The following is a 249582-nucleotide window of genomic DNA, read 5'->3' as shown; positions in this document are numbered from 1 at the left end:
AGAGTAAGGAAGAGTTGCTATCTTGCGCAAGCTGTTCAGAATTCTACTCTAATTTTTTTCTTAGCACAAAGGTATACCCCAGACATGTTGTAAACACATCCACCGATGTTCTGATCATATGTAGTATCGTGTACAGTGTTCGATTCTAGTTTTGATCACTTATTTAGTGATCTGAACACATCAATTAATGTTCTGATCACATGTTAAAGTCAACAACATCGAGTGCAGTGTTCGGTTCTAGTCTTGTTATGTTTCAATCTGATTTTCTTAGAACAAAGGTATCCCCTAACATGTTCTAAATACATGTTGTATTGAGTACAGTGTTCGAATCTAGTCTTGATAGCTTATCTAGTGTTTTGAACACATCAATTAATGTTCTGATCACATGTTAAGGTTAACAACATCGAGTGCAGTGTTCGATTCTAGTCTTGCTATGTTTTAATCTGATTTTCTTAGAACAAAGGTATCCTCTAACATGTTCTAAATACACGTTGCATCGAGTACATTGTTCGAATCTAGTCTTGATAGCTTATCTAGTGTTTTGAACACATCAATTAATGTTCTGATTACATGTTAAGGTTAACAACATCGAGTGCAGTGTTCGATTCTAGTTTAGGTATTACCTTCTCCTCCTCCTACTCCTTCCTCTCGAAGAAGAATAAGAGCAAGAAAGAAGGTGTTGATTAAATTCGAAAGTATGTTATCATCTAGTTCGGTAAGTATGTTGAGAACAGAGTTGTTTCTCAAAAGTGTTTGATTCTAGTCTTGCAATGCAGTGTTCTACAACATCGCACTATAAACGGTAGTATGCGTTCAAATCTAAACCTACACACTCTCGCTTTTGCAATGCATGTTCGATAAAGATGTACCTTGGCAGAGTAAGTATGTTGAGAAGAGAATTTTTTGTTTTTCTAAACAGTGCTTGATTCTAGTCTTGCAATGCTGTGTTCTACAACATCGAACTATAGTACGCGATTTTAGTTGTAATAGGTTTTAAACAGCAGTATGTGTTCAAGTCTAAAGATGCATCACTGCAGTTACGCGATATGTATAAAGGTATTCTCAAACATGTATCGTGTTCTATTCTAGTCTTGATCACTTATCTAGTGTTTTGAACACATCAATTAATGTTCAGATCACATCTTAAGGTTAACAACATCGAGTGCAGTGTTCGATTCTAGTATTGCTATGTTTTAATGTTCTAATCACATGTTGAAGTTAACAGCATCGAGTGCAGCGTTCGTTTCTAGTCTTGTTATGTTTCACAATCTTGCTTTTGCAATGCATGTTCGATAGAGATGTACCTTGACAGAGCAGGAAGAGTTCGATTCTAGTCTTGCTATGTTTTAATCTGATGTAATGTTCTAATCACATGTTGAAGTTAACAACATCGAGTGCAAGTATTCGATTCTAGTCTTCTTATGTTTTACCTTTTGCAATGCATGTTCGATAGAGATGTACCTTGACAGAGCAGGAAGAGTTCGATTCTAGTCTTGCTATGTTTTAATCTGATTTAATGTTCTAATCACATGTTGAAGTTAACAACATCGAGTGCAGTGTTCGATTCTAGTCTTGTTATGTTTTACAATCACAGAGCAGGACGAGCAGCTCAGTAAGTATGTTGAGAAGAGATTTTTTTCTTTCTAAACAGTGCTTGATTCTAGTCTTGCAATGCTGTGTTCTACAACACCGAACTACAGTGTGCGATTCTAGTTGTAATAGGTTTTCTAAGAGCAGTATGTGTGATCATCACTGCAGGTACGCGACACGTGCGCTGTCTTATGCGTAAGATCGCGTTGTATGTTCGATAAAGCTATGCCTTAACAGAGCAGGAAAAGGAGGTTATAACAATCGCTATCATACGCATGCCGTTCAAAACTGTACTCTTGTTTTCTCTTAGAACAAATCGATGTTCTGATCATATGCTGTATCGAGAACAGTGTTCGATTATATATATTCTTAATCGCTTCTTTGCTACTACGATCAAGAGCGTAGCATGGTGCTCTCAGATGGCGGATGTGGAATTTGTCAAAGAATAAAGATGCCAACACGATGCTCTCTTGACAGCTTTTTTCAAATTGTCCGACACCACAGAGTGCAGCGCGGCGCTCTCTTGATTAAAGATAGCGGATGACAGCTGCACGTGAGTTTGTAAAGCACGTGGAATTTATCACCACCACAAAGATGGCAGCACGGTGCTCTGTTCATTAAAAATGACGGATGACAGCTAACGAAATTGCCCGCATGATAGCAGCACGGTGCTCTCTTGATTAAAGATGGCGGATGACAGCTGTCAGAAAAAAGCACGTGAGTTTGTTTCCAAACAAGAGCACGTGGAATTTGCTACCGCTACAAAGAGGGCAGCACGGTCCTCTCTTGATTAAAGATGACAGCTGTCCAAAAAGCACGTGGCTTTGTAAAGCATGTGGAATTTGCCGCCACCACATAGAGTGCAGCACGGCGCTCTCTTGATTAAAGATGGCGGATGACAGAAAGCACGTGGCTTTGTAAAGCATGTGGAATTTACCGCCACCACATAGAGTGCAGCACGGCGCTCTCTTGATTAAAGATGGCGGATGACAGCTGTCCAAAATTCAAGTGGCTTTGTTTACCGATTCAAATCTCACGCTAGTGAGGTTAAGTTGGTAGCACTAAGGTTTAGGCCCGTTAAGATAGCAGTACTGCCGATGACAGGTGACGAATTTGCAGCTGCTGCGATAAAGAGGGCAGCACGGTGCTCTATAGTTTAAAGATGGCGGATGACAGCTGTCAAAAAGCACGTGAATTTGTTTACAAATTCAAATCTCGCGCTAGTGAGGTTAAGTTGGTACTACTGAGGTTTAGGCCCGTCAAGATGGCAGCAGTGAGGTTAGCGATGCGTTGTTGTCTGTCAAAAAGTACGTGACTGTCAAAAAGCACGTGGCTTTGTTTACCAATTCAAATCTCGCGCTAGTTAGGTTAAGTTGGTACCACTGAGGTTTAGGTCCGTCAAGATGGCAGCAGTGAGGTTAGCGATGCGTTGTTGTCGATGACAGCTGTCAAAAAGCACGTGGCTTTGTTTACTACAAATTCAGATCTCGCGCCAAAATTCAAATCTCCCGCCAAAATTCAAATTTCCCGCGGGAGGCGGAGGCCTCTCCCGACAGCCGGAGGCGGCGGCCGAACTGTCCTATTATACTACTCACTTATACATATTAATATACATACATGACTCTTATATTTAAAAACACGTATATTAAAAACCTAATACATGACTAATACAAATAATTTGTTCGTAGTGTAACTCAATTGTAACTACGCAAAAATGTGTTATGTATTGTACCTCAAAACTGAATTCTTCGAGCCTTCTTAGCTGCAAATGTACTGATGATGTCGTCAAAGTTGATAAGGGGTGCTCGTTTGTGTTCATTTAATATTATACTTACGTTAGAGAGTCTTTCCTGTTCCATTCTCACGTTGTTCTTGATGATATTGAGTTTTCTGAAACTTCGTTCTCCAGATGACACTGTAACTGGCAACGTAATGAACATTCTCAGTGCAGTGGTAATGTTAGAGTAGCCTTCTTCTAGTTTATTTTTATAAATAAGTCTTAACATTTCTCTTGATGTGGCTTCCATTAAATTTTCGTCAACTGATAAAGCGTGGTGCTTGAAACTTTCTATTTCAAATTTAAATTCTTCAGTGTTGAGAACAGTAGTGTAGATATTTGTCAATTCTTCTGCGCTCATTTTTAGATCTTTAGTTTTCATTTCTGTAATTCGAACTCCATTCAAAAATCGAAACTTGTTGTTTTTGTTGTCCAAAGCGTTAAAACTGCCACTGATTTCCGTAATCATCTGGTCAATAACCTCTAACATAGCTACTTGGTACACATTATCAGCACTTGTCGGAGCCTCATCGCCACACAGCTCATGAGATGTTTTTCTTTTTTTCTTTGCCTTTTTTTCTGAGAACTCGGATGGTAGATCATTCATGCTTGCTAAGAATTTACCCTCAGTAATGGCCTCAGATGGAGCAAACTCTCTGCAAGGCTTCAAGAGCGTTAAAAAACCTTGAAGGTTCCGGACAGCTAAATCTTCTGTTACATCTTTTCTTTGCAAGAACTCATTGGCATGATTGATCTTTTTGTACAAAGCATGCCAAAAACATGTGAAAACAACGAATTCAAGTTTCCCAATATTTTTCAAAAGGGAGCTGGCCTAACTCTTAGTTTGAGGTGTTGAGAGATCAAGGTTTTTAAGATACCCTAGAGCTTGCACAACTTTACCGTAATGTTTATACACAGCTTCGACCACATCTTATCTTGCAGACCATCTTGTATTGCCTTCAGGTTTCAATGTCCGTGGCACAAATTTTCGGAGAAATTCCCAGCGTGAAGGACAAAATATGCTAGTTCGGTCTCCTGAAGTAGTCCGGACTGAGCTCCTTTATACTTCCCGACCATGTTTGCCCCATTGCCGTAGGATTGGCCTCTACATTTCTCTAAGTTTAGTCCATCTTTGTCTAAATTTTTAGAATTTCTTGGCAGAGAACTTCACCTGTTTTGTCGCTAACTGGGAAATAATTAAAACTTTCTTCTACCTCCGATGTATTTGTTTTGACGTAACGAATTACTTGAATCATTTGCTCAATGTGGCTGATATCCGGAGTGCAGTCAGATATTAAGGAATAATATTTCGCATCCAAAATGTCTTGTATATTCTTTTGCCTTATGTTATTGGCGATAATTTCAAGGAACTCATCTTGTATTTTATGTGAGAAATACGAGATTTGCCCTTTCTTATGACGCTCAATATGTTGTAGAAAAGGGACATTGTAATGCGATATAAGTTCTACTGGCCAAGAACTTTCCACTGGATGGGTCGCTGAAATCACAGTCATCTTTAGTTCCTCGGAATGGACTCCCTTGCTTTGCTAGGAATAGAAGAGCGTCGATAATGCAGCGCAATACCGCCTTCCAGTGAGACTCTTCTTGATGGATCTGGTTTTGGAGTTCTGCATCAATACCTCCCTTTCCTAAACTAGATTCTAAAACTTTACACGAACAAAAGTAAAGTTTGTGGTTGGATGAATTGTCATGTTCAGGCAATTTTTGACTGAGGTTTTTCCAATTAGTAAGTCCTTTTCCTTTAGCTAAGCAAGGCACTTGATTTGATGATAAGTACCAAAACAGCCTGCAGGGAACACAATATAGAGTTTTCTTACTTTCACTATAGCCTAACCATGATCTCTTTAATTTTTATCCATTTTTGAGAACTTTATAAAACCTATCTTTGATTAAGTTACGTCCTTCTCCGCTACTATTACTTAAATTAGGCTCAATCAGATTTTAAAAGCCAATTTTTTTATGTGACACCTTTCAGAATCTGAAAACTCTGTGGCCATGAACCAGGATCCCTAAAATCAAAGGAAACTCGGACGTTTCTTGAAGACCAGTTGTAGGGTCTGGACGATATAATAATTCATCTTCATTCGCTTCGGCAGTAGGACTGAGTTTCTTGCAAAGTTCGACATGTTGCGTGCCTTCCCCCCAGCTTCAACCTCACCTAAAATATTATTAAAAGCCGGGATTAAAATTCAATCAGTAATATGATATTTTACAAAATGAAGTATTGAAAAAATGCCGTAAAGTCCGATAAGGCACAATTAATTCCTCTCTTCTCTAATGTGCTATAATTTAATTATTCAAATAAAAATTAATATTTACTTACCTGATTTTCCTTTTGAGCCTTAACAGACGGCCGGAGTCAGTTCTAGAACCACCTTTTATTTCAAAATATCGCCGCTAGTCTCGTTGCTGTCGACAGCTAACTCTACTGATAGTTACATGGCGGGTGCATAGATGTCAGCAAGAAAGGCCAAGGCCGAGCGAGCGATTCCCCTCTCACCCTCCAGCGTCACATAGTCTGTCACCAGGAAGTTGTGATACAGTACTTGCACGGAGCTGATGGTGTTGACATTAGATTTGTACGGAATGCGAAATATTCCAGGAAATTATTGAGCATGGGTTAGTGCTGAACAAAACAGTCAAAATAAGGTACTGTTTCCGATAAAAATAAATGAAATGGCGTATGGCTTTTAGTGCTGAGAGTGTCCGAAGACAAGTTCGGCTCGCCAGATGCAGATCTTTTGATTTGACTTCCATAGCGACCTGCACGTCGTGATGTGGATGAAATGATGATGGAGACGACATATACACCCAGCCCCCATGCCAGAGAAATTAACCAATTATGGTTAAAATTCCCGACCCCGCCGGGAATCGAACCCGGGATCCCTGTGACCAAAGGCCAGCACGCCGGACACTGTTTCCGATGTTGAAATGAAGTAGTGCATCATCCACGTCCCCGCCTCACGTCTTTCCCTGTACCGCCCAGTAAGTGATACATAATATAATTCTATCCAATTAAAATACAAACTGATATAACAGAAGTTAATTCATTTACGCATTTTTTAGTCATACAATGATACTTTGGACATACGATAAAGATTGTAATGCGACCATGAACGGAATTTGCCAACAACCTTGAGTAAAAAAAATCCTTACAAATTTATAAGTTTTTTCCCCTTGGAAACAAACAGTTCTGAAATATATAAACAATGTATAAGACATCCCATTGCATATTGTGTTAAAATTTGAATTCGATCAAATAACTTGTTTTCGGAGACGCAGAGGTGCCGGAATGTTGTCCCGCAAGAGTTCTTTAACGCGTCGACCTTCCAATACCACCGCACTGAGCCAGGATCGAACCTGCCAAGGGGCAGAAGGCCTGCGTTCCAACCTTCGAGCCGTTGTGAGAGTCTCTTTGTCTTTACAGAGACGGATTTGAAGTCGTATGTTTTCGTATAAGTTTTAAATAATAAATGTTACAGCATCTAAATATCCATTAGTTCTGTATTTCATGACTTGAGTGCAGTGTAATTAGAGTAACTACTAAGCTAAAAAAAATACCACTTCATTCTCGCACTCGGTGACGTCAGGCGCTTTAGCCAATAGCAACGCTGCTCACCGGAATGACCTTTCTGACCTGTGAGTTATTCTAGTTACGTTGGAAAACCCCATTTCCAAGGAATACAAGGATTGCAAACGACGGTTTTGTATATCTACCCGTTATCAAACTCTGAAACGGTGCTGGTAAAGAACGCAACAGCTGAGAGGCACTGCAACTTCCCTCTGTAGGTGGGGGTAGTAGAAAAACACCCACAGTATCCCCTGCCTGTCGTAAGAGGCGACTAAAGCGGGCCTCATGGGCTGTGAACTTGGGAGTCTGGGTTGGTGACCAGGGAGCCCTTAGCTGAGTCCTGGCTTTATTTCCACTTGTGCCGGGCTCCTCACTTTCATATACCCTCCTTCTTCACTTGTGGGGACATATTTCGATGGCATTCTTTAAGTACCAATACTGAGTACAGCTGGAATAAAATACGACAGCCTCATGTCGGTACTCACAACATCAAGCTGTGATCATCCTGAGCAAGACATAGATTGTTCAACTAAAGGAGTATAAATAATCCATTACCTTCCCATAAATCTCTTAAATTTGTTTTTCAGTGGCCTCCACAACTGTTGGATGTTCTGCTTCTCTTTCATGAATATAATTCACAAAAACTCAACAGAATGGTTCATGGTAAAGATAATGTAGCTGTATCCATAAAAAAGGAAAATATAAATTATGTGGAAGGAGAGGGAACACAGCACAATAAATTGTACAAACACAACTAAAGACATGAAAAAAACACCAAAAAAATTCCCTCCACACCCATATAGGCCAATTATATAATTAACTGAAAAATCCAGTTATCAAGGTTGACCATTAATGTCATAAAATCTATCCCACCAGGAAAGGATGAGTAAAATTCAATAATTAGCAAACTCCTCATACACACGTCAATACAAATATGTTGTTACCAAAGAAGATAATATAGAATGATCAATACTGCAACAATGGAATTGATCCTCCCAAGATGTTTAGATGAAATGGACCCGAGCAGTCACAACCAGTAATTTTGTCACGAACAGAAAATGTCACTATAGTAGTTTTACCAAATGAAGAGAAAGTCCATAGCACTAATAGCATTCTGAATCAGCACAAAGTTTCAGGTACTTATATATCAAACTCACTGGGAATCTTATCAGGGCCCTGTAGGTAAGATGAAGGTCCTCGTTTCTAAAGAACACAGCCTGTCCAGTAAATTTATACTGAAAATGATTAGCATTATGTAACCAAACACTAAACTACCCATGGGGAAAAATGATGTCAACAAATATCAAATACTTCATATAACAATTAATGACATCCAGCATGCCATCGCCACTCATCTGATGGCCAATGACAGCGACAAACATACAGCATATCTACAAGACCACCAGCTAGATATGTCATGTTCTGAAAGGAGAATACAATAAAACATCCGACAAAGTACCTTTTAAAAGTTAGAGAGTTTATGCCTCTTATTATGCACTGAACATAATTCCACATGAAATACTTTGTAACATATAGCTCTGAAAATGTCTTGAATATCAATTCAGTTCCAATCACTATAAAGTAATCAGGCATGATACTTACGAAGGATGTACTTGCAGTGCCTTCAAGACGGAGAGGTTCCTCCTTAATCTCGATTTTCTGGTCCATTTCACACTGCAACAGAAATTGTTATTAAAAAAATGAGCCTAAAATTACTTCCACTGCTGTTTACAGAAAAAAAGGTACCGGAAATATATATAATTATTTACATAATAATTAGGGTCATAGTTTATTAGCCAATGAAGTAAGCAGGCAGACCTGTAGCTCTCCATTGCTTTCAATGTCTTTATCACAGCCAAACAGCCTATAGTCTTCCATGGAGATCAAACCACAGGGACAAGGCTTTTATTTCAAACATCCCACAGGCACTGGCTGGGACTGACTGTTAGCAGTACATATTTTTGAAAACGGAGAATTCACTTCTCCCTTAGCAGACTAGCAATCCCTATTTTCCTAACATGCGGGATCATGCAGTTGGTCTGCCACTGCCAAGCAAAGGCTAACAGAGGCATGCCAATGCAACTGTTGAGCTCAAACGGCATGTCTGGGTGAAACTGTGCTAACACGCACAGCCTTACAACCTAAAGGATGGTTCTACTCCTGAGATATTAATATCCCTCCTATTTGATTTTGACTGGCATTATACTTTTGCTAGTTATTTTATGTCGCACCAACACAGATAGGTCTTATGGCGACGATGGGACAGGAAAGAGCTAGGAGTGGGAAGGAAGCAGCCGTGGCCTTAATTAAGGTGCAGACCCAGCATTTGCTTGGTGTGAAAATGGGAAACCACGGAAAACCATTTTCAGGGCTGCCGAAAGTGGGGTCGAACCTACTATCTCTCAAATACTATATACTGGCCGCACTTAACAGATTGAAGCTATCGAGCTCGGCTTCTGGCATTATAAAAACGGGGCTGTGTTTATACTGAAAACTCCTTGTCTCTATTGTCAATCGCAATTGGGAAATGAGTTTGCCACTATGGTAGAAACTGATGAACTCTGTTTTGAATGGTGGAAGGAAATGTTGCCTGACATTATAATCAAAACTCACCGAAGAGCACCTTACATTGGAAAGAGTGTATGGGGTCCTCCCCATTTTGTTTCTCGGATAGCGCTAAAGGACTTTTAATTTAATATGATCCTACTCACCGTGAGTATTTCCTTCCTTACTCTTTTAATTCTTTGTTTAATGGGTAACTTGAATTATTATCAAGGCAATCTTTTATTAACCTGGCACCAGTGGGTGGTGAGGGAAACCCTCAGTTTTTAATTTTGTCGCACTGAACAATTATTTTGCACCTGTGACTCTCCTTCTAAGTATTCCAACTTTATAATCTTCTGCATCATTCTGCGACTGTTGTATATTGGTGAAGGTTCGCTACTTTCATTTGTGGTGTGTTGTTGTCATCCTTACAGTTCTGTTGCCTTACCGACTATCAGCAGCAGAAGTTAAACATAGGCAAGAAAATTAAAGGCAACAGCAAAAAAACATTCATTAACATCAAACACTTACCGCTACATTAGTAAAATCCAACAGTTACCCAGAGACCATGAACCCAAAATAAGCCATGGTATGGCAATAAGTTGTTCCAACATGACCAAAGAAAACAAGAGGTTCACAGAGAACAAGGTACATATTATTTCATTCAATAAATAAAAGTGAAAAGGGAGACATAATTAGTATTAAATTACAGGAATGAACGTCCTTGAAATGAAACCACAAACAATTTAAAATCCAAAATAGTGAAGTATAAATTTAAAGTGTTCGGCCGAATGAAAAGGAAAAAAAAAGGAAATAATAGATTTTCTATTTTTTTAAACACCTCCAAGAAATTGAGCACTTAGTAACCTGTTTTACAATCCACCAGAAACCATTTCTTTGCTTAAGTTATTCTCTTCCATAGTTTCAAGCGATTTAATTTTCTTTCATTATTATTATTATACCAATAACCTTCACAGAGATTCCACTAGAATTCAGTTCATATCTTACTGCCGGAAAACGTAGCTAAACATACAACCCAACAGGAGGGCAGAATAAAACCAACCCCAGCAAAATAAAGAAGGGAAATAAGAAGGAAAAGGCAAGGAAAACAAGTTAATACACCACCGAGATGTAGGGACCACCAAACCCATGAAAAAAAATCAAACGCAAGACCTAGAGCCACCCCCATAATAATAATAATAATAATAATAATAATAATAATAATAATAATAATAATAATAATAGTAGTAGTGATCAACCAAACCGGTTGCTATGGTAACGTAAACACGCCATGAGTCCATAGCAACCAACAATATCAAAACAAGTACAACAATGGTACATATACAGGAGGAAAGAAACCCCCCAAAAATAATGAAAAATGAACACTACAAGATAAAATTAATTAACCAGAATCAGAATGTGGCAGAAAAACATTTCACTGAAATTCAGGTGAAACCTCTTGTGCTCAATAATTTATAAACAGGGTAGTTACCTTTCCAATTACGCATACCGAAAATGTTAGGGAAGTATAAACCAATTGCCTTTTCAAAACAAGAAGAAATGCGAAATCATAATACTTATTTGGAAGTAACCTTCATAAAATTCACTACCCTCACTTTTCAGAAACAGTTAAGTGATATTATCAAGATACAATAATGGAACCCGATTTAATGAATACCCTAACTAAAATTAAAAGAATACGAAGATGGATGCTTTTAGAAGTTCACACACCCGAAACCATGAGACACGAAGTTTTGTACACCATCTTCCATACAATTCAGAGGCCAAAAGGAATAGAATTGTGAAGAGACTTACATGTTGGTTCAAGCTGCAGAAACACGTTACCATAGTCTACTCATGTAGGGGCACTAGTACTTTACCATATCCAGAAGAAAAGTAAATAAATAAGAGGACGTTCTGATTTTAAAAAGGTTAAGAAGTTTTCCGTGGGCAAGCCCTCACACAAATAACAATTATCCAGGCTTCATATCATAGTTAGGAACCATATTCCGGAGCGGAGCATACACATGTACTTCCTCCATCTTACACAAGGCACAACTCATGGTGACACACACCAATAATCAGCATGGCCCCACCGAGCGAAGAGTAATAGACTCGCCCCGCAAGGAGACAAGAAAAACTTAGGGCACGTAATTGTACCGATAAAGTTTAAGGATTCCAAGAGAAAACATTAAAGCAATATAATCTCATGGTTAAAATACCGAAGATGGTATCAAATAATGTGGGCAAAGCCATGTAAAAAGTACTAGTTGAACAAAAGACGGAAATAATTTCCGAATGACACCAATTTCAATATCACGATTGCAAATTCGAAATATGACTGGGGAGAGCTAAAACTCATCATCAACGTGACACAGTTCAGTGAGATTTTCCCACACCTTGCAGTTTTTTACATTAGTATTTGTGGCATTGTTGAATACTGTAAATATATTGGCTATATTTACAAATATTGAAGTATGCTTGTCGAGAATGCACAGACATTGTTATAATCGCTAATTCAAGTTGAAAATGAGATAAACAGGAATGAAGAAGCAGATGAAGATTTAGATTATATAACTTTACTACAGTCCTTTCATAATACTAACCTCATGGCCTGCCTTACCATTCTAAACCTCCAGACTTGCTCCCAAATTAAATGGCTGAAATCCTGCAATACATTGTTTCTAAAATGGTAGTAATATGGCTGTTATAACATTTGTTCAGTTGTTACAGATTTCATAGAATATTAATACAGCTGTTGCAGTACCTACAGCCATACAATCAGGTCAGGGGATACAAGTGTTATAATATCATGGTGGAAAAGGTCAGAAATTTTCCCATTAACTGGTTTTTAAATGAAGTATAAAGTGACTTTTCATATCAGTGGAACACTTAACCATCGCACCATTCTCATGAGCCCTGTAAATTCCTCACCCTAACAGGGAATAAGAATTGTACTCCCCTAGTTTTATCTATCTGTGCAATCTTAAAAGCAATGGTGTAGGAAGCCTTCAGAGCATTGTGACAGTTATGCCGTACCTTGAAGCATTGCAGTTGTAGTTATAATTCTGATCACTTCAAAGATGCAACAAGTTGGGTTTGAATTTTACTGATGAACAGAAGTTGAATTGTTACCTGGATGAGTTACTCTCAGGCCGCTGGATTGGACTAAGTACTGAGAACGACCTGGTGGTATTTACATATCCTTCTAGGTTGCATCACTTTTCTTGTTGTGGGGACATATTTTGATGGCATTCTTTAAGTACCAATACGGAGTATATACAATTGCAAGGACACTAATTTCAGAAACAGCCCCTATTATTCCATCCACGAGTACCGTCAGCATTACCAACAAGCTGTGACCAACCTGAGCAAACCATAGATTGTTCAACTAGAGGAGTATAAATAATCCATTACCTTCCCATAAATCTCTTAAATTTGTTTTTCAGTGGCCACCACAACTGTTGGATGTTCTGCTTCTATTTCATGAATATAATTCACAAAAACTCAACGGAATGGTTCATGGTAAAGATAATGTAGCTCTATCCATAAAAAAGGAAAATATAAATTATGTGGAAGGAGAGGGAACACAGCACAAGAAATTGTACAAAAACAACTAAAGAATTGAAAAAAACCACCAAAAAAATTCCCTCCACAAACACAGAGACCAATTATATCATTAACTGAAAAATTCAATTATCAAGGTTGACCATTAATGTCATAAAATCTATCCAACCAGGATAAAAGATGAGTAAAAATCAATAATTAGCAAACTCCTCATATACAAGTCAATATAAATATGTTGTTGCCAAAGACGATATTATGGAATGATCAATACTGCAACAACGAACTCGATCCTCCCAAGATTTCAGGTGAAAAGGACCCGATCAGTTACAACCAGTAATTTTGTCATGAACAGTAACCTAAATGTCACTATAGTAATTTTACCAAATGAAAAAAAAGTCCATAGCATTAATAGGATCTTGAATCAGCACTAAGCTTCAGATACTGATATCACAAACTCACTGCGAATCTTACCAGGGCACTGTAGGTAAGATGAAGGTCCCCATTACCTAAAGAATAGGGCCTGGTCACTTAATTTATACTGAAAATTGTTAGCGTCATTTAACAAAACATTAAACTATTCATGGGGAAAAATAATCTCAACAACAATTCACTATTTCATATAACAATGAATGACATCCAGCATGCAATCACCACTCATCTGATGGCCATTGACAGCGACAACATAAGAGTACACCTACTAGACTACCACCTATGAAAGGTGAATACAATAAAACATCTGACAACGTACCTTTTAAAAGTTGGAGATTTTATGCCTCTTGCTATGCACTGAACATAATTCCACATGAAATACTTTGTAACATATAGTTCTGAAAATGTCTTGAATATCAATTAAGTTCCAATCACTATAAAGTATTCAGGCATGATACTTACGAAGAATGTACTTGCTGTGCCTTCCAGACAGACAGGTTCCCCCTTAATCACTATTTTCTGGGCCATTTCACACTGCAACAGAAATTGTTATAAGAAAATGAGCCTAAAATTACTTCCACTGTTGTTTACAGAAAATAGGTACCGGAAATATATATCATTATTTACATAATAATTAGGGTCATAGTTTATTAGCCAATGAAGTAAGCAGGCAGACCTGTAGCTTTCCATTGCTTTCAATGTCTTTATCACAGCAAAACAGCCTATAATCATCCATTGAAATCAAATCACAGGGACCAGGCTTTTATTTCTAACATCCCGCATGCACTGGCTGGGACTGCCTGTTTAGCAGTACATATTTTTGAAAACGGAGAATTCACTTCTCCTTTAGCAGGTTAGCAATCCCTATTTTCCTAACAATGCGGGATAATGCAGTTGGTCTGCCACTGCCAAACAAAGGCTTACAGAGGCATGCCAATGCAACTGATGAGCCCAAATGGCATGTCTGGGTGAAACTCATCAAGGGTTATGAAATGCATGTTGTTGGTCCGTATTGAACTGAGAATAACATATGAATTTCAACACAGTAGATACTGTGTACATACTAAGATATATTTACAATATTCTAAATTACATGGGACTAGTTTCGACCCACCTAGCATAAACATTTTTTGGCGAAATCCTAAAACATGTTATTTTAATGGTAAGAATCTTATAGATTTATAATTTACAATGTGAAGTGTGGTGGATGAAATGAGAGATGTTAGTGTGGTACAGGTGAGTAATAGTTAATAATTAATACAAGTAAATAATACATACCGAGAAGTTTGAAACAAAGTACAAATGGGGTGCTCTGTGTTGTAAAAATTATATACTCATGGAAATAAGTAGGTCCTCGTAAAAAAGAATACAATGTAAAATGACACATATAAAAATATATACAAGTACGTACAAAGTTTGGAGAGTTAAAAAGTGATACTCTTTAGATGCCGAGTCGGCTTGACACTGATCAGCTTAAGCAGAGAATCACAGCCCCCAAAGGAAAGAAGGGCAGACATGATAAGGAGAAGCATTAGCTGAGTGAAAGAAAAGCATAAGAACATAGGAGTTTCAGAATTACATGGAATGTAATAGCTTAATATATAATTTCATTACTTATCCCGGCACAGGAGATGAGGTTACTTTTTTTTTTTTTGTTAGTTGCTATACGTCGCACCGACACGGATAGGTCTTATGGCGACGATGGGACAGGGAAGGGCTAGGATTGGGAAGGAAGCAGCCGTGGCCTTAATTAATGTACAGTCCCAGCATTTGCCTGGTGTGAAAATGGGAAACCACGGAAAACCATTTTCAGGGCTGCCAACAGTGGGGTTCGAACCTACTATCTCCCGAATACTGGATACTGGCCGCAATTAAGCGACTGCAGCTATCGAGCTCGGTGATGAGGTTACTAGGGACAGAAATGGGCACATGGCAAAATCTCTCATGCATGAAATGAATGAAAAATGTAAACTTTATAGTACAATTATAGATTTCGTTGGTTAATTAAATAGTTAATTAAAGATTTCTATAGTTATTTTCATAAGAATTATTGTAGTTTTACACTATTTTATTTAAAAATATACAGCATTCTACATCGTTTAATGAGTATCACGAACATCTCTTTCACAGGTGACTCCTTTACGCATCTCTGCCAATATGAGATTGGTATAATGCACATTTAACTTTGTAGTGTCTGCAGGGAAAAATAAATGCCTTGCTTCCATTGCAGATCTTTCATTTCATGCTTTCTCTCTGGTACTTGGTAGATGTCTCACATGATTCCTATGTTTAGTATTATGCGTTGTACTTGTGTTTCTGCAGAGTACATACCATGTTGTTCCTCCATCCTTCCCTGTGTATAGGGTCTGTTTTGTACCACTTGGTCAGAAGTTGTAACAACAGGTTCTGTTTCAAATCCAGAAAAAGGTGCCCTTCGGGGAGTTTTGATTATAATGGCAGGCAATATTTCCTACCATCATTCAAAACAGAGTTCAGCAGTTTCTACCATAGTGACAAACTCATTTCCCAATTACCATTAAAGATAGAGATGATGAGTTTTCAGTATAAACACAGCCCCCTTTTGATAATGGCAGAACCGAGCTCGATAGCTGGAGTCTCTTAAGTGAGGCCAGTATTCCGTATTCGGGAGGTAGCAGGTTTGAACTCCACTGCCGGCAGCCCTGGAAATGGTTTTCCATGGTTTTCCTTTTTCACACCAGGCAAATGCTGGGTCTGTACCTTAATTAAGGCCACGGCCGCTTCCTTCCCACTCCTAGCTCTTGGGACTAGTTTCGACCGACCTAGGGGTCATCATCAGCCATATTAAAGCATAAACAATTTTTGGCGAAATCGTAAAACATGTTATTTTAACGGTAAGAATCTTATGGATTTATAATTTACAATGTGAAGTGTGGTGGATGAAATGAGAGATGTTAGTGTGGTACAGGTGAGTAATAGTTAATAATTAATACAAGTAAATAATACATACTGAGAAGTTTGAAACAAAGTACAAATGGGGTGCTCTGTGTTGTAAAAATTATACACTCATGAAAATCAGTAGGTCCTCGTGAAAATCAGTAGGTCCTCGTAAAAAAGGTTACAATGTAAAATGACACATATTAAAATATATACAGGTATGTACAAATTCTGGAGAGTAAAAAGTGATACTCTTTAGATGCCGAGTCGGCTTGACACTGATCAGCTTAAGCGGAGAAATTTGGCAGTTGGTGTATTAAATTCATGTTGATGGGCAGTATTGTTGATTGTTGGATGTGAAGTTATTTCGAATTTCTTGTTAAGAAGAAAGTGGGCACTGCGCGTGGAGATGTTAATTCTCAGTTCTTAGCAGAAACCAAATTGGACCTATTAAAGCCGGTAAAAAGCAAAGTACACAGAGAGAGGAAAAGATTACCATAAAGTGAAAGGACGCTTACCTAGCGCTGCGTAGCATGTAGTTTAGCTGATGCTACTGGTGATGGGAAGAGAAATATGGGTGGAGAGGAGGGCAGGCGCATGCGGGTTAGGAGGAGTGGAAAGGGCTTAGGAAGAGTGGTGATGGCTTGGGTGTGGATGGTGGGGTGGGTTTGGGAGGGGGGAAGCTTAAGGCGGCGCTGAAGGGTGTGGGAGAAAGGGTAATTGTCTCGGAAAAGTACCTTTGATTAGACTTAGGATTGAGTTTTGGTTGGCTGCATTATTGTGTCTGAGAAAAGTGATGAATAGATCGAATAGTATGTTGGGTTTCTCTGAGATTTCATTGAGATTGTGATTGGCGTTAAAGTATTGGTCTAGGTGTATGCAGTAATTTACCATTATGTTGAGTAAAGGGCCCTTGTTTGCTAATTCGAGGATGTCCATGTCCTGTTTGATATTGTTAAAATTATGGTTATAATCTTGCATGTGCTGGCCGATGACAGAAAACCTATTGTATTTTATTGCGTTAGTGTGCTCATGGTATCTAATATTGGAGTTTCTTCCGGTTTGCCCAATGTAGGATATTTCACAGGTGTTGCATTTGATCCTATAAACTCCTGATTTTAAAAATCTGCTGGTCTTGTTGATGTGTGAAGGATTGTGTAAAACATTCATGTTTTTGTTTTTGGTTTTGAAGGCTATTTTAACACCCTGTTTCCTGAAGATATTGTTTAACTTGTAGATATCATTGTTGAACGTGAAGGTGGAAAATGTTAGCGGTTTAGTTATTTCTTTTTTGAGGGTAGTTTTAGGGCGGTGTTTGTGTTTATTGATTATCCTTTCTATAAAATGATTGATGAAGCCGTTGAATTTTGCCATTCCGTGGATTGTGTTAAGTTTATTTTTTAGATCTTTCTTGGACATAGGTATGCTGAGGCTCGGTGAACTAGGTTATTGTATGTGGCTCGTTTGTGGGACTGGGGATGCACTGAATATTGACAAATGGTGGAGGATGTTTGAGTAGGTTTTCTAAATATTTTATAACTGAAGGAATCGGAGTTTCTAGTGATAGTTAAATCTGGAAATTTGATTTTTTGATTTGATGCAGATTCTAGTGTGAATTTGATATGAGGATCAATATTGTTGAGTCTTAAGAGGGTGGTGGAAGCATTAATTGATTTCTCATCCATGATTACGAAGACATCGTCAACATATCTGGCCCAAAATTGAATGTTTCCAAATTCATTGTCTATTTTGGTGTATTCGAGGAAGTCCAGGTATATTTCTGGTAAAATGCCTGAGACCGGTGATCCCATTGCCAAACCATCTTGTTGATATATGACATTGTCGAAAGTGAAGAAGTTATTGTTGACGATTAGTTTTAATACTGTGATAAAGTCTTGTATCTCTAGTTTGCTTAGGTGGCTGTTTTTGTTTAAATTGTTTTTAATTATTGGAATTAATTTTGATTCTTGTATGCTTGGGTACATATTTACAATATCGAAAGAGTGGATAGAATAATCGTGTTGCATATTGAACTTGTTTGGTATTTCTACTAGCTCTGATGTGTTTTTAATAGACTTTTTGGATAAAAATTGATAATTTTTTCTTAGGAAACATTGGATGAATTGTGATATTTTGTATAAGGGGCTTGGTCTATAGTTAATAATTGGGCGAATGGGAACTCCGTCTTTGTGTATTTTGGGGAGAGCTCTAGCGGTGGGGAGTCCTGGGTTCATATGTATGAGTTTGGATTTATCCTGTTTAGTAAATAAAAATGAAGTGTTTTTAAGAGTTCGTTTAAGTAGTCTTTGAATTTTTTGGGTGGGGTCTTTTTTGATTATGGAAAATGAGCTGTCTGTGAAAAAGTTTTCTGTTTTTTCAATATATACTTTTTTATCCATGATAACTGTTGCATTTCCTTTGTCAGCTTTGGTTACGATGAGTTCGTTGTCTTTAATTTTCTTTTTGAGGGCGTATATGCGCTTTTTTCAGCTTTTTTTCTCTATTATTGAGGTCATTCGCGGGGTTGGATAAATTGGGGAGGATATTGTTCAGTTTCCTTTTAACATCAATTCTAAGCTCATTTTGCTAATGGCTACCTTTGATTCTGAAATCATAGTAGCGGTTATGTTGAGGCTGTTGAAATTGGGCCAGTTGTGTTTCGGTCCTTTGGATGAAGTTTAGTGTTCAATTTCACTTAAGGGCGTGTTTGATAGATTTATGACAGCTGGATGAAACTGCGTACAATCGAACATGTTTCTATTGGAGTTTCTAGTTTGAATGTTATGTAGTTGGGAGTTTTTTAGCCTGTTGAGTTTATTCTTGAAATTTGACTGTTTTCTGGCTAGTTCGTGGAATAATTTGTTCTCTACTTGGTGATAGAAAAGTGTCCATTGTGCGTTAGAATGTAGTTTAGTCGCTGCGAGGTTAGCGTCACTATAGTACATATTTCTTACATTTACGAATGAGTATAAATACTACTTGATTTCTATGCATAAATATATCAACAAAATTAACGCATGTTTACAAAATGAAGACGTTTTGCGATAATATTTGCTCATTTATAGTGCGAATTTTGAGGTTAGGGAAATATGTCCATTCACATTGAGGTTAGTGTTCCACATAACGAACACTTGAAAAAACTGTCATTGAAATAATTTATACAATACTTGATTATCAAACTCTGGTTCAATTTACTTCAGAAACATTATAAACACAGTGATATTGAATATACTCACTTCATCCATGATGAACGCCGAATAATAACCAGTTTGCGCCAAAACGCACTTGTGTAGCCTCCATACTCTGGTGAATCAGCTGTTTCCATAATGAACGCCGAATAATAACCAGTTTGCGCCAAAACACACTTGTTTTTCACTACAGCTACCACTACGATCTACAGCGAGTGTTCATGTTTTCCAGATAGATCCCAAAGAGTCCATGAAAGAAATACGGAAGTGTTCCACATATGTCCCACCAAGCTATAAAGGGATATAACGTATTGTTGCTTTTATCATTTTATCTTCTAAATTTGTTTATTGTAATTTTTCTAAATCTGTTCTTAATTTTTCGTGATATTTTCCGTTTTGCAATATATATCATTGTACTATATTTTCTAACGTCTATTGTAATTGGAGTGTAACCCTGTTACAGACATGTGTCATAAGTAAATAAATTAATAATATTAATAATAATAATAATAATAATAATACACTGGCGGAAAAAGGTATTCGAAACGTAATTAAGTGAGGAATGCAGCATACGGAAATGTTGGCAATATATTTTTCGAGGTTTCATTTAACTGATTAAAGGTACAAAACGACATGTTAATATTCAGGCGAGAAAAGCCATCGCAAATGTGACATGCTTGTCCATTAATAACAGGTGTAATCACCTGACAGTTGAACTCCGGCATGCGAATATTCATGCAATGTGTCGTACAGATGCCGGATGTCAGTTTGGGGATGGAGTACCATACCTTTTGCACTTGGTCCATCAATACAGGGACGATTCATGCCGGTTGTGGATGGCGCTGAAGTTGACGTACAGGTGCCGGATGTCAGGTTTGGGATGGAGTACCATACCTTTTGCACTTGGTCCATCAATACAGGGACGATTCATGCCGGTTGTGGATGGCGCTGAAGTTGACGTCCAGTGATGTCCCATACGTGCTCGAGCGGACCAAGGCAAAGTCGCGACACACTGTGAGCACGTTGGGTTACACCAGCAGCATGGCGGCGTGCATTATCCTGTTGGAAAACACCCCCGGGTATGCAGTTTTTGAGAGGCAGCACAATGGGTCGAAACACCAGACGGGTGGATATTTGCATCTGCAGTCAGGGTGCGTGAGATAACCACGAGAGCGCTCCTGCTGTCATAGGAAATTACTCCCGAGACCAGAACTCCCGGTGTAAGTTAAGTGTGTCGAAGCCACAGACAAGTGGAGTGCAGGCGCTTACCTCTCCTCCTTTTAACCAAAAAATGGCCATCACTGGCACAAGGCAGAACCGACTTCAATCGGAAAACACAGCGGACCGCCACTCAGAACTCTAATGAGTTCTCGCTTGACAGTCTGCAAACAGCAAGAGATTTCGTTCTATAAACGCAATCAGTTATTCAGCTTGTTCATCAAGATGTAGAGAGCTTGTCTCTCTTGATCTCGTCCCTATGCCTGTAGGCACCACGTTCTACTAGTTTTCTATTATATCTATTTCTATTATTGTGCACTTGTGGAAATGTAGTGAGATGTCGGAGGAAAAATCATGATCGGTTTCGTGAGAATGGATAAAATGAACACTCGTTCTTTTCATCTTGGATGTTAGGATAAAAACTTGACATTGAATGTTTCATACGGCCACTTGCAGCGAGCAGATGGGCTTTGTCTTGAAGACTACTAGTTTGGGGTAAGTGGAATGAACACCGCAGAGCGGCGACGTTAATATGGTGGCATCTGCCGCTGGAATTGCTGCTGCACCACAGCCATACACCAGATACGGCGGAACTCACTCTCGGTGTTTCCACAGGGACGACCGGAGTCCGGTCTTCTTGCGAGCGTACCTTCTCGTGACCAATGCTGCCAGCACGCATGCACAGTGAAGACATTCCTGCCAAGTCGTTCTGCAATAGCTCGGAAGGAAAATCCACCTTCACGTAACCCTATTATACGGCCTCCTTCAACCGCACTGGCCTCTTCGTCTTCGTAAAGGCTTCCTCGACCCACTCGCGGCCCCTCTGTCCAGTCTAAGAGGTAAGTAACGCTTTCGCAAGTACAGCCTCTATTTAAAGCAAACCTGATGTGCAACGTCATATGGCAGCTACTAGAGGCACGTTAATGCGATTTGCGGGGAATTTGAATCAACTTCATTTATCAGATGTATGAACACGTCTACCAACATTCGTTAATCTAGCACAACCACTTACTGGTGTTTGGATATTCTAATTCCCCCAATGCAATAATAACAGTTTTACACACTTTTATCCCCTATTAGTGTTTTTGGAAATCCATCAAGTGCAAATTTCTTGCCTCAGTTCTTTACCTTGAATACAAGTCTAATAAACGAGACTGGTCGATTTGCCCTCCAGCAGACTAAAGAAGGAATGAACCCTTCAACACTAGCTCAGAAGACCTACACTCTACTGTCTGGAGCACTTGGCCTGGCTCATCTTAAATCCGTTGATTTTAGAACAAAACTGCAAATGAACCTTCCTCATTCTCTCGGCTGTTACTGCCATTGGAGACTGAAAGTCGTTGCACACATGTGCGCGTGATGAAGTGAACTAGGATAGTAAGTAAGAAGTAGTACACCGGAGTGCTGACTGAGGGTGAGACAGTAAATATATCCCTGTACTCGTTCTCGGCGTACATAGGGTTGGTTAATTGGGCACAGGTTACTGGGTGCTTTTTACGACTGATTTAGGCTACATACGAGATATATTTTCTCCAGGTTTACAAGGTAAAAATGTATAAACAACAATTTTGTATATTTTTAGTATGCTATTTGTCGTTCATATGGTATATTTCTGTTCAATATAAAAATGAGTATTATAACCTCAAATTATATATTGGAATGTATGCCCTATATTGCCTTAGATACCGTTAACATTGATTATACTTCCTCTATAAATGTTTCTGAAAGTCTCAACTATTGCTGTATACGGGACTGATAACAATACAAGGTAGTGGAACCGGGGCTATACTTGGAATTTGTTATTAGTGTTCTTAAAGTATATATCCAATAGTGGTGGGCGTTTTTGCTTGAATTTATATTAGAAGATCAGGTGGTTTCGGTGATGAATTTTGTTTTAAGAAGAAGTACAACTAGGTAATCATCCTCTCTGAAAAATTTAAGCGAGAAGAATTTGGTGATAAAAGGACCGAATATAAGCCTATCAAACCCAGTACCCCTAGATTATCATGGAAAAGGTTAATTACATAATGTTCATTCAATTCCAGGGACAGAACCAACAGTGAGTGAATTTATAAGATTGTAGGCCTACTGGCCAACGGACTCAAATTTTCCTGTATCCTGAATTTCCAACAATATGACTCGTGATGCGGTTCCAAAATATTGTCATATTCTTTTAAGATTTTTTTAATAGTAATCGGGAGAGAGTGGGTTCGAGCCCCACTGTCGGCAGCCCTGAAGATGGTTTCCGTGGTTTCCCATTTTGACACCAGGGAAATGCCGGGGCTGTACCTTAGTTAAGACCACGGCCGCTTCCTTCCAATTCCTAGGCCTTTTCTATCCCATCGTCGCCATGAAACATATATGTGTCGGTGCGACGTAAAGCAAAAATAATAGATTTTGAATAATGTAAAAATTACTGTTATTTTTAAGCTAGGAATGCCAATTCTAAAAGAGTTTTATGTTAATTCCAGGAGACTGTATGCGTATTACAGTTGGTTTTCGTGAGAAGAACTTGGGTAGACGAAAGTGGTACTGTAGTGTATCACATACACCTCATTATAGATAATCTCTCATCGTAAACAGCCAGTGGTACAGTACACCTCTGTTCCTGTCGTAAAAATGTCAAGTGACATGAATTTTTGTAAGAAATGTATATTTGTTTGAATGTTGATTAAACCAGTAATCTAATATATTCCGAATATCATAAAATGCAAAGTCATGCACTAAAGAACAAAAATTTAATCTAGCTTTTAACCAGGTGGTAATGTCGCAAGATTGATGTGACATTACCACGCATTAGAGGAGCTATCCTGATGCGCTGAATAAGATAAGCAGTTGATCGCGTATCTCCGGAAATCCTAGCAGTCCGTTGGCCAATCTCTTTGATAAAATTGAAGCCTTCGTACTCCAGGCAGCACTCGTTTCTATGGCTACTGGAACGAAGAAGAATTTGTCAGAAAAATCGCTGTGTTTTTTCTGTTAGCATTTTCCTATTCGCGGGTGTACCTCCAGCAGTCAGTGATAAAAAGGGAAGATTGGACTGGGCAAATCTGTCGACACAGGTAAAATCCCGCAAGGGAGATTAACCCTCTTCCATGGCACAAGTGTTATTTCGTCTAGCATTTTACCGTCTGAACGGAAGCATCTAATGGGGTTCCGAATAGAAGGAACTTCTGCTGAAATCAGAACCCGCAAGATGACTTCATTTATAGTGGAGTGGCGTATGTGTCTGTCTTTGATTTTCAAACAGGAAAGGCCATGGAGGCAAAATCAATCAACATAGACACCACTAGCTGAGCAGCGGTGAGGCTGGCAGACGGCTGCTCGCAAACGTAAAGCAACAGAGATACGGAAACTGTCATTGGAAAGATGAAGACCCAGAGAAGGCGACTGGAATGCTTGGAGTAAGTCAGCAGAATCAGGAAAAGAAGCAGCGAGGAGACGGGCTTTGTCTTGAAGACTACTAGTTGGCTGCCGGAGAAACGAGTGGGGATGACTGACAAGAGCAGCGTCCTAAGCAGCTTGAATACTTATTTTGCCAATATCAGGGAGAATTAGGCCAACCAAGCTTGACCACCGAGATGTGCTCTTTTTTAGGGTAGCACCAGGGTCCTTGCGTCCACCAAGTGGAAGATGAGCCAAAGACGAAGAAAAACGTGTAAAGACTCTAAAAATAGCGCAATCGCCAAATCCACAACACGACAAATACTGAGGCCTTCAAAACGAAGAGGAAAAAAGCCGGGAACCAGGTAATTCCGCTCAGGGAGGAATTTCGAGACCAGTTTTTAACACAAAATCGAATTTCTCCAATAGTGAGGTCTCACGCCAAGACGGAGAACATCGCAGGAAGTACATCGATCAAGGGGTGGAAAGAGAAGCGCGTAGTAAGAAGGAGGCTTAAAGTGCCGAAACCATGGAAAGACGTGAAATAAACTACTAACGTTTCGTCGTCCTTTCAGCCAATATCCTGCGCAGAGCTCCAGGGGATAGCGCTGCACCAAATGGACAAGTATTGGATTTTGTTGAAGGACGAATTGTAGGGGCAGAGGCATTAAGCATCTCGTACAGTTTCTCAGCTTGTTCCCGATGAACGCCAAGAAAACCCACTTCGAACGTAGAAAAATATTAAGATGTAGACCATGTTTGAAGCTTGTGTGTGCGTGTTATCTAGAGATGAAAAGACGAAGTCAGGTTCATCAGCAATGGTACATTCAAAAAATACCAAATGTTTAACTCGGTATTATTGGAGTTGACAATCGACTGAAGGGTAACTGCGAAAAGAGCATGACCGAGTGGATCATCTTGTTCAACTCCACATCAAAGAAAATGTGACTTATCTCTTAGCTGCACTGACATAGATACGGATAGATGGATGGAAACTCATTCTTCACTGCCAACAACATAGCATCACAATGGAACTCGTTGAAAGCATTACGAAAGTCTAATTTAACGTAAGCTTTCGGGCACTGATGAGGGGACGAGTAATATATATGTGCGGCTTGGATAGCAGGTTCACCTCCATTGGGAACGCACACTCCAAGTTGGTGGGGAGGTAATAAGTCCATAGCAGGTAACATCCACAACACATTCTGTAACATAAAATTTTCGCAGATAGACGACGCCAAATTGTAATGGCAGCAATAGGGAGAATGCCACCACATTTCTTCTTCAAAGCAGTGAGTGAAAATAGTGGGCGAACCTCGAAAGGGACTCTGCCAGAAAGTATGAGGTCAAGCAGACCTCGAGAAGTTCTTATAAGTAGCTGCTTAGAATCATGCTCTTGACATTATAGAGGGTATTTCAGGACCAACGGACGAAGGCGATCCAATATACCAGCAGATCCTGAAGGAAAAGAAGAGATGGCATAAAAATATGCTGTGGTTGTCATTCCAGGAAATAAAGTAGTGATACTGGTAAAAGTGCTAACTGCAATTGTCAATCAGTGCAAAATTCACCATCCTAGATCTGACACACCAGGTTACGTTATATAGATGTAAGAGCTCCATGCATGTGTCCATTCCGTGCATGTGTTTCTATTCGAGATCTGACACATCAGGTACTGTTATATAGAGAAGAGGGCTCCCTGTATGCGTTACTCCGTGCAAATGTCATCATTCTATAACTGACACAACACGTACTGTTTTTTAGGGGAAATGGCTCCATTCAAGTTTCATCCCGTGCCAATGCAAACATCCGTGATCTCACCCACAAGATACTGTTATACAGATAAAGGGCTCCCTGAAATTGTCCATCTCAACAAAAATGTCTCACCGTTCAATGTCACCAACCTGGATCTGACACACCACGTACAGCTATACAGGTCGAAGGGCTCGATGTAAGTATTCATCCGTGTTAATGTCACTATCCGTGATCTGACACACCATGTAAAGCTGGATAGGGAAAAGTGCTCCCTGCAAAGTGTCATCCCGTGCAAATGTAACCACCTTACTTCCGACTAACGAGGTTCGGTTATATAGATAAGAGGGCTCCCTGCAAATTTCAATCCATACAAATGTCACGATCTTGGATCTGGCACAGCAGGTACGGTTATATGGAGGAAAATGCTCCATGCAAGTGTCACTCCTTGCAATTGTCACATTCATAGATCTGAGACACCTGGAGTGTTTATTTAGTAGAAATGGCTCCATGCAAGTGTCACTCCGTGCAAAAGACACCATTTCCTTTTGACTCACCTTATACGGTTATCCAGATGTCACTAGGTACGGTTAATTAGAAGAAAAGGCTCCATTCAAGTGTCAATCCATGCAAAAGTCACCTTCCAAGTTCTCAGTCTCCAGGTACAGGCAGAGAGAGAAACTTGGTTCCCTACAATTTTCAGTCCATACAAATGTCACCGTCCGATATCCGACACACAGGGTACTGTTACATAGAGAAAACTGCACCTTGCTATATGCAGGAAGCTGCTCCATGCAAGTGTCTATCCATGCCTACGTCACCGTCTGAGAACCCGGGACTGTTACTTAGAGGTGAGGTCTCCGTGCAAGTGTTACTGCGTGCAAATGGCACCACTCTAGATCTGACACACCATGTACTGTTGATGAGGGGAAAGCGTTCCATATAAGCTTAATTCAGTGCAAATGTCTCCATCCTAGGTAAGACACACCAGGTGCTGTTATACTGGTAAAAGTGATAACTGCAATTGTCAATCAGTGCAAAATTCACCATCCTAGATCTGACACACCACGTTAGGTTATATAGATGTGTGGGCTCCATGCATGTGTCCATTCCGTGCATGTGTTTCTCTTTCGAGATCTGTCACATCAAGTACTGATACGTAGAGAAGGGGGCTCCCTGTATATGTTAATCCGTGCAAATGTCAACATTCTATATCTGACACAATACGTACTGTTATTTAGAGGAAATGACTCCATTCAAGTTCCATCCCGTGCCAATGCAAACATCTGTGATCTCACCCACCAACCCGGATCTGACACTCCACGTACAGCTATGCAGGTCGAAGGGCTCGATGTAAGTATTGATCCGTGTTAATGTCACTATCCGTGTTCTGACACACCATGTATTCTTAGATAGGGAAAAGTGCTCCCTGCAAAGTGTCAATCCGTGCAAATGTGACCATCCTAATTCCGACTCACGAAGTACGGTTATCTAGAGAAGAGGGCTCCCTGTATGTCCAATCTATGCAAATATCTCCAACCGAAATGTGACACACACTAGGGAAAGATTGATAGGGCAGAGGGCTCCAGGCAAGCGTCAATCCGTGCAATAATCACCATCGAAGTATTGTCTCTCCAGGTACAGGCAGAGAGAGCATATGGGTTCCCTGTAATGATCAGTACGTGCAAATGTCACCGTACTAGATCTGACACACCGGGTTCGTTCGTATAGAGGAAAATGCTCCATGCAAGTGTCACTCCTTGCAATTGTCACCATCATAGATCTGAGAGACCTGGTGTGTTTATTTAGAAGAAATGGCTCCATGCAAGTGTCACTCCGTGCAAATGTGACCACCAGGGTCTGACACAAAACGTATGGTTATACAGTTGAAAGACTTCCTGCATGTGTCATTCCGTGCAAATGTTTCAATCCTAGATCTGACAAACCAGCTACGGATATATAGAGAAATGGCTCCATGCAAGTGTCACTGCGAGCAAACGTCACCATCTCACTTCTGACTCACCAGGTACGGTTATATAGAGAAGAAGGCTCCCTGAATGTTCAATCCATGCAAATGTCACCATCTTAGATCTGACGCACCAGGTACGGTTATATGGATGAAATAGCTGCATGCAAATGTCACCATCCAGGATGTGGCACATCAGGTGTGGTTATTTTGAAGAAACGGCTCCATGCATGTCTCACTCTGTGCAATTGTGCCCACACTAGGTCTGACACACCACGTACGGTTATATAGGTGATACGGCTCCATGCAATTATCACTCCATGAATATGACATCATCCGTGATCTGACACACCCTGGACAGCTAGATAGGGACAAGGGCTCCGTGCAAGTGTCAATGCATGCAAATGTCACCATCCTGGATCTGACACACCAGGTACGGCTGTATGGAGGAAGGGGCTGCGTGCAAGAGACCATCCATCCAAATGTCACCATCCGACAACCGTCATGCGTGCAAATGTCACCATTCCAGTTAATGAGGGAAAAGTGTTCCATATAAGAATAATTCAGCGCAAATGTCTCCATCCTAGGTATGACCAAATAGCTTAATATGATAATAGTGGAAACTCTCCTCACTTAGCACGCAGAGCAGCGGCGACAGCACGTAGTGCTGCTATCTAGCGGCTCGAGGGAACGCGCTATTCAAACACTACATATTTCGACTTCCAACCCAACGAAATACAGATTTTAAGACGCTTACGTCGTTCTTGTAACAGGTGGATGTTGATCTGAATGAACCAGTGATAAGCATAAAACAAATGTAATATCAATTTAAAACATTAGATCGTCATGTTATGACTAGGGCCTACAGTCTTCAAGAGCAAATCACACATGCAATATCTTTTTAAACTTGGTATTTTCTCACTGTTGAGTCATTGGTATTATTCACATATGCCTTTATAAGGACTTCGAAATACTTGTTTGTCAGTCATTAATTTTACACAGCTGTTACATAATCCTACACTACATTCATTCAATGACAAAAACCTGTCATTTTATTTTCTTCTAATTCCATCTTTGCTTTCTAACAAAAACTTTTAACAAACGTATCTTCAAATGTTCTTGATATTTTAGCATCTAACTTTCCCCCACAAATATTCGGAAACAATTTTAGAATTGTCATACTTTTTCATTTCTATGTGCAATTTGCTACATGCCCAGCCCATGACATAATTGTCTGCATTTTATTGTATTATATCATGGTCATAATCAGTTACCTGATCACTTAACTCATACTGTCGAGAAACATTAGCATCAAAATTGCACTTCATCACATAATTATGAGTCAGTAGAAAGTCTGCAACATTATATACACGATTGCTGTCATCAGAAGCACACAGCAATTGATCTATCATAACACTCCTTATGGCACTGCGAAATTTTGTTGCATCTGGAATTACATTGTTACCTCCTCTTGCTCTGATGATGGAAAAAATGTTTTCAATGCAGTGCTGTTGTGAGCCTCCTTTTTAGCAAATAATCACTATATAATTCAGACCATAATAGTTTCAGTGCAGAAATATTGTCTATCCAACCCTGAATACAGAGAGGGTTGCCTTTGTGGTTATTCAAAACTTTGAGTTGTTTTAGACAATCATAAATTTCATCCAGCTTTTCATATGCCTTCAGTCATTTCTTAAGGGTCTCCTGTACTCTTTGGGGCTACTGAGACTTGAAGAATTAAAAATATCTGACAAAGTATCACACATTTCTATAAACTCTGCAGTGTTTGCAGAATTTGATTGCGAAGAATTGAATGACACATGAACTAGCATTCCAGAAGCTACAGAATGGCTGAGGAGTCTGGTAGCTAAACATACCCTCATACCTTTCATCTAAATTTGCCCTTCTGCTCCTCACCCACTGGGTACAACTAAAAATCGATTAAATGCATAGGTTTAATCAAAACGATATTTTAAAGAAAGTATGCTCTCATAGATAGAAAAAAATACCGGCACGTAAACATTAACAGGTAAGCCTATACTCACAGAACTTTGTTGTTAGGAAATCTGTAAAATGCCTTGCGATTACATTGTCTTCTGTAATGAAAACACCCATATATAGCACAACTAACTCCTCTTCCTGCCATTTCCAAAATAACAAGCTCAAAACTACCTGAAGTACAAATAAGACAATTCTGGCATACACAGCTGACAGCCGTAGCAAGAGTAGTTAGCCTCTCGAACCGCTAGATGGCACGCAGAAGCGGTGTCTCCAGTTTCTCGCAGGAGTTTCCACTATTATCATATTACGCTATTTTGGTATGACACACCAGGTACTGTTACACTGGTAAGAGTGCTAACTGCAATTGTCAATCAGTGCAAAATTCACCACCATCCTAGATCTGACTCACCAGGTAAGGTTATACAGATGTAAGGGCCACATGCATGTGTCCATTCCGTGCAAGTGTTTTTATTCGAGATCTGACACATCAGGTACTGTTATATAGAGAAGAGGGCTCCCTGTATGTGTTACTCCATGCAAATGTCATCATTCTATATCTGACACAACACGTACTGTTATTTAGGGGAAAGGCTCCATTCAAGTTTCACTCCGTGCCAATGTAACCGTTCGTGATCTCACCCACAAGATACTGTTATACAGATAAAAGGGCTCCCTGAAATTCTCCATCTCAACAAAAATGTCACACCGTTCAATGTCACCAGCCCGGATCTGACACACCACGTAGAGCTATATAGGTTGGAGTGCTCAATGCATCCGTGTTAATGTCACTATCCGTGTTCTGACACACCATGTACTTTTAGATAGGGAAACGTGCTCCCAGCAAAGTGTAAATCCGCGCAAATGTCACCATTTTACTTCCGACTCACGAGGTATGGTTATATAGAGAAAAGGGCTCCATAAAAAATTTCAATCCATGCAAATGTAACCATCTTTGATCTGACGCACCAGGTACGGTTATATGGATGAAATGGCTGCATGCAAATGTCACCATCCAGGATCTGACACATCAGGTGTGATTATTTTGAAAAAATAGCTCCATGCATGTATCACTCCGCGCAAATGTGACCACACTAGGTCTACACACAACGTTATATAGGTGAAATGTGAACATCTTACTTCCAAATTACCAGGTACGGTTATATAGAGAAGAGGGCTCCCTGCAAATTTCAATCCATTCAAATGTCTCCATCTTTGATCTGATGCACCAGGTACGGTTATTTAGGAGAAAAGGCTCCATGCATATGTCTTTCCGTGCATGTGTTTCCGTTCGAAATCTGACACATCAGGTACCGTTACACAGAGAAGTGTTACTCCGTGCATGTGTCACCATCCTAGATCTGACACACTACTTACTTTATTTAGGGGAAAGGGCTCCATGCAAGTTTCACTCCTTGCCAATGTAACCATCCGTGATCTCACTCAAAAGGTACTGTTATACAGATAAAAGATCTCCCTGCAATTGGCCACCTGTGCAAATATGTCACCGTGCAAATGTCACTATCCTGGATCTGAAAACCACGTACTGTTATGCAGGTGGAATGGCTCGATGCAAGTATCACTCCGTACTAATGTCACTATACGTTATCTGACACACAAGGTACATGAACATGCAGCGAGCCCTCTATCTATGTAACCGTACCTCGTGAGTCGCAAGTAGGATGGTCACATTTGCACGGATTGACACTTTGCAGGGAGCGCCTTTTCCTATCTAAAAGTACATGGTGTGTCAGATCACGGATAGTGACATTAACACGGATGAATACTTGCATCGAGCCCTTCCACCTGTACAGCTCTACGTGGTGTGTCAGATCCGGGCTGGTGACATTTGCACGGTGTGACATTTTTGTTGAGATGGACAATTTCAGGGAGCCCTTTTATATGTATAACAGTATCTTGTGGGTATGATCACGGATGTTTGCATTGGCAATGAGTGAAACTTGAATGGAGCCATTTCACTTAAGTAAGAGTACGTATTGTGTCAGATCTAGGTTGGTGACATGTGCACGGAGTAACACTTGCAGGGAGCCCTTTTCTCTATGTAACCGTACCTGGTTAGTTCGAAGTAAGATGGTCATATATACACGGATTGACACTTGTAGGGAGCACTTTACCCTATCTAACAGTACGTGGTGTGTAAGATCACGGACGGTGTCATTTGTACGAAGGGATACTTGAATGGAGCCCTTCCTTCTATATAACCATACGTGGTTTGTCAAACCGGAGAGGGTGACATTTGCACGATGTGATACTTGCATGGAGCCCTGTCTTCTATACAAACGAACCTGGTGTGTCAGATATAGTACGGTGACATTTGCACGTATTGATCATTACAGGGAACCCATATCGTCTCTCTGCCTGTACCTGGAGAGACAGTACTTGGATGGTGACTATTGCACGGATTGACGCTTGCCTGGAGCCCTCTGCCCTATCAATCTTCGCCTAGTGTGTCACATTTCGGTTGGTGACATTTGCATAGATTGGACATACAGGGAGCTCTCTTCTCTATATAACCGTACCTCGTGAGTCGGAAGTAAGATGGTCACATTTGCACGGATTGACACTTTGCAGGGGCACCTTTCCCTATCTAAAAGTACATGGTGTGTCAGAACACGGATAGTGGCATTAACACGGATGAATACTTGCATTGAGCTGTATAGCTGTCCGTGGTGTGTCAGATCCGGGTTGGTGACATTGAACGGTGTGACATTTTTGTTGAGATGGAGAATTTCAGGGAGCCCTTTTATCTGTATAACAGTATCTTGTGGGTGAGATCACGAACGGTTACATTGGCAGGGAGTGAAACTTGAATGGAGCCTTTCCCCTAAATAACAGTACGTGTTGTGTCAGATATAGAATGATGACATTTGCAGGGAGTAACACATACAGGGAGCCCTCTTCTCTATATTACAGTACCTGATGTGTCAGATCTCGAATAGAAACACTTGCACGGAATGGATGCATGCATGCAGCCCTTACATCTATATAACTTAACCTGGTGAGTCAGATCTGTGATGGTGAATTTTGCACTGATTGACAATTGCAGTTAGCACTTTTGCCACCTTAGGTACGTTGTAGTGCTGAATTTAAAATCCAAGTGCTTTTTGACCGCAGCCATCGTTAACCACGTGGACGTGGAATTTTAAACAGCAGCACATCGCAAACTTCAGTGCTGTTATCTTAACGGGCTAATCCTCACTGTTGACAACGTATTCATGTGGTAGCGGGCATTTGAAATCCACGTAATCTTAGATTGGCACAATGTTCCTCTGTGAGCTACGACATGCAGTCGACGCCTTGGAAAACTGGATGCATCTTGTTTAGTTTTACGATGCAGAGTAATAGTAAGCAGTGTTTATTGTGTTACCGGTTATTCACCTGTTACTGCATGTTGCTATCAGCTTAGGAGCGGGCAGGTTCGAACCGCACTCTGTAGATGCGTTTCCGTAGTTCCTCATTTACCCACCACGTAAGTAATCTTAGGTGTAATTAACTATAAACTGCAGTACTAGCGACATGTTAGCTTCCGGATCGTAAGATAGTCGGTTCAAACTGTAATCTTAATCGTTGTAGTAGTAGTAATTGTTACAAGTGAACTATGTAGTGTGAGTGGAATGAATTTTTTAAGACTTTACTGGCGAAGTACTATATAATGTTTTATTTATTATGACCTAACCTGTACGGTTATTTGTAGAGCATAAGATAACGTAATGACCTAACCTGTACTGTGTAAGATTGGTGACGTGCATTTGTAAATAGTACAATTCTGTTCTATTGTTCCCGAAAAGATCCAGAACGTGACATAACTTTTGTACAGGGTGTGTTACTTTGTTCGTAATGTATTCTAGAAAATATTTTTGACTGTTCTGGAAATACGACATTCGCGAACTGGCGTATTCTAGAATGTTAGTCAAAGTTCGCGATCGAAAGTAAGGTTGTGATTGGTGAGTCTAGGTGGCGATAGGGAACTCGTGCACGCTGATTGGCTGCCTCCAAGGCCGGAATTTCCTATATATAGTGAGCGAGGCAGTGTTCGAATGAATTCTGTATCCTGAATTATGTCGGTCTTGGTCTATCTGTCTGCGAGCAGATGGGATGGCACTCTCCTCGGGTAAACACTCTTGAATTCCGTCCTGCTAAAATTTCCGTAATGTTCCGATTTGCTTTTCATACAGGAGTCTGCCCTAACCTCGCCTAGATTCACCAAATTAGTTACTTATGACGCCTTAGTTTTTCAGCTGGGCTTACCTGTTCGTTTCCGAGGCATTCCCATTTCTTGTTTCACTAAAATATGTAGAATGTAGTTTAATATTATTTCCCTCAAAGGTATCGCCTGCTCACCAGTAAACATGTTCTCAACACATGTTGTAAGTAACGACATCGAGTATCGTGTTCCATTCTAGTCTTGTTATATTTTAATCACTTATGTTGTGATCTGAACACATCAGTCAGTGTTCTGAACACATGTTGTAGTTAACCACATCGTGTACAGTGTTTGATTCTAGTCTTGTTAACTTATTTAGTCATCTGAACACATCAAGGAGGAGCTTTCTTTGCTAGGAGGAGGAGCCCTTTTGCCCTTTTGCTATACGGATGAGGAGGAGGAGGGCAGCAGTGTCGCATGCGCTTTTGCCCTTTTGCTATACGGATAAGGAGGAGGAGGAGAAGGAGGAGGAAGAGAAGCCCTTAACAGCCTATGTATAGCCACCATCTTGTGCAGTAGCCTCTAGGCTAGCTTTCTTTATAAGAGCTTGTGTATAGCTGCCATCTTCCGCAGTAAAATGCATGTTAAAGTTGTTCGATAGAGACATAAAAATATGCCTTGACAGAGGAGAAGGATGTCATAACAGCCATACATAGGCTGCCATCTTTTACAGTAGCCTCTAAGCTTGTTTTCTTCATAAGCAGATGACTTTGAAGAGCACGTGGAATTTCAAATTTCCCGCCACCACGTGCCTAAGGTGGCACCCATGAGGATTTAGCCCACGGCAGCGCGATGCTCTCTTGTTTAAGCTTGCGGCGTGGCTAAGCCCTTTAAGATCAATTTAAATTCCGCGGTAAAAAGTTTACTTCCGTCTAGATAACAGTAAGCCATGTGCATGTAGTGAAAGATAGTGGGTGACAGCTGTCAAAAAGCACGTGGAATGTTTTAAGTTGCCCGCCACTACATGCCTAAGGTTGCAGGCATGTAGATTTAGCCCCTGTCAGCACTGAAGTTAGCGATCGTCTGTTGTCTAAAGATGGTCGCTCTCAAATAAGCACGTAGGATTTCAAATTGCCCGCCACCACGTGCCTAAGGTAGTAGCCGTGTGATTTAGTGGCGTAAAGATGGCAGCACGGTGCTCTGTTGATTAAAGATGGCTCTGTCAAAAAAGCACGTAGCTTTGTTTACAAACAAGATCACGTGGAATTTTTCTAATTGCCCGCCACCATATGTCTAAGGTAGTAGCCGTGAGGTTTAGTGAGTCGTAAAGATGGAAACAGGGAGCTCTGTTGAATAAATATGGTAGCTTGTCAGCTGTCAAAAACAACGTGGCTTTGTTTACAAACAAAAGCACGTGGAATTTCAAATTGCGTGCCACCACATGTCAAAGGTGGTAGCCGTGAGGATTAGTGCAGTAAAGATGGTAGCACAATGCTCTGAGCCTATGTATACGAGCCATCTTGCGCAAGCGCCCATAGCCGTCAACATTCTCCATAAGAAGCCGTGTATAGCCACCATCTAGCTCGAGCGTCCCCAGGGCGTCTCATAAGAGCCTACGTATAGCAGCCATCTTGCGCAATTAGACAGCCGCCATCTTGCGCAAGCGTCACTAGGGAGTCTCATAAGAGCCTATGTATAGCAGCCATCTTATGCAAGTGCCCTTAAGCCGTCTCATAAGAAGCCACGTATAGCAGCCATCTTGTGCAATCGCCCATAGCCGTCTCATAACAGCCCATTTATAGCCGCCATCTTATACAATTAGATAGCCGCCATCTTGCGCAAGTGCCCCTAGGGAGTCTCATAAGAGCCAATGTGTAGCAGCCATCTTGCGCAAGCGCCTATAGGACGTGTCATAAGAGCCCATGTATAGCCGCCATCTTGTGCAATTCGCGTCGGGAAGGGCAACTAGCCGTAAATCTCCCGTCAAGATGGCGGATGTGAGGTTAGGCTTGCTCTCTTAGGCGTCAGGAAGGGCTACTAGCCGTTAAAGTGAGGTTACGCCCCTCAATATGGCAACTGTGAGGTTAGGCTCACTCTCTTTTGTAAACATCCACAAGTCGTCTTAGCCCTACTACTATACTATGGTCAATGACCTCGGGTAAATGACATCGGTGTCAGAACACGCCTAAGGACACTACTAGGTGTCAATGACTTTGGCAGGGGTCAATGACCTTGCTGACGTCAGCAGAAGAAATGATGACGTCGTTTCCTGTAGTGGGACTAACACAGCTCTCATACTTACCATGATGGCTTTCACGTTAAATTTCGTATCGCAGTGTCCACATAGTACCGCTTGGTTTCGATCCGCGGTCTCATAGGTAGGATCAAGTTAATACTCGGGCATCAGCGAGTTCAAACACCTCCACCTGTTATGAACTTACATTGAACAAGTTGCCCCATTGACCGCCAGATTGTGTGCCAAGCGCGTTTGGGAGATCTACGCTCCGAGCCTCGAGAAGGGTCCCTCAAAATGTGAAGATCAATAATGAGAGAGTGGCAGAACACATGCAGTTAGAAGTAAACGGGACCTCTTACGAGGTGTCCCGCACCTTGGCTGGCAACTGGGAGTCGCGGTGTGGATTCCTGACCGGATCGAATGACAGTTGCATCAGGGCGCCTCTGTAGGGAATTTTGTGAGCTTGTGCATAATTCCCACGAGCTCGTTTATGTTTGTAGAATATCTTTGGCTGTGGTTGACTCAACTATGTGTTCCCCCCGTTAGTGGAGGCCGTAGAATAACATCTACGGTACGTCCTGCTTTTCGTAACAGGCAACTAAAAGGGGCCCCATGGGCTCGGAACGTTGGAGCATGGTTTGGCAACCACGGGGCCCTTAGCTGATTCGTGGCATTGTTTCCACTTCCTTGCGCCAGGCTCCTCACTTTCAACAATGCTATGCAGCCTTCCTTGGTCAACTATTGTTCTTTTCCGACCCTGACGTTATTAGGAAGTCTTTCATTTTTGCCCCCTTCGTGGGCGTTTTCTTCCTTTGGCCGATACCTTCAATGTTCGAAGTGTCGGATCCCTTCCACTTTTCTGTCTGGTTAGTGTTATTATAGAGTTTGGTTGCCTAGTTGTACTTCCTCTTAAAAGAATAATCACCAGCGCGACCTGCAGCGTTCCTCGAATCAAGATTTCCTCATGAGGGTACCCTGCTCTATTAGAGAATTATACTCCTAAATATCGTCATCTGTAACCTTCATTTCCAACGTCGTTAATGTGATAGCCCCAGGTCCTTACAGTGTTCTCCGGAAGGTGCTCTCACCCTGTTATTTAACCTGACTTTCCATATCTCCCCACGTTGTTGAGATCTTCATGCAGTCTCTCTGTACAGTGAACTCAACAAGGACACCAGCAGCCTGGAGTGAGAAGTAGAGAATATGATCTAGTATGCGGGAACGTTTCCTTGCTCCTTAAAACACCGACAAAGAATTTCTCACATCATTTTCCCCTTGTTACAAATCTAGCTCGGAATTCAGGAAATGTAAAATTTTCAAAAAAGGCGTTAAATTGTCTCGGGCAGTGCCAGTACGTTTGTGAGTGCTTCTCCCCTCCACTTCTGATGTACGAGAACATTTTGCCATCAGCGACAAAATATTAAAAACAATTCATCTACCAACGGATATAGATTGGAGTCTTAAAAGGAAACGGCTACATACGTTCTCACTGCAAGATGAAAAATAAATGTAATGTGAACTCAGACTGAGGCTTTCTAAACTGACGCCATTTAGATAACGTGTTCATAATAATCTCAGTACAAGTTGACGGGGTTTGACCGCTGGGGGACATCGATTAGCGACAACGCTCGCAGGAGACCTGTTGCTGTTGAAAGAGTTCAGGGCTGTCAACGGTGGGTTACAAACCCACAACTCGCTCAGTCCAGTTCTACGTTAGAGAACTTGCGGCGCAAATGAAGACAATTGTTCTTAATGTAGGATGTGGCGTCAAGTCTACAGTTTGTCGAAAACATTTTCACCATGAGAATGTTGGCTGTCGGTGTAGGAAAGTTGATGTGGAGTGATGGCATATAACGCTGTTGTACAACCTCTTTGTGCTATTCGGTAGGAGTCCGGCACTTCTATCATGTATCACGTCATGCATTTCATCTCATTATCTCCTCTGATGCGGTAGGAAGTGCTTCCTGTCGTAAAAGCACTCTACAAAGATTCATCTCTCTGCATATCCGACCCAGTAGAGATTCGGGACAAGGGTTTGAAATACAACCTAGGATATGTTTTAGCTTGACCTTTCGTGTAACTAAGAGTACAATATGAAGAGACTCACGCAACAAGATACTTGGATTTCGAGCAATAAGAAGCACTGGACTACAAAATAAAAGTCGTTTCTTCTTTCCTAAATTAGCATCAGCCATGAATTTCGCAATGAAATTTGTGACGAAAAGGTCTGACAATATTAAAGGGTTCGCAGTAGTTGCCAGGCGACTACGCTGACCTGGCAGTAGAGTTGGCAGGTAGTTGAAGATATAAACTACACAGTGGTATTTGAATGTTGTTCTCCTGCAGAAGTTGAAACTGATTGTCTGTTCTGACTCCATAAAGTGATATTGTAGAGATCGTATTTCTATGAACTAAACCGGCTGGAAATAGGCAGGCATTCATGCCCTAAAATACCAAACTATGACACAAGATTTTGAGATATAACAACATACCTGTAGATTATAAAATTGTCCGAAAATGCTTAGAAGGGAACTTCGCATCCATAATTCAACCATTCTTTCACCTGTAATGTCCACAGTATACACTTATCTCTTTAAAATATAGAGTAATCTGAATTAGTTTTCCTAGCGAATTCAAATTGTATCGAATAGAATTCATACTTCGGTAAAGATTTCTGAGAAAAAAAGAAAATAATAAAAAACTGTGCTCTGCTCAACTAAGTCGCTGACTGTCGCTGGGTGTGGGTCCACTTAATGCTCGCAAAACTTCATTTACTCACAAAATACATAAACACCACTCAGAGTTTATATAATTTATTCGGTTCAAATGTGCCTTAATGATGAAATCAAGGGAAATAATAAATAACAACCGTTTAATGGAGTTAATGAAGACAAGAAATGTGATTAATTTAACTTAAAGTTGTAAAAAGACACCAGGATGACCCGACTAATGGCTAACATATTTATTTGATGATACGCAATTTGTTAAAGCCAACACCGTAAGTCTGACCGGAGAGAGGCAGGTAATGTGGTGTGTGCGCATTGATCGCCCGCGCCAAATATAGGCCAGCATGGCGGCTCGAGTGTTGGTGAGCGTGTTGCTGGCTGCAGTGTTCACAGGCGATGTGGACAGCAAGAAAGCTGTATTTACGTTCCCAGAGTTCCCGTACAAGGAGACCATCAAGAACGTGAGTGTTTCTTATCATTTCTTCTCTCTTTTATGGGAAAGTACATATTTAGTCAGATTGCCAACAGAAAATTCTCCACAGAAAATAATTGATCATATTTATAATGTACCTGCAAGGATCACGTAGTGAACAAAAGTAACAAACTCGACATCAGTCAATAATTGATACCTGCAAGTATCGGAGTCCTTTCTCCTCAATATGCAGCTTCCATAGCAAAGTGTGCTTCGCATTAAACTGAAGCAACTGATCCTTTCTGTACCGATCTCGCTCCCTTGATCACCTGGTGGCACTGTTGGAGTCCCGTTGATGGTACAAAATTTCACTATCAGAATGTTGACCGGCAGCGTCGGAATAATAATAATAATAATAATAATAATAATAATAATAATAATAATAATAATAATAATAATAATAATAATAATAATAATCGTACGGCCTCAGCTCCGTATGCAGCCATCTGACTGTCTGCTCGTCAGTTTCGACGTTCTGTATTACTCTAGGCCTACTAGATGGCAGACATAGTAAACCCAATCTCTCTTGGGCGTGCGTCTGTGGCTGAGATTTAATGAATATTGCCAGGTAAATATCAAAAGTGTCACCAGAGATCTTTACACTTGCCGACATCATACGACATGGAGTGTCGAATGGACTACCTCTGCCGGGTTTAGGATACGGAAGCTGACACTCTACCACCGGTCCACAGAGCCGCTAGTGTAAAATTTCTTATTGCTAGACTGAGTACTAAAAGCTTGAATTCAGGTCCAAATCTCTCTGCAATGGAGGAAATATGACGCTATTGATGGTGATTCGTCTATCGGTTTGGCACATCAAGCCTCAAGCAGATTCTTGATGTTATTTGACAGGAGTAGGCTACATGCCGGCACCGGGTTTCACAATCTCCCTACCTCATTATCACCTTCACCTCACATGAAGGCGCGCGGGTCGCTCAAGGGAGTCAATCAGGCGAACCGAACATTAAATCGGACGCTGACAGCACTAAACGCCATACTCTAAATAGTATAATGTTGCCTGTTCTTACAGCACTCGCCTGATGAACATTATTACTGATTTGGTTCATTCCCCTGCTTATTTATTACTAATTTGCCAACACATTTTTCATTTCATTACGTATTGAAATATTTGCCTTGCTTATTTCTTATTTTGATCTATATTCACTTGTAAGATAATTAACTTGTCTATAGTACTCTCTCAATACTTAGAAATGTTGCTCTCGAGGCTTGTTAAAGACAAACCAGCAAATGTCTCAGCCGATAAACTGTTGATAAGAAAAGTTCAGCGAAACATATGATGCATGTTAACCGTGATCTGCAACGTGAAGGCCGAACAGAACTACGGCATTGAGAACATTCTACTCTTGTTCGTAGGTATCTGGGCGAGACTGTTGTCGTTGAAGCTCTCTTGGATGAATGTCGCGCAGATATCACAGTTCGTAGAACCGTCCAAAATTATGTCATTAAAAATAATTTTACATTTAACCCTAGAACTGGAAACGATCGAATATTCGACACTCAGTTATCTGCAGCAGTGGCACTGTCGAATATTCGAGATATTCATAATTTATCACGCAATTTCCTCAACTGCTCAACAGATGTCATGACAGTCTACTTCGTGTCGTTCTCGATGTGCACAGCAGCCGCGAGTTCAGTCTCATTCCTAGTTACCAACACTTCGGGTGCAATTTCACAGAAAGAAATAAGTCGAGTATTCAGACCAACGGTTTGAGCGCCGAACCTTCATGGTCTCTGCTTTGCTATTCTGATTCATTTTATCTCGAAGCTTCCGTTCCGTGTGAGTCCGGTATTTATTATTATGTAATTGATGATATATTTTGAATGCAGTGTGTCCAAATGGCATCTCCAGGCGACCCTCCGGAGATAAAAATCGATATGTTGATCATTTTGGTGATTTTTGAATGACTGATATCGAAAGGATTGAGTTTCTTTTTCCTTGTCACAAAGTTATTAGTAGTAGGGCTGAGCGGGTTCTAAAATAATGGGAGCTTAATCAGCATTTTCCAACGAGGTTATTGACCGTGACGTCAAATTGTTTAGAAACATGGCAACGTGCTTTTGACAGCTGTCATCTTGACAGACCCTTACCTCACTTTTTTGAGCACGTGGGCGCGGCTAACCTAACTGCTGCCATATTGACACGTCCTAACCTTACTTTTTGTGAACAAGTGAACGTGACTAACCTCACTCCTGCCATCTTGACACGTCCTAACCTTAGTTTTTGAACAAGTGAACGTGGATAACCTCACTGCTGCCATCTTAACAATGTGGGCGCGGAATTTGAATAACTGACAACTATCACGCTGCCGTCTTGACGGGTCCTACCTCACTCTTTGAGCACGTGGAATTGAAACCAGTGAACGAGGCTAACCTCACTGCTGTCATCTTCATAGGTCCTTTTTTGACCACGTGGGCTCGGAATTTTAACAAGTGGCCGTGGCTAAACTGACAGCTGCCATCTTGATAGGTCCTAATCTCATGCATTTGTTGTGGCGCGGATTTTGAATGAGTGTGCATGCCTAACCTCACTGCTGTTATCCTGACGGGACTTAGCCATGAGCGACACCACCTTAGAGGGGCCTAACCTCACAGGATACTAATTCTAAGGCCAGTTGCCCTTCTCGACACCATCATGGAGGGGCGTAAGTACCTAGTTTAAGACATGCTGCCCTTCTCGACATGTTACTATCTTGGAGGGGGCCTAATTTCAGAGGACTCTAGTTTTAAGTCTAGCTGTCCATCTCGACCTGCCTCTTCCCCGTCACCACCTTGGAGGTACCTAAGGACCCTATTTCTAAGGCTAGCTGCCCTTCTCGACATACCCCTTCCCGATAGCATCTTAGAGGGGCCCTAAGGACTCTCCTTTTAAGGCTAGCCGCCCTTCTCGGCATTACACCTTCTTATGGGTCTAAGGTCCCTAGTTTTATGGCTACCCTTCTCATCATGCCCCTTCCCAACATCATCTTTGAGGGGCATAACCTCATAGGATTATAGTTTTAAGCCTAGCTGTCCATCTCGACATGTCCCTTCCCGACAACATCTTAAGGCTTTAAGGCTAGCTGCCCTTCTTCACATGCCCTGAACGATCGCTAACCTCTCTGCTGTTATCTTGACGGGACTTAACCACGTTGCTCCACCTCATCCTCCTCCTCCTCACCGTTTTACAGTTAGATGGCTATCCCTCTCTTCTCATTACAACCCTCTTCCCGACTAGTTTTAAAGCAAGCTGCCCTTCTCGACATGCTTAACACTAGGCAAAGGCTGGAGATGTACCTTAATTAAGAACACGGCCGTAGTGCGCACCGGCGCAGATAAGTCTTTAGTAGAATCAAACCCGTAGCCCCGAGTAAGTAGTAGGAACACTCCCCTAAAACCGCAGTTTAATATTTTAAATTTTAATGTTTTTACTGTACAGTATTAACATGAACAGCGGACATAACCGTTCGTCAATACTTACATGTAGAAAGTTTATGCACATCCACGAGATAATGGGTTGGAATCTCGCTGTCGTCAGCCGCTGAAGATAGTTTTCCGCGGTTTTACAGCAGGCAAATGCTGGGGTTGTACCTTAATTAAGGACGCGGCCGTAATGCGCACCGACCCAGATATATCTTATAGTAGCATCGAACCCGTAGCCCCAAATACGTAGTAGGAACGCAACGCCTAAAACCGCAGTCGAATATTTTAAATTGTTAATGTTCTTACTGTACAGTAATAACATGAGCAGCGGGGATAATTGTTCACCAATACTTGTGTGTAGAAAGTTTGTGCACATCCGCGAGATAGTGGGTTCGAAATCTCGCTGTCGTCAGCCGCTGAAGATAGTTTTCCGTGGTTTTCACTAGGCAAATGCTGAGGTTGTAACCGAATTAAGGACAAGGCCGTAGTGCGCGCCGACACAGATAAGTCTTATAGTATCGTTCTTGGTTTTTCTAGACCGAGATCGCTATCTTATAGTCATATAGTTCCTTAACTGTAAACACGTAGACTGAGTAGATCTCCGACACCCCTTAGGTACACCTCATCGGGAATCGAACCCAGGGTCTCAGTGTAAGAGGCCAGTCCCTGAAGATATCGCAACCGATAAGAGCAATTTCTAAATAAATAAATAAATAAATAATAATAATAATAATAATAATAATAATAATAATAATAATAATAATAATAATAATAATAATAATTGAATAGAGGGTCTGCGTTACTAGTGTCTCGACAAGGTCAGATACTACCCGCGTATGCTGAGCTGTTACATCCGGTCATGCTAGCGAGCGATGTGCTAGCTAGCATTGTGCCTCGTTCATTTTTCTATGGCTTCACGTAGAGAGTACACACACCCACATACAAAAATTTTGGTATATGATTTAATGTTTCCCTCTTTTTTCACATTAAGTGTCTCAGGTAATCAAAATTAAATACTAAAAAAATATATTTGCTATATCTGTGAATGAAGTGTGCAGAGAATTAAATCTCGTGTGTGTTTACGCGTTGTGATAAAATAATTATACGTGTGTACGGGCTACCTCACAGCATTTGCATGTAATGCAATCAATTCCGTATTTTGCGTGTCTTAGGTTTTTACGATAGCGAGTGTTGTGTACGTATAACATCAAAGAACTGTACAGTCGAAAATAAGTAGTGCGTGTGTTAACATGTATAGTCTGTTGTTGTCTTACACATAAGAGAGTTTCAGTGTTCGATTCCATGCTGTAATTTTTTACGATAACTGTGTTAGGAATCACGTGTAGACAGCATACGAAATAAGGAGTGAGGTATTCTTATTCTAGCATTAATTCAGTGAGAACAGGGTTCGATTCTATGTGTTGCATATATTTGAGGTTTTTTATTCTGACACTGAATAGAGTGAACAGGCTTTGAATCCATGATTTTTTTATTCTGTCACGATGACTAAATCAGAGAGATCAGAGATCGAATTTGTAACAGTAACACATTTTTTCCTATTGCATGTGTTTACAGACATTCTTTTTTATCTGAAAATCAACAGAGAGATCAGTGTTCAAATTCTTTACAGCGATAGAGAGAGAGAGAGATTTTTTATAGTTGTTATGTGTTTGGTATTTTTATTCTACCATTAATCAGAGAGATCAGGGTTCGATTCCATGTGTTGCATGTATTAGAGATTTTTTTATTCTGACGATAGACAGAGAGAGAACAGGGTTCGAATACACAATTTTCAGGATTCGAAATCCATGTGATTCACGTATTACAGAATTTTTTATACTAATGCTGAACAGGGAGAGATCAGAGTTTAAATCCATGATTTTTTATTGTTACGGTAACTAAATCAGAGAGAGATCAATTTAAATATATATCTGTAATACAGATTTTTTCTGTTGCATGAGTTAGAGATTTTTTAATCTGACATTCAGCACAGAGATCAGTGTTCGAATCCAACACAGTAATAGAGAATTTTTTATAGTGGTTATGTGTTTAGTATTTTTATTCTTCCATTAATCAGAGAGATCAGGTTTCGATTCCATGTGTTGCATGAATTAGTGATTTTTTATTCTTACGATGAACAGAGAGAAAAGGGTTCGAATCCATGATTTTTGTTCTGTTACGGTGACTAAATCAGAGAGTTCAGAGTTCGAATCTATATCTGTAATACAGATGTTTCTGTTGAATGTATTAGATATTTTCTTTTTTTTAAATTTGAAATTCAGCAGAGATCAGTGTTCAAATCCAACACAGTAATAGACAGAGGGTTTTTCTTATACTGGATATGTGTTCGTGTCATAAAGCTAACGTTATATTGAATTATGTGTAGACAGTACACGAAATAAGGAGTGAGGTAGATTTTTCATTCTTGCAATAATGAGAGAGATCAGGGTTAGAAATTCATGTGATGCATGTATTACAGATTTTTTATTCTAATGCTGAACAGAGAGAGATCAGAGTTCGAATCCAGGATGTTTTCTATTACGGTAACTATTGTGTTTGTGTCATAAAACTGATGTTATATTCGCGAAATACGGAGAGAGAGAGGGAGAGAGAGATAGTTTTATTCCATGCAATCATCATCCACCTGCGTGTCAATTTTCCCGTGTTTTTATCAACAAAATACCGCGCCCTCCTTCTAAAATATATTTATAATCAAGGTGCGTGTTTTTCTGTTCAGGACACGATGGGAATGTATGCTGACTATTCAAATATTTACTCTTTTTTTTGCTAGGGGCTTTACGTCGCACCGACACAGATAGGTCTTATGGCGACGATGGGATAGGAAAGGCCTAAGAGTTGGAAGGAAGCGGCCGTGGCCTTAATTAAGGTACAGCCCCAGCATTTGCCTGGTGTGAAAATTGGAAACCACGGAAAACCATCTTCAGGGCTGGCGATAGTGGGATTCGAACCTACTATCTCCAGGATGCAAGCTCACAGCCGCGCGCCTGTACGCGCACGGCCAACTCGCCCGGTAATATTCACTCTAAGATAACAACAGACTATATATGTTCTAAACAAAAAGATGTTGCTCTTGGTAGAGAGCACACCATTTCCGGTCCCCCGAAACAGGTTTGATTAACAACTTCTTTTGTTTTGTTCAGGAGAGGAGTTCACGCGTCGGATGGAGACGTAAAGCCTTAGCGACGGTGTAGTTAGGCTTCCTCAAAAAATAGTAAAGGGAGGGAGAACTAGCGCAGGAGGGCATCTGTCCGTAAAACTGTGAGGAGGAGGAGGAGCAGGAGGGAATGAGCTGACCTCCGTGAGGTCACGCTGCCGGATTCAGAGCGCTCCATTTTCACATCAGTCAAATAAGATGACGTTCGGAAAAGGCATCTCGCAAGATGGCGTCGGGAAGGGGCATCTCGTTATAAAACTATTCACTGCCCTCCAAGATAAGGGCAGCTAGCCTTAAAAGTAGAATCCTTAGGCCCCTCTAAGATGGTGGCATGTCAAGAAGAGCAGCTTGCCTTAAAACTATAGTCCTTAGGCCCCTCTAAGATAGCAGAATGTCGAGAAGGGCAGTTTGCCTTAAAACTAGTCGGGAAAGGGGATTTCACGAGAAAAGAGGGATAGCCATCTAACTGTAAAACTGAAGAGGAGGAGAAGGAGGTGGGGGAACGAGGCTAAGTCCCGTCAGGATAACAGCTGTGAGATTAGCGATCGTTTGTGGCATGTGAAGAAGGGCAGCTAGCCTTAAAACTAGGGTCCTTAGGCCCCTCAAAGATGGTGTCGGGAAGGGACATGTCGAGAAGGAAGCTAGCCTTAAAACAAGGGTCCATACGCCTCCCGTGTCGGGAAAGGGTAATGTCGAGAAGGGAAGCTAGCCTTAAAGTATAATCATCTGAGGTTAGGCCCCTCAAAGAAGGTATTTGGAAGGGGCATGCTGAGAAGGGAAGTTAGCCTTAAAACCAGGTCCTTAGGCCCCTCCATGTTGGTGTCATTTCGAGAAGGGCAGCTAGCCTTAAAACTAGAGTCCTTAGGGCCCTTTAATATTCTGTCGGGAAGAGGCATCTGCTGAACTGCTTTGTTAGCACTCCGGTGGTCGCGCGGTGAAAAGTCACGTCATTGGGCGCACGGATCACAATTGTGATCCGTAGTTTCTTTGTGATATAAGACCCTTCGATGCTATTTATTCAATGAATATTATTATTCATTGTGAAAAGAACGTTAGTTTCTGTACAATATAATTATGCCTGCATTTATAAATAATACTTGAATAATTACCAGATACTTTGATTTGTCTAACTTACACCCACCATAATATTGTCTAGTTCATTCAGCCATCGATTTATATTCTCATAGTCATCCATTTTGTACTTATATACCAAAAATTAATATAAACTCATAAAACGGAGCAGATATATGCAAATAAACTGTGATTAGACACCGTAGTAAGACAACAAAGTCAAAAGATGTCATCACAGTTGTGATCCACAAGAATAGATTGCTTCATAACGCAACAACTATCAGTCAAGGTAGACTACTGTGTATCAGATGGCGGATGGGGCGCTAGCAAGGTACACAGATGATCATGGTCAACAGTCATTCCAAGAAACAAGAGCGAAAATCTAAACGGCTGGATCAGTATTGTCATCCGCATGACCACTGGAGTGTTAAGTAGTGATATTATTGCCATGCTGCCCTTCAATCAAATATGCCTGTTCTTTTCAATTCCGCATCCATGGGATAGGCCAAAAGTCTCTCCCGATATATTTAAACAAACTCCAGCTGTAAGATCAACCATATTTCTGAATGAATTTATAAAGCCCGTTGCGGACTAATATTTCAGTACTCGACGGTCATTGAGCAACATTGTATACTTGTATTGGTATTCCTGATGGTACCGCAATAGTGTCGACAACTATAATTTTTTTATTCTTGTAGGTTTAACTTTTCTTGTGAGTTCTTTGGTGATAGCCAGTCTGTTTACTTTTGTGAAGTAAGCGGGCAAGTAAGTAAGTAAGTAAGTAAGTAAGTAAGTAATCGTCTTTATTCGTGGCGAAGTTAGGGCTCGAGGCCCTCTCTTACAATTAACCACAAATTTTAAAATAATCAACAGACATATAATCTTTAAATACAACAAATCTTTTTAAAAATAATATAGTACTGATAGCAAATATGGAGATAGTAATAAATTAAATAATGATAGAATGTACAACATAACACTATATATGAACATGGTAATAATTATAAAACCAAAATTGCTCCACCAGCTAGGTAACCCAGATCAACCCGGCTGATCGGCAGTAAAACTGCACCACCCAAGGACAATGTCCAGTGCATGAGAAACAAAACAGGAAGCGTCACTTTTCACTACACACCCAGAACAAAATTAAAAAAATAGATGATATTACAATGCGAAGCATATCCTGTGATAAGTGCACTATTGCCCTACTACCAGCATGAGTGAGCAATCATACAGTAGAAATGAAACCAACAGCCATAGACAGGAGAACATGAATGAAAACAGAGATAAACATAATGCACAACATCTTGGAAGGGTTCCGTAACATAACAGTGCATTCTCAAATTATGATTAACTTCGATAACTTCAAATTATGCAGATTTAAATTTTTTAGGAAGAACAGCCCTGGGTTGCAGACAAACCAAACCAATCTTTGGATGGTAACAAGAAATAGACCCACGCAGTGCGCGGAAAAGTAGCACGGGAAGAATAAATTTAACCAACAAAATTTAAATAAATGGGAGTAGATTGACTAGTAATTCACAATACATCAGAGCTACAAGTCCTTTATATGGTAATTAAACTTCACATGCCAAATCTGCTTCAGCCTGAAATATCAACAAGAGACCGTCTACAGGATAAGTTTTCACAATTATCACAGGAAAAGCTCGCGCAGAAACAATCATAAGCCAGTGAGCCAATACAGACATTTCAAATCAGAAAATATTGCATGATTTTCTCAACCTTAGGACAACCATCACACCATGATTTCCTAAGCGAAATATATTCTCAACAAGAATAATTACATTACACACTACACATGAATTAACCATTAATTAGCTCAGCAAAAGGCAGTCGCAGGCACATTCCCAAGCAGTATACTAGATCCTACCCAAGGTTGCACCAACACCTAATATTTTTTTTAAATAGGGAAACTACATCTTATCCAGTTTTGATCTGAGACAGATGGACTCGCCTAATTCTCTTAGCGATGGGATCACTAACTAACACAGATACAGGGGACAAAAACTGCAAAGTGGTACAAGGGCCTTGATACCTAGGAGCCAGTTTAGCGGAAAATTTATTGATAGCTTTACTAATTGGGTAACATTTGATGAAGACTTGGTCTCCAATCTTCAACCTTGCTGATTTTCTACCTTTGTTGTATCGTTTCTTAGCCTTCTCGTACGATACCGACAAATTTCTCCTCGCTTCATCCCAAATTTTCTGAAGATCATTGGGTTTAGACAGGTCAGGAAGAAGGTCATCAATACCAAGTAAGTTGGACATGGGTGAATAGGGGGGTAACCAAACATGAGAGACATGGGCGTCTTACCATGAGATTCATGTAAAGCTGAGTTGAACGCGTAGGCCAACCAATGCAGGCAAGAGTCCCATTTGGACTGATTGTCCTGATGATACGCAATCAAGGCTGACTTTAGATTCCTGTTCATTCTCTCTGCGTAAGATGGGTTTGGATAGTATGGAGTGCTAGTAACATGTGAGATGCTCAACTCGAACAAATATTTACTGAACGAATGGCTAATGAAAGCACTGGCGTTGTCGGAGTCTAAAACCTTGGGACGACCAAAGGATGCAAAAATTGAGTTCAAACAATTGATAGATGTTCGAGTGTTAGTAGAACTCATAGGGATAATCCAGCTGAACCAAGAAAACGCATCAATGCACACATAAATATGGGTGTTTACCAAGGTAGATCGCGGGAGCGGACCCAGGAAATCGGTGAAAAGCCTTTCCATTGGGCGAGAGGCTTGCGAAGAGGATAAAAATCCCACACGGTTGTTCAAGCTTAGTTTACTAATAGCACAGGATTAACAAGCATTCACCATGGTTCTAATATCATTGTCCATCTTTTTCCAAATGAAGAACTGTCTAATTTTTTCCCTTGTTGAAGGTACCCAAATGCCCACCGATGGGAGAGCAGTGATAATATTTAAAAATGACCGGGGCAAGTACCCTAGGAACAACAATTTTGAAATCACGGCCCTTTCGACCTTTACAACAAAGAACACCTTTAACTAGAGAGTAATTCTTTACTACAGATCCATCGTTAATTTTATCAATGATCTCCTTCAAATGTGGATCAGTTTTCTGATGATGTCCAATTTCATGATATAGTAGAGGAAGATCCGAAAGGATGGCACTGACTCTAAGAACATTAGTTTCAAATTTTTCATCACCAGATTTTACATCGGTACCATAATTACCCTCAAACATTCTACTTAGACCGTCGGCAATGACGTTTTTAGAAATTGAAAGAGGTAGCGCAACATAACATTAGAAGAGGGAACTACATCATTTGAGGAACACTGAGGAATAGGGTTAGATGGATTTCCTTTTTGACAAATTTTTAAGTTATCCATTTCTCTGCTGGCTAGCATCAGAGATAAACACAGGTTCAGGTTTAAGCAACAACAGATCACGGATCCTTCCCAAGTAATGGTATACTCTAGCCTTTAGAAGGTCGATTTGTGCTTTAGTAGGTGACAACTCCAAGAACTCTTCCCGAACCACCTCAATTTCTGACAATGCATCAGTGATAAAATGAGACTCACCAACATTGCTGGGGCGAACACGAGAAGGATTAATAGGCACCTGAATTAGCTCAGAAAGAAGGTTACCACACTCAGCAACGGAACCAGCAGGATTAGTTCCCCGTATCGCTAACTCGTATGTTAACTCGGCCTTGCGGAGCTTGTTGGGAAACAGGACCGCACGAGTCATGTGGAAGTATATGAAACAAAATTCCAAATAATTAGTCAAGATAAATGCGCTTCTTTTCACAAGAATAATAGTGACCTTTAAGACCTTTTGCCTTTCTTCCACCACTCTACCCTTTTGACACACCGAACAGTATTCAAGGAAAGGGGAATACAACTGGCCTACAGGTTACTAACCACAGCACAAGCGTAGTCAACATATGAACCACATTCTAGTAGCTGCCACTAACTGCCCCAACAGCTAGGTAACCCGTACCAACCCAGCTGATTGGCAGTAAAAGTGCACCACCCAAGGAAAATGTACAGTGCAAGAGAAATAAAACAGGAAGCGTCACTTTTCACTACACACCCAGAACAAAATATAAAAAATAGAAATAGAGTAAACTTACCACCAGGTGGTAGAAAACAACAACAAACCGGTGGATCAAGCTACCAACTGTTACTGTGTCGAATAGTTATTGAGGAGAAACAAGACAAATCTTTCTCCTTTTTAAGAAAAATATAATTCATAAACTCAAAAGGGAATTAACAGATAACGTTACAGGTCATCCTCGAGGATTTAACAAGATAAAATGTAGGTTACCTGAACTAAAACAAAATCAGTTTGAAATGGAATATCAATCAAATTATCTTTAAAACAACAACAGATTAAATTAAATTAAATCAACTGTTTTAAATCCACAGAAAAATTCCAATGGAATTCAAGTTGAACTAAACACTTTAATGAAAGGAAATTAAATTAAAAACCATCGGTCGGTAAGAAAGGAATTAAATAAATGAAAAGGTACAAACAAAACTTTAGGTTCGCAACAACCACAATCACTTCTAAACGGACAAAATATACCTTCAAAATTAGCCAATGTCTTAGGTAGGGATTTGAAATTACAACCTGTCCAATTACACCATGAGAGATATTTTCTTACTTTCTTGAAACTCTCCTTTTTTCTTTCTAACAGAGAGACCAGGTACTCTGGGAGGTCCAGCTCAGGATATGAAAACATTTAGTAAAATACCCAAAGGGAAAGGAAAAGTCCCAAGAACACAGGCAGGGGAAACGAAAATAAATGAGCGTAAATGAGCTCCAAAGATAAAATCAGTCTCACCCAACACTGGTTACATCAAACCACAGAGCAATATCACAAGGGGCAGTCCACCATATTAAATCCTAATCATCTCCTTTTAAAAAAAACTATCATCATCGCCAAGGATACCATAGATAATTGTTATACAAGGCGATCACCAACCCCGGGGGAGGACAACAATGGTAGAAAAAATGGATGCCGGTAAGCCATAAACCATCCGCAAATACACGTAAAAACCCAAAAGGAAAAAAGGTAATAAAGTAAAAGGAACAAGAAACAAATTTAATGGGAAAGATATCCCACTCTGATAATCCTTACTGGAACTCCCATGCATTAACCCAGTTTTAAAACCAAGTAATTTGAAACAGAAGTAACATCAAAAGCTGATAATAATAATAATAATAATAATAATAATAATAATAATAATAATAATAATAATAATAATAATAATAATAATAATAATAATAATTCCTCGTTTCTTACCTTTCTTTACAATTTTTCCCAAGAAACCATTTAAATTCCTTATCGTGAAGGTTAAACACACTAGGGACATAAATAAGCAAAACTAATACATTTTAAACCCGATGTATGAAGACACAGTATGTTCATAAAATTTTCACAAGAATATTTTATCATAATTTTCCGCCGCACACCACTAATTTTATGATAACAGGCTCTCTTCGAAGAAATGACTGAAGTAATTAACTCTGGGTGAGAAATTCCAAGGTTATTTTAAAGATGTGGACTTACATTTTAGTTGCTTCAGCAGTAGAAAAGTTTCAGACATGGCCTAGCCATGACTCGCTTACAAGACCAAGATCACCAAACATAGAAGAAAAAACACAAATATTCTTCAAGAGGATGAAAATAGTAGAACTGCTGAGGGTGTAGAGCACAACCCTCCACCTTATTTCAATTAACAGTAATCCATGCCGCTACACCAGTACATAACGCGCCGACAATTACAAAAGCTTTTTCTCTCCATGATGGAAACACAGCGAGTGGAAGACTTCGCTTCCCTCTCCCTCTGGAGTCAAGAGTTCCCAAAATGTCCGACTCAAGCGTTTTGATTGGCCAGAGCAAGACGAAGAAGAATGGCGACAAATAGTTCCCACTATAGCCGTAAGATAGCAGTAACAATCAGAGCTTACAAGCGCTCGCAGAATTAAACATCGCAAATAATTCTGAGAACACAGTTTAAGTAGTAGAATAACTGACAAGAATTTCTATGCCGTAACAGGCTATTCCAAAACGTAGATGGAGAGGAGACTAATACGAAACCTCGGTAACTTCCTATTAAAAATGAAAGAAGGAAACGCAGTAAAAAATACAGCTATGCTCATTCGCGCACTCATTCACACTTCACACATCGAAAAAAGTCAACTAGAAGTATTCAGCAAGTGATTTCGGCAATCTTTCTTAAATCTCCTACGAGAACGCATATCCCTAATGGTAGCAGGAAGGGTTTTCCACAGCCTAGCGGCAGGGACTTGAAAGAAGCTGTTGTGAGTCATGGAGTTACTGAGAAATATTCTTAAACAGGAGCCAGATAGTTCATCTTCTTTATGATGGGAGGAGAGGTAATTAAAATTTTGATGAGAAATAATCCGGTACACCTGAGTTTAGAACTCCATGCAGAAGGAGACTGCTGGCGCTCATGTACACGAAGCCATCACAAATCCCTGAAATGTGAGAATCATATCGCAGCTTAAATATATATCGATTTCAGGTGTTTAAATTGCGTTCGAGCATCTTGTTACTGTCTTGAGGTATGTCCGTAAGAACAGTGTCACAGTAGTCTAGAATTGGTAAGATTAGGGATTTTACCAGTTGTATTTTAATGTTTCGGAAATATAGTAGAGTAGCGTTTGAGAGGAACCTCCTGTAGTTGCATATCAAGATATTATTATTGGAAGATAGTCTGTTGTAATAATTGATAGCCTGTATTCAAGGAAATGAACAATATGTGTAAACTTAAATCAGCAATTAATTGCTGAACTTTTGATAGGAAAGAAATGGGATCAGCTATTACCGAACTGGAGTCTCCATTGAAGATATCAGGGACAAAGTCATGAAATGTTATTGGAATCAGATTGGTCTCATCAGGAAAGTGTCGCATTAACTTCAAGCCATCTATGTCCTGCACATTTTGCCAACAATCATAACATGGCAGAAACTACAATCTCCTTAACTTTGACACAGGAAAAGTTGCATTGTGAAAAAATGCACGTGAACCATTTTCCGTTCTTTGGAGAAAGAGAAGGAGAGGCAAGCTTCCAGAGTTATCCGTATTCGTACAGAAAGAAAAGGAAAGAAAACCATACGGTTCTGGAGACTTTTAGGTAATGAATCGGGAAGAAAACATCACTTGAACTTTGCTTTAATTTTCCCGCCAATTGTAAATTTATATTTAAATCCAATTTTTCTTCCATAATATTCTGCCAAATGTAACAAAATTTGTATGTTTATCACAGCGATATTAGCAAAGTAGTAGACCAAAATATGTTCTAAAACAATGGGTGCTGCGTCAGCATTTTCCGACGCTTTTTGAGTAGTGGAGCTATGAGGGTTCCAGGACATTGACCTAGTAATGTACCTATGAGGGATCTTACCTGGGTTCAATGACCTCTCGGTGAGTTTAAGCCGCGGAATAACCTTGCGTACGAGAGCAAGCCTAACCTCACAGTCTGTTTTGGAGGGGTCTAATTGGTCACGGAATGATCTGGAGGTGCTTATGTCCCCTTCGTGAGGTTATGACGTCATACCTATACGTACGAGGGCAATGCTAACCTCACTGGCTAACATGGAGTGTTTTGACCTCTAGGTGAGGTTATAATGTCATACCCTTACGTACGAGGGCAATACTAAACTCACGGGCCACTTTGGAGGAAGAGCCAAGTCACAGACTCCTTTGCAGGAGCCAAATCGATCGGGCGTCCTTGGATAAGCCAAACTGGTTAGGTGTCCAGCAGGTGAGATGTTTTAACCCAACCTTGTGCACGAAAGCTAACCTAACCTCACACAGGCTCTTTATCGGCTCCCCTTGCAGGAGTCCAATCGGTTAGGTAACTGGTAGTTGATATTGTGACGCCCTGATGACGTGTTAACCTAACCTCGCAACAAGAAACGCTAACCTAATCTGAGACAGGCTCTTTACGGGCTCCCCTGGGCGGAGCCGAACTGGTGAGGTGATCAACACGCGTGTTAACATACCCTTGGCCTCGAACCGTATCCCTGCCTCACAAAGGCTCTTTACCGGCTCCCCTTTGAGGAGTCCAATCGGTCAGGTGATTGGTAGTTGAGGCTATGACGCCATGATGACGTGTTAACCTAACCTCGCTGCAAGGAACGCTAACCTAACCTCAGACAGGAACTTTACGGGCTCCCCTTGGAGGAACCGAACTGGTGAGGTGACTTGTAGGTGTGGTTAACACGCGTGTTAGCCTAACCTTGGCCACGAACCGTAACCTAACCTCACACACTCTCTTTGCCACCTCCCCTTGGAGGAGTGAAGGAACTGTGATATAATAAGCACGGGTGATTTAAAATGCATGCTTATCTTCTTCTGACCGAGTTGTGACGTGACAGCGTCGGTGATTTGAAATGCGGACTGCTGACTAAGGGTGCATAATGTTATAACCTGACGTGTGTCCATTAGAAATTGTATAACACCACCTCAATTACCCTGCCAGGCTGAGTGGCTCAGACGGTTGAGCAGCCGGACTTCCGTCGGAAACTTTGCAGGTCACCATCAACAGCGTGATATGCCCTCGCTCCATATGAGCACTTCGGGGAGGATTGGAATTTAATCGAGGCTTTCTGGTACACAATCTAGTAATTAGAAATTGTGTACCACAATTTCCCCTACCCTACCAGGCTGAGTGGCTCAGACGGTTTAGATTGCAGGTTCAATCATGGCTCAGCTGTGTGTGGGGGAGGGAAGACATATCAGGGCACCCTCACGGCGTCCTCGCGAGTTAATGTAAAGAAATGTCACGCTACATACGTAACAGAGAGCTGTTACGACGACTTTCGAGATTTACTGTAAACAAATGACTATCAGATCCCGCTAGAGATATATATGTGCGCTCTCGCAGTGACATTGTGAGTTACTGTATTCAAATGAATATCGGATCCCGCCAGAGACATAACAGGGCGCTCTCGCAGCGATTTCGTGAGTTACTGTAAAAATGACTATTAGATCCCGCTAGAGACATAACACAGTAGAATAGCTAGTGCGCATGTACATCAGCATGAGGTACACTCTAACGGCGAGTTTGCAAGTTACTGTAAAACGGATTATTCTCACACACTGTTAGCCGTGGGAGAAAATATCTAAAGAAATGACAAGCATTTCTCCATCCTCGGTGAGGTGATGCATGTATGCATGATGGATGACATAGGCGCTAATTTAAACTTGTTTATGTATGTGTTTAGAAGAAAGGGGTACTGTACGGACGACATCGAAAGGAACAAGAAATTAGTAAGGGAGTTTGGATAGGAGCATGGTAAAAGACGAACAACGGTTGTGTCAAGCATTATTCTACTGAGGTAGTGTGTTAACGCATTTCCTTTTAAAATACCTTTCTCATGCAGGACATGGCATGTTATATGCAACCCTTGTACTTTACGCTCTTTATACAGCGTATTTCCTTTTTCCTTATCTCATCTCTCTGAATATCCTCCTCCTAACAGAGAGAGTTCTACCCTCCTTATAGAAACAGTGCCTAATCCTCCTCCTCATCCTCATAGACTTTGACTTCTTCCTTATCCTCCTCCTTCTCTTAAAACCTGTGTGGCGAAATTATTTCTAAGATATTTCCTTCACATCAACTGACTGCACATGGTCTTAATATTTTCTACAAGCCTTTGTTTCCGTATATAAATGTAAGATACTGGAATGACCCTAACTTACTCCTAGAACGATTACAACATCTAAGAGCTTCGCAAGATGCTGGTCACACAGGTCACAAATCAGAAATTCTAGAAATACATAGAGAGAATTACGTCATGCGGGTATTATTCAGCAATGGCTCTTCAAGGTAAGACCTCGCCCGTAAATATAAACATCGCACATGTGTTACATAAACCAGCTCGTCGCACCTACTGCCGCAGACGCGTTATTACATGCGGATATGAAGGTCTCTGGCAAACAGACTTAGTAGAAATGATTCCATATGCCTCTAGCAATAAGGGGTATAAGTATCTACTTACTTTTATCGATGTGCACTCTACGTTTGCACAACCTGTGCCTTCTAAGACAGCAAATCAGGTCAAAGACGCACTTAAACATATTGTTGAACAATCAAAACGCTGCCCAAGGCTTCTTCAAACCGATCAATGTAAGGAGTTTTATAACAATGATTTTTCGTCTTACCTCAAGTCACTTGGCATTCATCACTATACTACGCACAGCAATCTCAAGGCAAGTGTTGCAGAACGCTTTATTCGTACACTCAAAACAATGGTGTGGCGGTAATTTACGGGAAGAGGTTCTTATCATTGGATTCAACTGCTACCTAGAATCGTGTCTAGCTACAACGATACACCTCATCGCACTATCGCCACAAAGCCACGTCTTGTTACTAAGACACACCACGATTAGATGCCATTAATCTTGTAATCAAAACGGCGGATACGCGCCACCATCTCTCTAAATAAATGTCATTTCTTCCGCATCAGCAAACAGAAGTCTATCTTTGCAAAAGGATACACAACTAACTGAAGCACAGAAATTATTCAGATCAGGAGTGTTAAGATTACTAATACAGTTAGAAGTCTCTCTGCTAGGAGGAGGATATTCAGATAGATGAGATAAGGAAGTAAAAGGAAATACGTAGTATAAAGAGCTTTAAGTACAAAGGTTACTTGCAACATGCTACATCTAGCATAAGAAAGATGTTAAAAAAAATTCGTTAACACACGTATTCACGTGACAATCAGTTCTACTTATAACAGAGGGTCAGTTGTTTTTATTCTGCTACCTCAGTAGAATAATGCTTGACACAACCATTGTCGTCTCCTACAACCTATCCAAACTCCCTTACTAATTTCTTGTTCTTTTTGATGTCGACCGTACAGTACCCCTTTCTTCTAAACACACACATACAAAAGTTTAAAATTAACTCCTATATCATCCGTCATACACATATGTATGCGACACCTATCCGAAGGATGGAGATATGCTCGTCATTTCTTTAGATAGATTGCGCCCCCCCGCAATCCTACTTTCTCCCACAGCTAACAGAGTGACTGAGTAATCCGTTTTACAGTAACTTGTAAACTCGCCGTCAGAGTGTACCTCAAGCTCCTGTACTTGCGCACATGCGCACTAGCTATTCCCACCTATTATGTCCATAGCGGCATCTAATAGTCATTTGATTACAGTAACTCACGAAGTCGCCGTGAGACCGCCCTGTTATGTCTCTAGCGGGATCACAAAATCATTTTATTACAGTAAGTCACGAAAGTCGTCGTAAGAGTGCACTGTTATGTCTCTAGCTAGATACACGTTCGCAGAAAATCACGAAGAAAACGAGTGAGTGCGCAGATATGTCTCCCCCCCACACAGATGAGCCAGGATCGAACCTGCAAAGTTTGCGACGGAAGGACCGAGTCTCAACCGTCTGAGTCACTCAGCCTAGTATTGTAAGCGAGGTGGTGGTATAAAATTCCTGATTACTAGATTTTGTGCCAATCCTCTCCGCAGTGCGCATATAGAGTGAGGGCATATAACGCTCTTGAAGGTGATTTATCCGTCGGATGGTGACGCAAAGCCTTGAGCAGACCTCTCGATGCTATTCGACAGGACAAGGCCTCTTCTTCCTACTAACATATACACTGACTGACAGAGCATATGCAAAACCAAGAAGAAGTGGTCAGAACTTTATGCCAATTGCAGGGTAGACTGACGTCACTGAGGTATGCTCATGATGTGAAATGCGCCGCTGTGCTGCGCACGTAGCGAACGATAAATGGGACACGGCGTTGGCGAATGGCCCACTTCGTACCGTGATTTCTCAGCCGACAGTCATTGTAGAACGTGTTGTCGTGTGCCACAGGACACGTGTATAGCTAAGAATGCCAGGCCGCCGTCAACGGAGGCATTTCCAGCAGACAGACGACTTTACGAGGGGTATGGTGATCGGGCTGAGAAGGGCAGGTTGGTCGCTTCGTCAAATCGTAGCCGATACCCATAGGGATGTGTCCACGGTGCAGCGCCTGTGGCGAAGATGGTTGGCGCAGGGACATGTGGCACGTGCGAGGGGTCCAGGCGCAGCCCGAGTGACGTCAGCACGCGAGGATCGGCACATCCGCCGCCAAGCGGTGGCAGCCCCGCACGCCACGTCAACCGCCATTCTTCACCATGTGCAAGACACCCTGGCTTTCCAATATCGACCAGAACAATTTCCCGTCGATTGGTTGAAGGAGGCCTGCACTCCCGGCGTCCGCTCAGAAGACTACCATTGACTCCACAGCATAGACGTGCACGCCTGGCATGGTGCCGGGCTAGAGCGACTTGGATGAGGGAATGGCGGAACGTCGTGTTCTCCGATGAGTCACGCTTCTGTTCTGTCAGTGATAGTCACCGCAGACGAGTGTGGCGTCGGCGTGGAGAAAGGTCAAATCCGGCAGTAACTGTGGAGCGCCCTACCGCTAGACAACGCGGCATCATGGTTTGGGGCGCTATTGCGTATGATTCCACGTCACCTCTAGTGCGTATTCAAGGCACGTTAAATGCCCACCGCTACGTGCAGCATGTGCTGCGGCCTGTGGCACTCCCGTACCTTCAGGGGCTGCCCAATGCTCTGTTTCAGCAGGATAATGCCCGCCCACACACTGCTCGCAACTCCCTACAGGCTCTACGAGGTGTACAGATGCTTCCGTGGCCAGCGTACTCTCCGGATCTCTCACCAATCGAACACGTGTGGGATCTCATTGGACGCCGTTTGCAAACTCTGCCCCAGCCTCGTACGGACGACCAACTGCGGCAAATGGTTGACAGAGAATGGAGAACCATCCCTCAGGACACCATCCGCACTCTTATTGACTCTGTACCTCGACGTGTTTCTGCGTGCATCGCCGCTCACGGTGGTCCTACATCCTACTGAGTCGATGCCGTGCGCATTGTGTAACCTGCATTGTTGTTGTTTGAGTCATCAGTCCATAGACTGGTTTGATGCAGCCCTCCATACCACCCTATCCTGTGCTAACCTTTTCATTTCTACGTAACTATTGCATCCTACATCTGCTCTAATCTGTTTGTCATATTCATACCTTGGTCTACCCCTACCGTTCTTGCCACCTACACTTCCTTCAAAAACCAACTGAACAAGTCCTGGGTGTCTTAAGATGTGTCCTATCATTCTATCTCTTCTTCTCGTCAAATTTAGCCAAATCGATCTCCTCTCACCAATTCGATTCAGTATCTCTTCATTCGTGATTCGATCTATCCATCTCACCTTCAGCATTCTTCTGTAACACCACATTTCAAAAGCTTCTATTCTCTTTCTTTCTGAGCTAGTTATCGTCCATATTTCACTTCCATACAATGCCACGCTCCACACAAAAAGTCTTCAAAAACATCTTTCTAATTCTGATATCAATGTTTGAAGTGAGCAAATTTCTTTTCTTAAGAAAGCTCTTCCTTGCTTGTGCTAGTCTGCATTTTATGTCCTCCTTACTTCTGCCATCGTTGGTTATTTTACTACCCAAGTAACAATATTCATCTACTTCCTTTAAGACTTCGTTTCCTAATCTAATATTTCCTACATCACCTGCCTTCGTTCGACTGCACTCCATTACTTTTGTTTTGGACTTATTTATTTTCATCTTGTACTCCTTACCTAAGACTTCATCCATACCATTCAGCAACTTCTGGAGATCTTCTGTAGTCTCAGATAAAATAACAATATCATCGGCAAATCTCAAGGTTTTGATTTCCTCTACTTGGACTGTGATTCCCTTTCCAAATTTCTCTTTGATTTCCTTTACTGCCTGTTCTATGTAAACATTGAAAAGGAGAGGGGACAAACTGCAGTCTTGCCTCACTCCTTTCTGGATTGCTGCTTCTTTTCCAAAGCCCTCGATTCTTATCACTGCAGACTGATTTTTATACAGGTTGTAGATAATTCTTCGTTCTCGGTATCTGATCCCTATCATCTTCAGAATCATAAATAGCTTGGTCCAATCAATATTATCGAATGCCTTTTCTAGATCTACGAATGCCATGTACGTGGGCTTGTCCTTCTTGATTCGATCCTCTAAGATCCGACGTAAAGTCAGGATTGCTTCACGTGTTCCTACATTTCTTCTGAAGCCAAATTGATCTTCCCCCAACTCAGCTTCAACTTGTTTTTCCATTCTTCTGTAAATAATACGTGTTAAAATTTTGCAGGCATGAGATACTAAACTAATAGTGCGGTAGTTTTCACACCTGTCAGCACCGGCTTTCTTGGGAATAGGTATAACAACATTCTGCCGAAAATCGGATGGGACTTCTCCTGTCTCATACATCTTGCACACTAAATGAAATAACCTTCCCATGCTGGTTTCTCCTAAGGCAGTCAGTAATTCAGAGGGAATATCATCAATTCCAGGTGCCTTGTTCCTATTTAGGTCACTCACAGCTCTGTCAAACTCTGACCTCATAACAGGGTCTCCCATTTCATCAGCATCAACAGCCTCTTCATGTTCCAGAACGAAATTATCTACATCATTACCTTGATACAACTGTTGGATATGCTCCTGCCATCTTTCTGCTTTGTCTTCTTTCCCTAGAAGTGGCTTTCCATCTGAGCTCTTAATATTCATGCACCTAGATTTCCTTTCTCCAAAGGAACCTTCGATGTTAGGCCCCTTAAAACAACAAGCATCATCAAGCATCCTTTCTCCAAAGGTTTCCTTGATTTTCCTGTATGCAGCATCTACCTTTCCCAGGACCATACAGCCTTCGACATCCTTGCACTTCTCCTTCAGCCATTCTTCCTTAGCTACCTTGCACTTTCTATCCACTTCATTCTTTAATCGCCTGTATTCTTTTCTGCCCTCTTCATTTCTAGCATTCTTGTATTTTCGTCGTTCATCAATCAGGTCTAGTATCTCCTGAGTTATCCACTGATTCTTAGTTGATGTTTTCTTCCTTCCTAACATTTCTTCAGCAGCCCTACTGACTTCACTTTTCATGACTCTCCACTCTTCCTCTACTGTGTTTCCTTCGGCCTTTTCATTTAGTCCTTGTGCAACATGTTCCTTGAAACAATCCATCGCACTCTTTTCTTTCAACTTGTCTAGATCCCATCTTTTTGCATTCTTTCCTTTCTTCAATTTCTTCAACTTCAGATGGCATTTCATGACCAACAAGTTGTGGTCAGAACCACGTCTGCTCCTGGGAAAGTTTTGCAATCCAACACCTGGTTTCTGAACCTCTGCCTAATCATAATGAAGTCTATTTGATACCTTCCAGTGTCTCCAGGTCTCGTCCACGTATACAGCCGTCGTTTGTGGTGTTTGAACCAAGTATTGGCGAGGACTAAATTATGGTCAGTGCAGAATTCAACCAGCCGACTTCCTCTTTCGTTCCTTTGTCCCAATCCAAATTCTCCTACTGAGCTACCTTCTCTTCCTTGGCCTACCACTGCGTTCCAGTCTCCCATCACAATTAGATTCTCGTCACCTTTGACATATTGTATTAAATCTTCTATCTCCTCATATATTCTTTCAATTTCTTCATCATCCGCTGAACTAGTAGGCGTATAGACCTGCACTATTGTGGTGGGTATTGGTTTGGTGTCTATCTTGGCGACAATAATTCTTTCACTATGCTGGTCGTAGTAGCTTATCCGCTGCCCTATTTTCTTATTCATTATTAAACCAACTCCTGCATTACCCCTGTTTGATTTCGTGTTGATAATTCGGTAGTCGCCTGACCAAAAATCCTGTTCTTCCTGCCAACGTACTTCACTTATACCAACTACATCTAACTTTAGCCTATCCATCTCCCTTTTCAGATTCTCTAACCTACCACAACGATTCAAACTTCTAACATTCCACGCTCCGACTCGCAGAATGTCAGTATCCATCTTCCTGATGATCGCCCCCTCTCGTATAGTCCCCACCCGGAGATCCGAATGGGGGACTAGTTTACCTCCGGAATATTTTACCCGGGAGGAAGCCATCATCAGTACATCATTCATACAGAGAGAGTTGCATGTCCTCGGGAGGTGGTTACGGCTGTAGTTTCCCGTTGCTTTCAGCCGTGTAGCAGTATCAACACAGCTAAGCCATATTGAGTATTATTACAAGGCCGTATCAGTCAATCATCTAAACTGCCGCCCTTGCAACTACCGAAAGGCTGCTACCCCCCTTTCGATGAACCATTCGTTAGTCTGGTTTCTCAACAGATACCCATCCGATATGGTTGCACCTGCGGCTCGGCTATCTGCATCATTGGGACACGCAAGCCTCCCCACCGCGGCAAGGTCACATGGTTCGCAGAGGAGGATAACCTGCATATTGGTTTGAAATAAACATCAATTATTCATCCGTGCCGTCTCTGTTTTTTCCCCAACTTTCATCCCTTTCGAACCACTCCTCCTTGGTGTTGCATTGTCACTGTCAGTCAGTGTATCATTTATTTCATCTTATTATCTTCACTGCTGATGTTTACGTCAGGAAGGGCAGCCAGTCATAAAAATCCATCATGACAGATTAATCTCACCACAAACCTAATACCGTAGAGACAAGGGACAAGGAATGGGCACACGTAAGGCTATAACTTTATGCACCCTTAGGCAGCAGTCGCATTTCAAATCACCCACGCTGTGTCGTCACAGCTCTGTCAGGAGAAGGCCTGCGCGTTCGGTTATGTGAAGATAAGCATGCATTTTAAATCACCCGCGTTTATTACGTCACACTTCCGTCATTCTTCCAACGGGAGACGGCAAAGGTCCTGTTCGTGGACAAGGTTAGGTTAACACGCGTGTAAACCACACGTACAGTACATGTCACCTCGCCCGTTTGGCTCCTCCAAGGGGAGCCCGTAAAGAGCCTGTCTCAGGTTAGGTTAGCGTTCGTGCGCAAGGTTAGGTTAACACGTCATAATGACGTCTTAACCTAGTTGACAGGTCACCTAAGCGATTTGGCTCCTCCAAGATAGCCCGATCGATTTGGCTCCTCCAACGAGATCCGTGACCTTATCGACTCGGCTCCTTCGAAGTGGCCCATGAAGTTAGTATTGCCCTCGTACGTAAGGGTATGACGTCATAAACTTACCTAGTTAAAAAAATACTCCAAATCATTCGCTGATGAATTAGGCCTCTCCAAAGGAGTCTGTGAGGTTAGGCTTGCTCTCGTGCGCAAGGTTATGACGTTATTCCGCGTCTTATGCTCACCGAGAAGTCATTGAAGCCGGGTAAGAACCCTCATAGGTACACTACTAGATCAACGACCTAGAACACTCATAGCTACACCACTCAATAAAGCGTGCGAAAATGCTGACGCAGCAACCATTGTTTTAGAAAGAACTTTGGTCTACTACTTAGGAAACCTGTGCATGAAATTTTTGTTTGCAACATTTTTTCAAGTAGTAGGGATTTTTAACTCCAAAATTTTGGAACATAAAAATTACATAAACATTAGTACGATATTACTCCTTATATAAATTATACACAGAAATATCGATACGTAGTGCTTTTAAAAGAAGTATTATGTACCTAGTTAAAATTTTCCATTAATATTTTAATTAAATTTCACGAAGAAAATGAGATTAAAAATTTCAAAAAATGCCAAACTATTATTGTGGAAAAACTATTAACTGTATGTGAAATAAATGTTTCTGATATCTCTAATTTTAGGTAAGTCACATTCCTACATACTTTCGTGAAAAACCATGCATTAGGTAAAAGTATCTGTTTACCTCCGGAGTGTCGCCTTCATCACGAAATATTAGTGATGAAGTATGGTGAGATTTTTTCGAAGATCGAAGTGACTGATGTGACTTTGAGGATATTGAGAATGAACCAAGGGACTCAGATTCGAAATGTGCCTCAGCTATTTCTTCGCACCAAATATCGGAATGTGAAAGCACTGACGAGCCTGTCATACGTAACAACGAGCAAGGAATACGGTATATTTTACGTAATATTTTCAAGGAAACACCTACCTCACCTACCAGAGATACGAAATACTACATTACTGACAATCTGAATATCATTGCTTGTGACACGTTTCATTTGTGTAGATACGATCAAAAGTTTTATTATTCCTGTTTAGAATTTGGAAATTGCACTTATTTGAACAGACTGTACATTTTTGTAGTCAAAACATGTATGCAACTTATTTGTTACCTCGAGGATATTTTGTTTTATAGAAGTAAATATGGCTGCCACGACAAGGCTTAACATTGCCAGTTGCAGGGTTAAATTACTTCATCTGTTTCAGTTTACTCTATTATTTTCGTACTGATTTAATTCATTTCCCGATTAAACATATTTATAGCAATGAATGGATATTAAATTCATTAATGAAGTTTTAAATGTGAGCATATGCCAGGCAGATTGTTGCATCTACATCAAAACAGTGAAGTAGAAAATTTTGAATTTTCGCATACAGTCTTCCCACTCATTTGACCAGTATTTGTATAAGCATTTGGTTTTCAACCTACATTACGGCTGAAATACCTCACATTTATTACAGAAATATCAGCCAGCATCACTGGGACCTACTTGTCTGATTGGTCATTCTCTCAGTATGGCACTATTAACCACGATAGAACTTGGAACTATTGGGAGAAAATTAAATAAGAAAATAGACACTTATCTTTCTGATGACTCTCTCACAGGGACCCCAATAACAGGTAATACAACACCACCCTCGGTCTGAACACTGAAATCATATTCTGTTACAGGAAATGGCATTCCACGAATTCGAGTCTGCGTGCGAGCAAAGTTCTTCATGCAGACACATGACCGGCATAACGCGAGTTCGATGTCTGAGAGAATGTATCTCACCTTCATGTTATCACGACATCTACCAAACAGATCAGGTGAGTACTCGTGCCATATAGAACAAACAATTTCAAATTTCAAATTTCAGAATACCCTAGTTTCATCTTCGGAGCAAAGTCTGGGATTCCATTTTCAGTTGGATGTGGATATATTTGTCATTTCTGTGGATGTCACAGAAATGGGGTACCTTGACGTGACTTCTTGGCACATTGGTGACACTCCACTTGCTCCCTAGAAGATTGCGCTTGATTTCTTCATGTGTTATCCATCAACCCATGTTCGCTGGTTAGCATTAATTTAGTTTTCTTGTGTCCAATAACTGAACTGTGTGAATCTAAGTACAAACTATACATTTATATATTTCACATTTTCTCTGAAAATCAACAACAAAAAATATAGTAGTATCCTTACTTTTCGCTCACAATGATTGTTTGCGCACACTGTCAGGGTTTCCGATTACTATCCTTGCTGCCCATTTCAGGAAGCACGATGCCGCCCAAACCTCCTGTCGGTTCCTCATGTACAAAATTGTCTTGGAAACTGGGTTCTGATCGTAGACTACAGATGTACATTTGACTTATTTCGAGTTGTGGCGATCTACATCAGGATCTTAACATAATTCCTTATTTTCAGACAACAAACCTTTTCTCATACGTTCTGAATTTTCTATATGTTCATCAGCATTATATTATTGCAATAAAGTCACTAGTTAATTAGACCAAACGTTGGTTTTTCTCACCATACACACACTATGTAGTACGGAAACATAAAATACTAAAGAATCGGTTCATGCTATATTTTCTCAATCGCATCGGTCTTCTAAATTATAAATCGACTTGCTATAATAGTCATTAGATTCTTTGCCAGATCAATTTGATACGCAGTCCTGCAAGTTACACGGGGGTTTCAAAGTCGGACGTAAATAATCGTGTTTGAAGTTCCTGCAAAGTTGGCATCTGCCCCTTCGGAACAAGTTATCTCTATATGTTCGAGCAAAGATTACGAATTATTAGGCTTCAACCTCTCAACGAGTCAAACTTACTTCCACGAACGTCTTTTCTTATGATCCATTCACCGAGGGTCTAATGTGAATAGGCATTTGATCATGAGGTGTTGTGTTAGTAGATCTTCATAAAATTGGAGTTATACCTTTCAAAGTTCTCTGAATAACAGCGTGATTTATGGAGCTGATACGGATAAGGAAGATGAACAGATTTCGGACAAAATATCGGACACAGTAGTATCTTTCCCGGGACGATAGACAAGAACAAAATTCAAACATGATAATCCCAACCTCCTGCGTCCGGCCTTCTTGTTCTTTATTCTTCCATGGGTGCAATTAAAGTTGAATAATAACAATGTTTGATCAGCTAACGGTAAAAATAGATGTTTCATAGCTATAGCCTATCATTCTTTTTCTACAGCAAAATGCAGACGTTAACTTTCAGAGAGAATTCTGGACAAGAACGGTATTGGCCTTTCAGACTGAGGTAAGTTTGCAAAATCTGAAGCGACCGTAACAACCAGGAATGGGACTTCTTCTTCAGCAACAGTTACAAATGATTTCGCAACAACACATATTTGTTGTCTCCTCGAAAGCAGTATACACATCGGCAGGAACAGGGCCGTATTGCACCCATTTGGTATAATGATGGACTTTTCCCTTTAGCGACTGCTGATCCCTAGGAATATGCAGATCCTTTAAACAGCGAATACGGTCAGAATCAGTTTTGTTAGTTAAAATAGGGAAATAATGTAATAGCAATAAAAATATCCAGACTTGAAGTTAAAATTTTAAATTAATTTTTTATTCAGAATTTGGCCGTCCTGTCTCGCTACGGTCAGTGATCAACATCACTAATATTTAAAAACGGTGCTTTGCATTTTCCCTATAATATCTAATAAATGACATTCATTAGGAACTAAAATCGCATATGGGTAATTTAAATTTACTTTGATTAATGATAAGCAGTATTTCTTACGTGATTCAAGGAAGTTCTGCAAGTTTCTACGGTAATCCAATTAAGTGGTACCGCAGACTGTAATGTCATTCAAATACGCAAATATACAATTTACTTTAGTTCTTTAGTATTGAATTAATAACTACATGAGTGAAAGCCACGCCGTTCGTGATGCCAAACGAAATTCCTAGAAATTGATGCTTAAAATGTTGATGATATGCAATTTTTAAATCAATAAGTTTGAAATATTGGTACTTGGGTACTTCTGAAACTAGGGAGAGGCACGCATCGAGCTGTGTAGACGGTGAACACAAGACACCTGAGTGGTGTGCGATAAAGAAGCGTACATAATATGCACGAAAGGAGAAGGATCTCAGGGAAATAATAAGAATGTCCAGACTTGAAATTAAAATTTTAAATTAACTTTTCGTTCAGAATTTGGCCTTCCTCTCTCGCCACGGTTAGGGATCACCAATTTTCAAACAAATGCGGTGCTATAAATTTTCCCTATAATATCTAATAAATTATATTCAGTAGGAACTAAAATCTCATATGAAAGAACTAACTTTATATCAAATATCAAAACTGCTCCACCTGAACTTACCACTGATACGAATAAAAGTGCAAGAGTAAAGGAATCTAAGTACTTAGGTGAATGGATCACTGAAAATAAATCGGTACCTTCAAGAATTCAGAAATGCACAAAGAATAACAAAGATGCTTGTCCAGGAAGAGTCATTGCTTAACAGTGAAGCTTTTCATGCTTCAGAAACGCTCAATTTAAAACATAAAAACGTAAAGAAATAGTCAGGAAAATCATCAGTAAAATCTTAGGGCTAAGGAATAAAATCGGAATACATTACTCGAAACCCAACTCAGATGTATATTTCAAACTTACCGATACAATGAGACTGCGTCGAATTTAATTTTTAAGCCATTTGGCAGGAATCAGTAACAACAAAAGTAGTATGACTGGAGATTTCTGCGGCCTCCCCCTCAGACCCTCCGCAGAAGCCTCCTCTTTCCGCGAGAAATTTGAATTTTTGCGGGAAATTTGAATTTTGTCGCGAGATTTGAATTTGTAAACAAAGCCACGTGCTTCTTGACAGCTGTCACCGGCCATCTTTAAACAACACCGCATCGCTAACCTCAGGGCTGCCGTCTTGACGGGGCTAAACCTCAGTGCTGCTATCTTTACGGCACTAAACCTTACGGGCTGGAAATTTGAATCTTAGCGTGAGATTTGAATTTGTAAACAAAGCCACGTGCTTTATTGACAGCTCCCATCCGCCATCTTGCATCCTTAACCTCAGTGCTGCCATCTTAACGACACTAAACCTTATAGGCACGTGGTGGCGGGCAATTTCTACGTGATTTTTTGACAGCTGTCATCCGCCATCTTGCATCGCTAACCTTAATGCTGCCCTCTTTACGGCACTACTTTTGAAATCCGGTGGCCGTAATTTCCACGTGACAGCTAATAGCGGCCATCTTTAATCAACAGAGCATCGTGCTGCCATCTTTAGGTACATACCTTTGAAATGTGGTGACGGGAACTTTCCACGTGACAGCTGTCATCCACCATCTTTAATCAACAGAATACCGTCTGCTATCTTTACGGCAACTAACTTAAGCACGTAGTTGCGGACTGCCATCCGCCATCTTTAATCAACAGAGCACCGTGCTGCTATCTTTAGCTACTACCTTTGAAATGTGGTGGCGGCAATTTGAAATTCTACGTGCTTCTTTGACAAGCTGCCATCTTTAATCAACTGAGCACCGTGCTGCTATCTTTATCGTAGAGAATAGAATACGATACACGATGCAACATTTGTTTAGAACATGCCACGGGACACCTTTGTTCTAAGAAGATCAGATTACAAAACAGGTGATTAAAACATCACAAGACTAGAATCGAACACTGTACTCGACGTCGTTAACTTCAACATGTGATCAGAACATTGATTGATGTGTTCAGAACACTGAATAAGTGATCAAGGCTAGAATCGAACACTGTACGTGATACAACACGTGTTTAGAACATGTCAGGGGATACATTTGTTCTAACAAGATTAGATTACAAAAGAAGTGATTGAAACGTAGCAAGACTAGAATCGAACACTGCACTCGATGTCGTTAACTTCAACATGTGATTAGAACATTGATTGATGTGTTCAGAACACTAAATAAGTGATCAAGACCAGAATAGAACATGATACACGATACAACATATCTGGGGATACCTTCGTTCTAAGAGAACAAAATAAGACTAAAATTCTGAACAGCTTAACACAAGATAGCGGTGGCTGTTATAGGCTCATCCTCCTCCTCTTCCTCCTCCGCCCTCTATACCTCCTCCTCCGCTGTCAAGGCATAGCTTTATTGAGCGTGCATCGCCAAGGCATAAGTGTGCAGCGATAAAATCATTGCGCATGTTTAGACTTGCGGATTACAAATGAAACATAACAAGACTAAAATCGAACACTGTACTCGTTGCTGTTAACTTCAACATGTGATTAGAACATTGATTGTTGTGTTGAGAACATTAAATAAGTGATTACGACTAGAATCGAACACTGTACTCGACACAACATGTGTTTAGAACATATTAAGGTATCCCCTTGTTCTATGAAGATCAGATTCCGAAAGAAGTGATTAAAACATAACAAGACTAGAATCGAACACTGTACTCGATGTCATACATGTGTTCAGAACATTGATTGGTGTGTTCAGATCACTAAATAAGTGATCAAGACTAGAATCGAACACGATACAAAACGTGTTTAGAACATGTTAGGGGTACCTTTGTTCTAAGAAGATCAGATAACAAAAGAAGTGATTGAAACATAACAAGACTAGACTCGAATACTGTACTCGATGTCGTTAACTACAGCATGTGATCACAACATTGATTGATGTGTTAAGAACACTAAATAAGTAATTGAGACTAGAATAGAACACTGTACTCGATACAACATGTGTTTAGAACATGTCAGGGGATACTTTGTTCTAAGAAAATCAGATTGCAAAAGAAGTGATTAAAACATAACAAGACTAGAATCGAACACTACACTCGATGTAGTTAACTTCAGCATGTAATTAGAACATTTATTGATGTTTACGAAACACTAAATAAGTGATTAACATTAGATTAGAACACGATACACGATACAACATGTCTGAGGATACATTTATGCATATCGCTTAGCTGCAGCGATGCATGTTTAGACTTGAACACATACTGCTGTTTAAAACATATTACAACTAGAATAGCACACTATAGTTTGATGTTGTAGAACACTGCATTGCAGAACTAGAATCGAACACTCTTTAGGGAAAAAAAATCCTTCTCAGCATACTTACTAAGCTGCCAGTAGTATAATGGGAGAGTTCTGGCGCCTCCTCCGCCGCACGCCTCCGCCCGCCTCCTCCTCCGCCGCCGCCTCCGCCTCCGCCGCCGGCGGGAAATTTGAAATTTGCCGGGAAATTTGAATTTTGGCGGGAGATTTGAATTTGTAAACAAAGCCACGTGCTTTTTGACAGCTGTCATCGACAACAACGCATCGCTAACCTCACTGCTGCCATCTTGACGGGCTTAAACCTCACTAGTGCCTACTTAACCTAACTAGCATGAGGTAAACAAACCCACGTGTTTTTGACAACCACGTGCTTTTTGACAGACAACAACGCATCGCTAACCTTAGTACTGCCATCTTGACGGGCCTAAACCTCAGTAGTGCCAACTTAACCTAACTAGCGCGAGGTAAACAAAGCCACGTGCTTTTTGAAAACCACGTGCTTTTTGACAGATTTGTAAACAAAGCCACGTGCTTTTTGACAGCTGTCATCGACAACAACGCATCGCAAACCTCAGTACTACCATCTTGACGGGCCTAAACCTCAGTAGTGCCAACTTAACCTAACTAGCATGAGGTAAACAAAGCCACGTGTTTTTTGACAGCCACGTGCTTTTTGACAGATTTGTAAACAAAGCCACGTGCTTTTTGACAGACAACAACGCATCGCTAACCTCAGTACTGCCATCTTGACGGGAATAAACCTCGGTGGTACCAACTTAACCTAACTAGCTCGAGATAAACAAAGCCACGTGCTTTTTGACAGCCACGTGCTTTTTGACAGCTGTCATCCGCCATCTTTAAACTACAGAGCGCTGTGCTGCCCTCTTTCGTCACCTGTCATCGGCAGTGCTGCCATCTTGGCGGGCCTAAACCTTAGTGCTACCAACTTAACCTCACTAGCTCGAGATAAACAAATCCACGTGCTTTTTGACAGCCACGTGCTTTTTTGACAGCTGTCATCCGCCATCTTTAATCCATAGAGCACAGTGCTGCCCTCTTTAGCTACTTACCTTTGAAATGTGGTGGCGGATAATTTGAAAAAATGCTTTTTTGACAGCAGCCATCTTTGAGCGCCGTGCTACACTCTTTAGCTAGTTACCTTTGAAATGTGGTGGCAGGCAATTCCACATGACAGCAGTCATCTTTAATCAAGAGAGCACCGTGCTGCCCTCTATGTGGTGGCGGCAAATTGAAAAATTCTACATGCTCTTGTTTGGAAACAAACTCACGCGCTTTTTTGACAGCCGTCATCCACCATCTTTAATCAACAGAGCACAGTGCTGTACTCTTTAGCTAGATACCTTTGAAATGTGGTGGCGGCAATTTGAAAAATTCTATGTGCTCTTGTTGGGAAACAAAGCCACGTGCTTTTTTGACAGCTGTCATCCGCCATCTTTAATCAATAGAGCACTGTGCTGCTATCATGCGGGCAATTTCGTCAGCTGTCATCCGCCATCTTTAATCCAGAGAGAACAGTGCTGCACTCTATGTGGTGGCGGTAAATTCCACGTGCTTTACAAACCCATGTGCTTTTCTGACAGCTGTCATCCGCCATCTTTAATCTAGAGAGAACAGTGCTGCACTCTATGTGGTGGCGGCAAATTCCACGTGCTTTACAAACCTATGCGCTTTTCTGTCATCCACCATCTTTAATCTAGAGAGAACAGTGCTGCACTCTATGCGGTGGCGGCAAATTCCACGTGCTTTACAAACCTATGCGCTTTTCTGTCATCCACCATCTTTAATCTAGAGAGAACAGTGCTGCACTCTATGTGGTGGCGGCAAATTCTACGTGCTCTTATTTGGAAACAAATTCTACTCGCTCTTCAGCTGTCATCCACCATCTTTAATCCAGAGAGAACAGTGCTGCCCTCTTTAGCTACTTACCTTTGAGGCGGTTAATTTGAAAAATTCTAGCTGCCATCTTTAATGAAAAGGGCATCGTGGTGCTATCTTGCGGGTAATATTTTACGTCACAGCTGTCATCCACCATCTTGCATTGCTAACCTTAGTGCTGCCCTCTTTAGCTACTTACCTTTGACAAGCTGTCACCCGCCATATTGCATCGCAAACCTCAGTGCTGCACTCTATGTGGTGGCGGATAATTTGAAAAAATCTTTTTGACAGGCAGCCATCTTTAATCCAGAGAGAACAGTGCTGCCATCTTTAGCTACTGCCATCTTACATCGCTTACCTCGCTGCTGTACTCTATGTGGTGGCGGTTAATTCGAACAAGTTTAATCACGCATCGGGCAAGCTAGAGTAAGCACGTGCTGCAGTGATGATGTCATCATGCATGTTTAAACCCGTTCGTTGACTAAAAGCTTTAGTCTTCAGGAAACAGTGATAGAGTGTGGAGTGCAAACATGACGAAAACATTAATAGTTGATGTGCAAGGCTTTAAAGTAAACGGAAACAAGTTTGTGTTTAAAGAGGTGGCTGTGTTAGATTGCTGTGTGTTGTGGGCACCAAAACTTGTTAGTTTAGTATTTAGTCCACCGTTCCCTTACTGTTTGCAAACAGATGAAGATAAAAAGCAGACTCAGTGGATTGAAAACAATTTAGGTTTGAAGTGGGAAGAAAAAGGAATACCTTATCGTTTTCTACCTTTAATGATGAATGCACATTTGTCAAGAGCAGATCTTGTTCTTTTAAAGGGTTGTGAAAAGAAAGAATGGTTGCGTGATTTTCTACCATCATCATGTGAAGTTATCGACATGCATGAATTGGGGTGCCCATCATTTAAAACTCTTCCGAAAGAGCATAGTAGAGAAACAACTAAACAGTCTTTACAACATGTATGCATGCTCTTTGATTGGTTGTGTCGCAGTGCATGCCGGGAAGTGAACAACATATGTAAACTGCAGTGTCGAAATAACCTTAGTGTAAAAGAAACATTTGTAGAGTAAAGACATCATGTCATTTCTAACAGATACTAAGTGTAACGCAGTTGAAAAGGCGATCGTAAAGTTTTATGCATGCAAAAAGAAACTAAACACTTTTACTGAAGAAGAGTTAAATGCATTACCAAAGGCATTTTTAGTCAATGTAGCTGCGAATGCTGTAAAGAAAATTTGGGATAAGGTGCCTCGTGAGTGGACTCAAGATCCTGTTTTGTCTGAGCTTCAAACGTGTAGTTTACATCATGAACACGTGAGTTTAGCTAGAAGACCTTCTGTGAGACAGTGCCGTACATGTCAACTAATTAAACTGTATCACGGACCTAAAATTAACGAGTTGTCTTCGCTTATAAACACTTATCATGGCTGTGGAGAGAGTAAACAAGGAAAAGGTGAAGAAACGTGCTGGGAGAAAGATGAGGAAGCATGTTGGGCGTGGACTCATCAATAGAGTGATTGATCTTCTTTTCTTCGTGCTTCATCTCCCCTGCGGCCCTAGAACACGTTCGCCTGACATGTAGTTACATGCTGCCTGCATAGAGTGTAGCTGTTAAAATCTGCTTCGTAAAGTTATGCTGTGTGTGTATGTATTATTACCTAGTGCTTTAGCTGCTCAGAAGAATATAGCAGCACTTGTCGTTGTTGGTGTAATAAAACGAAAACTGAGTGTCAAAGACCGTAACATGAACAAAGGATAAAAATGTATGTATATAGTCTAAAATAAATATGAATTGTCAAAACATATTACAGGTGTTGTTTAATCCTACAGCATGTCCTAGTGAATTAGAAGAAAGGAAACGTAGAGGATTAAAAGAAAACACACATAAGATTTAAAGTACATCCTCTTTATTAATCCATGAATTAAAGCTGTTATTAAAACCAAGCCATTTAACATACAGTTTATTGCCACGACGTCGAATAACACGTTCAACTAAATAGTGATCAGGATATTTTGTTTTCTGCAGTTCTTCGATGTAGAATCCTCCTTCAATAGGCTGTCCTCTGAGATCGCGAAGTAAATACGTAACTGGATTAGAAAGCTTAACACTTCTGATTTGAAAAATTTCAGTGCTCCAGTTAGGTGTGTATCCTTTTGCAAAGATAGACTTGTGTTTGCTGATGCGAACGAAATCACCTTCTTTAAAGCGATAGCGACGTGGATCAGCTGTTTTAATTACAAGATGAATAGCATCTAGACGAGGTGTATTCTTTATAACAAGACGTGGCTTTGTTCCGATAGTGCGATGAGGTGTATCGTTGTAGGTAGATAAAAGTCTCGGTAGCAGATCAATCCAACGATATGAACCTTGCGCTGTAAATTCTCGCCACATCATTGTTTTGAGTGTACGATTAAAGCGTTCTACAACACTTGCCTTGAGATTGCTGAACGTAGAGTAGTGTTGAATGCCAAGTAACTTGAGGTAAGAAGAAAAATCCTTGTTGTAAAACTCTTTACCTTGATCAGTTTGAAGAAGCCTTGGGAAGCGTTTCGATTCTTCAACAATATGTTTAAATGCTTCTTTAACTTGAGCTGCTGTTTTAGAACGCACGGGTTGTGCAAAAGCAAACTTTGAGTACACATCGATAACAGTAAGTAGATACTTATACCCCTTATTACTAGAGGCATATGGAATCATTTCTACTAAGTCTGCTTGCCAGAGATCATCTTTTCCTCGTGTAATAACGCGTCTGCGACAGTAGGTGCGACGTGCTGGTTTATGTAACTCATGTGCGATGTTTACCTTTACAGGTGAGATCTTCTCTTGACGAGCCATTACAAAATAATACCGGCATAACGTAGTTCTCTTTCTATTTCTAGAATTTCTGATCCGTGACCAGTGTGACCAGCCTCTTGTGATGCTCTTAAAAGTTGTAATCGTTCAACGAGTAAGTTTGGGTCATTCCAGTATCTTACATCCACATACGGCAACAAAGGCTTGTAGATAACGTCTAGACTACGTGCAGTCGGAAACAGCTTAGAAATAAACTCACGATACTTGTAACTCTTATTCGCATTTACAGCTTCTGTTCTCCTGTAATTACGTCGTGTTGCATCAGTAGCAAAAAGTATTGCTTTATACTTTTTAAGATCATCTTGTAAAATTATATCCTTGTCAGGTATTCGTGAGAAAAGAAGTTCTAAGAGTCCTTTCGTAGGTTTATAGGTAACACCTTTTACAATGAGTTTGTTGCTATTAATCTTAACATTTGAATTTCCTATCCGGAAACAGTCATCTTCGTAGCGAATACCGTAGGTAGTGTCAGTTTGTCCTGTAAAAAGTTTTTCTATATAAGGTGCAAAGAGAGATCCATAGGTATCTTGAATAAAAGTTCTAAACTGATTGCGATACTCTGGTGTAATCATAACCTCAGACAAAGATGGTAGATTTTGCGTCGATGTAGTAGGTGTTTCTGCAATAACATCTGTAGTTAAAAACTCAACACGCTTAGATGGTGATGTATCATTAAGTTCTTCTTCTTCTTCTTCCTTATCTTCCTCTTGATCTACATCCTGCTTCTTCGCTTCAGTATCTTCTTCATGCTTTTCTTCTTCATGCTTCTCTTTATGATATGATGTTTGCATAGAAGCAAAACTTGAAGTAGACTGCGGTAATGAAGTAGAATTAAAAATTTCTTTGAGTGGTGTACTTAGTTGTGTTTTTAAAAATAAATCCGTGTCTGCTTGAATACGTTTAAGCTCTTTAAATTTCCGTCGAATATTGTTTCGAGCTTGGATGATATGTTTTGTGATCTCCTTGCTAGATGTTAACATGATGGTGGTTTTTAATCAAGTAGTTACTGCAATTCTGTGTTAATGCATATAAAATGATCGAAACCCATGCGATATCGTCCATGCTGTACATCACTTTCTTTATCAATAACTAAAAAGCTGTAACGGTGTAATGACCAACATTTAGCACACATACGTTTAAAGTCATCGAATGTCATATCAGTGTTAACATGATCGTTATACACATGTCGCATGTTGCGCTCATCTTGCCGAAAAAGCACAATAACATTTGCGTTGTCGCGTATCAACTGCTTGGGCACACGAGAATAGGTTTGGCACAAATAGATGCAATCAACATATTTATGTCGACCCATACTAAAGAATGCACGAATAACGTTTTGCTGTTCTGTTGCGACATCATCAAAGATCATTAGAGAATTAGGAAGCACATCGTCTGGTGATGGTACTTGTTCATGTGAATTAAATTTAAAATATATTATTCCATCTTTAACTAGATCGTGCATTACAGTTTGTAGAATAGTATATAGCGGCTGATAGAGTGACTTTGCGAAAACGTAAATATTCTCGAAGCGTACACCATTTACAGAAGTAATAAGTGTGAGTAAAAGATTTGTTTTACCACATCCCGACGGACCTGATATAATACATCGAACAGTAAAAGGAAACAACATTCCATGACGTTTTCTTGTAGTTGTACTAGAACTAGGTAAGAGATGTCGTACAATGTCGGTAACAGGTAGCGTGTCTTGCTGCTTTATAATCTTCATGATAACTGAATCATAAAGTACGTAATAGTAATATATATATATTAAACGAAACAAGAGGCAACGGTTAGTTTATGATTTGCTCTTGACTAGTAAAGTCGTGCCCAGCATGGTGAAACAACGATATCCAAACGACATGAAGAAGAAGAAGAAAGTAAAAACTGTTGGATGGAAAGATGTTATAAAGGCTGCGCAAAAAGCTATTCGAGGGGAATACAATCCTCGTGTAGCTATTACTAAGGCGTTACGCGCAGCAAGAGCGAGAATTTCTCCAAAGTGCAGAGCAATATTTAGTAAACGTGCGCGAATTATTCCTGTACCAAAACGAGGAGGATTTCTTCCTGCGCTGTTTGCTGGCTTAGCAGCTTTAGGGTCATTGCTAGGTGGTGCTAGTGCTGTAGCGAGAACTGTCAAAGCTGTAGAAGAAGCGAAACAACAGTTGAAAGAGAGTGAACGTCATAACAAGACGATGGAGGCAATTGCGTTACGATGCAAAGGTGTGAACATGAAGCTAGCGCCATACAAGAAAGGGCTTGGTATCTACATTTCCCCAAAAAACGTCTACTGAATGCACTGCCATATCGAGCTCTAACGCATGATGAAGTTTTTACGTTTGCTAAACAACTAGGAATTCATTATTTTCGAGGAGTGTATATGCGCGATCAACTACCAGCACGTCCACGTGAACGTGAAAGTGCCGTAATTAACTTGGACGACAGTCGTGGACCTGGAACTCATTACGTTGCTTATGTAAAACGTAAATCTAAAGTATGGTATTTTGATAGCTATGGAGATTTACCTCCTCCTTTTGAGCTCATACGTTATTTCGGAAGCAGTGCAGACATTGTTTACAATAAAAACCGTGTGCAAAACTTTAATACACGCATGTGCGGACGATTATGTCTTATGTTCTTATATCAAACCCAGACAGTAGAGAAAGTGTATTAGTATCTACGTGATGACGAACAGTGAAAGAACGTTTGCTGTACGTGGAGAAGGACCTGAAACAACCATCTATTTTAATCCGCCAATCGAACTTGGTTATCAGCCGCATAGTCTTGGACTAGTATCGTTTGAAAGCTACAATAAAATCTATAATGTGCGTGATGGTTTAAACAAGTTCTATTACGATGAGTATGTGCTAACACTACCCTCAGGTAGTTATACAGTAGATGATATTCACGACTATATTGAAAGTACGTTAATTGATCAGTTTGGGGAAGATAGTTTTAGTAATCATAATTACAAGTTCTCAATCACTATAAGCAACATTACGCACAAATGTGTTATTGAATCATCATTTAAGATTGACTTCAAATCACAACCTGATTCGATTGGTCCACTGCTTGGATTTTCATCGAGGGAGCTCCTACCGAACGTACGTTACGAGTCTGATCAACCTATAAAACTCTTCGATGATTATAATGTGAACATTACTTGTAATATTATTACAGACTTGAATAGTAATCTACAACCTTCGCACGTCCTGCACGACTTTATTGTTACAGAGGAACGTGGATATACTATTTGTGAGAAACCAGCAGTAGTTCTTTATCATCCTGTGTCTGTAAAACACATTAGCAACATTACTCTTAGACTTGTAAATAAACATAATCAGCTTATTCATTTAGATCAGCACGCGTACGTAGCTTACAAACTACATCTTAAACCAGTATGAAAACCATCTATAAAACACGGTGTACATTCCGAAGGCATACTACATGTGTGCAGAGACTCATCGAGTTAACAGATACCCATAAGCAGATACTCCAAGATTTAGGATATACACTACTACAACAGAATGGAAGAAATGCTAGACATTACGAATACAGTAGAAAGTCGTGAAGGTGTAGTACGAAGTGAGCTTCATTCCTATCAATCTTTTACGTTTGGATTAAATAACAATGATGAAATTCATTTTATTATTAATCAACAAGATGTTTACACCTTACCACACGAAAGCTACCTCTATATTGAAGGACGATTAGAAAAGTCTGATGGAAGTGGACCAAGCACTTCACAACTAAACAACCATGCTCTAGCTTTTCTCTTTTCTGAAGCGCGATATGAAGTAAATAATGTTGAAATAGATCGAACGAAGAATGTTGGTATTACAAGCGCAATGAAACTCTACCCTTCTTTCTGTGATGAAGAAAGTAATCTTTTGCGGATGGCTGGACGGTGTCCAAAAGCTACTAACAACTGGATGATTAATGAGGATGGAACTTTTACGGGTATGTTATCACTGAAACATATTTTTGGATTCGCAGGAGACTTTACACGTATTATAATCAACGTAAAACAAGAGCTTATTCTAATCCGTGATCGAAGTGATTACAATTCTCTTAAAGCAGTAGAAACACCTGTAGAATCGAAAATAACACTGCATCGTATACTGTGGCGGATCCCACATGTAACCTTATCTGATCGTGAAAAACTGCGATTGCTCAAGATTGTAGAAAATGATACACCATTACCTATACGTTTTAGAAGTTGGGAGCTGCATGAATATCCTGTGTTACCACCTACAAACAAGCATAGCTGGGCAGTTAAAACATCACGTTTTACTGAGAAGCCCTTGTACATTATTTTTGGATTTCAAACTAATCGTAAATTCAATCACGAAAAAGATAGCTCACTGTTTGATCACTGCAAATTAAGACACGTTAGACTATATCTCAATGGAATTACGTATCCCTACGAAAACATCGACATTAACTTTGAGAAAAATAAGTTTGGGATGCTCTATGACATGTTTTGTAAATTTCAATCATCGTATTATCAGAAAGAAGATCGTCCGCTATTTACACCTCAAGAATTTAAAAATAAAGCACCGATTGTAGTTATAGACTGCTCTTATCATGAAGAATCTATAAAAGAATCTCCAGTTGATATTCGTTTAGAATTTGAAACATCTGAAAACATTCCTGCTAACATAGCAGCCTATTGTCTTATTATTCATATGAGTGATGTTACTTACCATCCGCTAACGAATATTGTTACGAGACTATAAATAAGAATAGATCTTTATCATTTTCATTAGTGTGTGCTTCGACATCGTACGCTATGGAACAAAACTGTAAATGTGCATGCTGTTTGCATGCTCATACGCAACATCTTATTTATGTTTCACGAGTGAGTGAGGTTATTAAGATGTTCTATAAACGTAGATCGTCGATGCCGAAACATCTTATTCAATACTTACCACCAGGATTTTTATATACGTACGCTGCCTCTTACGTACATAATTTTTGGGACATCCTTCCTCTACACAGTAAGATGTCAATCGAAGTAGCTTTATGCAGAACTTGTGAGCGACATTACAAGCATCGAGGAGAAAATGGTGATGATGATTGGGATGGACCAAATCCGAGGATTGAACACTGTACACAGTGTATGAATGAACTTTCTCTAGTACCTCATGATGATGATTCCGAAAAGGAATAACAGCAAGGTAAGAAGTACATGATCTTCCCTCTAAAGCATAACATACTTAGTATAATATATTTCTAAATGCTTTGTTTAATTTGAATGTTGCAGGAGGCATTTCAGAAGCATACGTTCTTAAGAAGCACACCAACCTTGTCAGCAGCAAAAAAAACGAACACTGTTGTAGTACATTTGTAAATAAATATTTGATCGCATTCAAAAATGTACTTATTGCATTGCTTTACTCCGACTTACTCTTAAGAAAAACGATCAGGTCTAAACATGCACAATGACGTCATCACAACAGCACGTGCTTACTCTAGCTTTCCCGATGCATGTTTAAACTCGTTCGAATTTACCGGTACCACATTCCTTTACATCGACTTACTCTTAAGAAAACGGACAAGTCTAAACATGTATGATGATGTCATCACAACAGCACGTGCTTACTCTAGCTTGCCCGATGCGTGATTAAACTTGTTCGAATTAACCGCCACCACATAGAGTACAGCAGCGAGGTAAGCGATGTAAGATGGCAGTAGCTAAAGATGGCAGCACTGTTCTCTCTGGATTAAAGATGGCTGCCTGTCAAAAAGATTTTTTCAAATTATCCGCCACCACATAGAGTGCAGCACTGAGGTTTGCGATGCAATATGGCGGGTGACAGCTTGTCAAAGGTAAGTAGCTAAAGAGGGCAGCACTAAGGTTAGCAATGCAAGATGGTGGATGACAGCTGTGACGTAAAATATTACCCGCAAGATAGCACCACGATGCCCTTTTCATTAAAGATGGCAGCTAGAATTTTTCAAATTAACCGCCTCAAAGGTAAGTAGCTAAAGAGGGCAGCACTGTTCTCTCTGGATTAAAGATGGTGGATGACAGCTGAAGAGCGAGTAGAATTTGTTTCCAAATAAGAGCACGTAGAATTTGCCGCCACCACATAGAGTGCAGCACTGTTCTCTCTAGATTAAAGATGGTGGATGACAGAAAAGCGCATAGGTTTGTAAAGCACGTGGAATTTGCCGCCACCGCATAGAGTGCAGCACTGTTCTCTCTAGATTAAAGATGGTGGATGACAGAAAAGCGCATAGGTTTGTAAAGCACGTGGAATTTGCCGCCACCACATAGAGTGCAGCACTGTTCTCTCTAGATTAAAGATGGCGGATGACAGCTGTCAGAAAAGCACATGGGTTTGTAAAGCACGTGGAATTTACCGCCACCACATAGAGTGCAGCACTGTTCTCTCTGGATTAAAGATGGCGGATGACAGCTGACGAAATTGCCCGCATGATAGCAGCACAGTGCTCTATTGATTAAAGATGGCGGATGACAGCTGTAAAAAAAGCACGTGGCTTTGTTTCCCAACAAGAGCACATAGAATTTTTCAAATTGCCGCCACCACATTTCAAAGGTATCTAGCTAAAGAGTACAGCACTGTGCTCTGTTGATTAAAGATGGTGGATGACAGCTGTCAAAAAAGCACGTGGCTGTCAAAAAGCACGTGGATTTGTTTATCTCGAGCTAGTGAGGTTAAGTTGGTAGCACTAAGGTTTAGGCCCGCCAAGATGGCAGCACTGCCGATGACAGGTGACGAAAGAGGGCAGCACAGCGCTCTGTAGTTTAAAGATGGCGGATGACAGCTGTCAAAAAGCACGTGGCTGTCAAAAAGCACGTGGCTTTGTTTATCTCGAGCTAGTTAGGTTAAGTTGGTACCACCGAGGTTTATTCCCGTCAAGATGGCAGTACTGAGGTTAGCGATGCGTTGTTGTCTGTCAAAAAGCACGTGGCTTTGTTTACAAATCTGTCAAAAAGCACGTGGCTGTCAAAAAACACGTGGCTTTGTTTACCTCATGCTAGTTAGGTTAAGTTGGCACTACTGAGGTTTAGGCCCGTCAAGATGGTAGTACTGAGGTTTGCGATGCGTTGTTGTCGATGACAGCTGTCAAAAAGCACGTGGCTTTGTTTACAAATCTGTCAAAAAGCACGTGGTTGTCAAAAAGCACGTGGCTTTGTTTACCTCGCGCTAGTTAGGTTAAGTTGGCACTACTGAGGTTTAGGCCCGTCAAGATGGCAGTACTGAGGTTAGCGATGCGTTGTTGTCTGTCAAAAAGCACGTGGTTGTCAAAAAACACGTGGGTTTGTTTACCTCATGCTAGTTAGGTTAAGTTGGCACTAGTGAGGTTTAGGCCCGTCAAGATGGCAGCAGTGAGGTTAGCGATGCGTTGTTGCCGATGACAGCTGTCAAAAAGCACGTGGCTTTGTTTACAAATTCAAATCTCCCGCCAAAATTCAAATTTCCCGCGGGCGGCGGCGGCGGAGGCGGCGGCGGAGGCGGCGGCGGAGGCGGCGGCGGAGGAGGAGGCGGGCGGAGGCGTGCGGCGGAGGAGGCGCCAGAACTCTCTCATTATACTACTGCTGCCCTTTCTTCTCCTCTGTCAAGGCACATCTCTATCGAACATGCTTTGCAAAAGCAGGAATGTGCACGTGCTGCAGTAATAACATCATTGTGGATGTTTAGACTTGAACACATACTGCTGTTCAAAACATATTATAACTAGAATTACATCCTATAGTTCAATGTTCAGAACACCGCATTGCAAGACTAGAATCAAACACTGTTCAGAAAAAAATATTTCTCTTCTCAATATACTTACTAAGCTGCTCTTCTAAGACGATGACATACTTAGGAATCTGCTGAACACCTTCTTTCTTAACATACTTACTCTCCTTCCTCGATTGATGTAGTATTGAACGAAACTTTATCTTGCAAAGAAGGAGCGGGAGGAGGAGGAAGAGAAGGTAATACCTAATCTAAAATAAAGAATACACCAATTCTACATTATTTATTTACATCTTTTATGTACGAGATTTAGTTGATGCTGTGACCCCTATAGAACACCAGTAAGGGAATCGCTATTCTATACACGATTGAGGAAGCGATGACAATATATTTTGTTCGACCGTATACACATAATGTTAACGTACAGCATTTCTAGAAGTAAGTACAATGCGAGGTGTAAACGCCTAACGTACACCTTTTGCTTTTTTAAGTGTTATAGACATGCAATAGTCAAGAAACCGACTAAGCAGAACGTGCTAATATAAAACGTAAGAAGAGCAACAAAACTCTTGCTTTCTTAGAAAAATTTCAAGCTGCAGAATGTTTTATTGCGAATATTAAAAACTCTAGGACACATACTTAATGCTTTTTTCTAACACTTGCAGGACAAAATTCCGGCAGTACAATACATGCTGCAGCGAACAATGCTATATCAAAAACCGACCGATACAAAACTTAGAATGTTTGATAGTGAATATTGGAAAAACGACACTTGCTGATAACTAGGTCTGTCGGATGTGAACCGTCAACAAGGGCATGCGGTCGTTTTGAGCTGACTAATAAGAAAAACTGAATTTCGTGTAACACACTGGATAAAAATACTTAGAAGTCTTGACAGACGCACAAAATTCTTTCATCAAATTTTTTGTTTCTATGCGGTTAACAAAGACAAATCGAAGAAACCAATCGATAAGAAACTTACTTTGAAGCTGCACACAAAAACCGACTAATGTGTTATTTGGGTTTAGATTAAGCGCTATATGCATACAGCAAATATTTATACAAAAACATAAGAGCAAAGAATTTCACTCTAACACAATAGAACATGTATGTATAGTTTCCTAATTTATTACGCATCAACAAAACGAATAACGCAAGATTTGTTCTCTATTCCGCGATATATAATGCAAATAGAACGTCTATTTCGTTCTTCTATTTCTAAATCAGTTAGCACACTAAATCGATTGGGTAGAAAAACTTGAAAGTCCTTACAGATGCATAAAATCCTTTCCCCAAATTTTGTTTTTAATCTCCGTAGCGAAATCACGTTAAGTTGCTGATTTAGCGGTAGACTCGTCAGCGGCTTGGTGGTTGGAGTTGAAATATGATCTATCTGGTTAATCTTCTCCAGGGTTTTTCTACAAAAAAGCGGAATACTATTTTGTAGATTTAAAAATGTAAACATATGAAATCGATAAAAAAATATCGAAACATACCTTAAAATGCACACGTTGCAGACTGCAAACTGTTACTCGGATGAATAGCGATAATTCTTAAAATGTGCACGTTGAAGCCTTTCAAACTTAGACTTGAATAAATGTCGACGATAATTCTTGATGTACCTAGAAAAAAATATATTAATGTATGTCTGCGGCGTTAGCACTTGCATCGCACATAGTGATTATCTTATCTTACTATATATAAAATTGATGTATGTATGTATGTATGTATGTATGTATGTATGTATGTATGTATGTATGTATGTATGTATGTATGTATGTAAATGACGCACCTCCTCCTAAACCACTGGAGCGATTTCAATCAAATTTTGAACACTTATTATTTGCTATCCGGAGACGAGCACTGTGGGGTTAAGCTACCTCTAGCCACTTAGGATTGGGGGTGTGACGTTGGTGACGAGTATTAACTCTCCCCAACCATATTTCGAATCGGCATTCGTGCTATTGAAAATTGTGTCATTCGGAATTATTTCAGTCTTGTATTCTACAAGTACATTCTACGTGGCCTTGCCCACTTTATTTAATTGATGCCATCTTCGTAATTGTCACCATGAGATTATATTGCTGAAATGTTTTCTCTTGCAATCCTTAATCTTGGTCTGGTAAAATTAGTTTAGTTTAGTTTATTGCCTTTCTTATATGGCGGGGCTCAGGCTATGAAGCCTGCTATTATGCCAAACCAAATTATACAACAGCTTTATACAATTTACAGAATAATATACATAAAATCATTTTTACATATATTTCTAAAAATCACTAAAATTAATTTACTTAACCTCTATAATTTGTATCCTTGTTGATAATTAAGAGCTAATTATTAAATTCTTACGTTAGTAAAATGTACTTTTTACATATTTGTGTACCACATTAAACATTTCCTTTTAAATAACTTCGGATTGCCTATGCCTCTAATTTCAGCTGGGATTGAGTTCCAGGAACGTATGGTAGCAGTTATGAATGAGTTGTTGTACGAGTTACTGTGGTGAATGGGAATGGACAAGAGAGAACGTGTGGATGACCTTGAGGGAGCTCTATCGGAAGAGGAGAGGTATTTAAAGTCTGTTCTAATATAGTCTGGTTTGTTTGTTTGCAGAATACTGTGGAGAAGGGAAACAGCGTGGTATTGACGTCGTTCAGTCAATCTTAGCCACGACAGCTGAGAGAGGAAAGGGCTAATATGAGTTTGAATTGGGATATTTAATACGAATCGAGCACAAGCATTGTAGGCTCGCTGTAGTCAACATGAACGTGTTTTGCTCATACTATTATATACTACATCTCCGTAGTCAAATATTGGAAATATTAGACTCTGTACTAATAATTTTCTTGTGTTTCTTGGAAGGAAGTCCCTCATCCTTTTTGCAGAATGTAATGAGTAGAATACTCTTTGACAAATTTTTGTGATGTGTTCCGACCAACTTAAATATTTATCGAATACTACTCCAAGGTTCTTTACATGATCGCTAAATGTTACTGGTATTCCACTGAGCATAACACTGGGTATAGACGTGTTTTGTACTTTAGCATGAGATTTATACGTGCCAATTATGATGGCCTGTGATTTTGATGGGTTCACTTTCAGGCCATGTCTGCTAGTCCAGTCATTAACATTTGCTAGGTCTCCGTTTAACTTAGTGATTGAATTGTTTATGTCATTAGGCTTTGTGTGAATATATAACTGTATATCATCTGCATACAGCTGATATCTACAATTGGTCAGCGTCTCAGATAAGCCGTTCATGTACAGTGAGAACAAAAGTGGTGACAATACTCCTCCCTGAGCCACGCCCACCTTAGTGGTTTGCCACGAAGATGTATCGTTTCCCACTGAAACGCGCTGCTGGCGATCACTAAGATAGGAGTGTACCCAGGTTAAAGTGCTGTAAGAAAATTTCAGCGCCTTACGTTTAGCGAGTAATATGTATCTATCTACACAATCGAAGGCTTTGCTTAAGTCCAAGAGAACAAGTATAGTCATTTGTCCTTTATCTATCGCTAGTTGCATGTCATTTGTCACTTTAACTAATGCAGTGGCAGTACTGTGGTTTTATCTGAATCCCGATTGATATTTGTCAAGTAAGTTGTACTGGATAAGATATTCAGTCATTTGTTTATGTACTATTTTCTCCAACAATTTTCCTAATATAGGAAGGATACTTACAGGACGATAATCTTCGGGAATGTTGGGGTTGTTGTTTTTAGGGAAAGGCCGGATGATTGCATGTTTCCAATTCGATGGAAATACTCCAGTCATGAGTGAGTTATTAATGATATGTGTGACCGTTGGAAGTATGATGTCAATGATTCGTTTTAAAAGAGACAGGTTGATTCCATCATGGCCAGTGGTCCCTGACTTTATTTCACTGAAGACTTCCCTAACGTCACTCGGGGTCACATGAGAAAAGTAGAACTGCTCGCCATTATGTCTTGTTTTTGAGGATATTCTGTTAATTACTGCTGCTTTGGTCTGATCGTCAATATGAGAGGATCGTGAGCTAAAGTATGAGTTTAGGTCAGCTAGTGATACATTACAATTGTTGTCATTTGTCTTGCTTTTGCATAATCCCATTTCGCGAAGAGATTTCCAAATCTGACTAGAATTTTGAGTGTTCAAAGTATCATAAGAGTGACGTATTTTAGCATTTCTAATTAACTGTGTTGTTCTGTTTCGGATTTTTTAATACTTTACGAAATTGTCAGATGTAGGATATTTCACGTAATAATTATAGGCCGCGTCTCTTATTTTCATCTGGTCGCGTATTTCTTGGGACAGCCATGGGTTTGAAGGTCTCTTTACCCTAACAGTGCGTAGTGGTGCATGTCTGTCATACAGAGTCAGAAGTAGTTCGTTAAAATGATTTACTTTTCCGTCAATGTCATTTATGAACTGAATATTGTGCCATGGTGTGTTAAGAGCATCGTCAAAAAATGCGTCTTCATTAAAGTGTTTAAAATCTCTATATGTAATTAATTTCGGCTTGAATTTAGGGCACTTCAAGGAATATGCAGCGTAAACCATGTCATGTCGGGAAAGACCGGGAACGGGCATTTGTCCATGAGTTAGGATTCGGTTGGTATTATTGGTAATTATTAGATCGAGGAGCGTACGTGAGTTGGCAACATGGTGTGTATGGTTAAGGGGTAGTATTGTCAAATTAATGGATGAAAACATCTCAGTCAATCGTTTTGTTTTGGTAGATTTGTTTGTCAAGTCTGTATTATAGTCTCCCATTAAAATCAAATGCTCATACCTGGGTGTTAGATCATGTAGGGCTTCCTCTAGATTTGTGATGTTACCAGTCTTCGGTGGACGATACACCACACCAAGCAAGCACTTCGTCCCGCGAACTATGAGCTCAACGAACAAGTATTCAGGGCTATTGGAGAACTCACTGGGGTATTTTAATATCACCTTATATTTCACATCATCCCGTATATACATACCGACTCCTCCACCGAGCTTACCGCTCCTGTCATTCCTAACTAATGAATAACCATTCATACTAACAAGAGATGAAGGGATAGACTGACGCAACCACGACTCGGAGAATAGTATGGCATGTAGGTTGCAGGTTGAGAATATTTCAGAGAATTCCGGGAAATGTGGGAGAATGCTCTGAGCGTTTACATGAGCTATTTGTAAGGAGGTAGGGTAAGGCGAAAGAATGCCTTGAAGGTGATTAGCGGTACTTAGGGTGGGGGCTGAGAGATACAGGTAGTGACCTGCTTGGGACTGTGGGTTGGAGAGGCTGAAACTAGAGGCATTTGTTTCCTGGTTACTTGTTGCTGCCAACTTAAAATTTAACTGTAGATATAAAAGAAAAACTACACTAGATAAAATTAAGAAACTAAAAATTGAAATTAATGATTAAAATGTAGGCTATAGCTACAGTTGAAATTCTGATTAAAGTTCTGTACAGCGGTGTTTAGTTCACAGAATGTCGGCTCATGGTTAGCGAATACGATCGAGATCTTCGCGGTTTGACACAGGTATTTTCCGAGTTCCCTGCTTAACATAGATTATGCCATCCTTCGACCACACGTTCCGCACACTGAACTTGCTTATAGCGTCCTGTAGAAGCCGCAGTCTCTCTGGGGTTAGGTCCTATCTAATTGTTTTATTTGTGCCCTTGAGTTTCTTTTTGTTTATAAACATCGCATTTCTTTTCCGGTACGAAACAAACTTCACAATTATGGGTCTTGGCCGGCCAGTTTGACTTCTTCCAACCCTATGCGATCTATTTCATCCACTGAGAGTTCCACCCCAATTTCACGAGCAATATCAATGACAATGTTGTCCGTGTTTTCTCCTGCAGTTTCTTCCACACCAAACACACGGAAGCACTGTCTTCTTTGGTACTGCTCTAAACTGTCTGTTTTAATTTGCAGCTCTCTTTTTAATTCCCTTATGGTCGTGTCTCTTTCTTCCAGGGTACGCTTTAGTTCCTCGATCACACTCGTATTGAAATTTATGCTTTCTTTCAGTTGCTCTACAACTGTCTTCGTCACCTGATCTTGGATGAGGTTAGGCGTGTTGAGAGTCTCCTTACAGCTCAGCGCTTCCTGCACTGCTTGCTTCACAATGGCTTCCATTGGCACCTCTTTAACTTTGGGAGGCATGGTTGTTTTCGTAGATATTTCGCTTCAGGTTTCACTGAACACTTCACGAACACACTGACGTGAATAACTCTACTAGTTCGAGTAATGTATCACACTTGCGACTGTCAAACTGCTAAAATTCACCTCCTAATGCCGCACAAACCACGAGACTCGTATTTCGTGACTATACACTATCCGCCAAGTTGGTGGGCGAGTCTATGACTTTCGCTTTCCGTTCTGTGGGGCCATGCTCATTATCGGTGTGGTCCGCCATGAGTCTTGCCTTGAGTATGATGGAGGAAGGACGTGTGATTACTCCGCTCCGGCATTTGGTTTCTAAATGCGACATGAAGCCTGAATAGATGGCATTTGTATGAGGGCATGCCCTCAAATATCTTCTCAACCACTTTTCAACTGAACGTCCTCTGAGCTATTTAGTTTTCTTATGATGTGTAAAGTACTTGAATCTCTACGTAAGTAACGTGTTTCTGCAGCTTCAACCAACATGTAAGTCTCTTCATAAATGCTATTCCTTTGGTCTCTGGATTCTATCGAAGGTGGTGTGCAAACTGTGTGTCTCAAGATTCCTGGTGTGTGAAACTTCTAAAAGCGTCCATCCTCACCCTCTTTGATTTTAGTTAGGGCATTCTTTAATTCGGGTTCCCTATTGTATTTTGATAATATCGCCTTACTGTTTCTGAAAGGCGTGGGTAGTGAAATTTAAGAAGGTTACTTCCAAACTAGAATTATGATTTCATATTTCTTCTAATTTGAAAAGGCAAATTGGTTTATATTTATCTAACGTTTTCGGAAAGTTATGTGTAATTGGAAAGTTAACTACGCTGTTTATAAACTATATAGCACGAGAGGTTTCGCCTGAATTGCCTGAATTGAATGTTTTTCTGCCACATTCTAATTCTGGTTTATTTTATTTTATTTAAATTTCACTTAAATTTCATTTAAATTATGTTTTTGGGGTTTCTTGCCCTCCTGTATTTGTACCATTGTTGCTCTTGTTTGATACTGGTGGTTGCTATGGACGCATGGGGTGTTTCCGTTTCCATAGTAACCGGTTGGGTTGATCACCACTACTTTTTTCTTCTTGTTTTCGAATAGATCTACTATGGACCACGTTAAGCATCATCCCAGCATCGGCCCAGTACTTCTTCATCCTTTCGGAGTGGGCTTCTTTACGTTCTCGTGACCAGTTGTTGCCGGTCCGTTTTTTGCTACTTTGATCTTGGAATACCTTAATTTTGTTGATGATTTTTCTGTATTCCTGTCTGTTGTACACTGCCTGCTGTGCTTTATTACTTTCCTCTATATCCTCCTTGACCCCTTTAGTTTAGTTTAGTTTAGTTTATTGCCTTTCTTATATGGCGGGGCTCAGGCTATGAAGCCTGCTATTATGCCAAACCATATTATACAACAGCTTTATAAAATCATTTTTACATGTATTTCTAAAAATCACTAAAAGTAATTTACTTAACCTCTAAAATTTCTATCCTTATTGATAATTAAGAGCTAATTATTAAATTTTACGTTGGTGAAATCTACTATTTACATATTTGAATACCACATTAAACATTTCCTTTTAAATAGCCTCGGATTGCCTATGCCTCTAATTTCAGCTGGGATTGAGTTCCAGGAACGTATGGTAGCAGGTATGAATGAGTTGTTGTAAGAGTTACTGTGGTGAATGGGAATGGACAAGAGGGAACGTGTGGATGACCTTGAGGGAGCTCTATCGGAAGGGGAGAGGTATTTAAAGTCTGTTCTAAGATAATCTGGTTTGCTCGTTTGCAGAATACTGTGGAGAAGGGAAACAGCGTGGTATTGACGTCGTTCAGTCAATCTTAGCCACGACAGCTGAGAGAGGAAAGGGCTAATATGAGTTTGTATTGGGATATTTAATACGAATCGAGCACAAGCATTGTAGGCTCGCTGTAGTCGACATGAATGTGTTTTGCTCATACTATTATAAACTACATCTCCGTAGTCAAATATTGGAAATATTAGACTCTGTACTAATAATTTTCTTGTGTTTCTTGGAAGGAAGTCCCTCATCCTTTTTGCAGAATGTAATGAGTAGAATACTCTTTGACAAATTTTTGTGACGTGTTCCGACCAACTTAAATATTTATCGAATACTACTCCAAGGTTCTTTACATGATCGCTAAATGTTACTGGTATTCCACTGAGCATAACACTGGGTATATACATGTTTTGTATTTTAGCATGAGATTTATACGTGCCAATTATGATGGCCTGTGATTTTGATGGGTTCATTTTCAGGCCATGTCTGCTAGTCCAGTCATTAACATTTGCTAGGTCTTCGTTTAACTTAGTGACTGAATTGTTTAAGTCATTAGGCTTTGTGTGAATATATAACTGTATTCATCTGCATACAGGTGATATTTACAATTGGTCAGCGTCTCAGATAAGTCGTTCATGTACAATGAGAACAAAAGTGGTGACAATACTCCTCCCTGAGCCACGCCCATCTTAGTGGTTTGCCACGAAGATGTATCGTTTCCCACTGATACGCGCTGCTGACGATCACTGAGATAGGAGTGTACCCAGGTTAAAGTGCTGTAAGAAAATTTCAGCGCCTTGAGTTTAGCGAGTAATATGTCTCTATCTACACAATCGAAGGCTTTGCTTAAGTCCAAGAGAACAAGTATAGTTATTTGTCCTTTATCTATCGCTAGTTGCATGTCATTTGTCACTTTAACTAATGCAGTGGCAGTACTGTGGTTTTGTCTGAATCCCGATTGATATTTGTCAAGTAAGTTGTACTGTATAAGATATTCAGTCATTTGTTTATGTACTATTTTCTCCAACAATTTTCCTAATATAGGAAGGATACTTACAGGACGATAATCTTCGGGACTGTTGGGGTTGTTGTTTTTAGGGAAAGGTCGGATGATTGCATGTTTCCAATTAGAAGGAAATACTCCAGTCATGAGTGAGTTGTTAATGATATGCGTGACCGCTGGAAGAATGATGTCTATGATTCTTTTTAAAGGAGACAGGTTAATTCCATCATGGCCAGTGGACCCTGACTTTATTTCACTGAAGACTTCCCTAACATCACTGGGGGTCACATGGGAAAAGTAGAACTGCTCGCCATTATGTCTTATTTTTGAGGATATTCTGTTAATTACTGCTGCTTTGGTCTGTTCGTCAATCTGAGAGGATCGTGAGGTAAAGTATGAGTTTAGGTCAGCTAGTGGTACATTACAGTTGTTGTCATTTGTCTTGTTTTTGCATAATCCCATTTCGCGAAGAGATTTCCAAATCTGAGTAGAATTTTGAGTGTTCAAAATATCATAAGAGTGACGTATTTTAGCATTTCTAATTAACTGTGTTGTTTTGTTTCGGAGTTTTTTATACTTTCCGAAATTGTCAGATGTAGGATATTTCACGTAATAATTATAGGCTGCGTCTCTTATTTTCATCTGGTCACGTATTTCTTGGGACAGCCATGGGTTTGAAGGTCTCTTTACCCTAACAGTGCGTAGTGGTGCATGTCTGTCATACAGAGTCAGAAGTAGTTCGTTAAAATGATTTACTTTTCTGTCAATGTCATTTATGAATTGAATGTTGTGCCATGGTGTGTTAAGAGCATCGTCAAAAAATGCGTCTTCATTAAAGTGTTTAAAATCTCTATATGTAATTAATTTCGATTTGAATTTAGGGCACTTCAAGGAATATGCAGCGTAAACCATGTCATGTCGGGAGAGACCGGGAACGGGCATTTGTCCATGAGTTAGGATTCGGTTGGTATTATTAGTAATTATTAGATCGAGGAGCGTGCGTGAGTTGGCAACATGGTGTGTAGGGTTTAGGGGTAGTATTGTCAAATTAATGGATGAAAACATCTCAGTCAATCGTTTTGTTTCGGTAGATTTGTTTGTCAAATCTGTATTAAAATCTCCCATTAAAATCAAATGCTCATACCTGGGTGTTAGATCATGTAGGGCTTCCTCTAGACTTGTGATGTTACCAGTCTTCGGTGGACGATACACCACACCAAGTAAGCACTTCGTACCGCGAACTATGAGCTCAACGAACAAGAATTCGGGGCTACTGGAGAACTCACTGGGGGATTTTAATATCACCTTATACTTCACATCATCCCGTATGTACATACCGACTCCTCCACCGAGCTTACCGCTCCTGTCATTCCTAACTAATGAATAACCATTCATACTAACAAGAGATGAAGGGATAGACTGACGCAACCACGACTCGGAGAATAGTATGGCATACAGGTTGCAGGTTGAGAATATTTCAGAGAATTCCGGGAAATGCGGGAGAATGCTCTGAGTGTTTACATGAGCTATTTGTAAGGAGGTAGGGTAAGGCGAAAGAATGTCTTGAAGGTGATTAGCGGTACTTAGGGTGGGGGCTGGGAGATACAGGTAGTGACCTGCTTGGGACTGTGGGTTGGAGAGGCTGAAACTAGAGGCATTTGTTTCCTGGTTACTTGTTGCTGCCAACTTAAAATTTAACTGTGGTTATAAAAGGAAAAACTACACTAGATAAAATTAAGAAACTAAAAACTGAAATTAATGATAAAAATGTAGGCTATAGCTAGAGTTGAAATTATGATTAAAATTCTATACAGCGGTATTTAGTTTACAGAATGTCGGCTCATGGTTAGCAAATACGATCGAGATCTTCGCGGTTTGACACAGGTATTTTACGAGTTCCCTGCTTAACATAGATTATGCCATCCTTCGACCACACGTTCCGCACACTGAACTTACTTATAGCGTCCTGTAGAAGCCGCAGTCTCTCTGGGGTTAGGTCCTCTCTAATTGTTTTATTTGTACCCTTGAGTTTCTTTTTGTTTATAAACATCGCATTTCTTTTCCGGTACGAAACAAACTTCACAATTATGGGTCTTGGACGGCCAGTTTGACTTTTCCCTACCCTGTGCGATCTGTCTATTTCGTCCACTGAGAGATCCACCCCAATTTCACGAGCAATATCAATGACAATATTGTCGGTGTTTTCTCCTGCAGTTTCTTCCACACCAAACACACGCAAGCACTGTCTTCTTTGGTACTGCTCTAAACTGTCTGTTTTAATTTGCAGCTCCCTTTTTAATTCCCTTATGGTCGTGTCTCTTTCTTCCAGCGCACGCTTTAGTTCCTCGATCACGCTCGTATTGAAATTTATGGTTTCTTTCAGTTGCTCTACAACTGTCTTCGTCACCTGATCTTGGATGAGGTTGGCAAGCGTGTTGAGAGTCTCCTTACTGCACAGCGCTTCCTGCACTGCTTGCTTCACAATGGCTTCCATTGGCACCTCTTTAACTTTGGGTGGCATGGTTGTTTTTGTAGATATTTCGCTTCAGGTTTCACTGAACACTTCACGAACACTCTGACGTGAATAACTGTACGTATTAGAGTAATGTATCACACTTGCGACTGTCAAACTGCTAAAATTCACCTCCTAATACCACACAAACCACGAGCCTCGTATTTCGTGACTATACACTATCCGCCATTAAATCCGCCAGCTAGTTTGTGTCTTCCTGTTCTCCATGTATTCCAGAATTCGCTTGGCTGTTCTCTCTGGTGGCATTCTTTTAATGTGTCCGTAGAAGCAGAGTCTTCTCTTCTTGAAGGATGTTGTGATTTTTTCGGTCCTTTTGTATAGTTCCTCATTTGGTCGCAGTCTAAATTCTTGACCCACTTTCCTGGGCCCTAGTATCTTCCTCAAGAACTTCCTTTCTGTCTTTTCAATGTTTTCTAGTAAGCCCTTCCTGTTCAGTGGAATACATTCGATCGCATATAGACTTTCTGGTTTGATGACAGTGTTGTAATGTCTGATTTTTGCAGTGAATGAAACTGACTTTTTATTGTAGACATTTCGACATAACTGGTATGCTGCTTCCATCTTTCTTGCCCTTTCCTGTAATGCTATTCCTGGTAGTCCTGTTGGGGTTATCCATTCCCCTAGATATTTAAACTTCTGTACTCTTTTAATTGTTCCATATTTGGTGACAATATTTTGTGTCGGATCCTTTTTGTCCTGAATCATTAGTTCCGTCTTTTCGAAGGATATCTGATGTCCCGTCTTTACAGCAGTCTCTTGAAGTGTTTCAATTTGTACCTTGGCTGTTTCAGTGTCTTCTGCCAGTATTGCCATATCATCTGCGAATGCTAGACAGTCAATTTTGACTCCAGATCTTCATGGGGTGGCTTTCTGTCTTTACGTCGTTTTCTAATTATATGTCTTGGGCTGACTCTACATCCTGGTGGCGTATTTACTTGTTTTACTTGCCTTTTCCTTCTTTATTTCCCTTCTTATTTTTCTCTGGGGATTATTTTATTCTACACTCTGCCTGGGTGGTATGATTAATTACCTTTTCAGGCAGTGAGATACGAACTGAATTCTGATGGAATCTCTGGATGGTAGTTGGTACTGTTCAAATTAATAATAATTATAATAATGAAAGAAAATTAAATTGTTTGAAACTATTAAGAGAATAACTTAAGTAAAGAAAAGGTCTCTGCTGAAGTGTAAACAGGTTACTAAGTCCTCAATTTTTGGAGGTTTTTAAAAATATTGAACGTATATTATTTTCTTTTCGTTCGGCCGAACATTTTAAATTTTTACATCACCTTCGCCTTTTATGTAGATTGTAGTTTCTTTTCGAGGGCGTTCATTCCTTCATTTTATACTGATTATGTCTAATTCTACTCTTATTTATTAAATAAAATATTATGTACCTGGTTTTCAAAGAACATCTTGTTTTCTTTGGTAGTGTTGAAACAACTTATTGTCATACCAAGGGTAATTTTGGGTTCATGGTCTCTGGGTAACTGATGAATTTTGCCTATGTAACGGTAAGTCCTTGATGTTAATGAATTGTCTTGCTATTTTCTTGTCTATGTTTAACTTCTACTGCTGATAGTCGGTAAGGCGGTAGAGGGGTTAGAGGGTCGCGTAAAAAATAATTGAATATAGTGTCGAATCCGTAGTTTTTAGGGACGCTGAGGCGAATAGTGACACTCCCGACTTTTTAAAAGTCAGATTTCTGCTCCCGTTTGGGTGGGGGGGAGGGGGGACTGATGATGGTTGTATGTGTGTAAATGACACATCTCCTCCTAAACCACTGGAGCAATTTCAATCAAATTTTGAACACTTATTATTTGCTATCCGGAGACGAGCACTGTGGGGGTAAGCCGCCTCTAGCCTCGTTAGGAGTGGAGGGTTAGGGGGGTGAGTTAAAAATAATGGAAAATAGTGTTGAATCCGTAGTTTTTGGAGTCGCTGAGATGGATAGTGACACTTCCGATTTTTTAAAAGTAAAATTTCTGCTCCCATTTGGGGGGGGGCGAGGGGGTCTGATAAATAAATAAAACGAAAATAGTGTTGAATACATAGTTTTCGGGGTCGTCGAGGTAAATTGTACACTCCGGATTTTTTAGTATCAGGAGACAAACCACGTGGTGATAAGACAGTCCAGGAAACAATAGGGACGGGGGGGGGGCAAGGAGGTCAGCTTTACAAATTAACGAAAATTGTGTCGAATCCATACTTTTCGGTGTCGCTGAGATGAATAGTGACACTATGGGTTTTTTAAAGTCCAAGTTCAGCCCCTTTGGGGGGGGGGGTGAGGCGGGAGTGATATATAAAAATAAAAACGAAAATAGTGTCGAATACATAGTTTTCGGGGTCGCAGAGGGGAATTGTACACTTCGAATTTTTAGTATCAGGAGGTAAACCACGTGGGGGAAAGACAGCACAGGAAACCTTAGGGGCGAGGGTTGAGGGTGTCAGGGATAAAAATTAACGAAAATAGTGTCGAATCCATACTTTTCGGGGTCGCTGGGATGAATAGTGACACTCCGAATTTTTAGTATCAGGAGACAAACCACGTGGGGGTAATACACCCCAAGAAACCTTAGGTGCAGGGGGCAAGGGGGCTGAGATAAAAAATCATCATAAGTAGTGTTGAATCCATACGTTTCGTGGTCGCTGAGATGTATAGTCACACTCGGGAATTTTTTAAAGTATAAATTCAACCCCCTTCGTGGTAGGGGGCGACGGGAGAGTGATATATGAAAATAATCGAAAAGAGTGTCGAATACATAGTTGTCGGGGTCGCTGAGATGAATAGTGAGACCCCGGATATCTCACAAGTCCAATTTCTTTCCCCTTTCTGGTGGGGGTGAGGGGGATTCAGATTTAAATATAATCGAAAATGGTGTCGAAGCCATTGTTTTCTGAGTCGCTGAGATGAATAGTAACACTTCCGATTTTTAAAACTCAAATTTACCCCCCTTTAGGGGAAGGGGAGTGAGATATAATAATAATAATAATAATAATAATAATAATAATAATAATAATAATAATAAACGAATATACTGCCTAATCCATCGTTTTCCGGGTCGCTGAAATGAATAGTAACATTCCGGATTTTTTAAGTCCAGCTTCAGCCCCCTTTGGCATGGAGGGTGAGAAAGGATGAAAAATTAAATCGTAGAGAATGCCCAAGGTAATAGACGTGTGTATGTTCCAGTATGATTTTCAAGTATGACTTACTACCTAGAAAACATATTGTGGGAGTAAGACGCCCCTAGAACCACTTGGGAAGCGGGTGAAATATGTAATCCATATTAATAAGTAGAAGTCAGTTTGGTGCGATCTATATACTGTACTATGCATATATAAATTAAGGCATAAAAATGAAAACAGACGTGAATTAATGAGACCATTCTAGGCATCCTATAAACTTAAAACTATGTACCAGAAAACCTGATGACTTCAGGATCCCTAGAAAAATCTAAAATTCTGAAAATTCTCAGAGAGGGACACGTTGGGAGTTTCAAATCTGCATAAGAACGTAGTCGGTGGTATTTATCCTGAACGATAACCTATAGGTTTCATGGGCTTAAAAGTTTCCTGAAAGTCCTAATTATTAACCCCTCCCCCATATCAAGATGGCAGCACAATCTCCCAGATGAGTTAGCAAATAGAAATTTGGCAAAATTATAGCTTTTTGCCTGTAACCGAAGGAAAATTTATGAGATGTTTAAAAAATTTATTTTATTACCCCCAAAAAATATTGAAATACGGAGGCGATTTTAATGACGGTGCAGACCTTCCTTTCGAGGTATTTGGTGGCTAAACGGTAAGTCATATCAAAAAACGGATGGATCAATCTCCGTTCAATTTGAAGTGACCTACAACTTTGATCCTATGACTTTTTGTCGTATCACTATCCCTTATGTTAAATTTGGCTCTATTTCTGGATTTACGTAAATTTTGCACTTTGTACACGTATAATTGATGCTTGATTCACTTTTAGGAAAGAGGGGATCATCAAATTATACGCGAATATTGGCGCACCAGCCAAATTCTATGTTTGATTCTGTCGCATAAGTATCTGAAAAGTAATTCACTGTGTGAAAACCTTACACAAATATCACCCTATTCAACGTTTCTAAAATAATCTTGCCTTTAAATAGATGAGATACGAGGAAATATCTTAGGGCCAGCCATTTCGATAGCTAACTGGGAAGAGATTCGTCTTTTTATACAATCCGTTTTTCAATATGAATGCACCGTATAGCATCAGTTATTCTGTAAATGAAGGTGAACATGCATATACTTCCGTATGTCGTTCTACATTTATTAATTTAAGTCGATTTGTAGCGATCTAGAAAGGGGTGTGTCTTACGTTGTAATTAATACTTTACAAATCAATAGTAACTCTCCGCAGGAGGGCGTCTGCTGTTGTAATCAGTACTCCCCAAATCGACTTTAACTAGCAATAGGAATAGGGTAGTTCTCCAACGCCCGTGTACCATTGTAATGCATTATTCCCTTCTTGATTTGACTAGCAGAACGCAAAGGAGCGTGCATTTTTAAAAACTCTTTTACCTGATTCTCTTTATCATTAGGTATAGGTGCCCCCGATTATAAACAAATTTACCCATCAAAATGTGACTGACGTTACGCATAGTGAATTGCGGCAGACAAGTGGACCTGTCGTTATCATCACAACTCTGCAACTCGCACTTCACATTGGAAACAACGTCTGCGGACCTCCCTATGCTTTTTCTCGGATAACGCCAAGAGACATGCAATTAATTTTTTTTATTCACTTCATGTACAGCAATTTACTTCGATATCCGTATACATTGTAGAATACCGTAGCGCAGCACGGGTACATTTGCTAGTAGGATATAAAAGGGCAAGTCGGATCGTCAACAGCTAGGCTGTTATGAATTCGTCTAACTGCCTGAAAGTAGCGTTAGCACACACTTATGTTTACACACAGCACTTACATCGCACATAGTGATGATAGGATAGGGAAGGGTTACGAAAGTTAGATCGTTAACAGCTAGCCTAGCTATTCTTTACTGAGTTAAAAACATGCAACTCGAAGATCTTCATCACCTAGCGTAGAAGCACTTGCATCGCACATAGTGATGATAGGATACGAAAGGGTACGTCGGTTCGTCAACAGCTAGCCTAGCCTTCTTTACTAAGTTAAAATACTCGCAAATCGAAGATTTTTATCACCTAGCGTAAAAGCACTTGTGTTGCACATTGTAATAATAGGACAGGAAAGGGCTACAAAAGTTACTTGGTTTGTTAACAGCCAACCTGTTATGAATATCGTCTGTCTGAAGGTAGCGTTAGCACATTGTTATGTTTACATACACAGCACTTGCATCGCACATAGTGATCATCATTTCGTGTGGCTATTTCTAGCTGAGTGCAGCCCTTTAAGGCAGACCCTCCGATGAGGGTGGGCGGCATCTGCCATATATAGGTAACTGCGTGTTATTGTGGTGCAGGATAGTTTTATGTGTGGTGTGTGAGTTGCAGGGATGTTGGGGACAGCACAAACACCCAGCCACTAGAATTAACCAATGAAGGTTAAAATCACCGACCCGGCCGGGAATCGAACCCGGGACCCTCTGACCCGAAGGCCAGTACGCTGACCATTCAGCCAACGAGTCGGACATGCTTGCAATATTAGCTCTGTACTCAACATCTGTATTGAAATCCCAAAGCAAATAAAATTCCGTTGAGCTGCAGCCTTGGCCTATCAAGCAACTGCTGCTCAACCCGAAATTCTGTAGATTACAACGTGACAAGTGGGAAGTGCGGTGAATCCTACCGGGACCATTGTATCACTGACAGATAGCTCCTCAAATGTTCTGACCTAGGCAGCGTGGGCCTCGAACCGGCACTCAGATCCACATAGAAATCCTTAATATGGCCAGTTATCGAACCCGTGGGCCTCTTGGCAAGTGACATGCTTGTTACCCCAACATCTCTTTGATATAGACAATTTCAGTCCTACAAATGAATATGATGGGAATGAGAAAGACTACAAACAGTTGAGAATGATAAAAAGAGTAGGTGGGCAAACTTCTCAAAATAAAGCAATAATTAAAAATGACATAGTGATGATAGGATAGGAAAGGGTTACGAAAGTTAGATCGTCAAAAGCTAGCCTAGCTATTTTTACTAAGCTAAAATACATGCAGCTCGCAGATCTTCATTAGCTGGCGTAGAAGTTGCTTTCGAAAAAATGCAAACACTAACCAACAGTTTAGGCTTACGTTAAGATGTGCAGATGAAGAATGCTCACTACAATAATGTTAACAGCAGATGATGATTTTCTAATAATAATAATAATAATACTACTAATAATAATAATAATCTTCTTCTATCGATTTTGGCCAGCTGTGGACCACGTAAATAACTCCTCATGATTTAAACTTTCTTTGGCGCCAGTACTCCTTCATCCTCCTGCTTGCTGCTTCTTTTCTTTCAGCCGTCCATTGTTGTTTCTTCTTGATCGCTGTTTCTGGCTCTAGGAAACCCTTAAATGTGTGTAGCTTGTTTCTGAAGGTGGTTCTATTGTGGATGTCTTGATGTGTGATGTTCATTTCTTGCAAATCCTTCTTCGTGTTAACAAACCATTTTTCATAAGAGCTGCCTTTCCTATTGGGCTTATTGAAGTGGTTAAAGATTTTCTTGGCAAGTCTGTTATCAGGCATTCTTGAAATATGTCCAAAAAATTTAACTCTTCGCTTTCGAATGACATCTGAAATCCTACTGCATGTTTTATATATTTCTTTGTTACTGCGTAATCGATATGTGTCCGTACATTTCTTTGGACCGAGGATTTTTCTTAGAATCCTTCTTTCCTTCTTCTCGATTTCTTCAATGTCTTTCCTGGTTGTTAATCCCAGGCATTCTGAAGCATACAAGCACTCTGGTTGAATTACTGCCTGATAGTGGCGTAGTTTTGTCCTAATAGAGATCGCTTTCTTGTTATATGTGTTTTTTGTAAGGTGGAATGCAAGCTCCATTTTTCTGGCTCTCTCACGGTTTGCTTCTTTATCAAGCCCAAATAATAATAATAATAATAATAATAATAATAATAATAATAATAATAATAATAATAATAATAATAATAATATTCAAAGAATGAATCTTACCTTTTGTTTTACTAATAGACCTCGGACGATAATGAGCTTCAAATCAAAGTACAGGAATTGTATATGTACACACTTAACACACACGAAGAACTGCAAACTGGCGAGCGTTTCACACAGATTAAATCCGGTAGACTGCGACTTGTTACTAGGCGGCTATGCAATCAGGATACGTCTGCACTACAGTTGTAACAAAAGTTTATGCACTGTCTTTCTAAGCGGTTGGGAGAAAAAACACAGGCCTTCAAAGTAAGCAGTAGACTAGAGCCCTTCTTCCTTCCCGTGTTAGTATCCCAAAGAATAGTTGTTAGCAAGAAGCGACTTTAAATTAACAACAACGCGCCGTAAAGAAAGGGGGTATCATCTACGGTATCCCGTACCGGATAGAACCTGATAGAGACACCGAGGTGTCGGAATTTAGTCCCTCAAGAGTTCTACCAAGCACCTTCAGACTAAGCTACATGATCGAACCTGGAAACGCCAAGGTCCCAGAATTTTGTCCCTCAAGAGTTCTTTATAAATCTATCGAGCACCTTTAGACTGAGCTACAGGATCGAACCTGCTATGTTAACAATACGAGACGCCGAAGTGTCGGAATTTAGTCTCTCAAAAGTTCTGCCAGTAAATCTACCGACATAAGGCTAAACCACCGGATTGAGCTAGGATCGAACTTGCTGTTTTCGGAGACGCCGAGGTGTAAGAATTTAGTCCCTCAAAATTTCTACTGAACACCTTCAAATACTACCGGCCTGAGCGACAGGATCGAACTTGCTATGTTAACAACACGAGGCGCCGAGGTGCCGGAATTTAGTCACTCAAAAGTTCTACCGAGCACCTTCAAATACCACCAAACCAAGCCAGGAACAAACCTGGAGAAGTCAAGTTGCCAGAATTTAGTCCTTCAAGAGTTCTTTGTAAATTTATCGAGCACTTTTAGACTGAGCTACAGGATTGAACCTGCTATGTTAACAACACGGGACGCCAAAGTGTCGGAATTTAGTCCCTCAGAAGTTCTGCCGTGCACGAGCAGACTGAGCTAGGATCTAACCCGGAGACGGCAAAGTGCCAGAATTTAGTTCCTTAGAAGTTATTCCGAGCACTTTCAGACTAAGCCAGGACCGAACCCGGAGACGCCAAGGTGCAAGACTCTAGTCCCTCAAGAGTTCTACCGACACGACGTATTTCAGCATAACCAGACTAAGCTAGAATCGAACCTGTTATGTTATAATGCTAGCGCTTCTAAGCTACTCAGCCCGACCCGGCAAGAGAGAGCAGCGCAAAAGTCTGCTGCTGTTACTTTTGACGCAGGCTGTAAGCGAGCAGTGAACTTTGTACTGGGCGACACTCGCAGATGCACTACATTCCAGCAAGTGTCCGTGCGCTGGCCGACTTAAAGCAGCTTGTGTGTTTGCTTCAAGCTGTCTAATGCAGCGTTTTAGTAAAACACATCCCCGATAATTTTCTTGCTCGGAAGGGACTTACGCATCTCTAACCCGGTGCCGGAACTCTAGGGTCTGCACAAGTCCTCTTTCGAAACTCGGTGCTCGTAATTACCTACTCGCAAGGCATAACGCCCGAAGTACACTGTAAATGTTAGGGCCAATTCTTCTTCCCGAATGGGTCTTCTGACACCACGCAGTAGTCTTCCTCCTAGCCCAGTATTCCGTCACAAGCAACGAGTGATTGTGTTAAATCTTGTAACCCCGTGTGCGAGCGGTGGTGTACATTCGGTGATCCTAGTTCTTTCAGATCTTTACTGTCCGCCTGTATTAATTCAGCCAGGTAACCTCGTTCTTTATAAATGTGTGAAACAGTCTGAGCCCATTCTTTCATCGCATGCACATTGCGTCTGTGAGTTTGCAGTTATTTATATATATATATATATATATTTCTCTTTGAAGAAAACATATTTTCCCTTTGAGGCCCCATTTTAATAGGCCAAAGTACTTTCTTGTTTAATAAAGTGCATCGTCCATGAAAATTGTGTTAAAAGTTTGAATTTTTTAAATGATGGATGTAGATAGCTCCTGATAGGTAGGTAGGTAGAGAGGTAGATAGCGTCTGTTCGAATGTTTCTCTAAACAGCCATAACTTTCAGTACCTATAGTTCCTCTATAGTACAGTTAAACGGCACATTATTACATTCTGCATTTTCTCTCTGCTGAAGTGGCTCTCATATGTGGGATGTCCAACTATTTACCACACATGCTCTTTCGAGAGGGTTTGGCCGTTCAATAAAAAATAATACATATTTTCTTATTTGAGTATGATTTCTGGTGCAATTTGTGCACTGCAAATCACGTGATCATTTGAGTGAGATCGTAATGTGTGTCTGTGCACTGGTTGAAGCGTACGTACTGCAAATCACGTGACCGTGTGTATGAGATTGTAATTGGTGTGTGTGAACTCTTTGAAACGTACGTACTGCAAATCACGTGATCGTCTGAGTGAGATCGTAATTTGTGTGTGTGCACTGTTTGGAATATATGTACTGCAAATCACGTGATTGTCTCAGTCGGATCTTAATTTGTGTGTGTGCACTGCTTGTGATGGAATATTAAAGAGCGCATTCCGCTTGTTTGTACATGGTGCAGGGCTTAATTCGGAGCGGGTGTATCTGTTGCGCCATCTGTAAGAACGAGGTCGATACCAATAACAAAAACATCAAGCTTCTCAAGTTATGTTTTGACTGTAATGGTTATGCATGAAGAAAATATAATTATATTATGTAGCGTAGGTTAACAAATTTAAGTTATGGGCTATAATATAAAGTGTTCTATCTATATTATTTCTGTCACCGAATAATAACAGGTTATGGGCCCAGAGTACTCTGAATGAAGTTATTGGTAGATATAATGCGGAATCATGTTTATTAATCTACATTCTTGGAAGGTAGTGGAAATTTATGTCATGTACAGCATGATGCAAGAAAGTGCTACATAGAAGATTCCGCTACTAAACGGCGGAAAATACGTTTTCTGTGAAACAAAACTGCGCACAACATTAATACGGGAGTACTTGTGGAATATTATGATTCAGCCAAACCAGAAACGGCACATGATGAATGGAAAAGAAGAAATAACAAGGCTGTGGCATTCGAAACCTTGAGTGTCGAAGACAATCAGCTCATTCACATCTCACATCACGAGAATACTTACGGTATATGGGAAGCATTGAAGAAAACGTAGGAACGCTCTACATTTGGCCGTCGTCTATATCTAAGTAGAAATTTGTACAGTATCCACTAGCGTAGCGGGCCGATGTCTGATCATATCGACGCAATTATGTAGATTGTAAGTTTACTTCGGGGATCTGGGAAACCACAGGAAGATGAGGAAATGGTCGCTATGTTTTCTAGGTTTACCAGAATCCTATTCAGGGCTCTTCACAGCACTGCAGAGTAGGGATGAAGTCGATATAACAGTGGATTACGTAATTGTTGAAATGTTAGACGAATACCAGAGGCGCGTCGATTCAGTGGAGCAGATTAAATATAATGCGGGGCTGGCTATCAACTTGGACATCACAGAAGATTGGATCAGGTCAGCAAAACAGCGATACGTAAGGAAAGAGCTTTAAAAGTAACAAAACGGAAACATGTCCTGGCTAGCAGTAGGGCAACCGTGTCAGCATTTATGTGCTGAGTGAGCATCTGAGGTCATTGACACATAGTAATGTTCCTCACCTCTAGTACAGTAGTAGTGCAATGAGGATTCGCGTAAGAAAGCAAGCCTAACCTCACAGTCGCCATCTCGGTGGGGCCTAACCTCACAGATGCCCTTCCCAATGACATCTTGGTTGGGCCAATCTTCACAGCGCCTAGTTTTACGGCTAGATACCATTCCCGAGGCCATTCTGGAGGGGCCTAACATCACAGGGCCTAGTTTTATGGGCACATGCCCTACCCGGTGAAATCTTGAGTAGTAGGGCAACGGGGATTCACGGATTTTGCCGACGCCATCTTGACTAATAGGGCAATGGGGATTCGCAGAAGAGAGTGCACCTAACCTCATGAAGCAGCCTAAGTGCACAGGGCGTCGTTTTACGATCAGATGTCCTTCCAGTCGCTAATTTGGAGGGGCCTAACTACACATGGCCTCAGTTTTTCGGTCAGATGACCTTTCCGTCGCCATTTTAATCCTCCCACCAGAAAGTCACCTATGGCGTAACCTAGTTTTATGACCAGATGCCCTTACCGACGCCATTTTGGAAGGCCTAACTACATAGGGTCCCAGTTTTACGGTCAGATGACTTCCCGTCGCCATTTTAATCCTCCCACCAGAGGGTCACCTATGGCCTAACCTAGATTTATGACCAGATGTCCTTACCGATGCCATTTTGTACACAGGGCCCCAGTTTTACGGTCAGATGACCTTCCCGTCACCATTTTAATCCTCCTACCAGAGGGGGCACATATGGCCTAACCTAATTTTAATGGTCAGATGCCCTTCCTGAAGCCATCTTGAGGGGTCGAACTATCGTCGCCAACTAGGCCCAGTTTTACGGTCAGACGCCCTTACCGTCGTCATTTTGGAGGAGCCTCAGTACACATTTGCCATCATCGCTCAGTTTTACGTTCAGATGCCCTTCTCTCCTCACAGATGTCATTTTGGAGGTGCCTAACTGCACAGTCGCCATCATGGACACAGTTTTACGCATAGATGCCTTTTCCTCCTCACAGACGCCATTTTTGGAGGGGGTCTAACAACACAGTCGCCACCTTGAGGCCAGTTTTACGGAAAGATGCCGTTCACTACTTACAGACGCCATGTTGTATGGGCCTAACTACACAGTCGCCATCTTGGTCCTAGTTTTACGGTTAGATGCCCTACCTCCTCCTCATGTGGCCTAGTCCCCCTTTGGAGTAGTGACAGAGCTGTGACATAATAAGCGCGGGCGATTTAAAAATTCCGTTTTAACATGCAGCGATTACGTCATTATCGTTATACATGTTTAGACTTGCTTGTTATCAAGGTTCCTTTCTAGTAAACTCAAGGTTTTATAGATGGTATAAGTGTGAATTTTTATTTAGTCTCTGAGATACTGTAATAGAGAGTAGAGTGCGTTATTCCATCATGACAAGAATATTAATAGTTGATGTATATGGCTTCAAAGTGAACGGCATCAAATTTTTGTTCTTAGTGGTGGCTGTGTTGGATTGCACTGTGTTGTGGTCACCAAACCTCTTCACTTTAGTATTTAGCCCACCTTTCCCTTACTATTTGCAAACAGATGAAAACAGAAAGCAGACACAATGGATAGAAAATTATGTAGGTCTAGAGTGGGAAGAAAAAGGAATACCTTATAGCTTTCTGTCTATGATCATGAACGCTTATTTGTCAAGAACGTATCTTTTCTTAAGAGTTGTGAAAAGAAGGATTGGTTGCGTGTGTATCTACCATCAAAGTGTGAAATTATTGATATGCATGAATTGGGATGTCCATCATTTAAAACTCTTCACAATTAGAATAGTGTAGAAACAATTAAACAGTCTTTACGGCATGTGTGCATGCTCTTTGACTGGTTGTGTTGTAGTGCATGCCGGGAGGTGAACAACATATGCAAAATGCAGTGTCAAAATCACTTCAGTGTGAAAAAACATTTGTAGAGTAAAGATATCATGTCATGCCATTTCTATCTGATATTAAGTGTAATGCAGTTGAAAAGGCAATCGTAAAGTTTTATGCATCCAAAATCTAAATAATTTTACGGAAGAAATTTGAATGCATTACCAAAGGCATTTTTGGAAAATGTATCTGCGAATTCTGTAAAGTAGACCTGCGATAGCTGCCTCGCGAGGGGACTCAAGATTATGTTTTGTCAGAGCTTCGAACGTGTAGTTTACATCATGAACAGGTGAGTTTATCAAATAGACCTTCAGTGAGGCAGTGCCCTACATGTGAACACATTAAACTGTATCACAGACTTAAAACTAACGTGTTGTCTTCGCTTATCATGTCTGCGAAAAGACTAAGCAAGCTGTCGCAGAAAGAGGTGAAGAAACGTGGTGGGAGAAAGACGAGAAAGCATGCTGGGTATGGACAAATCAATAACGTGATTAGTCTTTTCCCTTTGGATCTTCATCTTCCTAGTTACCAGTACTGTAGCCCTGGAACTCGACTTGATGTCCGCTTGGCAGGTGGTGATCCTGGTATTAATATGTTAGATGCTGCCTGCAAAGATCATGACATTGCTTATCGTCAAAACAATCCTGAACTAAGACGTGTAGCTGCTGAAGGTCTGTATCATATAGCTGTGAAGCGTGTGTCGTCACCTAATGCTACAGTTGCTGAGAAGACAGCAGCATTTGTCGTTGCCGGTACAATGAAAAAAAAACAGCCAAGACAGTAGAAGTAGTCCATGTAAGAAAGGACAGAACAGATTTACTTGAAGAAAGAAAAATGTATATATTCTAAAATAAATACGAATTGTGAAACATATTGCAGGTGTTGTTTAATTTCTTAATATTAATCCTACCCTACAGCATGTCCTGAATTAACTAGTAGTAATAATGTTGACTTGCAAGTTTAATCTTGTCTTATGACATACAATAAAGAGAGGTAGAGGTTCGAGGATAAAAAAACTCAAGTTATAAAGTACGCCCTCTTTATTAATCCAAGAATTGAAGTTGTTGCTAAAACCAAGCCATTTGACATACAGTTTATTTCACAACGTCGAATAACACGTTCGATTAAATAGTGATCAGGATACATTTCCTGCAGTACTTCGATGTAGAATCCTCCTTCCTTGGGCTATCCTGTGAGATCGCGAAGTAAATACGTATCTGGATTAGTATGCTTACCACTCCTGATTTGAACATTTCCTGTGCTCCAGATAGGGGTGTATCCTTTTGCAAAGATAGACTTGTGTTTGCTGATGCGAACGAAATAACCTTTGTTAAAGCGATGGCGTCGTGGATCAGCTCTTTCGATTACAAGGTGAATAGCATCTAAGCGTGGTGTATTCTTAGTAACAAGACGTGGCTTTGTGCCGATAGTGCGATGAAGTGTAGACACGAGTCTAGGTAGCAGTTCAGTCCAGCGATAAGAACCTTGAGCTGTAAATTCTCGCCACATAATTGTTTTCAGTGTACGATTAAAGCGTTCTACAACACTTGCCTTTAGATTGCTGTACGTAGAGTAGTGATGAATGCCAAGTAATTAGAGGTAAGAAGAAAAACCCTTGTTGTAAAACTCTTCACCTTGATCGGCTTGAAGAAGCCTTGGGCATTGTTTCTATTGTTCAACAATATGTTTACTTGCGTTTTTGTCTTGAGCTTCTGTCTTATAACGCATAGGTTGTGCAAAAGCAAACTTAGAGTACACATCGATGACAGTAAGTAGATACTTATACCCCATATTGCTAGAGGCATATGGAATCATTTATACTAATTCTGCTTGCCAGATATCATCTTTCCCGCGTGCAATTACAGTAGGTGTGACGTGATGGCTTATGTAGATCGTGTGCGATGCTTATCTTTACGAGTGAGATCTTATCTTGACGAGCCATTACTGAATAATGCCGTAATTCTCTCCCTATTTCTAGAATTTCTGATTCGTGACCCGTGTGACCAACATCTTGCGAAGCTCTTACAAGCTGTAATCGTTCAACGAACGAGTTAGGGTCATTCCAGTATCTTACGGCTACATACGGCAACAGTGGTTTATAGATAACATTAAGACCACGTACAGTCGGTTGAAATAAACTCTCGTTACATTTGACTCTTATTTGCATTTACAAATTCTGCCCTCTTGTAATTACGTCGTGTTGCGTCAGTAGCAAATATTATTGCTTTATATTTTAAGAAATCCTTTTATAATTATATCCTTGTCAGGTATTCGTGAGAAACGAAGTTCAAAGAGTCCTTTAGTAGGTTTATAGTGTACCGGTTACGACCTGTACATAAGTATTTTTTGAGCGTAAGTCACGTTTATTTACCACGCGTAATGTTCCGAGCGCGCCTGGTTTGTTTACCAGCAGCGAGGACCAGCTAGCGAGTGTGTGACGACTGTGAGCTGTGACGTAGCCACAGGGGCTAGCTAGACCGCCCGCTCGTCTCGACACGTGTTGCCAGCCTTGACTGGTATTTTCTGGATTCCACGTCACTTGTTCTAGAGAGTTCGATGGAGAAAATTTTGAAATTTCTATAATAATTGTGCTAGCGAGTCGAGCGATATGTCATCTTGTTTGGGATCACCTAAACGTCCCAATGCTCGAGTTTCAAGCAAATCCATCGAGGGATTCGGGAGATATTCAATCAAACCGTATTATGACGTAGACATCCCGGATTGAATAAAAAGGGGACCTACTGTAGCCTATTCACACAGTCTCAGCTGAGTAGTCAGCGGGGACACTCTTGCTGCTACTATCATCGTGGAACTCTGTCATTATACCAGTGTGGGAAGACGATTCTTCCAAGTTTTATAAAGTGGACTCATAAGAATTCGAGTGTTGTAGAAATTTTTCTAAGTCTTCGTAATTGAACTTAGAATATTTACAAGTGTTCATTGAATGGACTTGTATTACTTGAAACTTTTCTAAGTGTTCACTGAATGGACTTGTATTAATTACATGGGTTCGAGACCCGAATTCTTCTAAGTGTTCACTGAATGGACTTGTATTATTTACGTGTCTTCGAAGTTGGAATTTTTCTAAGTGTTAATTGAATGGACTTGTATTATTTACGCGTCTTCGAAGCTGGAATTTTTCTAAGTGTTCACTAAATGGCTTGTATTATTTACGCGTCTCCGAAGCTGGAATTTTTCTAAGTGTTCACTGAATGGACTTGTATTATTTACGAGTATTCGAGATTGGAAGTTTTCTAAGTGTTCGTAAAATGGACTTGTGTTATTTACGTGGAATATTTGCAACTGTTGAGGAACTCATTCTTCTAATAGACAGTGATTGATTAACATTGCTAGTGATGAACTTTAACTTTCCAACGGGTTTGAACAGAGTTAGGATTTCACTTGCATTTACTCAAAGACTTGTACATTTGCCAGTGTTGGTTTAAAAGACTTATAAATTTCGTCAGCGAATTTATTTATGTGGAAGGACTTGTGTTTCCGTCAGTGGTCACTCAAAGACTTTATGAATTTCACCAGTGATTAACTTTAAATATATTCAAACTTCCAAGTGAATGGACTTGTGTTTTCATTCGAGTTTAGGCAAAGACTTGCACCTTCGCCAGTAATGAACTTTGAGTTTAACTATAATTTCACAAGAAGGGACTTGTACTTTTCGTTGCCAAAAGTTATTCAGGGAAGGGGATTTTCCTAGTGATGAACTCTAAAATTATTAATACCACTCATATCGTTTTAGGAGTGTTGGAAGTTTTGATGTACAATTATCAAGAACTCTGCTTATAAGTTGGTCATCCAAGGTTTTCATGGACTCAGTGCTACTAGTGAACTTGGGAATATCAATCCTCTCAGTCTCATTGCCTCATCGCCTGGATCACCGGGGTTCGACCCGGGCCTCAGAATTCGAGACATCTCTACTTGCCGTCAATCCAGACAGTCCAGCTGCCTCTGTCTGGAGTATCTGGAGTCCCTGGAATCCCTGGAGTCTTCTGGAACGTGCTTCAACCAGCTTGGCTTGGTGAGCTGGAGAACCCGAGCCATACTATAGGAATACGAGGAAGACAATCCATTTCTACTTAGAGGTGATGTGCCATTTCATGACTTATTTGAATAAACTTTTGTGCAATCAGAGTCAAAGTTTCTCTGTAGATGGGACCTACCTCCTGTACCGAGCCCTAGCTACAATTAATCCAGTTTTTCGCCCTGAGAACTATAGTCATGCTACTTTAACGTTTAATCTGAGAGTCGGGCTCTTTTACCGGTACAATAGGTAACACCTTTTACGATGAGTCTGTTGCGATAATATTAACATTTGCATCTCCTATCCAGAAACAGTCGTTTTCACAACGAATACCGTAGGTTGTGTCAGTTTGTCCTGTAATGAGTTTTTCTATATGTACCAGCCATACCGGCAATAACTAGCACAAGTTATCAAGCAAAAATTAATCCAATAAAGAGAAAATTTAAAGTGGAAGCAAAATACTTACCTCAAGAACACGAGCTGGACCATTTAACCAGAGGCAACACAGATCGTCACAAGCGGTTTACACAGTGGTAAATGCTAGAGCACGTGAAAGAAAAAACCCCAAAATCTTATTTGAACGAATAGAAAGTTTAATTAATAATTCTTTGTAAGAACCTTACAATTTTTGAAAGAATACCTTTTTCAATCTTCCTTAAAGGTACGGTGCACCGTCTAAATGAAATTTAAGTTTAAAAGTTAGAAATAAAATTAAATAGAATGGATTAAATCAAAATGTTTTCCACAGAGAAGAGGGACGCCCTCAAAATTAAAAGATAACATTAACATTAAGTAAGAAACAATTAAAGGGAAGAATTATTTCCTGGCAGTAGGCCCTTAAAATAAACAATTTTGCAACAGGTTAATTTTCGAAGTCTTACAGGTTTTCTTCTCCTTTAATTAATTATCAGATTAAATAATGAGAAGCCACGGATTCTCCCGAAGAAACCAGAACACAAGGCGAATCCGGAATAGAGTAAGACAGGGAAAAAGTACTAGTTCAAAACCCGAAATAAACACGAAGGTTAAGTCAAACAGGTCACCGCACATCACAAGGATGCCAAGTACCACCAAATTTGGGGGACAACCTTCGCAATTTATTCAACAGGACCCAAAAATTCACCGCACATCATAAGGATGCCAAGTACCACCAAATTTGGGGGACAACCTTCGCAATTTATTCAACAGGACCCAAAAATTCACCGCACATCATAAGGATGCCAAGTACCACCAAATTTGGGGGACAACCTTCGCAATTTATTCATCAAACCCTGAAGAAATACGGTAAAACACATAAACACCAGAAACACGGTTTAAATCTACACAAGCTCGAATATCTTTAATACAGAGCGAAAGCACTCCAAGTTTTAATAACAAGGGGAAAAGGCATCAGCTCCAACATGAGGCAACTGCCAAATTACAACGTCAATCACCTCCTACACTCTTTTTTTTAAATAATCATCAACATCATACCAACAACACATCACTAAGGGCAACGGTTGCTATAGAAACAAACAAGAGCAAGAGTCAAACCAGACCATTTTAATAAATAGAATAAATATAGCTATCAGAAAAGGGGAATAGGAGAATGCAAATTAAAGAATAAAAAGATTCGGGTTTCCTGAGAAAATCGCGTGGTCTCAATTTTACAGCAAATGACTATCAGTTAGTAAATTTACCTTCACTTCAAATTAACAAATTCTTTACATGATGCAAAAATTAAAATTTACAAGGAAGTTGTTTCTCGCAGAATAACGCGGAGAGAAATAGGTTTTGATAGATTTCTTCCCTCAGTACGGAGTCTGAAAAGGTGCTGTAAATACGCCAAACACTTTTCACTTTACCAAATCTCCGAGTCCATACGGTCGAAAATCAAACAGAAAAGTTTTTCGTAGAACAGAATAATATTCCCAAACATAATTAAGATTTTGAAACGAGGTAATCCAATTCCAGGAAAAAGAAAATAATAATATCTTGAAGTAGATAACTTACATTTTGCCCTTGAGTAGAAGAATCTAACTCATGACGTCAGATGAGATGTTGATTACTTACAAATCCACAGAGATAAAACTAGGTAGAACAAGCAGCGGACGTCCACTCCAGATAAGAATATAAAATTAATAAGCTCTTCAGGGCGTTAGCCCTGATCCTTCACACACTATCCTGGCATGTTGAGATAAATACACGTTCTTCTGAGAAGCCACCACATCAAGCTTCCAACACTCATGGCGGGCGACAATCAACTCGCCTCACGCCAATAAGCAACGCGAAGCAGATCCCGGCAGGACAGCAAACGAGCCCCGGGAGACAGACTCGCTTCAGAACCAGTCCAACACCGGACCAGATAACAAGAATAGGAGTAGAATACATCGTATATGGACGATAGAGCACAATTCCGCAGACGTAGTAGATGCAATTAAACTTAGCGAAGTAAGTCGTACAGAACATAAAATTAAAAGAGTAGACATAGAATTCTAAAGTGAAACAAATTTCAAAGGTGAGGCACCTAGGCCTAAAATGTAGTAGGGAAAGGCTAAAATCGTGTGCCGACCGGCACAGCCTCCCCCTGAAAAACCCAAGATAAACTTCCTCCACGGGCAGTGATGCAGAAACAATCTAAATTTCAAATAATTATTCCTTTTAAGATAATGATCACTGCACCAAAACTACCTTATTACACCACTAGAATAGCCAGATTAGATCCATTTTGAAATAATATGTCATTACACACCAGAATAGATCAAAGTTCGGAGAACCTCACCTACGCAGCAGAAGTTCATCAGCAAAATCATTAAATATAACTTTTACACACAGACCCACCTAGCATGAACAGAGTAAAATTCCTTTTCATTTCTACACCCTTTTTTTATCAGAGGTTACTAATTTCAATATGTTTCAAAGCAAATTAAAAGTTCTTCTATATTATTCACCTTTCATAATTACCAAAGTTCATTCATGTCCAGAGACATACCTTTCAATTTATCACCTACCCGTTTTCGGCATCACCAGCTTTAGTAATTAGTTTTACATAACCATCAGATTCTTCACAAAAAGGTATCCTAAATGTGTTTTACAATTTTTAAATACCTTTGACCAAACATTAAAATTATATTTCCCCCACAGATATATTTTCATCAGGTTTTAGGTAGTAAGAAAAGCAGCCTCTTGTTTCTCTACAAAATCAAATTGGCAACACAGCGAGAACAGAACGCAAAGATAATGGATAGGGAGACAAGGAAAGAAAGACTAAATTGGTGTATCGCATATACTAGGTTAACAAAGATCCAAATATTTGGTTCAAATTTAAATTTTTAAGGAGCAATCGACTGACCTAGGACGAGAGCATACCACATAACAAGCCATATGGGAGGAGCAATTACCAGAGCAGGGAGTACAAACAAGGTAACGCATTAATATACCACCACACGGAATGGTGAACAATAAGCATAAGCGCGGAAGTACAATGGTCATAAGCCAAGAGTAATTTTAACATTTTCAATTAGGAATTCAATAATTCCGCAACATAAATTCATACCCAGTAAGCATGAAACACAACTCCCACGTACCACAAACACGCAGTTAAATAACAGTGCCAGCAGAATACTCACCTTGGTAGACACACAGAGGCCAGGCCTACATTACATTTACATCAGACACGTAATCCAGAACGACCATCACAATTTAGGATAGCATAATAATACGTTGATCAATAAAGAATCTTTCTAAGCCAGGAACACATCACACCGGCATACACCCCAAAACAGAGTCAACATCAAATTCATAGTATGCAGTAGTTTCAGAACTACAACTCGATGAGCAATAATTAATTTCTAAATATTTACTTTTAAAATACTTAATCAAGGTCATTGAATAAATTTACAACGTCTACTGGATCAATACCCCGAATCACAATACATCACCTAGTTGAACGAGAAGAATGATAAACTGTTACTTCTATGAAACGATGACATCCACCGATTACAAGTTTTAAATTAAGCGAAGAAATCATTGGGTTAGAGGTACAGATATTCGACACAAGATAACGTTGGCAGCACGGAAGGAGACTTCTTATACAATGAGATGGTGAGGTGCGCTAAATGTTTGTCATCAACAACCGAACTAGCAACAACAATACCAAGCCCAAAATAATATTAGGATGGAAAATAATAACCACATAATGGTTCCTTCGATAACACCATAAGAATAACGGAATAGAAAATGGATGAAAGAAATTCAGGAGGGAAAACCAATCCGAAGCCACATAACCTCCAACTTCAAGTATTAACAACAATATGTGTCCTCACAGTACACCTGATTAAAATAAGAAAAGGCGATAAAATCCACCTCAAAACAGATGACTCACAGGAAATTCAAAGCAGTGACCTACACAACATAATCTACCGGTTGCCTGTCAAGGCCTCGCCAAATAATGCGGTCTAAAAATACGTGACCTCCACGTCACTCTGTCGCCACCCAGCTAGACAGATACCTTCCCCATACACCCAGGAGCAGTGGCGTATCCTGGAATCTCCACTGAGGCATGCAACTAGTAACCATGCAGTTAACACAATGTATTAAGTAAATTTCAATTCTACTCACCCTAATTACATGTAGGTGAACTCGACCCAAACAGTTTTACTGTAAGTTTCTGGATTGAACGTGCGTACACAATTCTTGTTTTCTCTTTTTAAATTTACGAGGGTCCGCCTCTGTGGTGTAGTAGTTAATGTAATTAACTGCCACCCCCGGAGGCCCGGGTTCGCTTCCCGGCTCTGCCACGAAATTTGAAAAGTGGTACGAGGGCTGGAACGGGGTCCACTCAGCCTCGGGAGGTCAACTGAGTAGAGGTGGGTTCGATTCCCACCTCAGCCATCCTCGAAGTGGTTTTCCGTGGTTTCCCACTTCTCCTCCAGGCAAATGCCGGGATGGTACCTAACTTCAGGCCACGGCCGCTTCCTTCCCTCTTCCTTGTCTATCCCTTCCAATCTTCCCACCGGGCGAGTTGGCCGTGCGCGTAGAGGCGCGCGTCTGTGAGCTTGCATCCGGGAGATAGTAGGTTCGAATCCCACTATCGGCAGCCCTGAAGATGGTTTTCTGTGGTTTCCCATTTTCACACCAGGCAGGCTGTACCTTAATTAAAGCCACGGCCGCTTCCTTCCAACTCCTAGGCCTTTCCTATCCCATCGTCGCCATAAGAGCTATCTGTGTCGGTGCGACGTAAAACCCCTAGCAAAAAAAAAGAGCAATCTTCCCATCCCCCGCAAGGCCCCTGTTTAGCATAGCAGGTGAGGCAGCCTGGGCGAGGTGCTGGTCATCCTCCCCAGTTGTATCCACCGACCCAGAGTCTGAAGCTCCAGGACACTGCCCTTGAGGCGGTAGAGGAGGGATCCCTCGCTGAGTCCGAGGGAAAAGCCAACCCTGGAGGGTAAGCAGATTAATAAGAATAATAATAATAAGAAGAAATTTACGAGAAAAGGTAGAGGTCTCGCGGCTTTAACTATTTGCATCTTTTCATCAAACGAACGGCCAGTAAATGGCTTTTCAAACTGATTTACAATTATATCCGTTTTAGACTCGTCCATCGTTAATACCACATTGCGCAAAATATAATAAAACTCCGAAAACGACGAATAGCACAGGAACAGCACACACAGAATGAACTCACTAATCAGCAAAACACACAATGAATTAACTCACTAGTTAGCCACAACTCAAGCACTGGAGATAAGTCACCCCAGTGGCATTGGTCAGTTTCGTCACGTTGGGTTCTCGCTAGGGGGTAATCTGTGTGTCCCGTTCGCTGTAAACATGTCGACTTTCTCCAAGTTGCTAACAGATGGCAGAGGGTAGCACGGGTATAGGGTGACAAATTCTGACCAAGTTTCAATTGCAGCGACATCGTTCGGAGGGTTTCAGAACTACGTCTGCCACTGAATGCAATTTTAAGATTGAATGCCTTACGTCGTTAACTCCTCCATTTGCTGTCTCTTTCTTCCGAGAGTGGAGTAGACGGCGAGACTACACCAGCACCACACGTAGTCAAGCAACGGAACCAGTACAGTTGCGCGGACCTTTTCAACTTCTGAGAGATGAAATCGTTAATATTTGACCTGAAACAACCTAAAATCGTAAATCAGACAGTTCTTTGTGTTATCATAACGCATGCAATGAATGCCTTGCATTCAAGGAGAATACGCCCCTGCCCAGGAGACAAGGTAAATAAAATATAAAAGGTAGAAAATATGGTAGGACGTTAGAAACGCTCACAGGCAATGAAGAAGAAAAGTTCGCAACCAACAGACCCTATAATCCATCAGTTGGGCGACTTCGGTACCGCCTAAAGACCATTAACGAGTCCCATACCAAGTTAATGACTCCACAGAACGGTAAGATGACCAAACAACCTTGTCGAAAGACAAATTAGATCCACTGAAGAGAAAAAAAAGTCAAAGAGTGACAGGTGAACATTAACTGAGCATTACAAGAGGTAGCAACAGAACACAAGATAACGTCAGATCAATAGGTAATGCAGCGAGACCAAAGGCGAAGAAACCAGGACACACAAAGCCAACAAGTTACATAACACAAGTTAAAATCATTCCATCAGAGCAATAGACCCACGTCAAAGGGTATTTCCAAATCTACGAAGACACAAGGTACAACAATAAGACCAACAACCAGTCCTTACCTGACATGTCATCATGAGCCAACAACACAACACAGAAACCATAAAATAACCATGACTAGCTCCAACACGCATGCGCCAGCCCCAATAGGGAAAAGGGCACTTACAACCCTCAACGACATGCTGTGAAACTATCATGCCCACCCCGAAATATAAACCCCAAACAACAAATACTTGGTACCAATATCATCACCCAACACCGATCTGCACCCAATCCTATTAGGTCAAGAGGCCTTTCCATCCTCAGGTTACAGACCACATTTGCTCAACAGCAATCCAACACAGTAGAAATGGTAGGGAGGCCGATGGAATCCACAACTCAAAATGGAATACAATTAAATAACAATAGGTTAGTAAAATTTTTCAAACAAAGTCATCTACATACACGATGACTTAGGCAGCGCACAAACTAGCAATGCGGAGAAACAGGTGGACCCTACAAGAAATAATTAATTAATTAACCAACCTTAGACAGCTACAATAGAAATCAAGCAAAATAGACAGGTTACATTAATAATTTCAGATAAAAGTTCCATGAATTGAAAACCTGAAGCAGGCCACACTCCAGATAGATACACTATCACCAGGGGAAAAAAATATAATCCATAATAAGGTACAAGGTACACCAGAAATGAAGAAAACCGAAAACTGATAAGTTACACGGAGAACCAGGAAAGGCACATAAGCCCAAGTACAAGACTAACAGAAAATCCGCACCAACTCCAGCTCCCAGAATTCAACCATAACCAATGCTTTCCCCATAACCCAATAATATAAAGGATGAGGTGGGTGAAATGACTCAAGCCTCTGCCCAGCAATTCACCAATCTCTACCATCTGCGGGATAGGATAAATTTCTCATAGATATTCGCGAACGACACGGATAACACGAGCACAAGGTAACCACATTAAACCAGAAAGATTTAAAACAGGTGCTCACAGGATAACAAGGTTAGGAGGGAAAATTTCACCATACATGTCAGCACTATACTGCTCACATATAGAAACACACACACACCATGGTCAACATGCCCATTCATGCAGTTTCGCAAACACATATCTCACAGCTAGCACAGACCAGCAAACGCACAAGCAAAGCAAGAGTCATTACCAACTACAGATCATAGATAACCAAAATAATTCACCCACAAGTTAATTTTAAGCTCAACAAGCATGATAAAATATGAAATCAATTATTAATGTGACCAGCTCGCAAGTCACCGTAGAAGAAAATAAATTTTTTAACAGTTAGAAACGTTGCAAGGCCAAGATTACTATAATTCCACAGTGCATATTTAATTCAAAACCACGTTAAATAATTCACTAGCGTTAGGTTTCAATTAATTTAGGAAAGCCAGACCTAGCATGAAAACCGTACCACCAAGCCAAAGGCCAGAATTTCTCATAGATATTCGCGAACGACACGGATAACACGAGCACAAGGTAACCACATTAAACCAGAAAGATTTAAAACAGGTGCTCACAGGTAATAACAAGGTTAGGAGGGAAAATTTCACCATACATGTCAGCACTATACTGCTCACATATAGAAACACACACACACCATGGTCAACACTAAGGTTAGGTTAAGAGTAGGTAAAATCACACGACAGGTACAACGCAGAAACACAAAATTAGAAACAGTACGTTCACCAATAATACGCCAGAACTTACGCCACCAACGTACACGTGATAGGAGTGATGATAATAATAATAATTATTACATGAAGTCTGAGAACTAAAACCTTAGGCCAGGACTAATAACACAATAGCATGTTCTCAGAGTACACACAATCTCACACGTTTACATATTACACCAAAATGGACACGAATTTTACACGGAAAACGATTATCAATTAAGTACACCGAGTTGAGATAATAACTAGTTCACAGCGAGATATTTGACCGTTTACACAAGTAGCTGATTAAAATTTTCAACCCAGATAACGCACACCAAGTGAAGTACACAGAGCACACAGCAAACGTGATACACTCATGGTCCCAAGCCCATCGATATTTGCCCACGGGTGGCCCAGATTGGTTGCGCAGTAGATGTTAGTTTTCCCTCGTCCTGCTCATGACGTCATCACAGGAGCACCGTGTTTATATATGTCTGTCGTATAAAGAAAGGATTTCCACGTAATAACTATACGTAATTTCTTTCCGTATATTGCTGTTGGTTTATATAGTGGCCTACTGTATTTTGCGTAATGTGTGTGTGTCGTAGTTCGTTTCTGTGAGATCTCTGTTAAGTTGCTGTGTTTCATGCAGTGAGGTGCACTTATTTTCTTTTCGTTAGTTGCGTGAACAGTGTAATAGTAGCTGGAGTGAAATGTATGTGTTCATAGTACAGTATCATTGCGATAGAAAACTGTGCCGTTAATGATTCACCGACCGAGCTCGATAGCTTCAGTCGTTTAAGTGCGGCCAGTATCCAGTATTCGGGAGATAGTGCGTTCGAACCCCACTGTCGGCAGCCCTGAAGATGGTTTTCCGTAGTTTCCCATTTTCATACCAGGCAAATGCTGTGGCTGTACCATAATTAAGGCCACGGACGCTTCCTTCCCATTCCTAGGCCTTTCCTGTCCAATCGTCGCCATAAGACCTATCCGTGTCGGTGCCAGGAAAAAAAAAAAAAGATTCACCGCAACCTACAGCGACACCTGATTGTTCAGCAGAGGGATTTCGGTACCTCGCCGGCTACATCGCCGACCGTGAAAGAACAGTTCAATGCGAAGTCCCACTAGGGAAATGCTTTCCATTTCTTCTGGTACAGCCCCTGTGGGATGGATAGAAATGTTATCTCGGGGAGGTGTACTCGTTCCATCGTTAGAATGGTAAACCAAATAAAGGAATTTGAGTTAATTTTCAGGGACACTCACGGACGTGCTGAACTGTGACGCATACCTAATATTATACGCAAAGTGTGTCAAATAATTAGCAGTAAATTCCCGCTGTACCACCAGAAATATTAAAAATGTATGTTAGAACGAGAATATTTATACGCATACGACAAATGAATATTCGGACAAGAACTGAAAAATCCATAGCAGCTCATCGGCGAAAGGCACGACAGTGGATTTCATCTTCAAAAGCAACCACTTCATGACATCTAATCTCACAGGTAGGACTGTGTCCTAATGATGTGTTTTTCCTGTTCTTTCTTATTGTTTCATTTTTAAAAAGTAGACTATCTATGCGGAGCCTCCGTGGCTCAGACGGCAGCGCGTCGGCTTCTCACCACTGGATACCGTAGTTCAAATCCCGGTCACTCCATCTGAGATTTGTGCTGGTCAAAGTGGAGGCGGGACAGGCTTTTCTCCGGGTACTCCGGTTTTCCCTGTCATCTTTCATTCCAGCAACACTCTCCATTATCATTTCATAGCATTTATCAGTCCTTAATAAATCACTTTGGGATTGGCGACCCCATTGTAATAATAGCCTTTATATGGTTCATTCATTACATCCCTGACCCGGTCAAAGACAGGAAAACAGGTTTTAGGTTTTCCAGGACTATCTATGCATGGTTTCGAATATGAACTTACTTCTGCTGCTGTTATAATATGTGTTAAGTTTTAAACTCGATACCTCCGGAAGTGAGTCAGTATATCGTATGTGAACATACGGTAGTTCCATCACGGAATTTCTGCTGTAAAGATTTAATATGACAAAGATTTCATATCTCTAAATATTTATGTTTACGGATTTGTAAGCGCGTAACCTTCCTCTAACTAAATAGAGGAACTTGGAAATGTTAATAAATTTCAAGCGTTGGTCAGTGTGCCGCCACGTTACATTTACGCCTTATTCGTAATAGAAATAATGAAAACTTACTATGCTGTACTCTTTTTCAATCTTATAACAGCAGTAATCTTTATGTCTGGTCGGCAATTAGTTCTGAGAAACTGTAATGTTTGCTGATATTATGCGTTTCCTACTGATTTGCGCGCTCTGGGCTCGGCTGCTTTGCTCCTACTGTGATGTCATTTCGTTAACCAATAGCAGCTCGGCTCGCGTTGGGCCCAACCTTTAGTAGTGTTTATTTATTTATTTAGCGTATGGCTAACACATCACATTATAGATACAATAATAATAAATAATATTTAAAATTTTAAGTATTTACAGGTTCAAATTATTTACATATTCAACACACAAGGGTGAGAGCAGAAAAAAGTCTCTTGGGTTTCCCTGGTAGGCAGTGAGAGGACACTGCTCCACAATGTGCCGAACTGTTTGCTTCACAGCACCACAACTGCACGCTGCCGAATTAAGTATTCCCCATTTATGGAGGGAGTCGCCACATCTGCCATGGCCAGTGCGAATCCTGTTGATAGTTGTCCAGGTCTTCCGTGGAAGATCAAAACCCTCTGGTTTGTTTTTCAGCCATGGTAGATAGTGATATTCTGATGGAGCACTGGATATCCATACTTGCTTCCAGGCCTGAAGCAGATTAAAGTTAGCGTCTGCTAGGTTTCTGGCTGTTCTAACAGGTGGGCGTCTTGATTTTAGCCTGTTAATAAGAACATCATTCATGTCGCCATGGATTAGCAACTGACTGTTGTTAGTTATTTTCTTATAATCTCGTAGGAGAGCATTTTCTCGGCGGAGGTGAGGTGGTGGAATATGGGATAGAACAGGTAGCCAGAAAGTGGGAGTAGATCTAATTGTCCCTGATATCATACGCATAGTGTGATTCAGCTGAGTGTCAATTAATTTCGTGTGACTGCTGTTCAGCCATATTGATGAGCAGTATTCTGCAGCAGAGTATACAAGACCAAGAGCTGAAGACCGTAGGATAGATGCTAATGATCCCCAGGTGGTTCCACACAGCTTCTGTAAGATGTTGTTTCTTGATCGTAACTTAGCAGCCGTATTCTGAAGATGTTTCTTGAAGGACAGAGTTCTGTCAAGAGTAATCCCTAGATATTGTGGATATCTGTTGTAGGCAAGACAAGTGTTCTCAAACTGAACCTTCAGTTCACTATTGGCCATTTTGTTGCTAAGGTGAAAACATGTAACTTCACTTTTATTTGGATTCAGTTGTAATCTCCATTTGCGAAAGTACTGTCCCAAGGTGGTAAGATCAGCCGTCAGTGTTTCTTCAGTGTTTTCCATGAATTTATCTTGTACTGCCATAGCCCAATCATCAGCATATCCGAATTTCCTAGAGCTAGTTTCAGGTATATCAGCTATGTACAGGTTGAAAAGCAGATGCGCTAATACAGAACCTTGGGGAAGGCCATTGTTTAGAGTTTTCTCACTGCTAGTGCCATTTCCCAGTATTACACGAAACTTCCTCTTGGTGAGCATGCTATCAATAAGTCGTGCAATCTTCTTACATGGCAAAACACGTAATAGTTTGCAGATAAGTCCTTGTTTCCACACAGTGTCATAAGCTGCAGTCAAATCAATAAATGCCACAGAGGTTTTCAGTTGTTTTTGAAAACCTGCCTCAATAAATGTTGTTAGTGACAAAACCTGATCTGTACAGCTGCGGTTTGGTTGGAACCCTGCTTGTTCAACAGGCAAATTTTGAAAAAGGACGGAACTAATTCTGTTATAGATTAGCCTTTCCAGAAGTTTGTATACTATGCTCAGAAGAGCAATTGGACGGTAATTTTTGGGTTGATCATTAGATTTTCCTGGTTTTAGGATAGCAATGATCTTTGTCCGTTTCATAAGCCGAGGGATAGACCCTCTCTGCAGGATGTCAGAGCAGAATTTAGCAAGCCATATTCTAGCATATTTTCCACAGTGTAACAGAAATTCAGGGTGAATGCCATCAAACCCAGGGGCTTTGCCTGACTTCATACCTTGTAAGGCATTTGATATATCTTGTGGAGTGAATGGTTTGGAATAAATACTCTCTTCTGGAATGGTTGCCCTCAATGTTTTCAGTTCACGTTTTATCCGTGTAGTATGATCCCGATCTTCTGGAGCTTTTGAATTGTTCACAATCTGTGCTGCAACCATATCCGGAGTTACTGGAGAACTAATTCGATCTATCCGACACCCCTCTCCTAGCTTTCTTAGAATGGACCATGCTTTTCGACTTGAGCGTTTGAAGTCAAGGTTTACAACTGTTTCTGTCCATTTCTGCCTGCGGGCAGCATCCAGACTGTGGATTAATTCATCTGCTATGCATGGGTCACCAGTTGTAAGGAACTCTTGGTAGAGAATATCACTGTTTTCATTCCAACCAGGGATATATTCCTTTCGGTAGCCTCTAGGTATAAACTTCTTTGCTGTGCTTTTTATAGCACCAATAAATCTCTCATAGTTGTCTTTTACAGGTGGAATCCATCCTAGGCACTTATCAAGGTGTTCAGCATAGCCAATCCAATTTTAGTAGTGTTAAAGAACCTTGATATTTGCCCAGAAAAAACATTAGATACAGTAACATTACCATTTCACGTAAATACTTAAGAGCTCAAATAATAGAAAACATGCGTGACTCACCAATCTATGGAGGAGAGAAGGATAAATACAGACACCTGAAAACACCGAAGCAGTGCCGCGGAGCACACCGGTACCATTCAGCAAGTAAGGAATTACCAACTGTACACTCAAGACACCAAACAGTCACCACGACTCGCACGAACAGGAAAGAGACGGAACACCACGAAGAGATTACATGAAAATCAATCAATCAAATCAATCAAAATCTCTTTATTTGCAAATGAGGTGTCTACCTCGGTGGCAAATGATACACTAAAATACATTATTGTCAAGCACTAAATTTTAAATTAACAAGAGACGAAGAAAATTTTCCTAGAATACAATATTATACAATTTACACTAATAATTTGTTCTATTAAACACACACATCATCCTTAATACATTTATATTGTTTACAAAATTCTACTTATAATATCTTACAAATATAGTCAACTCATATACAGTATGTGAAATTACTTCTAATAATAATATACAACTGGTATAGGATTAAAATTAACATTGAATTTATTTACATATTTTTATTTTACCAATTTTGGAACCTAAGTAGCATAACGACCTGCTGCGTCTTAACCAGAGCCCCTTTTGCCACCACTTTTCAGAGTTCCTGAAGGGCCTTCACAGCTACCGTAGCGGTCCCAGGGCCCTCGAAGTCCCCACTGTACTTCACCCCTACAGGCAGTCCCCTACTTGGGCTGTCCAAACTCCATAGACCAGGGGATGGAATTAATTTAATCACACACATTTTTTTTTACAATATTCTGCACTGGTCGAATGCCCTCTAACATTTCATTTATTTTCTCTGTTGTGGTTTATTCTCTTCTTGAATATCTGTACAGATTTTGGAAAAGGATCAAACACTATCCCTGGTAAACTGTTCCACTCCTTCACGCCCTTCCCAATGAATGAAAATTTACCCCAATCGCTTCTGCTAAAATTCCTTCTAATTTTGTACTTGTGGTCAGTTCTACCAATATAATTATGTTCCAACTGAAGCCTCTCATGGATATCTCTCCATGCTTCTTCTCCTGTATAGGCTCTATATAATCCTATAAGTCTAGTTTTCTCCCTTCTCTTACTTAAAGTTTCCCAACCAAGTTCCTTTAACATTTCTGATACACTACTCTTTCTCCTGAAATCCCCTGTTACAAACCTTGCTGCTTTCCTCTGCACACCATCTAGTTCTTTTATTAGGTATTCTTGGTGAGGATCCCAAACACTGTTTGCATATTCCAATAATGGACGAACCATACTTAAGTAACTTTTTTCTTTTAATTCTTTGTTGCATCCTTTAAGTAGCCTCATTATGACATGTAACGATCTGTATGCTTTCCCAACAATGTCATCAACATGACCCTTCCAGTGCAAATTACTTTCAAATCTCACACCTAAGTATTTGCACTTGCCATCTTTAGGGATAACTACCTCATCCAAAGTATATTCAAATTCAGTTTTAAAGCTCCTGTTTGTAAATGTTGTAACAGTTGATTTGCCTCCATTAATCTTCATATTATTTTCTTCAACCCATTCTTGGATACTCTCAAGGTCCCTTTGTAATTCTGAGCAATCCTCAATGTTATTTATTTCCCTATAAACAATTATGTCATCTGCATACAATCTTATTTTCGATGTTATATTGTTCCCTAAATCATTTGCGTATATTAAGACAAGTAACGGACCGATTATACTACCCTGTGCAATTCCCTTCCAAACTTTCTCTTCCTGTGATATATTATTTCCTACTTTGACTTTCTGAACCCTTGAATTTAGAAATGTTCTTATCCAACATATAACCCTTACGTCCAATCCTATTCCCTCCAATTTCCTTTAATAATATTCCATGTTCCACTCTATCAAAGGCTTTGGAAAGATCTATGGCTATGCAATCTAACCGGCCTCCTGAATCCAACTGATCTGATATGTCCTGCTGAAATCCCACCAGTTGTGCCTCGCAAGAAAATTTCTTTCTAAATCCATACTGGCTCCTCATGAACCAACTTTTATCATCACATATCCCTCTGATGTACTTTGCTATTAAACTCTCCAGTATTTTAAAAACTATACTGGTCAGGCTGATTGGTCTGTAGCTCTCTGGTTTCCTTTTATCACCCTTTCCTTTATAAATTGGTATTATTATAGATTCCTTCCATTCCTTTGGTATTACACTATTATTTATGACATAGTCAAAGAGAAATTTTAAATAAGGCACTATATACCACCCCATTGTCTTTAATACCTCCCCAGTAATTTGATCACTTCCTGCTGCTTTTCCTTGCTGAAGCAGTTGGATTTCTCTGAAAATATCTTCATTTGTGAATGAGAAGCTTCTTGTTTCCCTATGTGTCTCTCCCTCTCTATCTTCTGTTATGGTTTCCAAGTCCTGACAATCTTCTACTGAATCTCTGAATTCCCTACTGAAGAGGTTTGCTTTCTCAGTATCTGTTAAATAGTGTTCACCCCCTTCTCCCACCATTGTAGGAATTTGGATTCCTTTTCCTTTTTGATTCCTAATATATGAATACAGCTTTTTCCATTTCCCTTTGTGGCCATTACCCTCTTGAAGAATGCCATTCATATAATTCTCTTTTGCTTCCTTTTTCACTCTATTCAGTTCCCTCATTAGCTGTTTTCTAGTTTCTCTATTCTCCCTACCCTCTTTGATTTTCCTGTTTACTATTCTACATTTTCTTTTTAATTTTCTTATTTCCCTTGTATAATAAACAGGGTCTGAGGTCATTTTACCCTTCTTAACAGGTACAAATCTCTTTTCTCCTTCCCAAATGATTCCTTTAAATTTAGCCCAAAGTGTATCCACATTACTCCCTTCACTTATCCAACAACAGAATTGTGATTTAAGGTAAGTCCCAAATTCATCAACTTTAGTTTTTCTGTATAATTTCTTGTCTTGTGTGACCCTCTTATTAAGCCTTTTTGGTACCAGTCCTACATCCATTATTACAGCCTTATGGTCACCTATTCCTTCAATTACCTCAGTTTTATCAACAATTTCCCATGGTTTAACCAAGAATACATCTAGTAAGTTATTGAGAGGAGTCGGTTCTTGTACTACTTGTGTAAATCCTCCCTCCCAAATTAACTTATTTGCCAGTTTCTGTTCATGGGCTTCACTTGCAGCTCCATTCCATTCAACTTCAGGCAAGTTTAGATCTCCCCCAATTATTACCATATCATTATTATTGTTTTTATGAGTATAATCTATTATTTTCTCAAATATTTCCATGTCTCTTTCCTCTCTTCCAGGCCTGTATGTTCCTATAATTCCCACCTCCTTCATATTATGACAAACTAATTTTATCCCTAATATTTCATCCCTTTCATCGGTAAACCATTCATGTGAACAATGAGTTTCCTTCACCAGAATAAACACCCCCCTCCCTTTTTATCTCCTCGGTCTCTACAATAGACTGTGTACCCTTCTGGAAATACTTCTCTATTACCCACCCCTTCTCTCAACCATGATTCTACTCCTATCACCACATCAGTCTCATAAGATTCCATCAATGTACCGAATTTTAATTGTTTATTTACTGCACTCTGACAGTTTACCAAGAGCAATCTCAGACCTCCTTCCTCCCTAAAACTTGACTGTTGCAATTGGGTAACGTTTGACTCATGAGTTGAGAACGTCCCTGGAACCCAGATCCTTGTACATAGATCTTGATTTAAGGCTCTGGGTTTTCTGGCAAGTTTCCCTGTATGTGCCAGTTTAGTGGTATGGGTTTTCTTAAGTACAGATTAGTTTGCAAATCTCTGTTGATAATTGTAGCAATTTGTCTACAGAGATTTGCTTTTCCATTACCATTCAGATGTAACCCATGCCTAGTGAACATTTGCCTGCCAAGACCTAAAGTATCTACTACATAGACATTTCTAAAACTCTTACATAATCTCTTGATTTTTATATTTACATTATGTACAGCTTTATTCACACATGAGTCCTGTAAAAGGTCATACCTAAGTGGCACATTAACTACAATTACTTTTGAGTCAGGTAGTTTGGAAATCTTACCTCTGAGAGTCGTAATTAGTTCCTCACCTTCATTTGCAGCAATGTCATCCTCTAACACAGGATCACAACTTGAAAGGACGTCTTCAGTTTTGGCACCTGGTTTTATTAGTCCTAAAACCTCAGTTTCTGGATTCTGCAACTCATCCTTGATGCCTTCTGCCATACCCCGCCCTTGGCTGTCTGCGTAGAGATGAATCTTTGGCGTTCTTGACTTTCGGTTGGTTTTCTTCTTTTGTAGGTTACCTCCACTGGATCTAAAATTATTTGGAAAACTTGGTGTGTCTTCTTCTGGAACTTGCTGAAGTAACTGAAATCTATTTTGGCACTGCAAAGAGTTTTTTCCCGGTTTTAAGCTGTACGTAGTTTCTCCCATATGTTTAACATTAGGCCTAAAATGGCTACGCGTCACTTCCGTCCACGGCGATTTTTCTTTTCCAATGTCTTCTTTATCTTCCAGTCTCTTAATTCTGTCCTTTAAGCTTTCATTTTCATGTTTCAGAGCGCATAAGTCTTCTTGTAGCACTCCTAAAATCTTAATTATAGTTTCATATGTCTCTCTTTTTTGTTGTTCTGCCTCACTATCGGTTTGTTTACACTCGGGACACAGCCACTCACTTTCTTCAATATCAGTCCTATTTACAATATTTTCACAACGGAAATGGTACCATTCATCACACTTACGACACAGAATCCCATTTTTAACTACTCTTCTGCATTTGCCACATTTTTCACTGCATCTTACACCATTATCTACTACGGATATCACAGACTCACACACAGTCCCGAGAACAAATATTTCTTTCGGTCTTGGTAATAGAATTCCTATGTGATGATATTTTCTCCTTCTGGTAGTCGACTGTGACGTTCTTCTTATAAGCAAGTTGTGAGAATGTTAAAATTTTCTACAATAATAACTCTTTACAATCTTCATACGCCATTCTTTTTATCACCGCCTTCCATGTTCCCATCGCCGCCTTCCATGTTAAGAATAAACAACACGAATGTATTTCTTTTACAATAATACCCTACATCATTCTCTAATGACCAACAGGTCCTTCCTTCACTATTCCAAGCATTTACCACAGTGCGAGGGAAAGATATTAAAAATGTACTACCGGTACCAAAAGTTGCAATAACCGCGATATGCTACCAATAACTGTACCAGCCATACCGGCAATAACTAGCACAAGTTATCAAGCAAACATTAATCCAATAAAGAGAAAATTTAAAGTGGAAGCAAAATACTTACCTTCAAGAACACGAGCTGGACCATTTAACCAGAGGCAACACAGATCGTCACAAGCGGTTTACACAGTGGTAAATGCTAAAGCACGTGAAAGAAAAAACCCCAAAATCTTATTTGAACGAATAGAAAGTTTAATTAATAATTCTTTGTAAGAACCTTACAATTTTTGAAAGAATACCTTTTTCAATCTTCCTTAAAGGTACGGTGCACCGTCTAAATGAAATTTAAGTTTAAAAGTTAGAAATAAAATTAAATAGAATGGATTAAATCAAAATGTTTTCCACAGAGAAGAGGGACGCCCTCAAAATTAAAAGATAACATTAACATTAAGAAAGAAACAATTAAAGGGAAGAATTATTTCCTGGCAGTAGGCCCTTAAAATAAACAATTTTGCAACAGGTTAATTTTCGAAGTCTTACAGGTTTTCTTCTCCTTTAATTAATTATCAGATTAAATAATGAGAAGCCACAGATTCTCCCGAAGAAACCAGAACACAAGGCGAATCCGGAAAAGAGTAAGACAGGGAAAAGTACTAGTTCAAAACCCGAAATAAACACGAAGGTTAAGTCAAACAGATCACCAACAGGACCCAAAAATTCACCGCACATCACAAGGATGCCAAGTACCACCAAATTTGGGGGACAACCTTCGCAATTTATTCATCAAACCCTGAAGAAATACGGTAAAACACATAAACACCAGAAACACGGTTTAAATCTACACAAGCTCGAATATCTTTAATACAGAGCGAAAGCACTCCACGTTTTAATAACAAGGGGAAATGGCATCAGCTCCAACATGAGGCAACTGCCAAATTACAACATCAATCACCTCCTACACTCTTTTTTTAAATAATCATCAACATCATACCAACAACACATCACTAAGGGCAACGGTTGCTATAGAAACAAACAAGAGCAAGAGTCAAACCAGACCATTTTAATAAATAGAATAAATATAGCTATCAGGAAAGGGGAATAGGAGAATGCAAATTAAAGAATAAAAAGATTCGGGTTTCCTGAGAAAATCGCGTGGTCTCAATTTTACAGCAAATGACTATCAGTTAGTAAATTTACCTTCACTTCAAATTAACAAATTCTTTACATGATGCAAAAATTAAAATTTACAAGGAAGTTCTTTCTCGCAGAATAACGCAGAGAGATATAGGTTTTGATTGAGTTCTTCTCTCAGTACGGAGTCTGAAAAGGTGCTGTAAATACGCCAAACACTTTTCACTTTACCAAATTTCCGAGTACATACGGTCGAAAATCAAACAGAAAAGTTTTTCGTAGAACAGAATAAAATTCCCAAACATAATTAAGATTTTGAAACGAGGTAATCCAATTCCAGGAAAAAGAAAATAGTAATATCTTGAAGTAGATAACTTACATTTTGCCCTTGAGTAGAAGAATCTAACTCTTGGCGTCAGATGAGATATTGATTACTTACAAATCCATAGAGATAAAACTAGGTAGAACAAGCAGCGGACGTCCAATCCAGATAAGAATATAAAATTAATAAGCTCTTCAGGGCGTTAGCCCTGATCCTTCACACACACTATCCTGACATGTTGAGATAAATACACGTTCTTCTGAGAAGCCACCACATCAAGCTTCTAACACTCATGGTGGGCGACAATCAACTCGCCTCACGCCAATAAGCAACGCGAAGCAGATCCCGGCAGGACAGCAAACGAGCCCCGGGAGACAGACTCGCTTCAGAACCAGTCCAACACCGAACCAGATAACAAGAATAGGAGTAGAATACATCGTATATGGACGATAGAGCACAATTCCGCAGACGTAGTAGATGCAATTAAACTTAGCGAAGCAAGTCGTACAGAACATAAAATTAAAAGAGTAGACATATAATTCTAAAGTGAAACAAATTTCAAAAGTGAGGCACCTAGGCCTAAAATGTAGTAGGGAAAGGCTAAAATCGTGTGCCAACCGGCACATATATAAGGGGCAAAGCGAGATCCATAGGTATTTCGAATGAAAGTCTTAAACTGATTACGATACTCTGGCGTGATCGTGACCTCAGACAAAGGAGTGTTACCTGCGTAACAATTTTTTCCCCCTTGGGAAATATTTTTGAACTAGCCTAAAGGCTGTGGAAAAACTGTGTCTTTAGAAGTGGTTCGCCGCTTCTTTATTTCTTCTTTTCAAACCTTATAATTGACTGTATGCACGTCCTATCGGTGCCTGACCGTATTCTCCTGCACTCTAGTGGCATAGGTATGTACTACCTCGCGAGCTACGTTACCACTCAGGCGCTTTGCCTCTGCGCACATGTGATCGTTGGTGCCGGGACTGCTGAATCTTGGGAAATCGCCATTGCGTTTTGGTGACATGGAAGAGATGGACGTGTGTGGCTTCTCTCTCCCTAAGGAGATAATTTCACCGAAAATGTTCGAGCCTGGCTAAGTTATGTATACGGGGCTTTTGCCCTGGGGATTTCTGCAAGTTTCTGGTTAATTTTTTCCTCGTCTGGAATTTACATGTTATGTTTTATTTATGTAAGTAAGTCAACTTAGGCTACCGAAGCTGCCCTCACAACTTTCATCTGGAAGAAACTGTAAGTGTTGTTACAACTAAACCTTTACTGATTTTTGGTGAAAGACCTGAAAATTTTCCTATGTGCAGAAAGTGCGCGTGGTACCATGTAACTGGCGTCATCTAAAAAAAAAACTAAGTCTTGCCTTGTGGAATTTTAAACTTTCGGCTTGTTAATTGGAAATTATACCATGTGTAATTATGTCTGTTAAATTGAGGCTTGCGTACCGTGTGAAAGTAATTTTTGGATTCTTCAAAAATGTAATTGGGTAACCTAGGGTTTATTGATGACTTTTCTTGGCTTAAAAGTTTTGCGCTAAAAAGGTATTATTTAACCTGAAAAATTTAACAAGCGAGTCGCTTCAGGGGTGTGGGTGTTACGTGTACATTGTGTCCCGGTTCCTTTCTTTCGTGTTTCTCGGGTTGATTTTATTTTTAATTTAACTTAATTTGATTTAATTTACTGGTTTCTGGGTTATTTTCTGCGTCTGTTTTCTTTGTCCTTTGTTGCTTTACGCCTATTGTTGTTTGCGGCCTGGGATTGGTCCGTTCCTTCCCTTGACCCATTGTTGGTCGTTGCCATGGGAATGCTAATGTTGTTGATGTTGGTTGTGATGATTGATGATTGGTATTTGATGTGCCGGTGATGTATTCTACCTTCTCCGCGGATTTCCTTGGTCCTTTTCATTTTTCTTTGTGATTTTAATTTTACCTTCTGGTCATTTTCCCTCCCGGTGTTTCGGTGCTTATTATTATTATTATTTTGATTTCTTGAAAAGTGCACGTAATACCTACCCATCCTTGCAGGGGGTCGTTTGACACATCCTAAAAGGTGGTTTTCTGTTTAAAGGAGGTTAAAAGGATGTTAAAAAAAAAACTTTGGTACTGTACTAAGAAATCTTTTAGTCGTAAGAAAACTTCAGAGTTGAGGAGTGGTTTCACAAATCTGCATTATCTTAAAAAGTCCTTTAAGAACTAAATTATCATTTTCTTTATAAACGGTCGACCGTAGGGTTTTGCTTTGAGTTTAAGTATTTTCCAATTTTTAATTTTATTATTTTCCAGCGAGGATATTACTTTCTTGTTTACTTTTTTATTATTTTGATTAAATATCTTTGTTCCCCAAGGTGTTTGTGTTTTCCTTTTAAAAGGGGTGAAAATTTGGGATGACCAGGTGTATTTTATTCGCTCCTTTGGGGGCCCTGTTTAATTCTCTAATGGTAAGTGCCTTTGTTTTTCCTTCATTGGTCTTTGTCTTGCACGTTTCCACCTATCTGAACCGTGCCTTTCGTACACGGTCAGACACTTGGTGCTGTCACTTGGGGTAGTTATGCTTTTAATTGCTCTAAGTGCGACAGTTTCGTGGCAGCAGAGCTTTAGTTAATTGATTTGTGTGCCTCTTACTTGGATCTACCTGTAGGTCTGTTGCATCCTCATTAAATTTATTTTGGCACTGTGTACTATATGCTTTATCTCTCTTTCATTAAGCTTTTCTATTTTGTTTGTGCCAACCACCTGAGTTTTTTTTGCATTGTCCCTTTAAAAAACCTGGTCATTGGGGAACTTTAAATTATTTGAGGTTTCAAAGAGTGTAGAAAACTGAAACTTGTAAAGTATCTTACTGTGAAAGGAACGCTTTTATTTGGATTAATTATTTTTGATTTATTGTTTCATGTACATCAACTATGGCGAGGGCTGTGCTGTTCCCTTTCCAACTCAGGAAGTCAGAGCTAGTTTATGAGCTCACTATCAGGGGTATCAATCCTGCTAACACTGTTGCCGAGTGCGCTGCTTTGCTGACATCGCATGTCCAGGTTCCTATTAATCTTGACTCTGAAAAGATGTGCTGCAACTTTGGTGAGTCCTTAAATTTAATTACTGACTCCCTTACTGAAATTGAAGTTGTCAGACAAGAATTCATTGAAACTTCCCCCTCTAAGGGGCAGATTAACAGACTTAAGGCTAGGGTGTGGCATTATTTAGGCCGCATCCAAGATTTGATTACTATGTGTCCCCAACCTAGTCTTGTTTCTGAAAGCACTAAGCTGTTGACTATTGCTTCTAGTATTTCTGCTGAACTAGATATTATGCTAGCAAGTAAGGATATGGAGAATTTATCAGTTGTTGAGAGGGAAACCTCATTGCCTTCTAGTCATGCTGATGCCTCACTTAATAATCAACCTTCATGTTGTGCTGCCTCCCCAGTTCTTGAAAATTTGTTAGCCCGTTTAAATTGTGCTCCCTCTCACTCTTCACTGAAGGATCTTTTCAACGGAGTTAAAAATTTCTCCGTCAATTCTATTGAAGAAAGTACCAGGTTTCTGAGGTTCCTGGTAGAAATGACAGAGTCAGGTAGCGTGTATTCTGTTGATGACTTGGGAATTTTCCGAGCCCTATTCTCTCATTGTGAGGGAATTTTGAAACGTGAAATTTCTGAAGCAATTTCGAATAATTTAACCATTATGGAATTTCATGAACTGGTATTGTCAAAATTTATTCCTTCATTGGCATTGCAGAGTTTGATTCCTCAGTATTGCTTTCGGACTCAATTGCTCCATGAAAACCTTTTGAACTATGTACTAGACTTGCAGTTTTATTGCAAGGTATTTAGAATTTCGGTGCCAGAAGAGGAAATGGTGGCCCGTATTCTGAAGGGTATTTCCCCTGCCTATCGTTCATACCTCTCCCTCACAAAGAGTCCGACTAATTTTCTTGAATTGGAAGCTGCGTGTACATTTGCTGAAGATGTAAAGCACGGGGATGCTGCAAGACCTATCTGCCACCCTCCTCCTACTGTGACCCCTGTTTTGCCTCAAACTAGGGATAGTGGGTCTTCTAAAAAATGTTATAATTGCGGGTCACGTGATCACCTTAGGAACGCTTGCCCCTCAGTCAAGCGTGGCTCTGGTCCTTGTTGTTATTTGTGTGGCTCGAGGCAGCACCTTAAAAATAATTGCCCTACTTCGTTCCGAAAACGCAGTCAATGACTAAGGCCTAAAGGTAACTCTGGTGAATCGCCTGCGCCCGAATTTTTCGTGGATTCTGAAAAGGTTATTTGCCCGCGGGCATGCAATAAGATTTCTGCTTTGGTTGAGTCTAAAAGTACCTTCGCGAAGGTGGAACTGAATAATGAACCCATTGTTGCTCTTATGGACTCGGGTAGCGTCGTCACCTTAATTGATGCTAATTGGTATGATGAAATGAGGTCCCCTTGTAAACTGCCTGAGTTGAAGAAGGTCAATGTTGCATGTGTCACGGCTAATAAGCATAATATGAAAATTTTGGGGTCCGTTCATGTGAAATTGCGTATTGGTAATTTTACTTGGAAGGTTCTTTGCTTGGTGACTCCAAAGCTAGCGTGTAGCATGATTTTAGGTACGGACTTCTTGTCAAGAACTGGTTTAATTTTGGACCTCCAGGCTAGGAAATTTCACTTTAAATTTTCTCCAAATTGTAAATTCGATATTATTGATGCTCCTTTGGGTACCTTCAGGGTTTCTTGTGTAGGTAGGCCGCTACCTAGGGAGAACAACGAAATAGATCAGTTGGATCTTAGTCATTTGGATTATCAGCAGGCTAATAGTGTGCGTGACTTGTGCCACCAATTTCCCGATGTCTTCACTAGCAAGTTAGGAGTTACTGATGTTCTTGAGTATCAGATTGAGCTATCTGATAACACACCTGTTAGATCTCCTCCTTACCGTCTTTCACCACCTAAGATGTTAGAACTCAAAAAGATTATTGATCAGATGCTTGCCGATGGGGTCATCAGACCGTCCACTTCTCCCTATGCATCTCCTGTTTTCCTAGTACCTAAACCCTCTGGGGGCTATCGTGCTGTAATTGACTACAGGGGTTTGAACCGCAAGATCATCTTGCAATCTATCCCTTTAAGGGCTAACACGTGGCTTGGGGTAGTCATTATGGTTTTACTGTTATTATTGTAGTGTGTGTAATTGTGGTTATGGCATGTCAGGTATGGGCGATGTGTTGCCTTGATGTCTTACCTTGTGCCTCTGTAGATTTGGGAATAACCCCTCGCATGAATTTATTTCTCGTTTGGAACTATCTTACCTTGTTGTTGCTTCCTGGTTTCGTGTTTCATGGTTTCTTCATTTCCTGTCGCCCTGCATTTCTGGTTGATCTGATGTCATCGTATCTGTTTTTGGTTCTTCTGTAATGCTCATTTAAAATTTTATCTGCCACTCTATGGTGTTCTTCTCTCAGTGGTTCTTTGGTGTCTGTTGACATTGGTGTTGACCATCTTACCGTGCTTTGAGTTTGCTACTCTGGTATGGGACGGATTAGGATTCTCTTAGTCGGTACTGGAATCTTCCTGCTAATAGATTATGGGGTCTATTAGTTAAGAACTCCCTTCTTCATGCTTCTGTGAGCATTTTCCATGGACTTGCCTCGTATTCTGCCACTTATGTTTTATTTGCCTGCTCCCCTGGGAGATAGGGGGAGGCTCCTGTTGGCTGTAGAGCGACAGTGTGATCGGAAGGTCACGTATTTATAGACCAGGTAATGCTGAGACCCTATTGGGTAACCGGTAGTGTACGCTGTGTTGGTCAGTGCTCGTTATTTTCCTTTTGGGGTCTTCTGATCTGAGGTTTTGAATTTCCTTTTAATTTGATTGGGTGTCCCTTTGTGGAATGAAATGTGATTGTTTCCATGCAGTAGGTTAGTTACCTGATTCCAGATTTTGTTCCCTCCTGAGTTTCTCCTGTCCCTATTTCTGTCCCGTTGCTTCCATGGAGCTAATTATGGTCCTGTGTTGTACTTAATTTTGATCTGTAAGTTTTGGTAGCTTGGTGTTTGTTGGTTGGTCTGTTGTTGATGACAAACTGAAACGCGTACCCTCCATCTAAAAGATCTTTAAGAGGTCTCCAACCGATCCTGCCTACTCTTCCCTTGCTATGAATTTGTTTACCTTTTTAGCCTTGGATTTTTTCCATATTTTAGGTTCTATTTTCGCTTACCTGTAACTTTGCTAATTGTCTGTGTATTGGTTGCCTCTCCTTGTTCTTGTCCATCTTGGTTATGCATGGTGTATATGGAAAGTTGAACCTCATTTGTTGGATATTCATTTGCATCTTTTCTGGTGTATTTGTGAAATTTGGAATTTTGCGAGCTCGCTGTGTTGAAGGTCAGCCTCTGTTCTGTTCTACTTGTTGGAGTTAGTTCTGGTTACCTTGGTTCTGCTTGTGTTATGCATTATTTGGGGTTTTGCATGGAATGTATACGTGGTATTAAAATTGATTTATTGCTAAATTTATTTCTTGTCCTTGGGCATGTGCTTAAAGGGTTTAACTCTGGTTAATTGACTCACTGATTGGTGGTTCTATTCCGTTTTAAATTTAACTTAAGGGAGGTTGTAAGCTTAATTAATTTGTAGTTCAGTGTTACGTTTTTCAACATCCTTTTCCTTGGTCTGGGTCTTGGTTTCGTAATATTATGTATGGAAGGAGGTTTCTCTTAGCTTTTCCGTTATTGCAATTACTCAGCACCCTTGAGTTGGTGCTTGTCTGTAAGTTTTTCTATGTAAAGTTGCCTCCTGGTTTCTGTTTGTCAATGGTGACGTTATTGTGTAACCATCCTGGTAGGATTGGTTGTATGCTTTGAAAGGTGTTTCGTGGAGATAACTATCTTGGTTTCTCAGGTTATTGTTTTCCTTGTGTCTTGAAAATTGTATCCTTGGCCATATATTTTAGTTAGCATGATACCTTAAATGTAATGTAATTTGGTTTTTGGGTATGGATTGTTTAAATAGTTATCGTATTCTGTTGCTGTGCCATACCGTAATCTTAAGTCATGTTAATCTAGGTTAAGGTTAGGTTATGTATTTTCCGGTTGTACCTTGTGATTGTGTTTTACGCTCACCAATGTTGTTTTCTCTCTTCCCTTCCCTTTCTGGGCGTTTTTCCTTTTTGGGGTTGTCGTTACCATCCAAACCAAAGGGTGGAAAACAAATGAAGGCGTTTCTTATCTAACGCAAGTCCTATAATATTACAAAGTTAACAAACATGTAGTAATTTAAGTCTAGGTATGTGATCTGGTGCAGTTAAGACCTAGAAGGTCTAATGTTCTGAAAGCAAATAGTTGTGAACTTTACCTAAAGGTGTGTATGTACCACAAGGTAGCGTAACCTCCGATCAGATGACGCAAACGAACTTGCGGAAGATAATAGTTCGCATTAAAGTTTAGCAAGAAATCTAGAGAAGAAGTGTTACCTGTGATCTGGACCATTAATAATTTTCCTGCGACTTGGGTGTTGCACAGTTTGGTGCATGGAACTTCATTATTATTGAAAGTGGATAGACATTTGGTGTCGTCTAAGTGAACTGTACTGTTCCTTTAATTTAAATCACATGTGTTTGGGTTCTTAGTGACTGTTGGACTCGTTCTGCTGGTGGTGCATAAACTGAAGCTGGCGATTGGTGGTCATTTTCACATTCGGACTATTCTACCAAAAACTTAGTTTGCTTCAAGGCCACCGCCTTATGATGGTAAACTTGTGCTGGACATGTCAAGTTTCGGGGAGGGAGACTGTTACCTGCGTAACAATTTTTTCCCCCTTGGGAAATATTTTTGAACTAGCCTAAAGGCTGTGGAAAAACTGTGTCTTTAGAAGTGGTTCGCCGCTTCTTTATTTCTTCTTTTCAAACCTTATAATTGACTGTATGCACGTCCTATCGGTGCCTGACCGTATTCTCCTGCACTCTAGTGGCGTAGGTATGTACTACCTCGCGAGCTACGTTACCACTCAGGCGCTTTGCCTCTGCGCACATGTGATCGTTGGTGCCGGGACTGCTGAATCTTGGGAAATCGCCATTGCGTTTTGGTGACATGGAAGAGATGGACGTGTGTGGCTTCTCTCTCCCTAAGGAGATAATTTCACCGAAAATGTTCGAGCCTGGCTAAGTTATGTATACGGGGCTTTTGCCCTGGGGATTTCTGCAAGTTTCTGGTTAATTTTTTCCTCGTCTGGAATTTACATGTTATGTTTTATTTATGTAAGTAAGTCAACTTAGGCTACCGAAGCTGCCCTCACAACTTTCATCTGGAAGAAACTGTAAGTGTTGTTACAACTAAACCTTTACTGATTTTTGGTGAAAGACCTGAAAATTTTCCTATGTGCAGAAAGTGCGCGTGGTACCATGTAACTGGCGTCATCTAAAAAAAAAACTAAGTCTTGCCTTGTGGAATTTTAAACTTTCGGCTTGTTAATTGGAAATTATACCATGTGTAATTATGTCTGTTAAATTGAGGCTTGCGTACCGTGTGAAAGTAATTTTTGGATTCTTCAAAAATGTAATTGGGTAACCTAGGGTTTATTGATGACTTTTCTTGGCTTAAAAGTTTTGCGCTAAAAAGGTATTATTTAACCTGAAAAATTTAACAAGCGAGTCGCTTCAGGGGTGTGGGTGTTACGTGTACATTGTGTCCCGGTTCCTTTCTTTCGTGTTTCTCGGGTTGATTTTATTTTTAATTTAACTTAATTTGATTTAATTTACTGGTTTCTGGGTTATTTTCTGCGTCTGTTTTCTTTGTCCTTTGTTGCTTTACGCCTATTGTTGTTTGCGGCCTGGGATTGGTCCGTTCCTTCCCTTGACCCATTGTTGGTCGTTGCCATGGGAATGCTAATGTTGTTGATGTTGGTTGTGATGATTGATGATTGGTATTTGATGTGCCGGTGATGTATTCTACCTTCTCCGCGGATTTCCTTGGTCCTTTTCATTTTTCTTTGTGATTTTAATTTTACCTTCTGGTCATTTTCCCTCCCGGTGTTTCGGTGCTTATTATTATTATTATTTTGATTTCTTGAAAAGTGCACGTAATACCTACCCATCCTTGCAGGGGGTCGTTTGACACATCCTAAAAGGTGGTTTTCTGTTTAAAGGAGGTTAAAAGGATGTTAAAAAAAAACTTTGGTACTGTACTAAGAAATCTTTTAGTCGTAAGAAAACTTCAGAGTTGAGGAGTGGTTTCACAAATCTGCATTATCTTAAAAAGTCCTTTAAGAACTAAATTATCATTTTCTTTATAAACGGTCGACCGTAGGGTTTTGCTTTGAGTTTAAGTATTTTCCAATTTTTAATTTTATTATTTTCCAGCGAGGATATTACTTTCTTGTTTACTTTTTTATTATTTTGATTAAATATCTTTGTTCCCCAAGGTGTTTGTGTTTTCCTTTTAAAAGGGGTGAAAATTTGGGATGACCAGGTGTATTTTATTCGCTCCTTTGGGGGCCCTGTTTAATTCTCTAATGGTAAGTGCCTTTGTTTTTCCTTCATTGGTCTTTGTCTTGCACGTTTCCACCTATCTGAACCGTGCCTTTCGTACACGGTCAGACACTTGGTGCTGTCACTTGGGGTAGTTATGCTTTTAATTGCTCTAAGTGCGACAGGAGGTAGATCTCGTGTTGATGAAGTAGGTGTTTCAGGAATAACATCTGTCCTTAAAAACTTAACACGCTTAGATGGTGAAGTATCGTTAAGTTCTTCTTCCTCATCCTCTTCTTCCTCATTGTCTTCTTCATCATCCATATTCTGCTTCTCCTCTTCCTCATCCCGCTTCTCTTCTTCTTCTTCTTCATATTTTTCTTGTTTATGCTTCTCTTTATTATCAGATGATTGCTTAGAAAGAAAACTTGTATCAATCTGGGGCAATGAAGTAGAATTAAAAATTTCTTTTAGTGGTGTATTTAGTTGCATTTTCAAAAATAAATCAGTGTCTGCGTGGATAGGTTTAAGCTCTTTTAATTTTCGTCGAATTTTGTTTCGCGCACGGATTATATGTTTTGTAGTATCTTTGCTGGATATGGACAATGTGGTGGTTTTTGATCAAATGGTGACTGTAAAACTGTATTGATGTATATAAAAGTGATCAAATCCCATGCGATATCGTCCTTAAGGAACATCAGTTTCTTTATCAATAACCGAAAAGACGTACGATGTGATGAGCAGCATGTAGCAAACATACGATTCAAGTAATTGAATGGCATATCAGTGTTAACATGATCAGCATACACATGCCGCATGTTGCGCTCATCTTGCCAAAAAGCACAATAATATTTGCGTTGTGGCGTATCAACTGCACAGGCACACGAGAATAGGTTTGACATAAAAAGATGCAATCTATTATTTATGTCACCCCATACTAAAGTATGCACGAAAAACGTTTTGCTTTTCTGTTGTGACATCGTCAAAGATCATAAGAGAATTGTGAAGCACATCACCCAGTGATGCTACCTGCTCATGTGTATTAAATGAAAATATTTCAAACCATCTTTCACCAGATCGCGCATTACAATTTGTAGAATTGTATATAGCGGTTGATAGAGTGACTAAGTGAAAGCGTAAATATTCTCGAAGCGTATACCATTTAAAGACGTAATGAGTGTGAGGAAAAGATTTGTGTTCCCACATCCCGATGGGCCAGATATAATACATCGAGTAGTAAAAGGAAACAACGTTCCACGTCGTGTTTTTGTAGTTGTACCAGAACTAGGTAAGAGATGTGGCACGATGTCACTAACAGGTAGTGTGTCTTGCTGCTGTATAATCTTTATGGTAACTGAATAATAAAGTAGGTAGGTATTAGTAATACATATATGAAACGAAAAACAGGTAACTGCCAGTTTATAATTCACTCTTGACGAGTAAAGTCGTGTACACAATGTTGAACAACGATATGCAAACATTATGAAGAATAAAAATAAAACCGTTGGATGGAACGAAGTTGTAACGGCTGCACGAAAAACTACACGAGGGGAATACAATCCGCGTGTAGCTATCACAAAGGCACTACGCGAAGCAAGAGCGAGAATTTCTCCAAAGTTCAGAAGGATGTTTTGTAAACGTGCACGAATTATTCCTGTACCAAAACGAGGAGGATTTCTTACTGCTCTGCTGGACTAGCAGCTTTATGGTGTTTGCTGGGTGGTGCTAGTGCTGTAGCAAGAACTGTTAAAGCTTTCGAAGAAGCGAAGCAACAGTTGAAAGAGGGTAAACGTCATAACAAACAATGGAGGCAATTGCATTACGAGGCAAAGGTGTACACATGAAGCTAGGGCCATACAAAAAAGGGCTTGGCATCTACATATCTCCAAAACCGTCTACTGAATGCACTGCCACATCGAGCTCTAAACCACGAAGAAGGTTTCACGTTTCCTAAATATTATTAATTAATTTCGAGGTGTGTATATGTGCGATCAACTACCGGCATGACCTCGTGAACGCTAGAGTGCTGTAATTAACTTAGACAACAGTCGCGGACCTGGAAGTAATTACGTTGCCTATGTAAATCGTAAATCTGAAGGGTTCTATTTCTATAGCTATGGAAATTTACTTCCTCCATTTGAGCTCATTCGTCATTTCGGAAGCAGTGCGGACATTGTTTACAATAAAATCCGTGTGCAAATATTCAATACACGCATGTGCGGGCGATTATATCAGACCAAGACAGTAGACGAAGTGCATCAGTGTGCACGTGATGACCAACGGTGTAAGAACGTTCGCTGTACGCGAAGAAGGACCTGAAACAACCGTCTACTTTAAGTCACCGATCGAACTCGGTCATCAGCCACATAGTCTTGGGCTAGTGTCGTTTGAAAGGTACAATAAAATGTATAATGTGTGTGATGGCATAAGCAAGTTCAATTATGAAGAGTATCTGCTAACGCCCTCATCAGGCAGTTATTTAGTAGACGATATTCATGACTACATTGAAAGTACGTTAATTGAACAGTTTAGTGAAGAGAGGTTTAGAAATAATTATTACAAGGTTTCAATTACTGTGACAACAACACTCGTAAATGTGTTATTGAGTCATCATTCAAGATTTACTTCAAATCACAACATGATTTGATTGGGTGATTGTTTGGATTCTCACTAAGAGAGCTCATACCGAACGTACGTTACTAGTCTGATCAACCTATAACACTCTTCGATGATCATCATGTAGACATTACTTGTAATATTATTACAGACTTCAATAGTAATCAACAACATTCACACGTCCCGCACGACTTTATTATTACAGAGGAAAGTAGTTATACTATTCGTGAGAAACCTTCAGTACCGTAGTTCTTTATCATCCTGTGTCTGTAAAACACATTAGTAACACCACTCTTAGGCATGTGGATAGACATAATCAGCTTATTAATTTAGATCGGTACACGTACGTATTTTACAAAATTCATCTTAAACCAGTATGAACAGGATGAACAAAATCTATAATAAACGGTGTACATTCCGAGGACATACTACATGTTTGCAAAGACTCAACGAGTTAACAGACGAAAAGCAGATTCTCGAAGATTTAAGTTATACGCTGCTACAACAAAATGGAAGAAATGCCAGACATTACGAACACAGTAGAAACTCGTGTAGGTGTATTACGAAGTGAGCTTCATTCTTATCAACCTTTTACGTTTGGATTAAGTAACAATGATGAAATTCGCTTTATTATTAATCAGTAAGATTAAAACTACCGGCATGATCTCGTGAACGCTAGAGTGCTGTAATTAACTTAGACAACAGTCACGGACCTGGAAGTTATTACGTTGCCTATGTAAATCGTAAATCTGAAGGGTTCTATTTCTATAGCTATGGAGATTTACCTCCTCCATTTGAGCTCATTCGTCATTTCGGAAGCAGTGCGGACATTGTTTACAATAAAATCCGTGTGCAAATATTCAATACACTGGATGAATAATCAGGACGTACTTTTTCTGGTATTTTACCACTAACATATATTCTCGGCTTTACAGTAGATTTTAGAGGTATTATAATCAACACAAAGCAAGAGCCAATTGTGATCGGTGATTGAAGTGATAACAATTCTCTTAAAGCAGCAGAAACACCAGTAGACTCGAAAATTACACTTCATCGTATATTATGGAGGATTCCACATGTAACATGACATTATCTGTTCGAGCAGATCTTCGATTGCTCAAGATTGTAGAAGATGATACACCATTGCATATACGTTTTCGAATTTGGAGCTGCATGAATATCCTGTGTTACAACCTACAAAAAGCATAGCTGTGTTCTTAAAATGTCACAATTTACTAAATAGCCATTGTATATTATTTGTGAATTTCAAACCCATCGTAAAATCAACCATGAAAAAGATAGATCCCAGTTTGATCATTGTAAATGAAGAAATATCAGACTATATCTGAACGGAATTAGGTATCCCTACGAAAACATAGACATTAATTTTGAGAAAAATAAATTTTGGTTGCTCTATGACATGTTTTGTAAATTCCAATCTTAGTATCACAAAGAAGATCATCCGCTGATTTCACCTGAAGAATTTAAAAATAAAGCACTGCTCTTATCATGAAGAATCTATAAAATAACCTCCTGTCGATATTCGTTTAGAATTTGAAACATCTGAATACATTCCTGCTAACACAACAGCCTATTGTCTTATTATTCGTATAAGTAATGTTACTTACAATCCGTTAACGAATATTTTTACAAGACTATAAATATGGATGGACCTTTATCATGATCAATAGTGTGTGCTTCTTCATCGTACACTATGGAACAGAAATAAGAAAAAGTCTACACGATTACAGACAATCGTCTTGATAACAAACAAAAATTGTGAATGTGCGTGCTGTTCGCCTACCAGTGTAACTAATACGCAACATCTTATTTATCTCACACATGTAAGTGATGCTATTAAGATGTTCTATAACTGTATGTATGTATGTTCAGTCTTCAGCCCTAAGGCTGGTAGGATCCTCAACAGCTCCGCCATCAGTAGTCATAGAAGGCCTAGGCATCACTGAAGAGGCGTACTAGGGAAATGAGGAGTGAGGTAGTTTCCCGTTGCTTTCCTCACCGAGCCAGATGTTGCTATTACGTATCAGTCTGCCAAGCCCACTGAAATGCATGCACCGACCGACCCTATGAGCAACGTTTTCACACCATTCATAGCCGGGACTGGCTGCATAAGTAATGGCATTACTAGCATCGCTCATACCTCAGTCACTTTCAGTTTGACAAAGCCAAGAACAAGACAGAGACAGATCAATGAAAGTAACAAAATTGCTCTAGCCAATACCAGAAGACATAGTGCACTGTAAACACTAGGCGCTGCCAGCAAAGCCGCTATAACTATAGAACCGTATATCAGAGGCCAAAACATCTGATTCAATGTTTACCACCAGGATTTTTATCTACGTACGCTGCTTCTTTCGTAGAAGCTCTTTGGGACATCCTTCCTCTCCACAGTAAGATGTCAATCGATGTGGCTTTATGCAGACCCTTTCGGCGTTATTACAAGCATCGAGGTAAGAATGGTTCGGATGATTGGGGTGGATTTAATCCGTAGATTGAAAACTTTACACAGTGTATGTATGAAAGTTTTCCCTACTTTAACGTAACTGATTATGATTCAGAAAGGAACTAAACACATGAATCGCAACAAAGTAAGAACTGTTCTAAATTTTTTGTGAAGCATAACGTACATAGTATAATATATTTTGAAAACTTAATTTCATAAACAATAAATATTTTGTGTAATTTCAATGTTGCAGGGAATTTCAATTTTTGAAGCATGCTACCTCTTCGCAGTAAGGTGTTAAGGAGTACAGCGAACTTGTCGACAGCATAACCAAGATTGTTGTATAAACGGTAGTAGTTTGTTTAATTTTGTAAATAATTGCACAATAAATATTCCACAAATTTCAAAATGTTCTTCTTATTGCATTCCCTTTACCTCCTCACACCTGCCTAAAACGTTCACACTTATACCATCTATAAGGGCATGAGTTTACTAGAGATTAACCTTGATAACGAACAAGTCAAAACATGCATAACCATGTCGACGTGATCGCTGCATGTTAAAACGAAATGACCTTAGTATGGTACGTGCTCTATTCCGTCGGAGACAAATCTGGCACAGGTGGGACAACTAAGTAGAGATGCGTTTTAGGAGGAGGAGGTGGAGAGTTGTGTATGGGGTGAGGCAAAAGTTTGCGACGGAAAAGCCAGCGTCTCAACCGTCTGGGTCATTCAGCCTAGCAGGGAAACGTAGGTCGTGGTATACAATTCCCAATTACTAGTTTGTATGCCCTAAAAGCATTCTAATCCTCTCCCCACATAACTCTCTTGTTGTTGGTTACTTGTACGTGAGCCATGTCTGCATGTGAAATTCAGAAATGTAACCATTCTGTTATTGCTAATGGCCTCTACCGGCCTAACCTTGAATGACTTAACTACTTCCATGATAGTACTAGAGAGGAAGCTCCCTCCATGGTGAACACGGATGGTCGATCTTTCGACGAGATGCTAATTTTATCTCTTTGACTCGAATGTTTGTTTTGGTTTAGAGAGATGAATAAAAATGGACCGCACACAGATCCGAGTAGCGTTTTTGACTTACAGAAGGGTTTTAAAAGATTCAAACTTAGCCTATACTACCATCCTTCTCCTTATTTTGCTGGTTAATATATTCCAGGTATGGGATTTATTTCGTATTATTTGTTCTATTATTCATAGCTGATTGATATGCGTCTTTTCGCTCCGCAGTATGAATAGGCTGCATGTTTCCTTGTGGTTATTGTAATTATGATATGCTCATACTTGGGTCTCATATTACTTCTTTTCATGTGCACTGCATTCTAATGTAATTCACCATCTAATGACTGTTTGCCCTTCGTGTCGGCGCGAGCTTTCACTCGTGTCGTACGAAGTGCCAACTCGGATGGGTTTTTGCATGACTACGGGATTTCTCTGATCCCAGAGCTAAATTCCTTTGTGCTGTGCACGCGAGTTCTGATATTAATGGGGCCTCCTTTGTGACCTTGGAGTCATGCTATATGAAACTGAGTTCGCCGTTTAACTGGCGCTGGTGCTCATATTGGTTGCCGATCCCGGCTGTGTCTGAATGTGTGCACGTATGTTGGTATGAGAAGGGAGTGAAAGAATGACGTATCGGTCTGCTAAATTTACATTTTAATCTTGTTTCTGTATCTTAATTTTGCATTTTCGTACGGTGCTTTTTCTTTTGCCTTCGCACCTGTCTTGGCCGCTCGCTTACCCATGGGACCGCCATGTTTATGTTTCTTATATTTACGCTATGTGCATGCCTGGGGTTTTCCCTTTGGTTATTTATGTTGTTTCCTTGGTCCAGAGATGTTTCTCTTTGTGCCATGCTGATATCTTACATATATTATTTTCCTGCTCGGAGTTTTTCTTCTTGATGCGTGCGTGTTTGACGATCTATGGTGATTGTTGGTATGAGGGTGGAGTTGAAACGATGTGTGTGAAAGACGATACGATATGAAACTCGTGGAAAGAACGATCTGTTTGATCTGTGACACTAATGTTAATACTGGCATATTCAATAATGATATTGTATTTAACTGAGTGAGCTCGCCGAAAGTTTAATTTTATCTTGGGGTGTGATAACGTCATGCTCACATAACAGTCTTATGTCATCAACTGGACCAAGTCTACTCATGTATGTATCCGTTCTTTTCCTCTTAATTGATTTATTTTATTTTTTCCTTTTACCTTTATTTTACGATATTAATAAACCCTCATTACGTGTACTTGAATTGCACGACTAACGAACCAAGAAGTACTCAGAAGGGCAAGAGCAAGTCGGGAACTCGTTCAAACAATAAAATTCCGGAAGATCTCTTACCTTGGCCACATCCTTAGAAATGACCGTTACCTCATCTTACAGCGGATTGTACAAGGCGAAATACAGGGTCGAAGAGGTGTCGGGAGGAGGCGAACATCATGGCTTGGAAACATCAAAGACTGGACTGGAATTCACAGTGTTGAAAGACTTTTCCACCTAGCAAGAGATCGTTCTGCATTCGCCACAGTGATCGCCAACGTCAGGGGGACCTGATACGGTACTATGAAGAAGAAGAAGAAGTATTAGTCTCTTACTATTTTTAATTGGTAATGAGGCTCCTTACCAGTTCAGGCTGTTTATCTTTGGCCTTTCCTAGTCGCGATCTACGCCTCAAATCTCTCACGGTATTTAATTGTGAACCGGGCGTATCTGTTGCGCCATCTTTAAGAGCGAGGTAGATGCTAATCAAAGAACATCTAGCTTATCTCAAGTTATGTTTTGACTGTAATTGTTATGCACGAAGTAAATATAAATACAAATATATATGATGTGACTTAGGTTAATAAATTTATGGTGATTGTTGGTATGAGGGTGGAGTTGAAACGATGTGTGTGAAAGACGATACGATATTAAACTCGTGGAAAGAACTATCTGTTTGATCTGTGACACTAATGTTAATACTGGCATATTGTATTATTTCTGTCACCGAATAACAACATTTTGGAATGTATGTACTGTAAATCATGTGATCGTTTGAGTGAGATCGTAATTTGTGTGTGTCCACTGTTTGAAATGTCCGTACTACAAATCACGTGATCTTCTGAAGTAGATTGCATTTTGTGTGTTTCCACTGTTTGGAATGTATGTACTCCAAATCATGTGATCTTCTGAAGTAGATCGTAATTTGTGTGTTTCCACTGTTTGGAATGTACGTACTACACATCACGTGATCGACTGAATTAGATCGTAATTTGTGTGTGTCCACTGTTTGCAACGGATGTACTACAAATCACGGGATCGTCTGAAGTAGATCGCAATTTGTGTGTGTCCTCTTAAGGTGTTTATCTTGCCCGTGTGAATGGTGAGAGATATCACTGTGCACAGTGTGCTTTTTCTATCTAATTCCTGCAACGTCTCTCTCTTCCACTATTATATCTTAGTTATTCTCATGTCTTTGCTCCATTCCTCTGTCTATAAGTTATCAACATTACTCGTATCAGATGCCTACATAAATGTAAGGAACGTACACAAGATACATAAAGAAGAGGAGTGATTTGACCTAACTCTAATTATTTACAGTAATTAAGTGTAAAATAACTCATCACATGGTTTTTGTCTAGAAGCGTGCCAGAGCGACGGTAAGTGTTGCTCAGAGCAGGGCACTGACACATGTCAGATGATTTGGTGTCATGAAACCCAGTTCACAACTCACAGTTACACGGACCTGCAGAGTCCACATCGCGCCTCCCCAAGATCCTAACGTGTTTTCGTATCGCTGCCAGCAGGTGGCACCAGGAACTGGTAGTACAGACTGACGACATTATATTTTCGTTTTATTGTAATTAGTAAGAATAAGGTTTCGATTTTCACATGGGGTCGATATTGTTTTCAGCCTCAAGCCCAGATATTTTGTGAAAAGGGAACTATTGCCCATTTTCACCTTCAACGATCCAAATCCATATTTTGTCCATCTCCCGCTTACATTGCTGTGGTACAGTGTTAACCGCTGGTTCTCAGCTGTGGTTGCAGCCATATATCTGTTCGTCTGTGGAAGAAATACCCTCAGAATTGTCGTAGAGCTAGAATCACGCTATCACGCTGAAATCTTTGAAGAAAGTTGAACTGGTGACGTACCTCGTAGGCGGAGCGCTGTGTAAGCGAGTGCGGAACAGAGCGGGAAAAGCAGACATTTACACACAGATCTTATTTAATTAGGTATAACAGTTAGAGATTGAGTTGATGATACCGGATGTAAAGCGTAACTATTTGATACGTAACGTTTTCATTAAGCAGAGGTTCGCTAAAGAATCGCAATGTACTGTACCGGTAACTAAAAATAGAAGAAACGTAATACGTAAGAGTTTGTTTTTCTATGAAGCGATATATTGTTGAGAATTATTAAATAAATAAATGCTTTATGTGGATATATCCACGCTTCTTCATTTTCTCTACATGCAGGAGAGTGTACTGTGAAATATTACGGATTAGGATGGCAAGAAAATTAAACGCGTGTGAATGATTTATGATACATTTCGGAACAACCTTTCTATGTAACGTTTTAAAACACACTGGAAATAATATTTACAATAAAGAGCTTCAATTTTACATTGATCACATTTCTCGATTCGAAACAGCTCTCTCATTCACATGAACCGAGACGTATTTTCTAGTTCTGATTCATTGTCCCATGAAAAGTATACATTTTTTGGTACATCTGCCACATGGTAACTCTTTTCAGTTCTTGCGTAATAACTCTGTACCTGTGGTGATGTCTAATTTAAAATAATAAGTTGTCATGCTGGTGTAATTAACCGGTAGCAGTAAATACATTATCGTTATTGTAGAACAACTGCCATGCAACTGACGAGAGAATTTCATTCTGTAACTTTAATTTACTGCTTATGTTACATCTTCGCGATGTGAACAGTCACGCGACAATTTCACAATATCATGAGCTGGATAAAGATCTCTATAGGCAGTAAATTCTTTCTTCTCTTGGGAATGCTGAGCAAACATAACGTTCAGACATCTCAGGATGACATTTCCTGCTGTGTACTCAGAATACTTGGTGAGTGACTCGCGATTTGTACCACAGCAAAGTAGAGATGGTGCCATCTGAAGGAACCGTGATACATAGATAACAGAAGCATCACTTCTGTCGATGGCTCAATCTGTCCCAGTAAACATTCCCTGTATGCTCATCTGAATTACTCTGCATTGGGATTATTTCTGTTTCTTCCCATATTATATTATGTACGCATGAAAAGTGCATTTGTAAATGATCGCTAATCGCTTGTGCAGCTAACGTCTCCTGTCATTAAGTACACACCGATCCCGTAGAGAAATGGTACAAGTGTTGGACACCCACACACATGTTCTGAACAGAGAGGAGTACCTTGCTGCTTGAGATACCACTTGACTCTCTTCACTGTCTCTTCAGCCATTTGTCTTCTAGTGAGAACCTGTGACGAGAATTCGTGCTTTACAGTGGCGAAAATTAAGATGAGATTTCAATACACGCACTATCATATAATAGAAAAGAAATGAACTTACCTGAAATAAGATCCTTTTTTTCTCGAACAAAAGCATGTGAAACAGAAAGGCATATTCAGTCTAGAATAAAAAGCCAAATTATAGAATAACTTCAATTAAAGAAGAACTTGGCGCACATGCAGATTACACAGACAGCTGTTGTCGTTAGCTGGTACATTCATATCATGGCGGGACATAGTGTTGCTTGCCTCCGCCCGGAGCGCTAATGGAGCTGTTATAACCCCTCTACGGTACCTAAAGCCATACGATTATTATTATTATTATTGTTATTATTATTATTATTATTATTATTATTATTATTATTATTATTATTATTATTATTATTATTAGGAAACTTCATATGGTTAACTAATGAGCTTAAGGGTACGAGGACCAGAAAAGTCATAAAAAGTTACATTATTTTTTCACGTCTAATGTGTATGTTCCTGTAACGAAACCAGCACAGTTAGCTGCAAATATATCTTAGGAAACATGCGAGCTTCTTCAATTGGCTACAAGGGAAACTTGTAAAGCGTACGTTTTCTTAAATGAGACATGTTCCCACCTCCACCTCACTATGCGTTCCTAGAAGGCAGATACGAGGTGTGGAACACAGCTCATACAGTGGAATTTCGATGTCTTGAATCACCTCTGTAGCTAAATTTTACATCGAGTTATCAAAATTTCGAGACATAGAGTAGAAAATGCAGTTCTTGAACATTTATAGCACATAATTGAATCATATGTATCTATGGGCTTATACTGAAAACATTATTTTTAACAGTATTGAAGAATACACAAACAAATTCTATTTTACACCATAACTTTAATTACAACCCTTATTACAGCAACTTTTTAAAACACTGGATACATTACATTCAGTAGTGAAACAAGGAACCTACCTTTGGAAAAAACCCGTTCGTCGCCTCTGTTACTTTAAACCTTTCCTCCTATCACGTTGAAACTTCTCTTCAATTAACTCAGTCGAGATTCGTAAATGGAGCTTGTCATCCGCGACTTTGCGGGTTGTTTTCGTACGCAACTGGTAATTATTCACACCCGAGAAACAGCGAGGCTTCGCCGATCTTTCGATCACTAGAAGTTTTAGTTCTTCGGTTCTCGTCATATTAGCTCCCAGCATCACTGTAAACCTTTCTTTGCTTTTAAACCATTCCTCACAATCCACAAATTCCGTGTTCCACGGTTATTGTTGTACAAATTTCGAGTTACTGAGTATTTTTGCTTCAAGGGAGGAAATGTTTGCTTCAAGAAATCGAGGAATTCGTATAGCCGAATTTCGAATAATAGAGAAATAAATACATACGAAGAATAGCACGAACGACGAGGGAAATTTAAGTGACATCAAGATACTGAAAATTCAAGAAATGGAGTTTCGAGATATCGAGGTTCGACTGATACAAGGAAACATCGCCAATGGTTAAATCGTCGATCGCGATGAAACTTTGAAAACACATTGAGGTACACGTAAAAACGATGTCGGCATCAATTTTTGGTGCCAACATTCATTAGGGCGTTAACCACGGGGCCTAAAAGTTGCGACATTTCAAATTCCGCGCGATCAGCGATGAATACCTGCTGGCCAATGCTAAGCTTGCACACGGCGTGCTTGGAGACACGCCTCTGCACCTCCTCCCCTCCACGCTCCAATTGGTTCGCCACCGCACGTTTCCCTTCCCCCTCGCCAGCCCGTTTTCTTAGCTTTCGAAGAGAACCGGTGCTACACTTTGGGTAATCTATCAGCCTACCTCATATCTCTCCTTTGTAATTTCCACATTGTATTAGTCAGTTTAAGTTTTCTGAAATGTTTATGAAAACGTTTGCACCTGGCGAGTTGGCCGTGCGGTTAGAGGCGCACGACTGTGAGATTGCATCCGGGAGATTGTGGGTTCGAATCCCACTGTCGGCAACCCTGAAGATGGTTTTGCGTGGTTTCCCATTTTCACACCAGGTTGTACCTTAATTAAGGCTACGGCCGCTTCCTTCCGACTCCTAGGCCATTCCTCTCCCATCGCCGCCATAAAACCTATCTATGTCGGTGCGACGTAAAGCAAAAAAATGGCGCCTGTTGTTAATTGTGTTTTGTTTCGGTTTTCTTTTCACTATTTTTTAATGTTTCGAATGGACCGAAGATTGTTTTTGTTTACTATCAGTTACTGGCGGGGAGTTTGCCCGATGTAATGTAGGCCTATACGGAGTAATTTATTGTGTTGCCTTGTAATTGTTTGTTGTTGTAGTACCAGTTCGTACAATAGCCATTTAACTTTTTGCTTATATACCCAGAAGTGTGATACTTTAATATCGGTACTTGTTGAATACATAGACCTTCGTCAGCTATAACGCAAAAGTACCGGTACAGTAAGACTACAGGCCTGCCTGTGATTACTGTATATCTACTGCATATATAAATGCACATCTTTTTTATTTTTCAAGGCTTTTCTTATTACGTCAAACTTTACTACATTCCATGTCATACTATGCTTATGCATTAAATGTATTTATATTCGACAACCATTGCTGCAATTGAAATGTGTTGTGCCTGTCACTGCAAAACATAAATAAATCGTTCAGTACAAGCACAAATAAAAACATTCTACCTATAGGCCTATTCCTTATACCAGAGTACGCAATACGGAAAATACCAGTAGTTTCAAACTCGGAGTTTATAATTGTTGTTGTTGCCGTCCGCGATGTCATTTCGTTATGACATAACTGCTAGCGTACACAAAATGGGTGGGGATGGGGTGGGGGGAAGGGGAGATAAAATGAAGATCTGGACCTATAACCAGGTTTTGATATCCCGAGGTACCGAATCTCATTACATTCAATGAGATCCTCTACCCGGGCACGTCATTTCTTTACATAAAAAGGTATTTAACGTTGTTTAAAGGCGGGAGATTTATTTAGTGGTGCACGATTTAATTTAATTAATTCCATATGTATGTCAAATCTAAAGGACACTACTGACAGCTTTAAGCCGTTTTAGAAGTAAATAATAATTTAAGCGTAGATAGGACGCAGTTCCCCATCCCACGTTTGACCGCGCCCGGTGGTACTTAACTCGGAGTTGTACCCACGAATGTGACAACTCACCGGAATTAGCAGGAAAGAAAATGTGACATTTGAATAAAATACGGGTATATTAGTGTATGTTATTTATTATCATTATGTGTGAAACGGAACGTTATTTAAAGGATTTCAATAATTATAGTACGAAAAGAAGCAAAGTATAGAGCCGGTCCCGTTGAACAGCTAAGCAGCCGGCAAGCACAGGGAAAAGGGAGACGTGCGGTGGCGAACCAATTGGAGCGTGGAGGGGAGGAGGTGCAGAGGTGTGTCTCCAAGCACGCAGTATGCAGGCTTGGCATTGGCCAGCAGATATTCATCGCTGATCGCGCGGAATTTGAAATGTCGCAACTTTTAGGCCCCGTAGTAAACGCCCTAATGAATGTTGGCACCCAAAATTGATGCCGATATCGTTTTCACGTGTACCTCAATGTGTTTTCCAAGTTTCTTTGCGATCGGCGACTTGGCCATTGTCAATGTTCCCTTGTTAGACGTGCTGCCTCAAGTGAGAAATCAATGTGGCACAATGTACCAGCGAGCAGTTATCTGGAGATAAGACCCCACGTCTTGTGCAGATATCTGCTTGATACAGCGCTGTTCGAGAACGAGAGGAGGAGACTGCAGTGTTATTACTTGAATGGGACAATTCATCCCTTGTTTCGTGTCTAACTGCTATACTTACGGTCACACCACTACCCTCCAGCGGCAGCCCAGTGTTCATACGTCTACTGGAGCCGGAGTTGCCAAATCGCTCGACACAAAGACTGAAGAGAGTGATTTGGTAACCTCTCCACACCAAACAAGGATCACTTAGAACTCGTTAACTAAGCAGGGTGCAGACTACTGGCTTCTAGGAACTGAGGTCTTGTGTTACAACAGGGCGGTTTCGGGGCTTGTAGATGCTCAGGGGTTGACACCTGCCAATATTCTGAGTCACAGGGAAACCTTTCAACAGATACCAAACATATTTTGAGTAACCCCCACCATTCTCACAACGTCTTGATGTCTTGAATGTGCGAGTGGCTTCGTCCAACGATAACCACTTCCCCCATTGCACGATTAGTGACACACACACACTGACACATCCAGACGGCAGTAGAGCACACTGTTATGCAATATTCCAAACTCCATCTCACTGTGAGTTCGAGCGGTGTTCTGTGACACTTCCACTTCCTTCTTGAGAGCATACTTCAATGGAGTGAAATACTTTCTCGATACACTGATAAGTCTTCATTGCAGACCCTAATATCTCCTCCGAAGTGTGACATAAATTGTGGCTGTTGATGAAATAAGTCGATAGATGCACATTCCTCACCCGAAGTCTTGTAACAAAGGAACCTGCTAAATGGGCCTGGAAACACGTTTACGTGCCCTCAATTCAAATCTTTGTCATCGCGAAAATAGCTCAGGAATGGGATGACACAAATAAGTTATGCAACTTATATCAAAAGTAAACACCGAATACATCTTACTTAACAGTTTTGAAAACACTTCCAAACCAAAATCGACAATACACAAGAGGTTCGAATCTCCAACTATTTCTTGTAATTGCCTAATTTTCACCCGAGTAGAACATTGAAATAGTAGCAAGCTTTCCTTTTATTTTATGTGTTGAGTGATCAGCTCGAAGGTTGGTCGCATCCTCAACCTTTTCCATAGGCCTCACTGAATAGGTGTACAAGAGAAATTAAAGCCGTAAGTAGACAACGTTTCAATTCGAACACCACGTGTCGACTGACCATGTTTTCCAATCACCAAAGAACAAATGGTAAAAAGTGGAATGGTATCGACAGGTCGAAATCTGTTCTGAAAAGGGAAACCCCTGTGGTCACTCTGACAATCTCATACCCAATAATTGTCTGAACTGAAACCACAAACGAGGGTGGATTTATCGATTTATTTTTAACAAAGTTTAATGAGTAGGTAACAAGCAATTAAGTACAAAAATATATTTATGTTTCAACACAAGAACCAAGTCCCTCGAGATAGTCTTTGTATCGTGACAGCTGCCTCGTTAGTACCCTAGAGGATGGCTGCCCAGTTGCTTCTTCATTCAACCCAACTGGCGACCTCTTAGTGAATTCTTCAGTGGCCCGAAGTAACAGAAACAGTTTCTGGTTGTCGTTCAAGATTTATCCAAATCTCTTCAAATAATCTGGGCCCTCTAGAAATGTTGGTGCATCCTATACCTCACTCCTCCTCACATCTTCGCCCACTATTTACCGCTCGCTCCGCCTGCAACACCCCGACCCATCCTTCACTTCCACTAGATGGAGAATATTTGGTAAGAAAGTGCTCCTATTGTGTTCCAGCTGGAGGAGGGCGAGATAGACGTGCGACTCAACTCGTTCAAGGGCTGCTTTGTGCAGAGTGCGACTCGTACTCGGCCGTGAGAAGGTGCTGATGTCCAGTATGAGTGCTACCACACATTTTAAAAAAAAGGGGACTTTTAGTTATTGTATTATATTACATTTGCAGTCCGACTGTACATGAAAGATGAAAATAAAAATTTTATATCAAATTTCTTGGGATGTCTTCAACGTATTCTGTATTCTTTGTATCGTGACAGCTGCCTCGTTAGTACCCTAGAGGATGGCTGCCCAGCTGCTTCTTCATCCAACCCAACTGGTGACCTCTTAGTGAATTCTTCAGTGGCCCGAAGTAACAGAAGCAGTTTCTGGTTGTCGTACAAGATTTATCCAAATCTCTTCAAATAATCTGGGCCCTCTAGAAATGTTGGTGCATCCTGTACCTCACTCCTCCTCACATCTTCGCCCACTATTTACCGCTCGCTCCGCCTGCAACACCCCGACCCATCCTTCACTTCCACTAGATGGAGAATATTTCTTAAGAAAGTGCTCCTATTGTGTTTCAGCTGGAGGAGGGCGAGATAGACGTGCGACTCAACTCGTTCAAGGGCTGCTTTGTGCAGAGTGCGACTCGTACTCGGCCGTGAGAAGGTGCTGATGTCCAGTATGAGTGCTACCACACATTTAAAAAAAAAAGGGGACTTTTAGTCATTGTATTATATTACATTTGCAGTCCGACTGTACATGAAAGATGAAAATAAAAATTTTATATCAAATTTCTTGGGATGTCTTCAACGTATTCTGTATTCTTTGTATCGTGACAGCTGCCTCGTTAGTACCCTAGAGGATGGCTGCCCAGCTGCTTCTTCATCCAACCCAACTGGTGACCTCTTAGTGAATTCTTCAGTGGCCCGAAGTAACAGAAGCAGTTTCTGGTTGTCGTACAAGATTTATCCAAATATCTTAAAATAATCTGGGCCCTCTAGAAATGTTGGTGCATCCTATACCTCACTCCTCCTCACATCTTCGCCCACTATTTACCGCTCGCTCCGCCTGCAACACCCCGACCCATCCTTCACTTCCACTAGATGGAGAATATTTCTTAAGAAAGTGCTCCTATTGTGTTTCAGCTGGAGGAGGGCGAGATAAACGTGCGACTCAACTCGTTCAAGGGCTGCTTTGTGCAGAGTGCGACTCATACTCGGCCGTGAGAAGGTGCTGATGTCCAGTATGAGTGCTACCACACATTTTAAAAAAGGGGACTTTTAGTTATTGTATTATATTATATTATATTTGCAGTTCGACTGTACATGAAAGATGAAAATAAAAATTTTATATCAAATTTCTTGGGATGTCTTCAGCGTATTCTGTATTCTTTGTATCGTGACAGCTGCCTCGTTAGTACCCTAGAGGATGGCTGCCCAGCTGCTTCTTCATCCAACCCAACTGGTGACCTCTAAGTGAATTCTTCAGTGGCCCGAAGTAACAGAAACAGTTTCTGGTTGTCGTACAAGATTTATCCAAATATCTTAAAATAATCTGGGCCCTGTAGAAATGTTGGTGCATCCTATACCTCACTCCTCCTCACATCTTCGCCCACTATTTAACGCTCGCTCCGCCTGCAACACCCCGGCCCCTCCTTCACTTCCACCAGATGGAGATTATTTGGTAAGACAGTGCTCCTATTGTGTTCCAGCTGGAGGAGGGCGAGATAGACGTGCGACTCAACTCGTTCAAGGGCTGCTTTGTGCAGAGAGCGACTCGTACTCGGCCGTGAGAAGGTGCTGATGTCCAGTATGAGTGCTACCACACATTAAAAAAAAAAGGGGACTTTTAGTTATTGTACTATATTACATTTGCAGTTCGACTGTACATGAAAGATGAAAATAAAAATTTTATATCAAATTTCTTGGGATGTCTTCAACGTATTCTGTCTGCCATATAGCGTAAGTTCCATTCCACGTTCTAATCCAGCCACGGTTCATTTGACTTCCCCATTTGCAAAAATCCCACAGAGATATTAACCAGGTGCGACCCAGAATTCATGGCAGGCGACTTATTGCTGAAATACCTCATAGCAAATATGCAAATATATGAATCATATATTTCAAGTCCTACACAGGAATGATGCCATGTTCGTAAATATTTCGTGCATCTCAAATGGAAATATATCGTAAAAATACTTGTTTTACGAGTTGCATTACATACTTTTCATCTGAAGCAATGGGTCATTCAAATAGGTTGTTTAGAAGCGCTGCAACACAATGAAAATGAAGTAAGGAATTAGTAGGCCTATTGTATTTACCTGTAGCTTTACATATTTACACTGTTACATTTTAAATGGATGTGTCCTTTCTTTAGCATAATAATCAACCCACAGAAAAGCAAAAACTAAATTCCTTTGTACGAATTCGTCGTCATCGTCGGCTGCAATTCGTATCTGAAAAATATTACATTTTCACAATATGTATCTTGACTTAGTAGCCCAGACTGGACATGGATATTAATTAAATTCATCCGGGCGTTCCCTGGGTAACGGACTAGGACATTTCCTAGACGGCTGATTCACACCAGAAGCAACTTTTGTAAAATATTTCATTCAGGTGACCACCTAGAATTTCACATGACAGCAAAGAAATATCAAAGTAAGTCCTTTTCAGGACCCAAATTTACAATCATGTCTTTTAACACTGAAGGTATATCATCTTGTGAAGAAGAGTTGCTGAGCTGAGTTTGTAGAGAGAAAAACGTTGACGTTGTGTGCATCCAAGAATCCCACAGAGATATTAACCAGGTGCGACCCAGAATTCACGGCAGGTGACTTATTGCTGAAATACCTCATAGCAAATATGGAAGTGCCATATTTACAAAACCTGAAACCTTGATTCTGTCAACGACATTTAAATAGAGAATGAGATTGAAATTATAACAACTGAACTTTCCAACTGTACAGTTACATCGATCTACAAGCCTCCAGCCTCCAATTTCTCCTTCAAAGAACCAGTGAACTTGAGAAACCAGAAAGTGAATTTTGTGGTGGGAGATTTTAATTTTCACGCTACCGAATGGGGATATGAACACTGTGATGACAATGGCGAGCTACTACAACACTGGGCAGATGCTATGGAACTCTCTCTTATTCATGATAGTAAAGTGCCACCTTCTTTTAATAGTGGCTGTTGGAGAGGAGGATATAATCCAGATTTGATCTTTGTTACTAATAACATAGCACAACAATGCAGCAAGGGAGTATGGAACCCAGTCCGCAAGTCTCAATACAGACCAATGCTATGTTTGTCAGTTTTACTCCGCTATCCGACCTCAGTATGTTCCCTATCATCGTAGATACAATTTCAAAAAAAGCAGACTGGTCAAAATTCTCTGCTGTACTGAATGATATGGTTCAAAACATCAAACCAGTTCCTGAAGCATATGAACAGTTCACTGAGGCTGTTAAGAAAACTTCTCGTAAATCTATTTCCCGTGGATGTCGCACCAGTTACATAGAAGGTCTTAATCTGGATGCAGTCTCGCAACTTGAGGACTACTACAAGCTGTTCGAACAGAACCCAATGGGCGAGGAAACTATTAAATCAGCACACGCCCTAACTTATATAATAGCCTCATCGAAACGAGAGAGCTGGTCAAAATTAATAGAAGAATTGGATATGACGCAGAGCAGCCAAAAGGCCTGGAGACTCCTAAAGAAGCTGAGCAGAGATCCAACCATGAGTAGCACACACTATTCTGTTACAGCCAATCAGATTGCCCACCAACTTCTCATGAATGGCAAAATAAAACAAGAAACCAAAACCCGGAGAGCTATGTTGAAAGTACCTGCAGGTAGGGATGAAGAAACATCTGAACTCGTGCAACATTTCAATTTCACTGAGTTGGAAAATGCAATAATCAAGTGCAAATCAGGTAAAGCTGCGGGTCTGGATGACATGCGAGTTGAGCAAATAATTTTTTTTGGAAGAAACATGAAAGAATGGTAGCTATAGTTTTATAATAACTGCCTAAAGATGTCCAATATTCCAAAATTGTGGAGCAAAGCACGTGTAATTGCTGGTCTGAAGCCTGGAAAGGACAGCAGAGACTCCAGAAACTACAGACCAGTATCTCTCCTGTGCCACCTATATAAGGTTTTGAAAGGATGATACTGAACAGACTCATCCAGACTATCAACAAAAACCTCATTCCACAGCAGGCAGGCCTTAGACCAGGCAAGAATGCTGTTGCACAAGTTTTCAGCCTCACGCAGTACATTGAGGATGGTTTTGAAAATCGATAAATTACAGGGGTAGCTTTTATAGACCTCAGTGCTGCATATGATACAGTGAACCACCGTATACTGCTTCATAAGATCTTTACAATCACGAAAGATTCAAAACTTACCATATTGATGCCAACCTTGTTGCAGAACCGCAGGTTTTTGTTGACTTTCAAGGACAAAGAAGCAGATGGAGATCACAGAAAAATGGATTGCCCCAAGGAAGTGTACTGGCTTCATTGCTATTTAATATTTATACCAATGACCAACCACTCCCTAACAAAACAAGAAGTTTCATATATGCAGACGACCTTGCATTAGCCTGCCAGAGTGCAACTTTTGAAGAGGTAGAGCTCACTCATGACAGTACTCTGAAGGAATTGGGCACATATTACAAGGCTAACCACCTAAAGCCGGATCCATCAGAATCTCTGCTTTGTGCTTTCCACCTCAAGGAGATTACATGTCTCCAGGAATGGAACCCCCTTGGAACATTCTTTCACTCCAAAGTACCTAAGGGAAACTCTTGGACCGCTCCCTCACTTTCAGAAAGCACTGTTCCAACATCAAACACAAAGTCAGTGCCAGAAACAAAATCCTGAGGAAGCTTAGAGGTACAAACTGGGGTGCATAGCCACTGCATTGGCTCTGTGTTACTCTGTTGCAGAATACGCATCGCCTGTGTGGTATAGATCATCCCACGCCAAGACTGTGGACCCTGCCCTAAATGAAGCTTGCAGATTAATCACAGGATGCCTGAAACCTACCCTGTTGAGAAGCTATACTGTCTTGCTGGCGTTGCACCTCCAAGTATTCGTCGAGAAGTCGCTGCTGATCAAGAACGACTGAAGGTTGAGAACGTTGAAACTCACCCACGGTTTGGTCACCAACAATCTCAATCTAGGCTGAAACCCAGGAAAAGTTTCCTCCAGACATCAAAGCCCTTGAAAGAACCACCAGATAAGGCAAGACTTTTCTTGTGGAAATCTAAGCAACACGAATGGATGGAGCCGCGTGAACATCTTCCGGCTGGCTACAATGAATACTGGAGTGTTTGGAAGTCCTTTAACCGACTAAGAACTGGTGTCGGCAGGGCTGAGTCCTCACTCAAGTTATGGGGCTTCACATCAGAGGATAGCAAGTGCGACTATGGTAAAGAACAAACAGTGAACCATATGTACCAATGTCCTCTTTGCCCATTTTAATGCTCAGAGCAAGATGTAATGCTTGCTGATGACAACGCCCTAGGTGTGGCTCAGTTTTGGCAAAACACCATCTAGATGTACAGTAAATTTGGTCTATTTCCTTTGTCTGTTAATTTTTGTGAATAGTTTGATTATTACTTTAGTTTTAACTGTATGATTAAGTATGCTTCTGACACGAGTAAATAAATGTCTAGATCATTCGTCTTCAAACACAGTAACTGATGTGGAAACAGTGTGGCACCAAAGTAAGCGTATCTCAGGATTGAGTATGTTTGAGCTGACAATTGAAACGCCCCAAAGGGACTTGTACTAGAGCAGATTTCACCAAACTGGTGTTGGCGGATAAGCCTGGCGATGGACGTGCCCTATCCATCTGAGAGGGTGGCCATTGATGGTAGCCTCAATTATTATAGCACGCGCTGTGTCAAGAACTGTAAGGTTGCTGACCCGGTCCTCCCATTTCATGTTACGGATAGATCTAAGTTTTTGCAAATGGAGGCACTTTTTGATATCCTGACGGTAGAGGGTCCAGGTTTCACAATCATAAAGCAGTGCTGATATGACAATAGCACGGTAAACCATGATACTGGTGTGCATTGTAAGGTCCATGTGCATGAAGACATGACGGAATGAACGTCCAAATACTGAGTAGGCAGCGCCAATTCTCCAATCATCATATTGTGAGTAATTAGCATTTATTCAGAAGATACTTCCTGAATATAAGAAACGGTCGAACTTCTCCAGTTGAGTATCCTTAATGGAGATATTGAAAGTAGGGAGGTTCGGCTCAAGAGCAGGTTGTGCGAGTACTTTGGTTTTCTGAACATTAGTGGGAAGACTAAAACGATCACAAGCACTCTTGAAACAATTGATTCGTGCAGCTCCTTAGGTGTGAGAGCAGGTGCGGCAACGTCGTCTCCATACTGCAATTCCGTAACGGAGATAATCATACTGAGCTTTTATTAGTGAAGTCTAGCCAGATTGAACAGACTCCCATGAAGGAGATATCTAACGTTTACTGTCTGTAGATGTCCCATGTGGCATGGCAGCTAGAGCGAAGAGTGTTGAAGCAAGCACAAGCCCCTGTTTCAATCCATGCATGATTGGAAATGAATCCGAGATAACATTTTTATCAATGGTTAGTCCAAACTAAATCTACAAAATGCTGTGGACAGCCAAAGCGTTTCAGTAGTGTCCACATAGCTGGTCTTGAACAGAGTCGAGGGCATTTCCCGGGCCATACAACACTAAGTGTAAAGGCTTAGCCTTGCACAACAGATCATATCTGTTATGGCTCTGAGGTTTGGAACCCCACTTGTATCTGCTTTATGTCGCAACGATACAGATAGGTCTTATGGTGACCAAGGGCTAAGAAAGGGCTAGGAAGCGGCCATGGCCTTAATGAAAGTATATCCCCCGCATTTGACTAGGGTCAAAATGGGAAACCACGGAGAACCACCTTCAGGGCAGTCGACAGTGGGGTTAGAACCCACCATCTCCCGAATTCAAACCATTTGCTGGGTAGAAATTGGGTGGGTTTAATCTGCAGGCTATTGAACAAAATTCTAGCAAGAATTTTACCTGATATAGATAGCAATGATATGCCAGAAACATTACGATCCCTTATTTGAAAAGAGTAACGATAGTGGCAATTTTGAGGTCACCAGGTACTTAGCAGGTTACCCTTATTATAGTAAGGAGTCTGGACTTGAGAGGTAGGCCTCCACGTTCCAGAGGAATGTTACCTGCGTCAGAAGCCTTACCAGGTCTCAGTTTATTGAGAATGGCACTCAGTTGCTTGAATGTTGGCGGGAGAGCCATCCATTGTTGTAGCGGAACATCATCGAGAAAGTCTTCAGCGACATTTGAACTGCGATTGAGAAGAGTGGAGAAATATATTCTTTGCAACGGTCTACGATTTCCTGACTATCAGTAATACTGGTAGCATTGTCAACAGCTTTCAGTGACCCGGAGGAGGAGCGAGGACAGAAGTTTCGCAGTTGTCGGGGATTCGAAACAAGATCAAGAAAGGAGCAGTTACTGACATTACGCTGGAGAGGGATGACGAATTTTAGGTAAATCGTGCTTGCATGGCAAGCAACACCATTTTCCATGTGCTTCCAAGCGAAGGGATTTTCTTTGATGTTTGTGGACCAATGTTGAATAAAGCAGTTGTTGGAGGAAATGTTCGATTCATTTCAAGGTCAGCGGCTCCGCTTATCTATATGTTCATTTTATAGAACTTAAGGCCCTTCTATTGTGCAAATTTAAGGAATATTAGAAGATGTCAGAATAGGAATTTGGCTGTAGGATAAAAACATCCCGTTGAGACAACGCTAAGCATGTTACTGTCACCTTACTTCTGATACCTCGTAGGGCCATTTCAACAATTATTTCAGGAGAGCAAAAACACGATTACCCTATAGAGTATATTAATTTTTGAAGATCATTACAGGCTTTCGGCCCAAATACATGTCCCCGTTACAAAGAGAAAAAGATAAAAATGTATGAACTATATCTACCATGTGGACGCAAAATAAAAACAAACTAAGTTTACTATATGGACGCTCACATGGGCAGGAAACCTATCCACATGTGAGCGCCACCCTCATTACTACCTTACTGACCGGACGTGCCGTCCCCCCTGGTGAGGAAAAGAATGATCCGCCTTCCCTGCAACGGCACGTCCGGCTCTCTACACAGTTGACAAAGCTATATCCTCACCATTACGTTTGATTACAGGCACCCCAAGTTTCTCTCTCGCCCTCTCGATCTCCATCTATTCACCTGTGTCAAAAACCTTTGGGATAGGCCCACCCTATCCCTCCCACCCCTTTCCCAAAATAAATAAATAAATAAATAAATAAATAAATAAATAAATAAATAAATAAATAAATAAATAAATAAATAAACATTTTCTACTATGTGGACGCTCACATGGACGGAAACCAATCCTCATGTGAGCGCCCCCTATGATTAAATTATTCTAAACTCCTCTACGTTGATTCTTACATACACTTATTTACTCATGACCTTCAGACCTGCCCTGTATTATTCAGACCTCTTAAAATCAATATTTCATACTCAGCATAACACTGCTTATTTATTAATCAGTTAACCGCAACGGATATGCCTTCATTCTTGTTCCTAATCGCCGTATTCACCTACTGACTTAGCAATTCTTAATGTTACTTATGCACTAACATACTTCCAAGTACATTCCAGATCACTTGTGAGTCAACAGTTGAGTCATGTTTTTCTACTACTATTTCAATAATACGTCTATGTCTTGCCATATAATTAAAAACATGACCTGTCTTTTTCACTTTCACCTTCCAAATTACAATATATTGCCACTTCCCTACTCAGATTTACACTTAATACACCTTCCACATTCACCATGTAACTCCACGTTTAACAACCAAATATAACCAAACGTACTAACTTTTTGTCATTAACTTAACTAACTTTCACTCACACCTCACATATTTTTGTAACCAGACTTTTCCTACTTAACCGCACTAATCAACCCTACACGTACAAATCTTTATCTCTAAAAATTTTACTTATCTATCATGCACACTTCTCAAATTCATTCTCACTTTACTCCCTTATCTTTTTAAACTTTCTTTCTATGGACTTTCCTCTTTTAACTTTATTTCACAAACTCTCCTTACCGCACATAAATACTTGTTTAATTCGCCTCCGTTCTCCCATTCTTTGGTAATGCACCGTACGATTTTTTGCTCATCCCTTTTTTCTAATAATTCACGGTTATTGGCACTCAAAAGTTTATTTCTTACCTCTTCGGTATTTTTACAATTACCTATTAAGTGTAGATCATTGCCTGCAATTCCACATAATATACATGTCTTATCTTTACCCTTTGTAAATCCCTTATTCTTGTATAGTTCCATCAGCCACCATAGTAATCCTCCTCTGTTTAAACTATCTACATTCCTAATATTTAACCCAGTCAATTCCATTACTTTATTAAAAACATTAAGTGATCCTCTGTTCCTGCACTCTTCTAACAATTTTTGCCTTTATATACCTCTAATCCTCCTCAAAAGCACCCCCTGTCCCCTAGCTACTTTCTTCTTCCAAACCTCGTCCCACATGTACCCCAATCCCACCCTCTCCAAGTATAGTTTATTTTTTCTAGTATACATGCTTTTCTTTTGTTGTTTGTACGCAGCCTGGAATATCATCCCTCCTTCCCTCTTTTCAACCCCATCTAGTATTTGACTACTCTTTTCACACACTCAACCTCTATTTCTTCCCCGCACATTAATTCCACCCCAGCATTCGCTGTGCACTGAGGGAGCCCCATCACCAAATCTACTAATAATTTGTCTTAAGTATACTCTCTTTTTCTCCAGCCCCCATACTTCCGCCCCACATATTATCCTACCGAAAACTACCGTTCTGAAGACTAACCTCAAGGTTTTATAGGTAATTCCCGGAAATTTGGTACTAGATTTTGATATTTTGAAATATCATTGATAAATAAAATAAATAATATTGGAAATCATGTACATCCTTGTTTTAAACCCACCTTAGACTCTAAGGGCCTACTCAACCTGTTTTCCTCCAGTTTAGCACAGCACCTGACCTCCTTATATATCGTCTCCACTGCACGTATCATCTTCCCCGAAACCCCCAACCTACCCAATTTTTCTACTAACGCCCCACTATTTACCTTATCAAACGCCTTTTCAAAACCAATTGCCGCCACAAACACTTTGCCTCTTCCCATACTCATGTATTTGTCTATCATTTTATTGTCTACCGTTCGTTTTCTTTTTCTAAAGCCCCCTTGGTAATCTGACCAAACCGCGTTCTTTTCCGCCCAATAACATAATCTATTAGCTAAAACTCCTGTATAAATTTTACTTAGAGAATCTAACAGAGACATGCCCCTATAATTATTCGGGAAGTTTTTGTTACCTTCCGTCTTGTGTATTGGACAGGCAATTCCTGTTTGCCATCCTTAAGGGTACTTACTCCAATCAAAAAAGCTTGTTAATAATTTCACTACGCCCTCTATCATCGTCTTAATTTTGCTTACTTCTTTCCAAAACCTATTGTTGATACCATTTTATTCTCCCTCTGACCTACCCCTGATTTTACTTATCACTGCCAAGACTTCTTTTGAAATTTCTTTGTCCAGATCGAATATTGTTACCCCCTATCTCCCCAGATAACATCTTCCCCTTCTCTCTATACCATTCCTCCCCCCCTCCCCGAAGTAGTTCGCTAAAGTAGTTCACCCACTGCTCATCCTCAATACTTGGTTTCTCAAATCTTTTTCCACCCTTGACTGTTATGTTTATTCTCTCCCAATGTTTTCCATTTTATTCGTCCTACATTCTCTATTTTTCGCTTCCGTTTATTCTTTCATCCATGACTTTTTCCTTCACTGATTTTCCTTTTGTAGTCTTTTCTTAAATTACAGAAAACTTCTCTTTCTGTACTCCCACCTTTTTTCTATACTCTCCTAACGCCCCCATAACCCTATTTCGCATTTCCTCACACTCTTTACTGGACCACCCTTCCCCCTCTCTCTTTTTTCTCCTCCTGCCTCCACCAATCTCTGCTATCCTCTTGATTGGGTGTAAAATCAGTTCCAAAGCTCTATCTATGTTGCTTTCCACCAACGCAACATCCCATCCACACCTTACTAACTGTAACTCTTTTTTATTGCCTTATTCAATTCCCGTTCTGCTTCCTCTGTCCATTCATATTTAATATACCCTCTCTCTAGTTCATCATTCTTTTTAATCTCGCTCTCTCTTTATGTGCCTCCCTTCCTTTTTTAATAACACCCACACTGGAAAATGATGTGAATCAATCTAATCTCCTACCTCCATCCTTAAAATGTCCTCTAACATATCTTCTGAGCATATTACTATGTCAATCACGCTTCCTCCCTGCTCTGTAACATAAGTCAGTTTCCCAATCCTCTCAACCTCCTTAGTAGATAAGAAAGAAGAATTCTGGACCAGCTTTGCGAGAGAAGAATTCTGGACCAGCGGCAGCCACTGCGCATGCCCGTGCGCTTCCTCTCCCCCTGAAGGGGCCTCTCACTTTCTAAGGCACGTGCGGGGGGGCGCCTCTCGCTGTCAAGGCTACACACAAGTGTGGAATGTCGCTCCTTGCGGTAGCTTTCTATTGCTATGCGTGGGCGTGATAGGTAACATCACTTGTTTTGGTGCGTAATTGAGTATCCTTTTACTGAAAGGTATTGTAAGAGCAAAACACGTTCACTATTAACCTTACTCTTCTAGTAGAGATTTGAAAAAAGTGTAATTAACTGCTTAGCTCAATTATCAAAAAAAAATATATTCTACCCTACTTGCCTAAGTGATTACCTCTTGAATTGTTGATGTTGGTGACAGGAAAGACATTAGGACAAAAATCATCATGTTAGATATGGTACTAATTTTTTTTGCAGAGTTCTTTTTTACTTGTTAGGGTGCATGTAGGAAATGTTAACTACACTTACCCAGAGGTCTTTATGTAAGAGGTAAATATTTCTTGAAAGGCAAGGTTCTGTGAGTAGATTTGCTTCTAAAAGTTACTTGGTGGAGTTCCTCTCACTGCTCAAGGTGAGACAGCTACATGTTAAATAATTGCAGCAACTGGATTTGCTTTACAAGGTTACTTGCTGGCAAAAACCTGTCTGTTGAAGGTTATCTACTAACGACTCTAGGCAACTGGTGATGAGTGAAGGACAACACAAAAGTGCTTAGTTTAATTAATTAATAAAAATATTTTTCTTGACTACTTACCTTTAATTATTTTCGACAGGATGCACATCTAGCTGTAATTCTTGACGATAGATACACGCATTGTTTACTAACCTTACATCAATAAATGTCATCTATGAAATATCATTGTACTAGGTAAAAAAAGAAAAAAAACTCGGATAAAGTCTGAAATCAGAGGTAGATTAAGACATTCCGTTGTTACGAACGCGATAGTATGAATTTTTACATACGGAATAAAACAAAAACATCTCGCCATTTTTGTTGGATACGTCGGCAACTGTTTATACTCATCGAGGTCAAACAGCCCATACATGAGAGTGTCATGTCTGTGATTTCTTATTATCTTTGTCCAAGATGGCTAACACAAAAAAAATGCATTATGATCTCTGAACGAATAAATTAGTTAGGCTAACACATGATGTGCTATCTCATCAAAAATTATATCGAATATATATGTTTAGCACGGAAGATGAAATAATAAATCGTCTAATGAATCAGTTAGGGGAGCGTGAATTCACCGCAAAGAACAACAGCAAAGAACTTCAGTGAACAAAGACATCAAACACGACAGTGTTTTAACAAAACAAAAGAACGTGCTGCCACGTAGCTGAAATATTGGTTGAAAAACTGTAAAGCATGGTTTCTTTTAAAATAAAATATTACGAATTATTTCTTAATCAACCTCTGAATTGAGACAGTGTGTGAGTGAAAGCTATAATTTGTCACACCTACACAGGTTGGTGATTTGAGGATAGAAAAAATAAAATCTGGTAAAGGATTCAAGGTTATAGCATTTGGTTGGTGTAAAAACAAAAAAAAATGTGTATGCATATATAGGTTAGAATGAATTATTCAAGCAACTCGAATAATAAGTGGAACATCACACTGTTTTATTTACCTGTTAGTTCAAAATACATGATTAAATTCTTTCTTACATGCTTCACAGTCTTTAATCATTGGATTCGGTCCGTCAAAACCATCAACTTCATCCTGTCCTCTGTAGCAATAATGTCTGACACATGGGCTGCAGACTGCTATTTCCAGTTTTGCTTTTACATAGTAGGGTAGTTTCTCCCATGCTTCATCTAAATCTTTAGCGGCATATGTTGAGAGAAACCCAGATGGTAAATAGCGAATTAGATGTTGTGGCATTCGAAGTAAACTGCCATGTGTATAGTATGATGTAATAGCCTCACTTACTAGTGAGAAATATATTGTACGTAAAGGATCAGGTTTAATACTTGGTGTACAAAGTTCACATTTACACTGAATGTTACGGTTTCTCTTCTCACCAAACTCATTCTTTACTTGTCGCTCCATGACTGATGACACGCACACACTGTTGCCAACAAGGACAATACCTTAATATTTATTCACACACTTTTTTAAATAGTGTGATACAGTTTACGTTACGTCACACTGACATGGCGTATACTCCAGTTAGCTTTAAGGTACACTTCCCTTAGCAGTTGCCTAGTGTGAAAATAGCGAACTAGAGAGAATAATTTTATGATTGCCAACGAGGAGGATCGAACTTGTACTCTTCTAGATGTGAGCGAATTCACTTGCTTTATATAAAAATTTTAATGCTAGGTGTAAGATAATCTCACATTATATTACCAGACGCGACTTTATTGTGTGTAAAATTATTATTTTGTAGACATATGTTTGAAGCAGAACATTCCTTTGTAGTGTATATCTATCCCGGATGTTTTCTGCAAGCAGCTTTCGCATAAACCGGTTAACGCCTTACTTCTTTCGCGGTCATTGCTGGTCATGGCCGTGCTTTGACCACGGTTTCATCAAGGCTACAAAAAAAGGACGCGTGAACTTAAGTCCGGGTCGCTACACAGCTTACTAGCAGATGTTGTATCTAGGCAGGTTTTTTGAAACTAGTTTTTTTTCAAATTACATATCGCCGTTAGAACGGGTATATATACTGCGAATCGCTTGCTGTAGCTACGTTAAAGTTTCGAAATGTCAGCAGTACAACGTAGCCTTTTAGAAAAACTAGTAGCGCTGCGGGATGTAATTAGACTAAAAGAAGAATGTGAATTAAATAATATTGTAGAAGTAGAGGGTGCGTTTGAACGCGCTATTGTGAATAGAATGAGGGAGTTCACTAACGAAGAGTTTCAGCTCTTTATTAGTGTGTACTCCGACATTATATCACGGCGCAATAGCCCTTATTTCCACCTATTTTTAATTCATAAATTTAATTACTTTCTCTGCTGCGCGTTATTAGCTGAGCTACGAGCGATGATAGAAGAAAGTAACGAAGATGTTATTGGTGAGTTTCAACTTTTTTTAATTTTAAGAAATTCGTTTACTGTAGGATTGCGAAAGATTTTAATTTTACATTATTTTTTTCTTTAATATAGTAGATGAACAACAAGTAGAAGAGCCTGTAAGACCAGAAGAATTAAATTTCTTTGAACCGATATAGGTGAGTGTAAAAAAATATTTTTCTTGCTTTCTTTTTTTTTTGCTCTTAGGAAGATAATCTAATTAAAGAGATTTATTTTACGTCACACTAACACAGATACGTAAAGGAGTAGGAAAAAGGATGGAGTTTAATTTTTTATTTAAAAAATTACAAGAGGTTATCTTTAGTTAAATTTTGTTTATTATAATTTATTAAGATACATGTTACACAAATGTTTCGAATTAATTATGCAGAGTTGAGATGGAAATATCTTCTTGCTTGAGGTAATGTCCAACGTTGACATCAACAAAACAAACAGCACAGTTTCTTGAGCAAGGGAAGTCTGCAACAATAGAGAGAGGACACTATAAGATGGTAAATCTATCAGACATTAGAGTAAAAAATTAAAAATATATTATACTAACGTACTTACTATTGATTTTTTTTAGAATACATATTCCTTCGGAATCCATGAATTATGCGTGGCGTCGAATCCTAGCCACGATACGAAAACTTTGACGTTCTTTCTTTTTAAAATTTTATCAATGAGGTATATTTTAGGATGTTTTGTCTTCTGCAGTTCTTGTTCATAGAACGCATCAAATATTGGTTTATTTTGATAGTCGTGAAGCAAGTAAGTTCTCGGTGATGTTTCTTTTACTTTTCTTACAGTAAATAATTCATTACTCCAATTAGGAGTATAGCCCTTTGTAAAATATCGCTTAATTTTACTTACTCGTACTGTGTCACCTACTTTAAATTTTGGTGGATAAGGTGACTTCTTTTTCTTCATTTCCCGTAATTTGTACACAGTAGCAAGTTGTTGTAGATTGTTTGTGACGTCTATAGGTTTCATACCAATCGTACGATGTTTTCGATTATTATATTCATCTAATAGTTTTGGTAGCATGCGAAGCCAGTGGTATGATCCGCACGCCGAGAATTTCCTCCACATCCACTGCTTCAGTGTTCGATTGAAGCGTTCAACTACGCTTGCCTTCAAGCTGCTCCCTGTCGAATAGTGCTTAATTTTTCTTATTGTAATCCACTGTTGAAAAATCTTATTATAAAATTCTTTTCCCCTGTCAGTTTGCAGATGTTTTGGATAGCGTTTACATTTTGAATAGATGCGTTCCATATTCTCCACTACTTCGTTTCCTGTTTTTGTTTTAAGTGGAACTGCCCAGGCATACTTTGAATAAACATCAATAACAGTTAACATGTATTTATATCCACTATTAACTTTCGAAAACAGAGACATATCAACAAGATCCGCTTGATGTAAATCATCTCTTCCGAGGGTAATAACGCTCCGTCTTTCAAAATTCTTTCGCACTGGAGCGTGGAGTTCTTTCGCTATTTCTTCTCTGATATTGTTCATAAAGTATAGGTAAAAGAATTCGTTCTGTGTCGTCTATTCGTTTCTTGAATCGCAGTCGATCTATAGCCAGTTGTTGCCAGTTGCTTCTTCTGTCTTCACATCCAATTTCATAGATTACTGAAATATCCTTTGAGAATCTAACCGCTTTAAATATATTTGCGAACGGAAGTTCGTCCCACCGCGCAGTGTTCATTTATTCGATGTACCTCGACTTTCGAAGTTCTTCTTCGATTGACAAGATTTCGTTTTCGTGTGACGAATGACCAGCACTTCTAGATGCTATTAACTTTTTCAGTCTCTCCACTAGACTGTTTGGATCATTCCAATGAACTAATTCGATCTTCTTTCTTTGTTCATTTTTCCACTTGGCTACTTTTGATCCTCTTCCTGTACGTTTGTATTTGTGTACACTTACAAATTTTGGTGTGCTCCTTCCTTTTTTCACTTTTGCATCTTCTACTAATGGCTTGATAATTTTTTGAAATTTGAGTGATTTCGTGCCTCTCATTGGCTTGCCTGCGTCATACTGTTTCCTGTGCACGTTAGTGTAATTTAGTATATGCCTGTAAGCTGACAGATCCTTATCATCATACAACTGTGCGTCCGAATCTTTCTGAAATATTAATTCAAGGAGACCTTCAGTTAAAGGATAGTTAATATTGTCAATTATAAGATTGTTATCGCGAAACAGTACTTTTTTACTCCCTAAATAGTGTTCTCCATGAACTACTCGAACCCCGAATATTCTATCAACTTTGTGTCTCAATTGTGGGTTAAGATAATTTTGCAGGAGAGTTGTAACCTTTCTGTCCAGAGTTTCTTCTTCTTCTTCTTCTGATTCTTCTTCTTCCTCATCACTTATATAACTATTTAATTTTCGATTTTTCTTTGCAATTAATCCATTCGAGTTAACTGTAAGCTGCTGTAGTTTATTTAATGGTGCAGTTATTGGTTTAAATGTTTCTTCTAACTTTAGTTGGTTTAAAGCCATATCTGCTTTAAGAGAGTTATATTTTTTTTATTACATCTTTTCTTAATTTTGCTAGTTTATCCTTTACATGACTTTTTTCCACTATGTTCGCCTGCATTTTTTAAACTGAAGCGTAACGTCTATTGTTTTACTCATATATAGTATATTCAAAGAGTATATGGAGCGGAAGATCGTTAGTATTCCATTGTTCTGGATCTTTTAGGCGGAATTGAATTTCATCACCTTCCTTTACAGCAATTGGTGTACCTACTTCTAATTCGATTGGATTGTTCACGTGATTAATCATCGCATATACCAGAGAACCACGTGAAACTGTTAACGGTGTAAGTGTACCCGTGTAGGGAAGCTTATACATAAGACGACAGTTTTGTAGCATATATATTGGTGACTGATTTGACGGTAGACTGTTAATTTGAAAAAGAGCTTTTCTTGGTTTTTTGTGCAGTTCCTTTTTCATCACTTCAAACTCTTCTTTTGCAGTAGCAAACGTTTCTAAATACTGTTTGTTAACAACATCTTGCTCGTGGATAGGTGAATCAACATTTGTAATTCGTTTGTTCTTCATATTTAATTCTCCGTTAGATTCTACTGGTAGAGAATTTTTCTGAAGTTTAGATACGACAAGTTTTAACTCGTCAACTTCTCTCCGCGCAGCTGCATACTGTTCTACAAAGACTTTATTTGCAACATCTCTCTCATTTAACGGATTATGTACGTTAGTAATTCGCTTATTTTCCATACTCAAAGTACCACCCCCATCAACGTTTAGTTTCTGTTGATTGCTTATTTCATTCTTCAGTTTTTCGAGTTCTTCACGCGCTGCTGAATGTTTTTCCAGGTATGCTTTATTAATCGCATCCGTCGAATGAATAGGTTTGCCGATGTTTGTTACTCGTTTATTTTGCATATCTATCGATCCATCGTCATTCAGTTGTAGTAGTCTACCTTTTGTATGCTTTTCTAAAAATAAAAGCGAAATTGCATCTTGTTCCTCTTCAGGATCTGCCACACCCGATATTCTCTTGTTGTTCATGTTGAGGTTATTGTCAGTTACAGGAAGGTGATCATCCACAATATCACGTAAAAGAGAATCAACATATTCTATGCGTGCAGAAACGTCGTTAACTCGTTTCTCTAAATTTCTCTGCACATGGTTAGTGTGCGTACGCATTGTGTCAAGTGAAACTGCTTCGTTTCCATTCATCGCTGGAGCTATTCCTTTCAGCATTTTGTTCTTAAAATCAACTGCATCCTCTTCTAGTTCACATATGTCATGTATTTTATTTTTAAGATCTAAAATGTCACGTTGTATTTCTTCTTTATTAATACTGTCCTTAACGGTTTTTAACACATAATTTTTATTACAAGCATCCTCCATGTTTATAGGATTGCCGACGTTCTTTAAACGTTTACCATGAATACTTAAGTTTCCGTCAGATGTTGATGTTACGTAATTTGTATTAACCATCATTTTTTCATCTACATATGATTTAGTAGCAATATCATGACGTGATGATGGTCGCGTTACATACACGTTACTGGTTCTGTTGTTTGATGCCATCGTGATGTTCTTTCTCTACTCAACAATTCGAAAATGAGTTCGTTAATGTATACACTCTCGTATTTATATCACATAAAATATATCGAATCCATTTCGATATCGACCTTTGCTTATTTCGCTATCCTTATCGATAACGAGAAAGCTGAATTTCGACTGCGACCAACAACGATAACATAAATCAGTGAACTGGTTGTAACTCATATCGGTGTTCACGTGATCGTCGTAGACATGCCGAAGATTTCTTGCATCTTGTTTAAACAGAATAATGAAATTAGCGTTGTCTCTAATAAGTTGTTTGGGAATGCAGGAATAGGTCTGACATAAGTAAAAAACATCCACGATATGGTGTCGACCTCTACTAAAGTAGTCTTTCATGTGCTGCTGTTTGTCGCTTGCTACATCGTCAAAAATAAACACGGAATTTCTTTGAGCTTTTTCTGGCGGTATTACTTGCTCACGATCAGAGTAAAACTCGCATTTTATTTCTTTAATAGATTTTAAAAGCTTCTCTAGCTCAATATATTTCTTCTGCGACAATGATTTTGAGTAAACATACACATTCTCAAAACGTAACCCGTTCGGTTGCAATAACAAATTAATCATTACATTAGTCTTCCCTGCATTCGATGGTCCGCATATGAGACCGCGTATTGTGTCCGGCAACAGTTTACTATGTTTATTTTTCTTTCCTACTGAACGTTTTGTGTCGTTCAGATTTGCAACAGGTAAAGATATCGATTGTTTTATTGTCTTCACCATCACTTTCTTTTGATGATGATAATTTTCAACGATCGAGTGCACAGTGGATTTCTTTTTTCTCAAAGTTATTGTTGATTACTAAATAAACACGAACTTTTTTTACCTTCTGTTTACTTATCTAGTTCCAAAATGGTTCGTGCATCACACTACACGTAGTATTAAGAAGTGCTGGAAGAGCTGTCCTGTTATAGTGATCTAATACTATGTGTCCAACTTCACAACCCCTCATATACCGACAAGAAGGTGACCATTTTCTATGTTCTGTTAACGCGTCATCATCTTTATCCCACGAAAATAATTCGATTCCGCAAAAAATACATTTAACTGCGTCTAGGTATCCCGTGAAGTAAAATCCAGCTTTAGCTAAACTTACGGGGTCTATCCACGGTACACGCCATCTAGCGAAAGTCCTTATCCGATCTACCTCAGATTTTAAATTTAACGGACGAGGAATGTACGCCATGTCGCTGTAAAATGAGGAGAGCAGAAAAATATCTCTCTTATTCATATATATCTTTCTACCTTTCAGAAAAAAAAGAAATAAAAATAAACTTACATACATTTTTAGTACTCAACAGTTGCACATCGTGTAAAAGTGTAATTCGTATATAATAACACACTTGATAGCAGGAGCTCTTATTTGAGTATGCTGCGTCGAAGACGCAACGTTGTAGCAGCTCCATGTAAACGAGTAGGGAAAGGAGGAATAATAGGCAAAGTTCTTAATAAGGCTATAGATAATTTACCAGTAGAATTGCACATACCAGGTTATGAATTCTGTGGACCTGGGACAAAGTTAGAAAAACGACTTAAGCGTGGTGATCAAGGAATAAATCTATTAGATAAGGCATGTAAAGAACACGATATCGCTTAAGCTACATACAAAGACCAGAACAGAAGGAAAGAAGCAGATGAAATCTTAGCCTCTAAGGCTTGGTCTCGTGTAAACTCTCAGGACGCATCATTAGGAGAAAGAGCAGCTGCACTAGCAGTTACGGGTATTATGAAAGCGAAAACTAAAGTAGGTGGCGGTAGACGAAGAAGAAAATCAAAACATCGAAGAGAACGAGTAAAACAAAAAAGACAACATGCTGTAAAAAAAGGTGGTTTTCTTCCACTCCTTCCGATATTTGCAGCCTAGTCGGGCTTGGGCGGTCTAGCAAGTGGAGCTGCGGCCATAGCATCGGCTGTAAACAAGGCGAAAGCCGCACAGGAAGAATTAAAAGAAATGAAGCGCCACAATCGAATGCTAGAAGCGATGCGTGGGAAAGGGCTTTCTACTCGAAACAAAGGAAAGGGCATTTACTTAAATCCTCCAGCATACAAAAGATAATGGAAGGTCTGCCGAATAGAGCATTAACTAACATAGATCTATATCGTTATGCATATCGTTTAAAAATTCCCTACTTCAGAGGTGTGTTTATGCGAGATACGTTACCGAAAATTTCTCGTAAAAATGAGAGTTGTATTTTGAATTTAGATCCGATAAGTAAATCTGGTTCGCACTGGGTTGCGTTCAGTAAACGAGGTGCGTATGTCTACTTTTTTTTTTTTGCTAGGGGCTTTACGTCGCCCCGACACAGATAGGTCTTATGGCGACGATGGGATAGGAAAGGCCTAGGAGTTGGAAGGAAACGGCCGTGGCCTTAATTAAGGTACAGCCCCAGCATTTGCCTGGTGTGAAAATGGGAAACCACGGAAAACCATCTTCAGGGCTGCCGATAGTGGGATTCGAACCTACTATCTCCCGGATGCAAGCTCACAGCCGCGCGCCTCTACGCGCACGGCCAACTCGCCCGGTCGTATGTCTACTACTTCGATAGTTTTGGTAATTTACGTCCCCCTAAAGAGGTATTAGAATATTTAAGAAACTGTTACATTCGATATAATTTTCATTCTTATCAAACTTTTAATTCATCAATTTGTGGTCATCTGTGTTTACTATTTTTATACTGTATAAATAAAGCAAGACCTTAGTATTTGTGTTCAGTGTGCACGATGCCGTATGAAAGACGGATTACACTCGAGGGTAGAGGCTCGAAGATTGATGTGGTATTAGAAACTCCGATTTATTTGAATAGAGCTTCTTTCTATGAAATAGGTCTTGCCGCACTATTTACATCTAATAGTATTCGAAATGTCACTAGTAAAAATAATAAGTTTGCTATATATTTGAATGGTAAAAAAATTCTTTTGAGTGTAGCAGAAGGCATTCATGAATTCGAAGATCTTGTTGCAAAAATAGAAAGTTTGCTAACTATTAAAAAAAATGTGAAACTATTTCTGCGGGAGTACACTCCAAAACTTAGTTTTTTTATCTCGACTATTAACAACAAACCTACTATGCATTCTCCGTTTGACATTGATTTCAATGTACCGAACAGTGTTGCTACTAGCTTAGGTTATCTGTTAAATGTATATGAGAAATATGCTAACCATGAATCACAGCTGAATGAAATAGGTAACGTAATCGTTAATAGCACAAATAACCAGATTGGTATTAAAATGAAGGGAGACAAAACAACTGTACTCACATTACCGGAAGGTAGTTACACTTTTTCGGAAATAGGAGCTCTAGTTCAAGAAGCAATAATTAACAACTTTCCTATTCTCGAGGAGAATGACCCTCTAGATGGAGATAGTAAACTTATTACTATTACTTACGAAAAGACCTATCTTCGCTGTAAAATGTCCAACCTAGACGTAGACTTTGATGTTTCCGATTCAATTGCTGATTTGTTAGGATTTTCACGTCGAAAATATGATGCTAATATATTACATATTTCAGAAGAGATTATTAAAATTAATAACGTGAACTCGATTCGTGTATGTTGTAATCTCGTGTTAGGTTCCGGTTCCTACCTCAACGGTAAACAAACACATTCGTTATACAATTTTAAACCGCTTGTTCCAGCAGGCTATCCTATCGTAGTTCAACCGTCAACTATAAGCTTCTTACCGGTAAACACTAGTGTTATTCAACATATATCCGTCGTACTCGAAGATCAGTTCGAAAACCCAATCGACTTACAAAATGAGGATGTAACAGTAGAGTTAATAATTCGTCCAGTAAAAATACAGTAATCATATATAACATAAAGCGTACACTTATGTACCATCATTCGAGTAAGGAACAGTTGAACAACAACATCATGGTAGTAATTTACAACAACCAGTCAAAAAACCGAGGATTAAAAGAGGAAGCAGCTAGAGTAGTAAAATATAGAGTAAAGCTAAAAAAACAATCTCATCGTGTACGCGACAAGAAAAAATTAACCACAAACAATAAAGACTTTTTACAATCGCTAGGCTACCGACTACTATAAGTTCTATTTCTCCTACAGAAACTACTTTACTCTCTTTTCGTGTGCGTAATCAAGGTAACATTACTCTCTTTTTGTGTGAAATCACTTTACAATGCTACCGACTACCCCCCCAGGATAAAGCATATAAATTTTAATTCTCTACCAAAAACTACTTTAGTCTCTTTTTGTGTACAATCACGCTAACATCAAGGAGAAATATGTTCAACGTAACGGACAAAGTTATATTTGACAACAGAGTTGCTAGGCGGGAAGTAAGGAGCTATCATCCATATGCTGGCACGAAATATGAAAACAACGATGAAATTCGAGTTCCTGTACACAACCAAGAACATATATTTTTACCCTCTGAAGCTGATGTTCACATCGAAGGTGAAATAGTTAGATCAAGCGCAGATAATACACCTTCAGCTACAGCCGTTCCCGATCAAAACTTTGCAGCAAATCTCTTCGATGAAATGCGTATTGAATTGAATGGGAAAGAGATTGAAAGAACACGACGTGTAGGCACGACTAGTGCTATAAAAACTTTCGCCTCTTATTCTAAAAATGAAATGTTAGCGCTGCAAAATGCTGGCTATTTTCCATCAATTTCTACACCACCAAACGAAGCTAATATTGCCCACGCAACTACAAAGCTGTTCCATGCAATTATCCCACTGAGTCTTCTTTGCGGATTATTTGAAGACTACAGGAAATCATTCATAAACTGTAAACTTGAATTTATCTTTATTCGTTCTAGAGATGACAAATGTGCACTGTTTTCAGCCAACGCGGAAGATACAGCTAAGGTCAAAGTACGAAAAATGTATATAAAGCTACCAACTCTAATACTGTCCGACGAGGAAGAAGTTAAACGCATAAAGTTAATCCAAAAAAATTCTTCTATTCCTGTAGCATTTCGATCGTGGAGTTATCACGAGTTACCTACTATTCCAAGTTCAACGAAAATTAATTGGACTGTTATGACTACGTCACAAATAGAAAAACCGAGAGTTTTTATGCTTGCTTTCCAAACCGATCGTAAGAAAATTAATGTTTCTTCTTCTCTGTTCGATCACTGTAATATTCGATCCGTTGGCGTATTCTTAAATTCAAACTTTTATCCCTATGAAAAGGCTGTAGCTAATTTTAACAATGGCGACTACAGTGAATTGTATGATATGTTCATCAAGTTTCGTAATGCGTACTATCAGCTTGATGATAATCGTTCCGAACCGAACATATCACGAAGTGAATTTCACTCGCATTGTCCTATTGTTGTTGTTAATTGCATGGAACAGGTTGAATCGATAAAATCTTCCTCTGTAGATGTTCGCGTTGAAATTGAAACAAACGAACCTATTCCAGCCAACACTACTCTGCATTGCATTATTATTCATGATCGCATAATAAATTATAAACCACTAACGAATGAAGTATTTTTCTTCCAATAATCTTGCGCGAGTTTTTCTTCCTTTTTTTCTTTCTAATAGTGTATATAAACGAGAGAGTGAAGATTCTCTGCTTCAGTTCTTCGATATCAAGCACACCATGAGTGCAAAACCCAGAGGAGTGATAGTTGACATTCAGAGGTTACCTACTGGAGGTTACGAGATAGCCTGTTGTAATATAGATTAGTCAACAAATGTGTTATCTACTGCTCTATTAGGTATGAGTGTACCTAATTTAGATTTCACGCTTACGTCGTTTTTCAATCTTCTCAGTGAACAACAATACCAATATCTGGTTGTGTGCAACTGTGTTAATGAGTTACGTCTATTAGCACTGCAAGAGTATCCTCGTACATGCATAATTGACTTGAACACTATAGAAGGTGTACCTGATTTAAGAACAATGCGTAACGAGTGTTTCCCTGTTGACTGTCCGCGCCATTTACCACATGTTGCAAGACATTCAGGCAGCTGTGCTATGTTCAACGTTCACGCAGTTCATAGTTGGCTAAAATCGTCAGATGGTGTGATGAGAATAGTGTGTTCAGTGATAAACAAATTTAAGAAAGAAGGTGTGAGCAGATTCAATAAATTTGAGTGGGCTTTCTTCCCTGAAAACATATTATCTATTTACGAACAACATCAGTTAAGTGCGCTCTGGCAGTATCTACCAGATCATCTGAAGGCGAACTTACACCAGGCTTGTCAGGATTCAGGAGCTAACAACAACGACATCGCCCGAGCTTGATATCAGCTACTAATACATCAATTATTAAGGTGAAAAACATAGATATAATACCATCCTTTTTCCTTGCTTGTTTTTTCGGTTTTATTCTGCTTCTAACTAATTTATTTATTTTTTCTCCTCTGCAGGTGTCTCCTCATAGTGGCATCAACAACAACAACAACAACAACAACGACGTCTGAGCTTGATATTAGTTACTATTTCATCAATTATTAAGGTAAATAAAAAAATTAGTTTCCTTTTTTTTCTTGCTTGCTTTTTCTGTTTTATGCTGCTATCAACTCATTTTTCTTTCTTTTTTCCCCTCTGCAGGACTCTCCTCTGTTGGCGGTCGAAGATTCAGTCTCTGCAGATCTCTCCTCGTGGTTGCAGTTACAAATTCAATCAGAAGTTTATATTTTGAAAAACCTCTGTAGTTTCCTATTCAATAAACTTGATTGTAAAAAAGAAATATGTTCTCTTTTTTTCATTCTCCTACTCCTACTTTAGTTAAGAGTACAAGGAATAAAAGGAGAGGCTGCGCAGGATAGTTTGAAAGAAAATCAACTTTTTGATCATCTAGTGTAGAGTTTTTATTTTATTTTTTTTCGAAAAAGAAAAAAGATTAAATAAAGGTTTACAATGCACTTTAATATATAAATGATAGAAAATTAAACTTACAGTACAATACTAGTTAGTACAATAGTATACAATGTACTTAAACAGCGAGTGAAATTCTATAAGATTCCTTTTTTTTCATAAATAAATATAATAGTATGCAATGTACTTTAAAAGTATAAATACAGTACAATACATTGAATAAAAGAAACAGCGAGTGAAATGTTTATCTAGTTTGAAATTCTATAAGATTACATTTTTTTCTTTAATTAATTACAGAATGAAACAAAAGTTTCTCTAAAATAAAAATGATTAAAGTAATCACAGGAGCTTCTCCTCTTATTACTTAATATTCACCTTCAGAGAAAATTACATTATTTTACATACAGAGGGGTAAACTGATGACAAAGTGGAGGAGGTGTTCACAAAAAAAGCAAACCTACTTTGCAAGGTAGCTATACATTAGTTATACTTCTTTTCTCTGCAAGACTGTAATGTCCAAATGGTAATGTATTAATTTTGTTATCTGTGATGTACCTTTTGTCATCATTAGCTGTGAGTGCTAGTTTGTATTGACGAACCGTGAACACAGAATGAGAATTGGAAGTAATGCACACTTGTAGTTTGGTCACTTGTTCACCTTCATAGAGACAACGTCTATACTGATCAATTGTAGGGTGATCGACAACATTTTTTTGACACTCTTAGCTTTACATGTAGGTTTCTCTTTTTCACACAACTTAATAGCATACATCTTTGGTCTCAAACCTACAAATTCTTCAACAATACTTCCACCGTTTTCATCCTTCATCAAACCTATTTCACCTGAATTTTTTCTTTCAATTTGGAAAGGATTATTTTCATCATAATTTCCTGTATCGAACAAAACTGAATTTTCCTTCATAAACTCATATATATCAAATGAAAAATTGTATATCAAACTGTCGGTGTCAGTGTAGAGTAGTTGTGAGTTTGATTCTGTGTTTCTCAAAATAACGTTGTAGTGAAAATCGTTCATTTTCATTTTTGACAAATCTAAAATTGTAGCACCGAGGTAAACCGGTTGATTGTGATGAATTTGAAGTTTCTTCATTTCGATAACCATACACTGTTCGTCTACTATAATACGACGTTTGAAGTTTGCTCTTGAGATCAACGTACCTGCACCAGAACGACCCTTCCACTGTGTGACCCATCTGACGTCGCGCAGTTTCCTTACGTTCATTAATGAACGACCAAAAATTGCGTTATTCATTAATTTATAGAAACTTTTCTCGAACTCATTTTTTGCTAACTTTCGTTTCTCTATGTTCAAATCAATGTAGCATTTTAACCATGCGCTCTGATTAAACTGAATCGCTCTGTAAATGTGAGCTACTTTCATACCTAATTCTACACACTGTTTTAATAGCCTATAATGAAGAACATACCGTTCCTTGTTGTAAAGAGTGCTCATTAGTTTCGTAGATTTTTCAGGACACAATGGATAATCGGCATGTTTATCATGAAGTTCTGGCGGGTAGATTAAATCAACTTCTACCATAAATCCAACATCTGCTTCATCTCCTACATTCATAATGTCTAAATTCTCAACGTTTTCGACCCATTGAAAGCCGCCCGTTGGAAGAAACTGTTGCATAGCGAATCCATACAAATTGTTCACGTCAAAGTACATTATGTATGATTCGGGTTTGGACTCATCGTATGTTAACATGTACTTGTTATTTGCTACTGCATGCCGCGTAACGCATTGCACATTACCACCGCGTATGGAGCGTTCGAAAAACTGCAGCATGTCGATATCCTGAAGTAATTCTAGCTGGGCAGCTGTTATTTTCTTCATAGCACTCCATGCCATAGACGGTACCGTGTAGAAATGAGCGGCATCAATACCATATGTCTCTTTTCCACTCAATCTAAAGTTTTCAAATACATCGGCCAAGAGTAAAGTATCGATTTTCAAGTAAAGATCAGAATATTCACCCAACGATTTACAGTTAAACTTATTCCAAATAAGCTGAGCAAACGCGTAGTTTTCTTCCGAAACAGTTTCACCCTTTAAAGAGCTAAAGAATGAACTCCTTGACGGTAAACTAGTGTCGTCTAACACCTCCATACTAGTAACATATTCGTATGGAAATATCCCTTTCCGAGAAGCGAGTTTAAACTGTAAATCATCGGTGAAATACCGTCTCGTTACAAGCTTTGACTCGTCACTAAGTAATAGGGACATTTTGTCCAGCGAAAAAGGAATAAAGTTATAAGTGTCTATAAATCTTAGTTCAACACACTGTCTTTGGTTATAACGTATAAAGTTTGAAAATCCTTTGTATCGTTCCATGTTCACTGCTAATAGTTTAATGTTCGTTCTGAGATTTGTCACAACATCCCCTCCCTTCCTATGCAGTTCTCTAATTATGAAATGACCATCATAGGCTGTCAAATTATGGAATGCTACCGGCAAGATAGAAATTTTACGATACTGTAACTTACACAATTGATGTGCTGATCCCCTGTAAACACCCGTTAAATGACAATGATCGCGAACTTTAATTTCATTATCTGCAATTTCCTTCTCACATATGTGACATAATGTAGACGAAAGAAATTCATTTTCTTGCTCAACAGTTAATGCTAACATTGGTTTCGTATCAAAATAATAGGGCGCAAGCGTGTCCACCAAGTTATATCTCATCTACGAAACATTTTACACAATCACTACCTCGATAGAGTTTGAAAGAGCACAAATCTCTGTCAAAACTACAGTGTAAATAATATGCTACGCTGTATGGCACATGTTCGTGAATTGGAGTTGAATGTGAGGTGTCATCACTTGGAAAACAAGTAGACACAGGTTTCAGTATGCATTCTGTGTCAGCATACACAATAAAAGGCACTGGCTCTTTAACTTTATACTCGGTAAAGTACACTAGCCGTTCGCTATCCGAAGGCATTATACTTTTGCCCACCGGAAATTGTATACAGTTATTAGTATGCAAAGCTAATTTTTCCTTATCAGAAAAGTAAGACAAACACCGTCTGCAAATATGAATTCTATTATGGTTCTTCGTAAGAGATGAGCGCACAAGACGTGGAAGATTCTTAATCAAACAAAAGTGATACTTCTCACTGTCGCCAATCCGAAGCATTAGAAGATCTACGATCTTTTCACACGTTTTATGTGAAATGTACAAAGGTACAAGAGTAAACTCTTTTTTGTCATCATTCCGTCCTATGCACACCCAGTTGTTCTCGTCATACTGCGCTCCGAATACATTCACGGAGATTTCGTTTTGATCTTCAAATTTTCTCATGTATCTCATTTCCATCGGGATTGGTATGTCTTTTAAATTTAAAATTGCATTATAATGTGGATAAGAAGAAATGCGATCTACATGATGTTTAGCTGGAACTAAGCCAGCAACTACACTCCACGCAAAGCAAGCATCTCGTGTGTTCCGCAGATTAATAACTGCTTTCTTGTTTCGAATTGCTGTAGGCAACGTTAGACTAGTTGGCGACTTGCCCACGTGAAAACCTACATTTTTATTAATGTTTATCCGCAATTCGCGAATTCGTAGCAGAGACCATCCCGAATCACGAGCCTCGAACTCTGATAATTTTTTCAGAATCGGTTTCGTTACATGTTCGTTGTACCATTCTCTTAAATTAGTACCTTCAGTAATTTCAGCGTTCCTTGAATGAAAATAATTGTTATCGATTTTATCGTGAAGCATATGTTGTGTGCAGAGAACGGTATTTACTTTTAATGCTTGTGTCTTGAGTGCTTCCTTCACGTATTTATTAAACCACACGTAAGATTTATCTAGGAACTCTTCGGGGAGTAAGAAATCATTGTTAACATTTACCACCGCTAGTGTGTACACTCTGCGCCGAAAAGCTTCCTCGATTTGTTTACACTGGAAAGCAGACAAATCTTCTATCTGAATAGTTAGTCCATTAACAGCGCGAGCGTGAAAATAAATTTCTAACATCTGATTACGCATTTCCTCTAGCTCGTTAAGATTTTCAATCAGCTTGAACTGAGCTTCTTCTCGCTCGTCGCTAGGTTCGAACCGATATGAAATTAGTATTGATCCATTTACCTCCCTCATAAACGCGCGAATGCGTTCAAACGCTCTATCAAAATGAGTTTGCATTCTTCCCGCATCTTCATCTGTCTGTAAATTAATGTCTAGCTTTCTACGTTTGCTGCTCGAAGGATACTCCATGACTACAAAAAAAAATTACGATTTGGTGCTAAATTTTTCAGCAATCTCAAGACAAGTCCAGCAGTTGCTGTAGCAACGACTTATCAAGAATGTACAATCCGTCATTACACAGTATAACCATCGAGCTAGGTCACTACCTTCTACATCGCGTGAACAGTGTACAGCTTCGCTAGGAAAGTCGTCCTGAAGCTTCCCTAGCAATGTATTACGGTAATAGGAAATGTTATTTGAATCTTGTGACGAAAAGGAAAATTCAAATTTATAAATTTCTTCGAATGTATTATAGCCAAGAAATAGTAAAAAATGTTCATTACTTGAAAGTTCACTCAAAAGAAATCGCACTACAGCAGCTGTCACTTCCTGCTGGCTTTCGTAAGCTTTACTCAGGTTCGTCACATATACTGTATAATTAAAAAGAGAACCCCTTCTGTTCCATAGTTCAATACAATTAGCACTCACTTCTTGTTCTTGTTGTGCGCTCAGTTGTCCCGCTTCATCTTCAACAGGCTGTGAAGTAGCGACCACATCCTCCTCTCGATGTACTTGCAGACGACGACTCTGTATGCTTGGATATGCTTGATGTTCAGTTCCTGGTTTAATCTCAACTTTCTTCCACTTCATCATATTACCACCTCGGACCTGAAAAGAAACACCGCATACTATTTTCAATTAACAAAACAATTATGCGAATACGGCGAAAAAAAATTACATTAAGAACGAAAATACTCTCTGCATACTTACTTAGTTAAAATAGATGTCGTAACTGATGACATTCTACTGTAGGAAGCACACTTGATGGTAGCCCCTCTCCATGCCTCTGTACATCATTTTCAAGTTGTTTTTTAAAGAATTTATTTCTTCTATTTCTTCTGCTGTAAGTTTTGAGAATTGCGCCGGCAGGAAAACACTCACAGTCTCCTCATCTTCCCCTTCTATATCAACGATTATTTTCCTCCCAAATCTTGTTTCTACCGCTCTCAGCGCTTTAACCTTAAATGGATAGTTAAGTTGCAACTCACTTAACTTTCTATTATGAAATTGTGGTGCTTTGGCAATTTTGTTTAATTTCATTAACATATCCATTCTGTTGAAACTGCTATATCTTTTTTAAATTAACAAACTAAATAAACTTACACTTACTGAAGAGGAAAGAAAAGTAGTAGTAGAGAACTCTTCCAACTAGATGATAGTTTTCATGTTGCGCTCTGCTCCTTAAATACTCCCTGCCACCACCTTCACTCCTCACCAGTAGGCTGGACTTGTCACTAGTTCACTTCACTCAAAATTACAACCTACAATAAACATCCTGTTCGTGACAGAGATAACCTTCAACAAGTTAGAAAGCGGATCTTGCCTAGTAACAGCTGCACTGTAGCACTCCTTAGTGTTTCCCCCTCACCCCTCCAGTAAGAGAGGAGTGAGGGATCATTTTTTTTACATAAACTAACATCCTGTTCAGCTTTCACCAGCAAGTGACCTATTAAAGCAAATCCAGTTGCCACATAGTTACTGTACCTTGGCCACAAGAGTAACCTTTCAAGAAAATTAATTACCTCTTACATAAAGACCTCTGAGTGTGTTGTCCTCATTCTACATGTGGTTGACCCCCTTAGCCAGTGAAAGCTACTCCAGCAAATCCAGTCACAGCATCTTGCCCCCCACACCTTTCAAGAATTAATTACCTCTCACATAAAGACCTTGCAGTATAGGTAGTTAACATTCCACACACACCTTGGCAAGTGAGAGGCCCCTTCAGGGGGAGAGGAAGCGCACGGGCATGCGCAGTGGCTGCCGCTGGTCCAGAATTCTTCTCTCGCAAAGCTGGTCCAGAATTCTTCTTTCTTATCTACTCTCCTTCCATTCATTTAGAGTATATAAATTTCCTGCTCCACACATTTGTAAGAGTTTATCTCGATAACTGTTTATGCCTTTATCTTCACTTCTTCTACTTTTCCTCATTATCCCTCCTTCTTCTCTACTGTACACTGGGCTCTGTTACGCTATTCTCGCATTCCAGTCTCCAAATAACAACATACTATCTTCTTCTGTAAACTTCTCTATCATACTAATATCCATCAATGACTCTTCAAAAAATGCCTATTTGTGTATGACGAACTCCTAGGGTGGCAGCATGCAAAAGCTAAACTTACCTTCTTAACCCTCCCTTCTTCCCTCCCATATTAAATCTAATCCGGATCGCTTCTTGCATCTCTGTCTCAATATCTTCTACCAGTCCACTAATGTCTTCCTTTATTACAACCACTATTCCTCCTGGGGTTCGTGCCTTATTTTCTCCTTTCTTTTGTACTAATATTTAACCACAAACCCTTCCCATGTTATCTCCTTCCCTATTTCAAGCCATGTCACCAAGAGTGCCACAATATCGTAACTTTCCGCTAATTCTTTAACCTATTTATTACCTAATTTGGCTAATAGCCCTTCAATATTCACAAATTTTATTTTCCAATTTTGTTGTAACTTACCCTTTCCAGAATACCTCATCTATTCTTACTTCTTGTTACCATAGAACTCTCACTCTCTGACACCATTTATCCTTTTCTTAACATTTTTTGTCGTTCTCTTCCCTTTTTTTCCTACAAACCTCTATGCCTTTTACTGCACATGTCTTTTTGTCTCACACTTCTTCCTTTGTCCATAAGTGCTTTTACTCTCTCTTCGTCACGCATCTTACCTCCTTTATTTTTCCCCTGTCCCCAGCACTCTGCTCTTAACGATTCTTGAGACTCTCTCTTGCTCACCACTTCCCGACGTACTTCTTCCAAATCCGCACTGCGCTGCCCACTTCCTCTTGGGACGTTCTCCTCATTTACCTCCACTTGATTTACAATTCGTTCTGTGACCTTCCTTCCATCTTGCATTGCCATCACTTCCACCTCCGTTCTGCCCTGATCGTCCATCGCTTTCAATTTTGCCACCGTCAACCCCCTGAACCATTTCCATTTGACACCATTATCCTCTGCCCCCTTATGTGTGCTTTCAGCCCTTGATGTCTCGCCCTCCAACGATGCCTCTTGAAAGTTTTCATATTTTCACTTCCTTCCCCATATCTCTCTTTACCGGAATGTCAGTCCTTGTAAGTTTTTAACACTACTTCTGCCATTAAAGTAGACAATAAGTTTAGTCTAATTGGTCTGGGTCCTTTAGTTTTACCCACTCTTTCCACATCGTCTATACCCACTTCACTAAAGTTTATCTTCATCTTGTCCTGTATGACCTCCACCACCTTACAAATTATGTCCACCTTGCCTTCTTTCTCATCTTCTTGAACGTTGTACCAGGAAACGATCAAGGATCTGGGCACGAGAATCTTCACGTAGGGGTGGACGGCTCTTATGGAGTAGGTACAGAGAGGCGTACGCAGAGCAAAATAATAGCTGGGCTTAAAACTCAATTTATTCACAACCATGTATTTATGGGCAATGTTTCCTACTGTATTATTCCTGCTCCTTCTTGCGATGTGAGGATCTTCAAAAGGCAGAAGTATTCAGTCAGCAGTATGTAAAGATTGTTGGTTACAAGAATAATGTCGAGATAGAGGAGGAGACTAAGGCCAAAAAAGTAATAAAATTTACGTATGATAACAATGACATTTACAATAAGATACATAAGTTGAAAACTAGAAAAGCAGCTGGAATTGATCAGATTTCTGGGGATATACTAAAGACAATGGGTTGGGATATAGTACCATATCTGAAGTACTTATTTGATTATTGTTTGGTCGGAGGAGCTATACCAGATGAATGGAGAGTTGCTATAGTAGCCCCGGTGTATAAAGGAAAGGGTGATAGACATAAAGCTGAACATTACAGGCCAGTATGTTTGACATGCATTGTATGTAACCTTTGGGAAGGCATCCTTTCTGATTATATTAGACATGTTTGTGAAATTAATAGCTGGTTCGATAGAAGGCAATTCGGTTTTAGGAAGGGTTATTCCACTGAAGCTCAACTTGTAGGATTCCAGCAACATATAGCCGATATCTTGGATTCTGGAGGTCAAATGGACTGTATCGCGATTGACCTGTCTAAAGCATTTGATAGGGTGGATCATGGGAGACTACTGGCAAAAATGAGTGCAATTGGACTAGACAAAAGAGTGACTGAATGGGTTCCTATATTTCTAGAAAATAGATCTCAGAGAATTAGAGTAGGCAAAGCTTTATCTGACCCTGTAATAATTAAGAGGGGAATTCCTCAAGGCAGTATTATTGGCCCTTTATGTTTTCTTATATATATAAATGATATAAGTAAAGGAGTGGAATCGGAGGTAAGGCTTTTTGCGGATGATGTTATTCTCTATAGAGTGATAAATAAGTTACAAGATTGTGAGCAACTGCAACGTGACCTCGAAAATGTTGTGAGATGGACAGCAGGCAATGGTATGTTGATAAACGGGGTTAAAAGTCAGGTTGTGAGTTTCAGAAATAGGAAAAGTCCTCTCAATTTTAATTACTTAGTTGATGGGGATGCCTTTGCTGGCGAGATGTAGTGTTTACAGTGCACTATGTCTTCTGGTATGGGCTATATCAAATTTGTTACTTTCATTGACCTGTCACAGTCTCATCCTTGGCTTTGACGATATGAAAGTGACTGAGGTATGAGTGATGCTAGTAATACCATTCCTTATGCAGCCAGTCCCTGTTATGAATGGTGTGAAAATATCGCTCATAGGGTCAGTTGGTGCATACATTTCAGTGGGCTTGGCAGACTGATATGTAAGAGCAACTGCTGGCTCGGTGAGGAAAGCAACGGGAAACTACCTCACTCCTCGTTTCCCTAGTACGCCTCTTCAGTGACGCCTAGGCTGTTTATGACAGCTGTTGGCGAAGCTGCAGAGGAACAAACCAGCCTTCGGGCTGATTACCCAACATACATACAGTTGATGGGGTGAAAGTTCCTTTTGGGGATCATTGTAAGTATCTAGGTGTTAATATAAGGAAAGATCTTCATTAGGGTAATCACATAAATGGAATTGTAAATAAAGGGTACAGATCTCTGCACATGGTTATGAGGGTGTTTAGGGGTTGTAGTAAGGATGTAAAGGAGAGTGCATATTGGTCTCTGGTAAGACCCCAACTAGAATATGGTTCCAGTGTATGGGACCCTCACCAGGATTACCTGATTCAAGAACTGGAAAAAATCCAAAGAAAAGCAGCTCGATTTGTTCTGGGTGATTTCCGACAAAAGAGAAGCGTTACAAAAATGTTACAATGTTTGGGTTGGGAAGAATTGAGAGAAAGAAGAAGAGCTGCTCGACTAAGTGGTATGTTCCGAGCTGTCAGCGGAGAGATGGCGTGATTCCATTAGTCTACATTAGTAGACGAATAAGTTTGAGGGGCGTTTATAAAAGTAGCAAAGATCACAAGTTGGAATTCAAGAGGACAAACTGGGGCAAATATTCATTTATAGGAAGGGGAGTTAGAGATTGGAATAACTTACCAAGGGAGATGTTCAATAAATTTCCAATTTCTTTGAAATCATTTAGGAAAAGGCTAGGAAAGCAACAGATAGGGAATCTGCCACCTGGGCGACTGCCCTAAATGCAGATCAGTATTGATTGATTGATTGATTGATTGATTGATTGATTGATTGATTGATTGATTGATTGATTGATTGATTGATTGATTGATTGATTGATTGATTGATTGATTGATTGATTGATTGATTGATTGATTGATTGATTGATTGATTGATTGATTGAAATATTTGTTTCGTTCGCAAATTATTTAAATATTAAATATATATATATATATATATATATATATATTCAGGACAAAAAGGATCCGACACAAAATATTGTCACCAAATATGGAACAATTAAAAGAGTACAGAAGTTTAAATATCTAGGGGAATGGATAACCCCAACAGGACTACCAGGAATAGCATTACAGGAAAGGGCAAGAAAGATGGAAGCAGCATACCAGTTATGTCGAAATGTCTACAATAAAAAATCAGTTTCATTCACTGCAAAAATCAGACATTACAACACTGTCATCAAACCAGAAAGTCTATATGCGATCGAATGTATTCCACTGAACAGGAAGGGCTTACTAGAAAACATTGAAAAGACAGAAAGGAAGATCCTGAGGAAGATACTAGGGCCCAGGAAAGTGGGTCAAGAATTTAGACTGCGACCAAATGAGGAACTATACAAAAGGACCGAAAAAATCACAACATCCTTCAAGAAGAGAAGACTCTGCTTCTACGGACACATTAAAAGAATGCCACCAGAGAGAACAGCCAAGCGAATTCTGGAATACATGGAGAACAGGAAGACACAAACTAGCTGGCTTAAAGGGGTCAAGGAGGATATGGAGGAAAATAATATATCACAGCAGGCAGTATACAACAGACAGGAATACAGAAAAATCATCAACAAAATTAAGGGATTCAAAGATCAAAGTAGGAAAAAACGGACCAGCAACAACTGGTCACGAGAACGTAAAGAAGCCCACTCCGAAAGGATGAAGAAGTACTGGGCCGATCGAAAGAGGAAGAACCGTAAATGAATGATACTTAACGTGGTCCATAGTAGACCTATTCGAAAACAAGAAGAAGAAAGCAAGTTATTTTACGAAATTTTCGTAATGCAAAAAAAAATGACATCTGCAAAAGATTGCCTTTATCTTGATGTTTTGAAAATAATTCGTTTTTACGTATGTCACCATAAATTCATTGAAATGAATGTCTTTCGCCAGAAGATCAAATTCAAAATTCAAAATTCTGAATTCTGAATTGTTTCCCTACAGTCTTTTTAAATAATAAATTTCACTTGTTTCCTACAGTCTTTTTAAATAATAAATTTAACTTGTTTCCTAGAGTCTTTTTAAATAATAATAATAAATATTCCTTCACCTTAAATACTCTTTCACTTTCAAAGTTTGTGGAGTTTTCCCTAAAAGTTTTTATACGTACGAAAAATTTAACACTTCGAAAATAACGCAAACTACAATTTAGTAAAAGTCTAGTTTCCAATGAGCGTTGTAATAATTGTTCGGTAAAGCTGCTAAACGAAGTCACTGATTTTACTATTCCACTTAGCAAGAAGAAAGTTAGATTTTTGTGGAATTTTATGCACTTGTTTTCAAAGTGGTTTGAAATGCACTTCATATCAACATCACCGATTCCTGGAGGGAAGAATGGATGCAAAATGCTCCAGCTACATGCTTGGAAATGCCATGCACTGATAAGACAGTTCCAGGGTTCGATCAACCCCGCAAGGTATGGTCAATGCTCAACCGACTCAGGACGGGACACGGAAGATGTGGGGATTCACTTTTTAAATGGCGAATGCTCTCCTCGCCGCTATGCGACTGTGGTGCACCGCGACAAACTATTAAACACATCAGGGAGGAATGCAGCATCAGAGCATATGGAGGGCCATATGAAGACTTCTTGATGGCAACCCCAAAATGTATTGAGTACATACAAGATCTAGATATTTGTTTGTAGATTGGTTCATTGGTTATTTTTGTTCATTTGTAATAACGTATTTGTATGCCATACGCTAAATAATAATAATACTGAAACTCAGGACTGGAATGTAGACAGCTGCTGGTCAGCGAACAGCAAGTTGTTACCATAGGCAGTCGATGTCGTGAAGTCATCACCATAGCACCACGCTCCATATCCCATGTTGATACCGCAGTTCCATTCCCTCGTTGACACGTCCCACGTCGACTCGAGATTCAGCTTGTGTAGCGGCAGGCATGTCATGATTGCGAGAAATAGGCACCTGTCACGATTTCACGCGTCACTGTGTAGTGTTAGCGAAGTTCAACTGACTATGATTGCTTAGTAGTGTCCTATTCAAATAACTCGTATTTGCACTCCATAAAAGTATTGCACGATATTTTATAATGCGCACTTGCTCACTGTTCTTAACACTGGCAGTAAAATTATGAAAGCTCATTTATCGGAAGAATTGTTCTGAGGAAAAACACAGTTCCAATATAATCATTGGTATGACACAAGAAGGAAAGTTCTATTTACAACAGTAGAAGTGTTTTAAACTCATGAATGTTTGTACGTTCAAATAGCTGGAGTGTTACAAAGAAGAGATCGTCTAATGCAGCACTGTCTTGTTCACCCGCGACGAATGTTTTGATGCTGTTTATAGTTAATCACACTTTAATTAAATACCAATCTTTAAACACTTTTATGGCGTTATTGGTTTTAACAGACTATTTAAGTATTTCACTGGACAATTGCGTTAATATGCACACGCTTTTAAATTACAAATGTTTCAAGTTAAAACACGTTCTACACAATCGCTTTCAACTGAGTTGAAGTTCAAAGGCATTATTCCACAGTTTAAATTATTGTCACACATTCTCGAAATAGTCCTAGTAGTTCGTAAAAACTAAGTCCGTATTTTAAATTTTCGAAAATTTTTCAGTCCAAAAGTAGCACTTTGAATACAAGTCTTTTGAGGGCAATTATGGCAGAGTTTTTACCGGCGAACCTCACTCGTGGCGGCTATGTTCGTACCTCGGCGTAGTCACTCGCGTGCAACATCGTGTTGTTCCTTCAGCTGCGAGTTATGAACTGACTTTTGCTGGGCGAATCCCTGGACTTTTATACCATTCTGCCGAGGCAGGATTGATCTCCTTTGAGGTGGAAATACTCGTAGATTCGTGGGACGATTCACTTGAAATTTGGTTATGTTTGCTTTCGAATAATGGGCTACAAAATGACATATTCCATTATTTGATAGCTTATCCGGTTCAAGGTATCGTAAAAATAAGTTCCATTCCTTTCCATGCAATCACGCGCTGTACACGTGATCGGCGCGTCACAGCAATGTCACTTCCTTGCGTGAAGCTCGTGACGTACTTACTCGCTCTCTAATCGAAAGTTCCAGCTGTGACTTTCTTTACTTCGCAGTACCTCACGCTGAAATAAATTATGTTCCAGACCGCTGGTGGTTCCTGGTACAACGTCGTATAAAAATATGGATTTCTTCATCCTCTCCTGGTTGCACACTTCTGCTTCCTTCTTCATCTTCAACTCCTCCTCTTCTAGATATTTTTTCTTTCCCTCTTAACAGCTCTACTTTTTTCTCATTACTACACGTTATCTTCATCGACTCTTCTGTCTTTGCTTCTATCCATTTCTTCATATTCCCTATCGCCTTTGATTGGTCTTTCGTCATATCCTTTATTTCTTTCATCTGGTCCCAAGGGCAGGTTTCTTGTATGACTTCGCTCACTATCCCCTTGATTTCCACCAAATCTTCCCAGCTGAAGTTGCCGCTGGTATTCTGGCCGGGGTTTATTTCCATCACACCCCCCCACCCTCAACGACCAGGAGCACAGCTATCACTACTGATACCAGTACCGCCTCACCTATCTTTCCCAGCTCTTCCTTTTTATTCCAAATCATTCTTGGAATTATTCCCCTGCTTCCACTGCCACCTCCCAATCGCGGCCAAGTACTGTCCCACTCCCACCATACTTCACGGCACGCACTCCACAACGCGTCCACACTCACCGCTTGTTCAAGCTAAACTGAGGATTTCCCTATATGGTACTTTCCCTTGACAACAGCCCTATTAAAATTTATATATTTTGCCATCACATTACAATTATTTAGTTACACATGTGTAAAATAACAATTTATCTAATTTTTCTTTTTGAGGTTTTATATTGCAATCCCTTCCAGTTTACATATATATAGAAGTTCTTCCGAGACAGTACGTAACTTGGGGGAACACTGGAGCAAGCACTGATTGGCTGTTGCCTGTCACGTACTAATGACGTCACAAACATGGGTGATTTGAAAAGTGGGCGTGGCTCTGAGTGGCAGATGCTGCTCCACGTGGGTGCGTGTGTTGCACTTTGGCGGGAGATTTTAAAACTAGATTGTTACGTGTCACTGTCGTCTTGATACTCTTGTACTGCCTGCTCTAATGCACTAGTTTAACATAGGAAGGCGCGAATACCAATATTTCTTCAAGTCGTCGTAAAAGTGCAGTCGTAGACGCACAGTCTTCGCGGTCATATTGGGTGTAGCATTGTGTTATTGATGCATGGATATGTGTGAAAATTTCGTACAATGAGTAAACTTTCCTGTTTACTTCCGTTTGTACAAGTGTTATTCTGTATAAAATTGTGAAATGAATTAATCATGTTATGCTTTTAAATATTTTAAACATTTTTAAACATGTAGGCAACTTTTTTTATTCCGTTTGTGCAAGTTATATTTTTTGTAAAACAGAAACCTCATACACTCTCCCCCCGCGACATTCAACTGTTGTGCACCATTTTGAAAATCTCGGCAAGGTGGATCGCAGCCAGAGGAGATACGATTCCATGAAGTACCGTCTAGAAGGGAATTAAGAGAAAAGGGGCTGTCGGCTATATCCAGGCAGGGTCCGAATAAAGGAAGTAGTTCAACATCCTCAGATTAATCTCGCGTCTGTAGCCTTACACATTATTTCAGAAGGTGATTAATGCCATGGAGGATAGTGATAAGAATTGTAACGGACAATCACAAAACAAACGTCTTTATGCTTAGACATTTTGGACAACCTCAATTAGTCAAATGATGATGTCCCATCAATCTAGAAACAGAAAATATAGTCCTAATTTGCGGGTACTTGGTTCATGTTGTTGAAGAGGGGATGGAGTGTGACATTTGCGACAGCAACATCTCACTGCCCAGACACCACTAAATGGAGCTAGTTGTGCATCAGGACAGAGGAGGACTTTGATACCCGAAACCTTGTTTTGTTGCTCTGATGAAGCCATCTGCAGTTGGTTGAAGCTGCTGTTCCCTACTATTGTAAGTCCTTCCGACTTATGAGCGTAATACGAGGACTTGCTACGTCTTCCCTTTCATAATGTGTGAAGTTGCGTTGGCAAGAACACAAAATGTTAGCCGCCCGGTGTATCGTTCCAGGCCTTAGTCCAGGAAAATATTTAAATTTTGTCATGAAGAGGTCAACTACGACTTCATACAGGTAATTTTACCGATATTTAATAACACTGACGTAATTTAGGAGCTTCGGTGAACATATGACTATGCTGCATAATGTTCGTCATAATGATGCCTTAAGAACTTTGTGCGTCTATGCCTGCCATTTAGCGGAGAAATTTTGTTACAATCTGTTCGCAAAAAGACCCGCATAGAGCACGCAATGTAGGAGGATAGAGACGGCGGTGCTACGTGTTGAGGCTTACCAACCTCATAGAGGGAGAGACGTACGTACAAATCCGTGCGTATAGCAATGTGCTGCTGCGGGTGGATACTACGAGCCAGGTTCATCAATAAAATTGGCCGTAAGGAGCTGGAGTACGTGCGATGTTTACTCGCATTTATTGTGCTATCTTCAGATTATTATTTTTTTAATGCCATAACTTTCCCGCAGAACTATGTGCTTATTGTTGGCTGCATTAATATAGAGCTTTCGTTCACAATCTAGCCCTAATGCCAATTTTACATTTCTGGCAGTATCGGGAATGAAACCGGAAACGCGAAGACGGTGGTTAATAGCGCTAATAATTACACTAAGGAGGTGGACTTGATCATTGGTACTATAAATGCAGAAATATAATGTACGTAAACTTATTTAATACTTTTCAAATAGCTTAAAAATTAGAAAACAAATTATTATACCAATGTTATGTTTGGGAAATAAGCGGCAGTAGTCCATTTTTAAAGCACACATAATAGCAGATAATGCTTGTTGTTGTTTAAAGGGGTAGGCGCAAGGCCCGAGCGCACAGTTCAAAACCTCCGACTGGATAACAGCTCACATTGACAAAGAAATACCAGTTTATAGCGGAACACTTTGCATCCCTGCCCAGCTATGAAGCTGCAAGCTCCACGTTCACATTAGAAAAAATGCACAAGTCTATCATGAATCCTCACCTACAAAATAAGAAATCAAACTGATCAATCCAGTCATTAAAGGCAGCAGGTGAAGACTCAATAGTAGCTGAACTGTGGAAATAGGCAGGTGATAAAGGGATTGGTAAACTTCCAGATATCATCCAAGAAGTTTGGGAAACAGAGAATCTTCCCAGAAATTTGAACTCTGCACTGATTCACACCTTCATAAAAAAGGCGACAAAAAGAATGTTAACAACTATCGTGGTATTTTCCTCCTCTTAATTACCTACGAGATACTTTCCAAACCTCTTCAGATAAGGGCAGAAGAACAGCTGGATCCACAACTGGGAGAATACCACGGTGGGTTCAGGAAACGACACTCGTGTAACGAGCAGATTATGAATCTAAAATCTACCTTTTCATATCTGAAGCTCTAACTAACCTAACTAAACCCACGACACTACAGCTCTGAAGGTCCAATCCTCTCGGCCGTTATTCTTGGCTTTCTAGACAGGGGCCGCTATCTCACATAGGCTGAGTGGACATCGAACCAGCCCTCCGATCAAGATCACCTGGCTGAAGTAGTATAAGTGGGGGGGGGTCTGCCGCCACCTCCACCTCCGGCCCCCTACCCCCATTGGATGTGCTGACACCTCACATGACCTCACTCGAGCGGTTGGCTAAGAGCGTGCTCATAACCATATTTTACCTTACGCTGGCTGCGAATCCAGGCTTAACCTTACAGCTCGTGTTCGACCCTAGGCTTAAGGACATTAACATAACAGACCCATGTTCGATGCTAAAAGTGCAAGCTTACCCTAACAGCCAACGTGATTATGGTTAAGAAGGGCAAGTTCAAGCTAACAGGCATGACGTGTCTAGACTTAAAATCACAGATCCCAGGTTCGACTCCAGCCTAAAGGCGTTAACCGTACAGACATTATTTCGAAGCCTAAGAGTAGAAGCTTTAACATGAGGGACTCAAAGTTCAACACCCGGGCTAACCGCATAAGTGTGGAAGCCTAACCTAACACACTTCAAGTTCGATACCCGGGCTAACTACACGAAAGTGCAGGTCTAATATTACGCTGACTACGCATTAACGAAACCTAACCTAAACTCCGAGCGCTAATTTTGATTGCTTATCTAGAATGAAAATGTTTTTATTTTTGTATCCACAACGATTTTTCTTTTCCAGAATGATATTATTTTTATTTTTTATGTCAACAACGTTTGATATATGCACTAGGAGTGAGGTGTTATTAAAGGAAATAAATAAACAGTAAATTTTGTACTTTTTTATGTTTTATTTTTCAATCATTTAGTGTGCATTATATATCTAAAAATACAACACGTTTTTGTTAAATTATAACACATATACTAAAATTCTATGATCGAATTAGTAGATGCTATACTTCCTTAAAGCTGATAATACACGTTTTGTTTCGCATACCTTCATAAATCATACATGTGCTACGATTATTTAAATGCTCTAGCTCATCACCTGAATTTGCAATGAATCCAGTAGGTAGGGACACTTTAAAATTTTCGCAAGTACATAGTATGCCACCTCCATATCTTGTTGATTTCTTCGCACTGAATTAAGACGGAATCCTTTGTTGACAGGCAACTCACTAAGGCGTAGACCCTCACCTGCTGTAGAACGACCAATACTGTTAATTGCATCCATGCTACAAAAAAGAAATAAAGACAGAGATTAGACATTCCACATCAGCATTTTGCTCATAAGCTATTTGCATCTCGACTACCTCCTTCTCCTCCTCCTCAAACATACAAATAGTCATACGCTATTCCTCCAGCAGGAGGGGGAGGAGGAGGAAGAGGTCAGCGTTACGCCTCGTATGAATAAAACGTAAGCATTAAGTCTTACACCATCTTCTTAGTCCCTTGTGTAGCCGCCATCTTGTTCTGAGTTCAGCTTCTAACGTTAAACCCCTCTGAATAACGACGAGCGTCTTGACGATTAATAATAGACACACTGTTGATAGCAATCCAAAGTTCAAACGTATGCATATTTTTTCCACACGCAGACCGGGCAATGACACGTATGAACACCTGGCTAATTGCCGAAAAAGCTACATTCGCAAATATTTGCTAGGTTAGAAACCCTTGCTGTTTCACATGACAGCTGGATACGTGTCCAGGCTTAACATTACTACTCTAAACCTCACATGCATTAAAAAAATAATTCGAACATAAGGAAATTTTCAGGAGGCACTGGAGTCAAGTCGGGGAAGATAAACGCACAATTATTTACTTAGCATGATACTCAGCTGTCCAAAGGGAAGAGCCCTGGGTTCCATTCGCTGTCACGTGTGTAGCGCGAAATGTTTCGGTTCTGAACACAAAGTTCTAATCTCTGTGTGATTTCAACATTACACTAGGCAATTGAAAGTCTCTAGAATTCAAATCTATAGGCAGGAAATGTTAAAATAAAAAATTCATTGTTCCAAACACTAAAAACTATCAAGGAGATACGATTTGAAAAGCGCAACTCGGTGCACCACTAATGGATCGGGAATTTTATTTTTATTAGGTAATTCTGATAAGACGTGAACTCCTCCGGGGCTTAAATCCGGCAACTCACAATCATTTGTGATACTCAGCAGTCCAATGGGATGAGCCCTGGATTCCATTCCCTGTCATGTGTGCACCGCGAATTTCTTTCGTTCCTGAACACGAAGTTTTAATCTCTAAGTGACGTCAACAACACAGTAAGCAATTGAAAGTCACTAGAGTTCAAATATGTAAGCACGAAATGATAAATAAAATATTCAGTGTTCAAAACACTAAAAACTATCAAGCAGATACTGATTTCTTTCTGATAAGCGAAACTCAAAATAATGGGTCGGGGATTCTATTCTTTATTAAGTAATTCTGATAAGACGTGAACTCCTAAGGGACTTAAATCCGGCCTCCAGATTATATTATCCTTATTGTTCATGAAAGTTGAGTATTCAGTACGAAGATGGGTTAGGTCATCTAAATGATTAAGGTATGTGATTGTGCGTAAGTCGTGAACTTCCGAAAACAATGAAATTTGTATTAACTCTCTCAGCAAATACTTTCAAGTTTAATCGGCTGGCTAGTGCAGCATTATTACTCCGTTCACAGTTAGTCTTCAGGGAAAGAAAAGCTCACCATCGATGTTTTCCTCTTATATATTTAACCTCTATAGTTCTAAGTCACACTTAACTCCAGGTTCGAATCCTACTCGGGGTGTAGATTAAGCAATGTCACTTGAACTGTGTTGTTTCAATCAAACGCACAAGCTTTTAACGTGCAGTTATGCTTATGTTAAGTAGAGGAGCTCCGGGTTCGTATCCTAGTCGGGTCTGTTCGGTCCAAGAAAAAATCTTGTATTCGATTTTCCTGGTTATGTTGAGCTATAGTCTAAGAGAATTCAAATTTCGACATCGGTTCATCTTTTTTTCAAGGGAATCCTAGACTCGATCTCTGTTTTGGGTGAAATATGAATAATGCTATTAACTTTAAGTGCTATCAACTGCTTTTTAGATACACCGAAGTGCCGAAATTTAGTCCCGCAGTAGTTCTTTTTTTAGTTCAAGGCAGTTCCAACTCGATCTCCGTTATAGGTCGACGTTCAAGTTCCAGACACTAAAAATATGAATAAAGTACATGTATTAAGCTTTACACCGTCTGCCTAGTCGCGGGTGCAGCTGCAATCTTGTTCCAAGTTCAGATCTGAGCACCGAAGTCACCCACCGGCAATACGCCCCTATGAATAAAGCATATGTATTAAACCTTACAGCCGCCAGTAGTATAATAGGCGGATTCGGCCGCCACCACCACCACCGGGCTCCCAGAGGCCTCCTCCACCACAGCCAGAGGCCTCTTCCAGTGCTGCCAACTTAACCTAACTAGCGGGAAATGTGAATTTGTAAACAAAGCCACGTGCATTTTTTGACAGCCACGTGCTTTTTGACAGACAACAACGCATCACTAACCTCAGTACTGCCATCTTGACGGGCCTAAACCTCAGTAGTACCAACTTAACCTATCTAGCGCGAGATTTGAATTTGTAAACAAATCCACGCGTTTTTTGACAGCCACGTGCTTTTTGACAGACAACAACGCATCGCTAACCTCAGTACTGCCATCTTGACGGGCCTAAACCTCAGTAGTACCAACGTAACCTAACTAGCGTGAGATAAACAAATCCACGTGCTTTTTTGACAGCTGTCATCCGCCATATTTAAACTACAGAGCACCGTGCTGCCCTCTTTATCGCAGTAGCTGTAAAATTCGTCACCTGTCATCAGCAGTGCTGCCATCTTGGCGAGCCTAAACCTTAGTGCTACCAACTTAACCTCACTAGCGTGAGATAAACAAAGCCACGTGCAGCTGTCACCAGCCATCTTTAATCTATAGAGCACAGTGGTGCTCTCTTTAGCTACTTACCTTTGAAATGTGGTACGTTACAGGTGTCATCCGCCATCTTGTATCGCAAATCTCAGTGCTGCACCCTTTAGCTAGATACCTTTGAAATGTAGTGGCGGCAATTTGAAAAATTCTTTATGCTCCTGTTTGGAAACAAACCTATGCGCTTTATTTGACAGCTATCATCAGCAATCTTTAATCCAGAGAGCACCGTGCTGCCCTGTTTAGCTACTTACCTTTGAAATGTGGTGGTGGTAAATTCTACGCGCTCTTGTTTGGAAACAAACCCATGTGCTTTTCTGACAGCTGTCAACCGCCAGAGAGCACCGTGCTGCCCTCTTTGTGCCGGTGGCAAATTCCACGTGCTTTACAAACTCACGTGCTCTTTGACAGCTGTCATCAGCCATCTTGCATCACAAACCTCAGTGCTGTACTCTTTAGCTAGATACCTTTGAAATGCAGTGGCGACAAATTCCACGTGCTCTTGTTTGGAAACAAAGCCACGTGCTTTTTGACAGCTGTCATCCGCCATCTTTAATCAATAGATCACTGTGCTGCTATCATGCGGGTAATTTCGTCAGCTGTCATCCGCCATCTTTAATCCACAGAGCACCGTGCTGCTCTCTGTAGTAGCGGGCAATTTGAAAAGTTCTGTTAGCTGTCATCCGCCATCTTTAATCAAGAGAGCACCGTGCTGCTATCTTTAGCTAGATACCTTTGAAATGCGGTGGTGGCAAATTGAAAAATTCCACGTGCTCTTGTTTAGTAAACAAACTCACACGCTTTTTGTCAGCTGTCATCCGCCATCTTACATCGCAAACCTCAGTGCTACTCTCTTTAGTTGAAATATGGTGGCGGATAATTTAAAAAGAAAAATTCTACAGCAGCTATCTCTCGACGCTAATTGCACAAGATGGTGGCTATACATGACTCCTTAAAGGTGCTTATGCAAGATGATCGCTATACGTAGGTTCTTATGAGATTCCCTTGGGATGCTTGCGCAAGATGGCGGATATACAAGGCTCCTTATGAGACACCCTAGGGATGCTTGCGCAAGATGGTGGTTGCTCTTATGAGGCGGATTAAGGGTCCTTGCACAAGATGGCTAGAGATACTTACTTCACTACAGATCAGATAGTGATCTGTATCATCGAAAAATCCGCGAAAAACTCTTACATTCTTAACAGATTTCCTGAATTCAAAGTCTGTTAAGATATAGTCTATTATGGATCTGGTACCCCTAGCCCCCCATGTGTAACGGTGAATAGCCTTATGCTTGAAGAATGTATTCGTAACAGCTAAACCCATACTAGCACAGAAGTCCAGCAAACGCTTCCCATTCCCATTAGCTTCCATATCTTCCCCACATTTACCAATCACCCTTTTGTATCCTTCAGTTCTATTCCCAACTCTCGCATTGAAATCGCCCATTACCACTATTCTATCCTTGCTGTTGTCTCTGGCCACGATGTCACTCAATGCTTCATAAAACTTGTCAACTTCATCCTCATCTGCACCCTCACATGGTGAATACACGGACACAATTCTTGTCTTAATTCCTCCCACTGACAAATCTACCCACATCATTCGCTCATTTACGTGCCTAACTTAATCTATGTTGCGTGCAATGGTATTCCTGATAAAGAGCCCTACCCCAGACTCTGCCCTTCCCTTTCTAACACCCGTCAAGTACACCTTATAATCTCCTATCTCTTCCTCATTATCTCCCCTTACCCGAATATCACTTACTCCTAGCACATCCAGATGCATCCTCTTTGCTGACTCCGCCAGTTCTACCTTCTTTCTTCCATAAGCCCCATTCCATTTCGTTCGCCAAGTTATTTCCAAGAAGTCCCTCGCCTGTCAAATGGGAGTGGGACTCCCTTACTCCCATAGGTCCGAGGCTTGCTTAAAGTGTTCTGAGCTCGGTAAATTCATGAAGCAGGATGCTGCCCTACTTGCACATATTATTATTATTATTATTATTATTATTATTATTATTATTATTATTGTTGTTGTTGTTGTTGTTTGGTTTCGGCCAACTAAGGACCACGTCATTTCAACTGTTTCCCTTGAGCTTTAATGTTGGTCCAGTAGTCCTTCATTCGTATACGGTGTTGCTCCTTTCGTTCTTCCGTCCATGCCTTTCCAGTTTTCATCTTCGGCTTTGGTAGGAAACTCTGATGTTCTTGGAGTTTTTTCTTAAGTGGGACACGCTCCTGGATATCTTCAAATTATTATTATTATTATTATTATTATTATTATTATTATTATTATTATTATTATTATTATTATTATTATTATTCACATGACCTCACTAGACCTTATGCTGGCTACGTGTCTAGGATTAACCTTACAGACCTCGGGTTCGACCCTAGCCTTGAGAGCCTTAACGTTACAGACCCAATTCGATGCTAAAATATGCAAGCTTGTCCTAACAGCCAACGTGATTATGATTAAAAGGGCAAGCTTAACCTAACAGGCATGACATGTCTAGACTTACAATCACACATCCCGGATTCGCTCCAGGCCTAAGGGCGTTAACCATACAGATACTAGTTCGAAGCCTAAGAGTACAAGCTTTAACAGAAGAGACTCAAAGTTCAACACACGGGCTAACCGCGTAAGAGTTGAAGCTTAACCTAACAGACATCAAGTTCAAGACCCGGGGTAACTGCAGCCCTAACGTTACGCTGACGACGCTTTAACCTAACTTAACCTCCCAGGACTTGAGCTAAACTTGAAACAGGATGGCGTCTATAAGGCTTAATACGTATGCTTTCAGACTTGAAGTTTGATACCTGGGCTAACTGCGGGCCTAACGGTACGCTGACCACGCGTTAACCTAGCTTAACCTTCCATGACTTGGAGCTGAACTTTTAACAAGATGGTGGCTATAAGACTCAACACGTATGGTTTATTTATAGGGGCGTTACATTGGAAAGCGACTTAAGGTAGCTTGGAGCTGAACTTTGAACAAGGTGGCAGCTATGGGGCTTAATACGTATGCTTTATTCATAGGGGCGTAATATTGGAAAGCGACTTATGGGAGCTTGGAGCTGAACTTTGAACAAGGTGGCAGCTATGGGGCTTAATACGTATGCTTTATTCATACGGTTTAACGCTGAAAAGCGACTTACAGTAAGTGAGCTTTGAGCTGAACTTTGAACAATATGGCGGCAGTAGTATAATAGGCGGATTCGGCCGCCACCACCACCACCGGGCTCCCAGAGGCCTCCTCCACCACAGCCAGAGGCCTCTTCCAGTGCTGCCAACTTAACCCAACTAGCGGGAAATTTGAATTTGTAAACAAATCCACGTGTTTATTGACAGCCACGTGCTTTTTGACAGACAACAACGCATCGCTAACCTCAGTACTGCCATCTTGACGGGCCTAAACCTCAATATTATCAACTTAACCTAACTAGCATGAGATAAACAAATCCACGTGTTTTTTGACAGCTGTCATCCGCCATCTTGAAACTACAGAGCACCGTGCTGCCCTCTTTATCGCAGTAGCTGTAAAATTCATCACCTGTCATCAGCAGTGCTGCCATCTTGGCGAGCCTAAACCTTAGTGCTACCAACTTAACCTCACTAGCGTGAGATAAACAAAGCCACGTGCAGCTGTCACCAGCCATCTTTAATCTATAGAGCACAGTGGTGCCCTCTTTAGCTACTTACCTTTGAAATGTGGTACGTCACAGGTGTCATCCGCTATCTTGTATCGCAAATCTCAGTGCTGCATTCTTTAGCTAGATACCTTTGAAATGTAGTGGCGGCAATTTGAAAAATTCTTTATGCTCTTGTTTGGAAACAAAGCCACGTGCTTTCTTGACAGCTGTCATCCGCCATCTTTAATCCAGAGAGCACCGTTCTGCCCTCTTTAGCTACTTACCTTTGAAATGTGGTGGTGGTAAATTCTACGCGCTCTTGTTTGGAAACAAACCCATGTGCTTTTCTGACAGCTGTCAACCGCCAGAGAGCACCGTGCTGCCCTCTTTGTGCCGGTGGCAAATTCCACGTGCTTTACAAACTCACGTGCTTTTTGACAGCTGTCATCAGCCATCTTGCATCACAAACCTCAGTGCTGTACTCTTTAGCTAGATACCTTTGAAATGTGGTGGCGGCAAATTCCACGTGCTCTTGTTTGGAAACAAGGCCACGTGCTTTTTCACAGCTGTCATCCGCCATCTTTAATCAATAGATCACTGTGCTGCTATCATGCGGGTAATTTCGTCAGCTGTCATCCGCCATCTTTAATCTATAGAGCACTGTGCTGCTCTCTGTAGTAGCGGGCAATTTGAAAAGTTCTGTTAGCTGGCAGCCGCCATCGTGTGTAATTAGCGTCGGGAAGGGCATCTTGTCGTACAATTAAGGATAGACCCCTTGAGGCAGGGGAGGAAGAGGAGGTCACAGCAGCCTATGTATAGCCGCCATCCTGTGTAATAGCCTCTAAGCTAGCAGCTGCCATGTTGTGTAGTTAGCGTCGGGAAGGGCATCTTGTCGTAAAACTAAGAATATCCCTTCTATATGGCGGATGTGAGGTTAGCCTTGCTCTCTTAGGTGTCGGGGAATGCACTAAAGTTTTGTTGTTTAAAGATAGAAGCTGTCAAAGAAGCACGCAGAATTTTTCAAATTGCCCGCCACCACGTGCATGAGGATGAGGATTAATGCCCTAAAGATGGTAGCACTGAGGTTAGCGATGCAAGATAGCCGTTGTCAACAAAGCACGTAGAATTCTTCAAAATTCCCGCCACCATGTGCATAAGAATGAGGTTTAGCGCTGTAACGAGGGCAGCACTGAGGTTAGCGATGCAAGATGGCCGTTAGAGAGCTGTCAAAAAAGCACGTGGGTTTGTTTACAAACAAGAGCACGTGGCTGTGTTTACAAACAAAAGAACGTGGTGATGACGTCACGGTCACGTGGTCAATGACCTTTGGTCGGTGTCAATGACTTAGGGTGCTGACGCAGCAGAAAACATGCTGACTCAGCGTATGATGATGAAGACGACACAAAAATCCAGCCCCCGTGCCAGAGAAATTAACCAATTAAGGTTTAATCGAACCGGGAATCGAACCCGGGATCTCTGTGACCAAAGGCCAGCGCGCTAACCATTTAGCCATGGAGCCGGTGATGGACGAACACACTTCTCTGCTAGATACTCTTTGATTCTCTAACCTTTTACGGCTTCCATATATATCCAACAGATGGCAGTGCGTTCCTAATTACTTACATGCTGCTAAGGGGACAAAGTTACGTACAGACTCCATCATTATGTGAGAACACGTGTCGATGGATAACCTAGCTACACTAGAACGAGTTTGGAATACTTCCTATCACCAACAGCGGAAGCACTACACTGGATTCTAAAGTAGGACAGTCAGATATGGTAACAGATAATACTAATGCCTGAAGTGAATCTATGTTTTTGTTATTGACAAGATTTTGGGAAGGAAAGAGGAAAAACGCCCGAAGATGACATTATGTATTCAATCGCTCTTCTTAAGGGCAACAACAGTGTAATTAAAAAAATAATAATAATTTTACAGGTCAGAAAACAATGCTATCTTGTATTAAAAATCGTTGATATCCCCACACTGTTTTATTTCTTGCAAACACCAATACATTGCACCGCGAACGACACAGCTTTTTAGGCGTAGTTTTCACATGTCTACGAGATTAACCCCGTCCACTGCGTGTGCGCGCAGCGCTATGCAATCAAAATGCCATAATAATTGCGGAAGAAAACTAAGGATACCCCTGGTCGGAATAGACCGAGGTGACCCATGATCTACTCAGGCGCCTCTTCCAGTCCCTCATTAGCACACTTATTGCATTACAAGCCGAAACCGGAGAGACTTTTATTTCGAGATAATGAACGTGCATTTCTTATAAATATTCATAGCCAGTTTAATTTTTGCCCTCGGAGCACTTTCGTCTGCCAACTAGAGAGGTTCATTGTTCATAACACGGGACATTCCCAGCTGATCATGGTCTGTGGAATGGAATACTGAGCTACGGTTCCTCCCTCTCCTGTCTAGCTTATGGATGAAGCATTCACACGACCGTATTATTTTTCAATGCATGCGATCTGTCCCTTGTTATGAAATGTGGCTTCCACTGAAGTGTTTATCTCATTAGTGAAAGTATGTACCAGTGAGGAAAGCAACAGCCCTTATCACTTCATATTTGCTGTTCCTTTATAAATGCATGATGTGCTATTTACAACGGTGCGGGCTGAGTTTTCCCCCATGATAGGAGTTCTCTGATGTACGGAACTGATAGCTGCGTGGACTCTGGATATCGTAATAGTGAAAGCAAATAGGTGGGAACAATGGCAGCAGAGTACTCGGAATGAAGTTAGGAATAAACTCGACGGATGAAGCTGTAATAAAAAATTGCCTTTGTCATGTGAGGTGGAGACGGATAAGGTGCCTATGTGGAGACAATTTATTGTTGGACTAAGTTTAAGGTAAGAACGATACCATGAGACAGAGGCTTGGAGGCATGACGATGTACTGTATGTACGAGGGCGAATCAAAAAGTAAGTTACACTAGCACGCTGTATGCCGTGACCGTGGCCAATGTGGAGAAAGCTGCTGATACGTCCGATAGGAAGGTTTCCGTCGTGGTGTGTGCGCAGTACGGGCTAGGCTCAATGGCGCGTCAATTGCATCATCACTCCAAATTGGAGTTTCGTGCAACGATTAGATTTCTTGGGCTAAACGGCTCAACTGCACCGACATTCATGGTGAAATCACTGTTGTATATGATGAGCGTGCAACTTCCCGCCCAGATACTGTAAAGTGTTCTAAGCAATTTGACGCTGGAAGCACGGATCTCACGGACGTATATCGCGAAGGCAGGCCGACAACGCCCAGCACCGTTCTTAACGTTGACCGTGTGGGTGGGATCATTAGAGGGAAACGGCGCAGGAAATTGCCAGCATGCTGAACATTTCGTATGGCATGGATGTCGTAAACTGTGTTTAAATGGGTTCCTCGTCTGCTCACCGATGATCACAAGGGACAACGTTTCCTATCGTCACTGGATTTTTTTCTACAACAGTATTCTGAAGAGAATAACGAGTTTGTGCGGCGAATCCTCACAGGGGATGAAAAGTGATTTCACCACTTCACCCCAGAAACAAAGAGAACATCCATGGAATGGGTGCACACTACGACGAATTGTGTCGTAACCGTGGCCAATGTGGGAAAGGCTGCTGACACCTTCAGCAGGAAAGGTAATGGTCATGGTGTTCTTTGACATGGAGGGTGTAGTGCACGTGGAATTTATGCCAAAAGCCGTGACAATCAACTGGACTTTTTATTGATTTGAGGTTATCCTTCAAGTAGATAGAATACACTGGTTTGATTAAACTTCCTTATTGTTCCTCTTATTTCTTCCTCTGACCTCCCATTGGTCCCAGCCTTTTTCTCTTTGGATAGCATGTCAATGAATCTTTATCAATTACTACGTCATATGGATTGCTGTCTTTCACAGGTTTGCTGCATATTAAAACATGTTTGGTTCTATCCACTTCCAAACAAAATGGTAGCAGAGTAACTTATCCGATTTATTTAGTGTTGACTTTCTATTATTCTTACTCTATCGTTTTTCGACTCCTCTGCTATTTCATCATTGATTTTATTTTGTTCATCTTACTATAGAGCCGTTCTTCTTTTCAGAACATGGCAACTTTTTCCGATAATTTTCGTTATATTCTTCTGATAACTATTTATTTTCATCCCCGGCTTCTCTACCTAATCCACCTTGTGCGGATTTAATTTCTTGTGATGATACTTCATCCTTAGACCCTTCATTCGCTACTTTTTCGTCTCCGCATTCTAACACTTCAAATTTACTTGATCAAGACTTGAAACCAAAACTTTCAACTACCACTCATCATTTACATCCTGAACCTTCTAGTCCATTCACCTCATCGCCTATTTCTTCAAATCCACGTACTCACTCACTGAATCTCGAAATTATTAAGCAATCATTAATGCAAGTGCCTACTTTAACGGATACAGATCCTCGAAATTTAACTATTTGGTTATTTCCCGTTCGTAAATTCCTAAAAGTTCTACTTGCCCCATTTTCTCAGCTCATTAGCTTATTAACCTCTAAAACTACTGGACATTTAACTAATTTTTGGCTTGAGAATATGGCACATTAACAGGATTGGGCTCAATTTCGAACTTGTCTTCATAATTGCTTCCTACCCTATGAAGTACGTCATAAATTAAATTTGGAATTTGTTTGCCGTCATCAACGTTCTGACGAACCTATACACGACTACTTAGATTCCATTCTTACCTTTAGTGATGTTCTTAACATCGCTAACAACCCATCGGAATTGATATCAGTTGTTACATTTTATGCTGCGCCTTCTTTTCGACAGCTTCTTCATGTACATTCCCCTCCTACTTCTTTGCTACAATTGTATACCGCAGCACAAGCTCATTCGACTTACTCCTATGCCAATATTTCCTACTATGCTCATGTAACACCATTCGTATTACCTCCCTCAGTTACCCCTACTCCTACGACGATATCGTTACCACGGCCTAGTCCTCCTACAGATAGCAAACCTTCTATTATTTGTTACCGCTCTAAAGGTACTGGTCACACAGCTAAAAATTGAACTTTTCCCATTCTGGAAAAACGCTTTCAATCCTCAGTAGGCAGTGCTCCAGCTCAAGGGACAAATTTGCCTCATCAAGCGCATAATCCGTCTTCTACTCGGCTGCCTCCTCGATGTTCCACTAACTCTCGTACTACAACGAGCGTAGAATATGGTTCTCATATTTTTCGCCAATTACCCACGACTTCCCATATTGTGGTCTTGATTCACAATATTCCTACTATTGCACTTTTAGATTTTGGTTCGACTTCTTCTTATTCTTCAGAATATTTCTTCTCATCTTCACCTTTCTCTGTCTTCACTCCTTTGTACTTCTGCATCAAATAATGTACTTCAGACCCTTGGCCAAGTCAGGCTTAACTTAAAAATTCAACATTGTTCTTGGCACTACTCTTTTAATGTTGTAGAAAAGTTATCATATCCACGAATTCTGGGATATGATTTTTTCGTCACACTGGTTTGGTACTTGATTCTCTTAATTCCTATATTCGTTTTAATTTTTCGGACATTAGGATTCCATTAGTGAATTATTCAGATTTTCCGCTTTCACATCTTCCTTCTGTTCGCCAGGATTATGTGTTTTGTAATCGTTCTCAGTCTGATCAACTTGATAATTTCTTAATTGAGTTTTCTGATGTTGTAACTCCTAAACTAGGAACTGCTACTAATTTCCACGCTCACTGACACCACTCCTGTTCGCTCTCCCCGGTAAGACTTAAACCCACCTAGAATGAAAATCCTTAATCAACTTGTCGACAAAATGCTGGACGATAACACTACTGTACCCTCCACTTCTGATTATGCTTCTCCCGCGTTCATCGTTGATAAACCTGAGGGGTCCTTTAGATTTATAGTCGACTATCGAAAAATCAATTCCAAGATTCTCTACGATGCTTACCCAACGCCTAAAGTTCAAACTGCTTTTCGGCAATTTTACCAATGCACGATATTTTTCCCTCTTAGATTTCAATTCTGCGTATAATCAGCTACCCTTAGATGATAGCAGCTCCAAGTATACTGCTTTTATTACACCCACGGGTCTGTATCAATTCACAAAAGTACCTTTCGGATTGAATCTTTGTTCACAAATCATGCAAAGATTTGGTGAAAGTGTTTTTGCCGACATAAAACATCAGTATCTATTTCCGTACGTAGATGACCTTTTGATTTATAGTCCTGACTTTGATACTCATATTAAACATCTTCGTGAAGTACTTTCTCGTTTACGTTCTGTTAATATTACCGTCAATCCTTCCAAAATTGTTTCAGCTCAGACTTCTATTAAGTTTTTGGGGCATATTCTTTCGGGTAACGGCATTTCTTTTGACCCTGATCGTGTTTCTGCAATTGATCGTATTACTCCACCTAAAAATCTGAAACAAGTACGACCATTCTTAGGTATGGTTGGTTTTTATAGTTGATGTTGCTCAGTCCGTAGGTTTAACCTCAAAATACCCTACACGTGACCCCTGGGTGGTGCTAAGCGAGCAACAATATATTTGGCAGCCGGTCTATCACTGCAATCTGCTGGCAATTACATACAATGACATCAAACACGTCTCAACAGCTCTTTTAAGAGCTCCCTAACAAGAAACATTGGACCAACGATTCGACTCCTCCAACTAAATGTCGAAAGTATCAGCAGGCAAAGTGTGACTATCTATCTAAACTTTTATTGGACAACATTCAAGAAACGCATGTTTTTAATGCAGATCAGTTTAGAAGCAGAGCTCGTATCCCTGGTTATACTGCTCTTGGAGTGAAGTATCACGATGTGTATGGAATAGCCACCTACATCCGTAAAAACATAAATCAAGCCTCGCTTATTTCTGAAAATAGGGTGGAAATATACATACAGTTGTCACACAGTTGCGTGGCATTACTATAACAAATGTCTATAAACCACTTAACATTCTTTGGCCTGAACATGTCTTACATACTGCAAAGCATCCTGCAATTTATGTTGGGGATTTTAACAGTCGCCATGGACTCTGAAAGTACTCCAAAAATGATGAAAATGATAGAATGCTCGTGAAATGGGCAGAGGAAAATGACCCCCATTTAATTTTTGATGCTAAAGACAAAGGCACATTTATATAAGTGCATGGATCACAGATACAAATCCAGACCTCTGTTTTGTAAGCTCTAATGAAAGTGGTTTTCCTGAAAACACCACGAGAAAAGTGATTGGTGAAATTCCACACAGTCAACATAAGATCATCCTAATTGAAATTTGTATCACAATCTCTGTAATTAGATCAACACCACATTCTCGTTGGAATTTTCGTAAAGCTGACTAGACCAATTTCACAGCAGAACTTGATAAGTGCATCCGATGGATTCCTCCTAAATATAACAACTATAGGCGTTTTTCTGGTGCAGTTATAGAAACAGCTAAGAAGTTCATTCCAAGAGGTTACCTCAAATAATATATCCCTGGATGGAATGAAGAATGTGGAGCACTATATCAAGACTTCCGATGATGTGGAGATCCTAACATAGCAACCGACTTCTGTCCAGTCTGGACTCATCTCGAAGGCATAAGTGGATAGAAACAGTTCAGAGCTTATATTTTACTCGCTCTAGCAGAGAAGCTTGGAGTCTTCTCAGAAAATTAGGAGGAAGTCCACCAGTATGCAGAGAACAGGCTGAAGTTACATCAGATCAAATTACCTCTCACATCATTGCAAAGTTACGAGTTCCAGGTGACAAGAAACACACCAAATATATTAGACGACAACTTCAAGTCTTGAAGTCAACAGCACCTCAGTCTTCAGAATATGCAAATCCCTTCACAGTATCTGAGATTGATACAGCACTGAAAGATGTAAAACCACTTAAAGCTCCTGGCTACGATGGATTTCATCCTTAGTTCTTGATCAATCTGGGACAAAATGCGAAATTTTTCACAGACATCTGGCAAACCCAACAACAAGCCAGAACATTATCGCCCCATAGCCCTCCTTAGCTGCTGCTAAAAGATGTTTGAAAGACTCATATTTAACAGAATAAGCAGCACCATTTTACAGCACATTCCCTTGGATCAGGCAGGCTTCAGACCAGGTCGCAGCTGTTGTGATCAAGTTTTGGCACTTATAACATTCATAGAAATGGTGTTCCAAAGAAAATTGAAAACGTCTGTTGCTTTTGTTGATCTCACTGCAGCATTTGATACCGTATGGAGGGAAGGTACGGTCTATAAACTTCTCCGGGTCATAGCGTGCAAAAAGATAGCAAGACTTATTAACAGTATGTCGAGTGATAGGAGGCTTCAGGTTATCATCGGGAACAATGTGAGCAAGGAGAGGAAGCTTAAAAATGGTTTGCCTCAAGGTTCAGTCCTATCGCCACTGCTGTTCAGCTTATATATATCTGATCTTCCTGAAGTTACATCGCGGAAATTCTGCTACGCAGATGATATAGGATTGGCTGTGCAACACAAAGAACTGGAGAGAACGGAAGAGATGTTAACAAGGGATTTGTCCAATTTTGGAAACTTACTTCAGGAACTGGAGACTTAAGCCCAACACCAATAAAACGGAGGTGTCTTGTTTCCATTTAAACAATCACTTAGCAAACACTAAATTGAACCTAAGTTTCTGTGGCAGGATACTTCACCACAACTGGAACCCAAAATATCTTGGAGTAACCTTGGATCGAACACCAGCCTACAAGAAACATCTGCTGAACTCCGCACAGAAACTGAAAACACGTAACAATATCATTCATAAGCTTTGTGGAACTACTTGGGGTTCTTCGGCAAGCGTTTTACGGCCTTCAGCTTTAGGCTTGGTGTATTCAATTGCTGAGTACTGTGCTCCAGTATGGATGAAGAGTCATCACACAAGACTCATTGATACTGAATTGAATTCCACTATGCGCATAATAACTGGCACAATTCGATCTACACCCACTCATTGACTCCCGCTTCTATCTGGAATAATGCCATCTAATTTACGCAGATCCACCGCTCTCATAAATGAATTCAATAAAATCTTAAGGAACCCCGATCTACCTGTACATGAAGATCTACGAACTATCAAACAAAACAGACTACGTTCACACCATCCAACTTTACATAAAGCCTTGGACATGGTTGCTAGAGGCTACAACCCAACTACAGAGTGGAAAAGACGGTGGGAAGCAGCAACGGAGATCCACCTGCACAGTATGTTTTCGAATGCCAAACTTCCAAGTGGATTCCAACTACCACGTAAAACATGATCTGCTCTGAACAGAATAAGAACAGGCCATGGCAGATGCAGAGACATGTTATTTAAATGGAACAAGTTTCCGACACCCGCGTGTGACTGTGGAGCTGCACGACAAACCATACATCATATTGTCAGAGAGTGTGAAACGCGGGCATACACAGGCAGCAAAGTGGATTTTCTGATGGCAACTTCAGAAGCAATAATGTGGAACAATGATTTGACATTCAGTTGTGAGGAGCCTTTTCTTGCTCATTGTTTTCTTATTATGTAAATATGTATATAATTTATTTCTGAACTCAACTTGATTGTATGGGCCATACGCTAAATAAATAAAAATAAAATCCCCTACTATTTCCACATAACTGAGCCACTTAACGTACTTAAACAGAAACATATGAAATTTCAGTGGGCAGAACAGCAGCAAACTGCATTTCTTTCTCTCAAATCTGCTTTAACCAGAGCCCCTATTCTTCAAATACCTGATTTTGACTTACCTTTTAAAGTTTCTACGGACGCCTCTGACGTTGCGGTTGGAGGAGTCTTAAATCAAAACCGAGACGGTAAGCTCCTTCCTATTGCTTACTTTAGCATTTTGCTTTCGCCTACTGAACGTTGGTATTATATTTATGAAAGGGAAGCATTAGCCTTAATCCTTACTATTTAGAATTATTCGGATTACCTCGACCATCGACAATTTCTTGTTCAAGCTGATAATCAGGCCCCATCCTGGTTACTGAATAACGCCCCTAAAACAGGCGGAACCGATCGATGGCCGCTCCGACTCTCTCGTTTTAAGTTCTTTATTAAATTTGTCTCTGGCTATCAAAACTCATTTGCTCTTTCTCGTCTCTTCGACCAACCCTCGTCTTTAACCTTGGATCAACTTCCCTCTTATGAAATTAACGCTATTTGCTCTCTCATTGATTTTCCATTATCTTTCGATTCCTGTTACCAACATCAATCTACTGATTCTTATTGTAAAGACATTATGCCTTCTCTTTCTGCTGCTAGCTATGATGGACCTTTTCGTATCCATAATGATTTGCTGGTTTTTAAGCCAACTCCTAAATCGATCCATAGAGTTGTCATTCCTTCCCCTTTAAGCTCTATGCTGTTCCAGTATTATCATGGGTCTCCTACAGGGGGACACTTTGGGCGCGCCAAAACTTATTCTCGGTTGGCATCTCAATTCTTTTGGCCCAAGATGCGCAGGGATGTCTTCGATTGGGTCAAATCCTATACAATATGCCAGAACCACCTTCCACTTATCCTGCCGAGAGGTATTATATTGATGTTGTCGGACCTATCACTAAATCCTTCCAAAGCAATGCGTACATCTTTACTCTTCTTGATGGTTTTTCTAAATTTATAATTTTGCGCCCGTTGCGTACACTTTCTGCTCAAACTATCATCCGGCTTTTGAATGAACAAATTTTCCCTATTACTGGTTTATCTAAGTACCTAGTTTCTGATACTGCTACTGTTTTTACTTCACGGTCGTTTTATAACTTTTGCTTTGCCAACCTCGTTGAACGATATCACAGAAATTTGAAGGGCCTGTTGTCCATCCTCCATTCTGAAGATCAACGCCATTGGGACTCTGAATTACCTGCTTTCGCGCTAGCACTTAATTCTGCCATAAATAACTCCACCTCTTTTACCCCGGGCGAAATTATTTTTGGGTAGAGATTTGCAAACTCCTTTAGATTTAACATGAGATTTACCTTCTTTGCTCTTTTCTTTCCCTAATCAAGTCACTCAGGCTGAGTGAAAAAGGGCATTAACTAAATTGCATTAGGCACAGGAGGCCCATCGACTGGTTCACAACCGTAGGCATCGTCCCTCAAAATTAAAACTTTTAGATAAAGTATTGCTAAAGAACCACCCTCAAAGTTCCGCTATTGATCATATATCCGCTAAACTTTGTCCCCGTTGGACAGGCCCTGTATCAAGCATTCAATTCTCAACCCCTGTTTCTGTTTTATTACAGGATGCGAATGATCCTTCCATTATTAAAAAGGCCCATGTTTCGCAGTTGAAACAGAATTTTCAGTAATTTTTATTTTCTCGTTTGCTCTACCCAGTGACCCTCCAACCCCAACCGGGTCAACTGGACTCTCCCATCCAGGATAAAAATAGGCAATATTTCACTCTTTCCTTTTTTCAAAGCATATGAATGGGATAATTTTTTTCTTTGCCCTAGACCATATTCATGTTTGTTTGTTGTATTGTTCTTTTTTCCCTGGCGTCTCCCCTTCCCTTTACATTTTACTACTTGTTTATCTAAGCTTTGTTTCTTGCCGAGTCTGCTTTTGTTCCAGACCTCCTTCTCTTCCTTCCTCTTCGACCGTCGCCATTCGTCGGATCTGCATTGACTCTTCGCTCCCGGAATCCTTCGGATTCCTAGCCGACGGGGGAATATGTAACGGTCACTCACCTAATTACAGATGCCGTCATCATGAACTCCACTTGTCTTGCTCTACACGCCGATATAAACACTCATGTAACAGGCCTTTTACTTTCGCTGCCGTCTCGCCTTGCGCCCGTTCTGCTGAACAGCTCACTGCATGCTGGCCCACCACTGGATTACATCACCCGCTGCGTCACTGCCTGTGGCTTCTCGATGTTTTGTGTGCTTCTTTCACGAACTTTCTGTGGTACTATAAATCCGTCCCCCACTCACTCGGTCTTCAGTCCAGCGCTGATACCGAGTGAGGTTGGAGGGTAGTCCAAGGGGTTTTCAGTATTCTGTTGGGAAACTCCATTCATTTTCTACTACATTGGGTGAGCAACAGAGTACTTTATTTATTATTATTATTATTATTATTATTATTATTATTATTATCATCATCATTATTTATCTGATGGATTTTGAACTTACCTTCGTTTCTATGGTCGCTTTTTAGTTTCACATGAGTGTTTCTTCACCACAAAATATGACCTCCAGTTAATCGATAGTCTCAAGAGTTTGTGAATGATTGAACACGAGGCCTGGACTCGGCAACTTTTAATATGGACTGATCCTGCATTCTGCATCTCTAAGTGCTTAGGCGACTCCCACTGTTGTGATCCCGTGCTTGCCCCTTCCTACTGCTTTCCTTCTCCTTTTGTCCATTTTTTTTGGAAACTGTGCTTATTTACTCCGAGGCTTGCAGTTTGCTATGTCCTTTTTGAATTGTCTTATACAACTGTTTGTAAATGGTGTATGGATTTTCTTGTAAAATACATTAATCAGAATGGTTGGTTCATTAATGTATCATGTTGCGGAATGCCAAGTTGTGATTTGAGGTTATCTTTCAAGTAGAAAGAATACACTGTTTTGATTAAACTTCCTTATTGTTCTTCTTATTTCTTCCACTGGCCTCCCATTGGTCCCAGCCTTTTTCTCTTTGGATAGCATGTCAATGAATCTTTATCAATTACTACGTTATATGGATTGCTGTCTTTCACAGAATTGCTGCATATTAAAATAAGTTTGGTTCTATCTACTTCCAAAATATCGTAAGGTAAGAGTCGAATCCAAGCCAGTGTTAGGTTATGAGTTTATGCATGTACACTTACCTGGCGCCGCCCACTTTTCAAATCTACCACGGGTAGAAGTTCGCAGTGAAGTCATCCCCCAGCCGATCAGCAGGCAGCCCGCGTTGTCACGACACAGTAACGTGACCGGCTACGGCCAATCAGCGCTTGATCTATAACTCTACTGATAAGGAATTGTATGACCATGCAACAATGAAAAAAAATTGTCAGGTGCCGACAGAATAGGTGGCCTTCTTTTTCGCGAACATTCGCACTCAGTGATGTGTCGAGACATCCACCTCTTGCAGCCGAGATCAATCACATCGGGTTCAACATCACCGATTCCTGGAGGGAAGAATGGATGCAAAATGCTCCAGCTACATGCCTGGAAATGCCATGCATTGATAACAGTTCCAGGGTTTGATCAACCCCGCAAGGTATGGTCAATGCTCAACCGACTCAGGACGGGACACGGAAGATGTGGGGATTCACTTTTTAAATGGCGAATGCTCTCCTCGCCGCTATGCGACTGTGGTGCACCGCGACAAACTATTAAACACATCAGGGAGGAATGCAGCATCAGAGCATATGGAGGGCCATATGAAGACTTCTTGATGGAAACCCCAAAATGTATTGAGTACATACAAGATCTGATATTTGTTTGTACATTGGTTCATTGGTTATTTTTGTTCATTTGTAATGACGCATTTGTATGCCATACGCTAAATAAATAAATCCAGACGCTTGACCTCGCATATTTTTGTGTTTGGTCCGATGAGGGTAGATAGATAAATAGGTGAGGGTACAACAACAGAGGGCAGCAATAATTCTTGGCTATTATTGTCTTAATTCAGCTAAAAAGCGGATGTTCTGGAGAGAAGTCAGTTTCCGTGTCTCAAGTTTCTGGGCTCTTTTCCCAGACTTCTGGACAACTCTCGACAGTTCCTACGATGAGTTAAAGAACTAATGTCTCTTAGTTTCCGAACCGCCTGTATCAGTCTCGTTTGAACTACTCCCTAGTATCGCGTAGCGAGCCCTGACATGTTCGCAATTTTGATGATGTTCCGAAAATGGTTACATGGGTTCGAGCCTAAGACTTACCTCGAGTCCTAGAAGGATGTTAAATATGAAGTGTTAGAGATTATAGAGAAGTGTAGTCTACCATCTCTGGTCGCAATGTTAAAGCCACATGGTGGCGTTTAAAATAAAATGTCGTAGAGTTGAAATATAAAGATCACAGGATTTGTTTATGGAGGGAGGTCAAGTCCTCCAAGTACATAACAGACGTTATAATGGTGCGGAGATTTGATTAGTTGATGAAGAGGTTCTGACTAAAATGACCTGTTTAAAAATATATTCAAATATGTTGTGTAGTTGTAGGTCAAACTGAACAAACTGACCAGTACCTGACATAGTTTGAGTTATGTACTTCCGAATCATGTCAGTATTTCTTAATACTTATTCTCGTATGGGAAAGCTACCTGTAGTGATTATGGCACGATGTCGAGTGATGAACACTACAAGAAGTGGGTTGAGAACATCGCTTGCGTATCCTAAACTGTTATGAGCTAAATACACAAGAGATGACAGACCATACTCTTCCAGAACTCTAAATGGGCATTGTAGGTAAGTGACCACCAGGTGACACTCAATAGGCTCCCAGCACTCTAAATGGGCATTGTAGGTAAATACTTATCAGGTGATAGACCATAGGCTTTCATTACTCTAAACGAGAACTGTTTGTAAATACCGAACAGGTGACAGACTATAGGCTCCCAGGACTCTAAATGGGCATTGTTGGTAAATACACACGAGGCGACAGGCCACAGGCTCCCAGGACTCTAAATGGACTTGTAGGTAAGTAACCACTATGTGGCACAGGGTAACTCAATAGGCTCCCAGGGCTCTAAATGGGCATTGTTGGTAAATACACATGAGGCGACAGGCCACAGGCTCCCAGGGGTCTAAATTGTCATTGTAGGTAAATGCACACCTGTAGACAGACCATAGGCCGCAGTTCCCCAAATGGGAATTGTAATTAAATATACACCATGTGACAGGCCAAAAAGCTCCCAGAGGTCTAAAAGGGCATTGTAGGTAAATACCCTCCAGATGACAGATAACAGGCTCCCAGGACACTATATGAGCATAAAAGGTTAACACACGTCATGTGAGACAATACAGGTTCCCAGGAGCCCAAATGGGCATTGAAGGTAAATACCCACGAGGAGACAGACCATATGATCCCAGGAATCGAAGTGTGCCTTGTAGGAAAATACGCACCCGGTGACTACCCTGGGGTCTTAGGACTATAAATGGTCATTGTAGTTAAGAACCACCTGGTGAGAGACCATAGGCACCCAGGACTCTGAATGGGCATTGTAGGTAATTACACAATAGGTAACAAACCATAGGCTTACAGCAATCTAAATGGGCAGTGTAGGTATATACACACCATGTGAGGGACCATACGCTCCCAGGAATCAAAATGGGCATTGTAGGTAAATACACACAAGGCGAGAGAACATGGGCTTACACAGTCCAAATATGCATTCTAGGCAAATACACATTTGATGAGACCATGGGCACCCAGGATTCTAAATGGGCATTGTAGATACATACACAGCAGGTAAAAACCATGGGCTCCCAGGACTCTAAATGGGCATTGTAGGTAAATACAAACCAGGAGGGAGACATTGGGCTCCCAGCAGTCTAACGGGCATTTTAGGTAAATACACATCAGGTGAGAGACCAAGGGACCCAGGAATTTAAACGGTCATTGTAAGTCAATACAAACCAGGTGAGAGACCATAGGCTCTCAGGACTCAAAATGAGCACGGGGTCACAGGATATAAATGGGCTTTCTAGATATATACCCACCAACTGACAGAAATAGGCTCCCAGCAATCTAAATGGGCAATGTCGATAAATCCCCACCTGGTGACAGAACAGAGGCTCCAAGACTAAAAATGATCATTGTATGTAAATACCTACCCGGTGACAAACCTTGGCTCCCAGGGATCTAAATAGGCATTGTACTTAAATACACGACGGGTGACAGGCAATACCTACCCAGGACTCTAAATGGGCATTGTTGGTAAATAACCCACCAGGTGACAGACCATATTATCCCAGGAGTTTATACGGGCAATGTAGGTAAATACACACCAGGTGATAGAACATAGGCACCCAGGATTCAAAATACTCCACGCAGGTGAGAGACGGTAAGCTCCCGGAATTTTAAATGGGCATTGTGGGTAAATACCCACCAGGTGATAGAAGAAAGCCTCACAGGAATCTGAACGGGCAATTTAGGCAAACACACTCCTGGTGACAGGCATTGGTTCAGAGGAATATAATGGACATTGTAGGCAAGATGAGTGACCATGGGCTTCCAGGACTCTAAACAGGCATTGTACGTATACACACACCAGGTGACAGACCATAGGCTCCCGGAACTCTAAATGGACATTGTAGGTAAATACACACGAGGTGACAGACCATAGGCTCCCTGGACTCTGGAGGGGCATTGCAGCTAAAAACCCACCAGGTGACACACCGTAGAAACCCAGGGCTCTAAATTGGCATTGTAGGTCAATACACACCATGGGACAGACCATAGGATCCCATAACTCTAAAAGGGCATTGCAGGTAAATACCCAACATGTGACAGACCATAGGCTCCCAGGACTCTGCACAGGCATTGTACGTAAATACCCACCATGTGACATACCATATGTTCCCGGGACTCTAGTTGGGCATTGTACCTAAATACCCAACATGACAGACCATATGTTCCCGGGACTCTAAATGGACATTGTACGTAAATACCCAACATATCACAGACCATATGCTCCCGGGACTCTAATTGGGCATTGTACGTAAATGCCCAACATGTGTCAGACCATATGTTCCCGGGACTCTAATTGGGCATTGTACGTAAATACCCAAGATGTGACAGACCATATGCTTCCGTGACTCTAAATGGGCATTGTACGTAAATACCCAACCTGTGACAGACCATATGTTCCCGGGACTCTAATTGGGCATTGTACGTAAATACCCAACCTGTGACAGACCATATGTTCCCGGGACTCAAAATGGGCATTGTACGTAAATACCCACCATGTGTCAGACCATATGCTTCCGTGACTCTAATTGGGCATTGTACGTAAATACCCACCATGTGACAGACTATATGCTTCCGGGACTCTAAATGGGCATTGTACGTAAATACCCAACACGTGACAAACCATATGTTCCCGGGATTCAATATGGGCATTGTACGTAAATACCCAACATGTGACAGACCATATGCTTCCGGGACTCTAAATGGACATTGTACGTAAATACCCAAGATGTGACAGACCATATGTTACCGGGACTCTAAATGGGCATTGTACGTAAATACCCAACATGTGACATACCATATGTTCCCGGGACTCTAATTGGGCATTGTACGTAAATACCTAACATGTGACATACCATATGCTCCCGGGACTCTAATTGGGCATTGTACGTAAATACCTAACATGTGACATACCATATGTTCCCGGGACTCTAATTGGGCATTGTACGTAAATACCCAAGATGTGACAGACCATATGTTACCGGGACTCTAAATGGGCATTGTACGTAAATACCCAACATGTGACATACCATATGTTCCCGGGACTCTAATTGGGCATTGTACGTAAATACCTAACATGTGACATACCATATGCTCCCGGGACTCTAATTGGGCATTGTACGTAAATACCTGACATGTGACATACCATATGTTCCCGGGACTCTAATTGGGCATTGTACGTTAATACCCAAGATGTGACAGACCATATGTTACCGGGACTCTAAATGGGCATTGTACGTAAATACCCAACATGTGACATACCATATGTTCCCGGGACTCTAAATGGACATTGTACGTAAATACCCAAGATGTGACAGACCATATGTTACCGGGACTCTAAATGGGCATTGTACGTAAATACCCAACATGTGACATACCATATGTTCCCGGGACTCTAATTGGGCATTGTACGTAAATACCTAACATGTGACATACCATATGCTCCCGGGACTCTAATTGGGCATTGTACGTAAATACCTAACATGTGACAGACCATATGCTCCCGGGACTCTAATTGGGCATTGTACGTAAATACCTAACATGTGACATACCATATGCTCCCGGGACTCTAATTGGGCATTGTACGTAAATACCCAACATGTGACAGACCATATGCTCCCGGGACTCTAATTGGGCATTGTACGTAAATACCCACCATGTGACAGACCATATGTTACCGGGACTCTAAATGGGCATTGTACGTAAATACCCAACATGTGACATACCATATGTTCCCGGGACTCTAAATGGACATTGTACTAAATACCTAACATGTGACAGACCATATGCTCCCGGGACTCTAATTGGGCATTGTACGTAAATACCCAACATGTGACATACCATATGTTCCCGGGACTCTAAATGGACATTGTACGTAAATACCCAACATGTGACATACCATATGTTCCTGGGACTCTAAATGGGCATTGTACGTAAATACCCAACATGTGACAGACCATATGCTGCCGGGACTCTAACTAGGCATTGTACGTAAATACCCAACATGTGACAGACCATATGCTCCCGGGACTCTAATTGGGCATTGTACGTAAATGCCCAACATGTGACATACCATATGCTCCCGGGACTCTAACTGGGCATTGTACGTAAATACCCAACATGTGACATACCATATGCTCCCGGGACGCTAATTGGGCATTGTACGTAAATACCCAACATGTGACATACCATATGTTCCCGGGACGCTAATTGGGCATTGTACGTAAATACCCAACATGTGTCAGACCATATGCTCCCGGGACTCTAATCGGGCATTGTACGTAAATACCCAACATGTGACATACCATATGTTCCCGGGACTCTAAATGGGCATTTTACGTAAATACCCAACATGTGACATACCATATGTTCCCGGGACTCTAAATGGGCATTGTACGTAAATACCCAACATGTGACATACCATATGTTCCCGGGACTCTAAATGGGCATTGTACGTAAATACCCACCATGTGACAGACCATATGCTCCCGGGACTCTAAATGGACATTGTACGTAAATACCCAACATGTGACGGACCATATGCTCGCGGGACTCTAAATGGGCATTGTACGTAAATACCCACCAGGTGAAAGAGCATAGGCTCCCGGGAGTCTAAATGGAAATTGTAGCAAAAAACCCACCAGGTTTCACACGATATGCAACCAGGGCTATAAATGGGCATTGTAGGTAAATACCAACCAGGTGACAGAGCACAGGCTCCCAGGAATCTAAACTGGCATTGTACGTAAATACCCACCAGGTGAGAGAGCATAGGCTCCCGTGATCGAATTGGGCATTGTACGTAAATACCCACCAGGTGACAGACCATAGGCCCCCAGGACTCTAAACAGGCATTGTACGTAAATACCCCCCAGGTGACAGACCATATGCTCCTAGGACTCTAATTGGGCGCTGTACGTAAATACACACCATGTGACAGCCGTAGGGCTCCCACGTATCTAAACAGGCATTGTACGTAAATACCAACCAAATGACAGATGATAGGCTCCCAGGACACTTAGCAGGCACTCTACGTATTGTACCCGTAAAAATGTGCTCATATCTTTAAGGCGCTTGATATTAAATTAACGAGCATGATTCTTAACCTAGGGAGTGTCTTTCAGGGCACTGTCTGAACAGATATGACCTTTTAATTATGGTTACTGCACTCTAGATATTAAATCAAAACGTTCCGGAATAATCACTCGAAGAACAAGTACTGGTAGAAATGCAAGTTCATAATGCAAGCTCGCTGTAAGTCAGAATGTTCTAGAGGATTACTGTCAATGCAGTCCTAAACGCATAGTTCTGAAGATTTAAAACATGTTGGCAATGCACTGAATAAGTAGCACTCGGAAACTGTCCTGTTCCATTAATAGGCGAAGTGAATTTCCATTAAAGAAAAAAGTCTGACTTCATAAATTATGGATCACTCAAAATACTGGAAAGTTCTAGGCTTTCTGGGAACGCGATATCCGTATTCTGAATTGTCACAGTCCTTAAGAATCAAAACATAAGTCCCTGTGCAGCACTTGGAAAGTATTGAATATTTCACAATTAAACGTAATGTTGAATGTCCCCTAAGTTTCATAGTCTTTACAAGGCGTAAATTCAATGAGGCACTTTCAGTAGTATAATTGGACAGTTCTGGCGCCTCCTCCCACGGGAAATTTGAATTCTGGCGGGAAATTTGAATTTTTGGCGGGAAATTTGATTTTTGGCGCGAGATTTAAATTTGTAAACAAAGCCACGTGCTTTTTGACAGCTGTCATCGACAACAACGCATCGCTAACCTCAGTACTGCCATCCTGACGGGCCTAAACCTCAGTAGTGCCAACTTAACCTAACTAGTGCGAGGTAAACAAAGCCACGTGTTTTTGACAGCCACGTGCTTTTTGACAGACAACAACGCATCGCTAACCTCAGTACTGCCATCTTGACGGGCCTAAACCTCAGTAGTACCAACTTAACCTAACCAGCGCGAGATAAACAAATCCACGTGTTTTTTGACAGCCACGTGCTTTGTGACAGACAACAACGCATCGCTAACCTCAGTACTGCCATCTTGACGGGCCTAAACCTTAGTGGTACCAACTTAACCTAACTAGCGCGTGGTAAACAAAGCCACGTGCTTTTTGACAGCTATCATCCGCCATCTTTAAACCACAGAGCACTGTGCTGCCCTCTTTATCGTAGTAGATGTAAAATTCGTCACCTGTCATCGGCAGTGCTGCCATCTTGGCGGGCCTAAACCTTAGTGCTACCAACTTAAACTCACTAGCGTGAGATAAACAAATCCACGTGCAGCTGTCATCCGCCATCTTTAATCCAGAGACCACCGTGCTGCCCACTTTAGCTACTTACTTTAGAAATGTGGTACGTCACAGCTGTCATCCGCCATCTTGCATCGCAAACCTCAGTGTTGCACTCTTTAGCTTGAAATGTAGTGGCGGCAAATTCCACGTGCTCTTGTTTGGAAACAAAGCCACGTGCAGCTGTCAACCACCATCTTTAATCCAGAGAGCACCGTGGTGCCCTCTTTAGCTACTCACCTTTGTAATGTGGTACGTCACAGCTGTCATCCGCCATCTTGCATCGCAAACCCCAGTGCTGCACTCTTTAGCTAGATACCTTTGAAATGTAGTGGCGGCAAATACTTTATGCTCCTGTTTGGAAACAAAGCCACGTGCAGCTATCATCCGCCATCTTTAATCTAGATAGCACCGTGCTGCCCTCTATGTGGTGGTGGAAAATTCTACACGCTTTACAAACCCATGCGCTTTTCTGACAGCTGTCAACCGCCAGAGAGCACCGTGCTGCCCTCTTTGTGCCGGTGACAAATTCCACGTGCTTTTTGACAGCTGTCATCCGCCATCTTGCATCACAAACCTCAGTGCTGTACTCTTTAGCTAGATACCTTTGAAATGTGGTTGCGGCAAATTCCACGTGCTTTTGTTTAGTAAACAAAGCCACGTGCTTTTTTGACAGCTGTCTTCCGCCATCTTTAATCAATAGAGCACTGTGCTGCGAGTAATTTCGTCAGCTGTCATCCGCCATCTTTAATCTACAGAGCACCGTGCTGCTCTCTGTAGTAGCGGGTAATTTGAAAAGTTCTGTTAGCTGTCATCCGCCATCTTTAATCAAGAGAGCACCGTGTTGCCATCTTTAGCTAGATACCTTTGAACTGTGGTGGCGGAAAATTCCACGTGCTCTTGTTTAGTAAACAAACTCACGCGCTTTTTGTCAGCTGTCATCCGTCATCTTACATCGCAAACCTCAGTGCTACACTCTTTAGTTGAAAATGGTGGCGCATAATTTAAAAAGAAAAATTCTACAGCAGCTATCTCTCGACGCTAATTGCACAAGATGGTGGCTATACACGACTCCTTAAAGGTGCTTATGCTAGAACATCGCTATACATAGTTTCTTATGAGACTCCCTTGGGATGCTTGCGCAAGATGGCGGTTATACAAGGCTCCTTATGAGACACCCTAGGGATGCTTGCGCAAGATGGTGGTTGCTCTTATGAGGCGGCTTAAGGATCCTTGCACAAGATGGCTAGAGACGCCCTAAGGATGCTTGCGCAAGATGGCGGACGCAAGATGGCGTTTGTACATAGCTCCTTATGAGACAGCAAGTACTCGATACAACATGTGATCAGAAAATTGACTGATGTGTTCAGAACACTAAATAAGTGATCAAGACTAGAATCGAACACTGTACTCGATGTCGTTAACTTCAACATGTGATTAAAACATTGTTTGGTGTGTTCAGAACACTACATAAGCAGAATCGAACGCGGTACAACATGTTACGGGATACCTTTGTTCTAAGAAGATCAGATTGAAACATAACAAGACTAGAATTGAACACTGCACTCGATACAACATGTGATCAGAACATTGATTGATGTGTTCAGATCACTAAACAAGTAGAACCGAACACTGTACAACATGTTAGGGGATACCTTTGTTCTAAGAAGATCAGACTGGAACATAACAAGACTAGAATTGAACACTGCACTCGATACAACATGTGATCAGAACATTGATTGATGTGTTCAGATCACTAAACAAGTAGAACCGAACACTGTACAACATGTTAGGGGATACCTTTGTTCTAAGAAAATTAGTTTGAAACATAACAAGACTAGAATCGAACACTGCACTCGATGTCGTTAACCTTAACATGTGATCCGATACAACATGTTAGGGGATACCTTTGTTCTAAGAAAATTAGATTGAAGCATAGCAAGACTAGAATCGAACACTGTAAGAACATTGTTTGATGTGTTCAGAGCAAAAGTACAACTTCAATGATTTACCTAGTGTAAAACACACACTGTGCACATATCGCATAGCTATCTCGCCTATCACTTGCCTAGTATGAAAATCAAAAACACACTGTGCACATATCGCATAGCTAACTCGGCAACACTTCAAATGATTTGCTTAGTACGAAAATAAAAAATTCTAACTCGTTCATCGCACTGCTAAGAAGCTTAGTAATTGCAAATACACTGATATATGTCATACTAAAATCAAGAAAGCACACTGCGTAGCCAACTCGCTCGGGTCACTCGCTTAGTAATTGCAACACGAGTAGAACACTGATACACACACGGATAAGAATGTTGCGAGATACTACATACTTACATGTTTTTATAAAAAAAATATTGGGGGTGAAAGATCACATGTTGTCTCCTCCAAGTTGTAAGACGAAATGGACGCAGTACTGCGAGTTTCCGCTATAGCTGGCGAACGGAAGTAGCATGATATCTCAGCAAAAAAAAAGTACGCGTGAGCTTGCAAGTCAGACACAATGATGGATACCGCGATTCAAATCCTGGCAACTTATGCCGTCAGGAAGGGCATCCGGCGAGCATCTAGCTGTAAATCCCCGATTCTCATGTTAGAAAGAGCAACTTGTTGTAAAACATTCTTAATCCCAGTTCTTTGACGTCAGGAAGGGCAACCGGTCGAAAACAATAGTGTATGATGTAAGAGGCTAGTTTTGAGTCAGAAAGGGCAACTAGTCTTAAAACAAATTCTTCTGATTTAAAATCTTAGTTTTGTGTCAGGAAGGGCATCCGGCTGTAAAACAATAGTTCACGATACAGCGATTTAAAATCTAAGAAGAGCATCTAGCTGTAAATCCCCGATTCTCGTGTTAGAAGTTGTAAAACAGATTCTTAATCCGAGTTCTTTGACGTCAGGAAGTTCAACAGGTTGAAAAAAATAGTGTATGATGTAAGAGGCTAGATACTGCTAGTTTGGGTCAGGAAGGGCAACTAGTCTTAAAACAAATTCTTGCGATTTAAAATCTTAGTTTTTCGTCAGGAAGGGCATCCGGCTGTAAAACAATAGTTCACGATACAGCGATTTAAAATCTAAGAAGAGCATCTAGCTGTAAAACCCCGATTCTCGTGTTAGAAGTTGTAAAACAGATTCTTAATCCGAGTTCTTTGACGTCAGGAAGGGCAACCGGTCGAAAACAATAGTGTATGATATAAGAGGTTAGATACTGCCAGTTTTGCATCAGGAAGGGCAACTAGTCTTAAAACAAATTCTTGCGATTTAAAATCTTAGTTTTGCGTCAGGAAGGGCATCCGGCTGTAAAACAATAGTTCGTGATACAGCGATTTAAAAGCTACAAGCCCGTAGTTTAACATTTCTCGAGCTCCTAGCTCAAATTTACAACTGAGCACAAATTTACAAAAGGGCAGAAATCCCCTAATACATGGAGCTCTTGCTCCCAATTTACAATATCAAGCCTCCCAGAGGAACTTTTATAACACTTGAAAAGAGCTGACGTGCTCTCAGTTTTCCAAGCCTATTCAAGGCAATATCAGAAAATTACCATCACTTGCCAACAAGGCACAACTTAAAAAATTTGAAACAGGGGTATCTAGTACCCAACATATTGGGCCGTTGCAGAAAAGAACAGGTTAAGTAAATGGCCCGAAACACAAATAGAATGCAGGCGTGTACTTGCACTCCTAGATACAAACTGTTAAAACCTAAAGGGCACTAGGAAACAGGGGCTATTCCCAAACAATGGAGGTGACTCGTATAAGCATAAATTAGGACATTACGAAGAGGAAGAAAACCAGTTACAAAACGCAGTCACCGCAAAACAATATGAAGGGGAACTCGAGAGGTTACATCACCCTCTATCTCCGATTTACAGTTAAAGGTTTTATGAAGTTATTACATAAGCCATCAGAAGTTACATTTTCAGAATAGTAGGTTACATAGTTAAAGTTTCGGACCTCTCTCTCGGTTTAAACTGCAGAACTAGCAAGAAAAAAAGATGTTAAGTGGCCATTACCTTGTCGGTGTACTGCTGCCTGATGAAAGAGGCGCCTCCCGCCTCCTGCTTGACACACACACTACGTTAGATGACGATCAATTGGCCAAAAGACATGAAAATCCGCAGTTTATAAACAGTAGTATAATAGGCGGGTTCTGCGGCCGCCTCCGCCTCAGGGCTCCCAGAGGCCCCCTCCGCCTCCGCCTCATGGGTGGCCCTCCCAGAGGCCTCCTCCGCCTCCCGCGGGAAATTTGAATTGGTAAACAAAGCCACGTGCTTTTTGACAGCTGTCATCGACAACAACGCATCGCTAACCTCAGTACTGCCATCTTGACGGGCCTAAACTTCAGTGGTACCAACTTAACCTCACAAGCGCGAGATTTGAATCGGTAAACAAATCCACGTGTTTTTTGACAGCCACGTGCTTTTTGACAGACAACAACGCATCGCTAACCTCAGTACTGCCATCCTGACGGACCTAAACTTCAGTAGTACCAACTTAACCTCACAAGCGCGAGATAAACAAAGCCACGTGCTTTTTGACAGCTGTCATCCGCCATCTTTAAACTACAGAGCACAGTACTGCCCTCTTTATCGCAGTATCTGTAAATTCGTCACCTGTCATCGGCAGTGCTGCCATCTTAACCGGCCTAAACCTTAGTGCTACCAACGTAACCTCACTAGCGCGAGATAAACAAATCCACGTGCTCTTTGACAGCTGTCATCCGCCATCTTTTATCAACAGAGCACAGTGCTGCCCTCTTTAGCTACTTACCTTTGAAATGTGGTGACGGATAATTTGAAAAATGCTTTTTGACAGCAGCAATCTTTGAGTACCGTGCTGCCCACTTCAGCTAGATACCTTTGAAATGTGGTGGCAGGCACTTCCACGTGACAGCAGCCATCTTTAATCAAGAGAGCACCGTGCTGCCCTCTACGTGGGGGCGGCAAATTCCACGTGCTTTACAAACTCTCGTGCTTTTTTCTGACAGCTGTCATCCGCCATCTTGCATCACAAACATCAGTGCTGCACTCTTTAGCTAGATACCTTTGAAATGTGGTGGCGGCAATTAGAAAAATTCTATGTCCTCTTGTTTGGAAACAAAGCCACGTGCTTTTTTCTGACAGCTGTCATCCGCCATCTTTAATCAATAGAGCACGGTGCTGCTCTCTGTAGTAGCGGGCAATTTGAAAAGTTCTGTTACTTGTTATCCGCCATCTTTAATCAAGAGAGCACCGTGCTGCCATCTTTAGCTAGATACCATTGAAATGTGGTGGCGGCAAATTGAAGAATTCTACGTGCTCTTGTTTAGTAAACAAAGCCACGTGCTTTTTCGACAGCTGTCATCCACCATCTTTAATCAATAGAGCACTGTGCTGGTATCATGCGGGCAATTTCGTCAGCTGGCATTTGCCATCTTTAATCCACAGAGCACCGTGCTGCCCTCTTTATGACATGCAGTAGCGGGCAATTTGAAAAATTATGTTAGCTGTCATCCGCCATCTTTAATCAAGAGAGCGCAGTGCTGCCATCTTTAGCTAGATACCTTTGAAATGTGGTGGCGGCAAATTGAAAAATTCCACGTGCTCTTGTTTAGTAAACAAACTCACGCGCTTTTTGTCAGCTGTCATCCGCCAAATTACATCGCAAACCTCAGTACTACACTCTTCAGTTGAAATATGGTGGCGGATAATTTAAAAAGAAAAATTCTACAGCAGCCATCTCTCAACGCTAATTGAACAAGATGGTGGCTATACATGAATCCTTAAAGGTGCTTATGCAAGATGGCCGCTATACATAGGTTCTTATGAGACGCCCTTGGGATGCTTGCGCAAGATGACGGTTATACAAGGCTCCTTATGAGACTCCCCAGGGATGCTTGCGCAAAATGGCGGTTGCTCTTATGAGGCGGCTTAAGGGTCCTTTGCACAAGATGGCTAGAGATGCCCAAAGGATACTTGCGCAAGATGGTAGACGCAAGATGGCGGCTATACACGAATCCTTATGAGACGTCTTAAGGGTACTTGCGCAAGATGGCTGCTGCTCTTATGAAGAATGCTAGCTTAGAGGCTAACGTGTCATGCTAGTTCGATTCATTAAATTTGGGGCTTAAATGCAAAATGTTAAATATCTCGAAAACGGTGCATTGTAGAGCAAAACGGACAAAAATTTTCTACCCAATGCCTCGGTTCGCAGTATGAGGAACAAGAAAAACATAGTCTAATGATGAGATCAACGGTTCGGTCCTAACTTAGGCCCTTTGGCATTCGCTCCGTTTTAGCTTGTATTGAAGCAAGTCTTCGTAACATGATCAGGTCTAGCTATGGTAGAGAGTATAACGTGCCGTGCAGGTTCGATTAATTAAATTTGGCGCTTAAATGCAAAACGTTAAATATCTCGAAGACGGACAAAAAATTTCTACCTAATACCTAGGATTGCAGTATCAGGAACATGATAGCATAAGAAAAACATAGTCTAATGATGAGATCGACGGTTCGATTCCTACTTAGGCCCTTTGGCATTGGCAGCTATCTAATTCTACAAGATGGCGGCTATACATAGCTTCTTATGAGACAGCTTAAGAGCGCTTGCATAAGATGGCTGCTGCTCTTATGAGACGCCGTAGGGGTGCTTGCGCAAGGAAGCAACGACAAGACGATGACTATACACAGCTGCTTATAATACGGCCTAGAGGTGCTCACACAAGATGGTGGCTGCTCTGATGAAGAAAGCTAGCTTTGCATCGTGCAGGTATCTTTACAGCACTAAACCTCGTACATTTGAAATGTGGTGGCGGTTAATTTGAAAAATTCTACGTGCTGTTTTCTTAACAGCAGCTATCTTTAGACAATAGCGGCTATACATTAGCTGTTAAGGCCTCCTCTTATGTCAAGGCATAGCTCTATCGGACAAGTTTAAACCTGCATCGGGATAGCTAGAGTAAGCACGTGCTGCACTGATGACGTCATTATGCATGTTTAGACTTGCAAATCACTAAAGAAACATAACAAAGCTAGAATCGAACACTGCACTCTATGCCGTTAAGTTTATCATGTGATCGGAACATTGATTGAAGTGTTAAGAACACTAAATAAGTAAACTAGACTAAAATAGAACACTGTACTCGATACAACATGTGTTTAGAACATGTCAGGGGATACCTTTGTTCTAAGAAGATTAGATTACCGCACAGTCCTTGTAGGGCTAGTAGGCTAAAGGGCTTATGGGCAAAAGGGCTAATGGGCTAAAGGGCTAATAGGCAAAAGGGCTAAAGGTCTAAAGGGCCTTGAGGTTTACCGCCGTAAAGATGACAAGAGTGAGGTTAGCAATGTTCCGTTGTTGGATTTTAAATTCCGCGCTATAACATGCATAAGGTGGCAGCCTTGAGGTTTACCGCCGTAAAGGTGGCAGCAGTGAGGTTAGCGATGCTCTATTGTCCTTCAAAGTGAGGTTAGGTTTCGTCAAGAAGACAGCTGTCAAAAAAAGCACGTGGCTACGATTACCAAACAAGAGCACGTGGCTGTGACGTCACGGTCACGTAATCAATCCTTAGCTCGACGTCGTTAAGAGCAGCATTAGGATTAGCTATGCTTAAAAGTCTTGGGAACAGAGCAGCAGTATGAATTGCCATGTTTCAAAGCGTGTACACATCACCTATCGATTTAACATGCATCGACCATCGTACTAAACTTCATCCGCTAGATCGTGCTGCTATCTTAGCATAACCTATACCCATAAAATTAAAGTACAATCAATAGCCATGTTTCAAAGCGTGTACACATTACCTATCGATTTTGCATGCATCGACTCTCGTACTACACTTCTTCCCCTAGATTGTGCTGCTATCTTAGCATAACCTATACGCATGACCTTAAAGTACAAAGAATAGCCATGTTTCAAAGCGTGCACACATTACCTATCGACTTTGCATGAAACAAATATCGTACTAAACTTCTTCCGCTAGGTTGTGTTGCTATCTTAGCATAACTTATACACATGAACTTAAAGTACAAAGAATACCCGTTTTTCAAAGCGTGTACACATCACCTATCGATTTTACATGCATCGACCCTCGTACTAAACTTTTCCCGCTAGATTGTGGTGCTATCTTAGCATAACTTATACACATGAACTTACAGTACAAAGAATAGCCATGTTTCAAAGCGTCTACACATTACCTATCGATTTTGCATGCATCGACTCTCGTACTAAACTCCTTCCGCTAGATTGTGCTGCTATCTTAGCATAACCTATACGCATGACCTTAAAGTACAAAGAATAGCCATGTTTCAAAGCGTGTACACATTACCTATCGACTTTGCATGAAACAAATATCGTACTAAACTTCTTCCGCTAGGTTGTGCTGCTATCTTAGCATAACTTATACACATGAACTTAAAGTACAAAGAATACCCATTTTTCAAAGCGTGTACACATTACTTATTGATTTTGCATTCATCGAATCTCGTACTGAACTTCTTCCGCTAGATTATGCTGGTATCTTAGCATTACTTCTACACATGAACTTACAGTACAAAGAATAGCCATGTTTCAAAGCGTGTACACATTATCTATCGATTTTGCATGCATCAAATATCGTACTAAACTCCTTCCGCTAGATTGTGCTGCTATCTTAGCATAACCTAGACGCATTACCTTAAAGTAAAAAGAATAGGCATGTTTCAAAGCGTGTACACATCACCTATCGATTTTACATGCATCGACCCTCGTACTAAACTTCTTCCCTAGATTGTGCTGCTATCTTAGCATAACTTATACACAGGAACTTAAAGTACAAAGAATAGCCATGTTTCAAAACGTGTACACATTACTTATTGATTTTGCATGCATCAAATATCGTACTAAATTTCTTCCGCTAGATTGTGCCGCTATCTTAGCATAGCCTATACCCATGAATTTAAAGTACAATGAATAGTCATGTTTCAAAGCGTGTACACACCAACTATCGATTTTGCATGCATCGACTCTCGTACTAAACTTCTTCAGATAGATTGTGCTGCTATCTTAGCATAACTAAGACGCGTGAACTTAAAGTACAAAGAATAGCCTTGTTTCAAAGCGTGTACACATCACCTATCGATTTTACATGCATCGACCCTCGTACTAAACTTTTTCCGCTAGATTGTGCTGCTATCTTAGCATAACTTATACACATGAACTTAAAGTACAAAGAATAGCCATGTTTCAAAGCGTGTACACATTACCTATCGACTTTGCATGAAACAAATATCGTACTAAACTTCTTCCGCTAGGTTGTGCTGCTATCTTAGCATAACTTATACACATGAACTTAATGTACAAAGAATACCCATTTTTCAAAGCGTGTACACATTACTTATTGATTCTGCATTCATCGAATCTCGTACTGAACTTCTTCCGCTAGATTATGCTGGTATTTTAGCATTACTTCTACACATGAACTTACAGTGCAAAGAATCGCCATGTTTCAAAGCGTGTACACATTACCTATCGATTTTGCATGCATCAAATATCGTACTAAACTCCTTCCGCTAGATTGTGCTGCTATCTTAGCATAACCTAGACGCATTACCTTAAAGTAGAAAGAATAGCCATGTTTCAAAGCGTGTACACATCACCTATCGATTTTACATGCATCGACCCTCGTACTAAACTTCTTCCGCTAGATTGTGCTGCTATCTTAGCATAACTTATACACATGAACTTAAAGTACAAAGAATAGCCATGTTTCAAAGCGTGTACACATTACTTATTGATTTTGCATGCATCAAATATCGTACTAAATTTCTTCCGCTAGATTGTGCTGCTATCTTAGCATAACCAAACCTATGAATTTAAAGTACAATGAATAGTCATGTTTCAAAGCGTGTACACACCAACTATCGATTTTGCATGCATCGACTCTCGTACTAAACTTCTTCAGATAGATTGTGCTGCTATCTTAGCATAACTAAGACGCATGAACTTAAAGTACAAAGAATAGCCTTGTTTCAAAGCGTGTACACATTACCTAATGATTTTGCACGAAATGACTATCATACTAAACTTTTTCCACTAGATATGCTAAAATCGTATAAGTGTGCTGCTATCTTAGCATAACCTATCGATTTTACCTGCATCAACTATCGTACTAGGCTTCTTCCGCTAGAGCATATAGCAATCGCTTTTGTGTATCCCTAACCCATGTGCACGAACTTAAAGCACAAAGTAGAGCTATCTTGTGTACACATCACCTATCGATAATGTATGTATCGAATATCGTACTAAACTTCTCCTGCCAGAGCGTACGACTATCGCTTGTGTGTGCACGAACTTAATGCATAAAGAATAGCAAGGTATAAAAATCTTGTAAACAAAGCCGCAGCATTAAGTATAGCCATGTTTAAATGCGTGTACACATCATGTATCCATGATGCACGCAGTACTAAACTTATTCCACTAGAATGTACAAAGTTCGCATGTGTTTGTGCTGCTATCTTAGCATAGCCTATGTGCATGAACCTAAAGTACAAAGAATAGCGATGTTTAAAAATCTTGTGAACATGACCATTTAAATTCCTCTGAGCCAATGTCTGTCACCAGGTGTGTTTTTACCTACATTGCCCATTTAGATTCCTGGGAGGCTACGGTCTCTCACCTGGTGGGTTATTTACCCACAAAGCCTATGTAAAGTCCTGGGTGTCTGTTGCCTGTCACACGGTGTGTATTTACCTACAACGCCCATTTGGAACCCCTGGGAACCTATGTGTTCACACATGGTGTGTATTTACCTACATTGCTCATTTATACTCCTGGGATCCCATTGTCTGTCACCTGGTGGCTAATTTACCCACAATGCCCATTTAGATTCCTGGGTGATTATTGCCTGTCACCCATTGTGTATTTACATACAATGCCCATTTAGAATCCTGGGATCCTATGGTCTGTCACCTGATGGGTATTCATCAACAATGCCTATTTAGAGTGCGGGAGTCTATGGTCTGTCAGCTGGTGGGTGGGACCTACAATGCCCATTTACAATCCTGTTGCCTATTACCTGTCACCTGGTGTGTATTTGCCTACAGTGCCCGTTTAGACCTGGGAGCATTTGGCCTATCACAATCCCGATTTATAGTCCTGCGGCCTATAGTCTGTCACCTAGTGCGTATTTACCGAAATGTCCATTCAGAGTCTTGGAAGCCTGTCGTCTGTAACTGTAACGTGAAAATATCAACAAATATTTATTTGGCATATCTGCTTGTGTGTTGAAATGTTAACCACCATTATCGCCCAGTATTTGGAACTGTCGTCTATTTGTGAAGTATACCATGCATATTTAATTTAAAAACGGTCATCTGCAATAATGACGTCAATAGCTTCGATTTTTCTCATTCGCTCAATAAGCAAATCCTTGGTGTGCGTATGCGCAGTCTCTCTTCAACTGGGCGCTCTGCGTTTGTTTCTTGCTTGCCTGCTAAGCGAGGAGCAGCTGCGTAACAAGTGGTGTTCCTTGGAAGACATTTTGGAAGGCTGGCGGAATGGCGTTGGATACTCCCGACTAGGCGGGAGATAGATTAGGCTATGAGAAAAATATGTTTCAAACTTATTGTGTGCTTCTAGACATAGTAATATTGGTATTTTGTGACTTTGTTTCAACTATGTGAGTGCTGACAGCGGCCTGCGTGGCAAGCAGGCAGATTACCTCTGAAAACCGTAACTCTGGTGTAAGTTGTGGTAAAGGATTACACTAATTTGGATACAAAACCACCGGCAAGTAAGAAATATTTATTCAAAAATGGTTTTGGAGCATCATCTACTTCAGTGAATTATTTGGAGGAGACATTATTTACAACCGTCGTCTTGGAATTTTCAAAAACATTAACTAGACCTTATGAGCCAACGTTGCCATCGTTATTAAATTTTAATCAATGAGAGAAAAATCAATCAATCAATCAATCAATCAATCAATCAATCAATCAATCAATCAATCAATCAATCAATCAATCAATCAATCAATCAATCAATCAATCAATCAATCAATCAGTCAATCAATAAATCAATCAATCACTACTGATCTGCATTTAGGGCAGTCGCCCAGGTGGCAGATTCCCTGACTGTTATTTTCCTAGCCTTTTCTTAAATGATTGCAAAGAAATTGGTAATTTTTGAACATCTCCCTTGGTAAGTTATTCCAATCCCTAACTCCCCTCCCTATAAACGAATATTTGCCCCAATTTGTCCTCTTGAATTCCAACTTTATCTTCATATTGTGATCTTTCCTACTTTTAAAGACACCATCCAAACTTATTCGTCTACTAATGTTCTCCCACGCCATCTCTCCACTGACAGCTCGGAACATACCAGCTCGTCTCCTATCTCCCAAGTCTTCCCAGCCCATACTTTGCAACAAATCGAGCTGCTTTTCTTTGGATTTTTTCCAGTTCCTGAATCAAGTAATCCTGGTAAGGGTCCCGTACACTGGAACCATACTCTAGTTGGGGTCTCACCGGAGACAAATATGCTCTCTCCTTTACATTCTTACTACAACCCCTTAATACACTCATAATCATGTGCAGAGATCTGTACCCTTTATTTACAATTCCATTTATGTGATTTCCCCAATGAAGATCTTTCCTTATATTAATACCTATGTATTTACAATGATCCCCAAAGGGAACTTTCACCCCATCCACGCAGTAATTAAAACTGAGAGGACTTTTCCTATTTGTGAAACTCACAACCTGACTTTTATCCCCGTTTATCATCATACCATTGCCTACTGACCATCTCACAACATTGTCGAGGTCATTTTGCAGTTGCTCACAAACTTGTACCTTATTTATTACTCTATACAGAATAACATCACCTGCGAAAAGCCTTATCTCTGATTCAATTTCTTTACACATATCATTGATATATATAAGAAAACATAAAGTTCCAATAATATTGCCTTGAGGAATTCCCCTCTTAATTTTTACAGGGACAGATAAAGCTTCACCTACTCTACTTCTCTGAGTTCCATTTTCTAGAAACAGAGCCACCCATTCAGTCACTCTTTTGTCAAGTCCAATTGCACTCATTTTTGCCAGTAGTCTCCCATGATCTACCCTATCAAAAGCCTTAGATAGGTCAATCGCGATACAGTCCAATTGATGTACCGAATCCGAGATATCTGCTATATTTTGCTGGAATCTTACAAGTTGGGCTTCAGTGGAATAACCTTTCCTAAACACAAACTGCCTTTTATCAAACCAGTTATTAATTTTGCAAACATGTCTAATATAATCAGAAAGAATGCTTTCCCAAAGCTTACATACAATGCATGTCAAACTGACTGGCCTGTAATGTTCAGCTTTATGTCTATCACCCTTTCGTTTATACACAGGAGCTACTATAGCAACTCTCCGTTCATTTGGTAAAGTTTCTTCATGACAACAATAATCAAATAAGTACTTCAGATATGGTACTATATCCCAACCCATTGTCTTTAGTATATCCCCCGAAACCTTATCAATTCCAGCTGCTTTTATAGTTTTCAACTTTTGTATCTTACTGTAAATGTCATTGCTGTCGTAAGTAAATTTCAATACTTCTTTAGTATTAGTCACCTCCTCTATCTGGACATTATCCTTGTAACCAACAATCTTTACATACGGCTGGCTGAATACTTCTGCCTTTTGAAGATCCTCGCATACACACTCCCCTTGTTCATTGATGATTCCTGGAAAGTCCTTCTTGGAACCTGTTTCTGCCTTAAAGTACCTATACATACTCATCCATTTTTCACTAAAATTAGTATGGCCACGAATTATGCTTGCCATCATGTTATCCCTAGCTGACTTCTTTGCTAGATTCAATTTCCTAGTAAGTTCCTTCAATTTCTCCTTACTTCCACAGCCATTTCTAAATCTATTTTTTTCCAACTTGCACCTCCTTCTTAGTCTCTTTACTTCCCTGTTATAATATAGTGGATCTTTACCATACCTTACCACCTTTAAAGGTACAAACCTATTTTCACATTCCTCAACAATTGCTTTAAACCCATCCCAGAGTCTGTTTACATTTTTATTAACCGTTATCCACCGATTATATTTACTTATTAAAAACTCCCGCATGCCTGTTTTATCAGCCATATGGTACTGCCTAACAGTACTAATTTTCATATCTTCCTTTCTTTCACATTTATTTTTAATTTGCACAAAAACAGCTTCTTGGTCACTAATACCATCTATTACTTCGGTTTCTCTATAGAGCTCATCTGGTTTTACCAGCACCACATCCAGAATATTCTTCCCTCTAGTTGGTTCCACCACATTCTGAATCAGGTGCAATTCCCATATTAACTTATTTGCCATTTGTTGGTCATGCTTCCTGTCGTTCGAATTACCTTCCCAATTGACATTACGTAAATTGAGATCACCCGCTACAATCCTTATCGTTTCCCACATAGCTGATTATGTTATCAAATAATTCTGAATCAGCATCTGCGCTACCCTTTCCTGGTCTGTACACACCAAAGACATCAAGTTGCCTATTATCTTTAGAGACGAGCCTTACCCCTAGAATTTCGTGTTTGTCATCTTTAACTTTTCCGTAGTTTACAAATTCTTCTTTCAGGAGAATGAATACTCCCCCTACTACCATTCCTATCCTATTTCTACGACATATCCTCCAGTTCCGTAAGAAAATTTCTGCGTCCATTATATCATTTCTCAGCCATGATTCAACTCCTATTACAATATCTGGTAAGTATATATCTATTAAATTATTTAATTCTATTCATTTCTTTACAATACTTCAACAGTTGAGCACCAACAGTTTTATGTCATCCCTACTTGATTTACAGTTCCCTGTACCCTTAACACCGCTCCTTAGGCCACCCTGTTTCCCTGAATGTACCTCCCTATAACCCTTCTAAACAGATTTCCTAACTGGTATGTTCCACTGCGGTTTAAGTGAAGGCCGCCTGAGCGCAGATCCCTATCTCCTACCCACCCATTAAATTCTAGAAATTTCACTCCTAGTTTACGACATACCCACTCCATAGTCTCATTTAAATCCCCAATCAATTTTCCAGTCAGTATCCCTCCTATACAGTATTCCACTGATAACAATCTCCGCTTCCTTAAACTTCACCCGTGCTGCATTTACCAGATCCCACACATCCCCAACTATGTTGGTACTTATACCTGCTTGTCTTACGTTGTTAGTACCAACGTGAAACACTACCACCTTCTTCTTTCCCTCCTCCTTCTCTTCTACTTTCCTCAACATCTGCCTTAACCTAATTCCTGGATAACACTCTACCCTGGTACCCTTTCCTCCATACACTTTCCTCACGTGTCTAACGATGGAATCCCCCATGACCAGAGCCTCAACCCTACCCACCTCATTTGATCCCCTCTCCTCCTGGTCAGTCATATCTTTCCTGACAGCTGCAGAATCTAATTCCTCCTCCCTTTTCTCTATCCCATGACCCTGTTCCACCTGTCTATTCCTATCTACTAATCCACATTTCCCTTTCCTACCTCTTCCCTTTCTCCTACGTCCACACTTCTCGGCAACAGTTCCCTCTTCCTCATTTTCCCTCGGTTCTTCTACCTGCAGTGACTCGTACCGATTTCTCACCGACGCCTGTCCTGAATTTTGATCCTGAATGGAGCCCTTAGCCTGCAATCTCCTTCCACTTACAAAATTAAACCACCTGTCTTCCACAATTCCCCCCTTCCCTTCCCATCCCTCTATTACACCTACCGTATCCTGTATATTGTTTGGAGGCCTACTTTCCTTCCTGTCCTCTGAGAGAATCCTAATTATCTCCCACAAGCTCTCCAACTCCTCCCTCATACTCCTCAATGCCTCGCCACGCCCACAGTTCCTACACTCGCACTGCTTAGCCATTTTTTACTAAATAATGGAAAGAAAAGGAAAAATAAGAACTTATTCTCTGCAAAATAAAAATGAAAGGAAAGAAATATTTTCTAGGTTAGTTCACAAAGATCACAGGACAGTAAGTTAATTAATATAGGCTACTACTACACTACAATACTACTTAATTGTACTATTTTTTTATTCCTACAACACGCTAACACGATCTTCAGCCATTTGTCTTCTAGTGAGAACCTGTGACGAGAATTCGTGCTTTACAGTGGCGAAAATCAAGATGAGATTTCAATACACGCACCATCATATAATAGAAAAGAAATTAACTTACCTGAAATAAGATACTTTTTTGCTCGAACAAAAGCATGTGAAACAGAAAGGCATATTCAGTCTAGAATAAAAAGCCAAATTATAGAATAACTTCTATCAACGATGAACTTGACGCACATGCGAGATTACACAGACAGCTGTTGTCGTTAGCTGGTACATTCATATCATGGCGGGACATAGTGTTGCTTGCCTCCGCCCGGAGCGCTAATGGAGCTGTTATAACCCCTCTACGGTACCTAAGGCCATACGATTATTATTATTATTATTATTATTATTAGAAAACTTCATATGGTGAGCCAATGAGCTTAAGGGTACGAGGACCAGAAAAGTCATAAAAAGTTACATTATTTTTTCACGTCTAATGTGTATGTTCCTGTAACGAAACCAGCACAGTTAGCTGCAAATATTTCTTAGGAAACATGCGAGTTTCTTCAATTGGCTATGTGCTCACACCGGGTTACATCATTTGTTGTTCGATTTTTGTTCCGCTGCTTAGAACACTGTCTTTGAAGTTGTATCAGCGCAGTCAGTCAGAGTGAGGTGCGAAATGCATGCGTTGACTGAAATTGTACGCTAGTCTTCCGGCTGTAGTAACCTTCAGCGAGGACACTGCGTGCATGATAAGCTACTTGTAACTCAAAGAGCATTTTCTTAGCCGTGTTAGCAATTCCTTCTAGTGTAAGTTCTTAAGATAAAATATTATGATTGTACGGAGAGTGTATAACTTAGTGCTAGCACATAGTCTACTTTTATCGAAAGAGCCTGCACGGTACCGGCATATAGGCTACTCCTGTTGAAGGAGCCTGTACAAGGTTTAACGTCCCCATCAACAGCATTATACCCTTACTTAATGCTGGCTTTTTGCACACCCTCTGGTTATTCAAAACTGCCTAAGAATGTAATATACAACAGTAGGGAGAGAGTAAAACCCAGTGCCGGTACATAGCCTACTCCTACCGATGAAGCCTGCAAATAGCTTATCGCCTCCATCCGACAAATGAATCACCATCAACATCTTGTACTCACAATCATTTTCGAAGGAGCCTGCACAAGGTTTAACGTCCCCATCAACAGCGTTATATGCCCTTACTTAATGCTAGCTTTTTGCACACCCTCTAATTATTCGAAACGGCCTAAGTACGTAATATGCAACAGTAGGATCGCCTCCATCCGACAGATGAATCACCCTCAACACTCTTGTACCCGCAATCATTCTCGCTACTTCGGGAGATAGCGGGTTCGAACCCCTTCTGTCGGAAGCCGTAAAATAGCAAATCCTACAACGTGTAATTACATGATCAAGCTGGATGCGGTCTTAGCTCAATACCTTTAAGTACCTAAGGTAAGGAATACCGCGGATGTCGGCTTTTTGCTTAACTTAGTACCCTCCCGTTTAAGTTCAGAGGTCGAGGATCGCGCGCTAACTTTCCTAGGTTCGATCCGCTGCAGAACTCTTAAATTCTGACACCTCGGCATCAACAGCAGGTTCGATCCCGCCTTAGTGCTTAAATACGTCAGCCTGCAGAACTCAGAGTAAGGCAGTCGGGAGAGCTCTTGTTGCATACACATTTCGTTCCAACTGTACTGCAAACTTCTGCAACATTCACATCCGCTTGGTGACAAGTAGCATTTTTACTCGCTGCAGCCTGTGTCAAGAGCTCACAGTTCTCCGTGTGCGTTAGTTGGCACATCCTCTACGTTCTTACTTACCGTCTAATTACCTAAACTGTTAGTTAGTGTTTGCAAAGCAACTTCTACGCTAGGTAATAAACATCTTTGAGTTAAAGATAGCTAGACTAACTGACTTGCCCTACACTACATCCATATATTTTTGTTCTTTTTTAGGTACAACTAGAATATTATCGTTCGAGTTACAGGCTTGAACGTACACATTTTATTCATCCGAGTAACAGTTTGCAGTTTGCAGCGCGTACATTTTAAGGTATGTTTCGAACTTTTTCTATCGATCTTATATGTTTACATTGTTTTTACCATTATAAGATAGGAGAATTAGAAGGTATAGACATAGAAGATGTTAATCTTGTAATTTCAAACTTACAACAATGTCTGACCTCTATAGGTTAAAACTTGGTTTCTTCTAAATTTCGCAACTCTAGGCTAGCTGACTTACCCTTCACTACATTCATATATTTTTGTTCTTTTTAGGTACAACAAGAAATTTTATCGTTCGAGTTACAGGCTTGAACGTGCACATTTTATTCATCTGAGTAACAGTTTGCAGCGTGTACATTTTAAGGTATGTTTCGAACTTTGAGTTGTATGTTTGTAAAGATAGCTAGGCTAGTAGACTTACCCTTTCATATCCCTACGCTACATTCACATATTTTTGTTCTTCTAGGTAAAAACGAGAATATTATCGTTCGAGTTACAGGCTTGAACGTGCACATTTTATTCATCTGAGTAACAATTTGCGGCGCGTACATTTTAAGGTATGTTTCGAACTTTTTCTATCGATTTTATATGTTTACATTGTTGTTCGCATTATAAGATAGGAGAATTAGAAGGCATAGGCATAAAAGTGGTTAATCTTATAATTTCAAACTCACAACAATGTCTGACCTCTATAGGTTAAAACTTGGTTTCTTCCGAACATTTTTAACAAGAGTGCTTCTACTTTGTTTGGTATAGAACATTCATCTCTCTCTGTCTGCTTTTCAAAACTCACGACAAAGTCTGACCTCAATAGGTTGAAACTTGTTTTCTTCCGAACAATTTTAACAACAAGAGTGCTTCTACTTTGTTAGGTATAGAACATTCATCTCTCTCTGTTTGCTTTTCAAAACTCACGACAATGTCTGACCTCTATAGGTTGAAACTTGGTTTCTTCCGAACATTGCAACTTTAGTATAATCTCTATTGATAAATAGTTGTTCTCTTCAATCCTCATGCTATAGAAGAGGTTAATCTTATAATTTCAAACTCACAACAATGTCTGACCTCTATAGGTTGAAACCTGGTTTCTTCCGAACATTGCAACTTTAGGCTAATGTCTATTGATAAATAGTTGTTCTCTTCAATCCTTGATGCTGGTTGTCCGTTATTAATTGATATTTCGTTTCTTCTTTGCGACTCCAGGGAAGGACATTGAGTTACTATAGTTTTAACAACAAGAGTGCTTCTACTTTGTTAGGTATAGAACATTCATCTCTCTGTCTGCTTTTCAAAACTCACGACAATGTCTGACCTCTATAGGTTGAAACTTGGTTTCTTCAGAACATTGCAACTTTAGGCTAATCTCTATTGATAAATAGTTGTTCTCTTCAATGCTTCATGCTGGTTGATCCTTAATTGAATTTTCGTTTTTTAATTGCAACTCGAGGGAAGGATATTGAGTTACTATAGTTTTAACAACAAGAGTGCTTCTACTTTGTTAGGTATAGAACATTCATCTCTCTGTCTGCTTTTCAAAACTCACGACAATGTCTGACCTCCTTAGGCTGAAACTTGGTTTCTTCCGAACATTGCAACTTTAGGCTAATCTCTATTGATATATAGTTGTTCTCTTCAATCCTTCATGCTAGTTGATCGTTAGTAATTGAATTTTAGTTTTTTAATTGCGACTCGAGGGAAGGATATTGAGTTACTATAGTTTTAACAACAAGAGTGCTTCTACTTCGTTAAGTATAGAACATTCATCTCTCTCTGTTTGCTTTTCAAAACTCACGACAATTTCTGACCTCTATAGGTTGAAACTTGGTTTCTCCCGAACATTGCAACTTTAGGCTAATCTCTATTGGTAAATAGTTGTTCTCTTCAATCCTTCATGCTGATTGATCGTTATTAATTGTATTTTCGGTTTTTTCATTGCGACTCGAGGGAAGGATATTGAGTTGCTATAGTTTTAACAATAAGAGTGCTTCTTCCTTGTTAGGTGTAGAACATTTATCTCCCTCTGTCTGCTTTTCAAAACTCACGACAATGTCTGACCTCTATAGGTTGAAACTTGGTTTCTTCCGAACCATTGCAACTTAAGTCTAATCTCTATTGATAAATGGTTGTTCTTTTCAGAACGTGAAGACATGTTTCCCTGTTCGCAGTGTCACGTGACATTCGGAAGACGAGATAGTCTGACACGTCATATAAAATCGAATCATCAGCAGGTATCCGATACGTTACACTGCGGGCAGTGCAACGGTACGTTTACAAGGCGAGATGCTCTCAAACGACGTTTAAAATCAAAACACCCTAGCTTAACATCTGCTTTATGTGAAGTTTGTGGGGTGTATTTCGCTAATGCAGAGCAATATCAGGCTCACTTAGCAGAGGTACATCAGGTATCTACTTACAACTATAACCCTCAGGTAGTAGGAAAAAAGCGCGTAAATACAGATGTAGCTGTAGAAATTAGTAGTAGTAAAAAACCAAGGGAAAATTAAGACACTGCGAGCACTGTAATACTGTTGTACCATCTTCACATTTTCAGGGTCACTTACGGAGTAATGCGCATAAAAATAATGCCTGTAGAAGTGGTAGTAATACAAACATCGAAGAAATTAATACTGCATTTAAAAGTAGGATTTATAGTTGCAGAATTCGTACTAGTCATCAGTTTCAGAGTACTGAACACTTTTTAAATTGCATTCAACCGGATGTACAACAGCTTCTTAACAGAACTTTGACCAATCATAATTTATTTAAAGTTAATTTCGAACTTTTTGCGTTGTATATTAAGAGCACAGATGAATCCGAAATAACTGACATTAAATCATTTAATACGAAGAATTTTGTAGTAAGTGAGTCGACTAATTTTGGTGATGTACTTAGGGATGTCTCGAACATTATTTCAACTAAGAGCGAGGAATTTCAGGAAAAGGAATCAGGGTGGGCTTTAGTTGAAATTTTGTATCTAGAAGTTAACATCAATAAGTACAATCCCATGCGAGATTCATCGTACATCGAGCTGCCGACATGGATTCAGCGAAAAGAAGCTGTTGTAAACATCCAAAACGATGACGAGGCATGTTTTGCATGGGCAGTGGAGTCGGCTTTAAATCCTGCGAAATCGAATGTAGCGAAATGAACATCATCGTATCCACACTATTCAACGCAACTGAATTTAGATAGTATAGAATTTCCTATGCAGTTAAAGGACATTAAGCGCTTTGAAGAACTAAGTAATATTAGCATTAATGTGTATGGTGTAGACAAAGAGTCTGTAGTAGGTCCTCTGTATTATACATGTCATAAGAAGAGTACTCATGTTAACTTACTCTATATCGAAAACAGTGAGAATAGCCACTTTTGCTGGATTAAAATCTGAGTAGACTTGTTGGTAGTCAGTTGTCCAAAGAAAGGTGTAAGTGGCTATGCGATGGATGCTTGCAGTATTTTAGAACTGAAGATCAGTTAACGAACCATTCCAAGAATGACTGCAATCATGTACGTACGGAGATACCTACTACAGGCAATAATGTTTTAAAATTTACAAATTATGACAAGCAGATGTGGGTACCTTTCGTGATTTACGCAGACTTTGAAGCCATCCTCAAGCCATGCAGCACTTGCTCGCCTAATCCTGACAACTCTTTCGCTAATACTACGCACATGCATGTCCCGTATAGCTTCGGGTATTACATCAAGTGTAGTTATGGTAATACGCTTAACAAGTTAGAGCTGTATCGAGGACCTGATGCTGCTAAAGTATTTTTAGAAAGACTTGAAAGTGATGCAGTACGTCTTGGCGGTATTCTAAATAGTAATATTCCCATGAAACCACTCACCGATATTCAGTTAAGTGACCATGAACATGCTATAAAATGTGGCATTTGTGATGGAGAATTTACCGAAAATAATCCTAAAATTGTTGATCATGATCATTTAACTGGTATCTACAGATGTCTCCCTCATAATAGCTGTAATCATAAGTATAGAGTTCCAAAATTTATCCCTGT

At 40.2% G+C, this 249582-nt stretch overlaps 1 protein-coding gene across 5 annotated transcripts; it reads left to right on the top strand.

Annotated features, from left to right (window-relative positions):
- Positions 1-39378: 39378 nt before the first annotated feature.
- LOC136884905 (uncharacterized) lies at positions 39379-159054 on the top strand. 5 transcript variants are annotated; one of them, XM_067157210.2, is made up of 3 exons: positions 39379-39509; positions 65915-66052; positions 158874-159054. In XM_067157210.2, exons 1-3 carry the CDS (start codon positions 39393-39395, stop codon positions 158952-158954), a joined length of 336 nt encoding a protein of 111 aa, XP_067013311.1. In that variant the 5' UTR covers positions 39379-39392; the 3' UTR covers positions 158955-159054. The 5 variants fall into 5 exon arrangements, with proteins under 5 accessions (XP_067013311.1, XP_068086214.1, XP_067013310.2 ...); XM_068230113.1 differs by lacking the exon at positions 158874-159054 and adding an exon at positions 157744-157872; XM_067157209.2 differs by lacking the exon at positions 158874-159054 and adding an exon at positions 157181-157448.
- The last annotated feature ends 90528 nt before the right edge of the window (positions 159055-249582 follow it).

This window comes from Anabrus simplex, chromosome 13 (genome assembly GCF_040414725.1).
Source record: "Anabrus simplex isolate iqAnaSimp1 chromosome 13, ASM4041472v1, whole genome shotgun sequence".
Classification (NCBI taxonomy): domain Eukaryota; kingdom Metazoa; phylum Arthropoda; class Insecta; order Orthoptera; family Tettigoniidae; genus Anabrus; species Anabrus simplex.
Note: the sequence above shows the minus strand (reverse complement) of the source record. Positions and strands in the feature narration are given on the sequence as shown.

Coding starts and splice junctions, on each gene's coding strand:
- LOC136884905 (XM_067157210.2), top strand. CDS start 39,393: ATGGCGGCTCGAGTGTTGGTGAGCGTGTTGCTGGCTGCAGTGTTCACA. Junction 39,510..65,914: donor ACAAGGAGACCATCAAGAAC/GTGAGTGTTTCT, acceptor ATTCTGTTACAG/GAAATGGCATTCCACGAATT. Junction 66,053..158,873: donor ACATCTACCAAACAGATCAG/GTGAGTACTCGT, acceptor ATTGTGTTCCAG/CTGGAGGAGGGCGAGATAGA.